We start from the raw sequence: 288358 nt of genomic DNA on the forward strand, positions 1-288358 counted from the left end.
AAACTCATGTTCAATTTAATGTAGGCACAGATGTGTAAACATAGAAATCTATGCAGTTATATGTATATAAGTTTAGAGTACATACATACATATAACTCTGCTGTGTCAGTTGACCTAAAAGATATTACCCCTTCCAGTAGCAATGAGCACACTAGTGCCCTGTGATTTCTAACACCATTATCCAATGAAAGGGCTCCTTGGAGCAATTCTAGTGTTGAGGAAGGAAATATGATGGATGGATCTGGAGCATCTTACAGTGCCAGATAATAAGGAAGTGCTTAAAAACAAAGCAAAATGAAACATAACAATGATACTGACATGCCTGAAGGACATAGGAACCAACTGAAAGCACTTCCAATGGCCAAATCTGTAACAGCCTGAGCCGCAAAATCAATGAAAAGTAGTATTAGATTATAAGCCAGAGTGAAATATTACTATTTGTGAGCTTATAAGAAGGTGGATTCTTAACCACAGGCTGCTGCTGCTTCTTGGTTGCTGAGTCGTGTCTGAGATTCTGTGTGACCCAATGGGGTGTAGCCCAGCAGGCTCCTCTGTTCATGGAGATTCTCCAGGCAAGAATGCTGGAGTTGGTTGCCATGCCTTCCTCCAGGGGATCGTCCTAATCCAGGGATCAAACCTGGGTCTCCTGCATTATAGGCAGATTCTTTACCACTGAGCCACCCGGGAAGCCCTTAACCACTGGACCACCAGGGAAGTCCCAGTCCTAGTCCCTGTAAACTTTAAAAACAACTCAGGACGACCCTTGCTAACCAGTGGTTTAGACTCCAAGCTTCCACTGCAGTGGGCATGGGTTTAATCCCTGCTCAGGGAATTAAGAACCCTCATGCCACAGAGGATGGCCAGAAAATAAATAATTATTATTATAAATAAAAACAAAATCTTTCATGTTGAAGGTTTTCTGCAACATTATGCATGGATTGCTTTCCATCAAGTTTCTCATGTTACTTACATTTCCTCTCCATGGGAGTTTTCACATGTATTAATGGCCAACTGAATTGTTTCCCTGGCTGTTTACAAAGGTTTATCTAGTAAATCCTTTTATGTTTTCATACACTACTAAGATCAGAAAAGTACTTCCCATATTTTTCACACTTTATATGATTTCTGTCGGTGAGTACTCTGTCTTTGAATGATTGAGAGAAAAAAGGAAGATTTCCCACATTCCTGTCATTCATAGTGTTTCTATCCAGTGTGAATTCTTTCATCTACTTGAACGTAAGTGGAAGGTTTTCCCACATATTTTACATTCTTAAGGTTTTTCTCTACTATGGATTCTTTCGTGAACTTTCAAAACATTTGGAGTTCTAAAAGTTTTACCATATTGGTGACATTCATACGGTTTCTCTACATTGTGACTACTTTCATGTATTTTAAGAGAACTGGGATTAATGATGTTCTCTCACATTCTTTATATTTATAAGGTCCACCTCTAGTGTGTGTTATCATGTGTTGCTGAAGGGTTATATTCACTGTAAAGGATTTCTCACATTTCTTACATTTATAGGGTTTTTCTCCAGTGTGGATTCTTTCATGGTTTTTAAGAGAGCAGGCACTACTCAATACTTTAGAACATGTTTTACATTCATATGGTGTCTCTCCTGTGTGATGTCTTTTGTGGACCTGGAAGTCATTGAAATAATTGAAGACTTTACCACATCACTTACATTCATAGCATTTATCGCCTCTGTGAATTCTTTCATGTATTTGGACACTTTTAAGACATTTAAAGGTTTTTCCACATTGTTTACACTGATAGGGCTTCTCTCCATTGTGAATGCTTTCATGCATTCAAAGGTGACTGGGATAAAAAAATGCTTTCTCACATTTCTGACATTTATTTGGTAAATATCCAGGGTGTGTTACCATGTTTTCAAAAAGCTGAACATCACAGGAAGCTTTTCCCACATTCTTTACATTCATACGGTTTCTCTCCAGCGTGACCCCTTTCATGTATTCAAAGAAAACTGGGATAAAGAAATGCTTTCTCACATTTCTGATATTTATAATGTAGATCTCCAGTGTGTGTTACCATGGATTTTTGAAGTTATACACCAAGTGAAGGTTTTCCCTCATTCTTTACATTCATAGGGTTTCTCACCTATATGCATTCTTTTGGGTTGTTGGAAGGATTTTTGATATCAAAAGACTTTTCCACACTGTTCACATTCATAGGGTTTCTCTTCAGTGTGACTCTTTCATGTATTTTAAGAAAACTGCAATCAATGAAAACTCTCTTACATTCTTTACATTTATAAGGTCCATCTCCAGTGTGTGTGTTGGGTTTTTTTCAATGTGAAGGCTTTCCCACATTCCTACACTTGTAGGGTTTTACTCCAGTGTGAATTCTTTCATGATCTCTAAGAGACCAGGCATTACTGAATACTTTAGAACATGTTTTACATACATACCCTGTCTCTCCTGTGTGATGTCTTTTCTGTCCCTGGAAGGATCTGAAATGTTTGAAGGCTTTACCACACTGTTTACATTCATAGGGTTTCTCTCCTCTTGAATTCTTTCAGGTATTTCAACAGTTTCAAGACTTTAAAAGCTTTTTCTATTTTGTTTACATTGATAGGGTTTATCTCCCTTATGAGTACTTTCATGCATCTGAAGATAACTGGAATAAATGAATACTTTCTCACATATCTGACATTCATAGGTTTTCTCCCCTGCGTGTCTCCTTTCATGTGTTTTAAGAGAACTAGGATGAATGAATGCTAACCCACATTCTTGACATTTATATACCTTCTCATGGTACTTTTGATGCTCTCCTGGTCTGTTTTCAGCATGATATTTCATGCATCTAGTAAGGGATGAATAATACATGAAGACTTTCCCACAAGCTCTGCATTCCCATGGTTTTAAATCAAGAGTTCTCTTTACATTGGGAGTTAGAAAAGTTTGATGCTTTCTCCACAGGAATTAATATCTTTCTTTTCAGAGATTCTATCATAGAACTTCTGTAAATCATGAGAAAACATTGTTAATTATTTCTTTATTATTCTGAATTATTATTACTGAATTTATAGGAATAGTGAAATTTTCTATCTTGTGTGAGTTGGTACAAGTTGAATATACTGAATGCTGTACAATGGAAATTCAACCAACCTTTCAATTAAAAAGTGATAATCAAATATAGGCTTTATGAATACTGATTGCACATGAACTATATTGCAAACAATGAATATTACTATTACTTTTAAGAAAATATTTTTGGTAGATATTTTCAAAAAATAACTATATTTGAAAATGGGACTATTTGTTTTGTTTGCCTCGTTTAAAATTTTCACAGTAGACCACAATTCTCATATGAGAAATGCTTTTAATTTTGAGTATGACTTACCTTAATTTACTCCCCTGGTTTCTGGACTGACTTTCAATGCCATGATGTTTCTATTCTGCTTCTGAAATGCAAACCCAGAATAATGATCCCAAAGTATTAGAAATTACAGAACAATTACTGAATTTTAGGTCCATGATGAGCTCTGACACAGGTCAGTTTTTATTTCTTTTTATTTTCCTCCGTGCTGTGCAGTTTGTGGGGTATTAATTCCCTGACCAGGTACTGAAGCTGAGGAATGGCACTGAAAGCTCCGAGTCCTAACCACTGAACCATTGAGAATGCCCTTCTCCCCGCCCCCACATTCTTAACCAGTGTCCTTCCTTTCCACATTCTACATCTTTGAACAGCACAGACAGGTAAAAAACACTTGTTCTCTAACTGACGAATGGAGGTAATTTCTTCATTCTTACCTACTGAGACAATGTTTCTGAAGTTTTCCAACATCACATCTCTGTAGAGTTTCTTCTGTGAGGAATCTAGTGAAACCCACTCCTCCCAGGTGAAGTTCACAGCCACATCCTCAAAGACCAGTGAGTCCTAAAACACCCAAAATGTGTGCCAAATAAGATGCCTGAGACTGACAGCACAGACAATCACACATCACTAGTAGGAATATTATATATGATTCTGTTGGCAATTTGGGACCTTATGTGACCAGGTGGCTCACTGGTAAAGAATTTGCCTGCCAATGCAGGAGACGGGGGTTCAATCCCTGGATCAGGAAAATCCCCTGGGGGAGGCAATGGCAATCTACTCCAGTGTCCTTGCCTGCAAAAAATCCCATGGACAGAGGAGTCTGGTGGGGTACAGTCCATGGGGTCGCAAAGAACCAGATATGACTGAGCACACACATTCTATGACTTGATCATGAGAATCTTACTCTCCACACTCCCTCTCTAAGGTAATAGTATCATGAAGAAACAAAAATTATTTATACATCATTTCGGTGGTCACATTATCACTTATAGCACAATCATGGCAGAGCCCCAAGAATGTAGGGAAATAACAAGAATGTTTTACAAATGAAACAAATACCATTTGAGGAACATCCAGTTCTTGTCAAAAAAATTCTTTCATCTTCTTCCTTATGATTCACAATTTGCAGTACACTGTAAGGCAGAGAATTGAGATTGAATGAGGTTTCAATGAACAGATGCACAGTGAAGAACTGGAAACTTTCTCCTACTCCTATCCTCTAACATCAGAGGCCGGGGACCTATAAAAATCAAACTTTTAACAAAACTCAGAGAGCCCCACAGTCCCAAGGTCCTTCTGTCTTCTAGAAGAAACCAAATGCAGTTCCCTGAATATACATATTCTTCTTCAAGAGCACTGCCTTTCAGTCGTGTAATAATTACCACAGATTCTGCTTTTTTTTCTCTCTGTATATGTAATTAGATGCAGTTAGAAAATTAATTCAAACTTAGACCTTAGACTGAGGAAGAGGCAATAATATTTTAGACCACAAAATTTCTATACTCAGGTGACTTGGGGCTGCTTTCAGCCAAATTTTAGAAGACATTGTGCAATTACATGCAACAAAAGCTCTTTCTCATCACACAATAACAGTACACCCTGGGCCTTACTGCCCTTAAGGGACAGGTTAAGAGCACAGTTTACAAGAAAGTTCACCACGTCCATAAAACTCTGATGGTGATTCTTCCCAGATTATGAAATATGTAAGGGTTTCATCACTGGCTTCCTCCAAAAAAACATAAAGTCTCCATCCTGCAATTTCAGGAGTAAATCTTCCAAGTAACCACTATGGCTACTGACAGGAGAAAAGTTAGTCTGTGATTTATGAATCTAGAACTTGTGATTCTCGATCTCACAAGAACAAAAATACTCAAAATAAACAAATCTCCAAAACCATCAGAGCAGAACTTCATAGGGCAAACTGGTGTCTTAAAACTGGGAAAGAGAAAAGAGAGATGTTTTAAAAACATGACTGACTAACAAACACATGAAAAGATGCTCAACATCACTCATTACCAGAGAAATGCAAATCAAAACCGCAATGAGGTACTATCTCATGCCAGTCAGAATGGCTGCTATCAAAAAGTCTACAGACAATAAATGCTGGAGAGCATTCAGAGAAAAGGGAACCCTCTTACACTGTTGGTGGGAATGCAAACTAGTACAGCCACTGTGGAGAACACTGTGGAGATTCCTTAAAAAGCTGGAAATAGAACTGCCATACGACCCAGCAATCCCACTGCTGGGCATACACACCAAGGAAACCAGATCTGAAAGAGACATGTGCACCCCAATGTTCTTCGCAGCACTGTTTATAATAGCCAGGACATGGAAGCAACCTAGATGTCCATCTGCAGACGAATGGATAAGAAAGCTGTGATACATATACACTATGGAATATCACTAAGCTATTAAAAAGAATGCATTTGAATCAGTTCTAATGAGGTGGATGAAACTGGAGCCTATTATACAGGGCAAAGTAAGTCAGAAAGAAAAACACCAATACAGTATATTAACGCATATATATGGAATTTAGAAAGATGGTAACGATGACCCTAATATGCGAGACAGTGAAAGAGACACAGATGTAAAGAACAGACTTTTGGACTCTGTGGGAGAAGGCGAGGGTGGGATGAATTGAGAGAATAGCATTGAAACACGTATATCATCATATGTGAAATAGATCGCCAGTCCAGGTTCGATGCATGAGACAGGGTGCCCAGGGCTGCTGCACTGGGATGACCCTGAGGGATGGGATGGGGAGGGAGGTGGGAGGGAGGTTCAGGATGGGGAACACATGTACACCCATGGCTGATTCATGTCAATGGATGGCAAAAACCACCACAATATTGTAAAGTAATTAGCCTCCAATTAAAAAAAAAAAAAAAACAAGCCTGAAATATGATGTTCTTAACTCCTGTATCAAAAACACTCTGTTTCACCAGAGTCTCACATGACAAAAAAAGATAAAAAAACAGAACAAAATCCATGAATCCTGGCATGACCTTCTTTAACAGGAAATTTCAAGTATATACAATGAAAATAAATGACAGAAAACAGAGATAGAAATACCAAATGGTCTAAAATACTTAAAGTTTTGAAATTAAAAGGAAACAACTTTCCTAGAACTTTATATTAATAGCAAGCATGTGTGCTTAGTCGCTCAGTTGTGTCCGACTCTTTGCAGCCCTATGGACTGTAGCCTGCCAGGCTCCTCTGTCCAAGGGGATTCTCCAGGCAAGAATACCGGAGTGGGTTGCCATGCCCTCCTTAAGGAGATCCTCCCAACCCAGGGATTGAACTCATGTCTCTTGCATTGCCGGCAAATTCTTTACCATCTGAGCCACCAGGGAAGCCCAAGAACACTGGAGTGTGTAGCCTATCCCTTCTCCAGGGGATCTTCGGATTCTTTACCAGCTGAGCTACCAAGGAAGCCCTAATAGCAAGCATATACATTCCTTCCATTTTTGTCTCAGAATGGGCTTATTTTTTCTTAATTTTTAATAGCAAGTGTAATGACCCTTAAAACTTAAGAAAAAATAAGGCCATTCTGCAATCTATGGGGTCTCACAGAGTCAGACATGACTGAAGCGATGTAGCAGCTGAGACAAAAATGGAAGGAATTTGTCACTAGTATACCAACTTTGAAAGACCCATTAAAAAATTCACAAGTAGTGACCTACATGAGAAAAGAATCTAAAGAGAAGTGTACATGTATAACTTGCTCACTTTGCTGTGTACACTTGAAACTAACATAACGCTGTAAATCAACTGTACTACAATTGTTTTTGTTATTTTTGTTCTTCAGTCACCAAGATGTGTTCAACTCTTTGCAACCCCATGAACTGCAGCATGCCAGACTTCTTTTGACAGTACAGCCTTGACATACTCCTTTCCCAATTTTGAACCAGTCCGTTGTTCCATGTCTGATTCTAATTGTGGCTTCTTGTCCTTCATTTGGGTTTCTCACAAGATAGGTAAGGTGGTCTGGTATTCCTATCTCTTTAAGAATTTTTCAGTTTGTTATGATCCACACAGTCAAATGTTTTCATGTAGTTAATGAAGTAGAAGTAGATATTTTTTGAATTTCCTATACTTTTTCTATGATCCAATGCATGTTGTCAATTTGATCTCTGGTTCAAAAATCCTACTTGTACATCTGGAAGAGTTCTTGGTTCAGGTACTGTTGAAGCCTAGCTTGAAGGATTTGGAGCAGTACCTTGCTAGCATATGAAATGAGTGCAACTATACAGTAGATTGAACATTCTTTGGCGTTGCCTTTCTTTGGGATTGGAATGAAAATTGACCTTTTCCAGTCCCGTGGCCCCTGCTGAATTTTCCAAATTTGCAGGCATACTGAGTGCAGCACTTTAACAGCATCATTTTTTAGGATTTGAAATAGTTCAGCTGGAATTCCATTACCTCCACTAGCTTTGTAGGAATGAAAAGTGGTGTGTCCACTTTAGAAAGCAGTGTGAATATTCCCCAACCAACTAGACTTGCCATATGATCCAGCAATCTTACTCCTGGGTATGTATCGAGAGAGAACTCTAATTTGAAATGATATAGGCACCCAGTGTTCATAGTAGCACTGTTTACAAGAGCCAAGACATGGAAACAACCTACATGTCCATCAACAAATAAATGGAAAAAGATGTAGTACAGATATACAATGGAATATTACTCAGCCATAAAAATGGAAACAATGCCATTTGCATTATTTCAGCAAAATAAATAGACCTACAACTATTCATATTAAGTGAGGTAAGTTACACTGAGAAAGACAAATACTGTATGGTCACTGACTTACATGTGGTATCTCAAATATATCACAAATAAACTTAATTTCAAAACAGAAACAGACTGTTTCTGTTTTGAATAAATGACTGGTATTCAAAATAGCCAAGAACTATTAAAACCCAACAGTAGGAAGACAATCCAACTAACAATGGGCAAAAGATCTCAAAGAACCATTGACCAAAAATGATAGGCAGAGGGAAACTGGAAATACGAAAACATGCTGAACATCAAATGTCAATGGGAAATTGCAAAGAAAACAAAGAGCTAACACCACACAATTATTTAAAGACTAAAAAACAAAACACTCAGAACACCATATAGAGGTGAGGATCATCTTCATTCACTGATGCTGCTGTTGTTGTCTGGACACTGGGTCCTGTCTGACTCTTCATGACCCCATGGACTGTAGCCCACCAGGCTATAGCCCCCCAGGTCGGTAGGTGTCCATCCAATATGCTATTAGGGAAGAGAAGAGAAATAAGTCCAGAACGAATGAAGAGGCTGGGCCAGAGCAGAAATGATGCCCAATTGTGGATGTGTCTGGTGGTAAACATAAAGTCCGATACTGTAAAGAACAGTGTTGCATGGGAACCTAGATTGTTAGGTAAATTGGACAAGGTTAGGTAGGAGATGGCAAGAGTCAACATCGATGTTTTAGGAATCAGCGAACTAAAATGGATGGGAATGCATAAATTTAATTCAGATGACCATTATATATACTACTGTGGGCAAGAATCACTTAGAAGAAATGGATTGGCCCTTATAGTTAACAAAAGAGACCGAAATGCAGTACTTGGATGCAGACTCAAAAATGGCAGAATGATCTCAGTTCATTTCCAAGGCAAAACATTCAACCTTATAGTAATTCAAGTCTATGCTCTAACTGCTAACACTGAAGAAACTGAAGTTGAGCAGTTCTATAAAGACCTACGAGACCTTCTGGAATTAAAACCCAAAAAAGATGTACTTTCATCAGAGTGGACTGGAATATGAAAGTAGGAAGTCAAGAGATACCTGGAGCAAGTTTGGTCTTGGAGTACAAAATGAAGCCGGGCAAAGGCTACAGGTCATAGCAAACACCCTCTTCCAACAACACAAGAGATGACCCTACACATGACATCACTGGATGATCAATACTGAAATCAGCTTGATTATATTCCTTGCAGCCAAAGATGGAGAAGCTCTACACAGTCAGCAAAAACAAGACCTGGAGCTTACTGTGGCTCAGATCATGAACTCCTCATTGCCAAATTCAGGCTTAAATTCAAGAAAGTAGAGAAAACCACTAGACCATTCAGGTATGACCTAAATCAAATTCCTTATTCCTCCATCCAGTGGAGGTGACCAACAGATTCAAGAGATTAGATCTGGTAGACAGAGTGTCTGAAGAGCTGTGGACAGAGGTTCGAAACACTGTACAGGAGGTGGTGACCAAAAGCAACCCCAGTAAAGAGAAATGCAAGAAGGCAAAATGGTTGTCTGAGGAGGCCTTACAAATAGCTAAGAAAAGAAAAGAAAAGTGAAAGGCAAAGGAGAAAGGGAAAGATGTACCCAACTGAATGCAGAGTTTCAGAGAATAGCAAGGAGAGATAAGAAAGCATTCTTAAGTGAACAATGCAAAGAAATAGAGGAAAGCAATAGAATGGGAAAGACTAGAGGTTTCTTCAACGATATTGGAGATACCAAAGGACATTTTATGCAAAGATGGGCACAATAAAGGACAGAAATGGTATGGACCTAATAGAAGCTGAAGATATTAAGAAGAGGTGGCAAGAATACACAGAACTATACAGAAAAGGTCTTAATGACTGGAATAGCCACGATGGTGTGGTCACTCACTTAGAGCCAGACATACTGGAGTGTGAAGTCAAGTGGGCCTTAGGAAGCATTACTACGAACAAAGCTAGTGGAGGTGATGGAATTACAGTTGAGTTATTTCAAATCCTAAAAGATGATGCTGTTAGTGATGCAATCAATAGGTCAGCAAATTTGGAAAACTCAGCAGGGACCACAGGACTGGAAAAGGGTTAGTTTTCTTTCCAATCCCAAAGAAAGGCAATGTCAAAGGATGTTGAAACTACCATATGATTGCCCTCATTTCATGCGCTAGCAAGTTTATGTTCAAAACCCTTCAAGCTAGGCTTCAGCAGTAGGTGAACCAAGAACTTTCAGATGTTCAAGCTGGATTTGGAAAAGGCAGAGTAACCAGAGATCAAACTGCCAACATCTGTTGGATCATAGAAAAAGCAAGGGAATTCTAGAAAAACATCTACTTCTGCTTCATTGACTATGCTAGAGTCTTTGACTGTGTGGATCACAACAAAGTGTAGAAAATTCTTCAAGAGATGGGAATAGCAGACCACCTATCAATCTCCTGAGAAACCTGTATGCAGTTCAAAAGGCAACAGTTAGAACTGTATATGAAACAAGGACTGGTTCAAAATTAGGAAAGGAGTACATCAAGGCTGTATATTGTCACCTGCTCATTTAAATTATATGCAGAATACATCATGAAAAGTGTTGGACTGGATGAATTACAAACTGGAATCAAGACTGCTGGGAGAAATCTTATATCAACAACCTCAGATATGCAGATAATAGCACTCTAATGGCAGAAAGTGAAGAGGAACTAAAGAGCTTCTTGATGAGGATGAAAGAGGAGGGTGAAAAGCTGGCTTAAAACTCAACAATCAAAAAACTAAGATCATGGCATCTGGTCCCATCACTTCATCACAAATATAAGGAGAAAGAGTGGAAGCAGTGACAGACTCTATTTTCTTGGGCTCCAAAATCACTGCGGATGGTGACTGCAGCCATGAAAATAAAAGATGTTTGCTCCTTGGAAGGAAAGTTATGACAAACCTAGACAGCATACTAAAAAGAAGAGACATTACTTTGCTGACAAAGGTCCATATAGTCAAAGCTGTGTTTTTTCCAGCAGTCATGTTCGGATGTGAGAGCTGGACATAAAGAAGGCTGAGCGCCAAAGAATTGATGCTTTCGGATTCTGCTGGAGAAACTCTTGAGAGTCCCTTGGACAGCAAGAAAATCAAACCAGTCATTCCTAAAGAAAATCAACCCTGAATAATCATTGGATGGATTGATGCTAAAGCTGAAGCTCCAGGACTCTGGCCACCTGATGGGAAGATCAGACTCACTGGAAAAGACCCTGATGTTGCGAAACATTGAGGGCAGGAGGAAATGGGGGCAACAAAGGATGAGATGGTTGGATAGCATCATTGACTCAACAGACATGAGTTTGAGACTTCTCTGGGAGATAGTAAAGGACAGGGAAGTCTGGCAAGCTGCAATCCAAGGGGTCACAAAGAGTGGTCTTCGATTTGAGATTCCGCTTCCCCAAATCTTTGGAAAACTCAGAGGAAACCAGGTGCCGGCGGCATAGAAATGACAGGCTGGGATCCCTCAACCGACACCTAATCTCACCGCTGGACCCTCTGGAACGAGTCTCGATTGTCTACCGAAAACAGTGAACGTGGTCAGGACACAATCTGGGGGAGAAGAGGGGCTGTGGGAGCACAGCCGCCGGGAGAGGCTCTGGGGAGGAGGTTCCTGCGCAAAGTGACCAGACCGGACGCCCAGAGTCCCGGCTGCCCGGCCAACATCCCTGCTGCGAGCCAGCGGGGACTGAGGTCCTGGTGGCGCCCCAGACCCTTGGTATCCATAGACTCCGGGGATGAGACCGCGGTGCTGGGTCAAAAAGTGGTTGGTTTCCGCTAGTTCCGATCAGTCCCTCTCCGGCGTCCGTAACCTGGGTCAGCAAATTCATCATTTCGAGTTCCCTCCCAAGAACTCCAACGACCAGTGCAGATCACAGGGCTACTGAACATTGAGAGCAACCAGGCTCCGGAATCAGGAAAAACACTAGACCTTCCGCTCAGAGGGAAAAAGGAAGCCCACGCCAAGGGGTGTTGCCCCGCCCACCTGCCTCACCGGACTCCTGGTTGGACAAACTCCAGCGCCCCGCCCCTCGCGCCTGAGTGACAACCTGTGGCAGGTGGGCTGGGTCTTGTCCCTGCCTGGCACTTTTGCTGCTGCTGCTAAGTCATTTTAGTCGTGTCTGACTCTGTGCGACCCCATAGACGGCAGCTCACCAGGCTCTCCCGTCCCTGGGATTCTCCAGGCAAGAACACTGGAGTGGGTTGCCATTTCCTTCTCCAATACATGCAAGTGAAAAGTGAAAGTGAAGTTGCTCAGTCGTGTCCCACTCTTAGCGACCCCATGGACTGCAGCCTACCAGGCTCCTCTGTCCATGGGATTTTCCAGGCGAGAGTACTGGAGTGGGTTGCCGTTGCCTTCTCCAGGTACTTTTGCTAGGTTAAGACAATTGTTTCCTGGCCTGAGATCGACTCTGCAGCTCTTCGTAGTTTTTCTTTACAGCACTGAACTTTACTTCCATCACCAGTCACATCCACAATTGGGCGTTGTTTTCGCTTTGGCTCCATCTCTTCATTCTTTCTGGTGTTATTTCTCCACTCTTCTCCAGTAGCATACTTGGCACCTACCATCCTGGGGAGTTCATCTTTCAGTGTCCTATCTTTTTGCTTTTTCATGCTGTTCATGGGGTTCTCAAGGCAAAAATACTTAAGTGGTTTGCCATTCCCTTCTCCAGTGGACCACATTTTGCTTATTTAACTTATATACAGAGTATATCACACAAAATACCAAGCTGGATGAAGCACAACCTGGAATCAAGATTGCCAGCAGACATATCAATAACCTCAGATATGCAGATGACACCACCCTTATGGCAGAAAGTGAAGAACTAAAGAGACTCTTGATGAAAGTGAAAGAGAGTGAAAAAGCTGGCTTAAAACTCAACCTTCAGAAAACTAAGATCATGACATCCGGTCCCATCACTTTATGACAAATAGATGGGGAAACAATGGAAAAAGTGACAGACTTTATTTTTTGGGGCTCTAAAATCACTGAAGATGGTGATTGCAGCCGTGAAATTAAAACATGCTTGCTCCTTGGAAGAAAAGCTACGACCAAACTAGACAGAATATTAAAAAGCAGAGATTACTTTGCCAACAAAATTCCATCTAATCAAAGCTATGGTTTTTCCAGTAGTCATGTATGGATGTGAGAGTTGGGCTATAAAGAAAGCTGAGCACCAAATAATTGATGCTTTTGAACTGTGGTGTTGGAGAAGAGTCTTGAGAGTCCCTTGGACAGCAAGATCCAACCAGTCCATCCTAAAGGAAATCAGTCCTGAACATTCATTCAAAGGACTGATGCTGAAGCTCAAACTCCAATACTTTGGCCACCTCATGTGAAGAACTGACTCATTAGAAAGACCCTGATGCTGGGAAAGATTGAAGGCAAAAGGGGACAGCAGAGGATGAGATGGTTGGATGGCATCACCAACTTGATGGACAGTGAGTTTGATGAGGAAGCTCTAGGAGTTGGTGATGGACAGGGAAGCCTGGCGTGCTGCAGTCCATGTGGTTGCAAAGAATTGGAGCGACTGAACAGTTTGTTTCTTCTGAGGAATTTTTGCATTTCCTCTAACTGGATGCAAAGAATTGGACATGACTGAGCGACTGAACAGTTTGTTTCTTCTGAGGAATTTTTGCATTTCCTCTAACTTATCTTTTAAAATATAATTTATTTATATCTGGCTGTGCTGGGTCTTTGTTGCTGCACAGACTTTTTTCTAGTTGCAGGGAGCAGGGGCAACTCTAGTTATGGTGTGCAGGCTCTCCTTGCAGTGGCTTCTCTCATTGCTGAGCAAGGGCTGTAGGGTACTCGGGCTCAGTAGTTGTGGCCCATGGCCTCAGTTGCTCCAAGGCATGTGTGATTTTTCCTGACCAGGGATTGAACCCCACCAGAGAAGTCCTGTAATCACTTTTTTTTTTTACCCTGTAATTCTACTTTTTAAAAACATTTAATTGAAGGACAATTGCTTTACAGAATTTTGTTTTCTGTCAAACCTCAACATGAATCAGCCATAGGTATATATATGTCCCCACTCTCTTGAACCTATCTCCCAACCCTACTCCTCCAGGTTGACACAGACCTCCTGTCTGAGTTTCCTAAGACATACAGCAATTCCCATTGTCTATTTTACATATGGTAATGTAAGTTTCCATGTTACTCTTAATAGAATTTATTAATAGAATTTACTTCACCCTAGAATCTCACTAGAGCTATGATCTTAGAGGTCACAGGCAAGATGGCACTGCAACAATCTTTTAACTTCTGCAGATAAGAAGAAATGAGGGATTTCCTTGGTGATCCAGTGGTTGGGAATTTGCCTGCCGATGCAGAGGACACAGGTTCTGTCCCTGGTTGGGTAGGATTCCACATGCCACGGGGCAACTGGGCCCATGTATCACAAACACTGAAGCCCATGCACCCTAGAGCCTGTGCTCCACAAGAGAAATCACAATGAAATGTGCGCACACCACAACTAGACAGTGGCCCCAACTCACCGCAACTAGAGAAAGCCCAGGTGCAACAACAAAGACCCAGCACAGCCAAAAGTAAGATAAATAAAACTTAAAAAAAAAAAAAAAAACAGAGTAAGAAATTAGTTTCATGAGGAAAACTGTAACTAAAAGCAAGAAAATGGCCCAAAGATAAAGTAGCTGACTTTGCACTCACTCACAGGATTAAACTGACAAGACTGTATAAATGATTTTATTAAGAATAATGCACTGTTTTTCTGAATGGGTACTTTAATATATTCTCTGAGGACATGAAAAGCAAACTTGTTGTCTAATGAACAGTTCAGAATATCAGTTAAATATTTGATACGACAAAACCTTCTGTTTCACGACAAATTCAAAGTTTTAATCATATAACAGAAAATACAATAAAAAAACACACTGAAGGATTATGTTCAGCTACAAGTAACAGGAAACACTCACAGCCTTCCTGACAGAAGGAAGGTGATTCTTCTCACATGGAAACAATGGGTCAAGGATAGCAGTGGACAATGCACCAGAGAAGCAAACTGACATGTAGGAGAGGAAACAAAGATATAATCCAGAGAAGAGTGAAATCAGGATATTCCCAACCACAAAACTGAAATACTTTCCTTGTGGACACAGGAAGCCTCACAGAAAAAATTCAAACTCTGCTGGATCTTTGATGTGGAAGCTATGAAGACACGGAGGAAACTATACATCTATAAAAATGGAAATCAAACATTGGCTGCTGGTGTTGATGATACTCTTCACTACAAGTTCACGGAGTTTGGATAATATGCTGGAAGATGCTGTCCTTGAAGCTCCTGTGTAACTGTCTGTCTTCCAGGGTGGAGGCTCTAATATCTGAACAATGTCTTTTTTATATCTGCTTTTAAGTCACACACAGGTGAGCTACTGGTGAATGCTAACAAGGAACTACAAAGAGGATGGATTCTAGAAAGTCTGGGTCCCACCTCTAACTTGAGATCTTTAGGATTAACACAAGTCTCATAGTCTATTCAGGCTTCCCAGGTGGCGCGGTGGTAAAGAATCCACCTGCCAATGCAGGAGACGGGTTCAATCTCTAGTTCAGAAAGATCCCCTGGAACAGGAAATAGCAACCCACTCCAGTATTCTTGCCTGGAAGAATTCCATGGACAGAGGAACCTGGTGGGCTACAATCCAAAAGGTTGCAAAGAGCTATGACTGAGCAACCACACACACATGCAAACAAGCAGTCTGTTCTATTATTAGCCAGAAATAGAAAAAACAAATAGGAAAAATCATAATTTAGCTAGTAGTATACTGTTTGACATCCTAGCCATACATAATATTAATTCCAAGTGATTAATAGAATGGAAATGGAAAAAGGCTCCTATACGCACCACCACCAACTGGAGACGGTTGCCACGCCCTCCTCCAGGGGATCATCCCAACCTAGGGAGGGAACCAGGGTCTCCTGCATTGCAGGCGGATTCTTTACTGTCTGAGCCACCAGGGAAGCCCAAGAATACCGGAGTAGATGGCTTATCCTTTCTCCAGGGGATCTCCCTGACCCAGGAACTGAACATGGGTTTCCTGCATTGCAGGCAGATTCTTTTTAAGTTGAGCTACCAAGGAAGCCCATAAAAAAGGGTACAACATGTATAATAGGTTATAAATCTAGGAACTGCCACACTGATACTGAGCCTGACCCTGTGGGCTCCTGGGGACAAGGCCTTTCTGTGTCCCTCTCTCTGATTACAGGAAACAGCCTTCAGTCAGCTTCCATGAGCTTCCCTGAGTTCCAGGGGGCTGAGGCAAGCAGCTGTTCATCAGGGAAAGCGGGGGTGCAAGGCCAGGGAGAAAGAGTCAAGAGCAGTCTTGGGGCAAGGTCCTGACTCCCCCTCAATGAACACACACAACAGTATCTTTGAGTTATTTTGCAGAAACTGAAACTCCCTCAGGTGGGAGAAGTTAATGATTAAGGAGGGTATGCTGCCCACAAACAGGTAGACCCCAGACCAGCTGGACCTCAGGTTGATGATGCTGACTCCAACTTGCCTCACCACCCACCCCCATCAGAAGAATGTCCATGAAGTGAACCTCTTTGAACAATTATTATAAAACTTTCTCTCTTCCCCAAGAACACACGGTTTTGAGGGCATTAGCCCACTGTGGCCCCCTTTGCCTAGCAAAGAAACAAAGTTATCCTTTTCTATTACATCCAAAGAGGAAAAAAAAATCACTGTCTGAGTAAAGGAAAAATTACTACCTTTAAACCTCATATACTGTGGTTGAAAGATAACTTACAGAAACAACTGACATTAACATTCCTTTCTGAAATGAGTAGAAATCCACCATTTAAGGTTAAACTTGAAGGAAGATCTTTAGAAAACACAATGCATTTATAAATTTTTAAAATTTTAACAATTCCTTTGGGACTTCCCTAGCGGTCCAGTGGTTAAGACAATGTGCCTCCACTGCAGGGGCATGGCTTCCATCACTGGTTGGGGAACTAACCTACATGTCCCAAGTTGAGGTCAAAAGAAAATACTAATAAATAAAAATAAAACAACTCTTTCATGCTGAAGGTTTTCTGGAACATTAAACATGGATTACCTTCCATCAATTTATGTTATTTACATTTACACATCTTCTCCATGGGAGTTTTTCCATATAAAGATATCAGCCAATTGAAGTATTTCTGAGGCTGTTTACAAACAAGGTTTTACCTAGTAAATCCTTTTATGGTTTCAGAAACGACTAAGATCGGAAAAGCCTTTTCCACATTCTTCACATTTTATATGATTTCCGTCCAGTGTGTAGTCTCATGGGTCTTTGAATGACTGAGACACAAATGGAAGATTCCTGACATTTCCATCAAATTGACAGGTTTCTGTCCAGTGTGAATTCTTTCATGCATGTCAACATAAGTGGAACAGAACATTTCCCTTTCATTTCCCATTCCCATACATTTCATTCCCATTATATTCCCATACATTCAAAGTGTCCCCCCTGTCAACTATGGGTCCTTCGATGTATTTTTAAAAATGATGGATACCGGTACCATTTACCACACTGGTCACATTGATACGGTTTCTCTCCAGTGTGACTCCTTTCATGTACTTTAAAAGAACTGGGATGAATGAATACTCTCTCACATTCTTTACATTTATAAGGTCCATCCCCAGTGTGTGTTATCATGTGTTTCTGAAGGGTTACATTTAATAAGAAGGCTTTCCCACATTCCTTACACTTATATGGTTTCTCTCCAGTGTGGATTCTTTCATGATTTCGTAGCGACCAGGCAGTATTCAATACTTTAGAGCATGTTTTACATACAAACGGTGTCTCTCCTGTGTGATGTCTTTTGTGTGCCTGGAAGGACCTCAAACGTTTGAAAGCTTTACCACACTGCTTACATTCATAAGGTTTCTCTCCTCTGTGAATCCTTTCATGTATTTCAATAGTTTCAGGACTTTCAAAGGTTTTCCCACATTCTGTACATTTATAAGGTTTATGTCCTTTATGAGTGCTTTCATGCATTCGTAGGTGACTGGGATAAATGAATGCTTTCTCACATTTCTGACACTTGTAAGGTAAGTCTCCAGTGTGTGTTCCCATGTGTTTTCGAAAAGTTGTGTGCCACGTGAAGGCTTTGCCACATTCCTTACATTCATAGGGTTTCTCCCCTGTGTGACTCCTTTCATGGGTCTTCAGAGCACTAGGAAAAATGAATGCTATTCCACATTCTTTACATTTATATACCTTCTCACGGTACTTTCGGCGATCTCCTGATCTGTTTTCAATGTGACATTTCATGTGTCTAGTAAGGGATGAATGATACATGAAGACTTTCCCACACGCTCTGCATTCCCATGGTTTTATATCACGAGTTCTCTTCACATTGGGAGTTGGAATAAGGTTGAAGCTTTCTTCAGAGGAATTAATGTCTTTCTTTTCAGAGTGTCTCTCTGCTTTGGGATTTCTGTAAATCATGAGAATACTATTAATGATTTTTTTCCCTTAATTACATTATATTTACTGTCTTTATTATGATTTATAGTAATAGTGAGGTTTTCTATCTTGTGTGACTTGGTAGAAGTCAAATAAACTGAACACTGTTAACAGGACTTTCCCTTTTCTATTAAAAAGTGATATTCAAATATATGCTTTATGAATACTGACTGCACACAAACTATATTTCAAACACAGAACATTTATATCACATTTAAGAAAATTTGAAGGAGACATTTTCTAAAAACAACTAAATTTGAAGATAGAGCTATTTATTTTGTTTGCTTCCTTTAAGGTTTTCCTAAGATTCTCATATGAGACATGCTTTGTACTATACATATGGCTCACCGTAATTTTCTCTCCTGGTTTTTGTCCTGATCTTCAATGTCATGGTCTTCCTGCTTTGCTTCTGAAATGCAGACCCAGAAAAAAGATCCCAAAGTATTAGACATTACAGAATGTTATGTCCACAATGAACTCTGACACTGCCCAGCTTCTTATTTTTCTTTTCACCTCCCTGTACATTTTGTGGGATCTTAGTTCCTTGACCAGGGATTGAACCAGGGCCACGGCAGTGAAAGTGCTGATACTTAACCTCTGGACTGCCAGGGAATTCCTTTTTCTCCCCCCTACTTTCTTTATCAGTGTCCTCCCTCTCCACATTCCACATCTCTGAACAGTACAGATGGATAAGAAACACTTGCTCTTTAATTGACAAAGGGAAGGAATTCTTCATTCTTACCTACTGAGACTACATTCCTGAAGTTTTCCCGCATCACATCTCTGTAGAGTTTCCTCTGTGAGGAATCCAGTAAAACCCACTCATCCAGGGTGAAGTTCACAGCCACATCCTCAAAGGCCAATGAGTCCTAAAACACCCAAAATATGTACACAGTAAGATACATGAGACTGACAGCACTAGATACCCACACTCCATTTATAGGAGGGTGATGTACTATTTTGTTGTTTATAAAGAGTTATTCTATGACTTGATCATGAAAAACTTACTTTCTGCATTTCCTCAATAGTTTGACAGGATCATGAAGAAATGAAACCATTTACACATCATTTCTGTGGTCACAGTGTCACTCATATCATGATCATGGCAGAGTCAGAGAATGTAGGGAAACATTAGAAATACTATGCAGATGAAATAAGTACCATTTTAGGAACCATTTAGTTCTTGTGAAAAAATTCTTTCATATTCTTTCTTATGGTCTACAATTTACAGTACCCCACAGGGCAGAGGATCCAGAGTGCATGATGTTTCAATGAATAAAAATGCAGCAAAAAACTGGATGGTATTTTCTAGTCCTATCACCTAACATCAATGCCCAGGTAGCCTGCAGAATTCAAACTTTTAACAAAGCCCAGCCGCCCATACTGTCCCAAGGTCCTCCAAATATTTAGAAGAAATCACATGCAGTTGCCTGAATATAAATACTCTTCTGCAGAAGCACTGCCTTTAAGTTGTGTAATAATTATCACAGAGTCTGGTCTGTTTTTCCTTTTTTTCTATAAAAAAACTTGATGCATGTAGGAAGCGATTTCAAACTTAGACCTCAGTTATGGAGAAGAAGCAATAACACATTTGGGACATTTCTGGTTCCTAAATTATTTATTTTTTAAAAAGTGATATTCCAATACAGGATTTATGAATACGGGTGGTTCAGTATTTAGGAATCCGCCTGCCAACACAGGAGTGCTATTCGCTCAGTCGTTTCTGACTCTTTGCGACCCCTTGGACTGTAGCCCACCACATTCCTCTGTCCATGGAATTCTCCAGGCAAGAATACTGGAGTGGGTTGCCACTTCCGTCTCCAGGGTTCCTTCCCGACCCAGGGACTGAACCCACATCTCCTGCATTGCAGGCAGACTCTTTAGTGTCTCAGCTACCAGGGAAGCCCCCAGGGCAGGAGACAAAAGTTCAATCCCTGGTCAGAGAAGATCTCACATGCCTCAGGGCAACTAAGCCCGTGGGCCACAACTACTGAGCCTGTGTTCTAGAGTCCCATGCTCTCTGCAACAGGAGAAGTAACCACCACAGCAAGAAGCCACACAGAAAACCTGTGCGCAGAGCAAAAATCCAGTAAGTTAATAAAATAAGAAATCTAGACCACAGAATTCCTATACTCAGGTGCCTCAGGGCTGCTTCCAGACAAATTTTAGTACAGGGCAATTATGTGCTGGAACATCTCTTTTTCATCACACTCTTTAACAGTACACCCTGAACCTCACTGCCCTTAAGTAATAGATTACGAGCTACCGTTTACAAGAGAGTTCACCAATGTCCATAATACTCTGATGGTGAATTTTCTCGTAATTATAAAAGATATAAGACGTTCATCATTGGTTTCCTTCAAAAGGACATGAAGTCTCCATCCTGCAATTTCAGGAACAAGTGTTTCCCAAGCAGCCACTACAGCCACTGCCAGAATGAAAATCTAGTCTGGGATTTGTGAATTTAGAAGTTATGATTCTCCATGTTACAAGAAGAGAATAAAAAACTTGAAATAAACAAGTCCTCCCAGAGTCATGAAAGCACTGATTCAAAGGGCAAACTGGTGTCCTGAAAATGGAAAAGAGAAAAGAAAAGACTTTTAAAAAATGCCCCAAATATTCTGTTCTTAGGGCCTGTTACCAAAAAACTCTGTTTCACCAGTCTCACATAAAGACAAAAAAAAAAAAAATATAGAACACAATATCCATGACCCTCACATGACCTTCTTTAACAGAAGACTTAGATACATATGATGAAAATAACTGAAGAAAAGAGACAAAAATAAGTAATAACCAGTAAGATTTTCCTAATGCTAATGACAAAGAATCTCAGTTGAACAAGAAAAATGAAAACACCTAAAATGGAGATGAAAGTGTATTATAATCAAATAGAGGGAAAAACAAACAAACAAAAAAACCCCAAAAAACAAAGGCAAAGAGACTATACTGTCAGAAGGTAGAAATATACTTTTGATATAGAGAAACAACGACTAGAATCAACTTGGAGTTCTTTTCAGGAAAACAAAAAAATACAAGCAAGAACAAAATGGACTGAAGTATTTAAAGACCAACAGACACACAGAGGTTAGAAGGAAACTGACAAAATGATAAAAAGGTCCATTCTCCAAAAAAGTGTCTTTCACATGGACATACATAGCAACAAAGTGGCAAACTATATAAGGCAAGAGATGAAAAATGCAGGGAGGACTCCAGGGCATGTATATCTGGAGAAAAACATGATCAGAAAAGATACATGTGCCTCAATGTTCACTGCAGCACTGTTTAACAACAGCCAAGACATGAAAGCAACCTAAATGTTCATTGACAGAGGAACAGATAAAGAAGATGTGGTATATACATACAATGGAATATTACACAGCCATTAAAAAGAATGAAATACTTTTTATGCAGCAACATGGATGGACCTAGAGAGTGTCATACTGAGTGAAGTCAGACAGGGGAGAAATATCTTATGATATCCCTTACATGTGTAATCTAAAAAGAGATGATAGAAATGAACTTACTTACAGAATAGAAACAGGCTCTCAGAATGAGTTTATGGTTGAGGGTGGGAGGAGGAAACAGAGAGTTAGGAGAGGAACATGTACACACTGTTATATTTAAAATGGATAACCAACAAAGACCTACTGTACAGCACATAAAACTCTGCTCAATGTTATGTAGCAGCCTGGATGGGAGGGGAGTTTAGAAGAGAATAGGTACATGTATATGTATGACTCAGCCCCTTCCTTGTTCACCTGAGACTATCACAACATTGTTAATCGGCTATATCCCAGTACAAAATAAAAAACTAAAAAAAAAAAAAAAAAGAACTGAACAGCACCATGAAACAACTCAATTTAACTGTAATCTAAGAAATGATCAATGCAACAAAAGCAAAATTGACATTCTTTTTAAATACACATAGAACATTCAACAAGACAGAACACTTTCTGAACCATAAAACTAACTTAAGGGGCTTCCCTGATGGTCTAGTGGTTGAGAAACCACCTGCCAATGAAGAGGACGCAGGTTTGATCCCTGGTACACGAAGATCCCACATGATGACGGGGCAACTCAGCCTGTGCACCACAACTACTAAAAGTCACCCACACCTACAGCCTGAGCTCCACAAGAGAAGACACCGCAATGAGAAGCCTGCACATCGCAACTAGAGAGTAGCCCCCGCTCACCGCAAGTAGAGAAAGTCCATGCTGCAAGGAAGACCCAGCACAGCCAAAAATAAATAACTAATATTAAAAGAAAAAAATTACCTTAAAAAATCTGAAAGAACAAAAATCATATAAACTATGTTCTTAGAACTCAAAGGCATTCCTCTAGCAATCAATACAAGCAAGAGTTGGAACTCCCCTAACACACAGAGATTCAACATATCTCTAAACAATAAATGGGATGAAAGAAATCTCAAGAGAAATTAAAATTTACATTGAGCTAAACTGTGGGATGCTGCAAAAGCAGTATCTACAGAGAAAATTACGCCATCATCAAAAACATTCAGGAGAAACAAAGATCTGTAAACAATAATGCAAGCATTTATCTTAGGGAACAACAAAGAGAAGAGCACAAATCACAAAGAGAGCAGAATAAATTATAAAAATCAGAAAGGAAATTAATATAATTGAAGGAGAAAAAAATTTAAGCCAGATCTTTGACAAGATTAATAACACTGATAAACATCTAGTCAATAGGACTACAAGGGTAGAAATAAATTATTAGTATCAGAAAGGGACAGAGAGGGAGATGAAAATTTAAAAGGATTTTGTAAAATCCAGCAATCACTTCTAATCACAAATAAGTAACAGAGTGAGTATCTACTCCTGTTGAAAGAAGATATTCATGAATCCTGTAGGTAAAAGCAAATATTTATTCTCTAAGACATAATTGGGCTTCCCAGGCGGCTCAGATGGTAAAAAAATCAGCCAGCCAATGCAGGAGATGTGGGTTCAATCCCGGGGTCAGGAAGATTCCCCTGGAAAAGGAAATGGTTACCCTCTCCAATATTCTTGCCTGGGGAATCCCATGGACAGAAGAGCCTGGTGGGCTATAGTCACAAATAGCTGGACACGACTGAGTGACTAATACTTACTTTCTACAGTTCTAGGACAATTATCTCTGTGAAACAACTGAAAGTTTCTCCAATAATAGATAATTGGAGTTCCCAAGACTGAAAGAAAATCAATTGTTTTCCTATAGATCCACAGTGAACTTGGACAAGGAAGGAAAGGCAATTCAAACAAAATCTTTTAAACAAATATGGATGGAAATAATGGATATTCACAAACACACACACACAAAACAAATGTAGACACAGGACTTAATACATCTCACCAAAAAACCCTGAAAACATATCACAGATCTAAACATAAAATGCATAAGTGGGACTTCCCTCATGGTCCAGTGGCTAAGACTTCATGTTCCCAAATGCAGAGGGCTCAAATTCAATTCCTGGTCAGGGAACAGGATTCCACATGTCAAAACTAAGACTTGGCACAGCCAAATAACACATAAATAAATGAGAAAATGTTTTTTAAGATGCAAAAGTAACAAACTTCTGGAACATATCATAGGATGAAATCTAGGTCACCTTGGGTTTGGTGATGAATTTTTAAATATAACAACAAACACAAGGTCTGTAAAAGAAAAAAAGGATAATTTCACACCATTAAAATAAAAAAAATAAGTCTCTTCTATGGAGGTGACATATGTGCACATATAGCTGACTCATGTTGTTGTATGGCAGAATTGTAACATTGTAAAGCAATTATGAAAGTGAAAGTGTAGTCACTCAAGTGAGTCCAACTCTTTGTGACCCCATGGACTGCAGCACTCCAGGCTCCTCTGTCCATGGAATTCTCTAGGCAAGAATACTGGGGAGCATTGCCATTTCCTACTCCAAGGGATCTTCCTGACCCAGGGATCGAACCTGGGTCCCCCGCATTGGCAGGTGGGTTCTTTACCACTGAGCCACCAGCGATGCCCTGAGATGGGGGGAAACGGAATTTGGTACCATTACCATGGAAGACAGGAGCTTTCTTTCAAAACAAAATATACTCTTACTATGTTTGGGTAATAGATGGAGAAACAGTGGAAACAGTGTCAGACTTTATTTTTTGGGGGCTCCAAAATCACTGCAGATGGTGACTGCAGCCATGAAATTAAAAGACGCTTACTCCTTGGAATGAAAGTTATGACCAAGTTAGACAGCACATTAAAAAGCAGAGACATTACTTAGCCAACAAAGGTCTGTCTGGTCAAGGCTATGGTTTTCCCAATGGTCATGTATGGATGTGAGAGCTGGACTGTGAGGAAAGTTGAGCGCCGAAGAATTGATGCTTTTGAACTGTGATGTTGGAGAAGACTCTTGAGAGTCCCTTGGATTGCAAGGAGATCCAACCAGTCCATCCTAAAGGAGATCAGTCCTGGGTGTCATTGAAAGGACTGATGCTGAAGCTGAAACTCCAATACTTTGGCCACCTGATGTGAAGAGCTGACTCACTGGAAAAGACCCTGATGCTGGGAGGGATTGGGGGCAGGAGGAGAAGGGGACAAGAGAGGATGAGATGGCTGGATGGCATCACCGACTCGATGGGCATGAGTCTGAGTAAACTCCAGGAGCTGGTGATGGACCGGGAGGCCTGGTGTGCTGCGATTCATGGGGTCGCAGAGTCGGACACGACTGAGCAACTGAACTGAACTGAGGTATATTAAGGCCCACAGTCACACTGTTATTTGTCCAAATAAGGTCGAATCATAGTCACGCAGAACCCGCACATAAATACCTGAAGGGCTTTATTCACAATTGTCACGAATTGAGGTAAGCAAGATATCTTGCAAGAGTCAAATAATCAGCGGTATATCCACATGATGAAATTGTTGCTGGATTGCTCAGTCGTGTCGGACTCTTTGTGACCCCATGGACTGCAGCACACCAGACTTCCCTGTCCTTCAGCATCTCCTCCTCAGTCATCCCCTTCTCCTCCCGCCTTCAATCTTTGGCAGGTGGATTCTTTACCACTGAGCCACCAGGGGAAGAAGTCAAGCTATGAAAACACACCAAGAAAGCTCAAAAGTATATACAGCTAACTGAAAGAAGTCACTATGACAAAGCTATAAACTGCATGATCCCAAGTATACGAGTGCCTTCAAGTACTTCCCCTTGAAGGCTCCAAGGGGGCCTTAGTCTGATAACACTGACCTCAGGCTCTGCTCTCCATTTAAACGGCTCTCTACCACCACTGAAATTTTAAGTATACAAACCCTGTCTGCCTAATTCAGGAAAATCACTCAAATCCAATGTTTATATGGAAATGAGAGAAGAAAATTACAAGTAACTTTTACTACTCTACCCAGAAAACCCCAAGCATCTATTTCTTTCAAAAAATATATATCAATTAATATTTCCAGGGCAAGTTTATTTTCTTCATGATTAATCATACTTGAATACTTTTAGTCTGCAAGTCTAAATCGTATAATGCCATTTGAAATCAACCAATAGTACAGTCCAAAATAAATCACCATACTCATTCAGGGAATAAAAAATAGTCAAACAAAAATTCTTCACAAATGGAATGTAATACTAGAATTTATTCCCCCCTGAAATTAACCTCTCTTAGCACTTACCAGGTTCTATTAATTAAATACATTTCACACTACTGAAAAAAAAAGAAACTTAAATTAAGGAGTAAATCTTTTGAAGGGGAGTAACATAGTGACTGGCAGGGTATAAAAGTTTTCAAAAAATCCTCTAGGTGGGGTAACCCGGTGGCTCAGTGGTAAAGGCAGGAGACATGGGTTCCATTCCTATTCTGGGACGATTCCACATGCGAGGGAGCTGCTAAGACAGTCCTCTAGAGACCGGAGCCAACTACTGAGCTCACCTGCCCTGGGACCCCTGCTCCGAGGCGGCAGGGGTGACCACTGCAGTGAGAAGCTCGAGCAATGCAGCTAAGAAAGGCCCCCGCTTTCCGCGACTGGAGAAGGGTCCGCGCAGAGGCAAAGGCTCAGCACAGCCAAAAATAAATAAAAAGATTAATTAAAAAAAAAATCCACCACGAAAGAACTTCTTCTAGGATATATGTTCTCAGTTAAAAAAAAAAAATCGGGAACGGAAAGGATTTCATACAACCTACTTCCCAGTGGTTATTTTCGCGGCTTGCCGCTCGTAAAATATCCAGACCGCCCCCCTCCGCCCCGCCCCTTGCAAATATGCCATCCACGACTTCGCGCCAAGACTGTGCAAACAGGATGAACAGTTAGAACATTGCTTGTGTTTAAATGCACCGCAGAGACAAACAGCTGATAAGTAATTTGAATCGGAGAGGAGAAATCGACTTTGAGAATAAAGGGAGCGATCTGGAAATTTAATGATTCACTGCCAGTCCTACATAGCTGCTCCAGACGGCTAAGGTGTTCAGTTTTGAGTCCACTTCCCAAATATTCAGAAAACTCAGAGCAAGCCCGGCGCTCCCCCTCTCCTTCCTGCAGAAAAGATGGTCTGGGACCCCTCAGACAGAACCCTGGACAAGTCCCGATTGTCCCCTGAAGACCGTGCACGTGGTCAGCGCACAATCTAGGGGAGAAGAGGGGCTGCAGGCGCAGAGCCAGCGGGCAGAGACTCCGCGGCGGAAGTTCCTTCCGGAAGTGACAAGATTGGACGCCCCGGGACCAGGCTGCCGGCCAACAACCCAGCTGAGAACCCGAGGAGACTGAGATCCGAGCGGAGCCCCAGACAACGCGCATCTGCGCACTCCGGGGGTGAAACGAGGGGCCAGGTCAAAATGGCGGGTTTCCGCCGATCCCCACTAGTCCCACCGCGGCGTTCGATGCCCGGGTCAGCACACTCACCATTTCCAGGTCTCCTGGGACTGCCTGAGTCCCTCCCAGAGACAACCACCAGAGCGACAGAAGATGCAGGAGAATGACCAGGCCAGTGAACCAGACAGAACACGAAACCTGCGCAATGCGAAAAAGAAAGGAAGTCCACGTAGCGGGACATCGCCCCGCCCACCTGCCTCAGCGTCCTCCTGGTTGGACGGATCCCAAAGCCCCGCCCCTTGTGCCTAAGTGACAACTTGCGGGAGGTGAGGTGGGACCAGACCCCCGAGCCAGTCACTTTCGCTTCGCTGTTGTGCTTGTCACTCAGTCGTGTCCGACTCTTTGCGACCCCATGATAGAAGACTTTTTCCTGGCTAAGACTGCTTTTAGTGTCTTCTGCAGCTCCTCCTGCATTGGGATTCCTGACTCAGTTTGAAGAAGGAGCAAACACAAATAAGAGGATGGCCCAGGCCAGACCTGCCAGGAAAAAGGTTTTTGAGTCCACCAGGGGTCAAGGGCTTGGTGTAAGGCTGTGTGGCCAGGCATGGAATGTGCTTCCTTTAAAGAAAAGCAGACACTTAAATGTGAACTCCCCTCTGCAGTAAAGGGGCCTGGTGCATTTTCATCTTTGGTCCTTTGCTGCTCTGAGCCTTCTACCCATCCCTGTACCACCCCCAGTCATTAGGTACTTAAGCTGAAGAATCCTAGAGCACTTGGCTCTCTGTTAGGAGGTCTGAATCACTCAACCTTTTCTGGTGCCAATGTTGCCGGAGAAACCAATTCTGACTCCATGTTAAAACTGTTTCTTTGACTTGCTTTTCATTGCTTTTGTTATTATGGTCATACATAATAACAAGCCCTTGACCCCTGGTTGCCTCTAAAACCTTGTTCCTGACAGGTCTGGCCTGAGCCATCCTCATATCTGTACTCGCTCTTTCTTCAAACTGATACATACACTTCCCTGATGGCTCAGTTGGTAAATAGTCTGCCTGCAATGTCAGAGACCCAGGTTCGATCCTTGGGTGGGAAAGATCCCCTGGAGAAGGAAATGGCAACCTACTCCAGTATTCTTGCTTGGAGAATTCCATGGACAGGGGAGCCTGGTTGGCTGCAGTCCACGGGGTCACAAAGAGTTGGACACTGAGTGACTAACACTTTCACTTTCAATGACCTGCCTCAGAGGACCCTGCCAAAGGGCGTTTGTTCAGATCACAGGGAGATAATCTGACTCTGCCCCTTGTGAAAAGAAGAGATTGATACATCTCTTCCAAAGGCTAGCCATTCCCTGAGATGTTTTGCAAGACTGATGGCCCTTTTTGCTTTACTTCCTCATTGCCTCTCTTGCTCTATTCTGGCCTTTTGTTGTTTTTTTGAAATTTTAATTGGAGGATAATTGTTTTACAATACTGTGCTGGTTTCTGCCATACCTCAACATGAATCAGCCACAGTTATACATATGTGCCCTCCCTCTTGAACCTTCCTCCCATCTCTCACCCCCATCTCACCCCTCTAGGTTGTCACAGGACACTGGATTGAGCTCCCTGTATCACACAGCAAATTCCAACTGGCTATCTATTTTATTTATTTTTATTTATTTTATTTTTCAGTGGGTTTTGTCATACATTGATATGAATCAGCCATAGAGTTACACGTATTCCCCATCCCAATCCCCCCTCCCACCTCCCTCTCCACCCGATTCCTCTGGGTCTTCCCAGCCCACCAGGTCCGCGCGCTTGACTCATGAATCCCACCTGGGCTGGTGATCTGTTGGCTATCTATTTTACATATTGTTGTTGTTCAGTTACTAAATCATGTCCAACTCTTTGCGAACCCACGGGCTGCAGCACAGTCAGGCTTCCCTGTCCTTCACTATCTCCCGGAGTTTGCTCAAACTCATGTTCATTGAGTCAGTGATGCCATCTAACCATCTCATCCTTTGTCACCCCCTTCTCCTCTTGCCCTCACTCTTTTCCAGCACCAGGATCTTTTCCAATGAGTCCAATCTTTGCATCAGGTGGTCAGAGTACTGGAGTTTCAGCTTTAGCATCAGTCCTTCCAGTGAATATTCAGGGTTGATTTCCTTTAGGATTGACTGGTTTGATCTCTTTGCTGTCCAAGGGACTCTCAAGAGGCTTCTTCAGCGGGCCGGGTTGTGGGCTGTCTGGGGGTGAGGGGCTCCTGGGCTGGCCCTGGGCGCATCCCTGCGGTGGCAGCGGCGGTGCCCGGGTGGCCTGAGGGCCTGACCCTTCCTCGCCGGCAGGGACCTGCCCCTGACCCTCCTCTCCCCTTGCCCCTTCCTTCCGCCATCCTGTCTCCCCCGCCACCCCCCACAGCAACGGAGGGCGGGGCAGCCGTGTTCCCATCCCGCCTCCGGGGTCTGCCTCTCTCCCCGGACCGCCGGTGACGTTTCGCACACGTGCGTGGAGGACGCGCTTGTGACTGGGGAGGAGGCGGCGGCGGGGGCGGCGGGAGGAGGCGCTGGAGGGGGAGAGGGGGTACCTACTTCATCCCGCTCGCCGGCTCCCTGGCCTGAGACCGTCCCGGCGTCCTCGCACCCGCCCTCTGCTCGGCCACCCTCCCTCTCCTCTCCCCAGCACCCCCGCCCCGCTCCGCGGGCGCCGGTCCTCGCCCGGCGCCGCAGGTCCACTCGGCCCTCCAGGCCACCTCTCCAGCCGGCACCTCCCACCTGCCCACCGGAGCCGGGCTGGTTTCGAAAACGCCCTTACAGCAGCCGGCACAGCGCAGGCTGGAGCTAGAAGAAAGCGGTCAGCAGTACTCTCATATGGTTAAAAAACCCCCAAAGGCCAAGGAAGAGCTGCACTCCTTAGTCCAGGTAGCCCCCAAACTCCAAAATCTCCCTCAGAAAAAACACGGTATGATACATCCCTTGGTCTGCTCACCAAGGAGTTCATTCAACTACTGAGCCAATCACCTGATGGGGGTCTCAGATTTGAACAAGGCAGCAGAGGTGCTGAAGGTGCAAAAGAGAAGGATTTATGACATCACCAACGTCCTGGAGGGCATCCATCTCATTAAGAAGTCTAAAAAACAACATGCAGTGGATGGACTGCAGTCTATCTGAGGATAGGGGCATACTGGCCCAGTGTCAAGGCCTGTCAAAAGTGACCGAGCTAGTCAGGAAGAGAGGAAATTAGATGAACTGATATAAGCTGCTCCCTGGACCTCAAACTGTTAAACGAGGATTCAGAGAATCAAAGGTTAACTTATGTTACATATCAAGATATTTGAAAAATTAGTGGCCTTAAAGACCAAACTGTTAATAGTCGTGAAAGCCCCTCCAGAAACATGATTTGAAGTGCCTGACCCAATAGAGAGCCTATAAATACATTTGGCAAGTACCCAAGGATGCATTGAGGTTTATTTGTGTCCAGAAGAGACAGAAACATGCAGTCCAATGAAAGCAAACAACTAGGACCACAAAGGGAATATCCCTAAACCCACTTACAAAAACTTGGCTTCAACCAACTCAGAACATAGTGATTGCTTGATATCTATGACAAACCTTTCTCCTCTGGCCTCCCCGGCAACCTTTTACAGCAGACTGAGGACCAAATTCCTTCCAATCTAGAAGGACCATTTGTGAACTTACTGCCTCCCTTGCTCCAAGAAGACTATCTCCTAAGCCTCAGGGAGGAAGAAGGCACCAACGATCTCTTTGATGCTTACTATTTGAAAAGTTCCTGCTGGTGGAAGACTTTATGTGTAGTTGATTATCCCTTGTCTGAACTCCCTTTATAAACCAATACTTTTTTATTATGAAACCAGAACATGTGTCATGCAGCAATGTCCCTCCTTTCTTCCTCCAAGATAGTATCTTGAAGTAACTACAGACTTCAGAACAAAGCTGACATTTTAATGAATTAAACAACAACAACAACAACAAAACTGCCTTATCAGTTGTCTCTCACCTGTCCTCTGCCTCCCTCCAGCCCTCCCTCCTGGATTGACTTTCTGTGTCTGAGGGATGATGGACTGTAGAATGGGGCCACCTGGCCCATTCAAAAACAGCAATTTTCCTTAATAGCATTTCAAGTCGTGCCTTCTCCGCAGAATGCATGTCTTTGGGGTCTGCTAATTTGGGATGGAAACTGCAGGAACTGTAAACTTTAAGTCATGCAAAAGTATGAAATGGATTTCTTCAGCCCTTCTTCGGAATATTTAAATTACTCTCATACTTAGTTTAAGCTATGGACTGCATGTACCACTCCGAGGCCAAGAGATCTTCCACAGCCTTTTGGATGAAGAAACTGTTCTCAAATATTCCTTGCAGATACAGAGTTCTGCCCCACTAAACTGTTGTGCATTTTCCTGTCTCCATAAACCCCTCCCACTCTCTTGCCCCTATCTGGGGAGTTTGTTATTTCCTGGGGTCTGTTCTGTCGCAATAAAAATTTGAAGCAAAATTGCTTTCCAGGAAGTAAAAAAAAAAAAAAAAAAATTTGAAGCAATAGAGGGCCCAGTGTTACAATTCCATATTACAATTCAGTTTTATGTTACAACTCAGTTTTATTTAGAAAGTAAAGGAAAATACATCCTTCAGTTATGAGGGCATGCCAACCCAAAAGACCGGAAGAGAAGAGAGGCCCCCTGGCCCGATTTTGGCTTCCCTTTTTATATGTTTTTTTCTCCTCCCCCTGAGCCTGCCCTATGTAAATGGGTCTAGCCTGGAGGGTTGTTTTTTTACCTGAGGTTCTCTCTCCGATCTTCCAGTCTTGCTTTGTTCTATTTTAGCGGGCTTTTCCCTCCCTTGTCTTTTAGCCACCGCCATTCTGGACTCCTTTTTCCTATTCTGACTACCTAACACCCCTAATGTATTTGTAAGTTTGAAGTTTGTAGCAAACGCCTACTTAGGAGTTCTTTGTGGATTGTTTTAGTTTTTTTTCTCTTTTTTTTTAGCTGCCATTTAAGCATTCCTGTGGCATCCATCAACCGTTTCAATTTAATGGTTTACTTTGAAGCAGTTTTTGCTAATTCAGATTATTTTAAGCAGAGGTAGAGAACTTCTGCTGATCAGAGCATGTGTGATCTAAGGCTTAACAGCCTCGGGGAGAATCTTCACCCCATCTCGCTTTCTTCCCCAGGAGGGAGTGCTCAGAGTGAGTGGAGCTCGCTGACAGAGGGGTGGCCCATTGGAGAGAACCAGGTCGCAGCCCCAAGGAGCAGCAGGTGTGGGAGGGATCCCTTCCTCTCTTGGGCTTCCCAGGCCCCCTTTGACCAGGGAAGGGGCTCCTGTACTGCACTCAGGGAGACCGCTTCTCAGGATGGAGTCGGATGGAGAGGTCTTTGGGGAGAAGGACATCCCCTGTCATGCTATCAGTGGCACTTCGCTTCAACCCTTGAGAGGAGGGAGCTCCCACCATGTAGGGGGCTACAGGAGTCCTGGCCAGAACTCCCTGTTCCCCCTTCTACTGTGAAGGAGCAGGTTGGACCAGGAAAGCTGGGGCTGTAGAGAAAAACACAGGGCAGGATGCCAGGGCATCTCCCACTTAGGTCTTCAGCAATGGCATCCCAAGTTGGAGGCTTCCTGGCAGTAGCAAAATCCTACCAGTTGAGTCCAAGAATGGCTTTCCCATTGGCCAGCAGGGAGATGACCATCTCCTGCTGGGAATGTGGCAGAGCACCTCACATCCATTCCTTGGATGCTAATGACTGTGGGAATGAGAAAGTCATCTAAAAAATAAATAAATAAACCTCAACACAAAGAACATATGAGTTGAATCACTGTTGTGCCCAATACAGTGTGAGGTGCATGGTAGGCACTTGATTCAACAGGATGGGAAAAAAAAATACTGGGTTGGTCAAAACATTCATTTGGGCTTTTCCATATCATCTTACAGAATATCCTTTACTTGTAAACCCTTAGGAAAAATACAAAAGAAACCCACGAAAGCCCAAGCCGATGACAGGTACTCCCCTTGGTGCCGTCAGACCCTGAGTCACAGTAGAGGCTTCAGGGACCTCTGCTCCTGCTTCTGGAGTTTTCCGTCAGGCCTGAAGTTGTCCACAGGCTTCTAACCAAGGTCCTGCCCTGGCCCTGCACGGTATGCCACTCAAGCTGCAATTTTGCCTCCTGACGGAGCTGTGCTGAAAACAGATAGCCCTGAACATAGGACCCCCACACTCAGATTCCCTTATGATTTGGAGCCTGTAAGCAGCACTCCAAGAGCTCAGCACAGCTGTGGAGACCCCTCTGAGACAAGATACAGATGATTCTGGGACCCCCACTGTAACCTACTTACAGGAGGGGGGGCCTCCCCTCTCCTGAGTCTCTTGCCAGGTGCCAGGTGATGAAGGAGGTCACCCCTTCCCAGACCGCTAGGCTCCCTGTGGGCTTCTTAGGAGTCCCTGAGTGAAAAGCAAGGAAAGATCATAGACTTCAGAATGATTATCTCCACATTCATGCGTGATCCAGCTCTTCATGCCTTAGTTGGGACATCCTGCTGAAGGTGGGGACTCAAGTGTTCACAACAGACCCAACATCAGCCTGTCGTCTTAGCCCTGACCAGCAATTGGCTTGGACAGCATGTGTTTACAAACCCCTGGGCGATCGATCAGCTAAGAGTTGATGGTAAAAGAATTCTGGAAATCTCTTCCTTACCAGATACCCACGATGTACATCAAGGTAACACTTGTTTGTATATATACTGAGGCCTTGCCAGGATACTCTTATCCACATCAGAGCCCCAGGTACTGCTGATAGTAACCAAGGCACTCATTTCGCTTCTCAGGACATCTGGTGGAACACGGCATTCATTGGAGTTTTACCCTCTCTTCCAAGTCTCAGAGTTCAGGCCTCATAAGAGCACCATAATGGCTCATCGAAATAAATTCAAATCAGTTGAATGAAAGATGACCTTTTCCAGTTATCAGTCATCATCCGAGATGAATATTAATACATGTCTTTATCTTTTTTTTCTAATAGACTTATTTATGGCAGTTTTAGGTTTGCAGAAAACTTTATGAGGAATTAAACAGAATTCCCACATAACCCCTGTGCCTCTGGATAGTTTGCCCTATTTTTAATGATTTGTATGACTGTGGTATGTTTGTTACATTCAGTGAGCTAATATTGATGCATTAAAATCTACATGTAAAATTGCTTTGATTCTGTGTGTTATGGGGTTGGCCAAAAAGTTCCTTTGGGTTTCTCCATAAGATGTCACAAAAAATCCAAATGAACTTTTGACCCACCCAATAAACTGTCTGGACTTTGATGTTAGGAAATAATGTGTCTTTCATTTCTGTATCTTGTACTTTTGCTGTTTTAAAAATCCCTTGTGCTCCACCTCTTATTTTCTCCTTCTCACCCCAAATCATTGGCAACCAAAGATCTTTCACTTCCTCATAGTTTTGTCATTTTCAGAAAGATATATTCACTTAGCAATCTTATTTTAAGGCTTCTCCATGTCTTTTTGGCTTGATACCTCATATCCTTTTATCACTGAACAATATTTCATTGATATTCTCATGATTATTTTCTCTATTGTTTATGGGAGGGTATCTTGGTTACTTGTAAGGCTTGGCAATCATGAATAAAACTCTTACAAAAATTCATAATTAGGTCTTTTATGAACCTAAGTTTCAGCTCATTTGGGGAAATAGAAAGGGACATGATGGATTGTGTGGAAAGAATGGGTTTAGTTTTAAGGAACTGCCTGTTTTTCAAACTAGGCATCAGTTCATTTCAGTTGCTCAGTCATGTCCAACTCTTTGCAACCCCATGGACTGCAGCATACCCCTGTCTATCCCAACTCCTGGAGTTTACTGAAACTCATGTCCATTGAGTTGGTGATGCCATCCAACCTTCTCATCCTCTATCATCCCCTTCTCCTCCCACCTTCAATCTTTCCCAGCAATCTTTCCCAATCAGGGTCTTTTCAAATGAGTCAGTTCTTCTCATCAGGTGGTCAAAGTATTGGAGTTTCAGCTTCAACATTGGTCCTTCCAATGAATATTCAAGACTGATTTCCTTTAGGATGGACTGGTTGGATCTCCTTGCAATCCAAGGGACTCTCAAGAGTCTTCTCCAACACCACAGTTCAAAAGCATCAACACTCAGCTTTCTTTATAGTCCAACTCTCACGTCCATACATGACCACTGGAAAAACCATAGCCTTGACTAGATGGACCTTTGTTGGCAAATTAATGTCTCTGTGTTTTAATATGCTATCTAAGCTGGTCATGACTTTTCTTCCAAGGAGTAAGCATCTTTTAACTTTGTGGTAGAAACTAGGCACACCATTTTACATTTCCACCAATAGTGAGTGAGGGTTCCTGTTACTGTACATCTTCTCTACTGTTCAGTGTTTGTTCTTGATGATTTGATTTGAGCCATAATAGTAAGTATCTAGTCATATCTTATTCTTCTTTTATTTGCAGAGACATTACTTTGCCAACAACAAAGGTCTGTCTAGTCAAGTCTATGGTTTTTCCAGTGGTCATGTATGGATGTGAGAGTTGGACTATTAAGAAAGCTGAGCGTCAAAGAATTGATGCTTTTGAACTGTAGTGTTGGAGAAGACTCTTGAGAGTCCCTTGGGCTTCAAGGCGATCCAACCAGTCTGTCCTAAAGGAGATCAGTCCTGGGTGTTCATTGGAAGGACTGATGTTGAAGCTTGAAACTCCAATACTTAGGCCACCTGATGCGAAGAGGGGTTGGGGGCAGGAGGAGAAGGGGATGACAAAAGATGAGATGGTTGGATGGCATCGCCGACTTGATGGACATGGGTTTGGGTGGACTCCGGGAGTTGGTGATGGACAGGGAGACCTGGTGTGCTGCAGTTCATGGGGTCACAAAGAGTCAGACACGACTGAGTGAATGAACTGAACTGAACTGAACTGACATATGATGTTGAGCATCTTTTCTTATGCTTCTTTATCATTTGTAGATCTCCTACGGTGAGGTGTGTGTTCAGATACGTTGTCCATTTCTGTTTGTTTGATCTATTGATTGTTTTCTCCCAGACTTCAGCTTGTGTTTTTAATCTCTTAACATTGGGTTTCACAGAACAAGTTTTCATTTTAGTGAAGTCAAACTTAACAATTTTTTTCTTTCCTTGAGCTTGCTCTTGGTGTTGTTTCCAAAAATTAATCACCAAAGCCAAGTTCACCTAGATTTTCTCCTATATTATATTCTAGGAGTTTTGTAGTTTTTCATCTTACATAAGATCTATAATTTGCTTCAGTTAATTCCTTTGGAAGGTTTATGATTTGTGTAAGTACATTGATTATGTGGTAGGTTTTTTTGTTGTTATCTTTGTTCCTGGAAAGTGACTTTCTAGTTTTTCCTGGCACTATTTGTTGAAAAGACCGTTTTGTTTTGTTTTTTCATTAAATTGCTTTTGCTCCTTTGTCAATGATCAGTTGAGTATATTTGTTTGGATCTATAGCAAAACACAAACTTTTGTATATTAACTGTTTATGATTTGTGGGAAAGTATTGACTTTTGTGTAAACATTTATCCTTCAACCTTAATCTACTCTCATTTTAGTTCAACGAGTTTTCTTTGTTATTGTTGATTCTTTGAGTTTTCCCTCCATAATCATGTTGTATGTGACAAAAGACAGTTTTATTTACTACTTCACATTCTGTACACCTTTTATTTCCTTTCCTTGTATTTCCTTTTATTGGATTAGTTTAGACTTGTGGTACAGGGTTGACTAGGCCTGTAGAGAAAGGAGACATCATTGCCTTCTTCCTCATCTTACCAGGAAAGTGTTTAGTTTCTCACCATTACATTTAATGTTGACCACAGGTTTCTTTTTTTTTTTTGCTTTCTTTTTTTTTCCCATTTATTTTTATTAGTTGGAGGTTAATTACTTTACAATATTATATTGGTTTTTGCCATACATTGACATGAATCAGCTGTGGATTTACATGTATTCCCCATCCCGATCCCCCCTCTCACCTCCCTCTCCACCCGATTCCTCTGGGTCCTCCCAGTGCACCAGGCCCGAGCACTTGTCTCATGCATCCAACCTGGGCTGATGATCTGTTTCACCCTTGATAATATACATGTTTCGATGCTGTTCTCTCTAAACATCCCACCCTGGCCTTCTCCCACAGAGTCCAAAAGTCTGTTCTGTACATCTGGACCACAGGTTTCTTGTAGGTAGTCTTTCCCAGGAAGAGGAACTTCCCTTCTGTTTGTAGTTTGCTGTTATGAATGTATTTTGTCAAGTGCTTTTACAGTTTTATTTTCTCCCTTTTTATTCCTGATATTAATATTCTCTATTTCCCCCTCAACTTGCATTGATGTACCTCAAATTTATTAATATTCTCAAAGAGCTAGTTTTTGGTTTTGTTGATTTTTCCCCATTGGCTTCCTGTAATTGCATTGATTTCTTCTTCAATTTTTATTATTTTTCTTCTTGAGCTTAGTTTTGGTGTAATTTGTTCTTCTTTTTCTAGTTTTGTGAGATTGAGGCTTAGATAATTGATTACTGATCTCTTTTCAAGTGTATGCCTTCAGTGTTATAAATTTCCTGCAAGCACTGTTTTTGCTAGATCCCACAAATTTGATAAATTGTATTTTCATTTTGTTTAATTAAAAATAATTTTTAATTGCTCTTGAGTCTCTTTTGATCCATGAATTATTTAGAAGTGTGTTGTTGGGACTTCTCTAGTGGTCCAGTGGCAAAGACGCTGCACTCTCAAAGCAGGGAGCCCAGGTTCAATCCCTAGTCAGGAAACTAGATCCCATATGCTGCAGCTAAGACCTGGCACAGCCAAATAAATTAATACATTAAAAAAAAAGTGTTGTTTAATCTCCAAATATTTGAGGAGTCCCCAAGGCCTATTGTTTATTTCTAGATTAATGCCTTTTTGGTCTGAAAGCATATATGATTTCTCTTCCTTCAGATTTGTTAAACTGTGTTTTATGTTCAACAATGTGTATTGTCTTCGTTAATTTTCTGTATGTACTTGGGAAGAATGTATATTCTGTTGTTGTTTAATGGAGTTATTCCATTAAATTAAATGGTTTTCAGTTAAATCCAGTTGTTTGAGAATGCTGTATAATTCAACTGAGGCTTTCCTGATTTTCTCCCTGCTGGTTCTCATAGTTATTGATAGAGAAGTGTTTAGGTCTGAAGTAATAATAGTGGAACCATCTGTTTCTCCTTGCAGTTCTATCTATTTTCCCCTAATGTATTTTGCCACTTTATTGTGTACAAAACACAGGGATTGCCTTGTCTCCTTAGAGATTTGACCCCTTTATCATTATGTAATGCCTCATTTTATTCCTGTGCTTTATCTGAAATTAGATATTTGAACTATTTTTAATGTTAACATGATATATCTTTCCATATCTTAGTCTTATTCCTCCTGTCTTTGATGCTAATGTTGGTTTGTTACAGACCACACATAGTTTTGGATGTTGTTTTTTATTCACTTTGACAGTACCTGTCTTTCAGTTGTTGTATTTAGATCATTGACTTTTTTTTCAAGATGTATTTTATATGCTGCTTTTTTAAAATTTATTTTTAATTGGAGGATCATTGCCTTACAATACTGTGTTGGTCTCCACCATACATCAACATGAATCAGCAATGTTGTGCTTAATCTCTCGGTCGTGTCCGATTCTTTGAGACCCCATGGACTGTATCTCACCAGGCTCCTCTGTCCATGGGGATTCTCCAGGCAAGAATACTGGAGTGGGTAACTGAGCTACCAGGGAAGCTATTAGGTGTACTTATGTCCCCTCTCTCTTGAACCTTCATCCCACCTCCCACTCCTTCCCACCCCTCTACATTGTCACAGAGCACCTGATTTGAGCTCCTTGCGTCATACAGAAAATGTCCACTGGCTATCTTTTTGCATATGGTAATATATACGCTCTGAATATTCATTGGAAGGACTGAGGCTGAAGCCTAAGCTCCAATACTTTGGCCACCTGGGGCAAAGAGCGGACTCATTGGAGAAGACCCTGATGCTGGGAAAGAGTGAGGGCAAGAGAAGAAGGGGACGACAGAGGATGGTGGGATGGCATCAGTGACTCAGTGGACATGAATTTGAGGAGACTCAAGGAGATAGTGAATGACAGAGAAGTCTGGCTGCTGCAGTTTATGGGGTCACAGGGAGTCCAGTGGCTGAACAACAACAACAGCAACAATGTATACGTTTCCTTGCTACTTTCTCAACTGGTCCCACCTTCTCCTTCCCCAACTGTGTCCACAAGTCTGTTTTCTATGTCTGCAGTCTCCACTGCTGCAATAGATCATTGGCTTTCAAGATGATTATTGATACAGTTGCATTAATATCTATCATAATTTTTTTGACTCATTTTTTAAAATGTGGCCCACTTTTAAAGTCTTTCTTGAATTTGTTTCTGTTTTATGTTTTGTTTTTTTGGCCAAGAGGCATGTGGGATCTTAGCTCCCAGACCAGGGATTGAACCCATACTCCCTGCATTGGAAGGTGAAGTCTTAACCACTGGAACAGCAGGGAAGTCCCCCTATCATAATTTTTGTGGTTTTTATTTATTGCCTTTTTTTAAAAAATCCCCTTTTGTCTTCTGCCTCCCCACCCCTGCCCCGTCTTCTCTAGCTTTGAGAATCTTACCTGATCTTATTTTTTCTTCTCCTAGCATATCAGTTGTCCTCTATCTACTTTATTATTGGTTGCTCTTGAATTTGTAGTATACATTTATAGTTAACCCAAGTTGACCTTCAAGTATCACTAAACCACTTCACTGGTTGTATAAATTCCTCCTGACAGAGTATTCCCAGTTTTTCTCTCCCTGTCCCTGTCAATGTTGCTGTCATTCATTTTACTTCTGCATAAGTTATAATTACCAAATGAATTATTTCTGTTCTTATTTTGAACCAGTGTTATCTGTCAGATTATTTAAGAACTTTCAAAAGTGATATTTTCCCTTCATTTTTTCTCCAAAGCTCTCTTATCATTTGCCCTCCCTTTGGAAGAATTTCCTTTAATATTTCTTGCAAAGCCAGTACTGGTGACAAATTCCCTAATGTGTTTGTCTCAAAGTCTTTATCTCTCCCCTACCCTGGAAGGATAATTTTGCTCAACACAGAATTCTAGTTAGATTCTTTTTAAAAAAAATCAACACTTTAAATATTTGATTCACAAATAGTGCAGCTACTTGGTCAACTGTCCGGCAGTTTTTCAAAAATTAAGCATAGTTATCATACGACCCCACAGTTCCTTTCTCAGTTATATGCCTATAAAAAATGAAAACATATGGTTGAACAGAAATTTGTAGATGAAAGTTACATCAATGTTACAGTAGCTAAAAAATGAAAATAATCTTAGTGTCTGTTAACAGATGAGAGATAAGAGGATAAACAAAACATTTTATCCATCTGGTGAAGTATTATTTGGCCATAAAATGAAGTATTGATCAATGCTACCACATGGATGTCCCTTGGAAAAATAATAAATGAAACCAATCACAAAAACCATATGTTACATAATTTTATTCATTTGCAAGCCCTGAATAAGGACATCTATAGAGACAGATAGTAGATTAAGATTTTCTAAGGCTGGGCACTGAAGGATGAAGATGGGATATTTAGAGTGAAAAAGTATAGAGACATTTCTTTTTGAGATGGTGAAAATCTTCAAACATTGACTGTGGGAATCATTGCATATATCTGGGAATATACTGAAACCTTTGAATTGTTTAATGTGATGCATTGTATGGTATGTATGTTATGTCTTAATAAAGGTGTTCATATAAATTAAATACAGAAGAGTTCTGCAATTCAATCTTGTAGGCATATTAGAGTTTCCAGATTAATTAACATATCTATCACGACACATGGTTACTTTTTGTGTGTGTGGTGATATCAATTAATCCAGTGGTCCCCAACCCTTTAGGCACCAGGGATACACTTAATTTCTTTTTTTTTTTTTTTGTAAGAAACAAGTGCTAATTTTATTTTATTTTTTTAAATTTTAAAAATTTTTTTATTTTTTATTTTTCAGTGGGTTTTGTCATACATTGATATGAATCAGCCATAGAGTTACATGTACTCTATAATAATTTCTATTATTATTACCATCAGCTCCAGCTCAGATCATCAGGCATTAGATCCTGCAGGTTGGGGATTGATTAAGTGTTACTCTACTGTCTTGGCTGATTTCAAGTATACAATGTAGAATTCCATATATTAAATCACCACATTGTAATATTTAAACACAGACAGTTTTATTAGTCATACCTCAGTAAAGCTGGTGGGGGCAGATTTCCAGATATTTCCTGTTTACATAAAGTCTGTTTTTCTTCTATCAGAGAAAATCGGAATTAGTTGCCTTAGGGACATTAGAATCATTTATGTTTTGAAGTTTTCTAGAAATGCAGGCAAAATCTGATCTAAAATAGATTTCTTTCCATGGGAAGGGAGTTTGGGGGAGACTGGATACGCATATATATGGCTGAGTCCCTTTGCTTTCCACCTGAAACTATCACAGTATTATTAATTGACTATGTTTGTGTTAGTGGCTCAGTCGTGTCCATCTCTTTGTGACTCCATGGACTTCTGTGTTCATGGAATTCTCCAGGCAAGAATACTGGCATGGGTAACCATTCCTTTCTCCAGGGGATCTTCTCAACCCAGGGTTCAAACCAAGGTCTCGTGCATTGTAGGCAGATTGTTTACTGTCTGAGCCACTAGGGAAGCCTGTTCCAACATAAAATAAGAAGTTTAAAAAGTAAAATTTCCTTCCCATGTTAAGTGTGATTTTAGTGAAACCTGTGTTGATGAAAAAAGTCATCTAAGAAAGAAATGGATAATTTTATTTGAGCCACACTGAGGATTATAACCTGGGAACAGCCCCTCAGAAAGCTCCAAGGACATAATATATGCCTATTAGTTGCCAAAGCACAGTTATATAAGATTTTGAGACAGAGGACTGTACATTAAACGATGGATTATTGACAGTTTACACAGTTCAAGTCTACATGCACAAACTAAGTACTAATATGGATCATGGGTATTTGTGGCCCCTTACAAGATTAAGCAAGAAGGCTAGCTCTTATGGAGTTATCTTGAGACTAGGAGGATATTGCCCTATGATTGGTTAGGTATTTCTGCCAGTGGGGAGGTTTGGCTGATGCATAATGCTGATACACAGTACAGAGTAGAGGGGAGAGAGGAGGCCAAAGGGCAGAGAAAAATTTTTATGTTTACATTCTCCTTCACTTACCTTAGAATACAAATTTTTATTTCATCACCTGACAGTTTAATGAAACATCTCACACACTGTGCTTAGACTGAGCCCTTGCACCCAGGTTGAGGCTTCCTGGGTTCAGACTTCCTGCAGATCCAAATGCCCCGGGGTTTCTTTCATTTAAGTACCAAATAAGTGGGGGTGCGTTGAAAGGACTGATGCTGAAGCTGAAACTCCAATACTTGGCCACCTATTCGAAGAGCTGACTCATTGGAACAGACCCTGAAGGTGGGAAAGACTGAAGGCAGGAGGAATGGGGGGGCGACAGAGGACGAGATAGTTGGGTGGCATCATCGACTCAATGGACGTGAGTTTGAGCAAGCTCTGGGAGATGGTGAAGGACAGGGTGTGTTGCAGTCCCTGGGGTCTCTAAGAGTCAAACCAGACTGAGGGACCGAATAACAACAGATGGAGGTGGGAAACGGATGGGTGGAAAGCTCAACCCTTGCAAGGATCAAAGAGCAAATGCAGCCGGGTTCTTTCTTATAAACAGTGAGGTCACATTTAGTGTCTCGTGTTCCTGAACAAGGCTCACAGTTCCCTGAGTGGCCTGACAGCGCTATGCAAGCCTTTGACCCCAGAGACATAAGATCCTCTCCTTCCAGGGTAGTCTGGGCCATCCTCATTGCTGTGTGCTTGTTTCACAGAAACTCAGTCAAGAATTCCCTGTAGGGACTTCCTTGGGGGTCCAGTGGTTAAGACTCCGCGCTGCCAGTGCAGGGGGCCCGAGTTCCATCCCTGGTCAGGGAACTAGGCTTCCATATGCCTCAGAACAAGGTCAAAAAGTAAATTAATTTAAAAAGAGTCCCTGTAAACTGTGCCCACATGTTCGCAAAGAACTGGCAGAAAACTGTAAAGGCTCAATGCAAATAATCGTGGCTGGGTCATGTTCCTACCGACTGGCAGAAGTTGGTTTGCCTAAGCCTGGCTTCCTTCCTCCAGCTGTCACTCAAGCTGAGGGGCGTGCCCTCCGAACTATCCAATCAGAGGGCGCCGCTGTGCAGGTGGGTGGAGCGACATACCACTCAGGTAAAGACCACCCTACCTTCGCCCGCCTCGCTGGGGAATGGTGTGTCTGTGGTTCATGCTTCCTGATGGAGTCGGCCCTGGTGTGTTGCGCTCTGACTCAGCACTGGTCGTGGGAGCCGTGGGAAGGCCTCAAGGGGACCCGGGAAGCCTAAAAATGGTGAGTGTGCTGTCCCTCGGTACGGAATCGGTGCGGAGCTTTCGGATCTCAGTCGCCTCTGGCGCGCAGCTTGGGCCGTGGACCTGCGACCGGACCCCGGACGTCCTGTCCATCACTTCGCGAGGCTTTTAGTCCTGGCCCCGGAGCTTCCCTGGGCAGCGCTGAACCGGCCTTCCCGCGTATGCCCAGATTGTGCGGTAACCAGGGGGCGGGTCATTTAGTGACTGTCAGGCCTGGGTTGCTGGGGTTCGTGAGTGGGAGGAGCTGTAGACTGTGGTATGCCCTGTCCTTCTTTTCTCCCAGGGGTTCATCTGTTTTCTCCAGAGTTTTCCAGATATTTGGGAAGCAGAGTCTCAAATCCATGCTCCTGTCCCCTTCACTTCCTGGGATGATAGTAGATCCCTAAATGTTCAGATCTCTCACCTCCTCCCCCACGCCAACTTCTCTCTAATTCACAGCGTTATAATCAATTAACTATTTGCGTTCCGACTGCATATCAAACAGACCCAATATTTTTATCTTTTTTTGCCAGAGCCATGGAATGCTATTTTTAAAAGATTTATATTTGTCTGTTTTCATGAGAGGAAAGTGAGAATAACCACTTAGAATTAGGTTGCATCAAATCTCTAGCTTCTCCCCCTAATCTTTCCTGGATACAACATCCTATGGGAAGTGCTTTGGGTGGAGGGTCTTTTTGGAAATTTTCCTGGGCATTTTGTATTGTCAGCATGGCCCCTCCCTGGATTTGTCACCTTGGAAAGATTTTTTCACTTATTTGTCTCGATTTTTCAATAGAGGTAAAATGTAGTTAATCAATAGAGCTTGAAAGACAGTATAAACTAGTTTCAAAGAGGCAAACAAGAAGGTGCATTTTAGAAGAAAATAATGTATTCCAGTATTTCACATTCTGTTTGTATGGAATTCTTTCACTCTTTATTCCCGAGCGTGTACAGAAAGTTTTTGAGGTCTGTTCTGTACTTTGGGATGTTTCGAGTAAATTTCCAGGGCTTAGATTTTGCAGAGCACAAGTGAGTGTTCCAGTATGATTAGTTATTTGTGAACCAATTTCTTTCCCTGGAAACAATTACCTGACACCTTTTTCTGAAAGGAATAGATATTTGGGGTTTTCTGTTTGAACTTGTCAAGTAAAAGTTGCTCATTCGCGTTCAACTCTTTGGGACCCCATGACCACACAGTCCATGGAATTCTCCAGGCCAAAATACTGGAGTGGGTAGCCTTTCCCTTCTCCAGGGGATCTTCCCAACCCAGGGATGGAACCCAAGTCTCCCGCATTGCAGGCGGATTCTTTACCAGCTGAGCCACAAGGGAAGCCTGTCAAATGCCTTACAATCCCCCCCCCTCAAATGCTGGGTTTGAGTGACCTTCTGGACTGTTCCCACACTGGGTTTGTGACATTTAAAGTAATATCAACCCTTTTCCAAAGCAACTGCAGCATGGAGCAGAGGCCTGTGGTTGCTGAGCCAAGCTAAGGCTCCCTGTGCCTGCACCATGAAGTACTTCAAGGCCTGTTGGATCCTTCCTAGAGAACCTCCTTCTGCTGGTGTCCACACCCACCACAGGACTTTATGCTGAGAAAAGCTACCGAACCCTGGAACGCTGGGGACACGTGAGCACACGGATTGGAGGTGGGTGGGGCATGATTGAGTTCCTGAGTTTGTAGTTGTGCCTCCTGAGGTCTAGACATTTTTGAGTTCTATGTTGAAGTTTTGCAAAGTTTTGCATTCAGAATGTAACTGATGCATGTTAAGAAAGTCTGAAGGTCAGGTGTTCTGTCTCATGGAAAAAGGGTTGATGAATTTGGGAGTTCATTTGTGTGAGAAACTTAAACAGAATCAGGCTCACCATTTCCTCACTTGTGAGAATAAAAGCCTGAGGGAACGGGACCCTCCATGCTTCCGGGGAAGGAGAGGGTGTGTGGCCGCTCAGTTGTCCCTGCCCTTCTCCACCAGGGACTGACACGCTGTAGATGTGACACATGCATCTCAACCAAGAGTGTTTAGAACCTTTCTGAATGTGGGGTGTGGTGTTTTTTTTAAGTTTTTTTTTTTTTTTTTAATAATATGGACCATAAAAGTCTTTATTGAATTTATTACAATATTGCTTCTGTTTTAGGTTTTTAATTTTTAGCCCTGGCATGGGGGATCTTAGCTGCCTGACCAGGAATTGAACCCACACCCCCTGCATTGGAAGATGAAGTCAGTGGACCACCAGGGGAGTCCTGGGGGTGAAAGTGTGTTTTTTGTTTTTTCTTTCTGAATTGTAGGATAACATGCTATATATCTGTGTTGATTCCAGTATTTGTGTTTCTTTCCTTTTGATTCCTTTATCATTGAAGTTTGCAGCTTTTGAAACTACTTTGTATTGGCTTTTGGGGTTATATGATGTAAGTTGATTGACACAGTGTAAGATAGAAAATTGTGGAACCAAATAGAATTTTGGTTCCATTTGGGCAAGAGAACCTCAAGATGTGAGAGATATGGGTGTGTTAAAGTTCTCAGGTGCTTTTTCCATTTTTAGGTCAGTGTTTATCCTTGTCTCTGGAGAACTTTGACTTCTAAGAGGTATACTATTCCTAAGGCAAATGAATTCCTATTTTAATGGATGTGGGAAAAAGGCAGTTGAATTTCTGTTTTCACTGATATGAGGAAAACACCTCAGAACTTATGGAAATCTTTGAAATTCCTAATATATTTCAGGGCTTAAGTGAAACCTCCAATGTATTATAATACACTACTCATTCTGTAAAATATTTGTGTTAAATATAGTGGAAGGAAGGCTTCCTTGGTGGTGCAGTGGTGAAGAATCCACCTGCCAATCCAGGAGACTCGGGTTCGATCCCTGGCTGGAAATACTCCCTGAAGGAGGAAACCCACTGCAATATTCTTGCCTGGAAAATCCTATAGACAGAGGGGGAGCCTGGCAGGCTACAGGTCATGCAGGGTGTCAGACACAACTGAGCAACTGAGGACCCATCATAAAACATATCGCTCTCCTTGGAAAAGATCAAAATTCAAACTTTAAAGTATGATTTCTACTTAATTCATATTGTTTTCATACCATTGTAAAGTTGAAAAATTACAAGTTGAAGCATCATTAGTTGGGGGCAGTTGATAGAAGCCTTTCTCCCCTGCCCCCCTTGTTTTTGTTAGAAAGGAATTTGTAAATTTTTTTATGGTCTGTGGTTTTATATCTTTTAAATGTTTAAAGGATTAAATCTTGAAGTGATTTCCTATGTAGAAAGGTTTAATTTCAAAAATCAAACACTAGGGACTTCCCTAGTAATCCAGGGGCTTTGAGTTCCCAATGCGGGGGACCTGGGTTCAAGCCCAGGTCAGGGAACTAGATCGCACATGCCACAACTAAGACCTAGTGCAGCCAAATAAATAAATATTTTTAAAAATTAAAATAAAAGGCAAAAGCTAATTAAAAATAATGATTAATCATAGGAAAATACAGCTATGTAAATTTCTCTTCTTATTTTCACCAAGTAATGCATGGGAAGGTTGAATAAAAAAATTTTATTTTTAATTCCTAAGATAGGAAACTTGTGGTGATGGAGAAGACTCTTGAGCGTCCCTTGGGCTGCAAAGATATTCAACCAGTCCATCCTAAAGGAAATCAGTCCTGAATATTCATTGGAAGGACTGATGCTGAAGCTGAAACTCCAATACTCTGGCTACCTGATGCGAAGAAGTGACTCATTTGAAAAGAGCCTGATGCTGGGAAAGATTGAAGGTGGGAGGAGAAGGGGACAACAGAGGATGAGATGGTTGGATGGCATCCCCGACTCAATGGACATAAGTAAACTCCAAGAGTTGGTGATGGATAGGGAGGCCTGGCTTGCTGCAGTCCATGCAAAGAGTCGGACACGACTCAGTGACTGAACTGAGCTGAACTGAAGATAGGAGACTAACCTACATATCCTGCTCTACTTTGCTCTTATTCCAGTCACCCTGGAGTAGGAAATGGCAACCCATTCCAGTCTTCTTGCCTGGAGAATTCCATGGACAGAGGATCCTGGTGGGCTACAGTCCATGGGGTCGCAAAGAGTTGGAGACGACTGAGTGAATAAACCTTTGAAATAAGCAGTTTTGATTACTTCCTGATTTCATTTTGTTAGTGTTTCTTTGTATAAAAACAAACCAGTGTGAATGCTTATGGGGTTTGTTCTTATAATGGGCTGTCTGGGGTTCACGTATTCGATGTTTGCCTAGTACTAAAAGTTAAGCCTCATCCCTCCCTTTTACCCTAGTGCTTCTTACCTGGACAGGCTGATAAGAAAGCCTGGAGGCTCTTGCTTTGTGACCTGCTGTTTGCTGGGGAGCTTTTCCTATGTCCTGTGCTGGCTGCCCCTGTGTAGCATGGTTGACCCCACCAAGCCTGAGTTCTATATACAGAGAATACAGAGTTGGAAGTTTTGGTAATTCCTTATTTTTTCTGAGTAGGAGTATGGGAATTAAGCCTTTGTTAAAATGGTGCTCAGTTGATGTATTGGGTGGAACCTGCCTGTGTCTTTAAGTAAAAATGTAACTGAGGCTGGGATTGCCTGCTGTTAGGAGAGGAAAAGCCTGATCACACCCTGTGATTGAGGTGAGCCCTTCAGATGGTCACTGCTTAAAAAGCAGTTATTTCAGAGAAAAAGCAATTGGAAAAGGTGGCCACTAGGTGGCAGGCTGAGCCCACGCCTAATAGCAGAGGGCTCAGTCAGTCAGTTACAGTCACTGTCGTGTCCGACCATTTGTGACCTCATGGACTGTAGCCCGCTAGGCTTCTCTGTCCATGAGATTCTCCAGACAAGAATACTGGAGTGGGTTGCCATTTCCTGCTCCAGGGAATCTTCCTGAGCCAGGAATTGTACCTGCATCTCCCGTGTCTCCTGCTTTGCAGGCAGATTCTTTACCTTTGAGCCACTGGGGTAGCCCTTCACCAGGACCTTTAGTACCTCTGCTGCTGCCCCTGCCTCCACTGCGACAAAGCTCCCGACCCTCTGAGTTAGGGGGACAAGACACATACACAGCAAAGGGATTAGTTCAAACCAGTTTAAGCCTGGGGTGCTTAAACTCTGTAAAGTAACCAATTATCGTGGAGGAGGTCTCTGATCCTGATGACACTAGTGTGCACCTCTCTGGAAGCAAACATTTAGGAATGCCAGGGTAGACAGGACACACTCTTTTCTAAGTATATATTGGGACTTAACACATTATTGAGGCTTCCCTGGTACCTCAAAGGTAAAGAATCTGCCTGCAACCTGGGAGACCTGGGTTCGATCCCTGGGTTGGGAAGATCCCCTGGAGGAGGGCATGGGAACCCACTCTAGTATTCTTGCTTGGAGAATCCCCATGGACAGGGGAGCCCAGCAGGCTGTAGTCCATTGGGTCGCAAAGCGTCGGACATGACTGAGCAACTAAGTATGGCTGCACATAGATCATAACACATTATTGACCAGGGTATTCTTGCAGAAACCAACACTTGTGGCGTTAATACTTCTCCAGTCAATAATGTGTTAAAATGTAATCTAGGGAAGAATAGGGGAGAAGGAAAAAAAGGAAAAAGATATTTAAAAAGGTCCACAATTTTCCAGTTGTGGAAAATACAATACAAAATACAAAACGCACTAAAAGAATTTACAGGAGTTTCCTTGGTGACATAGTGGTTAAGACCGTGCTCCCAGTATGTGTGTGTGTATTGGGGAGGGGTGGGCTGGGTTTGACCCCTGGTCAGAGAACTAGATCCTGCATGCCACAACTAGGACTCTGCATAGCCAAACAGATTTTTTTTTTTTTTTAAATAAGAATTTACATAGCTAAAAAGATAAAAAGGACAGTCCTTGCCCTTTGAACCTCTAGAATGTAGGGGCTTGTTTGTTTTTTCCCTTTGTTTAGTTTTATTATGTTTTTTAGCTACAGCCTGCAGGATCTTAGTTCCCCCACAAGGGATCAAACCCATACCCCTGCAATGGGATTGCAGTCTTAACCACTGGACCACCAGGCAAGTCCCTATAGTTTAGGTTTAAATCAGTGTTACTGTCTCCTATAATGAAAGAATTTACAAACCTTCCTACAGTTACTCACTGCAAGGTCTCGTATTTGTTGTACTTAAATTTACTCTTAGTAAATTTTTTTTTTTAATATTATTTTATTAGTTGGAGGCCAATCACTTCACATTTCAGTGGGTTTTGTCATACATTGACATGAATCAGCCATATAGTTACATGTATTCCCCATCCCGATCCCCCCTCCCACCTCCCTCTCCACCCGACCCCTCAGGGTCCTCCCAGTGCACCAGGCCCGAGCACTTGACTCATGCATCCCACCTGGGCTGGTGGTCTGTTTCACCATAGATAATATACATGCTGTTCTTTCAAAACATCCCACCCTCACGTTCTCCCCCAGAGTTCAAAAGTCTGTTCTGTACTTCTGTGTCTCTTTTTCTGTTTTGCATATAGGGTTATCGCTACCATCTATCTAAATTCCGTATATATGTGTTAGTATACTGTATTGGTCTTTATCTTTCTGGCTTACTTCACTCTGTATAATGGGCTCCAGTTTCATCCATCTCATTAGAACTGATTCAAATGAATTCTTTTTAACAGCTGAGTAATATTCCATGGTGTATATGTACCACAGCTTCCTTATCCATTCATCTGCTGATGGGCATATAGGTTGCTTCCATGTCCTGGCTATTATAAACAGTGCTGCGATGAACATTGGGGTGCACGTGTCTCTTTCAGATCTGGATTCCTCAGTGTGTATGCCCAGAAGTGGTATTGCTGGGTCATATGGCAGTTCTATTTCCAGTTTTTTAAGAAATCTCCACACTGTTTTCCATAGTGGCTGTACTAGTTTGCATTCCCACCAACAGTGTAAGAGAGTTCCCTTTTCTCCACACCCTCTCCAGCATTTATTGCTTGTAGATAGCAGCTTTTGGATAGCAGCCATCCTGACTGGCGTGTAATGGTACCTCATTGTGGTTTTGATTTGCATTTCTCTGATGATGAGTGATGTTGAGCATCTTTTCATGTGTTTGTTAGCCATCTGTATGTCTTCTTTGGAGAAATGTCTGTTTAGTTCTTTGGCCCATTTTTTGATTGGGTCGTTTATTTTTCTGGAATTGAGTTTCAGGAGTTGCTTGTATATTTTTGAGATTAATCCTTTGTCTGTTTCCTCATTTGTTATTATTTTCTCCCAATCTGAGGGCTGTCTTTTCACCTTACTTATAGTTTCCTTTGTTGTGCAAAAGCTTTTAATTTTCATTAGGTCCCATTTGTTTATTTTTGCTTTTATTTCCAATATTCTGGGAGGTGGGTCATAGAAGATCTTGCTGTGATTTATGTCGGAGAGTGTTTTGCCTATGTTCTCCTCTAGGAGTTTTATAGTTTCTGGTCTTACATTTAGATCTTTAATCCATTTTGAGTTTATTTTTGTGTATGGTGTTAGGTAGTGTTCTAGTTTCATTCTTTTACAAGTGGTTGACCAGTTTTCCCAGCACCACTTGTTAAAGAGATTGTCTTTTTTCCATTGTATATTCTTGCCTCCTTTGTCAAAGATAAGCTGTCCATAGGTTCGTGGATTTATCTCTGGGCTTTCTATTCTGTTCCATTGATCTATATTTCTGTCTTTGTGCCAGTACCATACTGTCTTGATAACTGTGGCTTTGTAGTAGAGTCTGAAGTCAGGCAGGTGATTCCTCCAGTTCCATTCTTCTTTCTCAAGATTACTTTGGCTATTCGAGGTTTTTTGTATTTCCATACAAATTGTGAAATTATTTGTTCTAGTTCTGTGAAAAATACCGTTGGTAGCTTGATATGGATTGCATTGAATCTATAGATTGCTTTGGGTAGAATAGCCATTTTGACAATATTGATTCTTCCAATCCATGAACACGGTATGTTTCTCCAACTGTTTGTGTCCTCTTTGATTTCTTTCATCAGTGTTTTATAGTTTTCTATGTATAGGTCTTTTGTTTCTTTAGGTAGATATACTCCTAAGTATTTTATTCTTTTTGTTGCAATGGTGAATGGTATTGTTTCCTTCATTTCTCTTTCTGTTTTTTCATTGTTAGTGTATAGGAATGCAAGGGATTTCTGTGTGTTAATTTTATATCCTGCAACTTTACTATATTCATTAATTAGCTCTAGTAATTTTCTGGTAGAGTCTTTAGGGTTCTCTATGTAGAGGATCATGTCATCTGCAAGCAGCGAGAGTTTCACGTCTTCTTTTCCTATCTGGATTCCTTTTATGTCTTTTTCTGCTCTGATTGCTGTGGCCAAAACTTCCAACACTATGTTGAATAGTAGTGGTGAGAGTGGGCATCCTTGTCTTGTTCCTGATTTCAGAGGAAATGCTTTCAATTTTTCACCATTGAGGGTGATGCTTGCTGTGGGTTTGTCATATATAGCTTTTATTATGTTGAGGTATGTTCCTTCTATTCCTGCTTTCTGGAGAGTTTTAATCATAAATGAGTGTTGAATTTTGCCAAAGGCTTTCTCTGCATCTATTGAGATAATCATATGGTTTTTATCTTTCAATTTGTTAATGTGGTGTATTACGTTGATTGATTTGCGGATATTAAAGAATCCTTGCATTCCTGGGATAAAGCCCACTTGGTCATGGTGTATGATTTTTTTAATATGTTGTTGGATTCTGTTTGCTAGAATTTTGTTAAGGATTTTTGTATCTATGTTCATCAGTGATATTGGCCTGTAGTTTTCTTTTTTTGTGGCATCTTTGTCTGGTTTTGGAATTAGGGTGATGGTGGCCTCATAGAATGAGTTCGGAAGTTTACCTTCTTCTGCAATTTTCTGGAAGAGTTTGAGTAAGATAGGTGTTAGCTCTTCTCTAAATTTTTGGTAGAATTCAGCTGTGAAGCCATCTGGTCCTGGGCTTTTGTTTGCTGGAAGATTTCTGATTACAGTTTCGATTTCCTTGCTTGTGATGGCTCTGTTAAGATCTTCTATTTCTTCCTGGTTCAGTTTTGGAAAGTTATACTTTTCTAAGAATTTGTCCATTTCATCCAAGTTGTCCATTTTATTGGCATAGAGTTGCTGGTAGTAGTCTCTTATGATCCTTTGTATTTCAGTGTTGTCTGTTGTGATCTCACCCTTTTCATTTCTTATTTTGTTAATTTGGTTCTTCTCTCTTTGTTTCTTAATGAGTCTTGCTAATGGTTTGTCAATTTTGTTTATTTTTTCAAAAAACCAGCTTTTAGCTTTGTTGATTTTTGCTATGGCCTCTTTAGTTTCTTTTGCATTTATTTCTGCCCTAATTTTAAAGATTTCTTTCCTTCTGCTAACCCTGGGGTTCTTCATTTCTTCCTTCTCTAATTGCTTTAGGTGTAGAGTTAGGTTATTTATTTGGCTTTTTTCTTGTTTCTTGATGTGCGCCTGTAATGCTATGAACCTTCCCCTTAGCACTGCTTTTACAGTGTCCCATAGGTTTTGGGTTGTTGTGTTTTCATTTTCATTTATTTCTATACATACTTTGATTTCTTTTTTGATTTCTTCTATGATTTGTAGGTTATACAGAAGCGTGTTATTTAGCCTCCATATGTTGGAATTTTTAACAATTTTTTTTCCTGTAATTGAGATCTAATCTTACTGCACTGTGGTCAGAAAAGATGACTGGAATGATTTCAATTTTTTTGAATTTTCCAAGACCAGATTTATGGCCCAGGATGTGATCTATTCTGGAGAAGGTTCCATGTGCACTTGAGAAAAAGGTGAAGTTGATTGTTTTGGGGTGAAATGTCCTATAGATATCAATTAGGTCTAGCTGGTCCATTGTATCATTTAAGGTTTGTGTTTCCTTGTTGATTTTCTGTTTAGTTGATCTATCCATAGTTGTGAGTGGGGTATTAAAGTCTCCCACTATTATTGTGTTACTATTAATTTCCTCTTTCATACTCGTTAGTGTTTGCCGTACATATTGCGGTGCTCCTATGTTGGGTGCATATATATTTATAATTGTTATATCTTCTTCTTGGATTAATCCTTTGATCATTATGTAGTGTCCTTCTTTGTCTCTTTTCACATCCTTTATTTGAAAGTCTATTTTATCTGATATGAGTATTGCAACTCCTGCTTTCTTTTGATCTCCGTTTGCGTGAAATATTTTTTTCCAGCCCTTCACTTTCAGTCTGTATGTGTCCCTTGTTTTGAGGTGGGTCTCTTGTAGACAGCATATATAGGGGTCTTGTTTTTGTATCCATTCAGCCAATCTTTGTCTTTTGGTTGGGGCATTCAACCCATTTACATTTAAGGTAATTATTGATAGGTGTGGTCCCGTTGTCATTTACTTTGTTGTTTTGGGTTCACGTTTATACAACCTTTCTGCATTTCCTGTCTAGAGAAGATCCTTTAGCATTTGTTGAAGAGCTGGTTTGGTGGTGCTGAATTCTCTCAGCTTTTGCTTGTCTGTAAAGCTTTTGAATTCTCCTTCATATCTGAATGAGATCCTTGCTGGGTACAGTAATCTAGGTTGTAGGTTATTCTCTTTCATTACTTTCAGTATGTCCTGCCATTCCCTTCTGGCCTGGAGGGTTTCTATTGATAGATCAGCTGTTATCCTTATAGGAATCCCTTTGTGTGTTATTTGTTGTTTCTCCCTTGCTGCTTTTAGTATTTGTTCTTTGTGTTTGATCTTTGTTAATTTGATTAATATGTGTCTTGGGGTGTTTCACCTTGGGTTTATCCTGTTTGGGACTCTCTGGGTTTCTTGGACTTGGGTGGCTATTTCCTTCCCCATTTTAGGGAAGTTTTCAGCTATTATCTCCTCGAGTATTTTCTCATGGCCTTTCTTTTAATCTTCTTCTTCTGGGACTCCTATGATTCGAATGTTGGGGCGTTTCACATTGTCCCAGAGGTCCCTGAGATTGTCCTCATTTCTTTTGATCCTTTTTTCTTTTTTCCTCTCTGCTTCATTTATTTCCACCATTTTATCTTCTACCTCACTTATCCTATCTTCCGTCTCCGTTATTTTACTCTTGGTTCCCTCCAGAGTGTTTTTGATCTCATTCATTGCATTATTCATTTTTAATTGACTCTTTTTTATTTCTTCTAGATCTTTATTAAACATTTCTTGCATCTTTTCAATCTTTGTCTCCAGGCTATTTATCTGTACCTCCATTTTGCTTTCAAGATTTTGGATCATTTTTATTATCATTATTCTAAATTCTTTTTCAGGTAGATTCCCTATCTCCTCCTCTTTTGTTTGACTTGGTGGGCTTTTTTCATGTTCCTTTACCTGTTGGGTATTTCTCTACCTTTTCATCTTGTTTAGATTGCTGTGTCTGGAGTGGGCTTTCTGTATTCTGGAGGTCTGTGGTTCCTTTTTATTGTGGAGGTTTTACCCAGTGGGTGGGGTTAGACGATTGGCTTGTCAAGGTTTCCTGATTAGCGAAGCTTGCGTCAGTGTTCTGGTGTGCGGATCTTGATTTCTTCTCTTTGGATAGCAATGGAGTGCCCAGTAATGAGTTTTGAGATGGGTCTATGTGTTAGGTGTGACCTTGGGCAGTCTGTATGTTGACGTTCAGGGCAATGTTCCTGCGTTACTGGAGAATTTGCATGGTATGTCGTGCTCTATAACTTATTGGCTCTTGGGTGGTGGTTGGTTTCGGTGCAGGTATGGAGGCTTTTGTACGGTCACTTATTACTTAAAGATCCATGTAGTTAGGAGTTTTCTGGTGTTCTCAGGTTTTGGGCGTAAGTCTCCTGCTTCTGGATTTCAGTTTTATTCTTCCTGTAGTCTCAGGACTTCTCCAACTATACAGTACTGATAATAAAACTTCTAGGTTAATGGTGGAAAGTTTCTCCCCCGTTAGGGATACCCAGAGAGGTTCACCGAGTTACATGGAGAAGAGGAGAGGGAGGAGGGAGATAGAGATGGGCAGGAGGAGAAAGAGGGGGACTCAAGAGGAGAGAGACAGATCTACGAAGTTGTCTGATCCCAGAGTGTTCTCTGTAGCCCAGACACCCACAAAGATTCACAGGATTGGATTGGGAAGAGAAGGGGAAAGGAGGAAATAGAGGTGTTCTGAGGTAGAAAACAGAGTCAAGATTGGGAGAGAATAATCAAGACACTCCTGAATAAAAATGGGAGCTGAATATTGGATTCTTAAATGTTCACAATTTATATCATATACTGAAAAACAAAAATTAAAAATCTAGAGTAGAGGTTAGACTCTTAAAAATACTATATTAAAAACAAAAACCAAAACACACAAAAGAAATTTTAGAAATATATATGAAGTTTGGTATAAAAATAGGGCTTCTCTTCTTCTTTTTTTTTTTTTCTCTTTCTTCTGTAAGGTTATAGTGTATTGAAAATGAAAATTAAGGCGTAGTAAAAGGAGTGCTAGAGGGCTTTAAAAGAAATAAGAGAAAAAGAAAAAGAGAAAATAGAAGAGAAGAAGAAAAAAGAAAAGAAAAAAAAGAAGAAGAAAAAGAAGAAAAAGAAAAAAAGAAAAAAGAAAGAGAAAAAAAATTGTTTTGCCTAATTAAAAAAAATCATAAAAATCTATGAAAATGAAAGTTAAGGAGTAATGGGGGAGTAATAGGGAATTTTTAAAGGAAAATAAAAGAGAACCAAGAAAAAAGAAAAAAAAAATTTTTTTTTTTCTTACTAAAAAAAAAAAAAGAAAAGAAAAGAAAAAGAAAAAAATATATCTAGGAATTTCTCTGGAGCTGTTGCGGTCAGTGTGGGTTCGCTCAGCTTCAGATAGCTCCTCGTTCCAGCTTACACTTCTCGATATCTACAGGCCCTTCCGGTGTAGTCAGTCGGTGGTTTCTTCAGGGATTTTAATCTGTTGCACCGGTCCCTTCTGAAGCGGTTCCCTTTGTTTATTTGGGTTCTGTTGCCGGTCTCTTCCGCGCCTAATTTCCGCCCTGACACAGGGGGTGGAGGTGGATTCTTATTCAGGTAGCTAGTTCCGTCGCGCTGTGGGGTGGGGCTGTGCGGGGAGGGGCCGGCGCTCCAGGGAGGGGCTTGCGCTCTTTTCTCGGTCTGCGCTGCTCAGGCTCCGGGCTGCTCTGTATGAAGCACGCGCCACGCTGCGCGCGGCTCCAGCCCTCGGGCGATTCACAAAAGCGCGGCACACAAAGCCGGGCCCGCGCTCCGTCCCCACGCCGCCCTAGCGGCCCAGGCAGCCAGGCGCTTGACGGGCGCTCTCTCCCCGGGTGCGGCGCGTCTTCTGCCCTGCGCGGTCCCAGTCTCAGTCCCCGCCAGCGCCAGTCGGGCACGCGCACCCTCTGCCCTCCGCGTCCCCAGCCCCATTTCCCGCCCGCGCTGGTCGGGCGCCCGCGCCCTCCGTCTCGCCACGACCCTCCCGGCGGACTTCGGCCGCCCAGAATCTCGGTCCCTTTGTTCTGGGAACGGCCGGCAGTGTGTTCGGGCCGGTTAATTTTCTCTCTTTTGCTCTCCCACAGTTCAAGTTGGCAACTCACAAAAGCTCCCTCTGATTGTCCTCAGGGCGCTCAGGCCCGGATCCAGCCCCAAGCAATGCCGCCCGCTCCTCTCCGTTCCGCCCCCACTTGCTGGTGGCGGATGCGGGCGTCTGGGGTACTTTTCTGCTGGGAGTTGCTTTTAGGCTCGTAATCTGTGGGTTTTATTTATTGTATCCCTCCCAGCCAGATTCAAACTCTTGAGATTCCAACACTTCCCCCAGGCCCGCCAGTGCGAGGGTTTCCCGGTGTCTGGGAACGTCCTCTATTAAGTCCCTTCCCGGGACGGATCTCCGTCCTTAGCTCTTTTGTCTCGCTTTTTATCTTTTATATTTTGTCCTACCTCCTTTCGAAGACAATGGGCTGCTTTTCTGGGCGCCTGATGACCTCAGCTAGTGATCAGAAGTTGTTTTGTGAAGTTTGCTCTGCGTTCAGTTATTTTTTTGATGAATTTCTAGGAGAGAAAGTGGTCTCTCCGTCCTACTCCTCCGCCATCTTGGCTCCTCTCCTACTCTTAGTAAATTTAAGCAAGATACTGCATGATCTTAGAGGAATTGCTGAATATAATATAGAGGACATATTGGTATACTTCAGAACTCTGCTTGTCTTTATGATCACAGCGCCCACTGTTGTAAAATATCCAGTAGTGAGCAGGAAAGCTCTGAACCAGTAAATCATACAAATTAAGTTCTTGCTACTTCCAAATTGCCTTCACAAAATGAAATTCCATGAACCTTATGCCTTAGTTAAATTAGTGGTATGGTCCAGTACAAGTTAAAAAGGGCCTTTGAGGATTGAAGACTGTTGTTAGAAACCTTTAATTTTAGGATTATATAAATTTGCAATTATCCCCAATGCTTCTACCTCAAACAGCCTAATTTGACCTGTTCTTAAGCCTAGAAAGAGTTACAGACACCTCACAGTGGAATGCCACAGTCTTGAGGCTGTTGTCCTATCAAGTAAACCCCGTATTCCCAGTCTTCAACGTTGTGGAAATGACTCAGCAGCTGCTGAACATTCTGCTTTCACAGATTTGGCTAAGTCTGTTCTGTTCAGTGTCTATTTCAGCAGCCCCTCATCTGCATTTGGCCTTCTCCTCTGAAGGGACATAGACAGCTTTACCTGGTTACCCTGGGGGAACCTCAGCACTGTTGCCACAGCACACAGTCTCAGCAGGCAGGGTCTGTCCTGCATCCACTTTGTGCCATGAGCAGAGAGGTAACGTGGCATTAATGACATCTCTTCTGAGGAAGTTCATTCAACATTTAGGACATACGATATTGAAAAAGGGGGATTTGTAAAAAGTGGATGGGCATTGCTCCAAACATATGAGGCCTGGACATCCTTTAATGGATGCATTAAAAAAAAATAATAAAGAGAAGGCCACCCCCTTCCTGATACCATGAAGAAATAGCAGTAGTCTCTCTCAGCACCCACATCATTGTTTCCTTGATGTTTTGGAGGCAACAAATCCCTTGTTTACAAGTTAATTGGAGAGCATTTATGCTGTTACTTGCAAATTGGGCAACCTTAAACCGAAATCCCCTACTACAGAAGTCTCTAGACTGTTTAATTTGCCTTACAAAAGGCACACCACAGGGGCTTCAGTACCTACCTCACATACCTCCTGATTACCCATGATGCCTTACATTGTAATTTCCGTCTCTCTCTCTTTTTTAAATTTTATGTATTTATTTTTGGCTGCACTGGGTCTTCATTGCTGCATGTACTCTCTAGTTGCAGTGGTCAGGTTTCTCACTGCAGTGCCTTCTCTTGTTGTGGAGCACAGGCTCTAGGGTGCGTGGGCTTCAGGAACTGTGGTGCAGAGGCTTAGTTACTCGGTGGCATGTGGAATCTTCCCAAACCAGGGATCGAACCTGTGTCCCTTGCATTAGCAGGCAGATTCTTAACCTACTGGACCACCTGAGAAGTCCTCTCTCTTAGCTTAGTAATGATCACAAGATATTTATCAGTTTCATTAATCATGTCAGAGTACTGGAGAACCAACTCTCTAACTGCAATGCACAGGCTTCTCATTGTGGTGGCTTCTCTTGTTGCAGAGCATGGGATCTAGGTGCAGGGGCTTCAGTAGTTATGGTGAAGAAGGAATTCATAGGGCCTTGACTCCATCTGAGGCCTGTCCGTGCTGGTCGTGCGAGGTCGCCTCTCTAGTGGACTCTGAACTCTGTGCTTAGCGCCTGTGGGAATGACAATAGAAGGATAAGACACCCTCTGGGCAGGGGAACCTTGAAGATCACATCCAGGTTACTCATTGCCTAAGAGAAAACAGACACTAATCACCCCTGCCTCCGGACAGTATCTATCGGAATGTAACCACAGGCTTATTGGTTATTAACTTGTTGGAATGTAACCTCAGGCTTATTGATTGCTAACTGTTTGAACACATAACACGTGAATGATGGGGTTATTGTGATTGTATTTATCCATCCTTTGTAAGCCTCAAGGGATTTGGGCTGGTGGGTTTGGACACGTACACATGGGGTATAAAAGATTTTCACAAATGCTGGTCGGGGTCCTTGGCTAAGAGGAGACTCTGCCTTGGGGCCGCCGGTGTAGTAAACTGCACTCCGCTATCTGCATTGTCCTTCTGAGTGAGGTTGTTTCTAGGAAAGCGTGGCTATAACAATGGTTCATGGGCTTCGTTACTCCATAGTATGTGGAGATTCCTGTTTTGGAGGAGTAAACCTTTTCATAGTCTGTTGGGCACATGTGATGTCATCAGCTGAGGGGTTCTTGTGCTCAGGGATTTAGCTGCTGTGCTGCACTCAGTCACTCAGTGTCCAACTCCTTGTGACCCAGTGGACTGTAGTCCGCCAGGCTCCTCTGTCCATGGGATTTCCAGGCAAGAACACTGGAGTGGGTTGCCATTTCCTTCTCCAGGGGATTTTCCTGACCCAGGGATTGAATCCAAATCTGTGTCTCCTGCATTGCAGGTGGATTCTTTACCCCTGAGCCATCAGGGAAGCCCAGGGACTGAGCTGTCATGCTCCTTTACTCCCTAGGGGAGCTTGGATGCTACTGTAGGTAGGAGGGCAGCCTCTAGAGTGCCTACTCAGGAAACAACTTCCTCCTGATTGGAAAATGATTTTTTGTTCTTTTGGAGGGAAGAACTGCTGACACCTTTATATAATGTATCACGGACAAATCCACCATCTGACCATTATGGACTAGAAGCTCCCTTGCAATCTTCAGCTTCTTAACTTTAAAAAAAATTTTGGCTGCATCGGGTCTCACGCGAGACCCTTGAGTCATGCAGGACGCTTCGTTGCTGTGCGTGGGCTCTCTTGTGGCGTTTGGGCTCCAGAGCTCACAGGTTCAGTAGTCACAGTGTGAGCCCAGTTGCTTCGCAGCATGTGGGATCCTAGCTCCCTGACCAGGGATTGAACCCTCATCCCTTGCATTGCAAGATGGACTCTCAATCACTGAACCACCAGGGGAGTCTCATTAACTTTTGAAAAAGTGTCAGCAAGGCCCAGGAGAGATTATTGTGGTTCTGTGGGGAAACACTTTTTTGGTATGTTATTATCTCTGTGTGTGCATGTGTACCAAAAATTGGCTGAAAACAGTCTTGATGTACACAAACATAGGAAATTTATAATCTTAAGTTTTTATGCCTTCTTCCTCATGTCTGAGCTCTAAGTTACAAATAACTTTCCAACCTGTCAAATCGAACAGAGAGAAAAAGAAAGAACTGGGTTTGTGATAAATATTACACAAAGTGGAAGCTGTGCTTTTCTGCAAGAATATTTTCATTCTAAGTTAGCAGCATCCGATTACTTCTAAGGGCTTGGAATACTTTAGGACAAAATGGCCAGCTGGACCTTGTTAAAAAGTGGATGCCACAGGCCTCCTGAACTCTCATTTTCGGTGATGGGAATAGAACGCTGTGTTTTTATTCAGTTTACCCTCATGAGCCTCTCTCATGGAATGTGTAAATGGTGGGTAGTAAAGAAGGAGAGGAAGGAGTTTTTCTCTCAAGAAGTGGGTGACCTTGAATTGATAATATTTGTTTCATTTGTATAGCATTTCTGCCATTTCTCAACATACTGTGGACCCTGCCAGTAGATAGCAATAGATTTGTAATGCGGGGCTTCCCCGGTGGCTCAGTGGTAAAGAATCCGGCTGCCAAAGCAGGAGACATGTTTGATCTCTGATGCAGGAAGATCCCACATGCCTTGGAGCAGCTAAGCCCATGTGCAGCAACTACTGAAGCCACAGCCCTAGAACCTGTGCTCCACAACAAGAGAAGCCACCGCAGTGAGAAGCCCGAGCACTGCAACTAGGGAGTAGCCCCCACTTGCCACAACTAGAGAAAAGCCCATACAGCAATGAAGACCTAGTGCAGGCAAAAATAAATAAAACAGACTTGTAATGTGATCACAGTAAAACTATGTAAGTAATTTTCACATGTTTATGATGCTGTTAAATTTATGAGGAAGGAAGCATGGACAGAGAGTTTCTGATGAACAAGTCAAAAAATAAGTAAATGGGGAATAACAGAGTCATAAGTAACCCTCCTATAAGTGGAGTATGGATGTACAGAGCTGTCAGTCTCACTCATCCTACTGTACACATGTTTGGGATGTTTTAGGACTCAGTGGTCTTTGAGGATGTGACTGTGAACTTCACCCTGGAAGAGTGGGCTTTACTGGATTTTTCACAGAGGAAACTCTGCAGAGATGTGATGGGGGAAACCTTCAGGAACCTGGCCTTAGTAGGTAAGGATGACACCTGACCTTCACCTTGTCAAAGGGCAAGTTTTTCTGCCCTTCAGTATTTTTCTAAGAGGTGGAATGTATAAAGGGAGGACATTGGTAAATAAATAAATTAGATATTGTCACAGCTCATTGTAGATCTAGAGTCTACTGATTTTTCTATAACTTCTAATACTTTGGGATCATTTTTATGTGTATTTTAGGAACAACATGGGAAGATCATGACATTGATGATCAGTACAGAAACCAGGGGAGACAACTAAGGTGAGTGGCATTCACAGTAGAAAGCAGTATTTCACATGAGAATTATGTTATTGTACCATATTTTAAAAAGAAACAAGGTAACCCATGCTTCAAATGTATTACTCCTCAAAATTTTCACCAAATTACTTTCTTATATATGACATAATGTTCAGTGTTTGCAAAATAGTTCACATGGAAGCAGTGTTAATAAGCCCTGTATATAAATATCACCATTTTGGTGAGTCCTCTTGTGGAGTACTTGGTATATTGAATTTCGAACAATTCACACATGATAGAAAAAAAAAAAAAAACCTATGCTTTTGCTATAAATTGTAAAAGTGTTCAGTTCAGTTCAGTTCAGTCGCTCAGTCATGTCTGACTCTGCGACCCCATGAATCGCAGCACGCCAGGCCTCCCTGTCCATCATCAACTCCTGGAGTTTACTCAAACTCATGCCCATCGAGTTGGTGATGCCATTCAGCCATCTCATCCTCTGTAGTCTCCTTCTCCTCCTGCCCCCAATCCCTCCCAGCATCGGGGTCTTTCCCAGTGAGTCAACTCTTCGCATGAGGTAGCCAAAATATTGGAGTTTCAGCTTCAGCATCAGTCCTTCCAATGAACATCCAGGACTAATCTCCTTTAGGATGGACTGGTTGGATCTCCTTGCAGTCCAAGGGACTCTCAAGAGTCTTCTCCAACACCACAGTTCAAAAGCATCAATTCTTTGGCGCTCAGCTTTCTTCACAGTCCAACTCTCACATCCACACACGACCAGTGGAAAAACCATAGCCTTGACTAGACGGATCTTTGTCGGCAAAGTAATGTCTCTGCTTTTTAATATGCTATCTAGGTTGGTCATAACTTTCCTTCTGAGGAGTAAGTGTCTTTTAATTTCATGGCTGCAATCACCATCTGCAGTGATTTTGGAGCCCCCCAAAATAAAGTCAGTCACTGTTTCCACAGTTTCCCCATCTATTTCCCATGAAGTGATGGAACCAGATGCCATGATCTTGGTTTTCTGAATGTTGAGCTTTAAGTCAACTTTTTCACTTTCCTCTTTCACTTTTATCAAGGCTTTTTAGTTCCTCTTCACTTTCTGCCATAAAGGTGGTGTCATCTGCATATCTGAGGTTATTGATATTTCTCCCGGCAATCTTGATTCCAGCTTGTGCTTCTTCCAGCCCAGAGTTTCTCATGATGTACTCTGCACTTAAGTTAAATCAGCAAGGTGACAATATACAGCCTTGACATACTCCTTTTCCTATTTGGAACCAGTCTGTTTTTCTATGTCCAGTTCTAACAGTTGCTTCCTGACTTGCATATAGGTTTCTCAAGAGTGTAGCTGAAGCATTTTTAATAAATATGAAATCATTAACAAACAGATCATTAATACTCCCTTTTTGTTTTTTTGCAGAAGTCATAGGCAGAGAGACTCTGTGAAGGTAAAGAGGATAGTCCTTGAGAAGAAAACGTCAACCTTATTCCAAATCACAATCCGAAGAAGAAAACTTTTCTCAGAGTAAGACCATGGGGACACAAAGTATGTGGAAAAGACCTCATGCTTCATTCCTCCCATAATAGGTCCACCAAAAGCCACACTGGACACAAGCCATATGAATATCAGGCAAATGGAGAGAATAAATGCAAAGTATGCGGGAAAGCCTTTAGTTACCTGCAGTGTTTGGAAAAACATAAAAGAAATCACAGTGGAGAAAAAAACCTATAAATGTAAGAAATGTGGGAAAGCCTTCATATGGCTCAAAACTTTGCAAAGGCACAGGCTAACACATAGTGGGAGTGCCTGTTTATAAGTGTAAAGGCTGTGGGAAAACTTATAGTTCTTCAGCTTCACTTCAGATACATGAAAGAACCCACACTGGGGAGAAATCTTATAAATGTAAACATTGTGGAAAAGCCTATAGCTATAATCAACCTTTCCGAACACAAAAAAGGACTCACACAAGAGAAAAATTCTGTGAACATAGAAAATGTAGTAAAGCATTCAGTTGTCCCAGTTCACTCTGGACACATGAAAAGACTCATGCCAGAAAGAAACCTTATGACTGTAAACAATGTGGTAAAACCTTCAGATATTACCTTTCCTTCAAAACGCAAAAGAGTTCACACTGGAGAGAAACCCTATGAATGTAAGTCATGTGGTAAGACTTTCAGTTCTAACATACGTTTCTAAATACGTAAAAGAAATCACAATGGAGAAAAATCCTACCGATGCAAAAAATATGGTAACGCCTTCAGTTGTCCCAGTTCTTTTTGGAAACATCAAAGAATTCATACTGGGGAAAAAACCTTATGAATGTAAGGAATATGGAAAAGTCTTTAGAGCTCTTGCAAGCCTTCACGTGCATATGATCACTCACACTAGAGTTGAACCTTATAAGTGTAAGCAGTGTGGGAAAGTGTTGAGTTCCCCCAGTTCCTTTCAAATACACCAGAGAAGTCACACTGGAGAGACACCCTATGAATGTAAACAGTGTGGCAAAACCTTCAGGTATTACCCCTCCTTTCAAAAACATGAAAGAACCCACACTGGAGAGAAACCCTATGAATATAGGAAATTTAGAGGAAGTTTTAGTTATTCAACCTCACTTCGAATTCATGAAAGAACACATACTAGAGAGAAACTCTATGAATGTGGAAACCAATGTGGAAAAACCTGCAGAAATTATACTTCCTTAGAAACGTACCGAAGAATTCATATTGGAGAGAAACTCTACGAATGTAAACAATGTGGAAAAGCCCTCAGATGTTGTCAAAGTTTTCGAAGACATGAGAGAAATCACACTGGAGAAAAACCCTAAGAGTATAAAACATGTCATAAAGTGTTGAGGTGTCCCAGTTATCTTCAACCACATGAAAGAACTCACACTAGAGAAAAACCCTATGAATGTAAACAATGTGGTAAAGCCTACAGAGGATACAGTTCCTTACAAACCCATGAAAGGACTCACACAGGAGAGAAACCCTATGCATGTACGGAATGTGGAAAAACTTTCAGGTGGTATCAGAGTTTTCAAAGACATGAGAGAACTCACACAGGAGAGAAACCCTATGAATGTAAAGAATGCGGGAAAGCCTTCAATCATCCCACTTCCTTCCGAAGGCATGAAAGGACTCACCTCATGGGGTAAAACCTTTTGACTGTAAAGAGTGTGGGAAAGACTTCCATTGGTCTTCATCGTTAAATGTTAAAACACCCACCAGAAATAATTACAAATGTGAGTAACATGAGAACTCATAGCTTGATGAAAATTAATCTGGATATAATGTTCCAGAAAACTTTCAACCACAAAATAACTGTTTTTAACAGGTTGTAAATATATTGGGTTTATCAAACCTCTTCCCCACCCCCCCATTTATTTTTATTAGTTGGAGGCTAATTACTTTACAATATTGTAGTGTTTTTTGCCATACACTGATGTGAATCAGCCATGGATTTACATGTATTTCCCATCCTGATCCCCCCTCCCACCTCCCTCTCCACCCAATTCCTCTGGGTCTTCCCAGTGCACCAGGCCCGAGCACTTGTCTCATGCATCCAACCTGGGCTGGTGATCTGTTTCACCCTTGATAATATACATGTTTCGATGCTGTTCTCTCAAAACATCCCACCCTCGCCTTCTCCCACAGAGTTCAAAAGTCTATTCTGTACCTCTGTATCTCTTTTTCTGTTTTGCATATAGGGTTATCATTACCATCTTTCTAAATTCCATATATATGCATTAGTATACTGTATTGTTCTTTATCTTTCTGGCTTACTTCACTCTGTATAATGGGCTCCAGTTTCATCCATCTCATTAGAACTGATTCAAATGAATTCTTTTTAATGGCTGAGTAATATTCCATAGTGTATATGTACCACAGCTTTCTTATCCATTCTTCTGCTGATGGACATCTAGATTGTTTCCATGTCCTGGCTATTATAAACAGTGCTGCGATGAACATTGGGGTGCATGTGTCTCTTTCAGATCTGGTTTCCTCAGTGTGTATGCCCAGAAGTGGTATTGCTGGGTCATATGGCAGTTCTGTTTCCAGTTTTTAAAGAAATCTCCACACTGTTCTCCATAGTGGCTGTACTAGTTTGCATTCCCACTAACAGTGTAAGAGGGTTCCCTTTTCTCCACAACCTCTCCAGCATTTATTGCTTGTAGACTTTTGGATAGCAGCCATCCTGACTGGCGTGTAATGGTACCTCATTGTGGTTTTGATTTGCATTTCTCTGATAATGAGTGATGTTGAGCATCTTTTCATGTGTTTGTTCACCATCTGTATGTCTTCTTTGGAGAAGTGTCTGTTTAGTTCTTTGGCCCATTTTTTGATTGGGTCATTTATTTTTCTGGAATTGAGTTTCAGGAGTTGCTTGTATATTTTTGAGATTAATCCTTTGTCTGTTTCCTCATTTGCTATTATTTTCTCCCAATCTGAGGGTTGTCTTTTCACCTTGCATATAGTTTCCTTTGTTGTGCAAAAGCTTTTAATTTTCATTAGGTCCCATTTGTTTATTTTTGCTTTTATTTCCAATATTCTGGGAGGTGGGTCAGAGAGGATCCTGCTGTGATTTATGTTGGAGAGTGTTTCGCCTATGTTCTCCTCTAGGAGTTTTATAGTTTCTGGTCTTATATTTAGATCTTTAATCCATTTTGAGTTTATTATTGTGTATGGTGTTAGAAAGTGTTCTAGTTTCATTCTTTTACAAGTGGTTGACCAGTTTTCCCAGCACCACTTGTTAAAGAGGTTGTCTTTTTTCCATTGTATATTCTTGCCTCCTTTGTTGAAGATAAGGTGTCCATAGATTCATGGATTTATCTCTGGGCTTTCTATTCTGTTCCATTGATCTATATTTCTGTCTTTGTGCCAGTACCATCCTGTCTTGATGACTGTGGCTTTGTAGTATAGTCTGAAGTCAGGCAGGTGATTCCTCCAGTTCCATTCTTCTTTCTCAAGATTACTTTGGCTATTCGAGGTTTTTTGTATTTCCATACAAATTGTGAAATTATTTGTTCTAGTTCTGTGAAAAATACCGTTGGTAGCTTGATATGGATTGCATTGAATCTATAGATTGCTTTGGGTAGTATAGTCATTTTGACAATATTGATTCTTCCCATCCATGAACACGGTATATTTCTCCATCTGTTTGTGTCCTCTTTGATTTCTTTCATCAGTGTTTTATAGTTTTCTATGTATAGAAAACTATACATAGTTCCTTTAGGTAGATATACTCCTAAGTATTTTATTCTTTTTGTTGCAATGGTGAATGGTATTGTTTCCTTCATTTCTCTTTCTGTTTTCTCATTGTTAGTGTATAGGAATGCAAGGGATTTCTGTGTGTTAACTTTATATCCTGCAACTTTACTATATTCGTTGATTAGCTCTAGTAATTTTCTGGTAGAGTCTTTAGGGTTTTCTGTGTAGAGGATCATGTCATCTGCAAACATCAGTTCTTCTTTTCCTACCTGGATTCCTTTTGCTTCTTTTTCTGCTCTGATTTCTGTGGCCAAAACTTCTAAGACTATGTTGAACAGTAGTGGTGAGAGTGGGCACCATTGTCTTGCTCCTGATTTTAGGGGAAATGCTTTCATTTTTTCACCATTGAGGGTAATGTCAAGCCTCTTTCTTAAACTACATCACTGGAGTGTGAGTTTCTACTAGTTAGTTTTATACATGAGTATTGGGGTGATATAATTCTGCAAGATTGCAGCCATGAAAAGATGCTTACTCCTTGGAAGGAAAGTTATGACCAACCTAGATAGCATATTAAAAAGCAGAGACATTACTTTGGCAACAAAGGTCCGTCTAGTCAAGGCTATGGTTTTTCCACTGGTCATGTGTGGATGTGAGAGTTGGACTGTGAAGAAAGCTGAGCGCCAAAGAATTGATGCTTTTGAACTGTGGTGTTGGAGAAGACTCTTGAGAGTCCCTTGGACTGCAAGGAGATCTAACCAGTCCATCCTAAAGGAGATCAGTCCTGAGTGTTCATTGGAAGGACTGATGCTGAAACTGAAACTCCAATACTTTGGCCACCTCATGCGAAGAGTTGACTCACTGGGAAAGACCCTGATGCTGGGAGGAATTGGAGGCAGGAGGAGAAGGGGACTACAGAGGATGAGATGGCTGGATGGCATGACCGACTCGATGAGATGAGTTTAAGTAAACTCCGGGAGTTGGTGATGGACAAGGAGGCCTGGCGTGCTGCGATCCATGGGGTTGCAAAGAGTTGGACACTACTGAGTGACTGAACTGAACTGAACTGAATTCTGCAAGTTATCTTTCAACAGTAGTTGTTCAGTTCCTCAGTCATGTCCAGTTCTTTGTGACTGTAGCCCACTAGGCTCCTCTGTCCTTGGATTTTCCTAGGCAAGAATACCGGAGTGTGTTGCTACTTCTTCCTCCAGGGGATCTTCCTGACCCAGTAATCGAACCCGTGTATCCTGTGACTCCTCCATTGGCAGGTGTATTCTTTACCACTGGGCCACCAGGGAAGCCAGTCAACAATAGTACATACGATTAAAAGGTAGTGCTTTTCCTTTGAATCAGTTAATATTTTCTCTCTTCATTTGGAAGTCTTTTGGATCCAAGGGTGAATTGAAATGTATATCTGATGTGTTTGTAGTCAGATTTAATTTTTTATAATTTTATTCTGTATTAAGCAATTGGAAAATGTGGTCATTTGTTGGAATTTTCCTACTGGATATCTGGATTCTGGACACTTCCTGGATATCTTTATAGTCTGTTTTCTGTGTTTTGTCTTTAATAACAAAGCTCCTTTTTTGGGACTTTCATGTGAATAATTGTTTTCATATTTAGACCTTTGCTTGTTGTCCTTCCTCTGACTGGTATTTGGTGAGTAAATTTTGAGAAGAGAGACCTGTGATGGGACAGATATCTGATTCTCTGTGTAATGTTAGAAACGAAATTTTCTAGCATCCATCCCATTCATGGTTCCATGTTAGAATCCACTGATAGCCTTACTTGCATGGGATTTGGAAAGCAGAAACAAACAAGACGTTATTCAGAGTTTGGAGGTGCCATACATGAAGAGAGAAGCCCATATATGGGCTTCCCTTGTGGCTCAGCTGGTAAGGAATCCTCCCACAATGCGGGAGACCTGGATTCAATCCCTGGGTTGGGAAGATCTCCTGGAGAAGGGTACGGCTACCCACTCCAGTATTCTGGCCTGGAGAATCCCATGGACTGTATAGTCCATGGGGTCGCAAAGAGTTGGACGAAAAGGAGTGACTTTCACTTAAGGATACTATCTTTCACCCCATTATTTTGGATTGTTTGACCTTCCAATCAAGAGTACCTCAAAACCACCACCAGTGTTTGGTTTCCATTTTTGTAGAGCTGTAGGTTTCCACTGATGTCTTTCCAAGATCCACATCAAAGATCCATCGGAGTTGGGATTTTTCTGTCAGGCCTCTTGTGTCCACCAAGAAGCTACTTTGGATTTTGCTGTTTGGGAGTATTGTCTGATTCCCCTCTTCTCTAGATTATATCCATTTAAAGTCTAAAGTGTTTAACAAACACCTTATGCTGTTAATGGTGCTAGCAAGTGTGTTTTCCTGATTCACCATGACACCTACAGTGATGCAGTAAAAAAACAAGGGAGTTTGTTTCTCTACTGCATTGTACACTGGCTGCCTTCACCTGATCTTTTATTTATTTCTGAAAATAAACTCCTTCCTTGTGTTGGTGTGTCCTGTCCTTGTAGTTGATTATAATCTCTCAATATGTTTTAAATTATGTTTGTATGTAAGAAGTATGCGAGTTTTTTTTGCCACAGGAATGCTTTGCTAGTTGTTTCATAGAAACATTTTATTAACTATTCTCTAAACCATCACGTGCTAACAAACACTGTGTTTTTAATTTCTCGAGAGGATATATGAAAATGACCCATTATAATTATCAATTTTCAGGTAAACATTGTAATTTTCTTCCTTTGTTCATTATATTTTATGAGTCAAGATTATGTGCATATGAATCCAGGTGTTTTTTCTGCCAGGAAATTTTTCTTTTCTTCTTTTTTTTTTTTAGTTTTAATTTTGGTCATGTGGCTAATTTCTTAATTGTTCTTAATACCCAGAAGTTAAATCATGTGGGGTTTTTTGTTTGTTTGTTTTTTGGCTGTGCTGTACAGTATGCAAGATCTTAGTTCCTGGACCAGGGATTGAACCTGGGCCTTCTGCACTGGGAGCATGGAGTCCTTGTCACTGGACCACCAGGAAGGTCTGGGATTTACAGTTTCTGCGAGTGAGGTATTAAACAGTAACAGAGCATCTACAGTATTAGCATCATGCCTGGGATGCTTCGAGCTGCGTGTTGGGGGGTCTTTGCTTTAACCATGCAGTTAGATTCAGTGCAGAAAAAAATGAAAAAAGGGACTGTCTTTACTTTTTCTCTCAGATCTTTCCCCTGAGTTTTATTCATCTTTAAATCCAATGTAAACTCTATCTCTCTAGAGTTTGCTGCCACTCTGAGATTCAGTCTTCCCAGATACCAAGTCCCAGGGCTGACTGCAGAATCATGGCTGACCCACTCACTCCTCTTAGTCTATTTCCTACCTTGGAGGACCTGTGATGAAGGAGAGGAGTCAGTGAACATCCTGGTGAATCTGAACATCAGAGAATAAAGTAGTTCACAAGGAACTTGAGACTGCTAAGGCTTCGGGGAAGGGGGTGCAGAACATGGAAGAACAGAGATGGGGTGATGGCTGCCCAGGAGTCAAGGAGAGAGGTGCTCAGGGGGTGACTAGGAAGGTAAACCTCACTTAAGTGGGATGTCGATTTTGTTCGTTAGCCACGTCTGTGCCTATCTCACCAGTCCTGGTGTCCCTGAGAGTGTGAAACCATCAGACAGAAGTCGCAGCTGTCTTCAGGACAACAAAGGGGAGATTCTCTCAGTCCACTGTGAACCAGGTAGGGGCCAGGCCAAGAAAGGCCTGGAGGTTGTGTCCAACCAACGTGGTTTATTTCTGTTCCAGCCAACCTCCTTTGGAACCTGTCTGGGAAAAGGGGACTTGGGCAGGTGTCACTGCAGCTTCCTCAGGTCCAGGTGTGGCAGGTAATGGCCCATGCTATTGGGCTGCTGTTGCTGAACCTCATAGTCTGCCTCCTTCTTCCGCCGGTGGACGGTGACCTGCGAGAGTGAACAGAGGGCTCAGAATGGACCAGTCATCTACCCAAGTATGGGAGGCTACGGGTGAAGGAGATGGCCACAGCCACAGAGACCTGTTGTTCCTGTGTGTCTCTCTTCCTGTTTTCTCTTAATTTTCTCTCAGCCTCTCCTTTCCCCCTCTTTCACCTCTTTTTCTTCTTTCTTCCCTTTAACTCTCCATTTTTTTCCTACCATTTTCTCTCTGATAGCCCCTTCATTTTTTTATCTTTTAAAAAAATTTGGTTTTTTTGTTTCTTTTTTCTGATATCCCCTTCATATCTTATCTCCTTCTCCTCACCCCAGCTTAACTGATATACAGTAAACTGCATATATTTATTTTTTTAAATGTTTAAAGTTTATCAGAATTAGACATCTTTCAAACAATGAGTATGTAGTGGTTTTTTTTTGTTTTTTGTTTTGCCATTTACTTGAAATGTGATCAGTAGCGTGCACGGTGGGTTCATTAGCTTTCAGCATCTGCTTGTAAACTTGGAATCAAACAACAGAAGGAATATATATTCCAAGTTATATATATACGTTTTAAGTTATTGGATCATGGTGGTCTAGCTGCTAAGTCATGTCTGACTCTTGCGACCCCATGCACTGTAGCCTGCCAGACTCCTCTGTCCGTGGTATTTTCCAGGCAAGAATACTGGAGTGGGTTGCCATTTCCTTCTCCAGGGGATCTTCCTGACCCAGGGATCGAACCTCGGTCTCCTGCATTGCAGGCAGATTCTTTACTGACTGAGCTACAAGGGAAGCCTCTATTGGACCATAATTGTTAACAAATACTGGTTGACTATATATTAGTTATTTCATCAATCAGTTTTAGTAATATTAATACTGTCTTTAAAAATTACCTTTGTTCATACTCTGATCATTAGTAATATGTGACAGTACTTTAAAAAATTATTTATGACTGTATTTGTTCTTTGTTGCTGTGTGCATGGGGTTTCTCTAGTTGCGGTGTGGGAGTTATGGCTGCTCTCTAATTGTAGTACATGGGCTTCTCATTGCGGTGGCTTCTCGTTGTAGCTCTTGAGCTCTAGAGCGCAGACTGTGTAGTTGCAGTCCATGGGCTTAGTTGCTCTGTGGTGTGTGGGATCTTCCCCGACCAGGGGTTGGACCCATGTCCCCTACATTGGCAGGCAGATTCTTAACCACTGGACCACCAGGAAAAGTCCTGCAGCATTGCTTTTTTAATCAACTCACTTTACTAAAGAAAATAAAAATGCTAAATATTTTAGCTTTTGAACAAAATCATGTAAGCTTTTACATTATTATGAAAAATTGTATTATTCAATATTTTCTATTATTGTAAAGATTATATAGGCTTCAGCTTCTAGTAATACATCACCAAGTAATTTGGACTAAATTTCTTACAAAGATAGCTAGAAAACTTAGACAGAATGAAAAAATATCTATTTGAAACCTTTGGAGAACAAATAATGTTACTAGACTGGGATATATAAGATGATGGAGACCTTGAGAAGGATCCTATTCTTAGGTAAACTGCATGCATTTAAAGTGAATGATTTGATAAGTTTGGATTATAAACTTATTGAACCATCCCTGTAATCAAAATAAGGAATGCTCATTATTCCCCCAGTTTCCCTCATGTTCTTTTGTAATTCTTCCTCCCTTGCTGTTTACAAACATATTCTTATTCCCAGACAACCACTGATCTGACTTCTATCCTCACAGATTAATTAGTATTTTCCAGAGTTTGTTTATAAATGGAATCCTACAATAAGTATTCTTTTTCATCTAACTTCTTTCATTCAGCATATTCAAATTCAAATTATTTTGAGATTTATCATTGTATATGTTAATAATCCAGTATTATTGCTAAAGAGTATTGAATTCTGTGAATATACCACACTTTGTTTACCCATTCACCTGTTGATGGACTGCTTGGTTTGTTTTTTAGTTTTTGGCTAGTGCAAATATTATGAACATTTATGTACAAGTTTTTGTATGGATATGTGTTTTAATTTCTCTTAAACAAATTCCTAGGAGGGAATGGTTGCACAGATATATGTAACTTTGAAAATCTATTTTTAATTGAAGTATAGTTGATTTATAATGTGTTTGTTTCTACTGTACAGCAAAGTCATTTAGTTATACACATATATATATACTTTAAAAATATTCTTTTCTATGTTATGGTTTATCCCAGGATACTGGGTATAGTTCCCAGGTTAAAGAGTAGGATTTTGTTATTTATCCATTCTATATGTAGTACTGTGTGACTACTAATCCCAATGTGACATTTACTTATTTTTACTGTAATTGCTCTACAGTGTTATGTTAGTTTCAGGCATGCAGCAAAGTGAGTCAACTGTATGTATACATGTATCCACTCTTTTTAAGATTTCCTTCCCTTTTAGTGGAGAAGGGAATGGCAACCCACTTCAGTGTTCTTGCCTGGAGAATTCCATGGACAGAGGAGCTTGGTGGAGCTACAGTCCATGGGGTCACAAAGAGTGGGACATGACTGAAGTGACTAACACTTTCACTTTCCCATTTAGGTCACCACAGAGCACCCAGTGTAACTTTCAAAGATGCACCCAAGCTATTTTTCACCAGCACTATAGGAGAGTTCCAGTTGCTTCATATCTTCACTGACACTTGTTATCGTCATTTTGATTTTAACCATTCTCATGCATAGTGGTATCTCATTATAACTTTCATTTACATTTCCCCAATGACAAATGTTGTTAAGAAAAGGAAAAGGCAAACCCCTCACAGACTAGGAGAAAATATCTGCAAAACACATCCCCAGCAGAGGACATGTCCTTATAATATATAAAAAGCTCTTATAACCTGATAGTAAGATGACAACACCTCCTTGCTTACCAGGAAAAAGCTGATCAGGACCATGATGAGCAACAGGAGTCCTGCCAGGCAGATGAGGATGATGGCCCAGAAGGGGAGGTCTGGGGAGACAAGTCCTGGTGTGAGACACCATCTATCATTTCTCCAGGGCCCCTGCTTCCCCCCAACACCCACTGACCCCAACTGTGCCTTAGAAATCCCAGTCTCGGGTTGACCAACTTTCATCATCATCCAATACCCTGGGTATGTGGTTCTTTTCAATGAGGCAGAGAACCAGAATATTCCCTCTCCACCCTACGCTACAGCAGCTTTGAGGCTTACCAGAATTCTCAGTCATGACATCGTTTCTGTTGGGAGAATACCCTGAAAGTGAATGAAATGGAGAACACATGTGAGTGTGTTTTACTTTTTTAAATAAAACTTTTCAAATATACAGACAAATAGAACCACGTCATAAACATTCATCATCTGGAAGTAACAATATTTATTTCACCCAGTTAAAACAATATTATTTGTTGTTTATTCACTAAGTCATGTCTGACTCTTTGTGACCCCATGAACTGTAGCCCGCCAGGCTCCTATGGACAGAGAAGCCTGGTGGGCTACAGTCCGTGGGATTTTCTAGGCAAGAATACTGGAGTGGGTTGCCATTTCCTTCTCCAGGGGGTCTTCTCCACCCAGGGATTGAACCTGAGTCTCTTCCATTGGCAGACAGATTCTTTACCACTAAGCTACCAAGGAAGCCCCGAAGAATATCATACCTAGTGTATAACTATTTGGCTTCCCAGGTGACACTAGTGGTAAAGAACTTGCCTGCCAATACAGGAGATGGAGGTGATGGGGGTTTGATTCCTGGGTCAGGAAGATCTCCTGGAGGGGGGTATGACAACCACTCCAGTATTCTTGGCTGGAGAATCCCATTGACAGAGGAGCCTGGGGGGCTATAATCCACAGAGTCGCAGAGTCGGACATGACTGAAATGACTTAATATGCATGCACGTATGTATAACTTATTAACACTTGCCACACTTGTTTCATCCCATAATTCCATTGAAATATTAAAGTCATATAGACATAATAATGTTTCACCCCATTGTAGTTTGCATCACTGGAAAATGAGGATACTTTACTACATAATAACAGAGCCACAATCACACTACAAAAGTGTGATATTTCAAATCATACCTCTGGGAATGGATGGATGACTGGTGATGGACTGAGCTATCTTATGCTAGTGGAGGGGAGAATGGGTCATAGGAGTTGACAAGACCATGGGATCTCTCTAAATTTATAAATTCCTACTCAAAAGCCCTCTGCCTATGAACACATTCACTCCCTTTTCCCTTTACTGAGTTTTTTTTTAATACTTATTTTCCAGGATTCACCTAGACTGTAATTTCCTCGGAAGCCTCCTGATTACCACTCCTAAGTGTGGATTTGTTCACATCAATAATTCATTGTTTTCAACTGCCTATTCTTTTTTTTTTTTTTTTCAGTTTTATTTATTTATTTGTTTTACTTTACAATATTGTAGTGGTTTTGCCATACATTGGCATGAATCCACCACAGGTGTACATGTGTTCCCCATCCTGAACCCCTCTCCCACCTTCCTCCCCATCCCATCCCTCTGGGTCATCCCAGTGCACCAGCCCCGAGCACCCTGCATCATGCATCAAACCTGGACTGGTGATTCGTTTCACATATGATAATATACATGTTTCAATGCCATTCTCCCATATCATCCTGCCCTTGCCTTCTCCCACAGAGTCCAAAAGACTGTTCTATGCATCTGTGTCTCTTTTGCTGTCTCGCATACAGGGTTATCATTACCATCTTTCTAAATTCCACATATATGTGTTAGTATGCAGGACACTGGATACTAACACTGGATTGGTGTTTTTCTTTCTGGCTTACTTCACTCTGTATAACAGGCTCCAGTTTCATCCACCTAATTAGAACTGATTCAAATGTATTCTTTTTAATGGCTGAGTAATATTCCATTGTGTATATATATCACAGCTTTCTTATCCATTCGTCTGCTGATGGGCATCTAGGTTGCTTCCATGTCCTGGCTATTATAAACAGTGTTGTGATGAACATTGGGGTACACGTGTCTCTTTCAATTCTAATTTCCTCAGTGTGTATGCCCAGCAGTGGGATTGCTGGGTCCTATGTCAACTGCCTATTCTTGTTATTTCCAACTGCAACATAAACTATATAGGACCTGCCTGATTAGCACTGATTGGGGGAGGGTTGTAGGCCCCCCTTGCTTGTACAAACTCTCTCTAGTCAAAATCTATTTTCCTTTTTAATTTTATTTATTTCTGATTTTAATTGGAATCTTCTTTTTTTTTTTTAATTGGAGTAAAATTGCTTTACAATGTTGTATTAGTTTCTGCCTTACAGTGAAATGAATCAACCATAAATATATGTATACGGCCCCCTCCCTCTTGCCTCTTCCTTCCCATCTCTCCTCCCCAGGCAAATTCTTAAGATGTGCTGTGTGATATAAGCAGCAACAAGTGCCTTTTTAAATTAAAATTAATTTTAATGAAGTAAAGTTTAAAAAAATCTGGTGCTCTGTACTATTAAAATTCAGTAATCATAAAAGCCAGTCACAATAAGTGAAAGTGAAAGTCACTCAGTGGTGTCTGACTCTTTGTGACTCCATGGCCTTATATAGTCCATGGAATTCTCCAGGCCAGAATACGGGAGAGGGTAGCCTTTTCCTTCTCCAAGGGGTCTTCCCAACCCAGGGACTGAACCCAGGTCTCCTGCATTGCAGGCGGATTCTTTACCAGCTGAGCCACCGGGGAAGCCCAAGAATACTGGAGTGGGTAGTCTACCCTACCCCTTCTCCAGCAGATCTTCGCGACCTGGGAATCAAACTGGGGTCTTCCGCGTTGCAGGCAGATTCTTTACCAACTGAGCTATCAGGGAAGTCCTCAGTCACAATAACCGTACTTCAAATATACTCAGGAGTCTCATGTGATGTATGCTCTGGGCAGCACAGATATAAGACACTTCCATCCTTAAGAAACTTCTACTGCATTATGCTGTCTAGGAGAGATGACAAGTGTCTCCTGAGTCACACAGGGTTATCGTTTCTTCTCCCTCAGTGATGGGTAAAGTCTGGGAGACTGTGCCACCTCTGCCAGCCTGGGAAAGTTCAATGCTGACTCATCCTCAGGTCTCCAGACTCCCAGGAAAGCCCCCATGTGAGGAAATTGGAAGCCCTCACTCCTGCCCCAATGATCAGGGAGTCTTACCATCCACAAGAAGACTGTTCCTGTCCAGGGTGAAATTCTGCAGCTGAGTACCATTCTTGGTCAGACGCAGGAATTCCTCATAGATGACAACTTGGTATGGACTCCGAGTCAGAAGCACGAAGTTACACTGAGCGTTTACCCCAGTGTGGTTGCTTGGAGGGACAGACCTGGAAGGACACCAGGGATGAACAAGGTATCTGCAGTTCTACCCCAATTCTAGGTTCTCTGCTGGTCCTGTCCAGGAGAACTTTCCGCAGTGATGTAAACATTGGTGTCTGCAGTATCCAGTGCAGTCATTATTTGCCCCTTGTTACCGAGCACTTAAAATATGGCTAGTGTGGGACTTCCCTGGTGGTCCAGTGGCTAAGACTCTGCTCCCAATGCAGGGGGCCTGAGTTCAATCCCGGGTCAGGGAATCAGATCCCATATGCCACAACTCAGAGTCTGCATGCCACAACTAAAACAGATTCTGCATGCTGCAATTAAGACATGGCAGTGGCTCAGACGGTAAAGAATCTGCCTGCAATGTGGGAGACCCAGGTTCAACCCCTTGGGTCAGGAAGATACCCTGGAGAAGGGAACGGCAACCCACTCTAGTATCCTTGCCTGGAGAATTCCATGGACAGTCAAATAATAAATATTAAAAAAAAAAAAAAGGGTTAATCTGCATATTGTGAAAGCAAACCAGAAAGAAAAATCAAATTTGCCTCAAAAAGAAACATGACTAGTGTTGAGTGAGAAACTGAATGTCTCATTTTATTTAATTGGATTAATTTATAAATAAATAAGCACAAGGAGAATATTTTGAAATGCTGGAGTAAGGACTCCTGAAAATCTGTAAAAACAATGAGAACACTGGTAAACATGGCCAAAATCAACTTTTTCAGAAGTCTAGAAATGAACCAAAGGCTGGCAACAAGCCAAGCAGCATTCAGGTAAGGAAAAAATGTTTGCATCTTGGTAAATGGAGTCAACTTTATGGCATTATAGCTTGCACAGTTCTCATTCCACTCTCACAAAGGACTCAGTAGCTGTGAAAACCGTAAGGTTAGAACCAGTTGACTCATTAGCATGGGTCTTCCTCATTCTTCACTCACCCCCATCCCCTAGCAAACAATTTCCTTTCTCCCTCTGGGGATTTACTCTTCTGGACAATAGGCATTCCATTTATATGAAATGTATATAAATAGAATCACATATTGTGTGGTCTTTTGTGATTGATCTATTTCATTAGAATAGTGTTTTTTGTTTTTTTTAATTTTTAATTTTTTTTATTTTTCAGTGGGTTTTGTCATACATTGATATGAATCAGTCATAGAGTTACACGTATTCCCCATCCTGATCCCCTCTCCCACCTCCCTCTCCACCCGATTCCTCTGGGTCTTCCCAGTCCACCAGGCCTGAGCACTTGACTCATGCATCCCACCTGGGCTGGTGATCTGTTTCACCATAGATAATATACATGCTGTTCTTTCGAAACATCCCACCCTCACCTTCTCCCACGGAGTTCAAAAGTCTGTTCTATACTTCTGTGTCTCTTTTTCTGTTTTGCATATAGGGTTATCGTTACCATCTTTCTAAATTCCATATATATGTGTTAGTATACTGTAATGTTCTTTATAAAAATATGGAATGCTTCACGAATTTGCGTGTCATTCTTGCTCAGGGGCCATGCTAATCTTCTCTGTATCGTTCCAATTTTAGTATATGTGCTGCCGAAGCGAGCACTAGAATAGTGTTCTTAAGAGAGAGGTGATATAGGTATAATTATGACTGATTTGCATTGTTATATGGCAGAAAACTGAAAGCATTAGTCACTCAGTCATGTCCAACTCTTTGCAACACCATGGACTGTAGCTCACCACGCTCCTCTGCCCATGGGATTTCCCAGGGAAGAATACTGGAGTGGGTTGCCATTTCCTCCTCCAGAGATTGAACCGGTGTCTCCTACAGCTCCTGCATTGGTAGGCAGATTCTTGACCACTGAGCCACCAGGGAAGCCCCAGTGTTTGGGTAACGGCTCTGTTTTCCTAGGGCTGTCTTCCATAACATCTAGGAACAGAAAGACTACAGCCTTGGGGACACTTTTAAAGGACAGTACGAGTCTCCAAAGTGGTCAGGTCCTGAGCTGCAACTCACCTGAATGCTGAAACTTCACAGTCAGAAAAATGAGTCTTGAGGCTGCTGTTTCGGAAGAGTTGGTTGAGCTGAAAGATAGGGCAACATTTCCTAGGTTAGAATCCATGACTCTGTGGCACTGGAGAGTGCCAATTAGCCAATTGAGTACACTGCCCCATTTATTTATTTATTTATTTTTCTGTTGGTCAAATGGTAAAGAATATCCACTCCCACTGCAGAGGGCACGGGTTCAATCCCTGGTCAGGGAACAAAGATCCTGCATGCTGCAGAGCGCAACCAAGAAAACAAAAAAGAAAAGAAAAACCAGCCCAGGTATGTACACCAAAGCATGCCCTGTTCCAGGATATTACTTGGGTTAGTAATCGAACCCGTCTATGGCTGTCTCTTCATTTGTAAAATGCGAATAAGAATCTGTCTTTATGAACTATTAAAAACAGAAGTCACCTTCTGGATAACCAACAAGGATCTACTGCATAGTACAGGGAACTATACATAATATTTTATAATAACCTACAATTGAAGATAATCTGAAGAAGGATATATATATATATATATATATATATATATATATATATATATATATATATGAATTGCTATGCTGTACATCTGGAACTAATCCAATATTGTAAATCAGCTATACTTCAATTAAAAAAAATGTCCAGGGGACTTCCCCTGGTGGTCCAGTGGTTAAGAATTGCCTTCCAATGTGGGGGATACAGTTTTGGTCCCTGGATGGGGAACTAAGATCCCATATGCTGCAAGGCAACAAAACCCACAGGCTGCAACCACTGAGCCCATGCATTCTGGAGCCCATGTGCCACAACTACGGACATCTGTGTGCTGCAATGAAGATCCAGCACCACCAAAATAAAATAATAAAAAATAAGTAAAATTTAAAAATGTCCAGATGCTAAACTGAAAAAAAAAAAAAAAAGGCAAATGGTGCACACTAAAAAAAATAGGTCACCCTCTGCAGAGGAATAGAGTGGGCACAGAAGCCCATTCTTACCGCATCCTCAATATTTCTCTTGTTTGTCTGGTATTTGGGAGTGTCTGGCTGTTTCATGTCCTGAGAATAGAATAGGTTGGTGACAGTGAAATTTAGATGGACTTTCTGGAAACTGGGACTGATCATTGGTTGGTCCGTTGGTGGGTGAATTGATGGCTCCGCTTCTAGAATAAAAGGAAAGTGAAAGTTCCCATCAGGGGAAGTTTTCAACAAAGAAGTCATTAGAGTCAGTCTACTGATTCCTGACACTGTGGACTGAGCTGGGTTTTTAAAAGTGGGTTACAGGGACTTCTCTGGTCCCCCAGTGGTTAAAGATCTGCCTTGCAATGCAGGGGATGGGGATTTGACCCCTGGTCTGGGAACTAAGATCTCACATACCGTGGGGCAACTAAGCGCACTTGATGCAAAAGAAAAGCCAGTATGCTGCAACTAGAGAAAGCCTGTGTGTGCAATGAAGAAGACCCAGGGCAGAAGACCCCCAAAAAAGTAGGCTACAATAAAAAAGAATGAAATGATACCGTTTGCAGCAACATGGATGGACATAGAGATTATCATACTAAGTGAAGTAAATCAGAAAAAGAAAAATGCCATATGATATTACTTATATGTGGAATCTAAAATGTGATATAAATCAACATATCTGTTAAACAAAATCAGACTCACAGACATAGAAAACAGACTAGTAGCTGCCAAAGGGGAAAGGAAATAGAGGGAGGGAGGGAATGGGAGTTTGGGATTAGCAGAGGCAAGCTATTATATATAAAGTGGATAAACCACAAGGTCCTACTGTATAACACAGGGAACTATTAATATATTCAATGGTCTGCGACAGACTCTAATGGAAAAGAATATGAAAAAGAAAAATACATATGTGTGTATGTTCTTGTTGTTTAATCGCTGTGTCATGTTCGATTCTTTTGTGACACCATGGACTGCAGCCTTCCAGGCTTCTCTGTCCATGGGATATCCCAGGCAGGAATGCTGGAGTGGGTTTTCATTTCCTTCTCCAGGGGATCTTCCTAACCTAGGGATCAAACCTGTGTCTCCTGCATTGGCAGGCAGATTCTTTACCACTGAGCCACCTGGAAAGCCCATATATGTATAACTGAATCGTTTTACTAGATTGAAGAGGGTAACACAACATTGTAAATCAACTGCACTTCAAGGAAAATTTTTAAAAAATTGGCTACTGAAGACCATCTGTCCACCTTGAATCCATTCATCTGTCTGCCTGTCCAGCTGTCCTCTAAGCATTGTGAGCGTTCACTAGGTTGTGGGGAAGAGGAGACTGGATTTCTCTGGGGCAGTCGGCAGGTACTGACCATTCTAGTGGGCATCCATCATCTTTGCTGATCTAGGTCCCTAATGTGTCTTTCTCCCCCTCCCCAGTCATTGTCCTGGTAGAGGACAATCACCAGAGGATGAGCTTTCTAAAGTAGAACTCTGAGTGTGCCATATTCCTCCCCAAACCATTCCAGTGCCCAGGGAAGTCTCTGCCCACATCTTTAGCCACAGTTGTCACCCATCTTATGTCAAAGTGTATGCTCCAGCCACACCAAACTCCTTATAGCCTCCTTCAATGACATGCTCTATCTTCTAGGTTACAGACACTTGGGGCTCAACTCCCTATCTCTTCCCTTCAGCTAAGTCCTAGTCTCCTTCAGATCTGTTTCTTCATCACTTCCTCTAGAAAACTTGCCAAGAGAGAGTGGTGTAATCCCTCTTTGGAATTCCCACACTTTCGAAATTCCTCTGTCATATCAGCAATCACACTGTATCATCAGTGCCTATTTATTTTCAAGGCATAAACATTTCATGAATGAATGAATGAATCAACCAATGTATGACTCATAACTGCAGCCTAAGAAGGAAACCCAGGGTCCTTCCCATTCTGGGTTAGAAAAACTGACATGTAAAATAACCATTCTGCTGGTTGCAATGGCTGGATTTTCTCTTCCTATCTCCTGTTGGATGACATTGCCATGAATCATCAGCATGGGCTTCTAGAAAGCCTTTTTCCTCTGCAGCCTCTATCCATGTCGCTTATACCCAGAAGCCCTATTCTTCATAAAACCATCTTTTGGACTTCCCTCATGGTCCAGTGGTTAAGAATCTGCCTGCCAATGCAGAGAACGCCTGGTCTGGGAAGATCCCACACGCCGTGGGGCAACTAAGCCCACACACACATCACAACTACTGAGCCCATGCTCTGGAGTCTGACAGCTACAACTACTGAAGTCCAAGTGCCTAGAGCATGTGCTTCACAACAAGAGAAGTCACCACAATGAGAAGTCTGAACATTGTCACTAGAGGGTAGCCCCTGCTCACTGCAACTAGAGAAAGCCCACTTAGCAATGAATACCCAGCACAGTCAAAAATAAATAAATTTTTTTTAAAAGACCAAGTACGGATAGAAGAATTGGATCATAAGGAAGGCTGAGCACCAACGAATTGATGCTTTTGAACTGTGGTGCTGGAGAAGACTCTTGAGAGTCTCCTGGACAGCAAGGAAACCAAGCCAGTCAACCCTAAAGGAAATCAACCCTGGATATTCATTGGAAGAACTGAGGCTGAAGCTGAAGCTCCAATACTTTGGCCACCTGACGTGAAGAGCCGACTCATTGTAAGAGACCCTGATGCTGGGAAAGATTGAGGGCAACAGGAGAAGGGGGCAACAGAGGATGAGATGGTTGGATGGCATCACTGACTCAATGGACATGAGTTTGAGCAAACTCCAGGAGATGGTGAAGGATAAGGAAGCCTGGCATGCTGCCGTTTATGGGTTCATAAAGAGTCAGTTGGACATGACTTAGTGACTAAACAACAACAAAAGAATTTTTAAAAAACACCTTTTCCGGCCACGAACATATCCCCCACTCTATGTCCCACCTGTCACGTGCACATCTGTGAGCTGGTAGGTGGCACCCAGCCAGTGGGATGAGGCGTTCAGGGTCTTGTCTAGAAATACTTGCTTCACCATGCTGGAGTCCACATTGGAGGAGAACCAGGCCTTGATGGTGACCGATATGGGATCCAACCTGGGAACAGAGACCATGGGATCTCAGCCAGCACCCAACACCAGCAGTGTGTCCTGAGTTCCTGCTTTGTAGAGTCAAAGACGTAAGGGTAAGCACCTCAATATCTGACTGGCTTCTTGCTCTAGGCAAGAGAAGAGACCCTGACCAAAAAGGGAAAAGCTTCTAGGAGTTAGGAAGAGAAGCAATAACAGTAACACTAATGAATGTCTATTGTGGTCCTCTAAGAAGTGACTGCCACATTCCTTCCCTATCACTCTGGTAGAAGCTATAATTACAATCTGTTGTTTAGTCACTAACTCCTGTCCAACTCTTTGTGACCCCATGAACTGCAGCCCAGTAGGCTCCTCTCTGGGATATTCTAGGCAAGAATACTAGAGTGGGTTGCCATTTCCTTCTCCAGGGGCTCTTCCTGACCCAGAGATCGAACTCAAGTCTCCTGCACGGCAGGTGGATTCTTTACCACTGAGTCACCAGGGAAGCCTATTTTTATAATTATCCCCATGTTAAAGACAAAGGAACTGAAATTACTAACTTTCAAAGTCAGCAGCATATTCCATGATCCTCCGTCTCTCTAGTATATATGTCCTAGGCCTCTACTCATCCTTCAGAGATGTGGGTTCAAACCCAGCTTCTGTGCCACAGTTTTCCCATGTGAACATGGGGGATGCACATGTTGGATCTCTCATGTGAGAATGTTATGAAAATGAAATGAGATAATCATGCATGAAAGTACTCAACAGGAAGCCTGGCCATGGTAAATATTACTAGATTACTATTAGCTGAAAGTTGTATTTCCCAAGAAGGGGGTGGGTGCAGGGAGATGGTGGGTCCATGAGGGTAACCCTTTTCCTGTTCCCCAAAGACCTATGGAAGGAGACAGTAAGATTAGCTGTCAGGGATGTGGGGAAGCATGGGCACCAGGTGAATGACTTGCAGTCCAAGGATGTGCCAACAGTGCTCAGAGCTTGAGCTGCCATCTCAGCCAATGCTTCCAGTCTCCTCAACTTACGTCAAGTTGGTGACCAGGCAGTAGAGGAATACATCTTGTAGCTGGCTGCTTCTGTAGAGTTTAGTGGCCTAGAATAAAGGGGAGGGAGGCTGGATGAGATGGAGGTCTCTTGGGGCTGGAGGGGGCCACTGGAGCCAGAGAGGAACAAACATAAGTCTTGAAGCAAGGGAGACCTGAGTTCTGATCCTGGTTCTGTCCTTAACTCCACTGTGTGCCCTTAGGCACAATGTGCCCTTTTCTGAGCCTCAATTTTCCCATCTGAAAAGTGGGGAGGCAGCTAGGGTACCAACTCTGGAATCTGAAATAACCTAGGACATGTAGGTAAAGGGAAGAGTTGAAACAATCACTTAATAGATGCAGGGCAGGACTTCTCTGGTGGTACAGTAGATAAGAATTCACCTGCCAATGCAAGCAATATGGATTCGATCCCCGGTTAGGGAAGATTCCACATGCTGCAGAGCAGCTAAGACCACAACTACTAAATCTGTGCTCTGGAGCCCAGGAACCACAACTTCTGAAGCCTGTACGCCGAGAGCCTGTGCTCCACAACAAGAGAAGCCACCGCAATGAGAAGCCTGTGCACCACGACAAAGAGTAACCCCCGCTTGCCGCAACTAGAGAAAGCGCGAGTGCAGCAATGAAGACCTAGCACAACCAAAAAAAAAATATAATAATAATAATAAAAATGGAAGGGGAATAGCTTAGAAAAATAGATGCATGTCAGACTGAGGAATGAGAGGGGCACTCAGGGTGAGGAGAGAAGGGAGGGGCGAGAAAGATCCCCACCTTGTCGTTGACGTCCCACAGCAGGGCGACGTACTCTGAGGATGTGGGGTCTGGGTTGCTGAGATTCCAGTTGATGATATGGAAATTTAGCTGGTATTCCCTCTGGATAGATAAACTCTGGGGTGCATAGCCTGGAGCCACAGAGAGGAAGAAAAGACAGACAAAGACTCAGCTTTTAGCACAGAGACATGGTGGCCCAAGGGACACCCTACCTACCGTCATAATCAAAATCAGGCCCATGTGTTGGAGATTTTAGGGGCTCTTGAATGGAAAATCACTCCATGGAGGAGGAAAACTGGAATTTTATAAGAAATCTGAGCTGAGCTTTTCTGCTTGAGCTTATGCAGTTCCTGCTTCCTGGAATGCTCTTCCACCCTCCTCCTTTCCAGGAAAACTCCTATTCCTACTTCAGGAGCCCACTGAGATGGAGCTCAATAAGAGCAGGCACTCATCTGTCCTGTTCTTGTCATGTCCAGTGCCTAGTATAGTTTCAGGCACATAATATCCCCCTCCAGGAAGCACTCCTTGACTTGCCCTGCCTCTGCACTCCCATGGCACCCTGTTAATAATAGTGTCTCTGCCTTTTCTGTGTCCCCAAGTAGTAATTTTTAAAGTTTATTTTATTGAAGTTGACTTAACAATACTGTGTTAATTTCTACTGTGCATGAACAGTGCGTGCTCAGTCATCTCAACTGTCTGACTTTTTGCGACCCTGTGAACTGTAGCCCACCAGGCTCCTCTGTCCATGGGATTCTCCAAGGCAAGAATACTGGGTTGCCATGTCCTCCTCCAGAGGATCTTCCTGACCCAGGGCTTGAACCCAGGTCTCCCACATTGCAGCCAGATTCTTTACTGCTGAGCCACCGGGGAAGCCCAATTTCTACTGTACAGCACAGTAATTCAGTTATATATGTATCTTTCATATTCTTTTCCATTACGGTTTATCCCAGGATATTGAATATAGTTTCCTGTGGTATAAACCAGGACCTTGTTGTTTATCCATTCTATATAGGATAGTTTGCACCTGCTAACCAAACTCCCACTGGATCTCTCCCCCATTCTCCTCCCTCCTGGCAGCCACAAGTCTGTTCTCTGTGAGTCTGCTTCTGTTTCACAGATAGTTCCATTTGTGTCCTATTTTAGGTTTCACATACAAGTTATATCATATGGTATCTGCCTTTGTCTTTCTGACTTCCTTTACTTGTGTCCCTAAGTAATCTTTAATTCCCTTGATTATGACTTTTTCAGGAATAGAACTTGTGTATTCTATCTCCATGCCTAGAATATGGCTTGGTATAGAATGGTCACACATGAGTTTGTTGAATGAATGAATGTGAATTGCAATGGATCCCCAAATATTAGGGCTGAGATACTCAACTTTCATTTGTTCACTCATTCATTGGGTATTACAGTGTACCAACATATTAAGAACAGGATCCAATGCCATGTTAAACAAACACTAATTCTGTAGAGTTGGACCATTAAATAATTGCTGTGAAGTGTGATAAGTGTTGGGCTTCCCAGGTGGTGGTAGTCAAAGAATCCACCTACCAATGCATAAGAGACCTGGGTTCAATCCCTGAGTCGGGAAGATCCCCTGGAGGAGTGCATGGCAACCCACTCCAGTATTCTTGCCAGGAGAATGCCATGGATAGACGAACCTGGCAGGCTACAGTCCATAGGGTCGCAAAGAGTCGGACATGACTGAAGCAACTTAGCACGCATGCATGTGATAAGTGTTGGTCTGGTGCTCAGCTAGGAACAATGGGACCATGTTCAGCAGGGCTTCTCATCCTCAGAACTACTGAAATTTGAGGCTATGTAATTCTTGGTGGTGAGGGGTCTCCTGTGGACTGAAGGATATTGGTTCCATTTTTGGCCTTTATCCACTAGACGCCAGGAGCACCCTCCCCTATTGTAATAATCAAAAATGTCTCCAGACACCGCTGAGTATCTCTCAGTGAGGCAGAAATCACCCCCAGGTAAGAACCACTGCCATGGAAGAACCTTGCATTGAACTTCAGTCCCAAGAGATCCCATGGGTTAGACATTTCGGTTTTGAATGAAAATTCATTGACATTCATTTGGTCAAAGAATTTCATGCTATTTTCCTGAACTGACAAGAAAGACCAATCCCATGGAGGTTTGGAAGGTGCTCCCCAAGTAGAACTTGGGCTGACTTGTTCAAGAGGAAATAAAATAGAACAGGGGCAAGTAGTGATCGCTGTTAATCCAAGTTCAGCATAAACACTCACCATTGATGAAGAGGCTGTCCTTGACCAGAGTGTAGAAGCCCAGCTGGGTGACACCATGGGTCAGTTGGCTCAGCTCCCAGTAAAGCTGCTCTATGTCCAGTCTGTGGCTCATGGGGCCAGGGTGATAGGTGCAGACAACATCCACGCTGGTGGTTGCACCGTCCTTCTCAGGTCTAGGGAGAGAGAGAGTGGGAACTCAAGAGAGAGGTCTTGAAACCACCGGGCGTGGGGCCAAGAAGAGGGAGAAGCAAATGAGAGGTTAGTGGGAAGACTGAGAAATGGGTGGACACCAGAAGTGGTCTTTACTGGCAAATGCTCAGAAAAAGGTCTTACTTGAGGGAGATCAGTCTGCAAGCTGAGTAGAAGGGGCCCAGACTGCTCTTCTGGAACAAGGATCCAAGCTGGGGAGGTAGGAGAAAGATGATGAGCAGAAAGTTCAGGTACTGGGGCAGAGGATACATGGGAATGATCCCACCAGTGGTTGCTGGGACCAGCACCTCACCAGGCGATGCAGGATCATCTTGGTGGAGTTGAACATGGCGGAGCCATTGATCATGTCTGCTGAGTATGGAAGGTTGGAGATGGTGAAGTTAAGTGTGAGGGTCTTCAGGTTGTATCCCATAGCTGCAATAAGACAGGGGGATAGATGGTTATCACTGAGAGCTGACCTAGAATCACATCAGATTTCCATATTCATTGTAACTGGTGGTCTTCCAGTAGCACTACCACCCACCAAGTCAAAACCAGTGTTATCTGTTCAGTTCCTTTTCCCTCATCTCCAGTTAATACCAGTTGTACTTGCAGAATGGTTCCTACATACATCCCCTCTCTCCATCCCTGTCACAGCGCAGGTCTTATCTTCTCTGACCTGGACTGACACCCCAGCAGCCTCACTGGATGCCCTTACTAAGGGATGTTCTCTACACTGAACACTGGAATAAATTTTCTTAAATTAAAACCTGACTATTGTCACCACTGTTCTAGGACCACCTGTGGCTCCTTATGGCCTTCAGCACTAAGTTCAACTTTTTTGATCTGGGACTCAAAGTCCTTCTTAATCTGGCTCTTGCCAATCTTTTAGCTTAATGTGTCCATTTACTTCACCTACACCAAGGTTTCCCTGATGGCTCAGACAGTAAAGGATCTGCCTGCAATGCAGGAAACCCAGGTTCAGTCCTTGAGTCTGGAATAACCCCTGGAGAAGGGATAGCTACCCACTCCAGTATTCTTGCCTGGAGAATTCAATGGGTCACAGAGTCAGACATGACTGAGCAACTAAGGGATCCATCTACTCCAGGTTAAGCTTTAAACTTCATGCAAACCAAATTCCTCTCAGTTCTTCCCACGTGTTATGCTGGTTTTGACCACTGACATTTTTTTTGCTCATGGAATCCCACCAGCCAGGAAAACTTTTCATTCCCCATTTGCCTGGATGGCTCTTACTTTTACTTAGACTTGGGTCATATGAAAGTTTCTCCAGAAAGCCTTTCCCTTCTAAATGGTGCCAGGTGCCTTTCCCTAAGACATACATTATAATAGTCTGTTAGTCTCACAAGTGTGGGGGCTCCATGAGGGCCAGCATCAGATTGAATTGTTGGTATAATCTTTGAGGTAAGCATGATTGCCCTAAAACCAGAACTGCACAGCCTGGCCTCCCGGTTCCTATGTTACAATTGGCTGGTGGATATGTGAGGCTGGAGAGCTGCTCTTGGGAAGGAAAAGGGGCCTCCAATACCTGTGGTGGATTCTGGCTGCACAGGTGATGGTGAAGTAGGAAGGAACGTGGTAGCTGGTGCAGGAGCTGTGGAAAGGGGAGGTAATTAGGGAGGAACAGAGCCCACCCCCAGACTTGGAGAAGCCCCCCAGGCTCACCTGGGCGGTATAAGTGGTTGTTCAAGGACAACCATTCATAGGTTTACCATTAATGAGTGAGAGCAAAGGAATCATTGCGTAAGTAGAGGGATGAACAAACCTGTGAATGAAATGAACCCAAGAGAGTGGGTAAACAAGAGAGAGACTGAACAAAGAGGACAGGCAGATGGAAGGGCAGAAATATGGACAGACAGATGGGATACCTGGATGGATCAGAAGAAGAATGGACAAAAGGAGGGTCAAAGAGAAGGAAGGAAGGATAAACACAAGGAAGGAAAGCTGAGAGATAGATGGAAGTGTAGAAGGAAAGAAGGAAAAACAGGTGTATAGGCAGAAGGACGGTTGGATGGATGGATGGATGGATGGAAGGAAGAAAGGGAGGGAAGGGGAAAGGGAGGAAGAGGTCTGAGAGCAGGTGTAACTGGGAGGATGGAAGAAAGGATTGGTGAAAAGACAGGCAAAGTGATCATTACAAGCGTGAACAGACAAATATGGCCAAACCGCTGAGTAGCTGCTAGAGCTTGCAACTTGACACCATGACCCCTTCTGCCTTGCCTATAGAAGACTTTGTTATCAGGAGGCAGAGACTACAAGGTCATTATATGACCTCAACCCTTATTACTGTAGGGAATGATTGTTCAAATTTCTTCCTCCAACCCAGAAGGGTATAGAAAATTCAGAAAGTCAATACCATGGCTGTGGGTCCCAAAAAGAGACCAAGGACTCATCATCCTTTCTCCCACTGACACCTTGTCCACACTCAGGAGACACAACTTGAGTTTGAGGCAAGTTCCCTTTGTCAGTGAGAAGAAAAGTTAGGCTCAAGACCACTGGAGGCTGAAATGGACAATGGATGAAAAGATACCTACTTGTGGGAGGCTCATCTGGACCACGTTCATTATAACCTGGAAGCAAAAAAGCCACACGTTAAGGGGAGGTGGAGGAACAAGCCCAGATATCCCTGCCTTTGTCCACGTGGGGTTCCTTTCTGGATGCCATTCCCTCTGTACCAGGGAATGTATCTATCTCTGTATCTATGCATCTTCTAGGATCAGACTCAAATGTTGTCTCCACGATTAAGGCTTTCCTGACTTTTGGATTAGAAATTAACTACGGGACTTCCTTGGTGGTCCAATGGGTAAGACTCCATGCTTCCAATGCAGGGGGTGCAGGTTTGATTCCCAGGCTGGGGAGAGACAAGGGAACCAGAGTATAATTTCAGTCAACTTCATCACAGCTGTGCGCTGACCATCAGGGACCCCGTTAAGGGTCACCCTTTCAGATGCTGCTTTTTTCTGGATTTGAGGCTCATTCCCAGTGTGTCTGAAGCTTAGACCTCCTAGATGTTCAGAGTGCCAGCCTTCCTTCATGGCTAGAGGCCCCATCCAAGAGAGAGGCCCATCCTGGTCAAAAGCGAGGAGTGGGACACAGGAAACTCTACTCAATACTCTGGAATGGTCTATATGGGAAAAGAATTTTTAAAAAAGTGGACATATGTATAAATAAAAAATATAAGCAAAAATTTTAATCATTCCAGTTGCCCGTTTAAATAAAATGATGGCATTTTAAATCCCTAAATAAAAGGAAGAAATAAAGGAGGTCACTGACTTAAAAAAATTACCCTAAATTGATGTAGAATTTAGAATTAGATGCTATGTCATTTGTGAGTAGTGATGGTTTTGCTTCTTCCTTCCTGGTTTTTATGTCTTTTATTTCTTTTTCTTGTCTGATTGCTGTGGCCAAGAATTCCAATGCTCTGTTGGCTACAGGTGGTGAGGGTGGGCATCCTTGCCTTGTTTCTGGTACTGGGGGAAGGGCTTTCAGCTCTTCACCATTGAGTGTGATGTTGGCTGTGGGTTAGTCATAGACGGCTTTGTTGTGTTGGGATGTGTTCCCTCTGTACGACCTTTGATGGGGGCTTCAGTTGTGAATGGGCATTGAATTTTGTTAATGCCTTTTCTGCATCTATGATCATGAATTGACCATGTGATTTTTATCCCTCTTTTTTTGGTAAGTTGTATTATATTAATGGATTTGTATATGTTGGACCATCTTTGTATGCCTGGAATTGACCTTACTTAAGCATGGTGTATTAAAAAAAGAAAGTGAGAAGTGGGGAAAGGAGAGAAATATGAACTATTCTTTCCCTAAGTCTCCCCTAGAAAGATTTGTTTTTTTGGCCATGCCCCTCAGCATGTGGGATCTTAGTTCCCTGGCCAGGGATGGAACCCATGTCCCCTGCTCTGGAAGCATGGAGTCTTAACCACTGGACCACCAGGGAAGTCCCTAGAGAGATTCTTCTATGAGTTAAATGCATAGAATGGAGCACAATGTTGGATCCTGAAAACAGTCTTGTACCCTGACTCTGCCACTTTCAAGCCACACCCACTTGGGCAAATTACATAATCTTTCAGAACCTCAGTTTGTTTGTAAAATGGGTTTGATCAAGGACCAGCTTTGCAGGGTGGCTGTGTGAGTTCAGTGTGGAGTCGAGAGTCACACCCGAGTCTGTCTTAAGGTTTCCCCGAGAGAACTGACTAGCTAATAGAGACTCTTCTGGAGTTAGGGTGTGGACCCAGTGAGGTGGGGTGAGAACCACTCACCGTTGAGGTAGAGACTGTCCTTGTCCAGAGAATAGGGACCCAGCCGGGTGATGCCGTGGGTCTGTCTGCTCAGCTCATGGAACACCTGCTTGGCCAGCAGACTGGGGCCGCTCGGGGACTGCCGGTAGGTGCAGAGGATGTTCACACGTGTCTTGGCACCATTCTTCACAGATCTGGGGAAGGAGAGGTTGATCTTTGGGAGATGCAGTCCACTTGGCACTTCTTTACCTGTGGTCACCACATATACCTCACTTCCTGTGTTCCAGCCTTATTGAACCATTCTTAGTTTCTTCACCTAGTCATACTCTCTTACCCTAGGATCTTTGCATATGCAGTCACTTCTGCCTGTAAGTTTCTCCCCTTCTTTCTTTACTTGTTCCTGATCATCCTTCAGGTGGCCACTTACACACTTCATCATCCTCCTCCAAGAAGTCTCCCAGGCTGGGTCAGGTTCCATTCAGGTTCCCACAATATCCCATGCTTGTCAAATGACAAGCCTGGTTATCTTCTATGTTAGCATATGTTATTTGTCCCTGTTCCCTCTGGATGGTGACCTCCATGAGGCCAGGAAATAGGACAGTCTAGTTCAGTTGTCATGTGGAACCCCCCATACTTAGCACACTGCCTGCTCTGTGTGAAAACCCAAGTCCTGCTGAATGAATTTTAAAATATGGTTCATCCATACAGTGGGATTTTTTTGGCATTAAAAAAGAAGGAAATTATGGCAAAGGCTGCAGCACAGATGGACCTTGAGAACATCATGTTAAATGAATTAAGCCAGTCACACGCACAAAAATACTGTATAATGTACACTTCTATGAGGTACCCAGAGTTGTCAAGTTCATAGAGACAGAAAATAGAATGGTGGTTGTCAGCATTTAGGGGTAGATGGAAACGAGGAGTTGTTGTTTAATGGGCATCATTTCAGTTTTGTGAGTTCTGGAGCCTGGTTGCGCTGCAATGTGAATGCATGTAACACCACTGAGCTATATGGGCTTCCCTGGCGGCTGAGGGGGTTAAGAATCCCCCTGCCAATGCAGGAGATGCAGGTTCAACCCCTGGATCGGGAAGATCCCCTGCAGAAGGAAATGGCAACCCACTCCAGTATTCTTGCCTGGGAAATCCCACGGGCAAAGGAGCCTGGTGGCCTGCAGTCCATGGGGTCGCAAAAGAGTCGGACATGACTTATCAACTAAACGACAATGACTGAACTATACACTTAAAAATGGTTCAGATGTAAGTTTCATGTGATTTGTATTTTACAATAAAAAAAAAATCAATTTGACACATGGTAGATATTCATTTAATAGGAACTCTATGGTATGGAGGGATTAGAAGGGTTTAGAGTTGTTTAGCCCCTAGATCCCTTGATCCTAGATGAGACCAATGCTACAAAATGTGATACAATAGACCCTAAAAAATGTTCTTGCAAAACCAGCACTTCAAAAATGCATGCAAGTATACATGGAACCTAGAAAGATGGTACTCATGAACCTATTTGCAGGGCAGCAATGGAGATGCAGGCATAGAGAACAGACCTGTGGACATAGGGTGGGAAGGAGAGGGTGGGATGACTGGAAAGAGTAGCGTGGAAGCATACACATTACAATATGCAAAACAGATAGCCAGGGGAAGTTTACTGTGGACCCAGGGAGCTCAAACCAGTACTCTGCTAGAAGGGACACATGTATACCTATATACATATGTATACCTATACCTATGTATGTATACATATATATATGTATACCTATGTATGGCTGATTCATGTTGATGCATGGCAGAAACCAACGCAATATTGTAAAGCAATTATCCTTCAATTAAAAACAAACTTTTTTTTTTTAAAAAAAATGCATGCCTGCAGTGGCATTTACACCTCCACAAATGCTGAGAAGAACTAGGTGTCTAGTGCTAAAGAAAGAGACGCTAAAAAAATGTTCCCATTACAAGAAAAAAATGTAATTATGTGTTGATGGGTGTTAACTAAACATATTGTGGTAATAATCATTTTACCATATACAAATATATCAAATCATTATGTTGTACACTTTAATAATACAATCCTATATGTCAATTACAACTCAATAAAACTAGAAAAGATGAAAATAAAATGACACGCAAAAGTAAAAAAGGAAAGAAAAAATTCATCTTCCTTAAAAGGACAGTATAAATTCAAGTGCGTGCGTGTGTGCTAAGTCACTTTAGTCGTGTCAGACTCTTTGCGACCCTATGGATCGCAGCCTGCCAGACTCCTCTGTCCATGGGATTTCCCAGGCAAGAATACTGGAGTGGGTTGCCATTTCCTGCTCCAGGGGATCTTCCCAATCCAGGGATTGAACCCGTGTCTCCTGCATTGGCAGGAAGACTCTTTACCACTGAGCCACCTGGGAAACTGCTCTCCCATTTATATTTCTTTATGCTCTCACTGCCTTTGAAATCATTTTACTTAGATATTTATTCTGCTACTAGGTATCAGTTTTATTGACTAGATGTGGGCAGGTCTACTGCCTGTCACCTAGAGCACCACCTGCCTCAGAGGCTGTACCATCAGTGTCAGTTGAATGAAAATATGAATGAAAAGTGCTTCACCCATACCAACAGTTCACAGACTGACCAGGAGAAGTGAGATTAACTGCTCAGTAGACACAGAGTTTCTGCTCAGGGTGATGAGAAGTTTTGGGAGTAGACGGTGATGATGTTAGCACACCATTGTGCATGTAATCAATATCACTGAATTGTACACTTAAAGATGGCTAATAAGGCTAATTTTACATCTATATTATTTATGTTATTGGGCTTCCCTGGTGGCTCAGTGGTAAAAAACCTGCCTGCCAATGCACGAGACATGGGTTCCATCCCTGGGTCGGGAGGATCCCCTGGAGAAAGAAATGGCAACACTCTCCAGTATTCTTGCCTGGAGAATCCTATGGACAGAGGAGCCTGGAGGACTATGGTCCATGAAGTCACAAAAGAGCTGGACATGACTTAAGGACTAAAGCAATCAGAACAACAACAAACAAAATTATGTTATCACAATTTAAAAAAATTAATAATGTAATGTGAAAAAAATGGATGTAGAATAGGACCCTCCAAGGAGAGCCTGCTGCCTCTGGGGGCAGCTCGCACAGCCAGGAGTCGACGTCCTTAGGCAGTGTGCCGGTGGGGAGGTGTTCTCACCTTAGGGAGATGACCCTGCAGCCGGCATACCGGGCACCCAGGCTGCTCCTCTGGAACAACGGGCTGAGCTGGAGAGGAAGGAGAGAGCCACTGGTGGTCACGTGTGGGCGTCGGTGCACAGGAAGGACACGGCGGGGTGAGCGGGGGAAGCAGGCATCTCACCAGGTGCTGCATGAGGGTGTCTGTGATGTTGAACTTGTGGGAGCCTGGGTGACCCATGTCTGCCGAGTAGCGCAGGTTGTCGATGGTGAAGTTCAGTGTGAAGGGCTCCTCACTGACCTCCCCAGCTGCAGTAGGTAGAGAGAGAGTCCAGGTTCACTGGGAGCTTGGGTCCCAGTGCCTGCCCGGATGGGGCTCCAAGGGTCCTGTGTCTTCTTCCCAATCAACCTGAAGGTCACTTGATGATGTGACGGCTCCAGCAACCAGTGAGGGTTGGCTTAATGATTTGGGGACTCATTTTTCGCGCCCTGATGTAGGTGTGGAGGGCTCTGTGAAAACACTGGTAGCTCTGTCCTTTCCCAGGAGAAGAGGGCACTGATGACCCCAGACATCTGTCATAGTCTCTCTGCTCTCCATCTCTCTGTCTCTGTCTCTCTCTATGCACATATATTTATAATTAAATATAAATTTATAAGTGAATGTATACTATATAAAGATGTAATTTATATATTATATATTATGTAATGTATAAATAAATATACATATAAATATAAATATATGTGTGCGAGTGTGTGTATATTTCTTTCTCTTTCTCCTCCTCTTACAGCCAGATGTGCCAATATTTTATACATTGGTTAAAAAAACCCAACAGTCTAGCAGCTATATAACAAACCTTTCGGCATCTTGGTGAACTGATGTGTAAGATAATATAATAATGACTCCTGCTTCAAAGGTTGTTATGAAGTTTCAACAAGTTAATTTTTCTAAGACATTTAAGCACAGTGATGGGAACAGATGGATCAATAGCTGGGGTGACTTTTACAGACCCTAAGAGAAGTAGAATAAATGAATGTACGATGCAAGTGAGACCAGAGACCCCCTGACTTGACTCTAGGCTAGATAAGCACAGCAGGAGCTAAGTGATTAAGCAAAAGCTTTTCTCTGGGATAAAAGTTTACCTCCTCTCTCTCCTCCTCTCCCATCACTCCTTTCTGTCTTTCACTACCTTCCAGGCTCCCTTCTGCTCACCTTTCCTTCCATCCTTCCATATTTCTTCCCAAACATTTGTCCTTTCTTCTTCCTTCTATCCTTTCTTCCTTTTTTTCACCCACCCATCTGTACATCTATCCATTTATCCTTCCTTTCTTCTATCCACCCACTTATCCATCCATCCAATCTTCCATCCTTCTTTCCTACTTCACTCTTTCCCTTCTTCCCATTCGTCTCTCCTTCTATGATCCTTCTGTCCCTCTTTCCTTCATTCCCTGCTTTCTTTCATCCATCTTTCCTTGCTCCCTCCCTCCATCATTTCCTTTCTTCCATCCATCCATCCTCCTTTCACTCCATTCATTCCTATTTCCCTCCTCGCATCTGTTTATACATCCTCCCTCCTTCCCTTCACTTTCCCTTCTTCCATTCATCTTTCTGCCATTCACTAGCTCATCCATCTTCTCTCTCTCTCTCCTTCCACTCATCATTTCTTTGATCAGTGACAGATCCAAGGACAGTTTGAGGGTGTTGAAATAACACACTCCTAAGGCAAGGGTGAGTTTCCCTGATGCATTAATGGTAAAGAATCTGCCTGCCAGGCAGGAGATGCAGGATATGTGGGTTTGATCCCTGGGTTGGGAAGATCCCCTGGAGGGGAAAATGACAATCCACTCTGATATTCTTGCCTGGAAAATCTCATGGACAGAGGAGGCTGGCAGGCTACCATCCATGGGGCACAAAAATTTGGATGTGACTTAGTGGCTGAGAAAGACAAGGGTGGTAGATTCTTGAAAACCTACAAGGTTCTCATTACAGGATTTGTTGGGAATGGATTTTGGTGAATACCTATTATGCCTGGTCCATGAACTAAAACATAATAGGTGTGCACCAAAAATCAGCATGTCTTTTGAGATAAACTCACTATAAATAACAAGAAGTGACAATATGAGTTTTGGAATTGCATAAACTCTTGGTTTCCTTATTTATCTGCTGTGTAGCTTGGTATTCTGAGTCTGAGTTTCCTCAACTGTAAAATGGAGCAAAATCACATGACTGTATGGAGAATTAAGGTATAGAGTGTATATACTTTAATGAATTGTCGCCCCATTCACATTTTGAAGCCCCAGTCTCAGTTCTTCAGAAGGTGACTGGAGACCTCCCTATTGATCTCGTGGCTAAGATTCCCAATGCATGGGACCTGGGTTCGAGCCTTTGTCAGGGAACTAAGATCTCACATGCCGAAACTAGGAGTCTGCATGCTGCAACTAAAAAAAAGATCCTGCATATGCAACTTAAAAAAAGGTCCTGAATGTCACAACTAAAGATCTTGCATGCCATAACCAGCACCCAAAGCAGTCAAATAAATAAATAAATAAAATATTAAAAAAAGAGTACTAAGGACATGGTTTCAGGAGAATTAAAATGCAAGCCATATGAAGATCAGAATATAGTGGGATAACGTTGTTGTTGTTTTTCAGTCCCTCAGTCATGTCCGACTCTTTGTCACCCCATGGACTGTAACCCACCAGGCTCCTCTGTCCATGGAATTCTCCAGCAAAGAACACTGGAGTGGGTTGCCATTTCCTTCTCCAGGGGATATTTCTGACCCAGGGATTGAATTCAGGAGTCCTGCACTGTGGGCAGATTCTTTGCTGCTGAACCACCAGGGAAGCCAGGTGGGAGAACATAAATGTGTCTAAAACCTCCTGGGCGGGAACCTCCCACCAGGATCCAGGAGAGAGAGAAGGGAAGAGGTAGGGATCTTCCAGAAGCTTCCCTCATGGAGGACAGAGGGTGAAGGAGAAAAACTGCTTTCCAACCCCAAAGTGGAGGCGGGCTAGGAAATCCAGGCCGGGCATACTCACTGGTGGTAGGGGGGGCCAGGGCTGCATAGGTGTAACCTGCCGAGAGAAGATGAGAGAAGCTGAATCAGCATTGGGGTGAACATAAAAGATTAAGGGATATACAGCATTTGTTCTTCTCTTTCAGACTGTCATACAGAATTAAGTCAAAAGAGAAAAACAAATATTGTATACAAATGCATATATGGGGAATCTAGCAAATGGTCCTGATAAACCTATTTGCAGGGCAAGAATAGACACTGTGTGTGTGTGCTGAATTGCTTCAGTTGCATCTGACTCTGTGACCCTATGGACTGTAGCCCACCAGGTTCTTCTGCCCATGGGATTCTCCAGGCAAGAATACTGAAGTGGGTTGCCATGCCCTCCTCCAGATCTTTGTGACTCAGGGATCGAACCCACATCTCACATCTTCTGCATTGGCAGGCAGGTTCTTTACCACTAGCACCACCTGGGAAGCCCTTATATACTCTGCTATGTGTAAAAGAGCTAGCTAGCAAGCTCCGAGAGATGGTGATGGACAGGGAAGCCTGGCATGCTGCAGTCCATGGGGTTGCAAAGAGTCAGACATGACTGAGTGAACAGAACTGGGAAGCTACTGTGTAGCACAGGGAGCTCAACTCAGGGCTCTGTGATGACCTGGATGGGTGGGATGGGGGTGGGGTGGGGGCCTCAGGAAGGAGGAGGGGTGAGTATACTTACAGCTGACTCACACTGTTGTAGAGCAGAAACTAACGCAACATCGTAAAGCAATTATGTGCACGCATGCTCAGTTATGTCTGACTCTCTGTGACCCCATGGACTGTAGCCTGCCAGGCCCCTCCAGGATTTTACAGCCTGCCAGACCCCTCTGGGATTTGCCAGGCCTCTATGGGATTTTATAGATGAGAATACTGGAGTCGGTTGCCATTCCCTTCTCCAGGGAATCTTCCTGACCCAGGGATCAAACCCTCTCTCCTGTATCTCTTGCATTGGCAAGCAGATTCTTTATCACTGAACCACCAGGGAAACCCCAATTAAAAAAAAAACAATGAAGGAAGTTATTTCAAGGAAAAATTGAAAACATGTTATTGAGAATTTGAAGCATTTTAATGGGTTAATGTCATTATTGCTATTAGAACAATAAAATTAAGCAAAAGTAGTGGCTCAGATGGTAAAGAATCTGCCTTCAATGCAAGAGACTTGGGTTCAATCCCTAGGTTCAATCCCTGGATTCTTCAGGGGATCCTGAAGAAGAGAATGGCAACCCACTCCAGTATTCTTGCCTGGAGAATTCCATGGACAGAGGAGCCTGGCAGGCTACAGTCCATGGGGTTGCAAAGAGCTGGACATGACTGAACGACTGACAGTTTCACTTTCATACAAAAAATAAAATAAAAAATATTATACATAAAAAAAAAGATTAAAGAAGAGGGAGGATTTAGGGACCTATTGGGGAAAGCAGAGAAGAAGAGGTGGTGGAGGGATGTTCAAGAAGCAAACAGGCAACAAGATTGTGTGGAACCAAGTTATTACTTCATCATAATGAAGACAACCCAGACCAGAAGGAGAAAAAGATGGATCAGAGCTCCCTCTAGAAGAATGAAAACAACGGCAACTCAAGTCCCCCTCCTCTTGAGAGACCATGGCTATAACGTAGTCCCTCACCATTCACGTAGAGGCTATTTCTGTCCAAACTGAAGGAGCCCAGCTGGGTGATGCCGTCTGTCCCACGGCTCAGCTCCCAGTACAGTTGCTGTTCGTTCAGTGCAGGTCTTGCGGGGTCAGAGTGGAGTCTGCAGACTACATTCACTCCAGTGGCTGCTCCCCTCTTTTCAGGCCTAGAGAAGAAAAGATGCAGGAACGTGGAGTACTAAGGAGGAGTCCGTCTAGGTGTGAAAGGGAGGCGGCTAAGGGAGATGCTGAAGACATTAGCTTGGAAGCCTTCAGCGGTTCTCCTAAGTGTCTTTCATCTGAGACCAGCCCCTAGAAACTCAGGACAGAAAACATTTTAATTAGAAATTTGCAAGGGCATTCCCTGGTGGTCCAGGGGTTAGGACTAGGTGCTTTCACTGCCCTGCTTGGGTTCAATCCCTGGTGGAGGAACTAAAATCATGCATGCGATGTGACCAAAAGAAAAAAAAGAGGGACTTCTCTGGTGTTCCATTGGTTAAGAATCTGCCTGCCAGTGCAGGGGACATGGTTTTGATCCCTGGTCTCAGAAGATCTCACATGCTGCAGAGCAACAAAGCCTGTGTGCCACAACTCCTGAAGCCAGCGCACCCTAGAGCCCGAGCTCCACAGCCAGAGAAGCCGCCACAAAGAGAAGCCTGTGCACCACCACTAGAAAGTAGCTAGCCACAACTAGAGAAAGCCCGCACAGCAACAAAGACCCAGCACAACCAAAAATAAATGAAAGCATAAATAAATAAATTGATTTCTTTAAAAAAAGGAATTTGCAGATAGGAATTTGCACTGATTATCCCACTTCTTTGCAGGGGAGAGCTTTCATTTGAGACAAAATATACAGATTCTGTAAATAACAACATGATGCCTTGTTTCTAAGCATTGAGCATAGTACCTTCTGCATGAAGAAGGCATGAGGGGGCACGGTGGGCCCTGGAGCTCAGTATTTCCAGGGACATGCCTAGCCACTGAGTCTAGCGCCCGGTGCAAGCGGGTCCAGTGACCGGATGAATCATTCCATCTGGGGGAGTCTCACCTGAGCAACTCCAGGCTGCAGCCAGCATAGAGGGGGCCGACACTGGTCTTACTGAGCAAGACCCTGAGCTGGTGGGGAAAGAGAGGGAGGTGAGCAGAAGGGATGAGAGGATACACAGGGACAAGGTGGACCTAACAGAGGCCGTTCAAGGGCTCTCACTCGATGCTGTAAGATCCTTTCGGTGGTGCTGAACTTCAGAGAAGATGGGCGACCCATGTCCTCCGTGTACTGCATGTTGGTGATGGTGAAGTTCAGGGTGAAGGACACCAGGTGAAGGTCAGTGGCTGCAGTGGGGGAGGAAGACAAGGATGTCCAGTTTGGGCCACAGTCATGGCCAAGGTTTCCTGGGAGACTGGGACTGACAAATACCCATGTGTGTGCTAATTGCTTCAGTTGTGTCTAATTCTTTGAGATCCTATGGGCCGCAGCCCACCAGAATCCTCTGTCCTTGGGATTCTCCATGTAAGAACACTGGAGTGGGTTGCCATGCCCTCCTCCAGGAGATCTTCCTGACCCAGGGATCAAACCCACATCTCTTACATCTCCCTCACTGGCAGGCGGGTTCTTTACTACTAGAGCTACCTGGGAAGCCCATATATACACTACTGCGTATAAAATAGATAATTAATGAGAATCAACTGTACAGCAGAGGGAACTCTACTCAAGGCACCAGAAGCAGATTGAGGAAAGCTGTAGGCTTCTCAAGCTGAAGGAGAGAACATTCTGGAATTGCCAAGACATCAGGAACCTTCGTGCATTCATTCCGTGAGCACTTACTGAATACCTAGTACGTGTGAGGTTCTGTGTTGGACTCTGCGAGCCCAAAGATGAAAAGGGCATGGGACTTTCTTGGTGGTCTAGTCATTAAGATTCCACACTACTGATGCAGGGGGACCGGGTTCACTCCCTGGTCAGGAAACTAGATCTGGTATGCCACAACTGAGAGTTCACATGCTACAGCTAAGACTTGATGCAGCCACATAAATAAAACATTAAAAAAAGATGAATAGGGCATAGTCTGTCAATGCGGCCAGTGGAATGATCAGGTCATTATGCTGCAGGGGAAGCTGGGGGTGGGGGATGGTGTGCAATTCCAGGATGGGCACCCAGTCAGTGACTGAGGAAAGATTCTTAGAGGAAGCATCATTTTAAGTGTAACCAAACCTATGAGTAAGAGTTAAGTGAACAGGAACAGAGCAAGTGTTAAGCAGAGGGAACAACATGGCTATAGTCCTGGCAGGAGGGCAGAACAGTTAGATTCAGAATGAAGGGCATTGGCCATGGGGGAGTGTAGATGTGAAACTGGAGGGAGCCTCTGAGCCCAGAAAACTGAGGCAGTGACTCTGCAGGACAAGGGTCTGGACTTGATTTGTAGACCATATGGGGTCATCCAAAGATTGTCCACAAGAGAGGAATTAGGGCTCCCCTGGTGGTCCAGTGGTTAAAAGTCCGCCTGCCAATGCAGGGGACAGGGGTTTGACCCCTTGCCCAGGAAGATTCCGCATGCCACAGAGCAAATAAGCCCAGGCGCCTCAACTACTGAGCCTGTGTGCTGCACCTAAGCCCGAGCACCTAAAGTCCGTGTCCCACAACAGAAGCCACTACAGTGAGAGGCCTGTGCACCGCAACTAGAGAGGAGCCCCTGCTCGCTGCAACTAGATAAAGCCTGCAAGTGGCAAGGAAGACCCAGCACAGCCAAAAATAAATAAATAAAAGAGAGGAATTATATGGACAGAGGCACATTAGGAGGGACACTGCAGATGCCATGGGGAAAACTGTAGGAAGCCAGTGTGGAAGTTACTACAGTAGTCCAAATGCTGGTGGCCCAAATAAAGATTAAGCAATGCAGATGCAGGGAAAGGAAAGACTCTCAAGACATTCCAAAAGGAGATGATTTTGTGATGGACAGATGTGGGTGGTGAGCAAGACGGAAGACTTAAGCTGGCACTCATGTCTCTGCCTTTGGTGATGGGGAGAAGGAACAAGTTTGGGAGAGGATGATGATGTTAAGGGTCACAGACCAAGAGGTTGTGTGATGTCTGGCAGCTGGGTGGACCCAGGGTCGGGAGCTGCTGTGTGGTGGGGGCTGGACTCAGGGTTTAGATTCTGAACAACTGGACCCTAAGCAGCCAGATGGCCCTTAAGATCCATGGAAATGGATGTGTTCTCTCAGGGAACGTGAGTAAGCAATGAAGGAAGAAGTGATCTTGTGGGAATGATTTTGTAAAAATGGCTTGGGTACCAGTAAGAGCCTTCCTATCTGTGGGCTTGGAGGATGGAGCCAGAGAAGACACTGGGAAGAATGTGGAGGTCCCAGCAGCTGAGGAAAAAGACACCAGAAATGAAATTGAGAGTGGTACATCTGTAAAGAAACAGTGGCAATGGTGGTGGTTCTAGTTATAAAAATGTGCCTCTTTTCAGTTCAGTTCAGTCACTCAGTCATGTCCGACTCTTTGCGACCCCATGAACTGCAGCATGCCAGGACTCCCTATCCATCACCAACTCCCAGAGTCCACCCAAACCCATGTCCGTTGAGTTGGTGATGCCATACAACCATCTCATCCTCTGTTGTCCCCTTCTCCTCCTGCCCTCAATCTTTCCCAGCATCAGGGTCTTTTCAAATGAGTCAGCTCTTCACATAAAGTGGCCAAAGTATTGGAGTTTCAGCTTCAACATCAGTCCTTCCAATGAACATCCAGGACTGATCTCCTTTAGGATGGACTGGTTGGATCTCTTTGCAGTCCAAGGGACTCTCAAGAGTCTTCTCCAACACCACAGTTCAAAAGTATCAATTCTTTGGCACTCAGCTTTCTTCACAGTCCAACTCTCACATCCATACATGACTACTGGAAAAACCATAGCCTTGACCAGACAGACCTTTGTTGGCAAAGTAATGTCTCTGCTTTTTAATATGCTGTCTAGGTTGATCATAACTTTCCTTCCTCTTTTACCAGTGGATAAAGAAGATGTGTGTATACACACAGACAGACAGACAGACAGACACACACACACAGAGGAATATTACTCATCCATGAAACAGAATGAAACAATGCCATTTGCAGTAACATGAATGGACCTAGAGATTATCATACAGAATGAAGTGAGTCAGACAGAGAAGGAGAAATACGACATCCATTACACGTGGAATCTAAAAAGACATGATACAAATGAACTAACTTACAAAACAGAAAGGGACTCACAGACTTAGAGGACAAACCTAATGGTTTCAGGGGTCGGGGGGAAGGATGGGGGAAGGGATAGTTAGGGAGTTTGGGACAGACACATACACACTGGTATATTTAAAATGGATAACCAACAACGACCTACTGTATAGCACAGGGAACTCTGCTCAATGTTATGTGGCAGCCTGGATGGGAGGGGAGTTTGGGGGAGAATGTATGTATGTATGGCTGAATCCCTTTGCTGCCCACCTGAAACTATCACAACATTGTTAATCGGCTATACTCCAATATAAAATAAAAAGTTTTAAAAAATAAAAACAAAGAAACAAAACATGTGTCTTTCTCTGCCCATTTAGCCTGCAGTCAGGGCACCATCCTCCGTAGTGTGTATCGGGGAGGGGAGGAGAGGTGACTCCCGCCACCTGCAATTCAGTCCACATTTCCTATGCATGTCCTTTGGACCCCTACCATCCAGAGGGGTATAACAGGATGCAAGGGCTGGCTGGTTAAACAATTCCTATGTTTCAGGGGAAGGGAGGTGGTCACAGGCGCATGGAAATACTCACTGTTGGCAGTGGTGGCTGAGGTCCGATGGGAGAAACCTGTAAAGAGGGGGTGAGACGGTGAGGAAAGGGAGGGAGAGATGTTTAACGAAGAGACAGCCTGGCCACTGGAGAGATGGCAGCTGGACCAATGTGGCTCTGAGTCATTACAAAGCAGACCGAGTGCTCACCGGGAAGGGATCAAAGTCTGCTACTGCCCTCCGTCTCCAGAGAGACAAAGATGCGCTCCGTTGTTTAGTCGGAAAGGCATGTTGGACTCTTTGTGATCCCACAGACTGTAGCCCGCCAGGCTTCTCTGTCTATGGGATTTCCCAGTCAAGAATACTGGAGAGGGTTGCCATTTCCTCCTCCAGGGGTTCTTCCTGAGCCAGCAATTGAAACCGAGTCTCCTGAATTGCAGATGGATTCCTTACCACTGAGCCACCCGGGAAGACCAAGGTGAGCCCTAAGCACCTTGAAATATGAGTCCCCAGTGGAAGTACAGAACCCTTCTGCAGCAAAGCCCACCCACTGGGGATGAAGAGACCTACCCCCAACATAGCCCCTCACCATTGATGGAGGCACTGTCATCACAGAAGCTGGGAGAAAACATCCCAAGTGCTTGTGTTGGGGACCTCATCATCTTGGGGAATCCAGGAAGGAAGGGGCTACACCTGGGACTTTAGTGGGAATTGGTCTCTGTTTTGCCAAGGATGGAGGGAGATGGGGGTAGGGAGAGGAGGCAGTGGGCTCCTGGACTCTTCTGTTCCTAAGGGGTGGGGTTCAGACAGAGGGTTATAGAGACTTCTGAGGCCTCTTAATACTCACTGCTAGGGGTGGTGGTCTGAGTTTGGTGGTTGTATCCTACACACGTAGGGGGAGGAAGGGAGAAGAAGGGGAAAGATGGGTCAGAGTGAAGAAAGGAGAGGGAGAATGTGGGGCTTCTTGAAATGCAAACATTAAAAAAATGATAGTGGTCTTCCCTGGTGGTCCAGTGGTTAAGAATTTGCCTGCCAATGCAGGGGACATGGGTTCAGTCTCTGGTTCGGGAAAATTCCACATGCTGAGGAGCAACTAAGTCCATGCACCACAACTCCTGAAATCCACATGCTCTAGAACCCATGCTCCGCAACAAGAGAAGCCACCACAATGAGACGCCTACACACCACAACTAGAGAGTAGCCCCCCTCACTGCAACTAGAGATTGCACGGCAACAAAACCAGCAGAAACAAAATAAACAAAAAGGATGGCAGACCCTCACCATTGACGTAGAGACTGTCCTGGTCCAGGGTGTAGGGGCCCAGCTGGGTGACACCATGTGTCAGCTGACTCAGCTCCCAATACAGCTGCTCTCTGTCCAGCCCAGGGCCCACTGGATCAGGGCGGTGTGTGCAGACAGCATCCACTCCAGTGGCCGCTCCATTCTTTTCAGGCCTGGGAAGAGCAGCAGGAGAGGAGGATGACAATAAATGGAAACTCTAGGAGTAAGGGAGGGTATCATCATCTCTGGGGACAGGACAGGAAGGGGCCAGGGGAAATGGGAAGGCTGGTAGAGAGGTGAGAAGTCAGACTTAAGATTTTCTGAGAGCACAGACTTCCAGCCAACCTGGGACTGTGAGAAGAGTTGGTGGGGGGTGGGGGGAGGAAGTATTTCAATTAAATTGCAAATTTGAAGCCTGCTTCTTTCTGGGCTGGGGACAAGAGAGCTCACACTTGAGACAGATGAAGACCTGGATAGGTGAACAGCTGGAATTTGGGATTAAAGGAGGTGAAGAAGGCATGCTTCGCTCGGGAGAAATCATCAGGATAGAATTGAAAACCTAAATGAAGGTGAACAGCTGGAATTTGGGATTAAAGGAGGTGAAGAAGGCATGCTTCGCTTGAGAGAAATCATCAGGATAGAATTGAAAACCTAAATGAAATGCCCTTATTGGTCAAGGGGAGGGAAGGGGGGAATTCAGAAGGATGACCAGGCTAGGGGCTCAATCCTGCTGACAGTCTGCAGAATCTGGGGACTGTTGGGGGAAGTCTTTGGTCCTTAAGTCGGTGACTCCTGAATGCCACCTCAGTTGAGGATACAGAGAAGACAGGAAGGAGGAAGGTCAAACTCCTTGGGTCTGGGGACACTTGAGGCAGCTCTGGCAGCCTATGCCAAGGTCTTACCTGAGCGATGTCAGTCTGCAGCCTGAGTATATGTGGCCCAACCGGGTGTTATTGAACAAGAGTCTGAGCTATAGAGGAGGGAGAGGGAGAATAGGAAATGTGAGGGTTGGGAGAAGGGCAGATGTGATGGTGTGGCTGGCATCCGTGGGAGCAAGGGTGAGGTAGGTGGGGCTTGTGTTTGGTGGGCGGGGCAGGAGTGACGTGGGCGGGGCAGGAGTGAAGTGGGCGGGGCTCTCACCAGATCCTGCAGGACTCTCTCTGTGTTGTTGAACTTCCAGGAACCAGGGCGATGCATGTCCTCCACATAGTGCAAGTTATTGATGGTGAAGTTGAGGGTGAATGGCACCAGGGCAGGGCTGGCTACTGTAGTAGGAGTTTTCGAGAGATATCCACTGAGCTTACCCTGTGCTCAATAAGCCGGGACACGGGTCATCCCCCCTGCATGTCTTCAAGATTGGGGAGGGTCTTCCTCCAGCATGGGTAGTTTCCACAGGGAGGAGACCCCAGACATCACCCTCACTGGAAGCACTGGGGATAGTTATGAAAAAGTGCACTAAAGAGTAAATAATGGGTTGGCCCAAAAGCTCCTTTGGGTCTGTTCATGTGCTATAACAGAAGAACCCAAACAATTTTTGGACCAACCCAATAAATCCACAGGCAGGAAGCAAGCATATCTGACCCTTCAGTTAGCTAAAATTCCAGACAGATATCCTGTTTTCTTTTTGAGCTTTTTTTTTTTTTTAAAAAAAACACAATTATTTTTCTGAGATTCACCTACTTATTATTTTTAAAATTTTGTTTGAAGAAATGCCTGCATTGCATTTTTATGGGTAAGGCTCTGTTTTAAGTACCTTCCTTACATTTTAACTCATTTACTTCTTGAGGCAAAACCTGTGGAGGGAGATAGTATTCTTATCCCCATTTTACAGATGTAAAAACTCAAGGGAGACTAAGTAATTTGCCCCAAGCCATTTAATCTATAAGTGGCAGAGCACAGAATGAATCCAGGTGTGTGATCCAGGAGTCTGTGCTCCTAACCCCTCCACTTAGGACCACTGGCAAGTCCCACCTGTAGTGACCACTCACTCTGGCCTGAGTGGTTAGTGGTGAGAACTCCTTTGGAGGCTCTAACTGATGAGTACCTAGAGATTCAAGCAAGCCAGCGATAATGATATCTCAGACCCTCAGTCGGGTCAATGGGTGGTATTGAAATCTACTCTGGGCCAGTTGGAGGCCAGGAATGGGAAGCTGGCCTCTGATTGAGCCAGCGTCTGCCTAAGTCCCTGACCAGGACCTGTGAGACAGCTATACTTGTAGCTCATGCTATTCCTTTCTTTTCTGGAAATAAAAACTAAATTCCCTGAAAGAAACAGCCCTTCTCACCACCAAATCTCACCCATGATAATGCTAATTCCATATTTACTTGTACATTCACATCTTTAGTCTCTGTCTTTCATGTTGGAAGTCCATCTAAGACTAGCCTTTTCTATTCTCTTTGCTGCTGTATCACCAGGGCCTTTTATATAGTAAGTGCTAAATAAATACTTATCAAATGAATGAATGAATGAATGAGTATGATGATCTCCAATGACCAAGTGCACAAGATCTTTGCAGAAGAAAAGTGCAAAGAGGAAGCTCCTACCTGTAGAGACTGAGACTGGGGCCATAGAAGTCGCTGGGAAGATGGTAGAGGTCATAGCAACTGGGAAGAGAACACAGTGAGGCAAATATAGTGGAAGAGAGGGCTTCTCTGATCAAGGAGGGACCATCATGGAACCCTGAGATCCTTCGTCTGTTCAGTCTAAGGTCTGTGCCAGGCTTGTCTTTTCCCAGCCCAGAGTGGAAGCAGGGAAAGTGAAGTGCAGAGGTTTCCCGGCTCCTCCCCCTCTGGGTGCATGGACTGAGGATAATAGGGAGGAAGGATGGGCCCCGAGCAATGGAGCATTAGGGCCCACAGATTGCTACTCACTGCTGGGGGTGGAGTTCAGGGCCTGATGGGTGTAGCCTGCAGAAAGAGGAGGAGAGAAAAGGTGAAGGTATAAGGGTGGGGGGTGGGAGTGGCAAGAATCTGGGGCCCTTTGAGTTTCTAGGAATCTATTTATTTAATAGATTTAATTTATTTAATACCCAGTGGTAAAGGATCTGCCTGCCAAGCAGGAGACACAAGTTCAATCCCTGAGTCAGGAGGATCCCCTGGAGAAGAAAATGGCAACCCATTCCAGTATTCTTGCTTGGGAAATCCCATGGACAGAGGAACCTGGAAGGCTATAGTCCATGGGGTTGCAAAAAAGGTGGACATGACTTAGTGACTGAGTTACTATAACAGTGATTTATTTAAGTAGTGTTCATGGGGCACCCTCAAAGTGCAGACTGTATAGACAAACCTTAGAGAATGCAATGAAAACAGAGAGAAGGTTTTTTAATAGATTTTTTTAATGTGGACCATTTTTAAAGTCTTTAATTGAGTTTGTTATAGAATTGTTTCTGTTTTATATTTTGGCTTTTTGGCCACAAGGCATGCAGGATCTTAGCTCTCTGACCAGGGACCGAACCCTCAACCCCTGCCTTAGAAGGTGAAGTCTTAACCATTGGATCAGCAGAACAGTCCCAGGGAGGACTCTCTCAATCAAGTCATCTGTTGTCTATCCCTCTGCCATCTCTCCCCATCACCATCTCTGAGTGTCTGATCCCTCAGTGTATCTCCAGAAATGCTGTGAATGAGGGAGCAAACCAAAGGTGCAGGCTAGTTTGAGACAAGCTCAAACCCTCCCCATGCCTGACAGGAGGACAGGTGATCCGAAATGTGTGTCATGAGCCCAGAGCACACGATGTGAGCCCCGCGAGGAAGCAGGAAGAGGTCCTGAGTGTAGCTCACGGTACAGTGAAAGGTGGGGAGGAGCAGTTAGTCCTTCAGGGTTAAGGGAGATGTGGGGACCCAATATGAGTCAAGGATACTCTGGTACAATACAAGGGGTTCCAGGGGGTAGAGGTCATCAAGGATTCCCCATCAGCATCCTCTCATCAGGAGAGAAGGCCTTAAGGGTGGAGTCACTTCAAGATTAAAAAGTAACCTTGAGAGGCTTCCCTGGTGTCTCAGTGATACAGAATCCACCTGCCAGTCCAGGGGACATGGGTTCGACCCTTGGTCTGGGAAAATCCCACGTGTTTTGGAGCAACTAAACCCGTGCACCACAGCTATGGAGCCTGTGCGCTAAAGCCTGGGAGCCACAACTATTGAGCTGCAACTAGTGAAGCCCGTGTGCCCTAGAGCCTGTGCTCTGTAACAAGAGAAGTCACTGCAATAAGAAGCCTCAACTAGAGAGTAGCCCCCACTCAACTCAACTCGAGAAGGCCCACACAGCAAAGAAGACCCAGCAGAGGCATAGATAAATATATTTTCTTTTTAAAAAAGAAGAAACCATGAAGCCAAGACCTGAATCAATGCACCCAGAGCACACAGCCAAGCCTCTAAGGGCAAGACAGGGAGCATGATCTCAAGTCTGAGCTGCTCACCATTGACGTAGAGACTGTCCCTGTCCAGGGTGTAGGGGCCCAGCAGGGTGATGCCATGGGTCAGGTGGCTCAACTCCCAGTACAGCTGCTCTCTGTCCAATCCAGGGCCTTTGGGGTCAGGGCGATGCATGCAGATGGTGTCCACTCTGGTGGCTGCTCCGTCCTTCTCAGGCCTGTGTAAAAATCTCCACGTGGTTGGTCCAACTAGCTCTCCATCTGTCCATCCTGCCCTCCCTCTCTTTGCCACCCCTAAGGCAGAAACCTCAGAAGCCTGATTTAACAAGAAAACTGGTGGGATCACCCTCTATGTTTTTTCAGTCTTCTAATTTTACTGAGACTTTCAGTGGCTAAGTCAAAGATCTCTCTTGGTAAATGTCACATTGCACTTGAACATATTTGGATTATTTTCAAATATCTTTTGATATTGATTTCTACAACAATTCCACAGTGATAAGAGAACAGACTCTGTATGAGTTCAATACCTTTAGGTTATGAAATTTTTGCACCTTGTTTTATGTCCCTGGATATGTTCCAGTGTCTCCCAGTATATAGTCTATGGGAATTTGAATAGAATTTGTAACCTACTGTTGTGTGAAAACTGTATAAATCTTAATATCATATTCTTATATGTAATTATTCCCTGGAGAAGGGCATGTCAACCCACCCCAGTATTCTTGCCTGGAGAATCCCATGGACAGAGGAGCCTGGTGGGCTACAGTCCATGGGGTCACAAAGAGTCAGATACAACTGAAGTGACTTAGCACACACGCATGCACCTGTAATTACTATACCTACACCATATATAATATAATATAATATGTAATATAATATATACTGGGCTTCTCAGGTGACACTAGTGATAAAGAAGATTCTTTATTATGTCTCCTGCCAGTGCAGTCAACATAAGAGGTGCAGGTTCAATCCCTGGGTGGGGAAGATCCCCTGGAGTAGAAAATGGCAACCCCTCCAATATTCTTGCCTTGAAAAACCCCATGGACAGAGAGCCTAGCAGGCTATAGTTCATGGGGTCGCAAAGAGTCAGACACGACTGAGGGACTATGCGCACACCTTGCAAGGACGTAATGAAGGCAGTGGGGGCAGTGCTGTTTAGGGCTAGGAGTTTGGCTCTAGAACCTGAAATGCGGGGCTTGTTCTGTGTGACCTTCACAAATTACTTAATCCCCCTGAGCCTCAATTTCTCCTTTTGTTCTTGCTTTCTGAGTCTGTGGAGACTCTGATGATTAAATATAAAGTAACAGCACACTGCCTTGGGTCTTAGCGCTTGTGAGTTGCTGGTATTATTGTTGTTAATACTTAGTATCCATGAACAGGAGTCATTCTAAGCGTGAGTGAAGTCAGGGAGTTGGTAGATTATGGTCCCATTAACCTGTTGGTTGTGTTATTGGGGAGGGTCTTACCTGAGTAAGGCTAGTCTGCAGCCCGAATAGAGGGATCCCAGACTGCTGGTATTCTTGAACATGTGTTTGAGCTATTAAAAAGGAGAGGGGAGTTGAGAAGGAACCGCTGAGAGGCCGGGAGGAGCTGGGACATAGGTGGGCAAATAGGTCGGGTGGGTGGGGCTGGCACTAGTGGGTGGAGCTGGGGCAAAGTGGGTGGGACTAGTGTTAGTGGGTGAGGCTGGCATTGGTGGGCGGGGCTCTCACCAGACCCTGCAGGATCAACTCGGTGGCATTGAATTTCCAGGAGCCAGGGTGCTGCATTTCCTCCTCGAAGGTTAGGTTGGTGATGGTGAAGTTGAGGGTGAAAGGCATCAGAAGAGGGACTCCTGCTGCAGCAGGGGAAGGAAAAAGACCACTCCTGAGTCAGACCTGGGCTGAGCTCTAAAATAACTTCCAGGGACAGAAATGGAGGGCCCAGATCTGAGGAAGCAAAGATTCCTAGCTGGTACGACCAGAGACAAAAGGCTAAATAAGGAGCAAAGCAAAATGCTGCTAAATGCAGTAGGGTGCACATTCATTAGGATGGCTATTATTTTTTTTAAAAAGAAAGAAAAAGAAAAAGAAATGTCGAGAAATTCCCTGGCAGTCCAGTGGTTAGGACTTCACCTAGTCTTTCACTGCTGAGGGCCCAGGTTCAATTCCTGGTTAGGGAACTAAGATCCTGCAAGCCATGCCATGTAAAAAAAAGATACTGTTGGTGAGGATATGGAGAAATTGAATCCTCATGCATTGTTGGTGGAAACGCTGGTGGAGTTGCTATAGAAAACAGTTTGGTGGGTGGTTCCTCATAAAGTTAATTCACTCCTAGGTATGTACACCCAAAGAACTGAAAACAGGGACTTGGAGACTTAGAAACAAATGTTCACAGCAGCAGCATTTACAGTAGCCAAAAAGTGGAAGAAACCTAAGTATCCATTAACAGATGAATGGGTAAAGAAAATGTGGTATATACAATGGACTAGTATTCAGCTATAAAAGGAATTTAGGAAGTCAAGAGATACCTGGAGTAACAGGCAAATTTGACCTTGAAGTACAAATTGAAGCAGGGCAAAGGCTAACAGAGTTTTGTCAAGAGAACGCACTGGTCATAGCAAACATCCTCTTCCAACAACACAGGAGATGACTCTACACATGGATATCACTAGATGGTCAATACCGAAATCAGACTGATTATATTCCTTTGCAGCCAAAGATGGAGAAGCTCTATAGAGTCAGCAAAAACAAGACCAGGAGCTGACTGTGGCTCAGATCATGAACTCCTTATTGCCAAATTCAGACTTAAATTGAAGAAAGTAGGGAAAAACCACTAGACCATTCAGGTATGACCTCAATCAAATCCCTTACAATTATACAGTGAAAGTGACAAATAGATTCAAGGGATTAGATCCAATAGACAGAGTTCCTGAAGAACTATGGATAGAGGTTCATAACATTGTACAGGAGGCAGTGATCAAGACCATCCCAAGAAAAAGAAATGCAAAAAGGCAAAATGGTTGTCTGAGGAAGTCTTACAAATAGCTGATTCATGTCAATGTATGGCAAAAACCACTACAATATTGTAAAGTAATTACCCTCCAACTAATAAAAATAAATGAAAAAAAAAAAAAAAAACCAAAACAAATAGCTGAGGAAAGAAGAGCATCCAAAGGCAAAGGAGAAAAGGAAGGATATATCCATTTGAATGCAGAGTTCCAAAGAATAGCAAGGAGAGATAAGAAAGCCTTGTCCTCAGTGATTAATGCAAAGACATAGAGGGAAACAATAGAATGGGAAACACTGGAGATCTCTTCAAGAAAATTAGTGATACCAAGGGAACATTTCATGCAGAGACGGGCACAATAAAGGACAGAAATGGTATGGACCTAACAGAATCAGAAGATAAAGAGGTGGCAAGAATACACAGAACTATACAAAAAAGATCATCATGACCCAGATGACCACGATGGTGTGATCACTCACCTAGAGCCAGACATCCTGGAATGTGAACGCATGTGGGCCTTAGGAAGAATCACTATGAACAAAGCTAGTGGAGGTGATGGAATTCCAATTGAACTATTTCAAATCCTAAAAGATGACGCTGTTACACTACTGCACTCAATATGCCAGCAAATTTGGGAAACTCAGCTGTGGCCATAGGACTGGAAAAGGTCAGTTTTCATTCTAATCCCAAAGAAAGGCAATGCCGAAGAATGCTCAAACTATCACACAATTGTACTTATCTCACACGCTAACAAAGTAATGCTCAAAATTCTCCAAGCGAGGCTTCAACAGTATGTGAACTGAGAACTTCCAGATATTCAAGCTGAATTTAGAAAAAGCAGAGGAGCCAGAGATCAAATTGCTAGCATCTGTTGGATCATCAAAAAAGCAAGAGAGTTCCAGAAAAACATCTACTTCTGCTGTATTGACTATGCCAAAGCCTTTGACTGTGTAGATCACAACAAACTGTGTGGAAAATTCTTAAAGAGATAGGAGAACCAGACCACCTTACCTGCCTCCTGAGAAATCTGTGCATGTCAAGAAGCAACAGTTAGAACAGGACATCTAACTACAGACTGGTTCCAAATAGGGAAAGGAATATGTTAAGGTTGTATATTGTCACCCTGCTTATTTAACTTATATGCAGAGTATATCATGCGGAATGCTGGGCTGGATGAAGCACAAGCTGGAATCAAGACTGCTGGGAGAAATATCAATAACCTCAGATACGCAAATGACACCACCCTTATGGAAGAAAGCTAAGAGCTAAAAAGCCTTTTGATGAAAGTGAAAGAGGAGAGTGAAAAAGTTGGCTTAAAACTCAGCATTCAGAAAACTAAGATCATGACATCCGGTCCCATCACTTCATGGGAAATAGATGGGGAAACAGTGGAAACAGTGACAGACTTATTTTTTGTGCTCCAAAATCACTGCAGATGGTGACTGCAGCCATGAAATTAAAAGACGCTTGCTCCTTTGAAGGAAAGCTATGACCAACCTAGACAATATATTAAAAAGCAGAGACATTACTTTGCCAACAAAGGTCTGTCTAGTCAAGGCTATGGTTTTTCAAGTGGTCATGTATGGATGTGCTAGTTGGACTATAAAGAAAGCTGAGCACTGAAGAATTGATGCTTTTGAACTGCGGTGTTGGAGAAGACTCTTGAGAGTTCCTAGGACTGAAAGGAGATCCAATCAGTCCATCCTAAAGGAAATCAGTCCTGAATATTCATTGGAAGGACTGATACTGAAGCTTAAGCTCCAATACTTTGGCCACCTGATTCGAAGAGCTGACTCATTGGAAAAGACCCTGATGCTGGGAAAGATTGAAGACAGGAGGAGAAGGGGATGACAGAGGATGAGATGGTTGGACAGCATCACTGACTCGACGGACATGAGTTTGAGCAAGCTCCGGGAATTTGTGATGGACAGTGGGGCCTGGCGTGCTGCAGTCCATGGAATTATAAAGAGTCGGACATGACTGAGGGACTGAAATGAACTGAACTGATAAAAGGAATGAACTTCTAATACTTCTACAACATGGATGAATCTTAAAAACATTATGCTAAGTGAAATAAATCAAACATGAAAAGACAAATACTGTATGATCCCCCTCACATAAAGTTACCTAGATTTAGGGTAAATTCACAGAGACAGAAGAGAGAATTGAGGTTACCAGGGCTGAGCATGGGGGTTGGGGGGATTTAATGTTTAATGGGTTTGGAGTTTTTGTTTGGGATGCTTCAAATTTTCTGGAAAGGGGTGTTGGTGATGACTGTACAACATTGTGAATAAACACTTAAAAATGGTAAATCAAAAAAATGTTAAATATTAAATTCTATTGGTTCTATAGTAAATTCTCTCAGCCCCTCACCAGTCATGTGACCAGGGGCATGTTACGTAACTTGTCTACCTATCTCCATTTCTTTATCTGTAAAATGGGGAGAATTATGCATTGTAGAGAAATGATGACGGTTAAGTGATTGTTAAAAGAGTCAGTACGTTTCAAGGACATTATGCTGAGTGAAAGGAGCCAATCCGCAAAGGTTACATGTACTTATCTAACATTCTCAAAATAACAAAATCATGGAGATGGAAAACAGATTAGTAGTTGCCAAGGGTTCGACTGGGAAAGATTGTTGTTTGTCGTGTCTGACTGTTTGAGATCCCATGGACTGTAATCCACCAGGCTCCTGTCCTTGGGATTCTCCAGGCAAGAATACTGGAGTGGGCAGCCATTTCCGTCTCCAGGGGAGCCTCCTGACCCAGGGGTCAAACCCATTTCCTGCATTGCAGACAGATTCTTTACCGTCAGAGCCACAAGGGAAGCCTTTAGTGGAGGGCGTGGGGGACTAAAATCTTATCCCCTCTGCCTAGCACAGAACACATATCCAAAAGATATTTGTCACACTAAAATCCTTGGTACTCCCCGTGGTAGGTGTTTTATGCACATTTTCTTTCTTTTTAAATTAATTTTTTTATTGGCATATAGTTGATTTACTCACATTTTCATTTCACTTTCCCAACGACTACCGAGTGTTATTATTCTTACTTGGCAGGTGAGGAAACTGAGGCACTGAGAGGATACGTAAATTACCCATGGTCAGCAGAACTGGACGGATGAAGAATTCGTATTCCATGCCCGTGAGGAATTTAGAGCAGTGCCATGGCAGTTCTCATTGTTTCATGGCAGCTTGTCTCTGAAACCCATGTGGCCTGGCTTTGAGGCCTCCTAGAAGGATCTGGGGGCTCCCCTGGTGTCTCAGACAGTAAAGAATTCACCTGCAATGTGGGAGACCTGGGTTTGATCCCCCGGGTGGGAAAACCCCTGGAGGAAGGCAAGGCCACTCACTCCAGTCTTCTTGCCGGAGAATCCCATGGACGGAGGAGCCTGGCGGGCTACAGTCCGTGGGGTCGCAGGGTCAGACATGACTGAGTGACTAAGCGCACACAGCAACAGAAAGATCTGGAGAAAGAAGTCACCTACCTGTGGAGCTGGGGAAGTGGGTTGGCACCGTGGAGGTCCATGGGAAGGGTGGGGAGGTCCCAGCAGCTGAGGAGAAATGGTCTGGAGTGAGAATAGGGATTCTAAGCGGGGCATGGATGCCACCACGTGCATCTTTCCTGTCCAATTGGAGTCACTGTACGTAGCGGGCATTGGATGAGACACCCAGGTCCTCCCATATCTCTGCTCCCTGAGGCTCTGGAAGAAGGGGATCACTGTCTGTCCACCAGGGGCCTGGAGCACATGGTTACCAAGGTCTTGAGTACTCACCACTGGGGGTGGAGGCTGAAGTCCATTGGGTGTAACCTGCAATGAGAAACGGGTTGTAATGCAAGCAGGAAAGAGATTGCCAAGATAGAGCTCAAGGACCAACACCCCCCCAACCCTCAGCTGAGACTTCAAGTTGCAAAACAACAGTTATGATGGAGGAACAACTGTATCTTGTTCTTAAAAGGCTTGTGACCCCATGGACTATAGTCCACCAGGCTGAGAAATCAAAGACCCAGTATATGTCTTCATGGGTTCACAATTTACAGTTGTTTTTTAGCCACTAAGTCATGTCCAATTCTTTGCAACCCCATGGACTGTAGTCTGCCAAACTCCTCTGTCCATGGGATTTTCCAGGCTAGAAATATGAGAGTGAGTTGCCATTTCCTGCTCCAGGGGATCTTCCCGATAGAGATGAAACCTGTGTCTCCTGCCTTGACAGGTGGATTCTTTACCGCTGAGCCACAAAGGGAGCCCTTGCAATTTATTTGGGAAGGTAAATATACTGACATTTCTAGAACATGGGCCCTAAATTTGTGCTTTTCTAGAGGAGATTTTGAGATATTGCCAGGGGGAAGATGAATGGCCAGACTCTTGGGTCCCCATTGGCTACAGGCAGATTGATAGTATCTTTCATCTTCTTTTTTAAAAATTTATTTATTTGGTTGCACCCAGGTTTTAGTTGTAGCATGTGGGATGAAGTTCCCTGTTAGGAGCAGTGTTAGTTGCTCTGTTGTATCCGACTCTTTGCAATTCCCATGGACTGTAGCCAACCAGACTCCTCTGTTTATGGGATTCTCCAGGCAAGAATACTGGAGTGGGTTGCCATTTCCTTCTCCAGAGGATCTTCCCAACCCAGGGATGGAAGCTGGGTCTCCTGCATTGCAGGCAGTTTCTTTAGCATCTGAGCCACTAAGGAAGTTTCCTGACCAGGGATCAAACCTGGGGCCCTTGCATTGGGAATGCAGGGTCACAGCCACTGGGTCGTCAGGGAAGTTCCAAGTCTCTTTCATCTTCTGGAGAAAGGCTCTGTGCCTCAGACAAGTTTATAAATCAAAGTCCTGGAATGTAGGAATGCAAACAGAAGAGCCCATGGGCTTTCTTGAGTTATCAAGGGAGACTGCTCAAGTGGGAAATGATAGACAGGATGGGTTCTGTGGCAAACTGGAGAATCCCATCCCTTCTGGGAGGGCAGAGTCTCAGCTTCAATGTGTGGTTACAAAAAGGACACTCAGATTTTGCGCATCTCTGACAGTGAAAGCATTTGATGAGTGTCTGTCCTCCATTATGTCTAAGATGGAGAAAATGATTCTTTCTAGAGTTTCGATCATTAAATGGCAGGACACATGGCATACAGTTAGAATGCAAAGGCACTCCATAAGTGATCTATGTGTATGTATAAGGTATTTTTAAATTTTTATTTTATGTTGGTGTGAAAATGTGAAGTTGCTCAGTCATGTCCGACTCTTTGTGACCCCATGGACTATAACAGTCCACGGAATTCTCCAGGCCAGAATACTGGAGTGGGTAGCCTTTCCCTTCTCCAGGGGATCTTCCCAACCCAGGAATCGAACCCAGGTCTCCCACATTGCAGGTGGATTCTTCACCAGCTGAGCCACCAGGGAAGCCCATCTGAGTGTAGTTATTTGCAATGTTGTGTTGGTTTTGGGTGTGCAGTGGGGGTAATTCAGCTACACACACACACACACACACACACACACACACACACACACACATATTATATCTCCACTCTTTTTTAGATTCTTTTCCCATGTGGGACATTACAGAGTATTGAGTGGAGTTCCCTGGGCTGGACAGTGGGTCCTTGTTGACTTTCTATTTTTTATATAGTAGCATGCGTATGTTAACTCCAGACTTCTAATTTATCCATCCTCCCCCTCCCCCCCTTTTTTTGCACAAGTGTTTAACTGGACATTTTCTGTGTGCAAAATTTAATCCCTCTATATGAAACGTTTATCCCAATTTTTCTGACAAAGAAACTGAGGCTTAGAGGGATTAAACAAATTATCCTAAGTCACAAGACTGATTTTATCCCAAATCTGTGGAGTTCCATTCCTTCTTTCACACCATCCTTTACCTTAGAACTACTCAGTCGTATCCGACTCTTTGCGACCCCAGGGACTATGCAGTCCATGGAATTCTCCAGGCCAGAATACTGGGAAGGGTAGCCTTTCCCTTCTCCAGGGGATCTTCCCAACCCAGGGATCGAAACCAGGTCTCTCACATTGCAGGTGGATTCTTTACCAGCTGAACCAGCAGGGAAGCCCTAGAATACTGGAATGGATCCTCTCCAGTTGATCTTCCCCATCCAGGAATTGAACCAGGGTCTCCTGCATTGCAGGCAGATTCTTTACCAGCTGAGCTACCAGGGAAGCCCACTTAGAACTATTCATAAACACCTAAGAAGGGCTTCCCAGGTGGCTCAGTGGTAAAGAATCCTCCTGCCGATGCAGGAGACGAGGGTTTGATCCCTGGGTTGGGAAGATCCCTGGAGGAGGAAAGGGAAACCCACTCCAGTATTCTTGCCTGGGAAATCCTATGGACGGAGGAGCCTGGCACATACAGTCCATGTGGTTGCAAAGAGCCCGACACAACTTAAGTAACTAAAATAACAATAACAACCTAAGAAAGATAACACTGTTGGAAATATCTGATATGCATTAAAACAAAAAACCTTTAAAATATGTTAACATTATTTAGATGGAATAAAACATTGGTTTGTCTTCTAAAAAAAAAAAAAAGATGCTCACCATTGACATAGAGGCTGTCTTTGTCCAAAGTGAAGAATCCCAGCTGGGTGACACCATGAGTCTCATGACTCAGTTCCCGGTACAGCCTCTCTCGGTCTAGTTTAAGGCCCATGGGGTCAGGTCGGTGAGTACAGACAGCATCAACTCCAGTGGCTCTTCTGTTTTTTTCAGGCCTGAGTAGGGTAGGACACAGGCATAGGGAGGTGGGAATTCCAGAAAAGGGCTCTGAGAAGCCTCACTGAGGGAAGGAACTGAGAAGGGAAAGCTGGAATGGTTTTGGTATTGGGGGAGAATTGGAAATGACTATGCCAGCCGAGGTCCCTGAACACAGAGGATGTAGCATCTAGAAATGCTGATATCTGTGCTAAGCTGGCACTCATAACAAGGCATCACACACAACAAAAGCAGGACAGAGGGGATGGAAGGAAGGAACCTGAGGGTTCAACAAGGTTAAAAAAGGCAATGTCAAATTCCTTAAATTCCAGCCTTGCCGCTCAACTGCTGAGTGACTCTGGCTACGTCTCTCGACCTCTCCATGGCTCAATTTTTTTCATTCATTAAATGAGGTAATGAGTAGAGACCTCACAGTACTTAGCACCTAGCTCAATAAAAGGCAGCCAAGTTTACTACACATTAATAGGGTCAGTGTTCTTGGTGAATGGACCCTGTGATGGGAGAGATTGAGTTTTTTTTTATAGAAACAGTGAGGTCAAGCTGCCAGTCTAGGGTGGAGGTGGGATGGGGGATGGTATCACAGAGCCAAAAATATCTCAGTGGATCAGTGGAATCAGTGGAAATGGGAAGACCTAGAATCATGTCTGGAGGGCAAGAGTGACTATCTTCGGAGCTGGGGGCATTCCATTCTCTGACAAAAGGTCAGTGACTGGGAGATGTCACACAAGGGAGCAGGGTACCATGAGTATACATATGGGGGTCTCCACATGCTGAATTTACTCTCAGTACTTGAATATATAAAAGACTGTAGGGCTTCCCTGGTGGCTCAGGAGTAAGGAATCCGCCTGCTAATGCAGGAGACAAGGTTCGTTTGATCCCTGATAGAGTAAGATTCCACACGCCGTGAAGTGACTAAGTCCTGGGCCACAGCTACTGAGACTGTGCTCTAGAGAGGAGCCCTCACTTGCCACAACCAGAGAAAACCCATACACAGCAACAAAGATCCAGCATAGCCAAAAATAAATAAATGGTTATTTAAAAAAGATTGTGAATAATTTATTGCATTCATAGATATAATGATGCACCCTCTACAGCAAGCTTTCTTAACCTTGGCACCATGAACAATTCAGATCAGGTAATTCTTTGCCTTGGGAGACTGTCCTGTGATTGTAGGCTAATGAGCAGCATCCCTGGCCTCATTCACTAGATACCCCCAGGAGTAACTTCCACTCTTGAATTGTGACAATCAAAAAATGTCTTGGACTTCCCTGGTGGCACAGTGGGTAGGAATCTGCCCGCCAATGCAGGGGACGTGGGTCTGATCCCTGGCTCGGAAAGATTTCGCCTATTGCAGGGCACCTAAACCCGTGGACTGCAACTGCTGAGCCTGTGCCCTAGAGCCCAAGAGCCAAAACTACTGAGTCTGAGCGCTGCAACTACTGAAACCCTTGCACAAAGAGCCTGTGCTCCACAAGAGAAGCCACTTCAACGAGAAGCCTTTGCACCGCCATTAGAGAGTAGCCCCCACTCACCGCAGCTAGAGAAAAGCTTGCACAAAACAGCGAAGGCCCAGCACAACCAAAAAGAAATAAATAAGTAACATGATTTTTAAAATGTCTCCAGATAGAGCCAGATATCCCCTGGGAGCGAAATCACTCTTGGTTGTAAACTATTGCTCTCTAGTGGTGAAGCTGACATGATCATTTGTTTCCTTGATGAGATCCAAAAGAAGGTCTTTCTGAAAAGTTCTACCTTATCTCCTGGGAAGGAGAATCTAAGAGGATTTCGCATTTTCTGGTCAGAAGCACAGTGTGAGGCAGGGTGAGAGCTGGTGGTCAGCTGTCCCTGGGGTAGGGGGTATAAGATGTGAGGGCCTAGGTCTTGGTCATCACCCCACCCCCTTCCCCGCATTACCCGGGTGTCTACTCTGGCGTTCTCACCTGAGCAAGATCAGTCGGCAGCCAGAATACAGGAGTCCAATGCTGCTATTCTGGAACAAGGGTTTGAGCTGGGGATGAAAGAAAGGGCAGTGAGCATATGATGCTCAAGGGTCAGGGCAGGACACGGGTAGGCACTGGAGCGGTTCTCACCAGGCGATTTAAGATCCTTTCCATGGTGCCGAATAGCTCAGATCCTGGGGGACTCATGTCCTCTGTGTAGCTCAGGTTGGTGATGGTGAAGTTGAGGGTGAAAGGCACCAGAGAAGGGCTCATGCCTGCAGTGGGAAGGGAGAGAGAGGTTCACTATGACCTCTGGCTGGGATGGCTGTAAATGGTGGGTACAGCATTGTCACCGTAGCCTCAGCATCCAGTGAGTCAGGCTTAAGATATCCAACCCGTGTCACCCTTGCATCCAGCCAGACCTAGAGAAGGCGAGGGGCCTCCATACCAGAAGGATAATTTTAGCTGGAAAAAGAACCTCAACTCTTTTCAGCCTGATGTGTTTAAAGATAAACAGCTATTAGATATTTCTGTGGGAGGAAGAGAAGCAAAGTCACTCGACCACCCTCAGCGTCAGAGAATTCCCCTAGTCTCTGACACCATCAGGAGAGAATGTGCAGCTACTGAGTGGTCAAGACTGTTCCCCCCATGAAAGTGACCCCTCCTCCTTTGTCAATAACCATCGTTGAAGAGTGCATTTTATTTTATTTTTTAATTTATATTTTCAAGCTGAAGTAGTTATTTATAATGTTGTGTGAATTTCTGCTGTATAGCAAAGTGGAAAAGTTGAAGCCATGGTGGCTGAAACTTTCCCAGACTTCTTTAAAACATACATTTTCAGATTCAAGAAATTTTATAAAATCCCAAAGAGCAGAAATTCAAAGAAAATCATGCTCAGATGCATCATGATCAAACTGTTGAACACCAAAGATGAAGAACAAATTGTGGATACATCTAGAGACAAATGACAGCCTCAGTCATGGAGTGACTTGATTAATAGCACATGTCAGATTTTTAAAAGGCTGCAGAACTATACATGTTATATAAACAGTTAAGTTGATCAGGGTGGAGCAATGAGGAAGTGGAAAGTATGCATCCTGCCTAAAATGTGTAAAAAGTTGGCAGTGCCTTGACTTGCAAAACACAGAATTCCTGAAGGCAGAATTCAAATTACCAGCCACTAGTTTGTATCTCATAACTCTGGATTCACGTGATGGGATTAAAGTTTAAGGATGCTCACCCTCCACCATGACCCGTATAGTCAAAGCTGTGGTTTTGTCATGTACAGATGTGAGAGTTGGACCATAAAGAAGGCTGAGTGCTGAAGAATTGATGCTTTCAAACTGTGGTGCTGGAGAAGACTCTTGAGAGTCCCTTGGACAGCAAGGAGATGCTTGCAGAGACTCAAAACAGTCAATCCTAAAGGAAATCAGTCCTGAATATTCATTGGAAGGACTGATACTGAAATTGAAGCTCCAATACTTTAGCCGCCTGATGCGAAGTGCTGACTCATTGGAAAAGACCCTGATCCTGGGAAAGATTGAAGGCAGGAGGAGAAGTGGGCAACAGAGGATGAGATGGTTGGATGGCATTACTGACTCAATGGACATGAGTTTGAGTAAACTCTGGGAGATGGTGAAGGACAGGGAAGCCTGGTGTGCTGCAGTCCTTGGGGTTGCAAAGAGTCAGACACTACTTAGCGACTGAACAACAGTGCTCACCCTGGGCCATGATGTAAGCATGATGAAGACTCGAAGACTCAAAAAAAAAAAAAAAAAAGAAATCTTGGGACTTTCCTGGTTTAAGAATCTACCTGTCAGTGTAGGGGACACAGGTTCCATCCCTGGTCTGCGAAGATTCCACATGCCTTGGAGCAACTAAGCCTGTGTGCCACAACTACTGAGCCCATGCACCTAGAGCTTTTACTCTGCAGCAAGAGAAGCCATTGCAATGAGAAGCCATTGCACTGCAATGCAAGAAAGCCCACATGTAGCAATGAAGATCCAGGGCAGTGAAAAAAAAAACCCAAAAACTTAAGGGCTGGGGTGAGACAGGCTTTATGGTATAAACCAAGTCTCTGTACCAGGTACCTGGAGATTCAGGGGCCCTCAGACGAGGATATGGAGCAAGAATCAACTCGAGACTAAGATCCTAAATGATTTTCTGGATGTTCAAATACAATCCACAAATTTGAACCTATACAGAGATTGCTACATTCATCCAGTCAATAAATATAAAGTGAATCCTGATCAGGTGTTAAGCTCCAGGGTGACAAATACACAAAGACTGAATAAAGCAAGCTGGAGTAAATTCCGTGAAAGAAATACTCAAGGTGATATGATAGAGAAAAACCCGTGAGCCATGTGGATTCAGGAGAAATGCTGTATCATTTAAGTGGTTTTGGAAGGTCTTTCGGTGAAGGTGTGGTAATCAAGCTGAGATGTGAAAGTTAAATAAGTTGCTAGGCATACCTGATCTCCAGAAATGGCTACTAAAAAGGCAAGACAGAAGTTAGGACAGTAGAACAATCCTCTGATGTGGCCAAAGCTTAGAAAGTGTGAGAGAAAATGTGGGACAGGATGAGGCTGGGTGACCAGTAGGGACCAGACAGTGCAGAGTTGAAGTTTCCTAGGTCCCAGAGAGCAGGTCCTACCTGTAGAGCTGAGGATGGGGGACAGAGATGTGGAAGATTCCAGAGAGGATGTAGAAGTCACTGGAGCTGAGAAAAAAACAACAGGGAAAATGATTGAGTTCCACCTGGAACAGATTGTAGAAGCAGAAATTTTTCATTGGAATTTGGATTTCTATCTTAAAATTTTTTTTTGATGTGGACCACTTTTGAAGTCTTTATTGAATTTGTTACAGTATTGCTTCTGCTTTAGTATTTTGGTCATGAGGCATACGGGATCTTCTACAGGTGGCTCAGTGATAAAGAATCCTCTTGCCAGTGCCGGAAATGAAGGAGATGCAGGTTCAGTCCTTGGGTTGGGAAGATCCCCTGGAGAAGGGCATGGCAACCCACTCCAGTATCCTTGCCTAGAGAATCCCATGGACAGAGGAGCCCGGTGGGCTATAATCCATGGGGTCACAAAGAGTTGGACACAACTGAGCAAGCATGCAGTCTCCCCAACCAGGGATCAAACCCACACCCCCTACATTGGAAGGTGAAGTCTTAACCACTGGACCAAGAGCGAAATCCCTGTGTTTCTATCTTGACTCAGAACAAGAACTTGGGTAGGTTAGGAGCTGCTCTGATGCCACGGCTGGACATTTAGGGAGAAGGCACTGGGAACTTCTCTGTTGAAAGATGTGCTCTGGGGAGTAAGGGTCCAGTGGGCATTGAAGAAGCACAGTTTGAAATACTCACTGCTGGTGGTGGGCCTCCAGTACTGACGGTTATAACCTGCAGAAAGGGAGAAAAGAGTACAGAAGGACTGTTATGATGGGTTACAGTTAAGGAGTTGAATGGCAGACCTAGAAATGAAATTAACAAATTTTCTGAGATCCACGTGAACAATACGGTTACATCTTATTCTGTGCCCTTCTGTGCCTCGTCCTTTGAAAACAACAGTGAACATCATCACTATTGTTGTTGCCAAAGTGTTTTAATTTTTATTGGAATATAGTTGCTTTACAATGTTGTGTTAGCTTCTACTGTATATAGATGAAGAAAGCAAATGTATAGATGTTCTTGTTCAGTCACTCAGTCGTGTCCGACTCTTTGCAGCTGCACAGACTGCAGCACATTAGGCTTTCCTGTCCTTCACTATCTCCCAGAATTTGCTCAAACTCACGTCCATTAAGTCAGTAATGCCATCCAACCAATGTATGGACACCAAGGGGGAAAGGCAGAGTGGGTGGAATTGGGAGATAGGGATTGACCTGTATACACTATTGATACTGTGCATAAAATAGATAACTAATGAAAGCCTACTTTATAGCACAGAGAACTCTACCCAAGGTGCTGCGGTGACCTGAATGGGGAGGAAGTCCAAAAGGAGGGAATGTTTGAATATGTATGGCTGATTCATTTGGCTGCACAGTAGAAATTTTTGCCAAAATTAAAACGCATTAGTAACATCTGGCTCTATTTATTGGGAATGCATCAGAAACAATGCTAAACACTACAAAGGTAATGGGGCAAATTTATGAACGAGTGTGTGCTCCAGGCCTTATCCATACTCTCTCAGTCTTTAAACACAATTTTGTCCTTGCTCTTTCACCTTCTCTCCCACCACAAAATTTTTATGATAGTATGATCTTTGCTGGCTTAGTTCCTGGTTTTTTTCTTTGAGTGTGTGTGTGTGTGTGTGTGTGTGTGTGTGTGTGTGTGTGTGTGTGTGTGTGTGAGATGTAGAATTGAAAAATTGTGGCAGGTGGGGAGAGTGGTATATGGAGATAAAGGTACAATGAGATGGAAGAAAGGGGATGCCTGTGGTTCAAAACAGAGAAAATTTGGATCTGGGGTTGGGTAGTGAGAAAGAGAATAGACTCGAAGGTCAGATGAATGGTATAAAGATAGGAGCCTGAAAGAAACTGTGGAAAAGAGAATTTCTTTTTTGTTTTTTCAATGATGATGATGCATTTTATTATTTTTTAAACTTTTTATTTTGTATTGGGGTATATTGCATTAACAATGTTATGATAGTTTCAGGCAAGCAGTGAAGGGACTCAGCCATACATACACATGTATCCATTCTCCCCCAAACTCCCCTCCCTTCTAGGCTGCTATGTAACATTGAGCAGAGTTCCCTGTGCTATACAGTAGGTCTCTCTTGGTTATCCACTTTAAATATACCAGTGTGTACATGTCCATCCCCAACTCCCTAACTATCCCTTTCACCCATCCTCTGACCCCGCCCCGGCAACCATAAGTTCATTCTCTAAGTCTATAGGTTGAGAAGAGAATTTTTTACGATGTTCTTTCTATGATGGATTGCATGTCTTTGATACTCTGAGGGATGTGAGTGAAGGTTGGACTAAGGGGAGCTCTGTGATTTACTTGGATTGTTGCTAGATCATCTTATTTGATTGTCAGGACAATCCTGTGTGGTGTGTGTGTTTGGTCCATTCTGTCGATGGGACCTTAGAACCCGGTGAGGTCACATGGCTTGTCCAGCATCACATAAAACAGAGATCTGTCACTCATCAATCTCCATACTATTAATACGCTTTCAGTTAGTCTCAATCCTGGAGTTAAACCTTCTACAGACACCAAACAGGATGTGCTATTGTCAATCCAGTAAGATATTTTTCCAAACCATATATAAAGGACATTTCCAAGCTGACACAGAAGGAAATAACTAATCAAGCATCAGGCTGGATTGTTGGCTAGAGATCATCAAACCCTCTCTCTTCCTGTCTTGACAGGCTTGCACTGGATGGTCTACAGCGTTGCCTTGTGGTTCAGAACTTGGAATTTAGACTTGACCTTCCATTTGAGTCTTAACTCTCCCTGGCATTATGGATGGATTATCTGGGGCAAATGATTTCCTGCCTGAATGTATGATGGCTGTCTGTAAAAATGAGTGGAATAAGTCACAGAGTTTGGGATAAAATTAACATAAGATCACATAAATAAAGTCCTTATCATAATTCCTGGCACGTAAGAAACTTTTGGTAAGAATTAGCTGCTGCTGCTGCTAAGTCGCTTCAGTCATGTCCGACTCTGTGCGATCCCATAGACGGCAGCCCATCAGGCTCCCCCTTCCCTGGGATTCTACGGATGCGGTTATTAGTCTTGGTGGGGCACTCCTGCCAGTGTTGCTGTGGTGTGATATGTGTGTGCATGTTCCATCATGATCTACTCTTTGCAACCCCATGGACTGTAGCCCACCAGGCTCCTCTGTCCATGGAATTTTCCAGGCAAGAATACTGGAGTGGGTTGCTATTTCCTCCTCCAGGGGACCTTCCCAACCCAGGAATCAAACTCGAATCTCCTGCATTGGCAGGCAGCTTCTTTACCACTGAGCTACCTGGGAAACTCAGGTATGTATTTCATTACATATCACAATTAATAGAAATAAAGTACACAATAAATGTAATGTGCTTGAATCATTCCCAAACCATCCCCCTTCCACCTCCACTCCAGTTTGTGGAAAAATTTTCTTCCACAAAACCAGTCCCAGGTGTCAAAAAGGCTAAAGACCACTGGTCTAGAGAGTTCTTCATGGTGGGGAGGCTGCCTTTGCATTGTAGGATGTTTAGTAAGACCCTGATGCTGGGAAAGATTGAAGGCAGAAGAAGAGGGCGACAGAGAATGAGATGGTTGGATGGCATCACCGATTCAATGGACATGAACTTGGGCAAACTCCGGAAGATGGTGATGGACAGGAAAGCCTGGCGTGTGGCAGTCCATGGGGTTGCAAAGAGTCAGACACGACTTGGCGACTGAACAAGAAATCTTTAGTAGCACTTCTAGCCTCAAACCACTAGATGTCACCAGCACCCCTTCAGTGATGACTTGAAAATGTCTCCAGACATTGTCAAATATCCCCTGGGATGATGCAGAGTCTTCCCAGGTTGAGAACTATTGGTATAGAGAGACATGGGACTGTTGGGGACCCTAGCTGCAACACAAACACTCACCATTGACATAGAGGCTGTTACTGTCCAAAGTGTAGTTGCCCATCCTGGTGACACCATGAGTCAGCTGGCTCAGCTCCTGGTACAACTTTTCTCTGTCCAGTCCAGGACGTGTGGGGTCAGGATGGTAGGTGCAGATGGCATCCACTCCAGTTGCTGCTCCATCCTTTTCAGCCCTAGGATGGCAGGAACAGAGGAATAGGGGCATTCAGAGTTGTGAGTGAGTTACATACTTTGTTCATCTTGAAATAGGCTGGGACCTGGGATGTAAGACTCTTTGATGCAGGGCTTGCACTTGGACAAATGTCTCCTCCAGCAATAAAATATGAATAAAATATAATGGGCTAAAAATAACTGAGTGTATGTGTGCGTGTGCTCACTTGCTCAGTTGTGTCTGACTACTTGTGACCCCATGGATTGTAGCCTGCCAGGCTCCTCTGTCCATGGGATTTCTCAGGCAAGAATACTGGAGTGGGTTGTCATTTCCTTCTTCAGGGGATCTTCTCAACCCAGGGATTGAACCCATGTCTCTTGCATCTCCTACATTGGCAGGCAGACTCTTTACCACTGCCCCAGCTGTTGGGGCAAATTATGGACAACATAATACAAAGAGAACAACCACAACAAAAAACCCAACTGCCACTTAACAAAAACAGAGGTTTGGCAGCAAAAATAGGGTGCTATGGATGAACCTTGCACACAGCACCACCAAACGGGTGGGCAGACCACCCAAGTCACCCCTCTGGCCTGACCCCCTGGAAGCACCCCTATCCTCACCCCACATAAAGGACCAGTTTGCTCTATCCCTCAGGAGCAAACAAACAAGGGAACCGCTGCTCACTCTCCCTCTCCCACTGCTTCAGCGGGAACTCCAATAAAGCCTTGCCTGGATTTCCTGTCTGGCATCTGATCAATTTCTATGAGGAAGGACAAGAACCCTGGTTGGTAACAGTCTCTCTCTTAATGAATCCTCCTGCCAGTAGGAGACAGAGGAGGTACAGATTCGATCCCTGGGTTGGGAAGATCCCCTGGAGGAGGAAATGGCAACCCATTCCAGTATTCTTGCCGGGAGATGCCCATGGACAGAGGGGCCTGGCGGGTTACTGTCCATGGGGTCTCAAAGAGTGGGGTACGACTGAGCGGCTAGACAACAGCTGTCCCACCACATCATAAACCACAGTCTCCCCTCCAGGTGGGCTGGCCTGTAACAGTGCAGCCCTTCAGGTGTGTGTGAGGGGGGGAGGCCGTGCCTTACCTGAGCAGGGTCAGTCTGCAGTTAGAGTGGAGCGGGCCGACACTGGTGTTCCTGAGCAGAGGACCAAGCTGAGGAGGAGGTGAGAGGGGGATGAGTGGGAGGGCCCAAGGAGCCGGGTGGGGTGAGGACGAGGCAGGCCAGCGCAGGGGCTGAGGGCGCTCACCAGGTGATTCAGAACCTTCTCAGTGACGTTGAACTTCTCGGATCCTCGGCACCCCATGTCTGGGGTATAGAACAGATTGGTGATGGTGAAATTAAGGGTGAACGGCACCAGGGCTGGGCCCATGTCTGCAACTGGAGGGAGAAAGAGAGAGAGGAGACCTGTCAGTCTTAGGTCTGAGCTGTTCAAGGCAGAGGAGGGAAGGGACTAGTGGCATCTCTCCGGGCATCACTGTACAGTAGGTGAGTCAGACTGAGATAGCCCACTGGGATACCTTCCCACTCTTCAGTCAGCCAGAGGAGGAGAAGGGACCTTTGCCTTAGAAGTGTGACATCAACTTGAAAGGGAACCTCAACTCCCTCATCCCAGAGTGTCCAAAAGGCTGACGTGTTGTGGGCAATTTTGTAGGAACAGGAGGTACCAAGACCTTTTGAACTCAAGCTTTAAGTCACAAGTACTTGAAAAAATTCAAGAAAATCAAAATAGCAGTAACTTTTTTTTCTGTGTTAAGTATTTTCTTTTTTTTCCATTTATTTTATTAGTTGGAGGCTAATTACTTTACAATATTGTAGTAGTTTTTGCCATACATTGACATGAATCAGCCATGGATTTACATGTGTTCCCCATCCCGATCCCCCCTCCTGCCTCCCTCTCCATCCCATCCTTTTGGGTCTTCCCAGTGCACCAGCCCTGAGCACTTGTCTCATGCATCCAACCTGGGCTGAGCAGTAACTTTTTAAAATGTGCATTTTATATATTCTATTAACCCTAACTTATGGTTACCAGAAAGGGAAAGAGGGAGGGAGGAATAAACTGGGAGATTGAAATTGACATATATACAGTACTATATATAAAATAGATCACTAATAAGGACCTGCTGTATATCACAGGGAACGCAACACTCTGTAATGACCTATATGTGTCATTGCATGGTCTATATGGGAGAAGAGTCTAAAAAAAGAGTGAATATAGATATATGTAGAACTTTGCTATACACCTGAAACTAACACAACATATCCTAATAAAAATTGAAAAAAAAGTGCATCTTATATATTTCATTGACAAGTCTACATTTATTATAATTTTTTGAATGATTTAAACAATTTTATACAGTTTTAAATTTGCAACTATTTCCATTTACAGCTATTACAAAATATTGGCTACATTCCTTGTGTTGTACAATACATCCTTGAATCTGTCTTACACCCAATAGTTTGTATCTCCCCCTCCCCACCTCTGTATCGGCCTTCCCCAACTCCCACTGATACCCACTACTTTGTTCTCTATACCTGTGAGTCAACTTCTTTTTTGTTATATTAACTAGCTTGATGTATTTTTTTGGATTCCACATATAAGTGATATCATACAGTACTTGTCTTTCTCTGTCTGATTTATTTTACTAAGCATAATGCCCTTCAAGTCCATCCAGGTTGCTAACAAATGACAAAATTTAATTCCTTTTTAAGATGGCGTAGTATTCCATGGCGTGTGTGTGTGTGTGTGTGTGTGTGTGTGTGTGTGTGTGTGTTGTCAGATCTTTATTCATTCATCTGTTGATGGACACTTAGGTTGCCTTCATAACTTGACAATTACAAATAGTGCTGTTCTGAACATTGGGAGTGCCGTGCATTTTCGAATCAGTGTTTTTGCTTTCTTTGGCTATATATACCCAAGAGTTAAACTGCTGGATCATATAGTGGTTCTACTTTTAGTTTTTTGAGAAACCTCCATACTGTTTTGCTCAGTGGCTACATTAATTTACATTCCCATTAACAGTGTACAAGGGTTCCCTTTTCTCCACATTCCCAGTAACAGAATAGCAGTAATTTCCAGGATGGAACTATTTATAGAAATAGAATAGAGATCAGCTAGGGAAAAGCCATTTTATAGGAGGTGGTGTCTGAGCAAGAACATGCTGAGATGAGATCTGGAGAACAAGCGAGAACCAAGCACAGCTGAGTTCCTAGAACAGTCAGTTCCAAGAACAGCAAGGATGGACGGCTGTTTGGGCCCTGCAGGAACAGAAATGAGGTTGGACTAGGCAGCAGGGTAGACAGTGGGATGGGCTGAGGCTCTGTGGGCGTCAGGGTCCAGACCATGCAAGAATCCATCAGCCATTGAATGGAAGTTGAAGTTTCATGAGATCCAAAGGTTAGATTCCTACCTGTAGAGCTGGGGATGGAAGTTGGAGATGCTGGAGGTCCTGGAGAGAAGGTGGAGGTCACTGGAGCTGAAAGAATAAAATTGTTGGGGCCTTTCATAAAGCTATGAGAGGCTACAGTGGTTGATGGAAACTTGTTCCTTGGTTTAACCTGAGACTTTTGCTGGTCTGAGGCTATTGTGGGGCTGAGGAATTGGGGAATGGGGCATGCCTTCCTCCCAGGGAGCATGCTTAGGGTGGAAGGGTCCCAGGGTCATGGAAACATTTGAGCCGTCATTACTCACTGCTGGTGGTGGGGATCCAGTCCCGATGGTTGTAACCTGCAAGGAGAGGAAGAAAGAAAGCATAAGATGATGGGAGAACATTAAGAAAGGAGTGAAGTGTAGAACTAGAAACACAAACTCACAGATCTTCCTGAGTATTTTCTTTGAGATGCACCAATAAATAATGATGGTTCTTCTTTGTTTTTATTTTTTGGCCACCCAGCGCAGCATGTGGGATCTTAGGTCCCTGACTAGAGATCGAACCTGTGCCCCCTGCATTGGGAGGGCAGAGTCTTAATCACTTGACCACTGGGGCGGTCCTGATGGTTACTCTTTGTGAGTGAACTGCCTCTTACTCTGGTCCTTCTGATTAATTTCATCCTCATAACCATTAACCTCAAAGAAAACAATGATCAAATCACTCTTAGTATTGTTGGGAATTTACCAGCTGCCTGGAGTATTATCAACCTCACCAAGTAAATGTGTTAGCCTCTCAGTCATGTCCAACTCTTTGCAACCCCATGGACCTGTCCATGGAATTTTCTAGGCAAGAAAACTGGAGTGGGTTGCCATTCCCTTCTCCAGGAGATCTTCCCAACCCAGGGATTGAACCCATGTCTCCTGCATAGGCAGATGGGTTCTTTACCACTGAACCACCAAAGAGGACCCTATCCATGATCCAGAACCATACTTATTCAAATTCTCTTTCCCCCATTTTCTCTTATTCTCCAACTTTATACTCTCTGGCTGACTCCCAAGTCTCTCTTTCTCTCCCTTTCTGTCACTATCTCAATGGTGTGGGTTGCCATTCCATTCTCCAGGGAGTCTTCCTGACCAAGGGACTGAACCCAGGTCTCCCACATTGCAGGCATCTTCTTTACCATCTGAGCCACTTGGGCTTTATCAAGTGAACAATAAGGACAACAATTTCCTGTGAGTGTTTTCAGCCTTATTTGTGTTTCTTCATCCATGATATAATTTTGTCCTTGCTCTTTGAGTTTCTCCCACTCCCCAACTCTCCAAAGACAAAGCTTGAGCTTTGACAGCATAGTTCTTGGACTTCTGTGATGTTGGGATTGAGATAGTGAGAGAGAAGAAGAGAGAGAGAGACTTGGGGATCAGCCAGAGAGCATGAAGTTGGAGAATAAGAGAAAATGGGGGAAAGAGGATTTGAATAAATATGGTTCTGGATCATGGCTAGGATCCTCTTTGGTGACTCAGTGGTTAAGAACCTGTCTACCACAAGGAGGTCCAACCAGTCCATCCCAAAGGAGATCAGTCCTGGGTGTTCATTGGAAGGACTGATGTTGAAGCTGAAACTCCAATACTTTGGCCACCTGATGCGAAGAGCTGACTCATTTGAAAAGACCCTGATGCTGGGAAAGATTGAGGGCAGGAGGAGAAGGGGACGACAGAGGATGAGATGGTTGGATGGCATCACCGACTCAATGGACATGGGTTTGGGTGGACTTCGGGAGTTGGTGATGGACAGGGAGGTCTGGCATGCTGTGGATAATGGGGTCACAAAGAGTCAGACACGACTGAGTGACTGAACTGAACTGACCTATGCAGGAGACATGGGTTTGATCCCTGGGTAGGAAAGATCCCACAGAGAAGGAAATGGCAATCCACGCCAATATTCTTGCCTGGGAAATTCCATGGACAGAGGAACCTGGTGAGCTACAGTCCATGGAGTTGCAAATGAGTTGGAAATGACTTAGAGAATAAACAATAACAACAAAGAAATGTAACTGAAACTTATACTTATTTTGTATTCGATGGTTCGAATGGGTTTATTGAAATAAAACACCTCTCTGAGACTGGGCCACATGGTGCCCAGTTAACTTGAGTTATTCAGGTTTTATCTCATTTGACCCTCCCACTAATCTTAGGTGACTTTAAAAAAGAACTTCATTCTAAAAAATGGACAAAAGTCTAGAGAGATCATGACTTGCCCAGGGCCACAGAGTAAGTAAAAGGCAGGACCAGGGCTTAACTGAAGCAAGAACCTGTAATTCACCAAAATCCATAGTAGTTAACTACTGCTTTTAGGTAATTCTTAAGGACTACTGAAATACAAAACAGATTTTAATCTGAGAAGAAAGAAATTGTCCACGGTGATACAGTGAGGACATAATTGATTAATTAGTTTAAATTGTCATATTAGAGGTCCTTTATTTTTTGAATACTTGTTTCTATTTACTTTTTATTTGGCTGTGTTGGGGCTTATTTGTGTCACATGGGGTCTTTACTTGTGGCATGTGAATTCTCAATTGCAGCATGTGGGATCTAGTTCCCTGACCAGGGATTGAACCTGGGTCCCCTGCATTGAGAGTCTTAGCCACTGGATCAGCAGGGAAGTCCCTAGAAGTCCTTTAATATGCTATTCCATCCTAATATTTGAGCTTGGTATTTAGCTGGGTTAGTCTGCAGTGTAACCTAGTAATTGGGTGGGCTTAGATTTTAGAGTCAGTTTAGGTTTGAGTCCCAATTCTACCACTTGTATTAGTTTGTCTGGTCTTGGAAAAGTGGATTTCTCTTCCTGAGCCTTGTTTGTTCCTCTGTAAAATATACATAAAACTCAAAAAATATACATAGAACTGCAAAATATACATAAAATTCCAAATATACATAAAACTCCATGTTGAGCAGAATTACCAAGGCATAATACATATAACACACTAGAACATGGGTCCCTCAATAAATACTAGCCTTTAGTACAGGTGTTATTGTAGGTATTGTTGCTAAGAGCATTACTGCAAAGGAATCTGTTGCTAAAAACACTACTAACAGTTTTGTTGTTTGTTTCTTGGGTGGGGTGGTGTTCCAGCAGGCCCTTGGAGAGTGAGTAAAGGACCACAAGCTGTTATTGGGAAAATAAAGACATGAGGATTAGTCACTGCTTTGCAAACCCATTGTTTCTTGGGGAAAAGTTAACCCCAGTGACCTCCATGGGCTTGCTTTCTTTCTAGATGTCTGCATGTCCATTTGGGCGTCTGTGAAAGGTCATTGGAATGAAGAAGACTTTGGAGGGAACCTTTATTTCCCGACCTGAAAAGTTCCTTTTAAGTTGTTCTGAGGGGAGAGAACTGAGTCCCTATGGAAATTCTAGGTTGTTCCAGAACTATGAAAGTGGGTACAGAGCAATCATACTGCAAGGAGACCCCATCTGGGGAGCAGGAGGAGACCCCAGCTAGCGCAGAGCTACTCACCATTGACATAGAGACTGTTCCTGTCCAGGGTGTAGTGGTCCAGCCGAGTGACACCCTGGGTCTGCTGGCTTAGTTCCCAATACAGACGTTCCGTGTCCAGCCTGAAGCCTGTGGGATCTGAGCGATAAGTGCAGACTGCATCCATCCTGGTGCTTGTTTCATCCTTATCAGCCCTGGGGAAGAAGGGACACAGAACAGGAACATGAAGGACACTTAAAGGTTGGATGCTCTTGACAATGCTTCCCCTTCAATTGCACTCCTTGGTTTTGTTTTTTTTTTTTTTTTAATTCTTATTGGAGGATAGTTGATTTACGGTATTGTGTTAGTTTCTGTTGTACAGCAAAGTGAATTAGTTAGACATGTATCCACTCTTCTTAAGATTCATTTCCCATATAGACCTAGGCCATTACAGAGTATCGAGTAGAGTTCCCTGTGGTATAGAGTAGGTCCTTAGTTATCTATATAAATGAGTTATCTGTTCTGTATGATGAAGTGAAGTCGCTCAGTCGTGTCTGACTCCTTGCGACCCCATGGACTGTAGCCTACCAGGCTTCTCCGTCCATGGGATTTTCCAGGCAAGAGTACTGGAGTGGGTTGCCATTTCCTTCTCCAGGAGATCTTTCCCACCTGGGGATTGAACCCAGGTCTTCTGCATTGCAGGCAGATTCTTAACCATCTGAGCCACCAGGGAAGTCCTTGTTTTGTATAGAGTAGTGTGTATATATCAATCCCAGTCTCCCAATTTATCCCTCCCTGCACCTTACCTGCTGGTAACCATAAGTTTGTTCTCTACAACTGTAACTCTATTTTCATTTTGTAGATAAGTTCATTTTTACCCTTTTTAGGATCACTTCCCCATTTAAAAAAAAAATATTTATGTTTTATTTTATTGTCTTCACTGTGACATGTGTGGGCTCTAGTTCCCTGACCAGGGATGGAACCCAGCCCCCCTGCATTGGGAGTGTGGAATCTTAGCCACTGGACCACTAGGGAAGCCCCTAGGTCAGCACTCTTCCCAGGTTTCATCGGCTTTTTCAAACACATCTTTTTCCGTCTTATGTGGGGCTCCAGATCTCTCCAGCTCCTAAGTGCAGTTCTCTGCAGGGCCACTCCTCAGCTCAGTTCCTTTTTTTTGTCCCCCTTCTTTGTATTAAGTTTTAATTTTTTAAAATTAATTTTTATTGGAGTATAGCTGCTTTACAATGTTTGTTAGTTTCTACCGTAGAGAAAAGCAAATTAGCCATATATTTACATATGCACCCTCCCCTTTGGACTTCCTTCTCATTCAGGTCCCAGAGTGCATTAAGTAGAGTTCCCTGTGCTATACAGTATGTTCCCATCAGTTGTCTACTTTATACATAGCAAATCAGTAGTGTATATATGTCACTCAGAATCTTCGAATTCCTTCCATCCCCCCTTCTGTCTTGATATCCATTGATTTGTTCTTTACATCCGTGTCTCTATTTCTGTTTTGCAAATAAAATCGTCTATACTATTTTTCTAGGTTCCAATTATGTGTTAATTTATGATATTTGTTTTTCTCTTTCTGAATTATTCACTCTGTATGATGCTCTCAAAGTCCATCCACATGTCTGCAAATGACCCAATTTTGTTCCTTTTTATGGCTCAGTAATAAGGAAATGGCAACCCACTCCAGTACTCTTGCCTGGAAAATCCCATGGACTGAGGATCCTGGTAGGCTACAGTCCAAGGGGTCGCAAAGAGTCGTACATGACTGAGCGACTTCACTTCACTTCACTTCAATATTATCCTCATTCTTTTTATTAATTGATTCAAGCTTATTGTTTCACCTACCAGCCCCTAGTACACTCCCTGTCTACTTTTCTAGGCAAGAAAACTGGAGTGGGTTGCCATTTCATACTGCAAAAGCAACTATACTCCAATTTAAAAATGTTATATATAAAAAGAACTAGTTCCATGAAAACATATTTTAAATAAATAAATCAAGGAAAAAAATATCTTTGTCTTGAATTTAAGCTGACCCTACGGTGATTCACCCAAAGCAGCGGCTTTTTCAGGAAGGAAGAAAGATGCTATTCCTCTCTTGTCTGGGAATTCTGCTTGCTGTTATCCATGCTCTTCAAAGTATTCCCATCACATGTCCCTATAGCATAGTACATAGTTCTCAAAGTGCAGCCCAGACACCCCTAGAGTTCCTCAACGTTACAGGGCATCCACCAAGTGAAAACTATTTTCATAGTAATACTAAGATATTATTTTCACTTTTACTCTTTCAAGAGTATACAATGATTTTTTTTTCTCCAGAGGCCATAAGGTGAAATATTGTAAAATATGGAATGCAGAAGCATATATTCTGCTGTGTCTTCCACTAAAGCCAGATAGTAGTATCGTGGACAAATAGAAACAATGACCTCCTTCCTCATTATGCTTTTCTTTTGGCGGGGGGTGGGGGTAGGAGAAATATGGTTATTATTAACTCACTCTTCTTCTTTTTTAATCTTTTGGCCATGCCACGTAGCACGTGGGATCTTAGTTCCCTGGGAAGTGGTTTTGGAAGACGTCTCACCTGAGCAAGGTCAGTCTACAGCCGGCGTACCGGGAACCAATGCTGCTGTTCCTGAACAAAGGCCTGAGCTGGAAAGAAGGAGAGGGAGATGAGTGAGAGGGAACAGACAGCAGGGTGTTTGTTGGGAGGTCGAGGCAAGGTAGGCATTCGTGCGGGTCTCTCACCAGCAGCTGCAGGTCTCTCTCAGTGACTTTGAATATCTCAGAGTCCGAGTTTCCCAGGTCTTCTGTGTAGTGCAGGTTGGTGATGGTGAAGTTGACAGTAAAAGGCATCAAGAAAGGAATTGCAGCTGCAATGGCAAGGACAGTAAAATGAGGCCAGTCCTGAGTCAAGCCTGGGCTGAGGGCGGAAGCTAAGGCTCTGAGGACACACCTCAACTCCATTGTCCAAGTGGCAGAGGCTGTCCCACCTGAGACACCTCATGCAGTAGTCCTTGTCCAAGATCCTCCCGTATCAGCTGACCAACCATCCCAGTTTGCTTGGGATTACGTGGATTCTAAGGGCATCCCTGGTGGCTCAGTGGTAAAGAACCTGCCTGCCAATGCAGGAGACACAGGTTCAATCCCTGGTTGGGAAGATTCCCTGGAGGAGGATATGGCAACCCACTCCGGTATTTTTGCCTGGGAAATCTCATGGACAGAGGAGACTGGCGGGCTATAGTCCATGGGATTGCGAAAAGTCAGACATGACCTAGTGACTGCAAAAGCAACAACAACAACATGTAGGTTCTTGGGATGCAGAATTGACCACCTTATTCCCACTTCCCCTTTGCTCTTACCATTTCAGCACGTACCAGCACCTGCATCTCTTTGTCTTAGGGGACTTAGGTCCAGGGAGCATCCCTGTAGCAATGATTCTTGGGAGTTGGTGGATAAATATCCTAGCTCCCTTCCCACCCAAGATGGGTTAATTTCACAGTTCATATTCTGTGCATTCTCCCAGGGTCCCCCTCCAGCCTCCAGACCTGTGAGACAATACATTTCTGTTGCTTAAGCCACTCAGTTTGTTGTACTTTGTGAAGGCAGCCCTAACAAGCTAATTCACCAAGTGACTTAGCAATTTCTATTCTAAGTGTACACCCAAGAGGGACTCAGACAGATTGGTGCACACCCAAGTTCATAGCAGCATTATTCATTATAACCAAAAGATGGACACAGCTTGAGTGTCCAACAGATGACCGGACAAAATGTGGTCCATCCATACAAATGGAATATTGTTCATCTGGTGACTCAGTGGTAAAGAATCTGCCTGCCAATGCAAAAGATGCGAGTTTGATCCTTGGGTCAAGGAGATCCCTGGAGAAGGAAATGGCAACCCACTCCAATATTCTTGCCTGGAAAATCCCATGGACAGAGGAGCCTGGAGTGCTACAGTCCATGGGGTCTCAAAAGAATCTGACACGACTTAGTGACTAAACAGCAACAACAAACAGAAATGAAGTTCTGACAAACACTACAACATGGATGAACCCTGAAGATATCACGCTAAGCAAAATAAGCCAGACACAGAAGGAAACATATGTTGTATGATCCCTCTTATATGAAATACCTATAATAGGCAAATTCATATAGACCGTGAATAGATTAGATGTTACCATGGGCTGGAAGGAGTGGGAAAGGGGGAATTTTTGCCTAATGAGTTCACAGACCCTGTTCAGGGTGATAAAAAAATTTGAAAACAGGTAGTGGAGATGTTTGCACAACAGTGCCAATGTAATTCATGCTGCTGAATTACCTATTTACATATGACTGGTAAATGTATGTACTATTTCATATATGCCGAGTTGCTTAGTCGTGTCCAACTCTTTGTAACTCTGTGGACAATAGTCTGCCAGGCTCTTCTGCCTATGGGATTTTCCAGGCAAGAATACTGGAGTGGGTAATAATACTCCAATTATTTCATATATATATATATATTATATTTTATCACAATAAAAACATTATTCTTACTTGTTCCTGAAGTCACAGCCACAGAGGCCAAGGTGGATGTTGCAGCTGTGGTCACATGGGCAAAAGGACTTCCAGCCAGTGTGTTGAAGGTGGTTGTGGTCTCGGCCACAGTGGGGCCTGAACCTGTGGCAGCTAAGTGAGTGGTCTCAACAGTGGTGGTTTTCAGGATAGTGGTTGTACTTAATCCTTCCACATGGCTGGTTTTAGGTTGCATTGTGGTCTCTGATGGTCCCAAGGTCACAGTGTCCCCTGTTACAGTTTTGGGAAATTCTGAGAGTTCAACTGAGGTTGCAGGTGGTGAGGTTTCTGTGTTCCCAGAAGTTACAGTATAAAGCTTAATGGTTGTTGTGGGGGTCCTGGAAGGCCCAAGACCACCAGGGGAAAGAGTCAGAGCAGGGAGGCTTGTACTGGCCTTGGCTTCAGGACTGCTGGCCAGTAAACCTGTGGTCTCTGGTAAACCATGGGAAATAGCTGACATTGCAATAGTTGTGCTGATTTCTGTCTCCTCAGTGGAGACTGAGGCTGTTTCTGTGGGAACACCAAGTGAAACAGTTGGATTTAAATCAACTCTGGCTGTCGTGGTCACAGGTATGGTGAAGACAGAGAATGTTTTTGGTGGACTGAGAGAAACAGTCTGAGATGGAAGAGCTGTACTAGTCTCCAACTCAGGCCAGATGGATGGTGAGGCTGTGGTTTCTGATAAATGAGGAGAAACAGTTGAAGCAGGAGAATTTGTGCTTGTCTCTGCACTGGAAGAGGTGACTAATAAGGCTGTGGTTGCTGGTTCACCAGGAGAAAGAGTCAGAGGTAGAACAGCCATAGTGGTGTCTGTCTCAGAGTTCACTGTATCTGGTAAACTAGGGGAGACAGTTGTAGCTGGGACAGCTGAACTGGTTTCTGTCCCAGGTCTGGTGGCCGTTGAGGGTGTGGTGTCAGATTCACTATGGGAAACACTGGGGGTTGTCCTGGGAACAGTTGGACTGGTTTCTTCAGGATGGGTGACAAGTGAGACTGTTGTATCTGGCTTCCCATTGGAAACAGTCATAGTTTGAACAGTTGAACTGGCTTTTGTCTCAGAATGGGTGACCCATGAAGTTGTGGTCTTTGGTTCATGTAAGGAACCAGTCAGAGCTGGAAAAGCTGTACTGGTCTCTGTCCCAGAACTGGTAACTGGTGAAGTCACCATCCCTGGCACACCAGGTGAGACAGTTGTAGCTGGGACAGCTGAACTGGTTTCTGCCCTAGGACTGGTGGCTGTTGAGGGTATGGTGTCTGATTCACTCTGGGAAACATTGGGGGTTATCCTGGGAACACTTGGGCTGGTCTCTTCAGGATGAGTAACCAGTGAAACTGTTGTATCTGGCTTCCCGTGGGAAACAGCCATAGTTCGAACAGCTGAACTTGTTTCTGTGTGGGTGACCTCTGAGGCTATAGTCTCTGGTTTGTTCATGGAATCAGTTACAGTTGGAAAAACTATACTGGTCTCTGCCATGGAACTGGTAACCAGTGAGGTCACCAACCCTGGAACCCCAAGTGAGACAGTTGTAGCTGGGACAGTTGAACTGGTTTCTGCCTCAGGACTAGTGTTTACTGAGGGTGTTGTGTTTGAGTCACTATGGGAAACACTGAAGGTTGTCCTGGGAACAGTTGGACTGGTCTCTTCAGGATGGGTAACAAGTGAGACGGTTGTATTTGGCTTTCCAGGAGAGAAAATCAGAACAGTTGTAGCTGGGACAGCTGAGCTGGTTTCTGTCCCAGGACTGGTGGCTGTTGAAGGTGTGGTATCTGATTCACTCTGGGAAACTTTGGAGGTTGTCCTGGGAACAGTTGGACTGGTCTCTTCAGGATGGGTGACCAGTGAGACTGTTGTATCTGGCTTCTCAGCAGAAACAGTCATAGTTGGAATAACTGAACTTGTTTCTTTCCCAGAATGGGTGACCTCTGAGGCTGTTGTCTCTAGTTTGTGAGAAGAATAAGTCAGGGTTGGAAAAGGTGGAACAACTGAACTGGCTTTTGTCTCAGAATGGGTGACCCATGAGGTTGTGGTCTTTGATTCATATAAGGAATCAGTCAAAGTTGGAAAAGTGGTACTGGTCTCTGCCTCAGAACTGGTAACCAGTGAGGTCACCATTCCTGGTATCCTGGGTGAGACAGTCATAGCTGGGACGGCTGAACTGACTTCTGCTGCAGGACTGGTAGTCACTGAGGGTGTGGTGTCCGACTCACCCTGGGAAACATTGGAGGTTGTCCTTGGAACAGTGTGTCTGGTCTCTTCAGAATGGGTGACCAGTGAGACTGTTTTATCTGGCCTCCCAGTTAGAATAGCTGAATTTGTTTTTGTCCCAGAGTGGGTGACTGCTAAGGCTGTTGCCTCTGGTTTGTGTGTAGAATCAGTCATAGTTCTAAAAGTTGTACTGATCTCTGCTCTAGAACTAGTGATCAGAGATGTCATAACATCTGGTACACTAGGGGAGATAGTTGTAGTTAAAATGGCTGAACTGGCTTCTACCTCAGAATTTGTAGTCATTGAGGGTGTGATGTCTGATTTACTATGAGGAAAACTTGAAATTGTTCTAGAAATAGGAGTATTTGTCTCTGTAGAATGCATGACCCATGAGGCGGTTGTCTCTGGTTTATGTGAAGAATCAGTTGGAATTGTAAAAGCTGTACCTGTCTCTGTCCCAGAACTTGTGAAAAGTGAGGTCACCAACCCTGGCATAGTAGAGAGGACAACTGAAGTAGCTGAACTGGCCTGCACCCCAGGATGAGTGACCAATGAGGCTGTGGTCTTTGACTCAACAGGAGAAAGTGTCAGAGCTGGAATAGCCATACTAGCATTTGTCTCAGAACTGGTGGTTTGTGGGTTCACTGTTTGTGGTACACTAGTGGAAACAGTTGGAGTTGAAATAGCTGGACTGACTTTTGGCTCAGGACGAGTCACCCATGAGGCTGTGATTTCCATTTGACCTGGAGAAGCAGTCAGTGCTGGAAGAGTGGTACTAATTTCTTCCCCAGAACTAGTAACCAGAGAGGTCACCAACTTGGATACACTAGATGAGACAGTTGTAGCTGGGACTGCCGAACTAGATTCTGTCCCAGGACTGGTGGCTGTTGAGAATGTGGTGCCTGTTTCAGTATGGGAAACATTGGGGGTTGTCCTGGGTAAAGTTGGACTTGTCTCTTCAGGATGGGTGGCAGCTGAGACTGTTGTATTTGGCTTCCCAGGTGAAACAGTCATAGTTGGAACCGCTGGACTTGTTTCAGTCCCAGAATGGATGATCCCTGAGGCTGTTGTCTCTGGTTTGTGTGTGGAATCAGTCAGAGTTGGAAAAGTTGTACTAGCCTCTGCAACAGAACTGGTAATCAGTGAGGTCATCATCTCTGGTACACCAGGTGAGATAGTCATAGCTGGGACAGCTGAACTGCCTTCTGCCCCAGGACTAGTGGCTATTGAAGGTGTTGTATCAAATTCACCCTGGGAAACACTGGGGGTTGTCCTGGGAATACTTCGGCTGGTTTCTTCAGGATGGATGACCAGTGAGACTGTTGTGTCTGGCTTCCCAGGGGGACTAGTCATAGTTGGAATTGATGAACTTGCTTCTGTCTCAGTATGGGTGACCCCTGAGGCTGTTGTCTCTGATTTGTACATAGAACCAGTCACAGTTGGAAAAGTTGTGCTGGTCTGTGCCACAGAACTGATAAGCTGTGAGGTCACTATCCCTGATACAGCAGGTGAGACAGTTGTAGCTGGTACAGCTGAACTGAATTCTTCCCCAGGACTTGTAGCCACTGAGAATGTGGTGTCTGATTCACTATGGGAAACATTGGAGATTTTCCTGGGAACAGTTGGGCTGGTCTCTTCAGGGTGGGTGACCAAAGAGACTGCTGTATCTGACTTCTCAGGGAAAACAGTCATAGTTGGAACAGTTGAACTGACTTTTGTCTCAGAATGAGTGACCCATGAGGCTGTGGTCTTTGATTCATGTAGGAAATCAGTCAGAGTTGGAGAAGTTGAACTAGTCTCTGCTGTGGAACTGGTAACTAGTGAGGTCACCATTCCTGATACACCAGGTGAGACAGTTGTAGTTGGGACAGCAGAACTCATTTTGGCCCCAAGACTGGTGACCACTGAGAACATGGTATCTGATTCATTCTGGGAAATAGGCATTGTCTTGGGAACAGTTGGGTGGGACTCTGGAGGCTGGGTGACCAAGGACACAGTTGACTCTGATTCACGCAGGAACCCAGTCAAAGTTGGAAGGGTTGTACTGGTGTCTGTCCCAGAACTAATGTCCAGTGAGGTCATCATCACTGGTTTGCTAGGTGAGACAGTCATCACTGGAGTGGCTGAACTGGCTTCTGCCCCTGGACTGGTGGTTGCTGAAGATGTGCTGTCTGATTCTTTAGGGGAAAAATTCAGAGTTGTTTTGGAATCAGGTGTGCTGGTCTCTGTGGAATGGAGCCATGAGGCTGTTGTATCTTGTTCATCAGGGGAGACAGTCAAAGTTGAAAAAATGGGACTGGCTTCTGTCCCATGATTGGTGACCCATGAGGCTGTTGTCTCTTGTCCATGTGGGAAATTAGTCATAGTTGGAAAAGTTGTGCTGGCCTCTGCCCCAGAAATGGTGGTTGGTGAGATTTCCACCCTTGATACATCAGGGGAGACAGTTGGAGTTGGAACACTTAAATTGGCCTGTGCCCCAGGATGGGTAATCAAGGAGACTGCTGTTTCTGCCTTACCAGGGGAAACAGCCAGAGCTTGATCAGTTGAGCTGGTCTCTGTCCCAGGACTAGCAACCAGTGAGGTCACCATCCCCAGTACCTCAGGGGAGACAGTAGGAGTTGGAACAGCTGTACTGACTTCTTTCCCAGAACTTGTAGTTGTTGGGGGTGTGCTGTCTGATTCACTATGAGAAACATTCAAGATTGCCCTGGAAACAGTTGGACTGGTCTCTGCAGGATGGGTGACCCATGAGGTTGTGGTCTCTGGTTCATCCGAGGAAATAGTCAGAGTTGGAACAGCTGCACTGGTTTCTGTCCCAGAACTAGGGGACAGTGAGGGTATAGTCTCTGGTCCTCTACTGAAAATAGATGAGGTTGTCACGGGAACTGCAGTGCTGGTCTCTATCCCAGAACTAGGGACCAGTGAGGGCGTAGTCTCTGGTCCTCTACTGAAAATAGATGCGGTTGTCATGGGAACTGCAGTGCTGATCTCATCTCCAGATCTGGTGGTCAAAGAGGCTGTCATCTTTGGACTATCTGGGGTTGTGACGATCATTCCTATTGTGCTTGTGCTGGCCTTTTTATCTGATGTCCTAAGGAGAGGCAGCATTCCTGAAGTGGGAGTAGACACTCTGGTAGTCAGTGTCACAGTGGCGGTGGTCTTCAGAGCTGTGGAAGTGGTCTCTGTCCTCTCTGTCCTTCCTGTTGATAATCCTGTGAAGTGTAGGATGGACACAAAATTGGGACAACATGATTACTATTTACTGGGTTGGCAATTGCTTATTTTGTCTCCACGTCAAGAAAGGGAGAGAAATGTCTCTGCCTGGTATGTGCTGAGATCCTTCTGTAATGGGAAAATGCCTTCACCTTACCTGGGGCTTCTCAGGTTAGTGGTAAAGAACCTGGCTGCCAATGTAGGAGATGTAAGAGATGCAGGTTTGATTCCTGGGTCTGGAAGATCCCCTGGAGGAGTGCATGGCAACCCACTCCAGTATTCTTGCCTGGAGAATCCCATGAACAGATGACCCTGGTGGGCTTCAGTCCATTGGGTCACAGAGTTGGTCATGACTGAATCGACTTAGCATGCATGTTCCTTGCCTGACTCACCTTGGGCTGCACCTCCTCCATGAATTCTTTTTTTGTTGTTGTGGGTTTGTTTGAAAGTATTTATTTAAAATAGGAACAGAATTTTTAAAAATCAGTTTCTGAGTTCATTATAAATATTAAGGGTGTTAAAATAAAAAGAGAACAATGAAAAATTGAAAATGGAAACCAACATAAGTTTCCCCCCCAAGTAGAAATCAGAAAAATAACAGAAACAAAATTTAAAAACATAATGAAGTAAAACTCTCCGTAACAAAGAACCATGCACATAAAATGAAAGAGCTCTCTGAAAGCCAAATAAATCTAATTGCTCTTTTTATTAAATATAGAAACAGGTGGCAGCCATGTTGCCCAAATTCCAGAGAGTATACATAACTCAGGACCATATTGGAATAATCTCTAATCTAAAATGAGTGAAAGTAGAAAATGGGAAAGAGAAAAGGTGTGAAAATTAGATCATTACTTTTTTCTTTTTTTGACTGGGCCCTGTAGCTGTGGTTAAGATACTGCACTTCCAGTGCTGGGGATGCTGGTTTGATCACTGGTTGGGGAACTAAGATCCCACATGCTACATGGCACGGCCAGAAAACTCCTAATGAGGACTTATTATATAGCAGAGGACACTCTAGTCAACTATGTAATGGCCTATATGGAAAAAGAATTGGAAAAAGAGTGGATAGGGACTTCCCTGGTGGTCCAATGGCTAAGACTTCATGCTCCCAATGCAGAGGACCTGGGTTTGATCTCTAGTCAGAAACTAGATCCCATGTGCCACAAATAGAGTTTGCATGCTGCAACTAAGACCCAACACAGATAAATAAATAGTTTTTAAAGAGTGGATACATGCATATGATACATTCACTTTGCTGTATGAAGCTAACAACATTGTAAACCAACTATCCTCCAATAAAAGTTGAAAAAAGTTACATCATCATTATTTTGTTCCTTTGCTGTCTCCTCTACTGGACTGAGAGAGCTCCATGGATGCAATGCCAAAGTATTTTCATCTATGTATCCTCAGTTTATGTCACAGTCTCTAACACACAGTAAATTAATAATAAGCATTTTTAAAATTAAGTGAATATGTGAAGCTGACACATTCAGTCTTGAACTAAATTCACTCCATGTTAGGAGGGAAGAAAAAGTAACATCTACCTGGTAACTACTTGACAAAGATCCAACTGGGACAGGAAAGCCCATGACAACTCCATATAATTCTTTGTCCAAAGAAACAGGGCTTCCCCGGTGGCCCAGTGGTGAAGAGTCCACCTGTCAGTGCAGGAGACACAGCTTCTATCCCTGATCTGGGAAGATCCCGCATGCTGCGGAGCAACTTAGCCTTTGTGCCACTAAGCCTCTTGAGCCTGTGCTCTAGAGCCTGGGAACCACAACTCATGAGTCCCTGTGCTGCAACGACTGAAGCCTGCCTGCCCTAAAGCCAGTACTCCATTATAAGAGAAGCCACCGCGATGAGAAGCCCGAGAACAACAACTAGAGAGTATCCCCTGCTCTCTGCAACTCGAGAGAACAGCGTGCACAGTAACAAAGACCCAACACAGCCAAAAATAAATGAATAAAAGAAATAATACAAAATTCTAATTTTTAAAAAAAGAAACATTTCATCCGTCTCAAGCAAGAAATAAAAGCGTAAGTCAGATTATTGGGAAATAAAATGTTGAACCTACCTGTAAGACTAGCAGATGTGGATGCCTGGGGAATATGGATGGTGGTGCCTCCATGGGCTGCTTCGTTGGGTATCTTTGTTATTCGCTTCACAGTGCCATCAGTCGCTGTAGGAGAAGGTAGGGAAGAAACCTAAGGCAACTCATCTCTTCCAGAAGGAGAACATGATCTAAATGGACCCACTTAATTTGACTACACAACTCAATTCTGCTCAAACATCTGTATGGACTGGAACCAGGGCTATATGTCTTGAGTGGCTACACCCGTTCATAGATCCATCCATTCACCCAGAGATTCATCCATCCATCTACCCCTCTATCTATCCATTTATTATTTCATCCATCCATCCTTTTATCCTTTCTTCCTACCATGCATCTTTCTTTTCATATTTCTCTCTCCTTTCTTTGCAACTTTTCATCCCTATTTCTTTAATCTCTATTTCCTTTGATCCTTCCTTCCATCCATCTTCCTTATTTTCATCCTTCCCACTATATAGTCATCCTTCCTTCTATACACCCATCTTTTCTTCATTCATCTCTCTTTTCATTCTCCCCTTCTTCATTCCTCACACCCAACCATAGTTCTACCTTTTTACCACTCCATTCATCAGTTGCTTTCTGAACATCCATCACTCAACTACCAAGCCATGTTTCAAGAATGCATCAATCCCATTCAATGCGTTTAACTTGGTTGTGAATTGTTAAAGCTAGTTTGAGAAATAAATCACTCTCCTGTACCTATTGCCTAGTGAACAGTTGCTGGAGTAGTTGGAGGGCCTCACTGGATTTGTGTCCAGAACAAAATCTGTGGTTGAACTCAATTTATCCATGGAATGAAATCCCCCTAAGTTCCCTCCCTCATCTGCTGTTCTTTTGAATGTGGTATTTCTCCTCCTAGGTCTTAAGGTCCTCCCATATCCACAGATACTTTTTCCCTCAGTTTTCATTCACTCCTTTCTCTTTTCCTTGCTGATTCCATTCTCAATATAGAAACAGGCTCAGTTTAAAGGGGGAATCTTTCGTTTTATTTATATATTATTTTACCTGTTGTTTCAGTTCTCTAAAACTCAGTGACGCTCCTTTCATTAGAATCTTTGAAGACCATATGTTGTCAAAGAGCTTCTCACCTTATTTCAACTTGGCTCTTCTGCAGCATTTGACAGAACTAACCATTACTTCTTAAAACTCTCCCTTCTGGCTTCTAGGAATCTCCTGCTTCTTCTTGTACCTCTCTGATCATTCTGAGCCTAATGGTTAAGAGCATGGTTCCTAGTGCCATGCTTTTGCTTATGTAGTCCGAGTTCTTACTACTTACTAGCTTTAATGATCTTGAACAAATTCCTCAACTTCTCTCTATATCTATATAACTCATTTGTAAACTGGGTTTATAATAATTCCTTCTCAAACTGTGTTCCAATGGGAATTAAACAACTTTCTAGAATAGCATTTGACACAGAAGAAGTGTTCTATAAACATTTGTTGCTGTTATTATTATTGCCATCATTAGCATTAGCAGTAATCTTTGAACACCCATCACAGTACTCTAATTACTCAACTGCTTGCTTACTTAGTTTTGTTTCCCCAGTGCCCATCTCAGTGCCTGGAAATGAAAACAGATCAACATATAGTTTTTCTAAAGGAATTTCTGGTGCAGTAATAGACTCCTAGGGCTTCCCTGGTGACTCAATGGTAAAGAATCTGCCTGCCAATGCAGGAGGCGTGGGTTCAATCCCTGGGTTGGGAAGATCCCTTGGAAAAGAAAATGGCAACCCACTTGAGTATTCTTGCCTGGGAAATCCCATGGACAGAGGAGCCTGGTGGGCTACAGTCCATGGGGTCACAAAAAAGTTAGACATGATTTAGCGACTAACCATCAACAATCAGACTCTTAATTAATGCCATTTCCTTCTCCAGGGGATCTTCCTGACCCAGGAATCAAACCTGGGTCTCCCACATTGCAGGCAGATTCTTAACCATCTGACCCACCAGGGAAGCCCAACTCCTTTTTTACCTCTCAGGAAAGAAATCAAGTGCCATATAATCAGAGTGTAGGAGCTGTGGGTCCTTACTTGTTGACTGTGCTGAGTGTGGAATAACTTGAAAAGAACTTGTCACTGTTCCCAAAGCAATACTCTCTGTCATCCTAGCGTCCATAATGGGTGGTAAAGATGTCCTGTCTGGCTGGTTCCAAGTCTGCAGAGTACTGGTTGTAACCAAGGGTAATTCACTAGTCCTGCTCTCTGTGTCAAGGTTGCTGTCTACTGTGCTTGGGGTGGCTGGGGAGGAAGTAATCCAATGAGAAAGGGAGCTCACTGAAGGATCAGTAGTATGTAAGGTTGAGGAGGGGAATGGTGTTGAAGCTGAAAAAGGTAGACTGTCTGCAGCGGTGGACCTGGTATCCTCCTTGGGGTCTGATTCTGTCCTAGAAAATGGACCATCTGAGGAGGTAGCTGAGATGGTACCTGGAACTCCAGATATGGCAAAGGAAGCCATGGTCTCTGACACGGGAGATGTCAATGTGTTAGCAAGAATGGTCTCAGCTGAAGACAGCGTATCTGTGTGTAGGTGATGAGTACTTGCGGATACAGGCAAAGAAATACTGGATTCTGGGAGAGTTATGCCAGCAGACCCTATTACGGAGGGAGTAGCATAAAAGTGTGTGACTGTTTCCACTGGAATGTCAGTATCCTGTGTAGACAGAGACTGAACTGGGGCTGATGATGTCACAGAAGAGATAACATCTGTCTTGGGACTCTTCAAACCATGAGTGGACAGAGCCAATGAAGGTGTGTTTGTGAGTGTGCTGGAGCTGAAACCCAGGATCATGCTTGTCTCCTTCAGTCCAGGCGTCAGATGGGAAAGTTTCTTGGTCTCAAATGTTGTAGTCTCAAAGGAGGAAGGCTTTGATGTGGAAAGAGTGGTCCCATCCATGGAGGAAGCAGGATATGTGATCCTGGAGGACTCAGAGAAAATTGAGCCAGAGGAACTAAGTGCATGGCCAGAACTGCTGGAACCCTCAGTGGTCATTGTGGTGTGTATGGAAGGAAGAATTTTCACTGTATCTATGGAGAATTCAGAAGTGGAAAGTGTCTCCATGGTGGGACTACTCAAAGGTGAAGGTAAAGTGGTCACTGGTTCAAATATGGTGCCCAATTTCTCTGTGGTCTTCATGAGACTATTGTTGAGAAGTGAGGTCGCAGGGGTGGGTGTGGAGGGGCTCTTCCCTGGTACTGTGGGGGGCTGAGGGGAGGGTGACGTCATGGCAGCTGAAGGCACTGAGGAAGATGGAGAGCTGGTTGATGTGTCCAAGGAAAGTGTGCCCTGTGATATAGCCTCAGGGAGACCTGTCTGGCTGGTGATGGTCATTTCTGCAGATTCTGTGGTCATGGGGGATGTAGAGAGGCTGGTGATGATGCCTGCAGAGGTGTCTGGGGACACTGTGGATTGAGTGGGACCAGGGATAAACGTGCTGGTGGAGGAGATGGGTTGTGTCTTAGAGAGCTCAGTAGCTGTATCAGTGGGCACTTTGGAAAGAAGAGTGATTTTCTCTGTGGTTGAACTGTTCTGCTGGATGGTGCTGGTCTCTCCAAGTTCAGGGCTCAGAGAGGATGTGGAGTCTGTCTCAAATGTTGTAGTTTCAGTAGAGTGAGGCATTGGTGTGGAAACAGCAGTCTCTCTAGAGGTGGAAAGAGGAACAATTGGAGACGTGACATTGGATGGCGCTGAGTCAGCTGGGGCAGAGGAATAAGCTTCACGTCCAGAACTTGTGTTGACCTCATGGGTCCCTGCCGTGTTTTTGGAAGGCTGAATCACCTCTGTACTTGTGGAGACTCCAGAAGTGGACAGTATCTCAGTGGTGGAGCTGATCTCAGTTGAAGGTGAACTAGTCACAGGTCCCAAGCCAGTACCCAATGTGTCTGTGGTCTTCACCAGACCATGGGTGAAAAGTGAAGTCATAGGGGTAGGAGAGAAGGGGCTCCTCCCTGGTAATGTGGGAGACTCAGGGGAGGGTGATGTCACGGCAGATAAAGTCACTGGGGAATACGGAGAACTGGTTTCTTCCACAGAGGCAGGGCTTGTCCAAGACACATCCTGGGGACCCCTGCTCATGAGAGTGCTCATCTCTGAGTGTGTAAAGCTCTGGGTCACAGCTGGGTGGGTCCCTGCCCCAGAGGCTTCAGTCATTGTGTTCAAGGTAAGTGTGCCCTGTGATGTAGCCTCAGAGGGACCCGTGTGGTTGGTGATGGCCATTTCTGCAGATTCTGTGGTCATGGGGGAGGTAGAGAGGCTGGTAATGATGCCTTTAGGAGTGTCTGGTGACATGGTGGACTGAGTGGGGCCAGGGAAGGACATGCTGGTGGAGAAGATGGGTTGTATGCTAGAGATCTCAGTGGTTGTATCAGTGGGCACTTTGGAAAGAAGAGTGATTTTCTCTGTGGTTGAACTGTTCTGCTGGATGGTGCTGGTCTCTCTAAGTTCAGGGCTCAGAGAGGATGTGGAGTCTGTCTCAACTGTTGTAGTTTCAGTAGAGTGAGGCATTGGTGTGGAAACAGCAGTCTCTCTAGAGGTGGAAAGAGGAACAATTGGAGACGTGACATCGGATGGCTCTGAGTCAGCTGGGGCAGAGGAATGAGCTTCATTTCCAGAACTTGTGTTGACCCCTTGGGTCCCTGCCGTGTTTTTGGAAGGCTGAATCACCTCTGTACTTGTGGAGACTCCAGAAGTGGACAGTATCTCAGTGGTGGAGCTGATCTCAATTGAAGGTGAACTGGTCACAGGTCCCAAGCCGGTACCCAATGTGTCTGTGGTCTTCACCAGACTATGGGTGAAAAGTGAAGCCACAGGGGTAGGAGAGGAGGGGCTCCTCCCTGGTAATGTGGGAGACTCAGGGGAGGGTGATGTCATGGCAGATAAAGTCACTGGGGAAGATGGAGAGCTGATTTCTTCCACAGAGGCAGGGCTTGTCCCACCTGTGCTCATGGGAGTCATCAGCGCCATGTTTAGAAGTCCCTGAGTCACAGCTGTGTGGGTCCCCACCATGGATGTTGTGGTTGATGTGTCCCAGTCAAGGGTACTCTGTGATGTAGCTGCAGGATGACCTTGTTCAATGGTGACAGTTATTTCTGTTGATTCTGTCATTGTGGGGAAAGTAGAAAGTCTTGTGCTAGTTTCTGTGGAGATTACTGGTGACACGGTAGAAATGGCAGGGCTTGGACTGAGCCCACCACTAGAGGAGATGTCTTCCGTCCCTGTCACCTCAGTAACAGAACCAGTGTTCATATCAGGAAGGATAGTTTTCTCCATGGATGAGCTGGTTTCCTTGGAGGTGCTGGTTTCCCTCATTTCAAACATCCAGGAGGAACTTGTCTCAGCTTCAATTCTTGGAGTCTCAGGGAAGCTAGACATTGGGGTGGAAACAGTGGTTTTCCCTATGGTGATGGCTGTATTCATCGGGAATACAGTTTTGGATGGTTCTGAGTCAGTTGAGACAAAGGAACGTGATTTGTGTTCATCATTGGTGGTCCTCACATTGGTTACTGCTGTGTTTTTGGAAGGATCTCTACTTAACCTTTCCTCCTGATGGGTGCTGGTATCCCTCAGTCCAGCAGTCAAGGAGGATGTTGGCTCTGTCTCAATCTGTGCCATTTTGGAAGAGCCTGGAGTTGATGTGGAGACACTGGTGTCTCTTATGGTAGAAGAGATAACCATTGCAGATGTGACTTCGGGTGACTCTGTGTTGGCTGGGACTGTGAATTGTGATTTTTGTGCTGAACTAGTGATCCCCATATCAGTTACTGCTGTGATTCTTGAAGAATGAGTTGTTTCTGTACCGCTGGTGGCTTCTGAAGAGGTTAGTATCTCCTGTGAGATGTTGTTCACACTTTCAGTTGTACTGGTCACAGGTTCCAAGCTTGTGCCCAACACTTCTCTGTTTTTTCCCAAGTCAGAGGTGAGAACTGAGGTTTTGGACATGGGAGAGAAGGTACTGTTCCCTTGTAACATGAAAGGTGCAGAAGGTGAGGTTGTGGTGAAAATGGGTTCTAGGGAAGATGGAGAGTTGGTCTCCCCCATGGAGGTAGGACTTGTCCAAGACATATCTTCAGGACCTTTGCTCATGACAGTGGTCATCTCTGATTGTGGAAATTTCTGAGTCACAGCTAAGTGGGTTCCTTCCCTGGAGGCCAGAGTTGATGTGTCCAAGGTCAGGGTACTTTGTGTTGTCATGTTTGGAGGACCTGTTTGGGTGGTGATGGTCATTTCTGAAGATTCTGTCATGAGCATGGATGTGGAGGGGCTGGTTCTGCTTTCTGTAGGTGTGTTTGGAAAAGTTTTGAAGTGAGGACTTGGAATGGATATCCTGCTAGATGAGGTAGCTTGTGTCCTCGTGACCTCAGTAGTAGCATCATTTGTAGACACATTAGAAATGGCAGTGCTTATTTCTGTAGCAGAGATGGTCTTCTGGTAGGTACTTGTCTCCCTAAGCCCAGTATTCAGAGACAACACTGACTCTCTCTCAATCTTTATAGTCTCAGATGAGCCAGACATCGATGTGAAAGCTGTTATGTCCCCCATGGTCGAGGAGGTAACCATTGAAGATGTAGCTTTGGAGGGCTGTGCGGGGGCCAGGACAGGAGAGTGTGATTCACGTCCAGAACTGGTAGCCCCTACAGGCGTCACTGCTGTGTTTGTGGAAGGATCCATTGCTTTTGTTTCTGGGGTGACTGGCATCTCAAGTGAGCTGCTGCTCAAATTTGGTGGCAAACTGGTGTCAGGTTCCAGGCTGGGCCTCAATGTGTTGATGATCTTTCCCCAGCCAGAGTTCTCAGGCAAGAGATGTGAGGTCACAGGTAGAGGAGAGGAGGTCCTTTGCCCTTGTAATGTCAACACAACATGAGATGATGAGGTTGTGGCAGAGATGGGTGTCACAGAAGACAAAGAGGTGGTTTCTTCCACAGAAGGAGGAATTGTTTGTGATACATCTTCAGGACCTTGGCTCGTTAGAGCAGTCATCTTTGAGTGTGGAAATCCCTGAGTCACAGCCAAGTGAGTCCCTGATGAGGAAGCTGTGGCTAATGTGTCCAAGGTAGGTGTACCCAGTGATGTAGCTCTAGGAAGACTTGTTTGCATGGTGATGGGCCTTCTTTCAGATTCCGTCATGTCAGGGAAGGTAGAGGGCCTGGTGATGTCTGACGACCTTGTGGACTGAGTTAGATCTGGGCTGAAAATTCTGTCAGAGGTAGTGACTTCTGTCCTGGACCCCCCAGTAGTAGCAAAATGACTTGGGGAATGGACAGTGCTGATCTCTGTGGTTGAGTTGGAATCCATGTAAGTATTGGACTCTCTCAGTTCAGTGGTCAGAGGGTAATCAAGCTCTCTTCCAGCCCCTGTGGATTCTGGCCAGGTGGTTGCTGGTGCTGAAACAATGGTATTCCCCATGATGGAGGTAGTGTTCATTAGGTATGTGCCCATGGATGACTCTGAGTGAGTGGGGACAGTGGAATGAAGATCATGCTCAGAACTCGAGGGCCATACTGTTGTATCTACTGTGTTTGTAGATGGGTGAAGTACCTCTTTGTCAGTGGTAGGTTCAGAAGTTGCTCTTCTCTCAGATGGGCTGTTTTTCCAAATTGGAGATGAAGTAGTCCCAGATTCCACGCTTATGTCCAGTAGATTCGTGATCCTTAAGGAGCCTGGGGAGTTAGTAACCTCCTTGATAGTCCCTCCTGAGACGAAAGAGACCTCGGGGGTCAGAGATGTGCTTGGGCTTTGTTCTTTCACTGTCCAGGTGTTAACACCTGCCTCCATTGTAGAAGTCCTTATTTCATTCTCCTGGGGGGTTGGAGATGGTGTTCTTACTGTGTGTGGGATTAAATCCCGAGTTGTTGCTTCTGGTATAGACACATGTCCTGGATCTGCAGCAGCTGTGGTGGGGAGCTGGGGAGAACTGTTCTCTGCTTCCTTGCTAGCAAGATCTGGCCTCCCTGAAAAAGTGACTTTAGGGCTACTTACTGTTGTAGCAGGAGTGACACTACTTGTAATGTCCCCTATGGAGGTTGCTGGCTGCGAGGTAGTTGTGTTGATCATGTTCTCCAAAGGGAATTTGGGAGGAGTTGTGACCCCTTGATGAGCTGAGGTAGTGGTTACAGCTGATGACACAGAACTCCTGCTGACCCAGTCAAGAGTGGACAGAGAATCAGGCAGAGAAGTGGATGGGAGGACCTTGGGGGTAATCTTTGTATCTGGATGGTCCATAGAAGCCATTGAGACATACATGGCTTCCGTTTGCCTTCTACTGGGAGTCCAACTGGTGCTTAAAACATCAGCAAATGAGGTGCTCATCTTCTCAACAAGAGAAGTTGAGATGGGCACAGATGCAGTTTTGTCTAAAGGACTCGATGTTCTTACACTTGTGCTGGCCTCTGTCTTTTCAGCTGAAGCAGGGGAGGATGGGATGGTTAGGCTGGTTCTGACAATGGTCACAAGGTCAGGGGGGGTAGACTCAGAGCCTGACTCAGTGCTTGATGCTAAGGATGAAGTTGTACCCATTGCAGAAATTGCTGTAGGAGAACCTGTGGCTTCCAAGCTTGAAGTCATGTTTGTGATGGTCCAGGGGCCAAACGCTGGGGCTGGTGAAACTGTAGATGACCATGTGAGTGGGTGCTCAAGAGCAGATGTGCTGGTCTCTGTGGCCAGGGTGCTGTCCATGGTGCTCACACTCCCCTTTGCGTTAGGCATGGTAGTCAGGACTGAGTTGGTTTCCATGGTGGTGATGGTGGTGATGGTACTTGGATTGGGGGCTGTGGTTACATCCATGGTGCTCACTGCTGCAGGAGATGAGGTCTGTGATAGTTGCCCAAGATTAGAGGCGACATCACTGGTCACTACACTTGTGATGGCCGCCAGCATCTTAGACCCCATTGAGGGGAATGTGACAGATGGTGAAGAGGTTGTTTTTCCTTCTGGGGCATTAGTGAGGCTGGTCATGGCTTGGCTTCCAGAGGTCAGAGTTGCTAATATGGTTGGTTCTATGGAGGTTTTAGGCAACGTGTCTGTGGTCCCAGGAGATCCACCAAGAGTCAGGTCCCTCCCAGTTGTCTGCTCTGACCTCGGGCTGGCAGATGAATAAGCCTCACTCATGGATATGCTTGACTGCTGTTCATCTGTTACTGTCTTTTTACTCAGGACGGTGGAAGGAATGACTGTGGAGCCGACATTTGTCTTGGTTATAAATACAGGTTTATCTGTCACTGAGCTCATGGTTACTGTCTGGGTTGTCACAGAGTCTGGGATGGCTGCAGAGTCTTTAGGACTAGTGGAAGATGTGCTCAGAGAGACACGTGTGTCCACTGTGGTCCCTCTAGCAGAGCCAAGCCATGTAGGGAAACTCATTCCAGTTGTCCTTGGAATCTGAGTTGGGCTGCTTTGTGGACTAGTCCCTATGGTGACTTTAGGAATTGACCCTAGGGGGATAGAGGACGCTGTGTGCAGTGACTTGTTGGTCCCTTCTGGAGTCCCAAGGTGGGTGTTGGTCCAATCCTCAGATGGGGAGGGTGAGACCCATTCTGTAGCTGCTCTCCCTTTTGCTGGCGGCTTGGCTGCTGTCAAGAATCCTGTGGGTATGTGAGGGAGGCTGCTGCGGCCACTCCCTGTGGCCATGGACTGAAGGGTGGTTGGTTCCACAGCGGTCGCCATAGGGACAGCTGCTGTTGAAGTCTTCTGAGAATTTTCCAGAGTGTACCTGGTCTCTGGGCTGATGCTGGGCTCCTGGGAGCTTATGATTTTCAAAGGTGTAGCCATTTCTGGGCTTCTTGTGGACATACCTGTGATTAGAAAGCGAGTTGGTAGGAGATATGCAAACGGTACAGAAAGGGTGTCCTCCTGGTTGACAGTATAATTTGCCCCTTCCTGTGATTTCAATTCAAAATATTTCCTTCTCCAGAAAGGAATGTTTACCCTTTCCTACCACACTTCCAGAGTCTGGACACCAGGGAACATACTGACCATCCCAAAGATGGATCAAAGTGGGTTGGGGTTAGGGTGAGTGGGGTGAAGGCTTTGACCCCTTTTATTTGCTCAGGAGAAACTGTTACCTGGGACCCAGTATACTGCATACCCTACAAAGAAAGACTCTGTACAAGGAAGGGCGTGCTGAATCTGGACTCTACCCATGCTAGAGACGTTCCCTACTGTTTTTACCTGTCTCTTTGGTGCCTGCTCTTGCTGAACCAGTTTCAACTTACAACTTGCAGCCTCCTCTAGATGTCCTAAATCTCAGTTCACTGAAAAACCACATAAGGATTTCTATTTGAGAAGCAAGAGACTAGAAGGGCAATAGAATTCTTTTTCTTTACCTTCAACCTCTTTCAAATTCATCTGTCTCCCTGAATGCTTTCCCCATCCTTGAGGAGAAGGACATGTAACTGCCACAGGGGTGAGAAAAGCTTAACCTTCTAAGAGCACTCTTCCTGGGAACCACTTTTGCAGATTATTCTTACTATGTTGGAATGGCCAAAGACCACGATCTCTTCTACTGCAACAAAATAAATCTATATTACCTTAAGTCTGTGTCCTTCCTATCAATACAAGATTCCAGTGATGATCTCTGATTTAGAAACATAAAGTGTGCAGAGAACTGGCCCTGTGACATTTTCTCTTGCTGAATTGATTGGCTACTATTAAGAGCAATACAAATAACTAGGGTGAAGCAATAAACATGTTCCATGAATACAACCTCTAGGAAAAAAACAATCAACATCCTCAGAGGGGCAAAAAGCCAAAGAAATCGATTTCAAACCTTGTCATTTTACTTCCTTAAACAATCCAACTTTTGACCCCAGAGATGAGGGGAAAGGACCCAAATGGGATAGCCTTGAAGGAAATAGAGATGATGGGCTTCCCTGGTGGCTCATGGATAAGAATCCATCTGCCAGTGCAAGAGACATGGGTTCGACCCCTGGTCTGGGAGGATTCCCCATTCCTTGGAGTAACTAAGCCGGTGAGCCACAACTACTGAAGCCCTCACACTCCAGAGCCCATGCTCTGCAACAAGAGAAGTCACCTCAGTGAGAAGTCCGTGTATCGCAAGTACAGAGTAGCTCCTGCTTGCCACAACTAGAGAAAAGCCCGTGTGTCAACAAAGACCCAGCACATCCGAATGTAAATAAATAAAATGGTAAAAAAAAGAGATAGAGATGGTGCTCCTACTTACCCACACTGATCGTAGTCATAAGAGATGCAGGATTACTGGTTGGCCGAGCGGTACCTCCACGTTCTCCTTGACTTGGCTCCCTGGTGATAGTGCCCACAGACTCATCTGGCCCTGAAGTAGAAGACAGAGGTGTTACCTTCAAATTCCCTAAGAATATAGATCTATGAGGACCATTCCTACTAGACACTGGATTAGCAATGTCCTCATTTATCTCTCAGAAGGGATTTAAAGAACAACTGTCTCTTTTACATTAAATTTTATATTAAATCAAACCCTCAAGATGGTCATAAGGGATGAAAAGCTTTTTGTTAATTGTGGGGACTTCTCATCTGATTGGTTTCAAGAAAATAATTTTCTGACCAAAAAAAGAACATAATTTTTTCCTTAAAAAAAAAAATTATTGATGTTCAATTTACAATGTTGTATTAATTTGTTATACAGCAAAATTATTCAGTTATACATATTATATATTCCTTTTCATATTCTTTTCCATTATGCTTTATCACAGTGTATTGAATAATTACCTGTGCTGTACAGTAGAACCTTGTTGTTTATCCATCCTATGTATAGTAGTTTGTATCTGCTAATCCCAAACTCTCAATCCTTCACTTCCCACTCCTGGCCCACTTGGCAACCACAGTCTGTTCTCTATGTCTGTAAGTCTGATTCTGTTTCATAGGTATGCTCATTTGTGTTGTATTTTAGATTCCACATATAAGTGATACTATATGCTATTTGATAGCAAGTCTGTGCACTGAAATGAAAAAATCCCACATGACTCAATGAAGATCCCACGTGCTGCTACTAAGACCCAACACAGCTAAATACATATTGTTTAAAGTAGATTTTGCCTAGGAGGTATTAAAGCAGATCCCTGACAACCATCTTCTCCCATTCACTCACATCCACAAAAGCTTAGAATTCCAATGCAAAGGAATTCAGGGTTCTTACTTATAAATGGGGTGGAACTGTCAGGTACTGGAGCAGATCTGAATTCTGCACCAGAGGAGCTCTCCTTGGTAAGTGTGGTCTCAGCTATGCCAGATATGAGGAACTTTGGTGGTTCATCCTTAGCCACTGAAGTGATGATGTCCACAGTGGTCATCCCAAGGGTCCTGTCCTCTCCTGTAGCAGTGCTCGGGGACCAGCAGGAATCTTCTGGGGATCCAGTACTTGGGAAAGTGTTGGTTTTCTGAGACTGAATGTTTGTGGATAATGTGACTGGTGTCGGTTCTGAAGCAGGAGGAAGTGACATGAGGACTGTGGGTTCCCGTGCTTCAGAGGAACTAGAGGAAGGTAAGATGAAGCTGGGAAAAGAGACTGGGGAAAAGAGAAACCTGGTTTCTTCTTTAGAGAAAAAGCTTCTCCATGATAGTGTCCCTGGACCTCTGCTCACAGGAGCAGTCATCTTAGTCATATTCAAGGGTATCCCTTCCCAGAAATCTGTCGTCGTTTTGTCCAGAACAACTGCATCCCCAGGCTTCATCCTTGTGGGACCTGTTGATGTTGTAAAGGTAATATGTAAAGATTCTGTTGTAGAACTGTTCGAAGAGGAGGTAGAATTGTTGGCATTGGTTCCTTTGAAGATATTGGATATCCCCAAGGACTGAGTGGGGCCTGGGCTACATATTCTGTCCAGAGGTGTGAACACATTGCTGGTGACATCAGTAGTAGCAGCACCATACATCTGAGAAGGGATCATGCTTCTCTCTATGACTGAGCAGGTCTCCCTTGGCCCAGAGGTTTCAGTGGAAACAGGTTCTTCCTGAGTCCTGGTAGACACAGGATAAGTGGAAAATGTCTGAGACAGGTTGGTGGTCTCCACAGTGGATGTAGTAACCACTGAAGAAATGGTCTTGTGAGGCATGGAGTGTGCAAGGGCAGAGGAACATGGCTCAGAACTAGAACTGAGAGCCTGATGAGTAGTCACTGCTGCTTCTGTCAAACGATTCATCTCTGTGTCTGGGGTGGTCTTGGAAATGGCCAGTCTATCATGTGAACTACTGATCAAAATTGGAGATTTCTTGATCTCAGATTCCATGCTTGTGCCCACAAGCTCTGTGGTCTTCAGCGGTCCAGGAAAGTGAGAGAACTCCTTGATTGTCTCCAGGGAGATGGAAGAGATTGATGCTATTTCTGTGGTCAGTTGTGTGGTCAAAGTTGTCTGTACTTCACTTCTAGAGATGGATGGATCTGTCATCTCCAATATAGGAGCCCCTAGACTCTGTCCCTGGGCACTTGAATTGAGGGTTAGGGTTCTCACTGGAGATGTGATCTCTCCAGGAAGAGTCACTGAAACTGTGGGCTTCTGTCTCGAAGATATAGAAGTCATGATGGGAGAGAGCATGGAGCTCTGCTCTGACTCTCCATTGGTGAGCACAAGATCTCCGGTGATGGACACTTTGGTGCTACTGTTTGTCTGAGGCAACGTGACCCCATCTGTCATGGTCCTTGGAGGGAATGGCAGCAATAAGATAGATGAGTTATCACTGGACCCTGAGGTGACTCCTTGAGATCTTGTGGTTCCAACAAGAACTGAACCTATTATAGACGCTGAAGACACAGATCTTCTAGGGGCCAAATCCAAAATGGAGACATCAGGCATAAAGGCTGGAGGGGAGCCATTATGTCAGTCTGTGCGCTTGGCAGCTCAAGAGAAGTAATGAAAACAGGGAGGCCTGTTATTTCAGATCCTTAGGAGTTGAGTTTGTACCTGAAATCTCAGAGCGCTCACCTCTTGGTCATCAGGAAAAATTGCAGTGGGAGCAGGATGTGCTTATGTTCCTTGGACTTAAGGCTTCTAGTCTTGTGCTGAGGTCAGTGATTTTTATCTGAACCAGAGGACTGTAGAGCAGCCAGAATCATTCCAGTGAAAACTGAAGAATGATGGGTAGATCCTGTTGCTGTGGCCGTTGCTAAGGACGATGATGTTCTTCCTGTTTTATTGACCTCAGGAAAATCTTGTAAGTGGCCAGCTCTGCCTGTGGATGTCCATGGAGAAGTCCCTGGTGCTTGGGTGCTGTGTGTGGTTTTGAAGCCTCCTCTGTGGGGTAGGCATTAAAGGTGAAACTGACCTCACTCCCTTGGGACTGGAGGTGATGACCTCCTGAGTGAGGTCCCCACCCTCGATTGTTAGCTCTGCAGGAAATGATGTCACAGAAAGGGCCCCAGGTGGAGATGTAATTTCAATGGTCTCCTGTCCTGTGATGGACTCAGACTTTGGCCTCTTTGAAGAGAAGGTAGCCAGCAGTCTCTCTTGCAACACTGATAAGGCTGATAGTGGTTGAGTCTTCTGGTCTACCAGAAGTCCAAGGTTGAAATAATGTAGGCTCTGGAGGTGGTAATAGCTATGTCTGTATCCACAGAGGAGACACACAGTGTCAGGTCACTTCCGGCTGTCTGCTCTGACCTTGGGCTAGCAGAGGAATAAGCATCACCCACAGGTCTATGTATATAGCTGCTATTTAGCCATCATTGTCTTTTTACTCAGGGCAATGGAAGGAATGACTCTGGAGCTGACCCATATCATGGTTCTGAGTTCAGATTTATCTGTCACTGAACATTTGGTTACTTTCTTTTTTTTTTTTGCCACACTGCTCAGCATGTGGGATCTTAATTCCCTGACCAGGAATCAAACCCATTACCCTTGCAGTGGAAGCGTGGAGTCTTAACCACTGGACTGCCAGGGAAGGCCCAACTTGGGGTTACTTTGGTGATCATAACAAAGCTGGTTGCAGAGTCTTGAAGGCTGGTGGGACATGTGCTCAAAAGGGCATACATGTTAATTATGGTCCTTCCTATGGAGCCAAGCTATGTGGATAAGCCCATTTCAATTGTCTTAAGAATCAGAATTGAGCTGACTCATTGAATATTCCCTATGGAACAAGGGAGGATATTGCTCCTCTTTTTTAAACTTTTATTTCCTTTCTTATACTTTGAGTTTATTCTGTTCTTTTTCTTTATTTATTTAAATATTTTTTGGCTATGGTGGGTCTTCATTGCTGCATGTAAGCATTCTCTCGTTGCAGCAAGCAGGGGCTACTCTCTAGTTATGGTGCCTGGGCTTCTCATTGCAGTGACTTCTCTTGTGGAGCATGAGCTCTAGGGTGTGTGGGCTTCAGCAGTTGTGGTGCACAGGCTTAATTGCCCCATGTTATGTGAAATTTTCCTGGACCAGGGATTGAACTTGTGTCTCCTGCCTTAGCAGGTTGGTTCTTAACTACTGTACCCCCAAGAAAGTCCCCTTCTTCCTATATATTTTTATACACTTTCACTTCTCTCATCAAAAAAGAACAGAAACCTTTTATCTTCTAGCACAGAGGGACATGCCAAATTATTATCATATATTTATACTTTTATTAGAATTCTTCAGAACTGTAAACAATTAGACAATATATCAGGAAAAAATATGGAACATCAATATACTTTAAACCTGTACCACTTATATATTTACATGTAACATTACTGTATATATAAAAAATATTTTCAAAGTCTCATGGGCTTGGGGATATTTAAAAGACACTATTGCCACATTTGAATATTTACTAAAAAAAAAATTCCACAAAATAATTTCAAACATTAAGCTACTTCAAAGAAACAGCACATGTAAAAAAAAATGATAAAAGTATAAACTTTCAAGAATGTCCAGACAAATTCTCAGTGAAGTTTTGCATCATTCTAAGCATTTTAAGTGAATACCTCCTCTCAACTACAAGCCATGTATCGAAAGCTGTAACAGTGGACAAGAATTCTTTCACTTTATGTTATAATCATCTTAGCAACTAACTGTCTTATAAAATAAACCTATGGCATCTCACTTTTATGTTTCCTGCTCATGGCAACCCCTGATCTATAAGATAGATAGTGCCTGTTTTAGGAGAGCCCTTCCTACTTGTCCACTGACTTGTAGAGTCACTATATTCCTTCCTAAGTGGAAGCAATTGGGTCTTGTGGATATAAATTACCAAACAGAAGCAATTCATGTTAGAGGTCAGATTAGAAATCTCCCTAAAAATGAGTATCAATAGCCTCTGAGTACAAAAGTAGAAAGTTGTGATTATCTACTAGAATCTGGAACATAGACAATCAATTATCTTACTTCAAAGTGAAACTGTTAGTCACTCAGTCACGTCCGACTCTTTGCGACCCCATGGACTGTAGCCCACTAGGCTCCTCTGTCCATGGAATTCCCCAGGCAAGAATACTGGAATGGGTTGCCATTTCCTACTCCAGAGGATCTTGCTGGCTGAGGGATCAAAGCTGCATCTCCTATATTGGCAGGCAGATTCTTTACTGCTCAGCCACCATGGAAACCTGTTACTCCAAAGACCAGGAGAAAAGACTCATGCATTATGCACCAAAATATGATCACACATACCCAGACTGATGGTCTCCAGGGATGTGAAGCTACCCATTGGCCGTGTGGTGCCTCCAGGTTCCTTGTCCCTCAGATCCACGGTGGTGGTTGCCACTGACCCTGAGGAAGAAGGGGACAGAAGTGTCAGTCTCCTATTCCCTTCAGATGCACATCCACAAGAAATGCTCTTGCTAGATCCTGGCTCAGTATCCGAGCCTCATCTGCCTCTGAGAAGGCACTCTGGAAGGAATGATTCTCTTATTAGCATGAAATCAAACCCACAATATGACCTGGGTCTTAATTGTGGAAAATAGTGGGACTGCTGAATGTATTGGCCTCAAGCAGAAACATTTGTGATAGTATGTCTCCATCACTTAAAAAAATATTTTGAGGGCTTCCCTAGTGGTGCAGTAGTTAAGAGTCTGCAATCCAATGCAGGGGACATAAGTTTGATCCCTGGTCTGGGAATTTCCCACATGCCATGGAGCAACTAAGTCCATGCATCACAACTACTGAGCCTAAGCTCTAAAGCCTGGGAGCTGCAACTGCTGAAGCCTGCATGTCTAGAGCCTGTGCTTCACAACAAGAGAAGCCACCACAATGAGAAGCCCATTTACCACAACTAGAGAGTAGCCCCCACTTGCTGCAACTAGAGAAAGCCAGCACACGGCAAATAAGACCCAGCGCAGTCAAAAATAAACCACTGAATAAATAAAATTTAGAACACCAGATTCTCCTTTATTTATTTGTTTATGGCCACACTCTGGCATGTGGGATCTTAGTTTCCCAACCAGAGATTGAACCTGCACCCTTGGCTCAACTACTGGATAATCAGGGAAGTGCCTCCATCACTTATAATGTGTGAATTCACCATTGTTTAATTTTTCACTCTTATGGTTTGGACTCCACATAAGTAAAATCAGAATAATATCTGGAGTTATTATATCTGGTTAGTTAACATATAAAAATATTTCTTGATTACTCATTTTGTCATTTTATTTTATCATTCTTTTATAATTATTATTACACACACTCTACCACTGGGGAGGGAAAAGCTAGGCTCTGGCTGGAAGGAACTGAATCTGGGCTCAAGGATGCTAAAAATGTCACTAGTTGCATATAGATAGTAGAATGAACCTATGAGATAAGTGGAAACTGAAAGGGGAGGTGAAGGATACTGCAGAGACTTTGTAAGTATGAGCAGAGGAGATGAGGACAAAACATGGATCTGGCTGCTTCTAGCAGAGCCGAGTGCAGGAGATGAGGTTGGTGGTTCTGGCATTCTTGGAACTGGTACGTGAAGGCTGAAGTTGGATGTGTTAGTTGATTAAAGGTTAGGTTCTGTTGGTGGGGATTTCTCTGGTGGTCTAGTGGCTAAGACTCAGAGCTCCCAATGCAGGGTGCAGGGGTTCGATCCCTGCTCAGGGAACTAGATCCCACACGCTGCAACTAAGAGTTCGCATGCTGTAACTAGGAGTTTGCATGCTGCAACTAAGACACCTCAGTCAAATAAATAAATAAATAAAATTAAAATTAGGTGGATGCTAGGGGCATAGACTCTCCCTTCTGACAACTCCATTGAGGGAATGAGGTGGAATACCCATGGGGACCAGAGGTGTGCTTCTATATATCAACACTTGTGGGGATATGCCTTGGTGATAAGGAAGTCATAGAAGGTAACTTGAACTGTTCCCATTTACTAGTTTCAGTTTTATCCTTTAACATGCTTGTGGTGACTCTCCTACTGAAAAATATGGTCACTGTGACCTTGTAAATGAGAACTGAAGGAGATGAGGATGAAATACAGAGCCAGTTGCTTCTAGCAGAGCCAGGCGTAGAAGATGAGTGAATTGCAACTGTTTGTGGAGTCAGAGGTGGGCTGGTTCCAATCTCAGAAAGTGTAATCCCACCAGGGGTCAAATGATAGAGTGCATCAGAAAATGTGCCAACTGGGAATTCCCTGGTGGTCCAGGGGTTAGGTCTCTTTCACTGCCAGGGGTGCAGGCGGGATCCTTGGTTGGGGAACTAAGATCCTACAAGCCAGACTCATGGCAAAAAAAGGAAAGAAAGAAAAAGGTGGTACATATATACAATGGAATATTACTCAGTCATTAAAAAGAATTAAATAATGCCATTTGAAATAGCATATGACATCCCTTATATGTAGAATATAAAAAGAAATGATTCAAATGAACTTACAGAACAGAAAGAGACTCACAGACTTAGAAAATGAACTTATGGTTGCCAGGGGAAGGGATAGTTAGGGACACTGGGAAGGTCATGTACACCCTGCAATATTTAAAATGGATAACCAACAAAGAGCTATTGTACAGCATATGGAACTCTGCTCAATGTTAAGTGGCAGCCTGGATGGGAGGGGAGTTTGGGGGAGAATGGACGCATGTATATGTGTGGCTGGGTCCCTTTGCCGTTCACCTGAAACTATCACAACATTGTTAATCCAGCTATATCCCAACACAAAATGTTTTTGGTGTTAAAAAAAATAAAAACTAAAAAATAAGTTGACAAAATGGGTAACTAACAAGGACCTACTGTACAGCACGGGGAACTCTGCTCAGTGTTACACGGCAGCCTGGAGGGGAGGGTAGTTTAGGAGAGAAGGGACACATGTATATGTATGGCTGAGCCCCGTCACTGTTCCCCTGAGCTATCACAGCATTTTAGTTGGCTATATACCAACACAAAATGGGCTTCCCTGGTAACTCAGCTGGTAAAGAATCCGCCTGCAATGCAGGAGGCCCTGGTTTGATTCCTGGGTCAGGAAGATCCTCTGGAAAAGGGATAGGCTACTCACTCCAGTATTCTTGGGTTTCCTTGGTGGCTCAGCTGGTAAAGAATCCGCCTGCAATGCGGGAGACCTGGATTCGATCCCTGGGTTGGGAACATCCCCTGGAGAAAGGAACGGCTACCTCTCCAGGATTCTGGTATGGAGAATTCCATGGACTATTCCATGGGGTCACAAAGGGTTGGACGTGACTGAGTGACTTTCACTTTCAATACAAAATAAAAAGTTCAAAAAATAAATAAAATTTAAAAAAAAGAAAATGTGCCAACTAATTGGCTTGAGGGCTGGAGCTGGAAGCATCCACTGACTGAAATGGAGACATTGAGTTTAGGACATTGTTCTTGGCCAAGAAAAATGCAAATGTCTCACAGGGAGATGCGGTTCCAATGGGCAAGTGGCTTGTTTCCATCTTTCTTTCACACTCAGAGCCCCTTGTGGATTTTACGTTGGTGGGAGCTAGAGAATGAACAGTGAGTGGGCCACTTGTGTCTCTGCTGTGAGTGTGGCTATGGGTGCTTCTCTAAGAGAAGTCCTTTCCATGGAGGTCGTCGTTGGAGAATTAAGTCTAGGGACCACCACAGAAGCAAGGAGAGAAAAGGCAGAGGCTGAAATAGTGGTTGGTGCGAAACATCATCTTGAAAGTTTTGAAATGAAATTGTTAGTCGCTCAGTCATGTCTGACTCTGAGACACCATGGACTGTAGTCTATTAGGCTCCTCTGTCCGTGGAATTCTCCAAGCAAGAATACTGGACTGGGTTGCTATGCCCTCCTCCAGGGGACCGTCCCAACTCAGGGATTCAATCTGGGTCTTCCGCATTGCAGACGGAGTCTTTACCATCTGAGTCAGCAGGGAAGCCCAAACGTTATCCTGTCTGAAGTTCAAAACTTGGTCTCTGGGGCTTCCCTGGCGGCCTAGTGATTAAGAATCCTCCTGACAATGCAGGCAACACAGGTTTGATTTCTGGTCCAGGAAGATCCCACGTGCCTTGGAGCAACTAAACCCCTGCAACACAAATATTGAGCCTGAGATCCAGAGCCCAGGAACTGCAAACGCACACATACTAGAGTCTGTGCTCCGCAAAGAGAGAAGCCACAGCAACGAGAAGCCCAAGCACTGCTATTAAAGAGTAGTGTCTGCTCCCCACAACTAGAGAAGTGCCCTTGCAGCAACAAAGACCCAGCACAGTCAGAAATAAATAAATAAATTATTAAATAAAAAAATTAAACTGGTCGCTGGCCAGATCCTTTAGACATACAGTGAAATAAATAAAAGTGCCATTGTTGGATATGACGGCTGCAGAAGCAAATCAGAAGTCCTAGATGGGCGAGAAGGGCTGTCCTGGTGGAGTGTGTAACTGAGGCACTGCTTGTGTCTCTGAGCTAACTCCCTAGGTGGGATGAAGAAAACTGAGTTGAATGTATGCTGTGTGTTTTCATGGTGAGGAAGCGGTGGGTAGGGGGCAGAGGTGATGATCTAGGTGGTGATTAAACTGCAAGTAGGGGTCTCAGGTTGAGATATGGATAGATTCAAAATTTCCCTTGCTTTCCTCTCCAGTAGGTGGGGCTTCCCAGCTGGCTCAGTGGTAAAGAATTCGCCTGCCAATGCAGGAGACACAGGTTCGATCCCTGGGTCAGAAAGATCATCTAAGGAAGGAACTGGCAACCCATTCCAGTATTCTTGCCTGGAGAAGGCCATGGACAGAGGAGCCTGGTGGGTACAGTCCATGGGATCACAAAAGAGTCGGACACGACTTAGCGACTCAACAGTGTTAACAATAAATATGTGGCTGTTGGTCTTGCTGAGGAGGAAGGGGTGAAGAGAGAAAAATGGATTTCTTTTGAGAAATATTGACAAGGTTGAGGGGACGAGGATCAGCTGACCCCTCTGGAGCCAAGGGGGTGTGTGTGTGGGGAGGGTGGGTGAACCCGTGATATCAAGAGAGATGCCAAGCCTGAGGACACGTTTGTCCCTTTGCCTGATAGAGATGAGAGAAGCAGAGTGGAAGTCATACCTCTGACTCTTCCAGTACCTGTTTCTGCATTACTGAGCGTCCTGGAGGGAGGGAAGGCCGAGCTGGCCTCTTTCTTCGCTGTGGTCTCAGGGGTCTCTGTGTGCACAGAGGAGGTGAACTTAAGACCTGAGGATGTGCCGAGCCCTGATGCTGTATCATCGGGAATTGAAGTGGACATCAACAGAGGAGGGCTGGTGCTTTTCATGATATCTCCTGCAGGGCTGGTTTCAGGAGAGGAAAAATGGTGTCTGGAGGTTGGTGGAGTCAGATCCCGGCTGCTTGGCTCCCCAGAATCAGGACTCCCTGTAGATAAGACTTCTGGAATTGCAGAAGAAACCTTGCTAGATGTGGGGGTTGTCCCTGCTGGAGCACTTGAGCCAGGAGCCCCTGTGATCACTGCTGTAGCCATGGACACTGGGGCACTGCTGATGGCTGGGGTCAAATGTGTAGTTGTTTCAGAGGAAGTTGTGTCTCTGCTAGTTAGGTAGGTTGTATCCTGGCTGGTCCTTGTGTCGCTGTCCCCTGTCTGAGCGATCTCAGTGGGAGACGTAAACTCCTCGGTGGTTTGTCCCACTGGGGCTTCTAGGGTGGGTGTGTCTGAAGCTGTTTCTCCAGGTGATGCTGTTTCAGTGAAGCTTGTACTTGGCTCAGTGGACTCAGAATCCACCCAGGTATCATAGGAGGTGCTGATACGGCCTGTCTCATTGGTCAGTGTCTCCTCTCCAGAACTTGTCTCTGTCTCCCAAGTGGGCTGGGGTTCAGTTGAGGGTTCACTTGTACCTGCACTGGTCCATGATGCTTCTCTTGGGGTGCTGGAATCAAGTGTCCTGGAGGTGTCTGAGCTCTCAGGGGCAGTTGTGCTGGGGCTGTGTCTTTCAGAAGTGGTGTGTGGTGTTCTGAGCTCCCATCCTGGATGGGATTTTGAGACCTGAATTGAGCTTGTCCCCCTGCCGTCCGCAGAACTGGAGCCTGGGGAGGGGGCAGAGGTGGTGACCAAATTATTCTCCCTTCCAGGAGCAGAGGTCACAGATGGAGCCACAGGTGCTGTCAAAGTTTCTCTGGTATGTTTCTCAGTCATAGATGGATGAGTGCTGGTCTCCTCTGAGACGGAGGTGGTGGGAGGGGATGTGGTTTTCACTCCCAGAACCTGGGTGATGCTGAGGGTGGCCAGACCAGCTGAAACTTCCGAAACCAAGGTGCTGGCTGTTGTGATGCTAGGTGAGTCTGTGGCATCAGGGGACGTACTGAGCATGAGGACAGTCCTTGCTGTCCCTTCCCCTGATGGAGATGGGTGGCCCAGAAGAAAAGTGGTACCTCTGACTCTTTTGGCACTAGTTTCTGCATCAGTTAGTGTTTGGAAAATAGGGAAAGCCGAACTGGGCTCTGTCTTTGCCGTGGTTTCTGTGTGCATGGAAGAGGTGACCATGTGGTCTGAAGCTGTGCTGATCCGTGATGTATCACCAGGACCTGAGGTGGACAACAGCAGAGGAGGGCTGGTGGGTATCATGCTGTCTCCTACAGGGGTGCCATTGGGAGAGGAGAAGTGATGTCCAGGGTTGGATGGAGTCAGAACCTGGCTGGTTCCCTCCCTAGAATCTGGCTTCCCTGTAGACAACATCTCAGGTATTTTGGAAAAAACCTTGCTTGATGTGGGGGTTGTCCCTGCTGGAGCACTTGAGCCAGGAGCCCCTGTGATCACTGCTGTGGCCATGGACACTGGGGCACTGCTGATGGCCGGGGTCAAATGTGTAGTTGTTTCAGAGGAAGCTGTGTCTCTCTTAGTTAGGTAGGTTGTATCCTGGCTGGTCCTTGTATCGCTGTCACCTGTCTGTGAGATCTCAATGAAAGACGTAAACTCCTTAGCGGTTTGTCTGGTTGTGGCTTCTGGGATGGGAGTGTCTGAAGATGTTTCTCTGGGTGATGCTGTTTCAGTGGAGCTTGACCTTGGGGTGGTGGAGCCAACAACCTCCCAGGTACCAGAGGAAATGGTGACAGGACCAGTTTCACTGGTCACTGTCTTTATTCCAGGGCTTGTCTCTGTCCACCTGGTGAGCTGGGATCCAGGTAAGTGTTGACCTGTACCTGCACTGCTCCATGATGCTTCTGCTGAGGTGCTGGAAACAGGAGTCCTGGAGAAGTCAGAGCTCTCAGGGGGAGCTGTGCTGGGGATATGCCTTTCAGAAATGGTGTGGGGGCTTCTGAGCATCCTCCCTGGGTGTGATGGAGAGACCTGAGCTGTACTTGTCTCTCTGCTGTTAGTGGTGCTCAAATTTGGGGAAGGGACAGAGGTGGTCATCCAATTACTCTCCCTTCCAGGAACAGACACCTCAGGTGGAGCTGTAGATCCACTGAAGGTTTCCTTGGTCTCATTTCCAGTTAATGATGGATGGATATTGGTCTCCTCTGAGATGGAGGTGGTGGAAGGGGATGTGGTTTTCACTCTTGGAACCTGGGTGATGCTGGGGGTGCCTGGTCCAGATGACCCTTCCCAAGCCAAGGTGCTGACTGTGGAGATGCTGGGTGAGTCTGTGGCATCAGGGGATGTGCTAAGTGTGAAGACACTCCTTGTTGTCCCTTCTCCTGAGGGAGATGGGTGGCCCAGAGGGGAAGTCGTACCTCTGATTCTTTCAGCACTGGTTTCTATACGACTTGATGTTTTGGAAAGAGGAAAAGCTGGGTTTGGCTCTGTCCTTCCTGTGCTCCCAGGGGTCTCTGTGTCCTTGGAGGAGGCAACCATGTGGTCTGAAGATGGACTGGACCGTGATCCTGTAGGATCAGTAATGGAAGTGGACAAGAACAGAGGAATGCTGGTGGGGGTCATGAGGTCTCCTGGTGGGCTGGTGTCGGGAGAGGAGAAGTGATGCTCAGCATTGGATACAGTCAGAACCCCTCTGGTTCCCTCCTTAGAATCTGGCTTCCCAGGCATTTTGGAAGAAGTCTTGCTTGATATTGGGGTTGTCCCTCCTGGAGCACTTGAGCCAGGATCCAGCATGGTCACTGCTGTCAACATGGACACAGGGGCAGAACCGAAGGCTGGAGTCAAATCTGTAGCTGTTTCCGATGGAGCTGTGGCTCCTGTAGGTAGGGATGTCGTATCCTGACTGATACTTGTGTCACGGTCTCCTGTCCGTGTGATCTCAGTGGAAGGTGTAATCTCCTCAGAGGTTGGGTCAGCTGTGGCTTCTAGGGTGGGTATGTCTGAAGATGTTTCTCCAGGTGATGCTGTTTCAGGGAAGCTTATGCTTGGCTCGGTGGACTCAGAAACCACCCAGTTATTAAGGGAGGTGTGGATAGTGTCTGTCTCAATAGTCAGTGTTTGCTCTGTAGGACTTGTCTCTGTCCCCCAGGTGGACTGCAGTTCACTTGTACCTGCACCGTTCCACATTTCTTCTGATGGGGTGCTGGAATCTAGTGTCCTGGAGACGTCAGAGCTCCCGGGTGCATTTGTGCTGGGGCTGTTTCCTTCAGCAGTGGTGTCAGGGCTTCTGAGCTCCCCTGCTGTGTGTGATGGAAAGACCTGAGTAGAACTTTCTTGCTGGCTGTCAACAGTGCTCAAATCTGAGGTGTTAGAGGTGGTACCCCAACTGTTTCTTCTTTCAGTCACAGAGGTCTCAGGTGGGGCTATAGAGGCACTCAAATTTCCCTTGGTCTCATTTTCAGCCATTGTTGGATGGTTGATGGTGTTCTCTGGGACAAAGATGGTAGAAGGAGACAAGGTTGTCACACCGGAAACACTGGTAAGGTTGATGTTCTCAGGACTTCTTTGTTCTCCAGAAGTTAAAGTACTGGTTTTGCTGATGCTGGTTGAATCTGTGGTTCCCGTGGGTCTGGAATTCTCCAGTGTGATGTGGGTTTTGTTGCCTGGTCTTGTCAAGGGCTGGGTAGACGTCGTTGATGCAGTGGGGCCTGTGGGTTCAATTAGGGATGGGTCATCGTTATCTCTTGGTGTTCAAGTTTAAGACTAGTCCTCTGGAACTTCCCTGGTATCTCAGTGGTAAAGAATCCGCCTGCCAATGCAGGGGACATGGGTTTGATCCTCGGTTCTGGGAAGATCCCACATGCCGAGGGGCAACTAAGCCTGTGTGCTACAACTACTGAGCCTGTGTTCTAGAACCCATGTTCCACAGTGAGAAGCCTGAGCACAGCAAAGAAGAGTAGCCCCACTTTCTGCAACTAGAGAAAGCCCTCGGACAGCAACAAAGATTCAGTGCGGCCAAAAATAAATAAATAATATTTTAAAAGAAAAAAAAAATAGTTCTCTGAGTGGAGTTGGCTGCTACAGACCTATTTTGCTTTGCATGTGTGTTCAGTCATATGAGACTCTTTGTGACTCCATGGTCTGTGGCCCTCCAGGTTCCTATATTCATGGGGTCTTCCAGGCAAGAATACTGGAATGAGTTGTCATTTTCTCCTCTAAGGAATCTTCCCGACCCAGGGATGGAACCCAGGTCTCCCACACTGCAGGTGGATTCTTTACCACGGTGCCATCTGGGAAGCCTACTGCTGAGCTCCTGAAGTTTTATTTTGTGGTGTGAGATGTAGGTAGAATCTTTGGGCTCTGCTGGGCAAAGCTGGGTCTGTATGAACTGTTATATCGTGGAGGTTGGAGGAAACATGGGCAACTCTTCTGATCAAGAATACGTAAGTTTGGGTGGAATGAACTGGGAGGTTGAGATTGACATATATACACTTCTGTGTATAAAACAGATGACTAATGAGAACCTACATATAGGCCAGGGAACCCTCCTCAGTGCTCTGTGGTGACCTAAATGGGAAAGAAATCCAAAAAAGAGGGGCTACTGACATGATTTGTAGCCTCCGATCTGTTTTGGACTATCTTTGGTTTGTGTGCTGTTATGTGAAACATACCTGATAATATGGCTAGATCTGGGCTTCCCCGTTGGTGCAGTGGTAAAGAACCCACCTACTAATGCAGGAAACACGGGTTTGATTCCTGGGTCAGAAAGAGTCCCCCGGAGGAGGAAATGGCAACCCACTCCAGTATTCTTGGCCTGGGAGAATCCCCATGGACAGAGGAGCCTGGTGGGCTACACAGTTCATGGGGATCTTGAAAAGGTCGGACATGACTGAGTGACTAAACAACAAATATATGTATATATATGCATAGCTGATTCACTTTACTGTAGAGAAGAAATTAACAAATTGTAATGCAGCTATACTGCAATAAAAATTTTTAAAAGAAAAGTAAATTTGGGCAGGAGAAACAGGAGGGTATTGCAAACACAGAAATTTCTTGAAGATGAAAAGCTAACCATTTCTCAGTTCCCTTTCTGAAATCTTTCAATGGATCCTCACTGCCTACAGGATAGAGTTCCTTAGTGTGTCATGCTCCTTAATGATCCATCCTCTTGTGTCTCTTAACATGGTGCTTCTCAACTCGGTGTGATTGTTCTTCCAGAGAACAGGTATTATCTACGCACTTTTAGCTGTCACAGCTAGTGATCTACTTCCATCTAGCTGTCAGAAGCTAGGGATGCTTCTAACAACTGTAATGCATAGCCCCCACTGCAAAGAATTACTTGACCTCAATCTCAACAATGGGGTCCCTGGTGGCTTAGAGTAAAGAATCTGCCTGCCAATGCAGGAGATGCAGCAGACACGGATTCAATCCCTGGATCATCAAGATACTCGGGACAAGGGCATGGCGATCCACTCCAGTATTTGTGCCTGGAAAATCCCATGGATAGAGGAGCCTGGTGGGTTATAGTCCATGGGGTCACAAAGAATTGGACACAACTGACTGACTAAACAACATCAATAGCCCTGAGGGTGAGGCTCTCTATTCTGTCCTTATATCCCACAAAATCTGTCCTCCCATCTTCTTTAAACCACAGTTCCCCAGCCCAACAGCATAATCCTTCACTCATCTTTCCAATGATCACCATGCCTTTTACACAAATGAACACCTATTCATTATTTAAGATTCAGCTTCTGTTATTGTATTCACTCTTCTCTCTTTACTGAATTGTCTTTTTTCTTTCTTTTTTTTATTGGTGTCACCTGCAGCTTGGAAGTGTGGAGTCTTAACCACTATTATTATTGCTGTGTCTTGACTCTTTTGCAACCCTATGGACTGTAGCCCATGAGGCTCCTCTGTCCATGGGATTTCCCAGACAAGAGTACTATTACTGATTTAACTTTTATGCAGAGTACATCATGTGAAATGCTGGGCTGGATGACTCATGAAGTAGAATCAAGATTCCTGGGAGAAATATCAACAACCTCAGATATGTAGATGATACCACTCTAATGGAAGAAAACTAAGAGGAACTAAAGAGCCTCTTGATGAGGGTGAAAGAGGAGAATGAAAAATCTGGCTTAAAACTCAACATTCAAAAAACTAAGATCATGGCATCTGGACCCATCACTTCATGGCAAATAGATGAGGAAAAAATGGGAAATGACAGACTTTATTTTCTTGGGCTCCAAAATCACTGCGGATGGTGACTGCAGCCAAGAAATTAAAATATTCTTGTTTCTTGGAAGAAAAGCTATGACAAACCTAGATAGCATATTAAAAAGCAGAGACATCACTTTGCTAACAGAGGTCCATATAGTCAAAGCTATGGCTTTTCCAATAGTCATGTATGGGTGTAAGAGTTGGACCATAAATAAGGCTGTGTCGGATCATAAAGAAATGATGCTTTTGAACTGTGGTGCTGGAGAAGAGTCTTGAGAGTTCCTTAAACAGCAAGGAGATCAAACCAGTCAATCCTAGAGGAAAACCAGCCCTGAATATTCATTGAAAGGACTGATGCTGAAGCTGAAGCTCCAATACTTTGGCCACCTGATGGGAAGAGTGGACTCTTTGGAAAAGACCTTGATGCTGGGAAAGATAGAGGGCAAGAGGAGAAGGGGGCAACAGAGGATGAGATGTTTGGATGGTATCACCGACTCAACAGACATGAGTTTGAGTAAACTCGGGGAGATGGTGACGGACAGGGAAGCCTGGCGTGCTTCCCAGTTCACATGTTTGCAAAGAGTTGGACACGACTTTGTGACTGAACAACAAATAACTGATTCACTTTGTTGCACACCTGAAACTAACACAGCCTTGTACTGGGTTGGCCAAAAAATTCATCTGTTTTTTCTGTAACATCTCATGGAAAAATCTTTACAAACTTTTAGGACAATCCAATAAATCAACTATGTGTATGCTTAGTCACTCAGTTGTATCTGACTCTTTTTGACCCCATGGACTGAAGCCTGCCAGGTCCCTCTGTCCATGGGCGTTTCCCGCAAGAATACTTGAGTGGGTTGCCATGCATCAACTATACTCCAAAAAAAAATTTTTTTTTAAAGAAACAGTTCTTCGTCTCTGAAGCATCCTCCAAAGTTCATGTCCCAGATGAGCCACACTTTCAGAGACACAACTGTGAAGAAAACAGGGACTCAAAAAAATAGGTTGAACATTGTCCCCAAGGATGTCCCCAAAGCAGGACTCATGACAGGACTGGGGACCGAACCCTGGCTGAAGAAGAGATATCTGTGGGTACCACTTGATACAAGCCCAGAGGTTTCTTCAGAAGGCCCTGCGATGATAGAGAAAGGGTGCCGAGGGAGAGGAGGCAGGCTGAAGGCTTCTGTAAAAGCCTGGGGAGAGTTCAGTACTGAGCTCGTCCTGGGGCTCTCAGAGGAGCCGCAACTGTCGGAAAAGATGCTCTGCTTGTCTTCCTGTTAGTGCTGCAGCACCTGAGCTCGGGTTCTGCTTTGGACAGGGCAGATGAACTAGCATCCCCTTAGGCTATCAGGGCAGCTGTCATGACTGGGGAATGAGGCTGTAGACCAGTAAGTCTCATCAAGTGAGATTTTTTTGCCTTTATTATTCATGCAGCAAATATTTCCTGCATACCTACTATTTCCAGGTAGTATGACAGGCTGCATTTGGAAATGTCTGGAGGCACTTTGGGGATTCCCAGGTGGCTTCCCAGAGTGACTCAGTGGTACAGAATCTGCCTGCCAGAACAGGAGACGCAGGAGACTTGGCTTCCATCTCTGGGTCGGGAAGATCCCTGGGAGAAAGTAATGGCAACCCACTCCAGTATTCTTGCCTGGGAAATCCAACGGGTAGAGGAGCCTGGTGGGCTACAGTCCATGGGGTCGCCAAGTATCAGACATGACTGAGCACGTACTCATGGAGACATTTTTGGTTGTCATGACTTGAGGGTCGGTTGCTGTTGGTATCTTGTCGGTACAGACCAGGGATGCTGCTTAATACCTTCCAATGACAGGAAAGTGCTCCCAGAACAAAGAATGATCCAGACCCAGATATACTGACCTCTGTGCCCAATTGAGAGACTGTTCTAGTGCACTTGGTCCAAGTTCATAGCTGTTCCACAGAAAAAGCAGATAGGAACCCAATTTAGTGGGTTGTCAACAGTACCAAAAATGTAAGAGGATAACAGAATAAAGCATCAGTGGGTGCAGCAGGGGTAAATGATTTTACAAAAGTATTTTTAGATACACACACACCTAAGCACATAGCTGGTCACGGTGTACAATGTATTTCTTTTTTATTCCCTCATAGCTCAGTTGGTAAAGAATCTGCCTGCAATGCAGGAGTTAAAGTGAGTCACTCAGTCATGTCCGACTCTTCGCGATCCTGTGGAATATACAGTCCATGGAATTCTCCAGGCCAGAATACTGGAGAGGGTAGCCTTTCCCTTCTCCAGGGGATCTTCCCAACCCAGGGATCAAACCCAGGTCTCCCACATTGCAGGCGGATTCTTTACCAGCCGAGCCACAAGGGAAGCAGTATAGGAGACCCCAGTTTGGTTCCTGAGTTGGGAAGATCCGTTGGAGAAGGGATTAGGCTACCCACTCCAGTATTCTTGGGCTTCTGGAATGGGAAGCCCAACTACTGGAGTGGGTTGCCATGCCCTCCTCCAGAAGACCTTCCTGACCCAGGGATCAAACCCAGGTCTCATGTCTTCTGCATGACAGGCAGATTCTAGTGCCACCTGGGAAGCCCTAGTGTATATATGTCAGTTCTAATGTCTCAATTCATCCCCTCTTCCATTCCCCCCACAATGTCCATATGTCTGATCTCTATGTCTGCTTCTCTATTCCTGCCCTGCAAATAGATTCCTCACTTTTTTTTTTAAGATTCCACATATATGTATTAATAAACAATATTTGTTTTTCTCTCTCTGGCAGCTGACTCTGTCCTGCAGACTCTAGGCCCACCCACATCTCTACAGATGTATTTCTTATTATGGATCCCAGTCAAAAAGCCTGCCCAATGTTCCTGCAGCAGCTCATCCTCTGCTATCTAGCTCCACCTGGCTTCCTTCCCCATCTCATATCTTCTCTCACACTGTCTCTCACACTGGAAGGGAGCTGGTGTCAGCATCACTGGGCATTTACAGAGCCAGGCTGCCTGAAGCAATGGCTCAGCTCTCCCATGGACTAGTGGCATGACCTTGGGCAAGTCACATAAACTAATAGTGCCTCCATTTCAATTTCCTTATCTGCAATGTGGAAGTGATAAGGGTATGTACATCATCAGGCCACTAAGAGGATTAAATGAATTAATCTATGTAAAGGGCTTAAAATAGTGTCTGGGACTTCCCTGGTGGTCCAGTGGTTAAGAGTCTGCCTGCCAATGCCAGAGACACAGGTTCGATCCCTGGTCGGGGAAGATTCCATATGTTTTTGGGCAACTAAACCCGTGTGCCAGACTACTGAGCCCACACATCCTAGAGCCTGTGCTCCACAACAAGAGAAGCCACTGCAATGAGAAGCCCATGCACCACAACTAGAGAGTAGCCCCCACTTGCCGCAGCTAGAGAAAGCCTGTGCCCAGCTTTAAATAAATACATTTATTAAATAAATAAAAAAATCCCATTGTCTGGCATATATTGCTTTTGATTGTTGTATGAGTATAATTTGTCAAAATTCACCAAAGACAGTGGACTGGATGTGAATTAAAATTTAAAAATGTAAAATAAAATAGAATCATAAAAATAATGGGAAAATATTATTACTACCATGACTCATTTTAGCACAGCACTTATCAGAATGTTGTTATTATTATTGTTAGGAGGAGGATGTAAATGGGATCAGAGTACTGTTAGGGAGTGGGTCAGAACCAGAGAGGTGGGAATCGGAATAAGAATCAATGATGGGGAGCATCCTTGGTTGTCTAGTGATTAGGAATCCGCCTGCCAATGCAGGGGACACAGGCAAGGAAGTTCCCACATGCCTCAGAGCAACTAAGCCTGTGTATCACAACTACTGAAGCCCGCACATCTAGAGCCTATACTCTGCAACAAGAGAAGACACCGCAATGAGAAGCCTGAGCACCCTAACTAGAGAAAGTCCTTGAGAAGCAACAAAGACCCAGTGCAGCAAAAAATAAACAAATACAATTAAAAAAAAGAATCAGTGATGGGGAGCAGGGGTCAGATTCACTATATCTTGTTGCTTAGTTGCTAAATCATGTCCAACTCTGGGACCCCATGGACTGCAGCACTCCAGGCTTCCCTGTCCTTCACCATCTCCTGGAGCTTGCTCAATAAATTGTCATTGAACAAATGAATGAATGAATCATTGTGTAATAGTGTTGAGTAAAGAGGTGAGGACCTCCCCAATAGAGTGAAGACGCACAGGGGCCCTTAATGTGAGGGAAAGGGGGACCCCTCAGACTGAGGAGAATGAAGACCCGCCTCTCGTAGGGGGAGTGAGGACACCCCTAGAAACCAGACATGAAAGCAAAGGGTGAAAACTCCATCCAGGTGGGCTGGTGGGATGTAAAGTTGTTCTTTAGTCACTAAGTTGTGTCTGACTCTTTGTGACCCCATGGACTGTAGCCCACCAGGCTCCTCTGTCCATGGGATTTCTCAAGCAAGAATACTAGAGTGGGTTACCATGCCCTCCTCCAGGGGACCTTCCTGACCTGGGTATCAGACCCACATCTGTTGCATCTCCTGCACTGGCAGGTGGATTCTCTACCATTGCACCACCTGGGAAGCCAGGATATTGGCCCCTAGACAGCTGAGGTGCATATGAAAGGAACAATTTCATTGAATCCAGACTCTTGCATCTTCCTGTGCTTAGAAAGGCACTAAATTCCTTAACTTGGGCTATCTGGTTTTCCTTCTGTATTTCTATCTTTTTTTTTGTGGCTGTCCCTTGCAACATGTGGGCTCCTACTTCCCTGTCCAGGGATGGAACCCATACCCACTACACTAGGAGTGTGGGGTCTGAACCCCCAGACCACCAGAGACACTGGTTTTCTTTAATTAACAATCATCTTTTGATGTTCAGACTACCTGCTCTTTGTTGTTCCTCCCCTCGCTTCTCAGGGTTACTTGAGATACTGCCTCCTGGGCTTGAAGTCCTAAAAGTTTCCACCAAATAAAACATAATTCTCAACTTTTAAACTTGAGTATTTTTTACATTGACAGAGGGGTGGTGAAGGGCAGTTGCAGTTTACCCTACGGGATGGGGGTACCCAAGGGCCAGGAAACAGCCAGGAGAGGAGAAACACACCTCAACCCTCAGTCTTTTCCAGGCAGGGGGTGAAGTACAGGGCTTACGAATCATCCAGAAATGGGGGTTCGAAACCCTTCCCTCACTTGTTAAAAAATTTTTTTTAACCTGATGCAAAGAGCCAACTCATTGGAAAGACCCTGATGCTGGAAAATATTGAGGGCAATAGGAGAAGGGAGTGACAGGGAACAGATGGTTAGACAGCATCATCGACTCTGTGGAAATGGAATTGAGCAAACTCTGGAAGACTGTGAAGAACAGGGAAGCCTGGTGTGCTGCAGTCCATGGGGTCACAAAGAGTTGGCCATGACTTAGTGACTGAACAACAACAAAATAGTTGCTTTATCATGCCATGCTAGTTACCACTCTACAGCAAAATGAATCAGCTGTGCATATACATATGTGTGCGTGCATGCTAAGTCGCTTCAGTTGTGCCTGACTCTCTGCAACCCCATGGACTGTAGCCCGCCAGGCTCCTCTGTCCAGGGGATTCTCCAGGCAGGAATACTGGAGTGGGTTGCCATTCCCTTCTCCAGGGGATCTTCCCTGACTCAGGGATCAAACCCAGGTCTCCTAGGTTTCCTGCATTGGCAGGCAGGTTCTCTACCACCAGCACCACCTGGGAAGCCCATACATATACATATATCCCCTCTTTTTTGGATTTCCTCCCCATTTAGGTTGCCACAGAGCACCGAGTGCTTGCTATGTGACTTTAAACAAAGGGCTCAATCTCTCTGAGCTTGTTTTCTCTTCCGTAAAATGGAGGCAATGTGCCCCTCCTCTCACCCATGCAAGCTCAATCCAGAGAACGCAGGTGAAAGCCCTGGCACACAGTAGGTCCACAATAGAAAATGATGATTACTGTGGGCCTCTGGGATCTTGTCAGGTTTCAGCCACACGGTCAAGGAGGGGAAATGTATAGGATGAAGATGTTGAAGAAGATTCACCGGATGGGGTCTAGTGTGGAGGGAGAGGTGAGAGGGGAATGGATCTCCACCAGCTCTGGAATTTTAAAAATTACCCTTTAGGGAGATAGAAACTCAGAGAGGTTAGGCATCAGGCCCAAGGACACATAGCCTGTCAGTGCCGGATTTACATTTCATTTCATCTCTGCCCAGGAACCGAAGGAGTCTTTTCCAGAATTAAAGTGAAGAGTCCTGAAAGGTGTCTGAATTGACCTGCCAGGGGAACCCCTCCCCAACAGATTTGCTGTTTACTGTGGAATTGATGGGTAATTGGGGAGGGATGTCAACCCTTAGTCCAGGCAACCAGCCCTCCTTGGGGTGGGAGCAAGAGCCCGCTGCATTCACAGGGCCCTCAGCATCTGACTCTGAGGGAGCCTCGGGGTCAAAAACAGTTAAACAGCTTCTGTTTGTGGTGACGTGCTTTGGGGACAGCTCAAGGGGACACGCCCCATCAGAGGTGGTGGAATTGTCCGGTACAAACCCGCCCACCATTCAGGCCATTGTGTGGGTGTCTTTCAATGGCGTCCAACCGCAAAGCTTTTCCGGGGCCCAGAGCTGCCCTGGGTGACTCAGGGCTGGGGGTTGGGGTGCCCTCTCCACCTGATCCAGAAGCTGTAGAGAGTGGGGCTTGAGTTGGGGAGGAACTAGGAGGTGGCCCACCCACCCTGGATGGCTTCCAGGCTGCCACTGTCTGGGGACTGAGCCCCTGAGAATGGGGGAAAAAGGATGTCCCCATCCTCACTCCCCTTCAGGCTCTAGAAGCTTCTGTTTTGCAGCCAAGCATTAAGGACAGTCCTTTCTCCTGGGAGGAGTAAATTAACAGATACTAAGCACCCGGCACAGTGCAGGAGATGTGGGTTTGATTCCTGGGTTGGGAAGAGCCCCTGAAGAAGGAAGTGGCAAACCACTCTGGTATTCTTGCCTGGTAAATCCCATGGACAGTGGGCCTGGTGGGTTACAGTCCATGGGGTCACAAAAGAAGCAGACGCGACTGAGTGATTAACAAACAACAACAGTGTAGATGGCCGTTTTCAGGTTATTTTGCACACCAGAGGGCTTCCCTGGCGGCTCAGACAATAAAGAATCTGCCTACAGTGCAGGGGACCTGGGTTCAATCCCTGGGTTGGGAAGATCCCCTGGAGAAGGGAATGGCTACCCACTCCAGTATCCTTGCCTGGAGAATTTGGACACCAGAGTGGTTTGGCTGGAGAGCCCTAATTTCCTGCCCAAGGGGTAAAACAGTGTAGGGGTCTAGAAGCCTTGCAGCCACACATGGAGAGTCTTGGACCTTCTTTTGGTAGAGAAGAAAGCCTGGTTCCTCCCCCCTCAACACCAAGCTGGAGTCCCACCTCTTCCTGAGGCCGGTGGTCTTTCTCTGGTTAGCCAGGCCCAAGCTGACCACCAAATGACTAACAGGCCTGTGAGGTCCCCCTTGGGGTCCAAGAACACACCTTCCTTAACCCTCACAAGCTGCCTTTCTGCTTCCACCTGTCCCCTTAGCATCCCCTGATTGTGCAGCCCAAATTCACTCACATCACATCAAAGGACGCAAATACACCTTGCAGCTTCCTGTCTCCTGGCCTTTGCCCCCTCAGTTCTCCCTGCCAGGAGTATCCTTTTCTTTCTTCCACTGATCTCGTCTTTAGAAATTCCAGCCAACCCAACACTGCCCTGCAGTTTTGGGGAAACTTCCCCCTCTCTGCACCGCTAAGGTGGCAAAGCTCTTGCTCAACTTTGTACCAAGAGAGACGGGGCATCCCTCTGTCTTGCCCACCAGCCTGGAGTTCCTGCAAACCTGGGGCTGTGACTTGCTCATTCCCTATCTCAGAGCTGAGCACAGGTGCTGAAATCAGAGGTGTCAATAAAACAACAAAAAAAACAAAAAAATTGGAACTTCCCTGGCTGCCCAGTGCTTAAGACTCCAGGTTCCCAATGCAGAGGGCATGGGTTCGATCCCTGATTGGGGAACTAAGATCCCCAAACACTACGTGGCTCTGTCAGAAAATATAAAATAAAATAAAACTCATCATAAAAAAAGAAACAAAAACCCAGATGGATAACCAATAAGGACCTACTGTACAGCACACGGAACTCTACTCTATATTCTGTGATAACCTGTATGAGAAAATCTAAAAAAGAAGGAACATATGTACATATATTACTGAATCAGTTTGCTTACATCTGACACTAACAAACATTGCAAATCCACTATCTGCTTAGGTGTTCAGTAGTGTCTGACTTCTTGGGACCCCGTGGACTGCAGCCAACCAGGCTCCTCTGTCCATGGGGATTCTCCAGGCAAGAATACTGGGGTGGGTTGCCCTGCCCTCCTCCAGGGGATCTTTCCAACCCAGGGACTGAACCCAGGCCTCCCGCACTGCAGGCAGATTCTTCACCATCTGAGCCAACAGGGAAGCCTGTAAATCAACTCTACTCCAATTAAAAAAAAAATGCCCTAGGAAATGAACATGTCAGTGAGCCAGTGAAAGGAGGAATACCTGGCCATCTCTGACCCTGCAATACTTAATTCCCACTGTAGCCAGTCTGTGACATCTCCTCCAGTCAGCGTGGAAAACCAGCCCCACCTGGCTGAGTGTGATGGAGGCCTTTGCCAAAAAAGCAGAAACCCTCTGCAGACTGCCCCCGAGGGGGCTCGGGAAGGCACCTGTCACATCTGTCCCTCTCTCCTCCAGGTATGTATCTGCCTCCTCCGCTGACCCCAACCCAGCCCGGCTTACCTGGCCAGCAGGTGAGGAAGAGGCTCACGGTCAGAGCCACCAGGTGCCCTCGCCGACGGCGCCCCGAGCGTGCAGGGTCTTCCCTGCCCATGCTCCTGCCCACCCTCCTGCCCACCAGCCTGGGCAGTGCTCCTCACACCCCGAACGAGCCCCAGTGACTGAACCCAGCCCAGCCCGGCCAGGCTCCTGAGAGGATGGTGAGGACACGCCTTGCTGAACTTCCCAAGAGGGGCAGGGCTTGCCCTAGGGGGAAGCAGTGGTTCTGTGGTTGGCAAAGGTCAGCTGGCTTTATTCAGCGCCCTCGTGATGACTAACGCCTGCAGATTGATACTGATATTGTGCAAGGCCCTGTGGGGCTCCTGGGCACAAGCTCGTTCCGTGTCCCACACCTCTATTTCTTTAATTATAGGAAACTAACCTTCATTCAGCTGCTAAGACCTTCCCTGAGTTCCAAGGGGGCAGATTCAAGCAGTTGTTAATTAGGGAAGGGATGGGATGTAAGACCAGGGAGGAACTAATAGTCAGGAGCAGCCTAGGGGCAAGGTCCTGATTCCCCATCAATGGATACACACAATATCTTTGAGCTCTTTTGCAGAAACTGAAATCCCCTCCAGGTGGGAGAAGCTAATGATTAATAATGGTATGCTGCCCACAAGCATGTAGACCCCAGACCTGTTGAATTTGAACGTTGATGATACTGACTCCTACTTACCTCACCACGGATCCCTCAGAAGAATATCCACAAGCTGATCATGCCCCCTTTGAACAATTACTATAAAACCTCTCCCTCCTGGTGGCTCAGTGATAAAGAATCCACCATCTTTATCTCCAGCCAATGCTGGAGATGCGGGCTCCATCTCTGGGTCATGGAGATTCCCTTGAGAAGGGCATGGCAACCCACTCCAGTATTCTTGCCTGGAGAATTCCATGGACAGAGGAGCCTGGTCCGGACAGTCCATAGGGTTGCAAAACGTCGGACACAACTGACTAACACACAGCACAATCTTCCCCAAGAGAGAACACGTGGTTTTTGAGAGCATGTGCCTGCTGTGTCCCCCTTTGCTTGGCAAAGCAATAAAAATCTGCTTTTCTACTTCCCCCTGAACTCGTCTCAGATATTTGATTCAACACTGGTGTACAGAGAAGCTGAGGTTTTGACATCAGTACCCTCTGTGAAGAGGGGCACATGGGCCCTCCACACACCAGGCAAAACCTGGCTCCTGAAAAGCCTGCTGCCAAACCAAGAGATGCCCTGAAGTGGCCATCTGGCTGGGCTTAAAGGCAAACAGAGGTCTGGGCATAGGTCTGTCCTAATCTTTCAAGCCCCCTGGGTTTTACCTGGCTGACAACTTCCTGCTCAGGAGCTGGCACTACCAGACTGAGCCAGGTGGACCTTCCCCGGGGGAGGCACGGCTGGCTCAAACGGTTTTGGAATGTGTGGGAGTGGACGGGAGATTGCATTCCCATGTGAGAACACTCTGGCTGCTGGGGGAGTGGAGGGCAGGACTTGGTGTACCCTTGGGGAGCCCTGCAGAACCGCCCTGTGCCACTCCTGGACCCCTCTAGGACCCACACGGCCAGCAAGGAGGCTGTAGCTAAGCCATTCAGCAGCCCCCAGGGGCAGAGAAGACAGGAGGGGCTGGCCTGGGATTATTCTGCCCTTTCCTTGAAAACCATGCGGGCTTGAAGGTTACTTATCACCGTAAGCCTGGACTGTTACAACAGCTGCCCCTAAAAACTGCCTCTCCCCCACTGTCCACCAAACACAGACTGTGCCGGGGGATCCTCCTTAGGTACGTGATCCTCCGTGGACTCCATGCTCCTACCTCATCCAGGGGCTCAGGACATCCCCATCCTCCCTCCTGGCCCACCCCTCAAGCCTCTCACAGCCAGACAGGTGGGTTTATCTTCTCATCCAGGGGATGACACAGAAAGGCACCTAGTGTGAAGGTGACAGGTAGGGGCTACCCCACAAAACCTCACATCTCTCCTGCATCTGGTTATTGTTGTTGTTGAGATGCCCTGGTACCCAGAGCCAAACTCCATGGATCTGTAGCCAAGGCGAGCTTATCAGAACACTCCCACACTCAGGTCCTTCATGCTCAGTGCAACTTCCTGCTAACCTATTCTCCTCCCTTTTTGCCCTGATGATCTCAGTCCACTCGTTCTCAGCTCAGACACACTCAGAGCCCTGAATACCCTTCAGGCATGCAGCCTGGCCAAGATGCACAAGTGATCAAGATGGGCTGACAGAAGCACTGTAGTAGCCCAGTGGTTAAGATTCCGAACTCCCAATGCAGGGGGCCCAAGTTAGAGATCCCTGGTCAGGGAACTAGATGCCACATGCTGCAATGAAGATCTGACAGCCAAATAAATAAATAAATAAATAAATAAATAAATAAATAAATAAATAAATAAATAAGAAGTCCCTTGGAGATATCAGTCCCAGACTGGGAAAGGGCAGGGGATCAAGGAAGGCTTCCTGGAGGAGGTGCCACATACACCAAGTCCTGAAGCTGGAGCCAGCTGGGCCAGGGGAGTTGGGAAATGAAGAAAGGAGTGTTCCAGGGAGAAGACACAGCGATAGCAAAGACTGGAGGCAGCAGGAAGCAGGAAGTGGAGCTTGACTTTTGTCCAAATCCTCTCCCTTGGTTGTCTGCCTGGGCACCCCCTCCCTTCCTTAAGAAAACAATCACAGAGAAGCAGAGGCCAAGCCAGAGGGTCCAGTGGGAGATTACAGGGTTCGGCTCCCCCTACCTCACAGAGGGGAAAATTGGGTACTGGAAAAGCACCAGGACCAACAATATCTGTGACAGAGGTGCACCAGACCCCAGACCCCTAGATTCTTCAAACTCTTCCTGATTAAGCAATTTATTTATTTATTTATTTTTGGCTGTGCTGGGTTGTCATTGCTTTGTGCCAGCTTTCTCTAGTTGCGGCAAGTGGGGCCTACTCTTAGTTGCAGCGTGCGAGCTTCTCATTGCTGTGGCTTTTCTTATTGCGGAGCACTGGCTCTAGACACTCGGGTTTCAGTATTTGTGGCGCATGGGCTTCATCGCTCTGAGGCATGTGGAATCTTCCTGGACCAGGGATCAAACCCATGTCCCGTGCACCAGCCGGTGGATTCTTATCCACTGCACCAGCAGGGAAGTCCTGTTTAAGCGATTTAAATCCTCTGTCTCTCCAGGACACGACAACAAGCACTCCCGAGCACCATCTGGGAGGCCTCAGGGTCCAGGAACTGCCCTGTTCTTCAAGGGGTGCACAGGGGTTTATGGGTTTAGGTTCATGATGGGTAACCACAACTTTACTGTTTATTGAACACCTACTACATGCTGGGCGTGGCTTCCAGTCATCACCAAGACCCTGAAGCTAGGTGTCACTCCCACAGCAGTTCCCTAAGGTCGTTTGCTACTCATTGGCCCCATTGCAGAGATGAGAATGGTGAGACTTAAGGATTTGCCCCAAATCATTCATCTAGCACATAACAAAGCTAGGGCTTGACCTCTGTTTTCATGAAGAACAGCGCTCCTTACCTAAGGGCTATTCCCCTCCTTCCACTCCCCACTCCCTCCCCCCCACCCCCCCCACCGAGGACATTTGGCAATGCCTAGAGTCATGTTGTGGGACCTTCATGATAGCTCAGTGGTAAAGAAACTGCCTGCCGATGCAGGAGACGCGGATTCGATCCTTGGGTCAGGAAGCTCCCCTGGAGAAGAAAATGACAACCCACTCCAGTATTCTTGCTTGGGAAATGCTATGAACAGAGGAGCCTGTCGGGCTACAGTCAAAGGGGTCACAAAGAGACCGACACGACTGAGTGACTGGACAACATTAAATGGTCATCTTTGGTTGTCATGAAGCAAAGAGGAGCCACTCCTGGTATCTAGTGGATGGAAGACACAAATGTTCGTGACTATCCTACAGTGCCCTGGACAATAAATTATCCAACCCCAGATGTCAATAGTGACACTGATTAAAAAACAACAACAAACCAAAAACAAAAAGCAAAGAAGCCTGATCTAAAGTCACACTGTCGTCCAGTGGAACTTTCTGGATAATGTTCATTTTCTATTTGCTGGACAACAGGGTCATTCACCACGAGCTACATGTGGCCACAGAGCACTTGAAATGTGACTAATAGGACTGAGGAACTGAATTTTTGATTTTGTTCAATCTGAATTAAAAACAATAATTCTCAGTTCAGTTATCAGAAAATTTATGAGTAGGTTGGAACAGCACAGACGTGTGCATTTTTCTTTTTTTAAATTTATTTTATTGAAATATAGTTGATTTACAATGTCTTGTTAATGTGTACTGTACAGCAAAGTGATTCAGATATATAGATAGATATACATATGTATGTATTATCTGTCTGTATCTATATCTATGAATATCTATCTATAGATATGTGTATCTATCTATATAGAATGGTGATTCTAAAGTGATTCAGATATATATCTAGACATATGTGTATATCTATATATGTATATCTAGCTATAGATCTATCTATCTATATATATTTTGATACATAGAGAGGTATATATATATAGAGAGAGACGTATACATATATAGAGAGAGGTATACATATGTATATAGAGAGGTTTACATATATATATAGAGGTATACATGAACTATATGGGTATAGTCCATGGAATTCTCTAGGCCAGAATACTGGAGTGGGTAGCCATTACCTTCTTCAGGGGATTTTCCCAACCCAGGGATCGAACTGAAGTCTCCCACATTGCAGGCGGATTCTTTACCAGCTGAACCACAAGGGAAGCCCAGGTATACACATACATATATATATATATATATATATTCAGGTACATATATATACATATATATATATATGTTAATGTTCTTTTCCATTATGGTTTATCCCAAGCTACTGAATATAGTTCCCTATGCCATATGGCAGGAATTTGTTGTTTATCCGTTCTATATACAATATAACAGTTTGCATCTGCTAATCCCAATCTCCCAATCCACCCCTCCCCGACCCCTTCCCCCTGACAGTTACAAGTCTGTTTTCTATGTCTGTGTGTCTGTTTCTGTTTTGTAGATAAATTCATTTGTGTCATATTTTAGATTCCACATGTAAGTGCTACATAGTATTTGTCGTTCTTTTTTATTTGCTTCACTTAGTATGGTAATCTCTAGGTCTACCCATATTACTGTAAACTGCATTATTTCATCCTTTTTATGGGTGAGCAGTATTCCATTGTGTATATGTACCGCACCTTTATCCACTCAGCAGTTGATGGATCACTAAACTGTCTCCCCTAAGTTAGCGATTCCTGCACCCATGTCGAGAATGGAGTGGGATCCATGTTCCCCTCTCCGCCCCTGACGATGTGTAACTACGTCAGCAGGGCCACTTGGGAGCAGGGAAAGATGAGGGCAGCTCTCTGGACGCCCTTCTCTCAGAGGTCTGCCTGCCCCTCTGTGGGCTCACACTGCACCTGTGGAGCCCAGGTACTCTGGAGTCCATGTGCCACAACTAGAACTGGTGCATCACAACAGAAGGTCTCACCTGATGCAACAAGGATCCTGTGTGCTGCAACTAGACTCAACACAGCCAAATAAAGAAAGAAATGCTTTAAAAGTTCTGTAACTCACCCAAGACACAGTTTGCGTTTCCATTCATAATGTGTTTAAGAACATGCAAGACTAACGGATGGGGATAGAAGTCAGTGATGTTCTGAGGATGGAGACGCTGTTTGGAAAAGCAGCATGAAGGAAGCTTCTAGAGCAGCAGTTCTCAATCGAGGGCAACTATGCCCCCCAGGGGACGTTTGCCACTGTCTGGGGGACACTCTTGGCTGTCCAAAGTAAGATGCATTCTCAAAGAAGACATACAGATGGTCAACAGGCACAAGAAAAGGTGCTGAACATCGCTAATCATCAGAAAAATGCAAATCAAAACCATGAGGAGATGCCACCTCAACCTCTTATGATGGCTGTTATTGAAAAGACAAGAGATAGTTCATAGCAGCGCTGTTCACAATAGCCAAGGCATGGAAGCAGCCTAAACATCAACCAACAGAGGGATGGATAGAGAGCATGTGGTCCATGAGTGCAATGGAATACTACTGAGCCATAACAAAGACTGAAATAGCGCCATTTGCAGCAACATGGACAGACCTAGAGAGAGTCACACTAAATGAAGTAAGCTAGGCAAAGACAAATATTGTGTGATATCCTTTTTATGTGGAATCTAAAAAAATTACAAATGAACTTACATATAAAACAAAGAGACTCACAGAAAACAAGCTTATGGCTATCAGAATGGAAAGAAAGAGGGGGATAAATTAGGAGGTTGGTATTAACATATACACACTACTATATATAACACAGAAAACTAACAAAGATCTACTGTTTAGCACTGGGAACTATACTCAGCATTTTGTAATAACCTATAAGGGAACCTACAAGGGAAAAATAGCTTCCCTGATAGCTCAGACTGTAAAGAATCTGCCTCTGAGGCAGGAGACCTGGATTCGATCCCTGGATGGGGAAGATCCCCTGGGGAAGATCCCCTGGAGAAGGAAATGGCAACCCACTCCACTATTCTTGCCTGGAAAATCCCATGGACAGAGGAGCCTGGTAGGCTACAGTCCATGGGGTCACAAAGAGTCAGACATGACAGAGTGACTTTCATAAGGGAAAATAATCTGAAAAAGAATATATATATATATATATATACATATATATATGAATCATTGTTCTGTGTAACTGAAGCTAACATGATATTGTAAAATGATTATACTTTGATAAAAAATAAAGAGTTTAGCACCTTAAGATAATCATATATATAATATATACATACATGCATACACACACATATATATGTATATATAAACTGTTATAAAAAAGAAAAGAGATAAAAAATGCTAGTGTGAACAGGGAGAAAAGGGAATCCTCATGCACTATCGGTGAGAATGTAAATTGGTTCATTAAAATATTTAATCTAAAATATTAAAAATATTAAAATATTAAAAATACTTAATTTAAAATATTTAAAATAGAACTACCATAGAATCCAGGAATCTCACTTTTGGGTATTTATCAAAAGGAAACAAAATCACTATCAGAGAAATATCTACACCTCCACTTTCCTTGCACCATTATTCACAATAGCCAAGACATGGAAACAACTTAAGTGTCCATCAATGGATGAATGGATTAAAAAAAGCATCACACACACACAGTGGAGTATCACTCAGTCATAAACAGGAGAAATCTTGTCATTTGTGATACCATGGATGCACCTGAAGGGTATCATGTTAAATGAAACATCAGGCAGAGAAAGACAAGCACTGTATGATCTCACATGAAATCTAAGCAAACCATATTCAGTAATACAGAGAACAGGACTTCCCTTGTGATCCAGTGGTTAAGACTCTGCCCTTCCACTGCAGGGGGCATGGGTTCAATCCCTGGTCAGGGAAGTTCCACATGCTGTGTGGTGTGGTCAAAAACAACAACAATGGCAACAAAAAACTGAAACAAAACAAAGCAAAACAAAAAATAGAGAATAGATTGGTAGTTGCCAGAGATGGGGAATGGGGTGTGAAGGAAATGGGTGAACGTAGTCAAGAGGTGCAAACATCGAAGGAACAGAGCAAGTGAGAGGTGATGTGTGGGTGCTGCTGACAGCCAGTGGGTGGTGGCTGGGGTCAGGGTTAACCACCTGCAACGTGCAAGAGAGCCCCTCCCAACAAAGAAACGTCCCACTCCAAATGTCAGTGCAGTAAACAGAGTGAGAAACTATGTCTTTGCAGAGAGGAATGTTCTATACCTTGTGCAGGGCGAAGCTTACACATAAGTAAAAATTCATTGAGTCATGCGCTTATGACCAGGGCACTGTGCACTTTTCAGGGTAGCTGTTATACCTCAACAAAAAGGTTTTTTTAGGGACTTCCCTGGTGGTTCGGTGGTTGACACTTAGCCTTCTTATTCAGGGGGTGTGGGTTCGATACCTGGTGGGGGAGCTAAGATCCCACATGCTTCGAGGCAAAAAAACCCAAAATATTAAGAAAAAAACAAATAATGTTGTAACAAATTCAATAAAGACTTTTTAAAATGTTTTTTTAATTTTAAAATTTAATTTAATTTTTATTTTCTATTGGAGTACAGTTGGTCTGGGCTTCCCAGGTGGCACTGGTGGTAAAGAACCTGCCTGCCAATGCAAGAAATATAAGAGACCCGGGTTCGATCCCTGGGTTGGGAAGATCCCCTGGAGGAGGGCATGGCAATCCACTCCAGTATTCTTGCCTGGAAAATCCCGTGGTCAGAGGAGCCTGGTGGGCTACAGTCCATAGTGTTGCAAAGATTTGGACAGGACTGAAGGAATTTAGCTCACACGAATAATTGATTTACAATGTTGTGTTAATTTCAAGCGTACAGCAAAGTGATTCAGTTATACATATACCTATTCTTTTTCAGATTCTTTTATATGATTATTATAGAATACAGTGTTCTGTTATATGCAGTAGGGTCTTGTAGATTATCTATTTTATGTACAGTAGCCTGTATACATTAATCCCAAATTTCTAATTTATTCCCTCCCCACTTTTCCCCTCTGGTAAGTTTGTTTTTGAAATCTGAGTCTGTTTCTGCTTAGCAAATAAGTTCATTTGTATCATTATTTTTTTAGATTCCCCATATAAGTGATATCACATAACATTTAAAATATTTTATATGCAATTGGCAGAAGGCAATATTGAACCAAAGTCTGTCTGAAAAATATTGGGTTGGCCAAAAAGTTCATTCTGATATTTCCAGTGGAAAAACCAGAACTAGCTTTTTGGCCAACCCACAGTTTTTCACCTGAACAACAATGACACGTTGCTCATCGACTCCCTGCTTGCCTTCCTGCTCCACTCCAAATCATTCTCTACGGCACCTCTGTTCAAACTCTTCAATGTCCTCCATGTACCACACTTGGAGAAGTCTCAATTCCTCATCAAGACCTCCACAGCCCTCAGGTCTGACTTCAACCATCTCTTAGTCTTTTTCTGCCCCCTCTTCTCTCCACCTCTTCCCCCCCCCCCCCCCCCCCCCCCGCACACACACATCTACCACACTGGTTTCCTTGCTGGGAGTTGCACATATGAAAGTCGTGCAACCTCAGGGCCTTTGCACATGCTGTTTCATCTGCCTGACTCTACATAACTGGCATCTGCTCATCCCTTTAGCCTCCACTGATACCACCTCCTCAGAGAGGTCTGCTAGCCACCCCACAACTCCCAACTGTCCTGCCTTACCCATCACTTGCCACCTCATCCTCCTCTTTTATCTCCCTGCCCCATTCCAGGGGTTCCCTGATGGCTCAGATGGTAAAGAATCTGTCTGCAATGCAGGAGACCTGGCTTTGATCCCTGGGTCCGGAAGATCCCCTGGAGGAGGAAATGACTACCCATTCTGGTATGCTTGCCTGGAGTATCCCATGGACAGAGGAGCCTGGCAGGGTCCATGGGGTCGCAAAGAGTGGGACAGGCTGAAGAACTATCACATCACCTCCACTCCAATTTTCTTGTCTATTGTCTCTATTTGCTTGTCTATTGTCTCTATTTGCTCCTGGTGGGCGGGGCTGAGTCTACCTTAGATATGGCTGTATCCACCCCCCTAAGCCCCGGATAGGACAAAATTAGCCCTCAAATATTTGTTGAATAATAAAGTCAAGTCCTAGGATTTCCTCAGTGGACTTAAGAAGGAAACCCTGTTCTATTTACTGTATGAGGAGCTAGTAGCCTAGAAATCAGTCTTCAAGGGATGCCCCACATGGAACCCAGTTCTGGACCACCCTTCCCTTCCATTCTCAGAATATTCTATGTTATTCTTTTTTTTGCTATTATTATTTTTTAATTTTTTTGACCGTGCTGCCACAGCATGCAAGGGCTCTTAGTTCAGTTCTTCAGCGAGGGATCGAACCTGCACTCCTCGCAGTGGAAGCGCAGAGTCTTAATCACTGGACTGCCAGGGAATCACCCGTCCCTTCTACCTCATTCTTGCCTCTCCGCCCCCATCCCCACCTGAGTTCAAGCCTTCGTCATCTCTGACTTTTTGAAACTTGGCCTCTTTACTCATGCTCTTCCTCCAGCTCCACTCACCCTGTTCCCCTCCACCCAGCCGACAGAATGACTTTCCAAAAATGCAAAATGACCCATGCCCCGCCCCTGGTCTGAATTCTTCAGTGCCTTCTCATTGCCCTCAAATCCAAACTCTCCAGCCTAGCTCTTAAGGCTGCTCCTGATCTGGGGCCAGTCTCCCACACCCGCCACCCCATTCACCTCCCTCCGCCCCTCTGCATCCGCTTGAGCACTGTTTCCCCATGAATCAGTGCTTTAGTCACGCTCAGAGCACCCACCCACTCACTACCCCAACGTTTGGCCTGATCTCTCCCCTTCAAGCCTCTGCCCTGACTGTTCCCTCCGCCAGGACTCCCCTCCCAGCTTTCACCTGATGCATTCTTTCAAAGGCTTTGTTTGTAGGTCTTGTGATTCATGAAGGGCTCCTCCCACCTCTCCCCCGCCTCCGCCTCCCCTCCTTGTTTAGCTCCTCTCCGGTTATCAGAGATTCCTCCGTGAAAGAGCTTGACCCCATGAGCACACATCTGTGTTTGCATCTCTGACAGTCCCAAGATCAGTGAATACCACAAAGGGTACCCGACACACGGAAGGTGTGCAAAAAAACAAAAATAAAATAAAGGAATTTGCTGACTGATTCATTCATTTACGTACCCATCACCAGGCACCAAGCCATAGACCCAAATAAAGAGATGAATGAAACAGACTCACTGCACCTCCTCTGTGTTCTCTGTACCTCTCTGGGGCTTCATTCCCCTCCCCCCACCTTTAAAGACATTTATTATTATTATTATTATTTTTTGGCATAAGGGATCTTAGTTCCCCAACCAGAGATCGAATAGGTGCGCCCTGCAGTGGAAGGGCGGAGTCAGCCACTGGGCCACCACCCACGTGCCTGCTTCATTGCTTCAGTTCATTTCGGTTCAGTCGCTCAGTCCTGTCTGACGCTTTGTGACCCCATGAACCGCAGCACGCCAGGCCTCCCTGTCCATCACCGACTCCCGGAGTCCACCCAAACCCATGTCCATCGAGCTGGTGATGTCATCCAACTGTCTCATCCTCTGTCGTCCCCTTCTCCTCCTGCCCTCAATCTTTCCCAGCATCAGGGTCTTTTCCAACGAGTCAGTTCTTTGAATCAGGTGGCCAAAATATTGGAGTTTCAGCTTCAGTATCAGTACTTCCAGTGAACACCCAGGACTAATCTCCTTTAGGATGGACTGGTTGGATCTCCTTGCAGTCCAAGGGACTCTCAAGAGTCTTCTCCAACACAACAGTTCAAAAGCATCAATTCTTTGGCGCTCAGCTTTCTTTATAGTCCCACTCTCACATCCATACATGACCACTGGAAAAACCATAGCCTTGACTAGACAGACCTTTGTTGGCAAAGTAATGTCTCTGCTTTTCAATATGCTGTCTAGGTTGGTCATAACTTCCCTTCCAGGGAGTAAGCGTCTTTTAATTTCATGACTGCAATCACCATCTGCAGTGATTTTGAAGCCCAGAAAAATAAAGTCAGCCACTGTTTCCACTGTTTCCCCATCTATTTCCCATGAAGTGATGGGACCGGATGCCATGATCTTAATTTTCTGAATGTTGAGCTTTAAGCCAAATTCTTCTTTCACTTTCTTCTTTCACTTTCATCAAGAGGCTCTGTAGTTCTTCTTCACTTTCTGCCATAAGGGTGGTGTCATCTGCATATCTGAGGTTATTGATATTTCTCCTGGCAATCTTGATTCCAGCTTGTGCTTCCTCCAGCCCAGAGTTTCTCTTGATGTATTCTGTGTATAAGTTAAATAAGCAGGGTGACAATATACAGCCTTGACGTACTCTTTTTCCTGTTTGGAACCAGTCTGTTGTTCCATGTCCAGTTCTAGCTGTTGCTTCCTGACCTGCATACAGGTTTCTCAAGGGACAGGTCAGGTGGTCTGGTATTCCCATCTCTTTCAGAATTTTCTGCAGTTTATTGTGATCCACACAGTCAAAGGCTTTGGCATAGTCAATAAAGCAGAAATAGATGTTTTTCTGGAACTCTCTTGCTTTTTCGATGATCCAGGGGATGTTGGCAATTTGACCTCTGGTTTCTGCGCCTTTTCTAAAACCAGCTTGAACATCTGGAAGTCCATGGTTCACATATTGCTGAAGCCTGGCTTGGAGAATTTTAAGCATTACTTTAGTGTGATGAGTGCAACTGTGCGGTAGTTTGAGCATTCTTTGGGATTGCCTTTCTTAGGGATTGGAATGAAAACTGACCTTTTCCAGTCCTGTGGCCATTGCTGAGTTTTCCAAATTTCCTGGCATATTGAGTGCAGCACTTTCACAGCATCATCTTTCAGGATTTGAAATAGCTCAACTGGAATTCCATCACCTCCACTAGCTTTGTTCATAGTGATGCTTCCTAAGGCCCACTTGACTTCACATTCCAGGATGTCTGGCTCTAGGTGAGTGATCACACCATCATGATTATCTGGGTCGTGAAGATCTTTTTTGTACAGTTCTTCTGTGTATTCTTGCCACCTCTTCCTAATATCTTTTGCTTCTGGTAGGTCCCTACCATTTCTGTCCTTTTTGAGCCCATCTCTGCATGAAATGTTCCCTTGGTATCTCTAATTTTCTTGAAGAGATTTCTAGTCTTTCCCATTCTATTGTTTTCCTCTATTTCTTTGCATTGATCGCTGAGGAAGGCTTTCTTATCTCTCCTGGCTATTCTTTGGAACTCTGCATTCAGATGGGTATATCTTTCCTTTTCTCCTTTGCTTTTTGCTTCCCTTCTTTTCACAGCTGTTTGTAAGGCCTCCTCAGACAACCATTTTGCCTTTTTGCATTTCTTTTTCTTGGGGATGGTCTTGATTCCTGTTTCCTGTACAATGTTACGAACCTCCATCCGTAGTTCATCAGGCACTTTGTCTATCAGATGTAGTCCCTTGAATCTATTTCTCACTTCCACTGTATAGTCATAAGGGATTTGATTTAGGTCATACCTGAATGGTCTAGTGGTTTTCTCCACTTTCTTCAATTTCAGTTTGAATTTGGCAATAAGGAGTTCATGATCTGAGCCACAGTCAGCTCCCGGTCTTGTTTTTGCTGACTTTTGAGCTTCTCCATCTTTGGCTGCAAAGAATATAATCAATCTGATTTTGGTGTTGACCATCTGGTGATGTCGATGTGTAGAGTCTTCTCTTGTGTTGTTGGAAGAGGGTGTTTGCTATGACCAGTGCGTTCTCTTGGCTGAACTCTATTAGCCTTTACCCTGCTTCATGCTGTACTCTGAGGCCAAATTTGCGTGTTACTCCAGGTGTTTCTTGACTTCCTACTTTTGCATTCCAGTCCCCTATAATGAAAAGGACATCTTTTTAGGGTGTTAGTTCTAAAAGATCTTGTAGGTCTTCATAGAACCGTTCAACTTTAGCTTCTTCAGCTTTATTGGTAGGGGCATAGACTTGGATTACTGTGATATTGAGTGGTTTACCTTGGAAACGAACAGAGATCATTCTGTCGTTTTTGAGATTGCATCCAAGTACTGCATTTCGGACTCTTTTGTTGACTCTGAGGGCTACTCCATTTCTTCTAAGGGATTCCTGCCCACAGTAGTAGATATAATGGTCATCTGAGTTAAATCCACCCATTCCAGTCCATTTTAGTTCGCTGATTCCTAGAATGTCAACATTCACTCTTGCCATCTCCTGTTTGACCACTTCCAATTTGCCTTGATTCATGGACCTAACATTCCAGGTTCCTATGCAATATTGCTCTTTACAGCATCAAACCTTGCTTCTACCCCACTCTTTGCTACCCCATGGACTGTAGCCCACCAGGCTCCTCTGTACTTGGGCTTCTCCAGGCAAGACTACTGGAGGGGGTAACCTCCTCCAAGGGATCTTCCCAACCCAGGGATCAAACCCAAGTCTCTTACGTCTCCTGCATTGGCAGGCAGTTTCTTTACCACTAGGTCCACCTGGGAAGCCCACTGATGTTTCGCATCAGATAATCCTTGGCTGTGGCAGGGGGGCTGTCCTGTGGGGTGTTTATAGGTTTGTAGGGTGTTTAGCAGCATCCTCGACCCTTACCTACAAATGTCAGCAGCCCCTCCCCAGTAGTGACAATGAAAATGACTCCAGATATCACCAACTGTCCTCTAGAGGCAAGGTGAGAGTAAAAGTCGCTCCGTCGTGTCTGACTTCTTGCGACCCCATGGACTATAGAGTCCATGGAACTCTCCAGGCCAGAATACTGGAGTGGGTAGCCTTTCCCTTCTCCAGGGCATCTTCCCAACCCAGGGATCGAACCCAGGTCTCCCATATTGCAGGCGTATTCTTTACCAGTTGAGCCGCCAGGGAAGCCCTGGGGGGTAAAATCACTCCTCATGGAGAACCTAACTGATTTATAGTAATATCAAAGAATCTGGCCCGAAGACAAAATCGGGCCAGAAAAGTAACTCCAAGTCCAGCCCAGTGGTTAAAGCTTTGAGTCCACATAAAAATTCACTGAGTGATACACTTAGGATTTGTGGATTTTACTGAGCATAAATTATACTTCCATAAGAAGAATAAAAGGGAGGATAATGTGCTGTATCTCTGGGATGAGGCTGGTGATATTTTATAGCTCAATAGAAATGCACATTATACCAATGTATGCATTTGTTCAAAGTTAGCAAATTACACCTGAGGTCTATGCATTTCACTAAATGTAAATTAGATCTCAAAAAATAAAAATCTACACATAAATACCGAGCTCTAGTTAATACTCCACATGATGAACTACTTGGAGGGGGTGGTGGTACTGATAATTCAACTTCTTTGGAATGTATCAAAATTAAGATGGTTAGATAAGATGCATAGAGGGATGAAGGAATGAGTGAATGGACAGATTGATGATGGATAGATAGATGGATGGATAGATGGACAGGTAGACAGATGTGTGATAAAGCAAGTATGGCAATGTGAAAGTAGAATCCAGGTGGTAGGTATATGGGAGTTCAAAGCAACATTCTTTCAACTTTGCTGTATATTTGAAGTTTTTCAAAATAAGGTGTTGGAAAACAGTGTCTTGGTCTATGTATATTTTTGTGCATAAGTTTTCATTCCTTAAGTAAGGAAAATATAATAGTCCCTATGGCTGTAGGTTCGGATCCACCTCTAACCAACCCGTGCCCTTTGTTCCTCTGAACCTGCTTTCTCTCCCATCAACTAGGGGTCGTGACTTATTGAGGCAGGGTTAGGGGCACAAGCCCTGGAGTCAGACACACTGGGTTCACATCAGGACTTTACCACATCAGAAGTAAGCAGCCTTGGACAACAACCTCACACTCTGAGCATCTCAAACTGGATAATGGCATTTGCAGCAACATGAATGGACTTAGAGATTGCCATACTAAGTGAAGTAAGCCAGAGAAAGACAAATAAATGATCGCTCTTATATGTGGAATCTAAGCAGAAGGATGCAAATTAGCTTATTTACCAAACAGGAAGAGACTCACAGACAAAGAAAACGAACTTACGGAGAGTAGCACTGACATAAACACACTGCCATGTATAAAGCCAGGCAGTCAGTGGGAAGCCGCTATTTAGCACAGCAAGCTTGGCTTCGTGCCCTGTGATGACCTAAGGGGTGGGATGGGAGGGGTGGGAGCAAGGCTCAAGAAGGAGGGGATACATGTATACATACGGTGGTTTCACAACGTCGTACATCAGAAACTAACACGACCTTGTCAAGCAACTATACTCCAATAATAAAATAAATTACAAAAAAAGAAAACAAGCTATGGTTATCTAAGAAGAAAGAGGGGAGGGGTAAAATAGGAGGTTGGGATTAACATATACACATTACTACATATAAAATAGACTTCCTAGGTGGCACAGTGGTAAAGAATCTGCCTGCAAATGTGAGAGATGTAAGTGACTCGAGTTTGATTCCTGGGTCAGGCAGATCCCTGGAAGGAGTAAATGGCAACCCACTCCAGTATTCTTGCCTGGAGAATCCCCACGGGCAGAGGAGCCTGGCGGGCTACAGTCCATGGGGTAGCAAAGAATTGGACATGACTGAGCTACTGAGCATGAACACATATATAAAATAGATAACCAACAAGGACCTACTGTATAGCATAGGGAACTATAGTCAATATAGTAACCGATATTATATTTGTAATCACCTATGAGAGAAAAAATGTAAAAAAGAATTATATAACTGAATCACTGTGATGTACATCTGAAACCAACACAACATTGTAAATCAACTATAAGTCAATAAAAAAATGAATCAAGGGGCTAGGGAAAACACTGGGTAATGGCAATACCTACCTATTTTGCAACACTGCCAATGGGACTGAGATGAGAAACCTTGTACTTGTGTAGCAAAACTAGCAGTGACAAGAGGTGGCAGTGAGCCCACTAATCTGGAAGTGTGGGTGAGGCACCTCACTGCCATCCACCTGGGGGAGACCTTGAGGGACTTCAGAAAAGTAGAAGAGGATGGCAGGGAAGGGCAAAGCCAAGGGAATATTTTCCTGTCATTATTTGCAATAAACAAATAAGTAATAAAATCTATTCATTCTCATTCCCCCTGGTGATGCAGCCTGAGAAATAGAAATTCCAAAGGCACATTTGCTCTTCTTCACTTGCAGATCTTGAAAACAGGATTCAGATGCCTTCCAGGGACTTCCGTGTTGGCCCAGTGGTTACGACTCCATGCTTCCACTGCAGGGCGAATGAGTTCCATCCCTGGTCAGGGAACTAAGATCCCAAATATCATGGGATAAGGTAAAAAAAAAAAAAGAAAAAAGACACCTACTAGGACTGGCTATGGAGTCTCCAGCCCTCAGCTTAAGGGTTTATTTTATTAAGTCCCTCTACCCATATTTCCTGAATTATGTGAGAGTGGAGGCAAAGATGATTGAGGTTTCAAGAGTGGGTGCCTGAGGGCAGAAGCCTCGTGTTTATGGGTTAAATTGTGTCCTCGCCCCAAAAAAGATATTAAAGTCCTCACCGCCCAGTGCCTGTGCGTGGAACCTTATTTGGAATATGATCTTTCCAGATGATCAAGTTAAAATGAGGTCATAATCTCTCTAATCCAATATGACTGTGTCCTTATAAAAGGGGGAAACTTGGACACAGATAGACACGCACAGGGAGAAGGCACGTGAAGATGAAGGCAGAGATCAGGGTGATGTGTCTGTAAGACAAACAATGCCAGAAACTACCAGCAGGGACTTCCCTGGTGGTCAAGGGGTTAAGAATCCACCTATTAATGCAGGAGACACAGGCTCCATCCCTGGTCCGGGAATATTCCACGTGCCATGGGGCAACGAAGCCCATGTGCTACAACTACCGAGCCCACATGCTGCAACTACTGAAGCCTGCAAGTAGAGCCCGTGCTCTGCAACAAGAGAAGCCACTGCAATGAGGAGAAGCCCGCGCACTACAACTAGAGAGGTGCCCCCGCTCGCCACAGCTAGAGAAAAGCCCAGGCAGCAGCGAAGACCCAGCGTAGCCAAAAATAAATACCCAGATAAATAAATTTAAAAACAAGATTTCCAGCAAAGCACCATGATCTAGCAGAGAGGAATGGATCAAACTCTGCCCTAAAGCCATCAAATGAAGCCAACCCTGACAACACGTTTATCATGGACTTTCATCCTCCAGAACTCTGAGACAGTTCATTTCTGCCATTGAAGCCACTTGGCTTGTGATGTTCTGTTAACAGCAGCCCTAGGAAACAGATACACCTGTATCCAGTAACAAGGAAGCCAGCCCTGGGGCGGGAGGAGAAAGGGCAATGAGTCAGATCAAGCTGACCAGGTGTTTCCTGGGGCCGCTGCATGACAGGTACTGTGCCAGGTATGAGGATGTAAGCGAGGGAGCTTTAGAGTGACCCAAAGGTTGGGAAGATATCCTTGAGGAGGAAATGCCAACCCACTCCAGTATTCTTGTCTGGAAAATTCCATGGACAGCGGACACTGGTGGGCTACAACCCATGGGGTTGCAAAAGAGTCAGACACGGCTGAGTGCACATCCCCCCACCCCCGCCACACACACACAAAGGAGCCAAGCAGTAAGGAATAGCCCACAAGCCACTGTGACTGCGGGTGATTTACAAGGTGGGGATTTAATCTAATCAGGGAAGTTGGGGAAACGGGGTGGGGGGAGGGAGGTATGGAGACATGAAGTGTGAGTAATACCAGAGGGGCATTTAGACAGATGGGACAGCATGCCCCAAATCCAGAGACTACAGTGAGCTGGGGCAGAAATTTGGGGAACGATATCCAGAGAGAACCTGGAGAGACAGGTGGTGGGACCAGAAGACAGAAGACACAGATGTGGCTGGCAAAATCATGCCCTCCCAAAGACGTCCATGCTCTCATCCCCAGCATGTGCAAAAGGGACTTTCCATGGCAAAAGGAGGGGACCCTGATGCTGGGAAAGACTGAGGGCAGGAGGAGAAGGGGGCAGCAGAGGATGAGATGGTTGGAGGGCATCACTGACTCAATGGACATGAATTTGAGCAAACTCTGGGAGACAGTGAAGGATAGGAAAGCCTGGCGTGCTGCAGTCCATGGGACTGCAGAGTTAGACATGACTTAGCAACTGAACAACAATGGCAAAAGGGACTTTGCAAATGTGCTTGAGGATCTCCAGATGGAGAGATGATCTTGGATTACCCAGGTGACTCAAAGTCATCCCAAGGGTCCTTATAAAAGGGAGGCAGAGGATTCCCTGGCGGCTCAGGGGTAAAGAATCCACCTGCCAATGCAGGAGACAAGGGTTCGATCTCCGGTTCAGAAAGATCTCACATGCTGTGGAGCAATTAAGCCCGGGTGCTACAACTACTGAGCCTGTGTTCTAGAGCCTGAGACCTGCAACTACGGAAGCCCACATGCCCTAGAGCCTGTGCTCCGCAACAAGAGAAGCCACCGCAATGAGAAGCCTGCACACTGCAGCTAGACAGTAGTTGGGCTTCCACAACTAGAGAAAAGTCCTTGCAGCAACAAAAACGCAGCACAGCCAAAAATAAATAAATGAAGCAAAACTTCCTGAAAAAAAAAGAGAGAGAGAGAGGCAGGAGGATCAAAGTCAGAGAAGAAGATGTGAGGAGGGAAGCAGAGGCTGGAGAGTCAGAGAGAGATTTGAAGATGCTACACTGCTGGGATTTTTTTCTTTTCCTTTTTTTACTGCTCTGCACGGCATGTGGGATCTTAGTTCCCCTAGCCAGGGATCAAACTCGTGCCACCTTAAGTGGACACTGGGAGTCTTAACCACTGGACCTCCAGAGAAGCCCCACACTACTGGTTTTGAAGACAGAGGTAGGAGCCATTAGCCAAGGAATGTGGACAATGTTCTTGAAGCTGGAAAAAGCAAGCAAGAGACTCTTGCTGAGAGCATCCAAAAGAAATGCTACCCTATCTTTTAAAAAAAATTATTTATTTATTTAATTGGAGGATAATTACTTTACAACATTGTGATGGTTTTTCCCATACATCAGTATGAATCAACCTATAGGTATACATGTGTCCCCACATCCTGAAACCCCCTCCTACCTCCCTCCCCACCCCATCTCACCAGGCAGCCAGCGTCACTCATCAAACTCCTACTGGCTGTTTTACATGTGGTGATGTATATGTTTCAATGCTATTCTCTCAAATTATCCCACCCTCTCCTTCTCCCACTGAGTCCAAAAGTCTGTTCTTTGTGTCTATGTCTCCTTTGCTGACCTGCACATAGAATCATCAGTACCATTTTTCTAGATTCCATATATACGCGTTTAATATATGATATTTGTCTTTCTCTATCTGACTTACTTCACTCTGTATAATAGGCTCCAGGTTCATCCACCTCATTAGAACTGACTCAAATTCCTTTTTATAGATGAGTAATATTCCATCGTATATGTGTACCACAGCTTCCTTATCCATTCATCTGCTGATGGGCATCTAGGTTGCTTCCATGTTCTAGCTATGGTCAATAGTGCTGCAATGAACACTGGGGTACATGTGTCCGTTTCAATTCTGGTTTTCTCAGGGTATATGCCCAGTAAACGCTGGATATATGCCCAGTTTATACAGTTTTATTCCTAGTTTTTACAGCAATCTCCATACTGCTCTCCATAGTAGGTCGTGTCAGTTTCCATTCCCACCAACAGTTTAAGAGCGTTCCCTTTCCTCCACACTCTCTCCAGCATTTATTGTTTGCAAACTTTTTGATGATAGCCATTCCGACCAGTGGGAGAAAGCACACAAAACCTCATTGTGGTTTTGATTTGCATTTCTCTGATAATGAGTGATGCTCTGCTGATATTTTGTTGTTAACACAATGAGACCCATTTTCAGACCTTTGACCTCAGAACTCTAAGACAGTAAACTGGTTTTGTTTGAAGGCGTTACTGTTTGTGGTGATTCGGGACAGCAGCCTTAGGAAACAAATACACGGAGGGATCTCAGGAGGGACTTCACTGGGAAGGTTCAGAGAAGTAAGGCTGGTTCCCCACAGGCAGCACGGAGGGATGTCGACACCCAGGCTTCAAGAAATGTTTGCCAAGTGATCATGTGAATAGATGAATCAACACACAATGTGGCAATCCTCATCGCTACCATCACCGTTTGTTCTTTTTCTTGAGCACTTACAGTATATGTAGGCACTTCCTGGCAGGATCTTGTTTTATTTCTTTAAACCCCACAACAAACTTAACAGTAATGTGATATTTCCCCCTTTGCACAGATGTGGAAACTATGGCTCTGAGGAATCGCCTCACTTGATCAGTCATCAGTGGAGGAGAGACAAAAGCAGCGTTTGAACTCAGGCAGGTCGGAGTCCACAGCCTGCATGTGTGTGCTCCAGTGCACACTGTTTCCAAGTTATCTTAACTTTTTATTGGCATATAGCCAATGAACAACATTGTGATAGTTTCAGATGAACAGCGAAGGGACTCAACCACACATATACACGTGTCCATTCTCCCCGCCAAACTGCCTTTCCATCCAGGCTGCCACATAACATGGAGCAGACTTCTCTGTGCTGTACAGTAGGTCCTTGTTGCTGATCTATTTTAAATAGAGCAGTGTGTATGTGATAGATGAATAAACTCACAAAAGCATTCACAGCCCTGCAGCTGAGAGGTCCTTCCCTTTTGACTCTCCTCAAGGAGGTGATGGCACTGACATCTCTGGGAAGAAATCTTTGAGGAGTTCTTGGGCCTGGCAGGCAGGAATAGGGGGAAAAGGATCCACTTTAGAGAGGCTGGGACCTCTTGGAAGATCACTGAGGGATTTGGGAAAATTCACTTTTAAAAGAACCTCCCAAGAGTGGTCTTTACAATGGTGCCACAGGCACAGATTTTTAATTACATGCTCGGGTCTTGCCCAACATATAAGGACCTGATGTAACATTCCCCAGGCAGAGTCTTTCAGCCTTCACTTGCATGCCTCTAGTGATGGGGAGCTCACTACCTTACTCAACTCTTATGATTAATCATATTAACGTATCAAAACTCTCAAGATTAATCATGATGGCATGCCTCTATTGGTCCAAATTCTGACCTCTAGAGCTTCAATATCTTCTTCTTTCTTCCACCGTGAGATCCCTTGGGTTCTTGTCAGAGGCAGATTGGCAAAATACTGTATGTAAATGCCTACTTAGTTCTCTGCATTCATAATAAGGCCCAACATCACACGATAGCTGAGCTAGCTGTGGTAGGCAACTTTCAAAGATGGTCCTCCATAGAGAACAGACTGATGGTTGTCAAGGAGGAGGGTGTTGGGAGAGGAATGGAGTGGGAGGTTGGGGTTAGCAGACGTAAGCTTTTATATATAGAATGGATGAATGACAAGGTCTGTGTACAACACAGGGAACTACATGCTATCCTGTGATAATGGAAAAGAATATAAAAAAGAATGGGGCTTCCCAGATGGCGCTAGTGGTAAAGAAACTGTCTGCCAATGCAGGAGATGAAAGAGACATGGGTTCGATCCCTGTGTCAGGAAGATCCCCTGGAGAAGGGTATGGCAACCCACTCCATTATTCTTGCCAGGAGAATCCCTTGAACGAGGAGCCTGGTGGGCTATAGTCCATGGGGTCGCAAAGAGTCAGACATGACTGAAGTGATTTAGCACATATGCATGCATGCATATATATTATATCTGAACCACTCTGATGAACAGCAGAAATTAACACAACATTTTAAAAATCAATTATACTTCAATAAAAAAGATAAAAGCAAAGGTGGTCCTCAGTGTTCCCCGCTTTCCAACAATCACGCCCTTGTGGAGTCCCCTCAGGTGTAGGCTGGACTTAATGAATCAGTTCAGATGAATAGAATATGGCAAAAGTGATGGCATGCCACCTTCAGGAGAGGTTACAAAAGACTGATGCTTTCATCTTGTCAGAACTCTGTTGCCTTCCGGGCTTGCATGCATTGATGAAGCAAATAGCCACGTGGAAGAGGATCATGTGGCAAAGAATTGAGGGTGGTCTCTGGTCAAGAGCCAGCAAGAGGGATTTATTTCCCTGGCAGTCCAGTGGTTAAGGCTTAGTCTTCAGTGTAGGGGTTATGGGTTCGATCCCTGGTGGAGGAGCTAAGATCCCACATGCTTCTTGGCCAAAAAATCAAAACATGAAACGGAAAGATTATTGTTCCAAATTCAATAAAGACTTAAAAAATGGTCCACATCAAAAAAAAAAAAAGGAAACTCAGAAGAAGCTGGGAGTCCTTAATCCAACAGCCTCTGGGCATTGAATCCTGTCAACAGTGAACTTGGAAGGCAAGTTCTTCCCCAGTGGAGCTTTGAGATAGCTGAAGCCACAAATGTCACCTTGACTGCAGCTTGTGAGAGAACCTGAGGCAAATGACTCAGTTAAGCCCACCCAGATGCCTCACCCACAGAAACTGTGACATAGCAAATGTTGTTTTAAATTTTTACATTTTGGGGGGCAATTTGTTACACAGCAACAGATGACTAATACAAATGCCCCACCTAACCTGGTGCCTGCCCACCCTCTTGACTTCATCTCACAGAACTCTCTTCTTATTCACAACACCCCAGGCACTCCAGCCCTATTAAAGCCCCTCAGACCCTTGAGACACATTCTCTCCTTAGAGCATTCACAAAGGCTGTTCCATCTGCCTGAAATGCCTTTCTCTTTGCAGGATCTCTCTTACCATTGAAACTTGGCTCAAATGTCACCTCTTCAGAGAGGCTTTCCCTGATCACCTTGTCTGAGGTGGCCACCAGGGCCTTGTTCACCCAGTTCTATGTTCACTTCTTTTTTTTTTTTTTTAACACCCTTCTCGATTTTCTGCCTTCATGAGAGTAGGGGCCTTAATAGCTTTGCTTGCTGTGCATAGCTTGTGTTCGGCACCAGCGTAGCCACAAGACTGGTATGCTGGACTATGCTCAGTCATGTCTGACTCTTTGTGACCCTATGGACTGTAGCCCACCACACTGCTCTGTCCATGGGATTTCCAGGCAGGAATACTAGAATGGGTTGTCATTTCCTCCTCCAGGGATCTTCTCCACCCAGGGATCGAACCCACGTCTCCTGTGTCTCCTGCATTGGCAGGCAGATTCTTTACCACTGAGCCACCTGGGAAGCCCATGAGAGCGGAGGCCTTCAGCATTTTGCTTTCTGTGCATCGCTTGGGCTCAACACCAGCGTGACCACAAATCAGGTGCTCAATAAATATTTGCCAAACTAGTGAGTGAATGAAGCATGCCCATGAGACACGTTGGCTTGATGCTCTGAGCTGGAAAACAAAGCAGGGGTAGGAATTGGTGCCATATTCATCCCCAGATGTCCAGCACTACCCTGTCTGTGCCCAGCTCTTGCTGGCTGGTCATGCAGGGGTCAGCCTGCACTTCCTTCATCATTTGCAGAGGCTGTGTGGCATTTCCCAGCTGCCAAGAGGACTCACTTTGGTTGCAAAATTGGTCTAGTGACTGTCACACCCTACTGACCTCTGTGGTCTCCTGGCCACACCTGTGGGTGTCAGCCAGCTTAGGTAAAACCATGATGGGCTGCTAATCACAAATGTCCACAAAAGCAGCTGGACAAGGGCTGTAAGGAAGGGTTCAGGTGGGGCCGCACCAGGAGGCACCTGGCTAAAGTGTGCTGGCTGCCCTGAAATATACAAAGAACACGTTCAGTCCCAGGGAGGTGGTGACTTAGAGGGTCCCTGGCCAATGGATTTAAGGAGCTTTCCTCCTGCAGTTGATTTCCATGAGGCAGACACTGTGCTAAGCCTTTGTCATATGTTATTACATGTTCTCAGACACCCAGAGGAGAGGCGTTGCTCTTACATCCACATTAATAGATGAAGATGCTGAGGGTCAGTGGGTAAGAAATGTGTCCAGGGCTTCCCTGGTGGCTCAGTGGTAACAAAATCCACCTTCCAATGCAGGAGGCTTGGGTTTGATCTCTGGTCCTGTAAGATCCCACATGCCATGGGGCAGTTAAGGCCATGCACCACAACTACTGATCCTGTGCGCTAGAGCCTGGAAGCTGCAACTACTGAGTCGGCATCCTAGAGCCCATCTCCGTAACAAGAGAAGCCACTGCATTGAAACGCCTTTGCACTGCAACTGGAGATTAGCCCCGGATCGCCCCAAATAGAGAAAGTTCAAGCACAGCAACGAAGACTCAACACAAATAAATAAATAAATGAAATATTAAAAAAAAAAAAAAAAAAAGAAACAGGTGGAAATAAAATGGCAAACTTTGTAAAGGGATCTATTTTAGCTTTCATAAGCTGTGATCTCGTGGACTCTGTTGCATATTCCTATTTGTTCTGAATTTTGGCGGGGAGAGGAGGGAGCAGGTTAGGATTGCTTTGTTTGTTTTGTCCCAGCCCTTTAAACATGCAAAAACCATTCTGAGCTTGAGGTCTGCACAAAGGAAGAGCCATAGGGCCTTTGTCCATGACGTGAAGGACTCAAGAAGTGAATGGTAATCAGTTTTGAAATAATCAAAGGAGGAAGAAGAAGGGGAAAGAGGAGAAGGCAACTGAGGTGAGCAGAGAAGGAGAAGATGGAAAGGGGAAGAAAGAAAGAGACTGGGGCTTCCCTGGTAGCTCAGGGGTTAGGAACCTACCTGCTAATGCAGGGGACACGGGTTCTATCCCTTGTCCGGGAAGATCACACACGCCGAACAACTAAAACCCATGCTCCACAGCTACTGAGCCTGTGCCTTAGAGCCTGCGAGCTGTAGCTGCTGAAGCCCATGTACCCTAAAGCCCAAGCTCTTGTACTGCAACTAGAGAGTAGCTCCCGCTCACCTCAACTAGAGAAAAGCCTGAGCAGCAGAGAAAGCCAAGCATAGCTAAAGATAAATAAATAAATAAGAAGAAAGGAAGAGACTGTTAGGGGAAGCACGCTGACTGAAACCGCCCACCCTGCCCAGGCACCATAGTAACCATTTGCATTAGTTGTTTTAAGACAGGAGGTCCTGGTAAGGAACATGGAACTAATAAGCCACCACAAACCGGAAGAGTTCTGGAAAGGTCAAAAGGAGACACCACGTGTCCTATCACCTACCAGAATCCTCCGTGCTGGTCTCCATCTTGGCTGAGCAAGGCATGTGCCACCAGGAAGAACTCTGAGTCAGAATGTTGGGCCACAGACAAGCCGGAAACTAATCCCATCACCATAAATCTCGAGACTGTGAGCAGCTTTCCTAGGTTCCCTTAGCCTACTGCTCTCTGCCTGTTCGTCCCTTGCCAATAAAGTCTCTTGCTTTGTCAGCACATGTGTCTTCTCAGACAATTCATTTCTGAGTGTTAGACAAGAACCTACTTTTGGGCCCTGGAAGGGGTTCCCCTTCCTGCAATAAGAATAGGAGGAAGGAGAAGAGACATCGGTTAGATCTTTTTGTCTTACCCTCTCCTCCCCATCTCTCACCTTGCAGGTGAACCCCTTCTCCAGGTTTAATTTCAGTGCCTGATGAAAGGAATCCAGATTCTCTAACCCAGGTTAGACCCTCTTGCCAGGATCCCAAGCCCTTCTCCTCACCTCCAGCACATCACACTCTATTCAGTTCAGTTGCTCAGTTGTGTCCGACTCTTTACAATCCCATGGACTACAGCATGCCAGGCTTCCCTGTCCTTCACCAACTCCTGGAGCTCATCACACTCTATTGGAACAACTTATTTGAAGTCTACCTTCACTGCTTACCTCTGAGTTGTGTGATGCCTGGAAGGATCTGGCTGCAGTGACCTTGACACTTGGCATTAGGCAAACCTCAACATCTGTCAAACCAATGAACACAGGGACTTCCCCGGGGGTCCAGTGGCTAAGACTCCAAGCTTCCATTGCAGGGGTCACAAGTTCGATCCCTGGTCAGAGAATTAGATCCCACCTGCCGCAACTGAGAGTCCATATACCACAACTAAAAAAATGATCCTGCCTGCTGCAATGAAGATTGATGATCCCAAGTGCTACAACTAAGACCTGAAACAGCCAAATAAATTAAAAAAAAAAAAAGAAAACAATGAATACAGAACCAAAGGTGGTAAAACATTTGAATGACCAATGTCAACTTGGAAGATTAAAACAGCAAAAGGACTTACCCTCTCTGATCCATGAGTGGGAGGCTGGCGGGTGCCTCTGCTCTGAGTGAGGAGGGTGTGGCTGTTCAGGGGACCCTGGATTCACTGGGACCTTGGAGCCTCCCGGATCCCATCCTTGGTTTCTAGCGCCTGACCTCTGGGAACTCAGAGGACCCGGGGAGACTGGGCCGGATGCTTTCCTTCTGATCAGCTTTCTCTCGTTCATTTGTCTCTTGGCATCGGTGGAAGAATCACTTGTGTTCCTGATTCTGGACAGTGAGCGTGTCCCTGGAGGTCTCCCAGGGGAGACAGGCATGTCTGGGCACTGCCCCTCTGCAGAAGGCTGAGATGTGGGCACATGGTGATTGCCCAGAATCCCTGTGGTTGCCTCTGGTCTAGGCAGAGCTCTGGTGCCCAGGTGAGTAATTCCTCCTGGAGAGAAGACAGAGAGGACAAGTGTTACCTCTTGGGCAGTTTAGAAAATCCCGAACCAAAAATGCACTTTAAAAGAGGCATTTCTTCAGGGTGTAGAGAAAAGGGAACCCTCTTACACCACTGGTGGAAGTGTAACTTGGTGCATCCACTACGGAGAAAAGTATGGAGGGTCATCAGAAAACTAAAAATAGAGTTGCCATGTGATTCAGTCATCCCACTCCTGGACATATACCCGCACAAAGCTACAATTCAAAAAGATGCATACACCTTTATGCTCATACCAAGAGTATTCACAATAGTCAAGACATAGAAACAACTTAGATGTCCATTGACAGAAAGATGAATAAAGAAGCCGTGGTACATAAATACAATGGAATACTACTCAGGCATTAAAAAAAAACCCAGAATAATGCCATTTGCAGCAACATGGATGGACCTAGAGATGATCATACTGAATGAAGTAAGTCAGACAGAGAAAGACAACTGCCATATGATATCACTTACATGTGGAATCTAAAATATGACACGAATCCATCTACAAAATAGAAACAGACTCACAGACAAAGAGGACAGACTTGTAGTTGCTAAGAAGGAGGACAGTTGGGAAGGGAAGGACTGGGAGTTTGAGGCTAGTAGATGCAAACTATTACATGTAAAATGAATCAGCAGCAAGATCCTACTGTACAGCACAGGGAATTGTATCCAGTCTCCTGGGATAAACCATAATGGAAAAGAGTACAAAAAAAAAAAAAAAGGAATGTATATATGTGAATAACGGAGTCCCTTTGTTGTAAGAAGAAATTAGCACAACATTGTAAATCAACTATACCTCAATTAAAAAAAATTTTTTTTAAAGAGGTATTCTGGGCTTCCCTGGTGGCTCAGTGGTAAAGAATCTGCCTGACAATGCAGGAGACACGGGTTTGATCCCTGATCCGGGAAGATCCCACATGCCAAGAAGCAACTAGGCCTGTGCACCCTAACTACTGAGCCTGTGCTCTAGAGCCTGAGAACCACAACTACTGAGCCCGTGTGCCCTAGAGGCCGTGCTCTGCGACAAGAGATGCCACCACAATGAGAAGCCTGGGCACTACAATTAGAGTAGCCCCTGCCCACCACAACTAGAGAAAAGCCTGTGCAGCAACAAAGACCCAGCACAGCCCAAAATAGATAAATGTAAATTACTTTAAGGAAGAAATGCATTTTTTAAAAAAGAGGCATTCCTCTATAAACATGCCCTGAATACCAAATACTCATCATTACCAATGAAATTTGCAAATAGCTACCCCTTCAGAAGCAGCCAGAATTGCAGCCCAATTCTGGAAGCTATAATAATACAATTTTTAAAAATGGCAGCACTTTCTCAGTCACCTCTTTGAAATTTAATCCACTTAGAAATCACATGTTTAGATGCAGATTCTGATATGGTAGGTCCTGCTGAGATTCTTCATGTCTAACAAGCCCCCAGGTGCTGCTGTTGCTCCACAGTCCTTACAGAGATTTAAAACATAAGTATTTGGGCAACTGATATTCAGTGACTTTACTGGATGAATGAATGGATGAATACCAAGGCAATCATTAGCTCTAAACAATTGCCAAGTCTCCGTTTTCTCTGTATCTGCTTTACCCTCTACAACACATCCTCCTTACAGGTATTTCTTAACTTTCTATCTCCAGGAATAGATCAAAACCTTGCCACAGTCAGTCAGGCTATATGATCTGGCTGCCTTCTATCTTCTTAGCTTTTTATACTACTTATATTCTCACTCTCAAGGCTCCCACAACTCTGGTAGCCAGTGAGTCTTTCAAACTGCAGTGTTCCGTCTTACCCCAGGACCTTTGCACAGACCATTCTCTCTCTGCCCAAGTAACTCTTCTCTCTTAATTATACATTATGTAGCTCATTTAGTGTCTGTCTTCCCACTGGAGTGAAAACTTCAAGATGGGGACTGTATCCGTTTTGCTTACTGCTTGTCCCCAGAGCCCAAACAGTGGTTGGCAATGGACAGGCAAGTAGTAAATACTTATTGAATGAACAAATACCCTATATCTAGAAATTACAGTTATGCTTCTGTAACAGGGAAAAACATATTTAACTCCACATTAGATCTGTTTCTTATACTTTAACCTTTGTATTCCATCACTTTTGCTCTGAGTTAAGAATGCTGCCTATAGCCTGAAATATATAGGACATACCATTTTCAAGGCTGTGACCATCTAGGGTAAAACGCTTTCCCATTCATACAGAGATAAAAAGTTTCAGAACAGAGAATAACATTTGATCTTAGGTTTACCGGAACATCGTGACCTGATCTATGAGGACAGCTGCAAAAACAAAGGATTCCTACGCCAAGAAGTTTGCAGCAACCAATCCCACCCCTCCCTCACCTTGCCTTTAAAAATGCTTTGCTGAAACCCTTCCGGGAGTCTGGGAGGTTTTCAGAACATGAGCTCCCTGTCCAGCCCCACGCCCCCACCCTGTTCTTGATGTTACTCAGCCCTGCAATAAACTTTTCTTTGTTTCAAATTCAGACCTTTCACGTTGGAGAGCTGAAGCTTAGGCTGATGCTGATTTTGAAAGAAATTTCTCAGATGGATCATTGCAGTTGGGTCAAATGGGGTGCCGAGTGATTACCAATGGATTGTGTGCCCACAAAGACATTGGTACTATAAAAGCAATGTTGACTTTCAAACTGTTAATTCCTGTAACACCCCTGGCTACAAGCCAGGATTGAGGTTTCAACAGACGATGTCATTCGAGCTGGGTTTCTCAACCTTGCACCATGGATATTTTGAACTTACTGGATAATTCTTTGTTGTGAGAGGTTGTCCTGTGCACTGTAAGATGCTCAGCAGCATCTCTGGCTTCTCTCTATGAGTTGCCATGGCATCCGCCCCTCTCCCCAGATGTGTCGAGCAGAAATGTCTCCAGCCATTACCCAGTTTTCCCTAAGAGTCAGAATCACCCCAGCTTGACCCCAGTGGATTAAAGCTTGCTGATGGATGGTGGGCCTCTCCAATGAGAGATACAAGTTCCTTTCTTGTGGTCTGGCTTGATCCAGGAATTACCTTTATACTACCTACAGCAGAGGGCTTCCCTGGTGGCTCAGTGGTAAGGAAACTGCCTGTCAGGAGACTTGGGTTTGACTCCTGGGTTGGGAAAACCCTCTAGAGAAGGAAATGGCAACCCACTCCAGTAGTCTTGCCTGGGGAATCCCACGGACAGCGGAGCCTGGTGGGCTATAGTCCTTGGGGCTGCAGAGTTGGGGTCACCTTAGCGACTAAGCATGCACACTCAACAGGTGAATAATATTTGCGGGGTCATGAATCCATTTGAGAATCTGATGAAATCTATTAATTCTCTGAGAAGGGATGCACAGATGCTCAAAGCCCACTTCCTAAATATTCAGGAAGATTACTGAACATCTGAAGTCTACTAATGCCCTACTCAGGAGTTTATGAACTTCAGTCTAAAAAACCCTCATTAAAAAAAAATTGGATAGTCAATGTATCTTTCAGGTATTTTTTCATTAATATAGTATTTATGCATGGAGGGGCCTTCTCTGGTAGCTCAGTCTGTTAAGAAATCGCCTGCAATGTGGGATACCCGGGTAAGATCCCTGGGTTGGGAAGATCCCCTGGAGGAGGGCATGGCAACTCACTCCAGGATTCTTGCCTGGAGAATCCCAAGAACTGAGGAGCCTGGCAGGCTATGGTCCATAGGGTCACAAAGAGTCAGACAGGACTGAAGTGACTGAGCTTTCCCTATGCATTAGACTCCTCCACATTCCTTGAAGAAAGAAATATAAAGTTACACACAGTCAGTTAAGTTTTGTGAGGAGATCAGAGGGAAAGAAATATGAAGCAATGTCTAAAAACTTTGGTGCCTGTTTTTTTATGTTAATAAAGTGCCTTATATTAAGTCAACGTTGGATATACAACTGACTTTGATTAGGTGTAAAGGGGAAAACGTAACCAGTTCATATGTTCCATTGTCATAAGGGATTGCTCCAAGACAGGGTCATTATTTTCCCTCTATTTTTTTTTCTCTCTCCCTTTCTCTTTTTTTCTTCAGTGATTTCCTCAGAATACAAATAGGCTCACTAAGGACCCTGTGATTGAGCCCATAGAGAATTTGTTGAAATGGTTTTGTTACTGACCAGGATTCTTGGACTCTCTAATCAATAGAAACTGATGAGGCCAGTTAAGAAATTCAGGCAAGACTTCTCTGGTGGCCCACTGGCTAAGACTCTGAACTCCCAATGCAGGGGAACCACGTTCAATCCCTGGTCGGGGAACTAGATCCCGCTAAGAGTTCAAATGCTGAAACTAAAGACCCCGCATGCCACAAAGAAGATCAAAGACCTTGCGTGCTGTAACTAAGACCCAGTGCAACCAAATAAATAAATAAAAATAAAAATTAAATATTAAAAAGCAGAGACGTTACTTTGCTGACAAAAGTCTGTCTAGTCAAAGCAGTGGTTTTTCCAGTAGTCAAGTATGGATGTGAGAATTGGACTACAAGGAAAGCTGAGCGCCAAAGAATCGATGGTTTTGAACTGTGGTGTTGGAGAAGACTCTAGAGAGTCCCTTGGACTGCAAGGAGATCCAACCAGTCCATCCTAAAGGAAATCAGTCCTGAATATTCATTGAAAGGACTGATGCTGAAGCTGAAACTCCAACTCAATCCAGTATTCTTGCCTGGAGAATCCCAAGACCTGAGGAGCCTGGCAGGCTATGGTCCATAGGGTCAAAGTCAAGAAATTCTTGACTGGTAAAATATCCATCTGGTAAAGAATTTCTTGACTAGCTCAGTTGGTAAAGGATCTGTCTGAATACTGTGGCTCTGCTGGTAAAGAATCCACCTGCAGTGTGGGAAATCTGGGTTCGATCCCTGGGTTGGGAAGATCCTGTGAAGAAAAGAAAGACTACCACTCCAGTATTCTGGCCTGGAGAATTCCACGGACTGTATAGTCCATGAGTTCACAAAGAGTCGGACACCACTGAGTGACTTTCACTTTCCAGGAAGATTCCACATGTGGAGGGGCAACTAAGCCCTCAGGCCCTAGAGTCCATGCTATGCAGCAAGCCACTACAGTGAGAAGCCTGCTCACACCACAGCTAGAGAGTGGCACCCACTTGCTGCAACTAGAGAAAGCCCACACACAGTAACAAGGACCCACTGCAATCAAAAATATAAATAAATGAAAGTTAAAATCTCTGTTTTAAAACAAACCAAAAATTAAAAAAAGAAATGCAGGCAAGGCTTTACTGGGACTTGTGCTACAGGTTGAGGGACAGGTTTCCTTGCTCAATCCTTGATGGGGGAGAGAGCTAGTCCTTTATATAGGAAGAGGGTAGGGGGTGGGTCCAGAGGTTGGGCCAGAGGGGTGGCTTGTGTGGTCTGCCGTCCCACTGATGGTATTGAATACAGGGGGCATGCACAGGACCCTGTGCATGCTCCAACTCCTCAGGAATAGCAGTTAGATTTTTTGGTCTTTTTGTATTTTGTTCATAATTTGCCCCAGCTGAGCATGGGTGCAGTTATTTTTAGTCTCTTATAGTTTGGGCTTCCCTGGTGGCTCAGTGATAAAGAATCCCCCTGCAAGGCAAGGGACTCCCTGCGTTTGATCACTGGGTCAAGAAGATCCCCTGGAGAAGGAAATGGCAACCTGGGAAATCCCATGGACAGAGGAACATGGCAGCCTCAGTCCATGGGGTCACAGAAGAGTTGGTCACGACTTGGTGACTAAACCACACCACCAGTTTCCTTGTATTCCATTGCTGGAGGACACCTTTGTCCAGGCACAAGCACTGCAGCAAAAGGTCTCAGGTTCCAAGTTTCAGGTCCCGCCCCATCTCAGTTTCAGCCTAGTCAAAAAAGTTTTTTTTTTTTTTTTTTTTTTTTTTAATACAGGAATTTCTAAATGCCAGTTAGTAAATGCCAGCATGGATTTGAAAAGCTTTTTTGCCTGTTGCCTGCTACATAGAAGGATCTGTCTAAAGATCATTATTACTATTTTATTATTATAATTGTCACAAGCCATTCAGTAAGGTGGGTGTTACCCTGAGACACCTTGTCGTTGGTTAGTTGCTCAGTTGTATCTGACTCTTTTCGACTCCATGGACTGTAGCCCACCAGGCTCCTCTGTCCATGAAATTCTCCAGGCAAGAATACTGTAGTGGGTTACCATTTCCTTCTCCAGGGGAGCTTCCTAATCCAGGGATTGAATTCACATCTCCTGCATTGGCAGGAGCCTTCTTTACTGCTGAGGCATCAGGGAAACCCCTTACAGGTAGGAAGACTGAGGCTCAAGGAGACGTGCTGGGCGGTGTTCACAGAGCCGGCAAGTGTCAGGGTGCTGTTTGTAACATAGTAATATCCTCAGGTCACCTGATGTGAAGAACTGACTCATTTGCAAAGACCCTAATGCTGGAACAGATTGAAGGCAGGAGGAGAAGGGGATGGCAGAGGATGAGATGGTTGGATGGCATCACCAACTCAATGGACATGAGTTTGAGCAAGCTCCGAAAGTTGGTGATGGACTGGGAAGCCTAGCATGCTGCAATCCATGGGGTCACAAAGAGTTGGACACAACTGATCGACTGAACTGAACTGAACTGAGCTGAATATTCTCAGGAAAGTGTGGACATTGCAGATCAGTCTGGTACATCCCAGGAAACAAGCCAGACTCCAAACTGATGACACGTGAATATATGAAGAATAGATACAGTGTCCATCTCTCAGAGTTAGCTAGACTCATTTCCCTGCCACCAGAGGAAAGGTGTTTCTCAGACAGGTAGTCATAGACCTCACAAAATTCTGGCATGACACCCAAGGGGGAGGAAGCAACAGGTGTGAGAGCCTGGAATAAAAGAACTTATTCTAGGACAAAGCATCTCGAGAGGGCTTGGCCCCTCCTGACGTGGGGCTGACTCACCTCTTTTCTCTTCAGATGAGTGACCGGGGTCACGCACACATACCTGGGGAGGGGGAGGGTAATGGGCTCAGCAGACACTGAGAAGCCTGATGGGAAGTGGAAAGCTTTGAAAGAGTTAAACATTGGAAGTACATTTCCAGGAAGACCATGGCCCCCCACCCCACCCTGCCCCGGGTCCTTGAGAAAGTCACAGGGATGGGCCAGCTAATGCTCCCTGAAGGATAAGATCTCAAGCGAGCATCCTTGCCAATACTTGTGATCTCTGAGATCAGCCATTCTAAAGTGTGAAAGAGGAGGACTTTGCTGGTTGTCCAGTGGTTAAGACTCCGTGCTTCCATTGCAGACGGTGCGGGTTAGATCTGTGGTCAGGGAACTAAGGTCCTGAATGCTGTGAAGCCATAAATAAATAAAAATGAAAGTAAGTTTTTAAAAAAATAACAAAGTGTGAAGGGATATCTCACTGTATTTTGTTTGTTTGTTTTTAATTTAGCTGTTCCAGGTCTTAGTTATAGTATATGGATCTAGTTGGGATCTAGTTCCCTGACCAGGGATGGATCCCAGGCTCCCTGCATTGAGAGAATGGAGTCCTAGCCACTAGACCACCAGGGAAATCCCTCACTTTGGCTTTGATTTGCATTTTCCCAATGATTAATGATGTCCAGCACCTGTCAGTCATTCATTTGTCTTCTTTGGGAAATGTCTATTCAGTTCCTCTGTTTGTTTTTTTTGACTAGAGTAGAAACCATAGCCTTGACTAGACGGACCTTTGTTGGCAAAGTAATGTCTCTGCTTTTTAATATGCCATCTAGGTTGGTCATAACTTTCCTTCCAAGGAGTCAAGGCTATGGTTTTTCCAGTGGTCATGTATGGATGTAAGAGATGGACTGTGAAGAAAGCTAAGTACCGAAAAACTGATGCTTTGAACTGTGGTGTTGGAGAAGACTCTTGAGAGTCACTTGGACTGCAAGAGATCAAACTAGTCCATCCTAAATGAGATCAGTCCTGGGTGTTCATTGGAAAGACTGATGCTGAAGCTGAAACTCCAATATTTTGGCCACCTGATGCGAAGAACTGACTCATTGGAAAAGACCCTGATGCTGAGAGGAATTGGGGGCAGCAGTAGGAGGGGACGACAGAGGATGAGATGGCTGGATGGCATCACTGACTCGATGGACATGGGTTTGGGTGGACTCCAGGAGTTGGTGATAGACAGGGAGGCCTGGCGTGCTGTGATTCATGGAGTTGCAGAGTCAGACACGACTGAGAGACTGAACTGAACTGAGAGTAGAAACATTCCGCTAAATGTTTTCAACACACACACACAAAGAAATGGTAATTATACGATGTGATGGAGGTGTTAGCTAAACTCTGAGGGTGATCATTTTGCAATATAATAGTGTATCAAATCACAACATTGTACACCTTAAATGTACTCAGTGTTATATGTCCACTGTAATGCAAGAAGCTAGAGGGAAAAAAGGAAAGAAAAGGAAAAAAAAGATCTCAGGTGTGCAACTGAGAAATGGGAAACTCCTGGGGGGGTATTTTTCTGTAGAGCAAATAGACGCATGACACTCTGAGCAGTAAATAGCCTAGCGCTGACCAAGTCCTTCTCCAGGGGCAGCTAGCAAGCCCCAGGCTGGGGTTTCAGGTGACAGTGAAACCCCTTGAATTATCTAGGAGACCCTCAGGATGGTCCCTTCTGTGGAAGAAAATCTGTCTTTTTCTTCCTAGAAGCTGTGGGGATATAGGCCATGGAGACAGGCAAATTTGGGCTTTAAAAATCAGTCAAATCTGAGCTGAAACCCTGGTCTCTCTCCTCGCCGAAATTCTGCAGATTTTACCAGGTCACCTAAAATCTAAGACTCAGTTTCCTTATCTTTATTTTTTTATTTTAATTTTTTTTTGTTTACTCCTTTCTCTTCATTGAAAGAAATGGCCTGCCCTAGATACTGACAACAGAGAGTGCAATGGCAACCCACTCTAGTACTCTTGCCTGGAAAATCCCATGCACGGAGGAGCCTGGTAGGCTGCAGTCCATGGAGTCACTAAGAGTTGGACACGACTGAGCGACTTCACTTTCACTTTTTACTTTCATGTATTGGAGAAGGCAATGGCAACCCACTCCAGTGTTCTTGCCTGGAGAATCCCAGGGACAGGGGAGCCTGGTGGGCTTCTGTCTGTGGGGTCGCACAGAGTTGGACACGACTGAAGCGACTTAGCAGCAGCAGCAGCAGATACTGACAAACACTTTGGTTCAGTCCTCACTTTCTATCTTCTACTCTTTTTCTTTCCTTATCTTTAAAAAGAGGGGAACTTCCCTAGCCGTCTAGGGGTTAAGACTCTGCACTTAAAACGTAAGGTGGGGGGCACAAGTTCCATCCCTGGTCAGGGAACTAAGATCCCACATGGTGTGGGTCATGGCCAAAAAAAAAATAAATAAATAAAATAACCTATTCCCAAGCTCTCTTAAAAATGTAAAAAGAACTAAAAACAGATAAAATGAGGGTAGTAAAAAGTGGAAACATTAAATTGCCATTCTTGGGGTTGAAAACCAATATCAACATTTTCCTGTGATTTGAGGTGTCTGCGGGAATTGACAAAAATCATATACAAGGTGTCTAATCACTGCTCAATACAGCAAAATATTAAAATATTTTGTTAGTTATTTTTCAATGTTTTATTTATTGTGTTTATTTAAAAATATATGTAATTAAAAATATACATAGTCAATTTGCTATCTTAAACTTTTTAAAGTATACATTCATTGGTATTAAACATATTCATATTATTGCACAACCATACCCACCATCCGTCTCCGGAACTCTTCATTTTGCAAAACTGAAACTGTCTCCATTAAACACTAACTCCTCATGCCCCTGTAACCCCCGTGCTACTTAAAAAAAAATCTTTTCCCCATCCCCAGCTTCTGGTAACCACCTGTCTATTATCTGTTGCTATGAGTTCAGCTTTTGTTTTGTTTTTTAAAGATTACAAAACTCAGGGACTTTCCTGGTGGCCCGTGGTCAGGACTTCACACTTTCACTCTCTGGTCAGGGAACTAAGATCCCAAAAGCTGCATGTTGAATGGCACAGCCAAAAAAAAAAAAAAAAGTCCACAACTCAGTGGTAAGAGAACCAAACATTTCAATTGAAAAAATGGGCAGAGGAACTGAATAGACATTTTTACAAAGAAGATATACAAATGGCCAACAGGTATATATAAAGGTGCTCAAGATCACTAATCACCAGGGAAGTGCCAATCAAAACCAAAGGTGAGTTATGACCTCAAGCCTGGTAGATGGCTATTCTCAAACAGGCAAGCAATAACAAGTGTTAATGAAAATGTGGGGAAAAGGGAACCCTCTTGCACTGTTGGTGGGAATGTCAATTAATACAGCCACTGTGGAAAACAGTATGGCCGTTTCTCAAAAAATTAAGAAATAGAACTACCATAAGATCCAACAATCCCATATTTTGGATACATAGCCAAGGGAAATAAAATCAGTATTTGCTCAGTTATTCCAGCTCATGATAGATTGAATTTGCCTTCATTCAGGAGGAACCGGATGATCAGCCATCAGAGTAGTTGAAGGCTCACTGTCCTGTATTTGGGAGGAGCAGGGGAAAAGGTCAAAGCTGCTAATTAATTTTATTTGCTAATTAATATTTTAATTGAAGTAGCTGTTTTATAATATTGTGTTAATTTCTACTGTACAGCAGAGAGATTCAGCTGTACATATATATAGCTTTTCAATATTCTTTTCCATTATAGTTTATCATAGATATTGAATATAGTTTCCTGTACTATACAGTAAGACCTTGTTTTTTATTCTATGTACAATAATTTGATCTGCTAACTTCAAATTCCTGCTCCATCCTCCCCTCACCTTCCCTCCCCATTGGCAACCATGGCTGTTTAATTTTTAGTTGGAAAGAACTAAAATTTACCTTACATCTCTGATGAGAAATTTGAGAAGTTGTGTCATGTAAATGGAAAATGTAAATGGAAGTGTCAATATAAACAGAAAAAATGCAAAATGATTTCTATAATAGGATCACAAGTATGTAAATGTTTTTGTAAAAAAAAAGATAAGACAAATACCCAAAAGATATAAATACTCACAAAAGAACAATATCAATAGGGAAAAACAGTCAATTGCGTTTTTATGATGTGGTTATGATTTTTTTCCTTTCTTTTAGCTTTTAGATTTTCAGTTCCATAAACTCCTTGAAGGTGAACATACCCTAGGTATAGATCAGAGGCTGGTGCTGTTTGCTAAATGAATAAATGAATCAGTTCACTCAGTATTCAGTACCTGTTTGCTGAGTGAATAATTGAAAATACTTTTAGTGTTGTATAGTTGAACATAGATATCTATTCTACAGGTGAAGAAAAATAGTCCAGATGAGCCTGTGTAACTGACCCAGAGAACTTTTCTTCCTCCTCTGAATTATATTGGCAATTTGCATGGAGTGAAAAATCTCCTTATCTAAGAGCCCTGGATCTCCTAACCTGTGTGACTTTAGAGAAGTGAAGATATTGTAAAATAATAAGAAAGTGATGAGTTTTGAGTATTGATCACTTCTAATGTAACAACTATAATCATTTTTAATAATGGTTGTTTATCAACTTGCTTCCAAGGTTATGGAGAATTTCACAACAGTCTCTTGCTAGCTGGACCAATACTGTAAGAATTTTAATCTCATCTTTTCTGAGTGAGGTAGAAGATAGACGGGCCGCTGGACTGAGCAGCTGGGGTTTGTCAACTGGAATAAATTGGAGCTTCCTTTTCCCTAGACATTCCAAGGACAAAGTTAATGGCATGAGCTGAGTTCTGCTAGGGTAAAGAGATAAGAAGACCACTTCTATCAATGCTGAGGTCAAAGAAAATTCCCTGATTGCAAATGGCAGGAAGGCTTCTTGGGGATCAAAAAGGTAGAGGTTGTCATCCCATAATAGGTGTTGTCAAACTTCCTGTTAGCCTCTGCACTGGAATTCATCATGGCAAAAAATGTGCACACAAATTGGGGAGAGCCCTAGGACAGATCAGGTATAGAAAAAGAAGCAAGATAATTTGCCAGAGGAAAACAAAGACCTAGTGGAATTCCCCTATATAAATAATTTAACTGCCACTTTACTGTGCTCTTCCTCATCAGGAAGGACACCACATACTTGCCTTGCTTCTGTCTTAAATAAATCACCTCCTTCTCTGTGTGTTGCGCTGGGATAATAATAATAACCAACTTTGTACCTGTTTTAATAGTTTTTGCTTCCTGGAAACACTCCTGCTTTCAAACCAGCCAAGAGCCTGGGCAACTTTGCTTCTAGCCTCTAGCCCCTGGTGGATTAGCTGCTAAGATTCCTGGTTTTCATCCGTCAGGGAACTAAGATCTCCAAGACTGCTCACTGCTGTGTTTCTGAGATCATGATCATGTCACACCAAACACTCTCCCAGGCTTCATGGGATGCCTTCAATGACCACTCATTCACTCAGCATCCTCACATTCTTATGCCAGTCCCGCTACTGCTGTTTAATTGCTGAGTCATGTCTAACTCTTTTGTGACCCTGTGGATTGTAGCCCACTCAGCTCCTCTGTCCATGGGATTTTCCGGGCAAGAACCTACTGGAGTAGGTTGCCATTTCCCCCTCAAGCGGATCTTCCCGATTCAGGGTTACATCCCAGGGTGGGGAAGATCCCCTGGAGGAGGGCATGGCAATTCATGCTAGTATTCTCACTGGGAGAATTCCATGGACAGAGGAGCCTGGCGGGCTACAGCCCACATGGTTGCCAAGAGTCAGAAGTGACTTAACACATACACACCAATAAGATTTTTTTAAAAAGAGGAAAGAACAGTTGGTTCCAAAGCCAGTGCACTTAGGCATTCTCACGGCCGCCAAATTCCTCATACATCAGTAGGGGGAAGTCTATGGGAAAGGGGATATCTGAGGCTCAGAGACCCCTACCCCCATCCACCCTAGGAGGGAGGCCTTGCACTAAGATTGTCTGAACTGGAGAAAGCCAAGAGTTGAACAACACGTTTGAACTTGTCTTTTCTCCCTGACAGATTGATGGCCAGGGCGGATCTTCTGCTTCCTCGTGTGGAGTCCTGTCACATAGCAAGAGGGAAATATTTGCAAACAAGGGGAAGAAAAAGGGAGTTGTAGAACAAAGCACAATTGTGTTTCTGGATGATTGTAAATGAAACTCTCTCTCTGAGTGCAGTTGGCCCCAGAGACAGAGCTGAGGCCACCACCCAGCTTCCAGGGACACCTGTGTCAGCGGAAGAGTCCTCAGCGGGTCAGGGTGAAGAGACCTGGGACTTCAGGGCTCAGCCCGCCAAGGAAACGAGAGAAGAGGAATGTCAACTCTTTTCCTGGGGAGCCTCCCTATTTAAAGTCACCCTCACCTTTCACTAAAGCCAAACTGGCCTGCGGTCAGAGTATTCACACCCAGATTCACTCACCCCAAATCTGCAGTACATGCCCAGACGCAGCTGCTCACAGGCCCTCAGCCCCCAGTGGCATGCTCCCTCAGGGACACGTAGGCACAGAAACATCCTTCCATGAGCTTTTCACTACGGGGATGGGGTTTCATCCCCTTAGAAATATGCTAAACTGTTATTTATCTCTACTACTGCCTCTTTTCAAAGAAGCACATAACCAGAAAGGCTTCCCAGGTGGCTCAGTGGTAAAGAAGCCACCTGCCAAGGCAGGAGACAGGAGTTCAATCCCTGGGTCAGGGAGATCTCTGGAGAAGGGAATGGCAACCCACTCCAGTATTCTAGCCTGGGAAATCCCATGGACAGAGGAGCATTGACTATAGTCCATGGGGTTGCAAAAGAGTCAGACATGACTTAGTGAATAAACAACAACAACACAACCAGAAACAGACCAGCAGGGTTCCTCTGTAATTTTTAAATCTACCCTGCCAGATCACAAGAAGTCTGCACCCCATGTTAATAGTAGCATTATTTACAATAGTCAAAATGTGGAAGAAATCCATCCATTGATGGATGATGGATCGAGAAAAAAAAATACATGTACCCAATGGAATATTATGTGTGTTAGTTGCTCAGTCGTGTCCAACTCTTTGCGACCCCATAGACTGTAGCCCACCAGGTTTCTCTGTCCATGGAATTCTCCAGGCAAGAATACTGGAGTGGGTAGCCATTCCCTTCTCCAGGGGCTCTTTCTGACCCAGGGATCAAACCCGGGTCTCCCACACTGCAGGAAGACTTTACTGTCTCAGCCACCAGGGAAGAAATGGAATATTATTCAGCCATAAGAAGAATAAAATCTTGCCATTTGCAACAACATGGATGGATGTTGAGGGCATTAGGCTAAGTGCAATAACTCGGACAAAGACAAATATCATATGATCTCACTTATACTTGGAACCTGAAAACAAAAAACAATAACTCAGAGATATAGAGAACAAACTGATAATTGCCAGAGGTAAGGGGTAGGAGATGAGCAAAATGGGTGAAAGGGATCAAAAGGTACAATCTTCCAGTTATAAAAAGCCCTGTGAATGTAATGTACAGCACAGCAACTGTAGTTAATAACACTAGATTGTATTTTGAAAGTTGCTAAGAGACCAGATCCTAGAACTTCTCATCACAAGGAAAAAATTATAATTATGTGTAGTTATGGGTGTTAACTGGGCTTCTCTAGTGGCTCAGACCATAAAGAATCTGCCTGCAATGCAGGAGATCTGGGTGGGGAAGATCCCCTGGAGGAGGACATGGCAACCCACTCCAGTATTCTTGCCTGGAGAATCCCATGGACAGAGGAGACCGGTGGGCTAGGGTTGCAAAGAGTCGGACATGACTGAGTGACTAAGTACATTCCATGAGTGTTAAATATGTGTTAACTTCTCATGGTGATCCTTTGCAACATATACAAATATTGAACCATTATGTTGTACACCTGAAACAAATATAATGTTATATGTTAACTATGTTGCAATTAAAACATTTTTTTAAAAATAAGCAAGTTCTTATGCTCAAATATATTTACAGACATTCAGTCCCCTCAGCCAAAACACAGTTTTCTAACAGATTCTCTGCACAGGCACCTAGAGCTCCCTGAATGTACATGCACAAATATGCAGCACCAGGAACTGACCCCAAGATGTTGAAAGACATTCAGCCAAACAGCAGAATCTCTCACCAACTCATCAGCACGCTCTAACCACAAAGAAAACAGAAGGGTGTATATTGACACATACCAGGTCACGGACAAACCACACACACCCTTAACTACCTACAGATATATCCAGAGGTTAGGGAGGAGACAAATATACATGAGGCCAGGGCATTGACAGAGAAGCAGGCGGTGTTCTGATACCTCTCAAGCCCTAGCAGTGACACTTCATTCACTTATTCATTCAACAAACATGTATTGAGTGCTTACTGTGTGAGAGGCACTGTTTTAAGCATTTAGGAAAGGTCAATGAACAAAACAAAGATTTTAAACTGTTCTAAACATTTAGGAAAAGTCAATGAACAAAGCAAAGATTCCTGTTTGGGAAGGTGTCAGAATTAAAAAGTTCCAGGACATCTTGTACCAGAAAATAAGGAAGGGTTCAAAGATTAGTGGGGATAGGGACTTCACCAGCTGCCCAGTGGTCAAGACTCCATGCTTCCAATGCAAGGTGCACGGGTTCAATCCCTTGTCAGGGAACGAAGATGCCCCAAGTCATGTGGCTCAACCAAGAAAAAAAAAAATTAATGGGGACATATTGATAAGACAAAGGATCAGCCTAGAAGAGCTCCCATTGGCCAAAGCTGAGATCATTTGAGCATCAGCAGAAGTAATGATAGTAACCAAGGACACTCCACTGAATGCAATAAGAATCAAGAGTTTATGCCAACATAAATTAATAATGAATAATACCTAAATGAGGGAAAAGAGAAAGTTTCCTCACAGTAGAATGGCAACCAGCAAATGTAGAAGAAATATAGACCTAGAAAATCAACATTTTGCAACCATCATAGGAATAACTGATTCAGCAAGAATCAACAATGGATTCTGTGATGCTTAAGTGCATGGGTCAATTTGACTTAGCCAGGAATGCCCACACATTTGGCCAGCATTATTTGGATATTTGGATAGTATATTGGGTATTTCTGGATATTTCTGTGAGGGTGGTTTTTTTTTTTTTTTTTTTTTTTTTATGATATTAAGACTTGAAATGGGCTTTCCAGATGGCTCAGTGGTAAAGAATCCACCTGCCAGTGCCGGAGACACAGTTCAATCCCTGGGTCAGGAAGATTCCCTGGAGGAGGAAATGGCAACTCACTCCAATATTCTTGCCTGGGAAATCCCATGAATAGAGGAGTCTGGCTGGTTACAGTCACATCTTTTGCATTGCAGGTGAATTCTTTACCTCTGAACCATCTAGGAAGCCCTAAAATTCATATATTGAGGCTCTAACAGTCAGTGTGATGGTATTCGGAGAAGAGACCATTGGGATCCAATTAGAATTAGATTAGGTCATGAGAGTGGGGTCCTCGTCATGGGATTAAGAGCCTTAAAGGAAGAGATTCTCTCTTCTCTATGAAGGCACAGAGGAAAGGCCTTATGACAACTCAGTGAGAGGTCAGTCAAGATGACAGTCACCTACAACCCAGGGAGAAAGCTCTCTCACCAGGCACCACACCGCCAGCACCTTGATTTTGGACTTCCAACCTCCAGTAGTACTGTTAATCGCTCAGTTGTGTCCGACTCTTTGTGACCCCATGGGCTGTAACCCACCAGCCTCTTCTGTCCATGGAATTCTCCAGGTGAGAATACTGGAGTGGGTTGCCATGGCCTTCTCCAGGGGATCTTCCAGACTCAGGGATCAAACCTGGGTCTCCCACATTACCGGCAGGTTCTTTACTGTCTGAGGCACCTGGGAAGTCCAACCTCCTGAACTATGAGAAAATAAATTATAATTGTTTAAGCCACCCGGTCTATTTTGTTCTGGCAGTCCAACAAGATGAAGGCATTCAGATTCTCTATTGCCACTGAAAATTGCCTCTTCTCTCAGCCCCAAAGTCACAATTTTCTCCTGAGTGTATAAAGCCATGCTGGGACACAGCCAAGTTCTTCTTTCAAGGAGTGGTGAAATCCCAGATCTCAGTGTAAAATCTGGCAGATAGAAGGTCTTTTGGCATTCTGAGACTCATTTCCAGAATGGTGGGGGTATGGGGTGATGTCCCCCAACTCTAAGAAGAGATTCTCAGGCACCAGATTTCAACTTGGTTCAGCTCAGTTCTAACATTGTCTCCACAGAGGTAGCATCAGGTTACCTGTGTTAAGAGTTCAGTCCTACAAGACTGCCCCACACTCACCCCAAACACAGCTGTTATCTGTGCTTTTGACTAACAGGCTATAAATCAGAGGTTCCCACAACTTTCTTTTGGGATTTGATTAATTTGGAAGAAATGGCTCACAGATATCAAAGAAACTATACTTATCAGATTATTGTTGCTCTTTGGCCATTAAGTCATGTCCGACTCTTTTGTGACCCCATGGATTGTAGCCTGTCAGGCTCCTCTGTTCATGGGATTTCCCAGGCAAGAATACTGGAGTGGGTTGCCATTTCCTTTTCCAGGGGATCTTCCTAACCCAGGGGTTGAACCCCCATCTCCTGTGTTGGTAGGTGGATTCTTTACCATAGAGTCACCTGGGAAGCCCAACCAGATTACAAGTTTATTATAAAAAGATAAAACTCAGGGACAGCCAGATGGAAGAGACACAGAGGGCAAGACACTGGGAAAGGATCGAGCCTCCACGCCCTCTCCAAACTTCCCATTCTTTCCAAATTTGCATTGACCTGGAAGCTCTCCAAACCCTGTCCTTTTGGGTTTTTACAGAGACTTCATTATATAGGCATCGTTGACTAAATCATTGACCATTGGAGATTGATTCAACCTCCAGCCTCTTTCCCTTCCCCTTCTAGTGACGGGATTGGTTGGGTCTCCTAGCAACCAGCCCCCATCCTTAGATGAGGTCCAAAATTCACCTCATTAATGTAACAAAAGACAACTTGATCATTCTTGACATTTAGAAAATTCCGAGGGTTTTAGGAGCTCTGTGCCAGAAGCGAAGACCAAATATATACTTATTATAAATTATATATCACAGAAGGCTAGCTGGGTGATTGGCTGGTGACCAAGATTCTTTGCTTGATCAAACTTTATTTTTACTTTTCTAAAAAAAGTTTTGGCCACTCCAGCTGACTTTTGGGGATCTTAGTTTCCTGACTAGGAGTTGAATCTGTGCCCTTGGCTTTAAAGCACAGAATTCTAACCACTAGGTCACTAGGGAATTCCCAAGCTTGACCAAACTTTAGTCAGATTTCAGAAAGTTCTCCTAGCTGCATCTGTGCATTTCCTGGTAAACTTAAACTTTAGCAAGAACACTCCCCTACCCTGATCATTCTCAATAGCTCATATTTAATATAGTAATAAATAATATATCAACTATCGAGTTGGGCTTCTCAGGTGGTGCAGCGGTAAAGAACCTGCCTGCCAATGCAAGAAATTCAAGAGACATTGCAGTGGGAGATAGATGGGCTCCAGGTTGGACATTTACAATCAGCCAGCTTCCTCTTTGCATTTCCTGAGGCAAGAGATAGGTGGGCTCCAGTTGTGGAATTTACAACCAGCCCCCTGTTTGGTCTTGGAAATGGAAGTAACAGTGGAAACAGGGTGAATAGCGTCTTTGTCTCTTCTGAACATCTTCAGTCAAATCCTAAAGAAAATCAATCCTGAATATTCATTGGAAGGACTGATGCTGAAGTTGAAGCTGTAGGGTACAGTTCCGGCGAGGCAGAAAAGGGGAGACGACCTCAACAGAAGTAGGTTTCCTTCATTCAGGCAAGGAGGGGCGACAGTCGGCCTGACGACCAGGCTGAGCGCTGAGAGGGATCAGGGAGGCTTCATACTTATAGGGAGGTTTGTGGAAGTGATAAGGGAAACATTAATCAGGCAGGATATTTTGAGTATTCTTTTGTTGAGATGACATTTGTAGTTGGGCAGGGGATGATAAGTCTTCTGGGCAGGTGTAGGGAGTGGAAGGTTTCTGGACAGGGGTTGATAAGTCCCAGATAGATGCAACCAGCCTGGAGCATCAGGGTGGAACTAAAATTCTGTTTTGTTTTCTCCGAAGTTAGACGATTCAGCAAGGGGCCTTTGAGACTGTTGTTCTCTTTTCTAGGTCCAAAAGACTCCCTCAGAAGCTCTAATACTTTGGCCACCTGATGCGAAGAACCAACTCATTAGAAAAGACCCTGAGGCTGGGAAAGATTGAAGGCAGGAGGAGAAGGGGATGACAGAGGATGAGATGGTTGGATGGCATCACCCACTCAATGGGCATGAGTTTGAGCAAGCTCCAGGAGATGGTGAAGGACAGAGAAGCCTGGGGTGCTGCAGTCCATGGGGTTGCAAAGAGTCAGACGGGACAGAGTGACTGGAAAACAACAACGACAACAACAAACATCTCTAGGGAATGGTCATGGCAAGGACAAAGAGAGGCAAAACCCTGTCTGAGTAACGGATAAGGGAGATACTACACATGTGCACAAGGGCTCCTTGGAGTCAAAAGCCAGGGGATAATTCCAGGCCACAGTGAGTCTTGCTTTTCCCCGAAGCCTTCACTTCAAGGCCCATCTTGGCTGATGGGTACACACGCACCCCAGGGGAGCGTCCCAGGGTAGGTCGGGTGTGGAAAAAGAAACCAGATAATTGGCCTGAAGGAAGACAACCCAGAAGAACTGACCTGTGTAAATGACTTACCGCCTCCTCACCAGGGGGAATGCCCACACCTTTCCTCTGTGGGTGTGCGTCTCTGCCTTGCTTCCGTCTCAACTAGGGAAACTGCTTCTCTCTTTGCTCTCCCACTTGTTGTTGTGCTATGTCTATAATAAACTTTGTATCTACATTTACTGTTTCAGCCTCCGAGATAAATGCATTTTTTCAGTGGGGGCAAAACTCTAGAAAAAATTAGCTGCTATCATCTAGCCCTTGCTGGTCTGGTGGCTAGGGTTCCTGGTTCTTATCCAGGCTATGCAGGTTCAATTCCTGGGCAGGAAACTAAGATCTTACTTCATGCCACCACTCACTGCTGCCTTGCTGAGATCAACATGGGTTTGATCTCAGGGTTAGGAAGATCCCCTGGAGGAGGAAATGGCAATCTGCTCCAGTATTCTTGCCTGGGAAACCTCATGGACAGAGGAACTAGGTGGGCTACAGTTCATGGCATCTCAAAGAGCCGGACATGACTGAGCCCACTCCCCCACAAATTATCTAGTTTGTTTCACCAAAATCCTCCTATCTTTGATGCTTCTTCTTAGTAATTTCTCATTCATTGATTCCTACTCTCCCAATCCTACTCTTTAGCTATAGATTCCCACTTGCCCATGTTGTTTGTGGAATTAATACCAAGCAAGACCCTGTGGGCTCCCTGGGCACAAGGCCTTTTTGTCCCCCATTTCTCTGATTATAGGAGCAGCCTTCACTCAGCCTCCATGACTTTCCCTCAGTTCCAAGGGGGAGATTCAAGCTGGTGTTAATTAGGGAAGGGAGGGGATGCGAGGCAGTCAAGAGCAGCCTTGGAGCAAGGTCCTATTTCCCCATCAACAGATACACACAGTATTTTTGAGCTATTTGAAAATACTGAAACCTCCTCCAGTTGGAAGAAGCTAATGATTAACGATGGTTTGCTGCCCACAAGCATGTAGATCCCAGAACTGTAGGATCTCAAGGTTGATGGTGCTGACTCTTGTTGCAATGAAAAGGAAAAAATGAGTTTTTCTCTTTCCCTTTCCTGAGAACAAAGAATATAAAGAGAATAGTGAGCAGGCCTGAACATTCCTAGCTTTCTTTACTTTTAACTGTTCCTAACTGTTCATTGGGGGGACTGTTGCTGAAGCTGAAACTCCAATACTTTGGCCGCCTGATGCGAAGAACTGACTCATTGGAAAAGACCCTGATGCTGGGAGGGCAGGAGGAGAAGGGGACGACAGAGGATGAGATGGCTGGATGAGATGGCCGGATGGCATCACCAACTCGATGGGCATGAGTTTGAGTAAACTCCGAGAGTTGGTGTTGGACAGGGAGGCCTAGCATGTTGCGATTCATGGGATCACAAAGAGTTGGACACGACTGCGTGACTGAACTGAACTGAACTGAACTCTGAATGTCTGTAACTAAGTGTCCTTCTCTGCCCCTAACTCTGTAGGAGCTATTTTCCTTTGACTTTATGCTAAATACATCCCCTTATCAGGTGTTTATAATTACAACACCCTTCTCCTTGTAGTTACACATCAGAAGGAAAGCCACAGAGCCACGGAACTGCCAGACTCAATTACTGGGTTACTGATGCCAGTTTATGACTGTCTTTGAAGCAATGCAAGAGGAAGAAGTCAAGATCTTATCACCTTTGTTCCTCATCACCTACTCCTGACTGCAAGGCTTTGCCTTATATAAGTCCCTAGACCCTCATAGATGGGGGTCACGGTTCTTGAGGCCTACTGCGTTTCATTCTCCACGGGCTGAGAATAAAAACCACCTTTCGATTTCCTCCAAGCTCCGTCTCCAATTTTTCATTCAGCTTTGGTGGGCAGAGGCCAAGATTTTGGCTGGCAACACTCACATTTACCTCACCACCAACCCATCAGAAGAATGTTCAAGAACTGGTCATGCCCTCTTTGAACAATTATTATAAAACTTCTCTTCCTCAAGGGGAGGACACACAGTTTTGAGGGCATGAGGCCATTGTGGCCCTTTTGCTGGGGAAGCTTTTCTACTTCACCCTAAACTCTGTCTCCAAGATTTGATTTGGTACTGGTGCACAAGAAGCTAAGCTTTTGGCATCAAAATTAAGCCCAATCTGTCTTCTCCAGTAGAGAATTCCATCACACTGATCCCTATACCTGAGATTTCGCCTTGAATAAAGTCTCTCTTACCGTGTTTTAATTATGTCATTAAGCATTTTTTTTAAAACACTGACAGAATAAATGAAGGGAGGAACAAATGAATGAATGAGTAACATTTCAAAAACAGGTGTGCCAGCCATTACCATTACCAAGGGATGCTAAGCAGATTGGAGAGGTATATTGATGAGTGGAAATGAGAAACTAAAGCTCACAGTCAGCAGTGAAAGTAGGTCTGGGAAAATCTGCCTGAGGGTAAGATTTAAGGCAGTGCTGTTCTCTAGAAATATGAGCCACAAATGCAAGCCACAATGATAATTTAAAATCTCCTACTGTTAAAAGAAAAAATATTTTAACAATTGTTAAAATGGTGAAGACTGACACTTCCTTGGTGGTCTAGTGGTTAAGAGTCCATCGTACAATGCAGGGGATGAGGGTTCGATCCTTTGTCAGGTAACTAGGATCCCACATTCTGTGGAGCAATTAAGCTTGTGTGCTGTGTTGACTAAAAAATATAGTCACAACCTGAAAGTAGAGAATTATTTTATTAGGTGGGAATGTTTAGGATTCCGAGCCTGCGAGACAGCATCTCTGTAGCTCTGAGAAAATTGCTACAAGGAGGGAGGAGGGGAAGTCAGGATAGTTTGCAACAAAGGGAGAAGACAGTCTGATCATCAAAGATCCGGTATCAAGTGAAGGAATTTAGCATTTTATGTATGGGAAGATGTAAGCCTCTGGGTTCACTGAATTCATTCCTTTCATATGCACCTCAGCTATCTGGGGCCGATCCTGTTTCCTTGTTCACCTTGCTTCTTGCTTTCTCCCAGCTCCTCAGCAATCACCGATGGAGGCTGGCAGCATCTGCTGAATCACAGTTTTGGGAGCCCTCATTCACTTTTGGAGGCCAGAAAGCATTGATGGCTGTGACACTGATTGATTAATATGTTGATTAATATGGCAGGAGATATTTTCATTTCACAGCTGCAACTACTGAGCCTGCGTGCTCTGAGCTCTTGCGACACAACCAGAAAGTCTATGTGCTGCAACAAAAGATTCCGAATGACACAATGAAGATCCTGTGTGCTACAACTAAGGCAGGAGGCCGCCAAATAAGCAAATAAATATTTTTTTAAAAGAGAAAAAGAAATTGTGAGAGTAGATTTTTTTTTAAAATGACGAGGACTACTTTATTTAAAACTGTTGCCATGGAAGTATTACAATAGAGGTGAGAGATCACAGATCAGGAGGAGATGGTTAGATGGCATCATTAACTCCATGAACAGGAATCTGAGCAAACTCCGGGAGAGAGTGGAAGGCAGAGCAGCCTGGCATCTGCAGTCCATGGGGTCTCAAAGAGTCGGACATGACATAGCGACTGAACAACAACAAGAGAGATCAGTGTTAACTCAGAATACACTTAGGACAAGTGGGGATTTATACCCCAGGAGCAGGGTAAGGGGGGATCCATGCATGAAAAATCACTGAGGAGACATCAAAGTTTGGGGGTTTCTTGTTTAACTGATTTACCAGGATTCTTGCTAACGGTAGGTCAAAGATTTGTACAACGAAAGTGAGGGATCAGGAAGTTGACCAGATGTTCAGGAATGATCAGTTATAATGGATGAGGGGATTTTTGGTAAATTGCCTTAGCCAGAGTTTTGCCAAGACTGGGCTAGGCAGCCTTGACTAGGATAGAATGGAAACAGAAAGCCAAGTTCAAGGCCTACTCAATAAGAACACTCGGATAAGAACCCGCCTGCCAATGCAGGGGACACAGGTTTGATCCCTGGGCTGGCAATATCCCACTTGTTGCAGGGCAACTAGCACAGATGTGCCACAACTACTGAGCCCACGTGCCACAAGAACCGAAGCCCCTGCACCTCAGAGCCTGTTCTCTGCAACGAGAGAAGTCACCTCAATGAGAAGCCTATGTGTCTCCACTAGGGTGTAGGTCCTGCTCTCCACAACTAGAGAAAGCCCAGGCACAGCAATGAAGAACCAGTGCAACCAAAAATAAAATAAAAAAATCATTTAAAAAAAAAAGAACGACTTTGGGACTTCCCTAATGGTCCAGTGGATAACACCCCCCACTCCCAATGCAGGAGACTGAAGTTCAAACCCTCATCAGGGAACTAGATCCCACACCCCACAGCTAAGAGTTTGCAGGCTCAAACTAAAGATCCCATGTGCTGGAACTAAGACCCGAAGCAGTCAGATAAGTTAATTAATTACAAAAAGACTCAAAAGAGCCTGACTAAAGTTTGCTTAAGGAGAGAACCTTCATCACTATCATCTATGCTTTAAAACAAAAGTAAAAAGAAACAGATGGGAACTTCCCTGGGGGTCCAGCGGCTAAGACTCTGCACCCCCAATGCAGGGCGCCCAGGTTCCATCCCCGGTCAGGGAGCTATGCCACAACTCAAAGTTCCTCCGTGCCACAACTAAGACCCAGGGCAGCCAAACAAATAAACAAATAAATAGTTTTAAAGAAGAAACAGATGATATTAGTCCTGTGTGTTTTATTGAACCCAACATTTCTGCCTTGTAATCAATGTCGAAAAGCAGTAATGAGAAATCTTGCATTCTCTTGTTCTATTTTATTGTTAAACTGAAACTTCATCTTCGTTCATTTTGGACCACCTACATTTCAAGTGCTCAGTAGCCATGGAAAATTAGCAGCTACCTGAGTGGATTGCATGGCTCTGGCAAATGGATCCACGTTGCAGATGCATCTGTGAAAAAACAAGATCCATCAGAGAGGAGCCTGGGGCTGTCAGCAAGCTGTCAAGAGAGAAAGAGAGAGAGAGAGAGAGAGAGAACTGCCCCCACCAAGCTGAGAAGTTGGTACAGGACTGGAAAGAAAAGATATTTCAATTTCAGAGACCTCATTGAAGGTACCCAGATGGAGAACAGCCTTCACTCTAAGGACCAGATCCATCGTTTTCTCCCTCCAGGAGCTTGAACCCACCAACAGAAGACTTTAAAGCAAGAGAGACCAGAAATCCAATGACTCTGTGATTTTATTTCCAACCCGTCTGCTTCAAGTACATTCCCAGTTGGTTTCATTCCAGTTTTTTCCTGTTACCCAGAAAAAAAGTTCTACCTGCTATTCTATATTTTGCATCTTTTAAAAATATTTATTTATTTGGCTGTGCCAGGCCTTCGTCGTGGCCCGTGTGATCTTTAGTTGTAGCATGTGAACTCTCAGTTGTGGCATGCGGGATCTAGTTCCCTGACCAAGGACTGAACACGGGTCCCGTGCACTGGGGGCACAGGAGTCTTAGCTACTGGACCAGAAATTCCAGAATTTCAGCTCCAGGAACATGAAGATCGTGTCTGTTTCGTTGAACCAGAAAGAGGCTGTTAACTTGGGTGCATTTCTGATGTGCTTTGACTCAGTTAACTCATCTGGAAAATGCGGGTAAGCATGGCTACCACACTGTTGGGCTACAGAGGGCATTACACGCATTAATATCTTCCTGTCCACGGCCCAACTGTCATAAGCACTCAGTAAAGGGGAGCTGTAGTTATCTTTCTCACTTTCCAGACTCACTTCTGCCTCAGGGCCCTTGCATTTGTTGTTCCCACTGCCTGGAACATCGTTTTTGCCAAATATCTACATTGTGGAGACCTATACCAAGGTCTTGGTTTTCCCAGGTGGTGCTAGTGGTAAAGAAACTGCCTGCCAATGCAAGTTAGATGTAAGAGATGAGGGTTTGATCCCTGGGTCTGGAAGAACCCCTGGAGGAGGGCTCAGTCACCCACTCCAGTATACTTGCCTGGAGAATTCCATGGACAGAAGAGCTTGATGGGCTACAGTCCATGAGGTCACACAGTCAGACACAGCTGAAGTGACTTAGCACGCACGCATGCACACCAAAGTCACAGGTGGAGTCCTCTATCAAGGTCATCTCCAAAACTGATGGAGTCCCATAACAGCCAATGACATGAGCCCCCCAACCTAAACCAGCCAGCTCCCTGACTCCATACATATTAACCACCCTATAATGGGCTTCCCAGGTGGCGCTAGCAGTAAAGAATCCACCTGCCATTGTAGGAGACACAAGAGATATGGCTTAGATCCCTGGGCCAGGAAGATGCCCTGGAGAAGGAAATGGCAACCCACTCCAGAATTCTAGCCTGGAAAATTCCTTAGGCAGAGGAGCCTGATGGGCTACAGTCCAAGAGACTGCAATCAGATAGAACTGAGCGCGCACACACACACACACACACAACCCTACAACATCCTAACCGATCACCTAATGCCACCATTCCAGCAGGAATTCTGTCTTAAGGCTATAAAAATTGGCTACTGGCCCACGAAAGAGGTTGACTCTCCCTGAGCTGGCCCGCTGTTCTAACATCATCTCCTGTACTAACAAACTCTATTCTCTGCTCGTTCTGTCTCATGTCTGGAAATCCTTTTCCATCCCACACACAGATCATGACATGTATGACCCCATTCTCACCCCGGTCAGTCCTCCTGTCAGATGTCGCCTCTTCAGGAACCACTCCTGCCCCACAATGCGTATCACCTACCATCTCCTCTCTTTTTTCTCACAGCATTAGTACCACGAGACGTGATACATTTCCTTGCTTCTTTGTCCCGGCCCTTTCTCAACTCTAGGACAGCCGTTGCAAGGTCCCTTTTGCTCATCACTGTGTTTCCAATGCAGTGCCTACCACACAGTAGGTGCTCAGCGAATGTATGTGACGTGAATAAATGATGGGAAAAAGCTTCTTCCCAAATTCTCTCCTGTCCACTCTCTCCCCCTCACCTCAGACATATATTTCCCTTCCTTTTCTTCTTCTTGTGTAGTCGCTAAGTCATGTCCGACTCTTGCCACCTCATGAACTGAAGCCCGCCAGGCTCCTCTGTCCATGGGGTTTTCTAGGCAAGAATACTGGAGTGGATTGTCATTTCCTTCTCCCGGGGAGTCTTCCCGACCCAGGGATCAAACCCGCATCTACTGCATTGGCAGGCGGATTCTTTACCACTGAGCCACCTGTGAAGCCCTTCCCCTCCTCTTAGCCATCCCCCAATGTCCTCCCTTTTCTTTCATCTCCTGCGGAAGAGGGGTGTGGACCCGGAACCCCTGCCTCACCACCCCAGGACCTTCAGACCCTACCTTTGTCACCTATTGGTTGTGTCTCTTGGCAGGATGTTTAATCCTTCTGAGCCTCGGTGACCTCAACTACCAAACCCACACAGGTAGAAATTCTGCTATCATGTGACTGTTGAGAGGATTAAGTGAGATTATTAATGTAAAGTCCTCAACACAATGAGTCACACTGTAAATATCAAGCAAATGGGGAAATGAGCTATTGCAATAATAATTCTTTTCTATTAATAGGGACGTCCCTGATGGTCCAGTGGCTCAGAATCCACCCTCCCAATGCAGGGAGTCTGGGTTCCCTTCCTGCTCAGGCAATTAGATCCCACATGCCATAACTAAAGGTTTTCCACATGCTGCAGCAAATAGTGAAGACTCTGCATGTTGCAACTAAGACCTGGTGCAGCCAAAGAAGTAAACATAAATATGACTTATTATATACATCATAATGATGTATATAATCAATAATCATAATAGCTATGCCATCTCAATTCTACCACCAGTCAGCTATATGGGCTTCTCTGAGCCATAGTTTCTTCATCTGTAAAGTGGCAATGACGATAATAAAATCTTCCTCAAAACATTCTCAAAAGGACTTTGTGAGAAAGACTGTGGGTGATGGTTGCAGCACATGGTTTTTGCTACATAGTTGTGGGCTGCTGTTTTGACTAGCATGGGGGCTTCTCAGCTGGCACAGTGGTGAAGAATCTGCCTGCTGATACAAGAGATGAGGGTTTCATACCTGGGCTGGGAAGATTCCCTGGAGAGGGGAAGGGTTACCCACTCCAGTATTCTTGCCTGAAGAATCCTTTGGACAATGGAGTGAGGCAGGCTACAGTCCATGGTGTCGCAGAGTCCAATGTGACCGAGCATACACACACACACATTTTGATTGGTAAGCCAAAGGGCAGGCTGTCTCAAATTAGATGCTTTTTAAAGAACTACATTGCCTTCTAAAGGAAGCCTCCAAATCCTCAGGCTGGTGCTCATTGCAATTTAACAGCTTTGGACTGTATCCCAGTTACACCTCTTGAATGTTGTTGACCTGTTGAATGAGAAAATGACAAAACCTCTCTGAGCTTCAGTTTCTTCACTAGTAGTACAGAGTGGATAACATGTACTTTACAAATGAGGTACTTTATGAATGAAGATTAAAAGGAGATGGGAAGCTTATCTGGACTAGGGAGGTCTAGTAACAATTATTAGAGTAATAATATTTATGTTAATAACAGATGCTAACGTTATATGTATATAATAGACTGTATAATTATAATTTTACATAATATGTTAAAAATAATATATAGCAATACACAATTGTTATTGTACCATAAATAAAATGTTAATGTTTTAAAAGATGTTAATTAATATTATATTACATTATAATATAATTATAATAATAAATTTATAATATAATTCTATATAATAATACGGAATTGTATAATATGGGACTTTGCCTTCTAATGCAGGGAGTGCCGATTCCATCCCTGATCAGGTAGCTAAGATCCCACACGCTTTGAGGCTGAAAAACCAAAACATAAAAACATAAAACAGAAACAATTTTGTAACAAATTCGATAAAAACTTTAAAAATGGTCCACATTAAAAAAAAATCTTTTTAAAAAAAGTGGTTACTATGGCTTAAGCACTTAACTGTTATTTTTATCTGAAGTGAAAAGTGAAAGTCACTTAGTCCTGTCTGACTCTTTCCATGGAATTCTCCAGGCCAGAATACTGAAGTGGATAGCTGTTCCTTTCTCCAGCGGATCTTCCCAACCCAGGAATTGAGCCGGGGTTTCCTGCATTGCAGGCGGATTCTTTACCTGCTGATCCACAAGGGAAGCCCAAGAATATTGGGGTGGGTAGCCTATCCCTTCTCCAAGGGATCTTCCCAACCCAGGAATTGAACCGGGGTTTCCTGCATTACAGGTGGATTCTTTACCAACTGAGCTATCAGGGAAGCCCTAAACAGAACTGCTGAAATCAGGGATTTTTGTTAAATCAAATAAAATCATTGATATGTGACTAGAGGCTATCATATTGAGAAGTACACTTTGGGACCCTATCCTAAACTACCACACATTACCTCCTGGCATAGTGTCTGTGATTGAACAAATTGGCTGTAAGAAAAACATACTTTTTTTTTTTGCTATGCTGCTCAGTTTACTGGGAATCTTAGTTCCCTAATCAGGGGTTGAACTTGGGCTCCGGCAGTGAAAGCACCAAGTCCTAACCACTGGACCTCCAGGGAACTCCCAAAAGCAGGGATCCCTAACCTCCAGGTCACAGACTGGTACTTCCAGTTACATCAGAGGCAGCATTAGATTAGAAATAAAGTGTACGATAAATGTAATGAGCTTGAATCATCCCCAAACCATCCCCCCCATCCTCCCTGGCCCATGGAAAAACTGTCTTCCATGAAATCAGTCCCTGATGCCAAAAATGTTGGGAACGGCTGCCCCCAAACATTCTTTATATAACAAATGCAGAGGAATAATCTTGACTTCTGTAAAGAAATACTTCTTCCTGTATTCCTGGGAATATGAGACCCTTATTTCCCACCTGATTTGGAGATGCTAACTCTTAGATTAATGTATCACCTTCTGCTAAATTTTATTCTAAGAACCAGTAGTGCAACTGTGAAAAGGAGAATTGGGTCCCTCAACTCAGCATCTTGGAAGCAACAGCAAGTGGTAGCGGTGTTGTTCAGTCACTCAGTCGTGTCCGACTCTTTGCGACCTCACAGACTGCAGCATGCCAGGCTTCCCTGTCTTTCACCACCTCCCAAACTCACGTCCATTGAGTCTATGATGCCACCCACCCAACCATCTCATCTTCTGTTTTTCTCTTCTCCTCCTGCAAGTGGTGGGGACTCTAGCAAATTGAAAACCTCCTCCTGCTCCATTTAAAGGGACAAGTGTTGCTCTGCTTCTGCTGGGAGGTACATCTATGATGGCTGAAACTTCAAACTTTAAAAAAGAAAATTGGAAACCTGGAAACTTTATGAACTACTGGGTTTTGAAACATCAAGGAATGACAATATTTTTAAGACACTTTGCAGCAAAACAAACATGTCATCCTTGGGCTTGAGTCAAGCCCTAGGCCATCATTTCAAAACTTTTGGTTTTAATTCCCTGGTGGTTCAGTGGTTAGGACTCCCTGATCTCACTGCTGAGGGTCCGGATTCAATCGCTTGTCAGGGAACTAAAATCTCACAAGCAGTGTGGTTTTTATTTCAATCGATTGTTCTCCATCTTTGCCATTCATTAAAATCTCCTGTGAAAGCTTTTTTTTCCCCCAACAGTGTGAAAATTATCCTTAAAAAAAAAAAGGAGTATAATTGCTTTACAATGCTGTGTTCCTTTCTGCTGTACAAAGTGAATCAACTATATGTATACATATATTCCCTTCCTCTCGAGCCTCCCTCCTACCTCTGCCCCCACACACCGCCTGCCCCCACCAACTAGATCTTCACAGAGCACAGGGCTGAGTCCTGTGGAAGCTTTTTTTTTTTTTTTTTTAAAAGAAAAATACCAATCTGGGGTGGAGCGATGATGTAGAATTGTTTTGAAAGCTTCCAGGCATTCAGATATGCTTGAGCACCCTCGATTTGAATGCCCCATTTCAAACGCCGATTTGATCCTTCATGCAATAAACATTTGTTGTGTGTCCATGTGCCCTGTATTGTGCTGAAAAGGAAAAGTTAAACTTTTATATAACCTCCTGCTCCTTCTATCTCTGTAACCTTGCAAAGTCTGGGTCACGTCGGTCACGTAGTCTCAGATCGTGGGGGACTTACAGGAGCTGGAGCTTATCTCACTTTCCCTTGTCCTGTTCTTTGCAATTGCCTGGCCCTGCAAACCTGCTTAATCATGCCTGTCCATGTAAAGGTCAGGCATCGGCATCCCCCTCCCCATCCTGACTGCGTAGGAAACCCCTTGGTTTAAACCAGCCTGTTAACAGTCAGTGTTGCCCACTATGGTCTGTCTATAAAAACTCTGTAACCCCTTTGTTCTGGGCTCAGAGCTTGGAGCAATAAGTCCTCTGGGCCCGCCGGCACAATAAGCCTGAGCGCTCCAACTCTCTGAGGGTGGTGCAACAGTGATGGGGACAAAGCAGGCACTTGATAGATGGGACAGAAATGTTACAGCGGGCCAGGAGCTAGGGATGGGCAGAGAAATGGGGGTAGGGGCCAGGTGGCAGGAAATCCCACGTCTTATAAACGGTGGGGTCCACAGGCAGGCAAAGGAAAGCAGGAACCTCCAGACTGACCGGAAACCACTCATTTTGGGTGATTAGCATTCTGCTCCAGAAGCAGACAAAGACAGGTGGGGAAAGGCAGGAATCTCCTGCATCTGAAAGTAACCTCTTGTTCCTTATGTCCTCATTACAATAAAATTGTGTGGGCTTCCCCGGTGGCTCAGAGGTAAAGAATCCGCCTGCCAATGCAGGAGATGCGGGTTCGAAGACCCCTTGAGAAGAGAATAGCAATCCACTCCTGTCTTCTTGCCTGAGAAATCCCGTGGACAGAGAAGCCTGGTGCCATGGGCTCACAAAGAGTCGGACACAACTTGGTGACTAAACAACAATAAAATTAGCCTTGCAGACATCAACCATGGACGGCACGACACCTCTGATCTAAGCTAAATAAGGACAAAAATCCCTCCTCCCCGTGGGAAAATGGAGCTGGGATGAAATCCAGGGAAGACGGATGACCCACAAACTCTTCCTTCCCCTTCGTTTGTATGCCCCTCATAATCGGCCTCCCCCCCAAAAAAAACCAGGGCAGCAACTCCTCACCTGTCTGCCCGCTCTCCTTCTGAACCGATACTTGCTTAAATACTTAATTTTCTTAACCTCCTTGCTTTCTCCCAAATTCTTTCAACAAAGAAACTTAAGTTCACTGGAACAGAAATGCAGAAAAACAGGCATCTCACTTTCTCTCTCTCTCCCCACCTCCTGCCTGCCATCTCTCTTTTTTTCTCACTCCATCTCTTCTTTTAAATCTTCCACTCCTCACGTGTGTTACCCTGAGTGGAAGGTAGGAAGGGGAAGATCATAAGCTCTCATTTACGTCCCTCTGTTCTCTCTTCATTTTCACTGACATTTGAGCTCTGAAAACGCTGGGAGGCCTGGAGTCTGTGAATGACTTCCTGGCAAGCCTTGGGAAGACTTGAGCAGAGCAGTTCTGACATTCTTTAATCCTCACCAAACAGGATCGGTCAGGAGGCTTACAGCACAGAAGGAAAACTCCAGATAACTTCCTTCTGTGAGAACACAAAAGCAACCCTGGGGGAAGAAACAATAAAGCAATGTTGACAGGGGTGGGTGGGAGGTGTCCCCTGCTTTGCAATTTTTCTTTCAAAAATTGCAGAGGAGCAAAAAAAAAAAAAAAAAAAAAAAAAAAAGAGTTGGAACAAATAGAAACTTGAAGATAGAAATGTTCTGGCTTTGAGCCAAGGGCTGTGCTCTCCCCTGGGGCTGCTTGGAACTGAGTTAAAAAGAAACGGGGGACTTCGCTGGTGGCTCAGATGGTAAAGAATCTGCCTGCAATGCGGGAGACCCAGGTTTGGTCCCTGGATTGGGAAGATCCCCTGGAGAAGGGAATGGGGCCTCGTGGACTACAGTCCATCAGATCGAAAAGAGTCAGGCAAAGAGACATGACTAAGTGACTACTTGAGGGATTTCCCTGGTGGTCCAGTGGTTAGGGTTCCATGCTTTCAGTGCAGGGGGCATGGGTTCCATTCCTGGTCTGGAAACAAAATCTCACATACCACAGCTAGCCAAATAAATACATAAAAATATTTTTAAAAATTAAAATGAAACTTGATTTTAATGATTCCACCTCCTCAAAGACAGGCATGACCACGTTTACTTATCTCATTTCTCTCCCATTTGTTTTATCTGACATTTGAGCTCCAAAAGGGGCTTCCCAGGTGGCGCTAGTGGTAAAGAATCCACCTGCCAATGCAGGAGATGTAAGAGAAGAGGGTGCGATCCCTGGGTTGGGAAGATCCCTTGGAGGAGGGCACGCCAACCCACTCCAGTATTCTTGCCTGGAAAATCCCATGGACAAAGGAACCTGGCGGGTACAGTCCATGGGGCCCCAAAGAGTCAGACACTGCTGAGCACACATGCACTCAATGAGCTCTGAAGTAGGGAGCTTGGAGGCTGGGGGAATATGTTACCAGTCCCCAGTCAAGCTCTCCATTTTGTTATAAGACACATCTAGAGCTCAGAAAAGGCTTGTCACTTTTCTTCTCTGTTCAGAATCCTGCAGCCCATCTGTGTATCCATCCAATAAATATGTACTGTGTCTCGTGTAGGCTAAATTCTATGCTAGAACCTAAGGATTAAATTATTATTGCTATCATAACGCCAAAACCTGCAAACACTTGTACGTACAGTCTCTATTCAGTGTCCCCTTCATGTTCTAAGAGTTATTTATTTAATCCTTATTGGAACTCTGCATTGTTCACCTTCTTATGGAGGAAGAAACAGAGGTTCAGAGAGTCACCACGTCACACATCTGAGTTGGAATTCCAATCTAGGCTGTGGGGCTTCCAGATGGGTGCCACTGTCATGAAACGTATAGTCTAGGCAGGGAAACATAATTGTTCAGCAAAGTATTTTCAGGAATTTCAATGCTCTGGGGATTCTAAAACAGAGTATTTCCTGATTTCTTTTTCTAAGAGGAGCTGGTCACACTGTGAATGATGAAAAGGAGCCAGCCTTGGGGACAGCAACAGAGAGAACACTCAGGCAGAGCAAATAGCAAGTGCAAAGGCCCTGGGGCCCCTACTTCTTCAGAAACAGCAGAGGCCAGTGTAGCTGGAGGAAGGGGCTAAGAGGCAGGGGGCAGAAAGCAGTGGTTTTAGGCAAAATGGGGAGTAAGAATTTTACCCTGAGGACAGAAGTCTGGGCACACAAGCAGGGGAATGGGAGATGGGCTTTCAATCCCTCTTGGTCTTTATTCATACCTCAATCACCCTCACCACAGACCTTTATCACTCTTGTTCCTATGAACACCCAGTTCTTGGACTTCCCTGGTGGTACAACAGATGAGAATCTGCCTTTCAATTCAAGAGAAGGCACATAGAATCTTGTGGGTCTGGGAAGATTCTACATGACTCGGAGCCACTTAGCCCATGTGCCAGAGCTACTGAAGCCCGTGCGTTCTAGAGTGTGTACTCTGCAACAAGAGATGCCACTGCAATGAGAAGCCTACACATTGCAATTAGTGAGCAGCCTCTGCTCGCCACAATTAGGGAAAGCCCCCATGCAGCAATGAAGACCGGCTCTTCTGTCCACGGAATTCTCCAGGCAATAATACCGGAGTGGGTGGACATCACTTTCTCCAGGGCATCTTCCCGACCCAGGGATTGAACCCTGGTCTCCTGCACTGCAGGCAAATTCTTTACGGTCTGAGCCACCGGGGAAGCCCAAAGACAAAACTAAATAATCAAGCAAATAAAAATCCAATTATTGTGAATTCTTTGCAATCCTCTCAATAACAAAAAAACCACCCCAACCTCTTCTCCCTGCTCCCTTTGACTTTACATCCAGGGCTTGTCTGTGAAAGGAAAAATAAAAATGAAAAATTAGACTTAAATTTCCCAATCTCCCAGTTTCTGTGGTAGGGCAGGAGGCTAACTATAGCCAGGGCCTTGCTCTAAGTTGCAAAACTACCTCCATCACAGAGAGATGAGAAATTTGGTTTTGCTGTGAATAAAGCCAATTAGCCAACACCAATGGTCACTCCAATTACCAGGGTGAATCTCGGATACCTGGGTATAATAAATGGTGCTATCAAGTCCTCTGACTTGAGGATGAATTATCCTTTATCTTGTAAATATGTGTGTAATAGGTTGTAGCAGTTCCACTGTGGAAAAGGGTAAGGTTTCTTTCTGTCTTGCAATCTCTCAGCAAATTGCCTGTGAAGCGCACCATATTAATGCTTGCGGTTTCATGGTTTTTAATTATATTTCCCCAACATGTGCATGTCAATTCCTACTTTTTTTTTTTTCTAATTTACATAGCCAGTCTAAGAATTCCAGGAAGCCTGAGATGGTTCCGTTTGTTGTGATAATTTTATAGTGAGACAGCAAACTCTGCCAGGCTTCCCCAGTGGCTCAGCAGTTAAAGAATCCACCTGTAGTGCAGGAGATGCAGGAGACACAGGTTCAATCCCTGGGTCGGGAAGATCCCCCTGGAGGAGGAAATGGCAATCCACTTCAGTATTCTTGCCTGGAGAATTCTATAGACAGAGGAGCCTGGGGGGCTACAGTCTATGGGGTCGTACAGAGCACACACACAGGGGACTACGTTATCTATTCTGGGTGTGAATCTTGTGTGGCCCGGACAAAGCATTCAACATCTGTGTGTCTGAGTTTCCCTTTTGGTAAATTAGAGTTATGAATAACACCACTTATTTCAAAGGGTTGTTACCAGGACTTATGGGGCAGAAGGCTTAGCACAAATCCCAGCATAAAGCAAGTGATTTTAGTCTGTAATAATCATCAGGGCTTCCTTGGTGGCTAGGTGGTAAAGAATCTGCCTGTGATGCAGGAGACCCAGGTTCAGTCCCTGGGTCAGGAAAACCTCCTAAAGAAGGGAATGGCTACCCACCCCAGTGTTCTTGACTGGAGAATCCCATGGACAGGGGATCCTGGTGGGCTGCAGTTCTTGGGGTTGCAAAGAATTGGACATGATTGAGCAGCTAACACACACATATAATCACCAGCATGCTTTCAAGATGGTTCATGCTCATTAATTTTCTTCCTTTTACAGGACCGACATTCCATTACGTATATTGTACATTGCGGGCCGCGACGGACCATGCAGAAGCCTGGCCGTGAGGAGCTACCCCTCGCCCAAGGTCAGGGGTAGAGACCGAGAGCGCCAGGCTGCGACAGCGCAGGAGCGCCGGCCAAGAGGAGCTACCCCACCTCCGAGGTCAGGGGCGGCGGTCGAGAGGAGCAACCCCACCTCCAAGGAGCGGCTGCTGCCTGGCGCAGGAGGGCGGAGAGGAGCTACTCCACGTTCAAGGTCAGGAGGGGCGGCCGTGAGAAGATACACCTCGTCCAAGGTAAGGAGCAGCGGCTGCATTTGCTGGAGCAGCCGTGAAGAGATACCCAACGTCCGAGGTAAGAGAAACCTAAGTAAGGCTGTAGGTGTTGCGAGAGGGCATCAGAGGCAGACACACTAAAACCATAATCACAGAAAACTAACCAATCTGATCACAGGACCACAGCCTTGTCTAACTCAATGAAACTAAGCCATGCCATGTGAGGCCACCCAAGACGGTGGGGTTATGGTGGAGAGGTCTGACAGAATGTGGTCCACTGGAGAACGGAATGAATGGCAAACCACTTCAGTATTCTTGCCTTGAGAACCCCATGAACAGTATGAAAAGGCAGAATGATAGGATACTGAGAGAGGAACTCCCCAGGTCGGTAGGTGCCCAATATGCTACTGGAGATCAGTGGAGAAATAACTCCAGAAAGAATGAAGGGATGGAGCCAAGCAAAAACAATACCCAGTTGTGGATGTGACTGGTGATAGAAGCAAGGTCCGATGCTATAAAGAGCAATATTGCGTAGGAACCTGGAATGTTAGGTCCATGAATCAAGGCAAATTGGAAGTTGTCAAACAGGAGATGGCAAGAGTGAATGTCGACATTCTAGGAATCAGCGAACTAAAATGGACTGGAATGGGTGAATTTAACTCAGATGACCATTATATCTACTACTGTGGGCAGGAATCCTTTAGAAGAAATGGAGTAGCCATCATGGTCAACAAAAGAGTCTGAAATGCAGTACTTGGATGCAGTCTCAAAAACAACAGAATGATCTCTGTTTCCAAGGCAAACCATTCAACATCACAGTAATCCAAGCCTATGCCCCAACCAGTAACACTGAAGAAGCTGAAGTTGGATGGTTCTATGAAGACCTACAAGACCTTTCAGAACTAACACACAAAAAAGATGTCCTTTTCATTATAGGGGACTGGAATGAAAAAGTAGGAAGTCAAGAAACACCTGGAGTAACACGCAAATTTGGCCTTGGAGTATGGAATGAAGCAGGGCAGAAACTAATAGAGCTTTGCCAAGAGAACGCACTGGTCATAGCAAACACCCTCTTCCAACAACACAAAAGAAGACTCTACACATGGATATCACCAGATGAGCAACACCGAAATCAGATTGATTATATTCTTTGCAGCCAAAGATGGAGAAGCTCTATACAGTCAGCAAAAACACGACCAGGAGCTGACTGTGGCTCAGATCAGGAACTCCTTATTGCCAAATTCAGACATAAACTGAAGAAAGTAGGGAAAACCACTGGGCCATTCAGGTATGACCTAAATCAAATCCCTTATGACTATACAGTGGAAGTGAGAAATAGATTCAAGGGACTACATCTGATAGACAAAGTGCCTGATGAACTATGGATGGAAGTTCGTGACATTGTACAGGAGACAGGGATCAACACCATCCCCACGGAAAAGAAACGCAAAAAGGCAAAATGGTTGTCTGAGGAGGCCTTACAAGTAGCTGTGAAAAGAAGAGAAGCAAAAAGCAAAGGAGAAAAGGAAAGATATTCCCATTTGAATGCAGAGTTCCAAAGAATAGCCAGGAGAGATAAGAAAGCCTTCCTCAGCGATCAATGCAAAGAAATAGAGGAAAACAACAGAATGGGAAAGACTAGAGATCTCTTCAAGAAAATTAGAGATATCAAGGGAACATTTCAGGCAAAGATGGGTTCGATAAAGGACAGAAATGGTAGGGACATAACAGAAGCAGAAGATATTAAGAAGAGGTGGCAAGAATACACAGAAGAACTGTACAAAAAAGATCTTCACGACCCAGATAATCATGATGGTGTGATCACTCACCTAGAGCCAGACATCCTGGAATGTGAAGTCAAGTGGGCCTTAGAAAGCATCACTATGAACAAAGCTAGTGGAGGTGATGGAATTCCAGTTGAGCTATTTCAAATCCTGAAAGATGATGCTGTGAAAGTGCTGCACTCAATATGCCAGCAAATTTGGAAAACTCAGCAGTGGCCACAGGACTGGAAAAGGTCAGTTTTCATTCCAATCCCTAAGAAAGGCAATCCGAGAGAATGCTCAAACTACCATACAATTGCATTCATCTCACACGCTAGTAAAGTAATGCTTAAAATTCTCCAAGTCAAGCTTCAGTAATACGTGAACCTTGAACTTCCAGATGTTCAAGCTGGTTTTAGAAAAGGCAGAGGAACCAGAGATCAAATTGCCAATATCTGCTGGATCATCGAAAAAGCAAGAGAGTTCCAGAAAAACATCTATTTCTGCAAAATTGACTACGCCAAAGCCTTTGACTGTGTGGATCACAATAAACTGTGGAAAATTCTGAAAGAGATGGCAATATCAGACCACCTTACCTGCCTCTTGAGAAACCTGTATGCAAGTCAGGAAGCAACAGTTAGAACAGGGCATGGAACAACAGACTGGTTCCAAATGGGAAAAGGAGTATGTCAAGCCTGTATATTGTCACCCTGCTTATTTAACTTCTATGCAGAGTACATCATGAGAAACGCTGGGCTGGAAGAAGCACAAGCTGGAGTCAAGATTGCTGGAAGAAATATCAATAACCTCAGATATGCAGATGATAGCACCCTTATGGCAGAGAGTGAAGAGGAACTAAAAAGTCTCTTGATGAAAATGAAAGAGGAGAGTGGAAAAGTTGGCTTAAAGCTTAACATTCAGAAAACTAAGATCATGACATCTGGTCCCATCACTTCATGGGAAATAGATGGGGAGACAGTGCAAACAGTGTCAGACTTTATTTTTTTGGGCTCCAAAATCACTGCAGATGGTGACTGCAGCCATGAAATTAAAAGACGCTTACTCCTTAGAAGGAAAATTATGACCAACCTAGATGGCATATTAAAAAGCAGAGACATCACTTTGCCAACAAAGGTCCGTCTGGTCAAGGCTATGGTTTTTCCAGTGGTCATGTATGGATGTAAGAGTTGGACTGTGAAGAAAGCTGAGCACCGAAAAATTGATGCTTTTGAACTGTGGTGTTGGAGAAGACTCTTGAGAGTCCCTTGGACTGCAAGGTGATCCAACCAGTCCATCCTAAAGGAGATCAGTCCTGGGTGTTCATTGGAAGGACTGATGCTGAAGCTGAAACTCCAATACTTTGGCCACCTCATGCGAAGAGTTGACTCATTGGAAAAGACCCTGTTGCTGGGAGGGATTGGGGGCAGGAGGAGAAGGGGATGACAGAGGATGAGCTGGCTGGATGGCATCACCGACTTGATGGGCATGAGTTTGAGTAAACTCCAGGAGCTGGTGATGGACCGGGAGACCTGGCATGCTGCGATTCATGGGGTTGCAAAGAGTCGGACACAACTGAGCCACTGAACTGAATCTTTTAATTGAAGGATAATTGCTTTGCAAAATTTTGTGGTTTTCTGTCAAACATCAATAAGTATCAGACAGACGTACACCCATGTCCCCTTCCTCCCGAACCTCCCTCCCATCTCCCTTCCCATCTCACCCACCTAGATTGTTATAGAGCCCCTGTTTGAGTTCCCTGAGTGATACAGCAAACTCCCATTGGCCACCTATTTTATATGCTTGTAAGTTTTCATGTTACTCTCCATATATCTCACCCTCTCCCTCCTCTCCTTCCCCCATGTCCATAAGTCTGTTCTCTATGTCTATTTCTCCATTGCTGCCCTGCTACTATTTCACTCTGTATTTTATGCATTTTATACACATCTCATCTGTTAACAGACATTTGAGTTGGTTCCACCTTTTGGATATTATGAATAATGTGCCGTGGATTCCACCATCCAAGTCCTGAGCTTGACTTGTCCTTCCAACACAGACTGCTTTTTACTCTTAGTCAATTTTGTCCAATAGTTTCCCAGAGCTGCAACTTTTTTTTTGGCTGTGTTGCAGGGTCCATGGGATCCCAGTTCCCTGACCAGGGATTGAACTCATGTCCCCTGCATTGGAGGCAGTGAGTCCCAATCGCTGGACCACCAAAGTTCCAGGTTGCATCTTCTGATCCTGCTTGATCTTTAGAACCCCCAGGTGATGTTTCAATTATTAAATTCACAGAGTACCAGACATTGTTCTGGCAGCCTTTCAGAGCCCGTTGGTGGCATGCATACATACTCAACCATGTCTGACTCTTTGCAGCCCCATGGAATGTATCCTGCTGGGCTCTTCTATCCATGAGGTTTTTCAGGCAAGGATGCTGGAGTGGGTAGCCATTCCCTTCTCTAAGGGGTCATCCCAATCCAGGGATCGAACCCAAATCTCCTGTATTGGCAGGCGGATTCTTTACCATCTGAACCACCAGGGAAGTATTTTATAAACAGTAGTGCGTATATGTCAGTCCCAAACTCCAAGTTTATCCCTCCCTTCTTCCCTGGAAATTTGAGTTCAGTAAGTGGGAACCAAGAGTCTGGATTTCAACACCTCTTTCCTACTCTCTACCCCCTCACACACAGGTCTGATTCTTATGTGGGTAAGACCCTTAGAATCCTCAGGGGATGCTTTCATTATGAAACTCATAGAGTACCAGGCATTCTTCTGCCAGTGCCATGTCTCAGAGGAAGGCCTCTATGGGCTTTCTGGCTAGCATAAATTCATTGAGGTACTGGTTTTCATTTTCTGTTTTGTTGCCGAGTTAAGATTGCTTCTGTTTATAAAGCAGACATGGACCCAGGCTGTAAAACAGTGAACCTCAAAATGTGGTTTCCTGGACTAATTTGACCAGTTGTATCAACACTACCCCTTCGTATCCATGTATTTGTTCTCCACATCTTGTGTCTCTATTTCTTGCTTTGCAAATGACATGGATGGACTTACAGAAAATTAAAAAATATTATTTATTTATTTACTCTATTTTTGGCTGTGCTGGGTCTTATTTGCTGCACATTGGCTTTCTCTAGTTCTGGTATGAGGGCTTTTCATTGTGGTGGCTTCCCTTGCTGTGGAGCACCGGCTCTAGGGAGCATGGGCTTTAGTAGCTGTGGCATGTGGGCTCAGTAGTTGTAGCACGCAGGCTCAGCTGCCCCTGGGCACATGGGATCTTCTTGGACCAGGGATTGAACTGGTGTCCCTTGCATTCCAAGCTGGATTCTTAACCACTGAACCACCAGGGAAGCCCCATAAAATGTGTTTTAATTAGCCCTGTAGGTGATGTTGAGGTATCCTCCATCTGAGAACCACTGGAGTAAAGGTTCCTTCTTTATCTCACTTCACATCCCTCTGCAATGTGGGTATGGGGCTCTTGAGTAGGCAGACTCCAACCTCACTCAGACATCCTTTGGCTTAAACCTTACCACCTGGGGCTGGGGTTCCTACCCCAGACCCTCTCTGACAACAGGGATCATCTGTAACCCTACCTTCTTGGAGAAAGTCCCCTTCCCACACCACATCCCCAGCTCAGCTACCTTTATTTCCAGACCCTTCTGTTGTAAGTTGAATTGTCTCCCTTTGATATATGTCAAATTCCTATGGTGAAGTCCTAACCCTTAGTATACATCACATGGTGACATTATTTGGAAATAGGGTTGGTCCTGATGTGATTAGTTAAGTCACGATGAAGTCATGGGCTTTCCAGGTGGTGCTAGTGGTAAAGAACCCGCCAGCCAATGCAGGAGATATAAGAGATATGGGTTCGATCCCTGGATTGGGAAGATATCCTGGAGGAGGGCATGGCGATCCACGCCGGTATTCTTGCCTGGAGAATCCCATGGACAGAGGAGCCTGGCGGGCTATAGTCCATGGGGTCAGAAAGAGTTGGACACGACTGAAGTGACTTGTCATGCATGCATGAAGTCATACTGTGGTGGGGTGGGTGTAACTGAGCAGAGACCTATGAGGCCTTTTCAGAATAGACCCCTACGCATGTCCTTCGCTTGTCTTTTGTCTGCAGAGAAACTTCAGTCAAAGAGTAAATTTAACCGGAGAAGTGAAAAAATGCAGAAAGAAAGGAAAACAGGCAAGACAAAATAATAATGCTTTAGCCACTGAACAAAGTCAAGGACCTTTAGTTCTTCCTCATAGACTATAGGCATTATTCTGAACTGTGTCCTCTGAGCTGTTTTGCAGATACTGAAACCCCCACCAGGTGGAAAGGTAACTGTCTGCTGCCCATGTGCATGTAGACCCCAGACTGGTTGAAACCAGAAGGCTGATGGTGCTGACCCCCAATTGCCTCATCACCAACCAATCAGAAGAATGTCTTCGAACTGATCACATCCTGCTCCTTTAAGATTCCTCACTGCTCCCTCCAGGGTGGGACACACAGTCCTGAGGGTATTAGCCTGCTGTGGCCCCCTTTGCTTGGCAAAGCAATAAAGCTATTTTCTTCCATGTGCTCAGACACTCAGTCGTGTCTGACTCTTTGAGACACCATAGACTGTAGCCCACCAGGCTCCTCTGTCCATGGGGTTCTCCCAGCGAGAATACTGAGGTGGGTAGCCATTCCCTTCTCCAGGGGATCTTTTTGACCCAGGGATCAAACCAGCATCTCTTACATTTCCTGCATTGGCAGACAGATTCTCTTCTACTTCACCCAAAACTGATTTAATCCAGCATCAGTGTACAGACGCCCAATTTTGGCAACATGGGTCTCTAATCCAATGTGACTGGTGTCCTTATAGAAAGGAGAGATTTAGACGCAGGCAGACACACACAGAGCACCATGTGAAGATGAAGGCAGAGATGGTAGTGAGGCTACCAGAAGCCAGGGAATGCTAAAGTTGCCAGCAAATCACCAGAAGCTAGGAGAGAGGCATGGAAAAGATTCCCTGGGACTTCCCTGTGGTCCAGTGGTTAACAATCTGCCTTGCAGTGCTGGGGACATGGGTCAGTTCCCCTGGTCAAGGAACTAAGATCTCATATGAAGTAAAAAATGAAAGCGTTAGTCGCTCAGTTGTGTCCGACTTTGCAACTCCATGGACTATAGTCTTCCAGGCTCCTCTGTCCTTGGGATTCTCCAGGGAAGAATACTGGAGTGGATAGCTGTTCCCTTCTCCAGGGGATCTTCCTGACCCAGGGATCAAACCCAGGTCTCCTGCATTGCAGGCAGATTGTTTACCATCTGAGCCACCAGGGAAGCCCCAAGATCCCATATACTATGGGGCAACCAAACCCGAGAGCCACAGCCAGAGAATCCATGAGTCACAATGAAGATCCTGTGTGCCACAAGTAAGACCTGATGCAGCCAAGTAAATAAAATATTTTCTAAAAAAGATTCCCTTTCACAGCACTCAGAAGGAACGAACCCTGCAGACTCCTTGCTCTCAGACTTCCAGCCTCCAGAACTGTGTACAGCCTCCAGACTGTACATTTCTGTTGCTTAAGCCACCCGTCAGTGGTACTTTGCTATTCACCCCAGGAAATGAATGAAAACCCCTCATCTCCCCCTACTGTGCTTCTACTTTCCCTTGAGTGCATCGTCAGAGCTTGCAGGGATACGTGGCAGGGACTCAACACATAAGCTCCCTTTGAGTGACTGAGTGACCTTCCCAGGTGGGGCAGAAAGAATGTAGGACCAAGTTAAGAGAGAGGAGTCTGGGAGTAATATTCCACTGTGTATATGCATTGGAACTGGATCTGCCTCTCCTGCTGTATGGCCCTGGGAAAACCCTGACCCTCTCTGAGCCTCAGTTTTCTCCTCAGTACAATGGAGTCTACAAGCAACTCACGCAATTCAATATCAAAAAAACAAATAACCCGATTTAAAAATGGGTGGAAGATCCAAACAGACATTTCTCCAAGAAGATTTAGAGATGGCCAAAGAGCACACGAAAAGATGCTCAACATCACTAATTATTAGAGAAATGCAAATCAAGCATATAGTGAGATATCACTTTACCCTGGTCAGAATGGCCATCGTCAAAAAAAATCTATAAACAATAAATGCTGCAAAGAGTGTGGAGAAAAGGACCCCTCCTACCCTGTTCGTGGAAATGTAAGTTGGTACAGTCACTATGGAGAACAGTATGGAGGTTCCTTAAAAAAGTAAAAATAGAACTACCATATAACCCAGCAATTTCACTCCTAGGCATATATCTGGAGAAAACCATAATTCAAAGATACACGCACCCCAGTGTTCATTGCAGCACTGTTACAATAGTCAAGACATGGAAGCAATCTAAATGTCCATTAGTAGAGGACTAGATAAAGAAGATGTGGCACATATATACAATGAATATTACTCAGCCATAAAAAGAATGAAATGATGCCATTTGCAGCAACATAGATAGACCTAGAGATTGTCACGCTGACTGAAGTAAGTCAGACAAAGAAAGATATACGATATCACTCATATGTGGAATCTAAAGAAAGGGTACAGATAAACTGTTTTGAAAAACAAAAGTAGAGTCACAGATGTAGAAACCAAACTCATGGTTATAAACCGAGCTTCATCTGACCAGATAGTAACGAATCCGCCTGCAATGCAGGAGACCTGGGTTGGATCCCTAGGTTGGGAGATCCCCTGGAGGAGGGCATGGCAAGCCACTCCAGTATTCTTGCCTGGAGAATCCCCATGGACAGAGGAGCCTGGTGGGCTATAGTCTATGGGGTGACAAAGAGTCAGACACGACTGAGGAGCTAAGTGCAGAACAGCACAGGGTAAATTGGGAGATTGGAGTTGACATATACACCCTACTATAAATAGAGCACAGGGGACTCTGCTCAATACTCTGAAATAGCCTGTATGGGAAAAGAATCTAAAAAAATGTGGCTATATGTATATGTACAACTGATTCATTTTGCTGTAAGCAGAGACTAACAATGTTTTAAATCAACTATATGCCAATAAAAATTAAAACAAAAATGGGTCCATCAGAGAAGCCAGTATCTCTAATCTCCTTGTTATCATAAATCCTACTTGCTGTCTCCCCTCAAGCCTGCATAGAAAATGTGGTTTCTTCTGGGTGCCAGGCAGGGAAGGTCCCGTCCACGCCCCTCTGCCCACCTGTGTGTGCCCTTCCCACTTCCTAACAGTTATGGTCAGTGCTTACTGACCTTTAAAGCATGCTGGCCATTGTCTCCATGGTCCCATCAAATCCTCCCAACATGCCTTGCAAGCTTAGTGCTGTTCTCATCATGATGTCCATTTTGCATATAGGTAAAACTGAACCACAGAAGGCCAAGTCAAGTGGCTTCAGGAGTCACAACCAGTGACCGGGGAAGGTCAGATTCAACCTCCAAGCTCAAGCCTTCAGTGGCTGCGTTTCCCACCCCCAGCCAGACTAGACCCAGGCTACAAGGTAAATATTCAGAAGACCTACAGGGGGCCAAGCCCTGTGCCAACAAGTGCTTGGCATGGCCAAGGACAAATCTGTGAACAGTTCAAAGCATTTCACTGTTCTCAAGGGGCTCATGAGCTAGAGGGGGAGATAGACAAAAAAATTGAATCAATAACAGTGGAAAGTGAAGTCAGGCGGAATGAAGGAAAATAAAGAGGAGAAGGGGAGGAAGAGTGGTTTCTGCGGGTGAGACGTTTAGAAATATGGAAGAAGTGATAGTTGGGTGGTGACCAACTCAGAAAGGTAGATCCAGTGCAGCTGACCCTCAAAGCTGTCCAAGAAGGAGCCTAGGCTCTCAAACACCCATATCCCCTCCCCCACTAGGAAGGCCAGCAAAGGCCCTTACCTGTGGGCAGCAGGTATCTCAGAGCCAGCAGCACCAGGAGCCACCACCGGCCTCCAGGGGTGCCCTGCCATGGGCCGGCCATTCAAGGCATCAGGAAGATGTGGGGGGCCACTCCTTGGCCTTGGTGCAGCCTCTGAGTCGAGCTCACAAACGTGTCTGGCACCTCTTCTCCAGGGCCAGGAGGCCAGGTGGCTGAGATCTGGCAGGTATCAAATATACCCAGTTGGTCTAATCCTTGCGAGGCCGGGCAGGGCTGGGAAAGGCCCCCTCACCTGTTCCCAGGCCCCGATTGGCTCCCTGGGCCCTTGGTTCAGTCCTCCTGATTCTCAGGAAGACAGGGACCCATGAGCGTGGAGGAGTCACCTGCCAGCCTTGGCCATGGGTGTCAGGGAAAGGCTCTACCAGACAGGATCTCCCTGGCATGTCCCCCAGACCCAGGGCCACACCACAATTTTCATGAGCCACAGGCACTTTTGCTCCTTTATTGGAAAAGACCCTGATGCTGGGAAAGATTGAGGGCAGGAAGAGAAAGGGGCGACAGAGGATGAGATGGTTGGATGGCATCACCGACTCAATAGACTTGAGTTTGAGCATTCCAGAAAATAGTGAGGGACAGGGAAACCTGGCATGCTGCAGTCCAAGGGGTTGCAAAGATTCCGACGCGGCTTAGCAACTGAACAACAGCAACAAGAGCATGGCCTCTTCTTAAGAGTCTCAGAGCATACATTAACAGCTCACAAAGGCATGGACCCCTGAAATCCAACACTTGCCAAACCTGTTTGGGCAAAGACTGGTTTTAAGAACAGAGAGGTTGAGTAAATTGCCAAAGTCACACAGCCAATTTGAACATAGGTCTGTCGGATGCCACAGAACGTGTATTTCATCACTGTCCTGTGCCGCTACTTTCCTGTTGGAACAGAGCCAGAGTGTGGACATCCTGTATGCTCTCAGACATCTCAAATTTTTATTTTCTTTTTTGACCACATTGCACAACTGGTGTGATTTTTAGTTCCCTGACCAGGGATTGAACCTCAGCCCTTGGCAGTGAAAGTGAACAGTCTTAACCACTGGACTGCCAGAGAATTCCCAGGCATCTTAAACTTTTTAAACCTCAGTTTCCTCACCAATTAAATGGGCCTAATAATAGTACCTACCTTTTAGAGCTCCCGTGAGGCTCTTTCTAAAACTTTTAGAATAACTCAGGATGCTCTAACAAGCACTATGACAAAGTACTCATTAAAACCTGAGATGAGGATTTCCCTGCTGGACCAGTGGTTAAGATTCTGCTTGCCAATGCAGGGCAGACGAGTTTGATCCCTGGTCTGGGAAGATCCCACATGTTGCGGGGCAACTAAGCCTGCACGCCAGAGTTACTGAGCCAGAATTCTAGAGCCCGCAAGCCACAACTACTAAAGCCTGAGCACCTAGAGTCTATGCTTTGCAACAAGAGGAGCCACCACAATGAGAGACCTCTGATCACCATAACTGGAGAAAGCCTGAGTGCAGCAATGAAGACCGGTACAGCCAAAAATAAAAAAATATATAAATATACATAAATTAAAAAACAACAACAACAGCAAAACGCTGAGATGTGTAGCTCAGAAATACGTGTGGAGAAATATGAGTGTTGGCTGTGTGCTAGACTCAAGAAAAAGTCTTTTGTATGATGTTCCTCCTTCAAGCCTTATCAGACCATGTCATGTAGATCAGTACTTCTCACATTTTTTTGTGCACTTGAGTCACGTAGGGACCCGAATTCACTTGTTGTTGTTTTTGTTCATTTGCTCAGTTGTGTCCAACTCTTTACGACCCCGTGGACTGCAGCACACCAGTCTTCCCTGTCCTTCACCATCCCCTGGAGTTTGGTCAAACTCATGTTCGTTGAATCAGTGATGCCATCCAACCATCTCATCCTCTGTCCTTCCCTTCTCCTCCTGCCTTCAATCTTTCTCAGAATCAGGGTCTTTCTAATGAGTCGGCTCTTTGCATCAGGTGGCCAAAATATTGGAGCTTCAGCTTCAACATCAGTCCTTCCAAAGAATCTGCATTTCTGACAAGTTCTTTAGTGATATTGATGCCACTGGACCAAAGACGACACTTGAATTAGCCAGGAGTTATTCCCATTTTTCAGGGGAGGCAAACAGGCATAGAGAGATTAAGTGGCTTGCCATAACTCACAGAGCCAGTGAGGGTCAGGGCTTTTATGGACACCAGGATCTGATTGCAGGGTCTCTTGACAGCTGGGGTCTGCAGACTTCCTGCCTGGAGTCTGATCAGGAAGGACCAAACACCAGGCAGAAGAATTGCACCTTGTTTTGAAGGTTCCTTCTGAGGGAAGAAACCTCAGGGTGAGGATGAGATTCTAGAAAAAGCCCCTGATGGTCTTGAAAAGAAAGATTTGGAAGGAGAGGTCCTGGAGGCAAAAGGGGGCCAATGAGGGGCCACTGGCATGAGTCAGGGAAGCACAATTTGAGTCATAGCGATGGGACCAGAACAGGCACTAGGTGGGTGGAACAGAGTAGGCTAGGAGAGTGATGGGTGAGAGTGATGGTTGAGAGAGTAGACCAGGGGTCCAGGAGGGGAATTCTGTGGTCTCCTGTTTCTCCTGGATCCATCCCCTCACAACCTTGGATGTGGTCACTTTGCCCAACTTAAAAACTCTTAATGGCTTCTCATGACCCCAGGACAGAGTCTAGTTCTTTAACTGGCAAATAAGACTGTGCAGGCAGGGGTGGCATGACTTAATGCTCTGTGATCACTGTCTTATACTTCTTCATCATTTTCAAACAAACAATCCCTCTTTTCATTTTGCACTGGGTCCTGAATATTATCCTTTCTATATATAATAGTTTGCACCTGCTAATCCCAAATCCCCAATCTATCCCTCCCCCATTGCCCTTTCATCTTGGCAACCACAAGTCTGTTCTATATGTCTATGAGTCTGTTTCTGTTTCATAGATAGGTTGATTCATGTCATATTTCAGATTTCACATATAAGTGACATCATATGGTGTTTGTCTTTCTCTCTCTAACTTACCTCACTCAGTATGATAATCTCTAGTTACATCCACATTGCTGCAACTGAAATTATCTTGTTCTTTTTAACGGCTGAGTAATATTCCATTGTATATATGTACCACATCTTCCTTATCCATTTATCTGTTCATGGACATTTAGGTTGTTTTCATGTCTTAGCTGTTGCAGCACCTATGTGGGCTTCCCTGGTGGCTCAGGTGGTAAAGAATCTGCCCGCAGTGCAGGAGACCTGGGTTCGATCCCTGGGTTGGGAAGATCCCATGGAGAAGGAAATGGCAACCCACTCCAGTATTCTTGCCTGGGAAATCCCATAAACAGAGGAGCCTTGTGGGCTGCGGTCCTTGGCGCAAAGAGTCAGACATGACTGAGCGGCTAATACTTCTTACTTTCTTCTGTAGGCTTGCTGAATGAACAAATACATGAAAGAATTAATGGATAGATGGAAGAATGGAAAGATGAATGGACGAAAATCTTTGCTAATAATGGAGGTGACATGAGTCGGGGGAAATCAGAGAGGGCCACCCAGAGGAGGTACGTGATTCCTTTGGGTTACAAGTTGCCCCAGAGGGTCCTCTTTTCAAATACAACACTGGGGGCAGGAGCGATCAGTGTTCTTTAACATGGATGCTTTTTTTTTTTTTTTTAGCTGAAGCAAACCCAGAGGGCAGAGAGTCTGAGCAGAAGTTATGGCTCCTGAGTTCTCCGACTCCCTTTAGCCCACCAGGAAACTGTACTCCTTCTCCCTGCCTGGGGAATGCAGAAACCCTGCCCAGAAGTGGGATTAGTAATTGAGCTGTTCCATTGTCCCTGAATGGTGGCTCCATTGTCTCCTCCCAGGTGACTAAGGAAAATGTGGTGGAGAATGAGAGAGGAGTCTGACACTGCTCAGCTCCTCAAGATATAAACACAGGGTCTGAGTCTGGGTCCAACAGAACCAGGACTCCAGGGACAGGCTAAGAAAGAACGGATTTCTAGAATCTGGATCTGTATCCCCCAGTTTAGGTGTATTTGCCACACACATCAACCCCCAGATAAGCACAGTGGTTAAGTGTGAGGGCTCTGGAGCCTGGTGCCAAAGTTCAAATTTTGACCTGTCTCCCTGCTAGCCGTGTGACTTTGGGTAAGTTATTCAACCTCTCTGGGCCTCCTGTCTCTTCACTTGTCAATGGATATAAAGAAACCGTATCACAGAGGAGCTGTGCAAAGCGGTTAGGACTGCCTTATGCACAGTAGGCCCTCTCTGTGAGTTTTCCTTTTTGAAATATTTCATTTGGGACTTCCCTGGCGGTCCAGTGGTTAAGAATCTGCCTTGCAAGGCAGGGCATGTGGATTTGACCCCTGGTCGGGGAACTAAGATCCCACATGCTGCAGAGCAACTAAACCATGCACTGAAGTAAAGAACCCCGGATGATGTAACTAAGATCTGAGGCAGCCAAGTAAATAAATAATCATTAAACATATATATACATATATATATATAATTTTTTATTATTACTTTTTTTTCTTTCGACCGTGCCGTCGGGCATGTAGAATCTTAGTTCCCTGACCAAGGATTGAACTGGCACCCCCTGCAGAGTCCTAACCACTGGACAGCCAGGTAAGTCTTGTGAGTGAGTTTTAATAAATGCAAGAAGTTAAGTGGGAAACTTGAACCTGCCCTTCCTGCCCTTTTTCCTGGGACTACAATTTGATTCTCATCACACTGTAGCCACTCGTTCTGGGAAACAAACTCACTCAGAAGGGCAATGCAGATAGTTGAGCGCAGTTTGTTACACCGGTGAACCCAAGGCAGAATATCCTCTTAGCCAAGGACCCCAACTGACTTTTTTGAAAACCTTGTATACCTTAAGTGTATTGCTCAAGCCCACATCTCCAGATTCCTTAAACCTAGCCTGGAAAATGTTAAAGGGAGATACAATCAGATTACAGCCATGATTCATAATCAGAAGGGTCAGCTGGTTATATATTGTAGCCTACACCAATGGATGCCATCAAGATTACAAAGGTGATTGACTCCATAGGGGATTATTACATTCTTTTTGGCGACAGGAAATCTTGGTGTGGAATCTGGTGTTTATCAGTCCAAGAGGCCAGTTCAGCCGTAGGTATGTTATCCTCATGGCTACCAGGCACATAGTCCAAAGCTTACTGAGAGTGCAAGACGGGGTTTCCTTCTTTTTCAAGATGGAGTCAGCTCGGCCTGTTCCTTTCCTCCCTCAATCACACCCAGAGGAATTCAGAGCCTAGTGAAAACTCATTTACTCATAAGAAAACTAATGCTCAGAGCTCATGGGCACAAGATTGTGAGTGCTGGTGTCTCCTGTCAACTTAAAAAGAATTCACAACCTAAAAGTTGAGAGTTATGTTTCATTCATTCAGGGGGAATTTTTAGGACTTCAAGCCCAAGAGACAGCATTTCAAGTAACCCTGATGAAACTGCTCCAAGGATGCGAGGAGAGGAGTGAGGTTGGAGTAAAGTGCATGCAGTCTGAACATGAAAAGATTAAAATTAATTAAGGAAAACTGGATCACAAAGAAGGTTAAGCACCAAAGAATCATTGATGCATTCAAGTTGTGGTATTGAGGAAGACTCTTGAGAGTCCCTTGGACTGCAAGGACATCGAACCAGTCAATTCTAAAGGAAATCAACCCTGGATATTCATTGGAAGGACTGATGTTGAAGATGAAGCTCCAATACTTTGGCCACCTGATGGGAGAGGCCGATTCATTGGAAAAGATCCTGATGCTGGGAAAGATTGAAGGCAAAAAGAGAAGGGGGCAGCAGAGGATGAGATGGGCATCACCAACTCAATGGACTTGAATTTGAGCAAACTCCGGGAGATAGTGGAGAACCGAGAAGCCTGGGGTGCTGCAATCCATGGGGTCCCAAAGAGTCGGACACGACTGAGTGACTAAACAACAACAGCAACAAAACAACTCAGGAAATGTGCAACAGATACTGTTGTCTAGGTTCTTCAGAGAGAAGCTAAAGCAGAGCATATAGGGGAAGGGCCTGTCTGGGGAAAACTCCATAGGGTCCGCCCGGTTACACCCTCTCTGTCCTAAAGGGAAATGCTTCTTCTCTTTCCCCTCACTCTGTTTTGGGTTCTCCTTGGAGTATAGTCCTTAGATTTGCTAAAACCTGATAGTTCAGACTTATTCCTTGGACACTTTGGAGGACACCCTAGCCCCTTCACTGACCCCAAGTCAGTGAGATAGAAAGCCTGTCCATAGTGAACGCTCACTGTTCTCTAGATTTTCTGGGCACTGGAAACAAAGAGATGAGTGGAACTGGGATTTCCCTGGCAGTGTAGTGGTTAAGACTCTGCACTTTCAATGAAGCGGGCACGGATTGATTCCTAGTTGGGGAACTAAGATCCCACTTGGTGTGTGGTTTTTCCAAACCTCCCCACCTCAAACCCCTCTGTGATACACAACTCTGTAAATACACCAAAAATCATTGAATTGTGCAAGTAAAGCAAGTGAATTGTATGGTATATAAAATGTAACTCAATAATAATAAAACCAGACACAGATCTGCATGTTAGAGGTCAGTTAAAAAAAAAGAAATGAGCCAGACAGACTGTGAGTTTCATCCCTCAAGGACATTGGGCTTAGCAGGGAAATCTGACATCTTTCACTGGACTCTCAGGTGGTTGGTTAGTGATGCCTGAGACTTGCCTGCTGCAGGAGGGGGCAGGGGCAGGGGTTGGTGGGGTGGGGTGGGGGCTGGGGCATCATCAGGGAAGCAGCCTTGTCAGCTCAGGCCTGAGCTGCTGGAGACTTGGAGGAGGAGGGTGGGTGGGTCACAGGGAGTCCCAGGCCTTTGCAGCATCAGTGTCAGCTACTAAAGTCCATGTCTGCCCCTTTCATGGCTGATATGGGCCCACCTGGCTGGCTCTGATCCCAGGGTAACATCTCCATCCGGAGGCCATTCACACTCCTGTGCTGGTGACTCACACCTTCCCCGCCTCCACGACTTTTCATTGTTCTGCATCTCTCTGCTCCCCACATTCTCCCATACACTTTTATCTCTGGAAAGTGCTTCAATTGTCGTGTGTATGTGTGTGTGTGTGTGTGTGTGTATGAGTTGCTCAGTCATGTCTGACCTTTTGCGACCCCATAGACTGTAGCCGATCAGGCTTCTCTGTCCATGGGGTTCTCCAGGCAAGAATACTGGAGTGGATCGCAGATTGTTTACCGTCTGAGCCACCAGGGACAAATTGCCTTACCATTAAAAACCTGTTCATTGGGACTTCCCTGGAGGTTCTGTGGTTAAGACTCTGCCCTTCCACTGTAGGGAATGTGGGTTCAATCTCTGGTTGGGGAACTAAGATCCCACATGCTGCACATTGTGGCCAGCAAAACAAAACAAAACTGCTTGTTATTTATTCTTGGAGTGATTCCTTGTACATGCCAGGGTGCTCTCTCTCACCTCAGGGCTTTTGCACTGGTTGTCCTCTGTGTCTGGCCATAGGGTTCCCTACTTCATTTTTTTCCTTACAGCTCAAGCAGACATATCTTTTATTAAACAGACAGCAGATAGTACACTCCCGAGATGTGGGAGTGGGCCAATCCCAAAGGAGTGACCCTTTCTTCAGTTTTTTAAAAAAATTAATTTAATCTTTAAATAAAATTTTATTGAAGCTTTCCTTGTAGCTCAGTGGGTAAAAAATCTGCCTGCAATGCAGGAGACCTGGGTTTGATTCCTGAGTCCAGAAGATTCCCTGGAGAAGGAAATGACAACCTGCTCCAGTGGGTTGACAATCCCATGGGCAGAGGAGCCTGGCAGGCTACAGTCCACGGGGTCGCAAATAGTCAGACACGACTGAGCAAATCACCGCAATTGTTGATTTACAATGCTGTGTTAGTTTCTGCAGCAAAGTGAATCACTTATTCATATACATATATCTACTCTTTTTAAGATTTCTTCCCCATATAGGTTATTACAGAGTATTGAGCAAAGTTCCTTGTGCTGTAGGTCCTTATTAGTTCTCTGTCTTATGTAGGAATGGATAAAGAAGACGTGGTACTTTTATATAGTGGAACATTGCTCAGCCATAAAAGAGCAAAATATTGTCATTTGCAGCAGCGTGAATGGACCTACAGATTTCATTCTGAGATGAAGTTAGTCAGAGAGAAACAGATATCCTATAATATTGCTTACATGTGGAATCTTAAGGAAATGGTGCAGCTGAACTTATTTACCAAATAGAAATAGAGTCACAGCTGTAAAAACAAATTTGCAGTTACCAGGGAGGAAAGGTGGGGGGAGGGATAAATTAGAAGATTGGGCTTTGACACAAACACCTCCTTCACCTAAAAGATAATAATTTATTAATTACTTTTTGGCTGTGCTTGGTCTTCCTAGGTGCACATGTGGGCTTTCTCTAGTTGTGGTGAGCAGGGGTTACTCTCTAGTTGCGATGCATGGGCTTCTCATTGCAGTGGCTTCTCTTGTTGCGGAGCTCGGGCTCTAGGCGCGTGGGGTTCAGTAGTTGTGGCGCTGAACTTAGTTGCCCTAAGGCATGTGGGATCTTCCTGAACTTGTGTTCCCTGCCTTGGCAGGGGGACTCTCAACCACTGGCCCACCAGGGAAGTCCCCTTCCTTCACTTTTTGAGGTCCTTAAACCAAATGCCACCTTCTCAGAGAGATCTTTCCTAACTACAGTTTAAAACTGCCATCCTATGTACAGCATGTTAGTTAATCATATAGTATTAACTGTAGTTCAGTTCAGTTCCGTCACTCAGCCATGTCTGACTCTTTGTGACCCTATGGACTGCAGCACGCCAGGCCTCCTGGTCCATCACCAACCCACAGAGCCTACTCAAACTCCTGTCCATTGAGTCAGGGATGCCATCCAACCACCTCATCCTCTGTCGTCCCTTCTCCTCCCACCTTCAATCTTTCCCAGCATCAAGGTTTTCTCCAATGAGTCAGTTCTTTGCATCACGTGGCCAAAGTATTGGAGTTTCAGCTTCAGCATTAGTCCTTCCAGTGAATATTTAGGACTAATTTCTTTTAGGATTGACTGGTTGGATCTCCTTGCAGTCCAAGGGACTCAACAGTCTTCTCCGACACTGTTCAAAAGCATCAATTTTTTGGTGCTCAGCTTTCTTTATAGTCCAACTCTCACATTCATACATGACCAGTGGAAAAACCATAGCTTTGCCTAGATGGACCTTTGCTGGTAAAGTAATGTCTCTGCTTTTTAATATGCTGTCTAGGTTGGTCATAGCTTTTCTTCCAAGGAGCAAGCATCTTTTAATTTCATGGCTGCAGTCACCATCTGCAGTGATTTTGGAGCCCCCCCAAAATAAAGTCTGTCACTGTTTCCATTATTTCCCCATCTATTTGCCATGAAATGATGGAACCAGATGCCATGATCTTAGTTTTCTGAATGTTGAGTTTTAAGCCAAATTTTTCACTCTCCTCTTTCACTCTCATCAAGAGGCTCTTTGTTCTTCTTCCCTCTCTGCCATAAGGGTGGTGTCATCTGCATATCTGAGGTTATTGATATTTCTCCTGGCAATCTTGATACCAGCTTGTGCTTCATCCAGTTCAGCATTTCACATGATGTACTCTATGTAAGTTAAATAAGCAGGGTGACAATATACAGTCTTGACGTACTCCTTTCCCTATTTGGAGCCAGTCTGTTGTTCCATGTCCAGTTCTAACTGTTGCTTCTTGACCTGCATACAGATTTCTCAATAGGCAGGTCAGGTGGTCTGGTATTCCCATCTCTTTCAGAATTTTCCACAGTTTGTTGTGATCCACACAGTCAAAGTTAATACAGTATGAATACAGTATTGCATATTTGAAAGTTGCTTAGAAGTTCTCTTCATAAGAAAAATAAATTTGTAACTATGTGTGGTGACAGAAGTGAACTAGAGTTATTTCAATCTTTTTGCAATATATACAAATATTGAATCATCATGTTATATCCTTGAAACTGATAAGTCAATTATACTTCTATAAAGGTAATAATAATTAAAAATTAAAATCTTATTTGTATAAAACTTCTATGTGAATGTTCACAATGGTATTATTTAAAACAGGCAAAATGTGGATGCAACTCAAATGCCCATGAACTGATGAATGGATAAACAAAATGTGATCTGTTAAAACATATACCCCAAATATATATATATATATATATATATATATATATATATATTTTATTTTTTTTTGTGGTTTAGTTGCTCAGCCGTGTCTGACTCTTTGCAATCCCATGGAATGTAGCCGGCCAGGCTCCTCTGTCCATAGGATTTCCCAGGCAAGAGTACTGGGGTGGGTTGCCATTTCCTCCTCTAGGGGATCTTCCTTGTCCAAGGATCCAGCTGGTGTCATCTACATCGGTGGGCAGATTCTTTACCTCTGAGCCACCAGGGGAAGTGGCCCCATAATCCATTGCTGTGTCAGTCTTGTCTCTTTACCTTCACCTTGACTTTCTTCTTCAAATTCTGTCATGTTCCCCACCCCTCAGATGAAGTGGACCCTACATCCTGTCTTGTTCCAGGGTCTCCTCTGGACTTATACATGCTTATTTTTGTTTTTTTTTTGTTCATTGTATTTTCCCTTCTCTCTCCCATGGCCTCTCTCTCTCTTCTCTTTCCCTCCCTAATCCCTTCCTCTCTCCCCCCCTGCCTCCCTCTCTCTCTCCCTGCCTGGGAAAGAACTGGGCCCTGTGGACCCTCCCTATTTGGACCCCAGACAGCGCTGGTCTGGGTTGTGGTGGGAAGAGGGGGCCCAGATTCCTTGAATCCTGAGGGTGGGTGGAATGGATGAGAAATTCAGAACACTTAGGGCTACTTTCCTAAAGTGCCCCAACTTGGGAAGCCTTTGGGGAAGCTGTGAGTTTGTGGCTTCCCTGTGGTGAAGAACCTGAGGCGGGGGTGGTGTAAGGACCCAAGATTTGCCAGCCTGTGCCTGGTACCAAAAAGGCATTACATGGAAACTTGGAAACTGGGTTCAAGGACTTGAGGGGAGAGAGACGTCCTAGGTATGTGTATCTGCTGACCCTGTGTGTCTCAATGTGGAACTGCATGGATTGAGTGTCTAGACCAACACCAATGTCCAGCTTTGAACAGCCGTCCTCAACCTCCCATTACACTGTGGGTCAATTCGTCTGAAAAGATGCCTCTAGGAGGATGTCAGGGCAACAGGCAGCCTCTAAGGTGCTATGATTCCCAAATCCCTGTCCCCTGGTATTTACTCCGTGTATAATGCTATTGCCTTGAGTATGGGCTGGACATGTGATTTGCTTCAGACAAATGGAATACAGCAAAAATGATAAAAACTCATTCTGATATTGGATTATAAAGATTGTCTGGTTGTAGCCTCCTGCTCCGCACCTTCACTCATCCCTTCCCCCGCCCCCTCCTTCCTTTTCCCTCCCTCTCTCACTCTCTTTTTGTCTCTCTGTGTGTCTCTGTCTCTCTCCCTCTTTCTCTCTCTGCACCATGAAAAGGTCTTTATGTCCAGGCACTGTTACCAATCAGCAGAGAACTGAGATCTGCTCAGTGTAAGACTGGAAAACAGATCCTCTATCCTCAGTCAAGCTATGAGATGACCACAGTCTTTGCTAACATCATTTTGTTGTTGTTGTTTTTTTGGCCACACTGTGTGGTTAGTTCCCTGACCAGGGATTGAGCCCACACCTTTCACAGTAAAAGTGGGAGTCCTAACCACTGGACCACCAGGGAATTCCCCTTTCTAGCATCTTGACTGCAACGTTATGAAAGACCCAGAACCAGTCACCCAGCTAAGCCACGCCCAGTTTTCTGACCTAACAAGACCATAACATAATGATTGTTGGTTGTTTTAAGCTGAGTTCTATGTTGGGTTGATAATACTTGCAGGATTTTGTTCCAGGATTAAGAAGTGAATAAATCTAAATATATATTAAAAAGCATGGGGTCTTCCCTGGTAAAGAATCTGTGTAAAGAATCAGTGGTAAAGAATCTCCTGCCAATGCAGGAAACATGGGTTCAATCCTTGGTCTAGGAAGATTCTGCATGCCATGAAGCAACTAAGCCACAACTACTGAGCTCGCATTCTAGAGCCTGAAAACTGCAACTATTGAGCCCATGTGCTGCAACTACTGAAGTCCCAGTGCCCTAGAGCCCAGGCTCCTCAACAAGAGAAGCCACTGCAAGGAGAAGCCAGTGCACTACAACTAGAGCGTAGCCCCTGCTCATGACTAGAGTAAAGCCTGCACGGCAATGAAGACCCAGCATGGGCTCGGTAGTTGTGGCCACTGGCTTGGTTGCTTTGGGCGTGGCATGCAGAATCTTCCTGGACTAGGAATTGAACCCATGTCCACTGAGCCTCAAAGGAAGTCTGCTCTTAACTTTTTAACAAAAAGCAAGATAGAGATAGTTTGGCTGACAGAATCTTAAGAGATTTTTATTGAGGCATTAATGAGGTATTCCACATTGCACAGGAGAGGGAGGGAGGTAAACAAGTGCCTCAATTCAAACAGGAAACAAAGGGAAAGGTTTGCATGAAATTCTATGAGCCCCTGAGTTCTAATAATGTCCCGTCTCTGGTCATTCCAATCCTCTTCCAACTAGCATTGTAACAATTTGCATTCATATGGAAGGGGGATGAAGGGAAATTTTGAGGAACACTGTGGATCAACTTTCACTTGATTTTTGGTTTTTCCAAAAAAGGACCCAACCAGACTGATGGTTCCACCTCCTTCTCCAAACTCCAATATTCTTAAATTCTGGATTTTATTTACCAGAAAATGGAGGATTTCACTGTCTTTCCAGTCTACCACAGGGCCAGGTCTGGAGGTCTGTTGTTTCAAATGAAAAAGTCTAATTTAATACTCTTGAAAAGAAAGCAACAGTGATGATCCTTAAAGATTATTTATGGTGATACTCAGTCCTTATAATAGTGAGGTCATGTCCCTAGGAATAATAACACATGTGTATTCAATCTATCTGCCTTCTTCTTTAAAAAAAAAATAAAAAGTAGGTCCAGCAAGTGACCTATATAAGTAATCCAGCTTTGAATGAGGTTGTGTCAAACTAATACACCTTTCTCAAATGGTAATTTATTTAAAAAACTAAGATATTGGAATGGATAAAGAAATGTGGTACATATATACAATGGAATATTACTCAGCCATAAAAGGAATGAAACTGGGTCATTTGCAGAGAGGTGGATGGACCTAGAAACTGTCGTACAGGGTGAAGTAAATCAGAAAGAGAAAAACAAATATATACTAATGCATATTTGTGGAATCTAGAAAAATAGTATAGATTAATTTATTTGCACAACAGAAATAGAAACACAGATGTGCAGAACAAATATGTGGACACCAAGGGGGAAAATGGGGGTGTGGAATGAGAGATTAGGATTGACCCATATACACAGGCAAGAGGAGAAGGGGACGACAGAGGATGAGATGGCTGGATGGCATCACCGACTCGATGAACATGAGTTTGAGTGAACTCCGGGAGTTGGTGATGGACAGGGAGGCCTGGCGTGCTGTGATTCATGGGGTCGCAGAGTCAGACAGGACTGAGCGACTGAACTGAACTGAACTGATATACACAATTGATGCTATGTATAAAATAGACAACTAATGAGAACTGACCATATAGCATAGGGAAGGATCTGTTCCCTCAATGCTCTGTGATGACCTAAATGGGGAGGAAGTCCAAGGAAGAGGGGAATGTATGTATGCATAGCTGATTCATTTGCTGTGCAGCGAAAACTAACACAACATTGTAAAGCAACTATACTCCAATAAAAAAATTAAAACATTAAGTTGTTGAATACAAGAGTGGGAGAAGGAGATAAAATTGTAGATGAGGTAGGATTGGCCAGAGGTTGGTAGTTATGTGGCTGAGGAAAGAGGTGTATGGGAGTTCATTAAACAATTATGGCAGCATTGTGGGTATTAAAATTTTCTACTAGCAATGGTTTAAATAAATAATTGAGAGATTGTAAAAAAAAAAAAAAAGAAAGGAAAGCTACAAAAGCAAATTAGATGTATGATTATGCAAAACCATTCTGCTTAAGTGGTGTCAGCTGCTTAGCACCGTTTGAAAATTTCTGGCCCCATTCAAAGTCACCACTCTTTCCATTTTAGTTGTAAATCTCCGTATGAGAGGTGCAGTGCTAAGGAATCTGTCTGCCAGTGCAGGAGACACACGAGACGCAGGTTCAACCCCTGGGCCAGGAAGATCTTCTGGAGTGGAAATGGCAACCCACTCTGGTATTCTTGCCTGGAAAATCCAATGGACAAAGGAGTCTGGTGGGTTACTGTCCATGGGGTTGCAAAGAGTCGAACACGACTGACCACACACACATATGCACATACACTCCATGTGAGTATTAAGATTACTCCACGATAGACATAAATATAATGTATCACCCTTATAGGAACTTTAGAGCGATGAAAAGAGCTCAGAGAAGCATGGTAAGATGGCAAAAATGTGCAATGAATAGCTTTCATTTCTGGTATCAGCTGTGTTACTACTTATTGCAATGCATGGAATAAGTAATGCAATACGCGCATAGGTATGTATTGAGAAGGAGACGTACCTCGGCTTTCTTCTGGCTTAGAGGTTCATCATTGCATTGACTAATGTTCTCCTCTTTGTCTATGAAGATAAATGCCACAAGTGATGGTTCTTCACTTTCGTAGTGTATGGTCGGAATCTCTTTCTCCTTTGGGCCTCTCACAACTTTTATCTAACACAAGCCATCTTGCTCCCCAAGAAGATAGGATAAGTGACAGGAAGGGTGGACAGTTCATTCAAAGTTGCTCCTTGATGTTGGTCCCTGCAAGTCAAATTAATTCTCTGGTTCTCAGGAGAAAGGCCATACTCTTAGCTTGGTCCTAAAGCCCTCGGGACCTAGCATTCCCAAAGTCATTCACCATAACTGAACTTCTTACTTCACAAATGCATGTTTTTCTCTCTTTCACTTGCTCTGTCACCTTTTCACGTGCTCTCAGTTTCTGAGGCACTTGTTCTCCTCCTTTGGCCCGAATGACATCATCTTATACTTCAGGTTTCTGGCTCACGTCTCCCAGGAGTCCTTCCCTGATTCTCTCTTCCAGACTCTGTTGGATATTCCTACTGTATCTTTCCTCTTATGTTTATATTCCACTTTACTATATCTGTCAAAAAACTTCTCCAACTCTCAGCTATAAACTTCAAACTATAAGGATTTTTGTTGCTCCTGTTCATGACTCTATGTTCAGCATATAACATCAAATCCAGGATACATACTCAATAAATATTTGTTGAGTGCTCACCGATGGCTCATTTGGTAAAGAATCTACCTGCAATGCAAGAGACGTGGGTTCAATTCCTGAATCTGGAAGATCCCCTGGAGAAGGAAATGGCAATCCACTCCAGTATTCTTGCCTGGGCAATCTCATAGACAGAGGAGCCTAGCAGGCTACAGTCCATGGAGTCACGAGAGAGTCACACATTACTGAGCGACAAAACATCAAAGTAGATTGTGAACCAGAATAAATCCAATCTGCTAGAACTAGACTGATCATTGTAGAAATACAGCATGAGACATGCTCCAAAGGGCCCTTAGTGGTCCAAATAATTGAGAAAATAGTTACAAGCTTATCTTGAGGTTACCTTTAAAGCTTCTGCAATTCAAAATTTAAAGTGGTATTCTCCCAACCCATGCAATTCCAGATTTTTGCCCAAGGACCCAGCTGTTTACATCATAACTCCCTGGAAAATTCCAGGGGTCCTGGTGGTCAGGAGGATGAGGTGATTTTTCTCTTGACCAGCTTCATCAGGGCCCCCTTCAGGTCTCTGTTCCTCAGGCTGTAGATAAAGGGATTCAGCATGGGGGTGACGGCAGTGTACATCACAGCAGAGGCTTTCTCCTTCACAGCTGTGCGGACAGATGAAGGACACAGATAGACCCCAATGGTGGTCCCATAGAAGAGTACAACCACAGAGAGGTGGGAGCTGCAGGTGGAGAAGGTTCTCTTCCTGCCTCCCGCAGAGGGCACCTTCATGATGGCCACAATGATGCGAGCATAGGAGGCCAGAATGCAGATGAAAGGCGTGGCTATGACCATCCCCGCCACAATGAGCACAAAGATCTTGTTCACAGAGGTGTCCGCGCACGAAAGTCTGAGGAGCGGGGTGAGGTCACAGAAGTAGTGAGGCAACTCATTATTGCCACAGAAAACCAGACGGGCCATCAGGAGGATGTGGGTGAGGGAGATGAAGCCGGAAAACACCCACGGACCACTGACCAGCAGGCCACAGAGGCGTGGGCTCATGATAGTGGTATAGTGTAAAGGGTGACATATAGCCACAAACCTATCATAAGCCATCACGGCTATTAAGACACTGTCCATGATGCCAAAGAAATGGAAGAAGTACATTTGTGTCAGGCAGCAGGAATAAGAGATGGACTTACTCTTGATTTGGATGTTCACCAGCATCTTGGGGACAGTGTCGGTGGCCAGGCAGAAATCAACCAAGGAGAGATTGGCCAAGAAGAAGTACATGGGGGTGTGGAGGTGGGAGTCTGTGCTGATGGCCAGGATGATCAACAGGTTCCCCACTACTGTGACCACATACATGCAGAGAAACAGAGCAAAGAGGAGAGTCTCCTGTTCTGGCTTTTCTGAAAGTCCCAGGAGGATAAACTCAGATGAGCTGGTTTGGTTGTCTGGTTCCATGGATATAATTCCCCTGGAAGGATTGAAACAGTGAAGTTACGTGAATGTTATTGAGATGATTCTGGAAGATTTGAAGAGATTACCTTCAATTTCCATGCATGCCTGTGTTCAGTCATGTATGACTCTTTGCAAACCTCACCAGGTTCCTCTGTCCATGAGACTTCCCAGGCAAGAATCCTGGAGTGGGTTGTCATTTCCTCCTCTGGGGGATTCACCCTAAGTTTCCAATCTGGACTAATTATGATGTCAATTTATATAATGTGTTCCATTTTGAACCACTGATATAGTGTTTACATCTCTTATGTCAAGCTTTGGCTCAAGGTTGCTCCCTTGAATACCTCTGATTCATACAAAGACGGGCAGTAAACCATGCGTGAACTCTGGGTGAGGAAACTACTAAAGGGTTTGCTGCTGCTGCTGCTAAGTTGCTTCAGTTGTGTCCGACTCTGTGCGACCCCAGAGAAGGCAGCCCACCAGGCTCCGCCGTCCCTGGGATTCTCCAGGCAAGAACACTGCAGTGGGTTGCCATTTCCTTCTCCAATGCATGAAAGGCAAAAGTGAAAGTGAAGTCGCTCAGTCAAGTTCAATTCTCTGCGACCCCATGGACTGCAGCCTACCAGTCTCCTCCGTGCATGGGATTTTCCAGGCAAGAGTACTGGAGTGGGGTGCCATTGCCTTCTCTGACTAAAGGGTTTACTTCATGACAAAACAAACTGAATCCAGGAAAAAGCATTACCTGAGAACAATGATCAGCCAAGAAATTGGTAGTAATGTAGAAAAAATCTGAACAAAGCATTGTTTTAACATAGTAATAATACAGGTTTGCCTTAGCTCAGCTCGTAAAGAATACGCCTGCAGTACATGAGACCCCAGTGCAATTCCTGGATGGGGAAGATCCCCTGGAGAAGGGATAGGCTACCCACTGCAGCATTCATAGGCTTTTCTGGTGGCTCAGACGATAAAGAATCATACTGCAATGCAGAAGACCTGGGTTTGATCCCTGAGTTAGGAAGGTCCCCTGGGGGAGGGTGTGGCAACGCACTCCAGTATTCTTGCCTGGAGAATCCCCATAGACAAAGGAGCCTGGTGGGCTACAGTCCATGGGGTCGCATAGAGTCAGACCTGACGGAGAGACTAAACACACACACAATTTGTACCTGTGCTGAGCTCAATTGGATCCAACTCTTTCAGACCCCATGGACTGTAGCCCGCAAGGCTCCTCTTTCCATGGGATTTCCCAGGCAAGGATGCTGGAGTGGGTTGCCATTTTCTCCTCCAGGGGATCTTTCCAACCTAGGGGTCAAACTTGCAAATCTTGCATCTCCTGCACTGCAGGTGGATTCTTTACCAGCTGAGCCATCGGGGAAGCCCATGCATGTAAATAAGGGGGATTAAAATACTATGCAAAGTAATGTGAGACAAAATGGGGAATTAAATAAAATCGTTGAAATGTTTTTGTGTTGAGTTGCAGGAAAATAGAAACAGTGAACGTTTTGGACTTTCTACAGAAATACACATGATTCAAGTTTAGGTATAACCACTTAAATAATGGGTATAAAATATATAATTTTAAAATTACAATAGGGGTATGACAGGCTTCCCTGGTGGCTCAGCAGTAAAGAATCTTCCTGCCAATGCATAAGATGAGGGTTGGATCCTTGAGTGGGACCCCAACTCTGAGAAAACAAGAAAAGCTTCTTGGTAGAAGTCTCATGGTTTTCAGAATTGATTTCCAGACTTACAACTCCAGATTCCTCAGTCCCAGACTTGAATTTCTGCTTGCCAACTCAATTTTTCCAGCAGGATAATTTGCACGAATATTGTGTTTTTCAGAAGGTAAAGAATCTGCCTACAATGCAGAAGACCTGGGTTCCATCCCTGGGTGGGAAGATACCCCAGAGAAGGAAATGGCAACGCACTCCAGTCTTCTTGCCTGGGAAAATCCCATGGACAGAGGAACCTGGCTGGCTACAGTCTGTGGGGTCACAAAGAGTTGGACACAACTGAGCAACCAACACTCACTCAGTGTAGAAAGATGGAAGCACTTAGATAATTGGATCAGACAGACCAGGATTCAAATTCTGGTTCCATTACTTGGTGACTACTAACCTCTCTTGGTGGCTCAGTGGTAAAGAATCCACTTGTCAGTTCAGGAGACTTGGGTTCAAAGCCTGAGTTGGGAAGATCCCCTGGAGAAGGACATGGCAACCCACTCCAGTATGCTTGCCTGGGAAATCCCATAGGGTTGCAAAGAGTCAGACACGACTGAGCCACTAATGCTAACACCCACACCTCCCCCATCTCCAGCCTCTCTAAACTTCATTTTCTGTATCTTTATCCTTGGGAGTGATAATACCCACCTGGATTTTCTTAGAAGATGAAGTGATGTAGCCCATTGAAGGTGACTGAAATAGTGCCCCAAAATATAGTATGATCTCAGCCAACATTTGGCAGCATCATCTCAGGTTTAAGGAAGGGCTGTTAAAAGAGAAATACCTGGGTGTGATTCATGGGCTCACTGCTTACTGGCTAGATGATCTTTATTTATTTTTATTTTTTAAAATCGGAACATAATTTTCTTTCCAATGTTGTGCTAGCTTCTGCTGTACGGCCATGTAAATCAGCTCTAAGTATACATCTATTCACTCCCTGTTGAGCCCCCCTCCTACCCCCATCCCTCCCACCCCTCTTGGTCTTCACAGAGCCCTGGACTGAGCTCCCTGTTCTATTCAGCAGCTTCCCACTTAGCTAGGCGATCTTAAGTGAGTTATCTAACCATTAAAATCTCACTTTCTTGGTCAAAAGGGGATGAGAATAATGGTGTATGGATAATAGGCTTGTTTTGAGGATTAAATGAGATGTTGGTGTAAAGTTTTCTACACTGTATCTGTCAAAGAATAATATGATTATAAAAGTGGTGATTTTCTTTTCTCTGTTCCTGGCACAACAAGTTTATCATGGAAAATACAAAGTCGATTTCTTTTCTGGTGACCTTATTTCCATGAATAAAATCATCATTGCTTCAGACACCTATGATTGAAACTTTGACTTTTCCTCCCTTGTTACTTTCACTGCCAAAGCCAATCTGTCAATGCGTTGCTATGTCTTCTACAAGCTGAACTGTCTATTTTTACATCTTTTCATCTACCTCCTCCCACCACTGACTCGCATCAAGGCTCGTCTTAGTTCTGGTTGTCAAGTATTAGTCTTGAATTAGTCCTCATGCATCCTTTCTGTCTCCTCCAAACCATCATGAAATTGCTGGTGGAATAATCTTCCTGATATGTCAGATAGAAAGAAATATCATGCATTAACACATACATGTGGAGTCTGGAAAAATAGTTTACAGATGAATCTATTTGCAAAGCAGAAATAAAGACACAGGTATGGAGAGCAAATATATAGATGTCAAGGGGGAAAAGGGGAGGGTGGGATGAATTGGGAGATCGGGATTGGCATCCACAGGCTACTAGGTATCACAGAGATAACCAAGGAGAACCTACTGTATAGCACAGGGAACTCTACTCAATGCTCCGTGGTGACAAAGAGGGGATATATGCACGCTCAAAGTGAATTTTTAGCGGTGCGGCAGAAACGAGTACATCACTGTAAAGCAACTTACCTCCAGCAACAAAAAGGGAGGACTCTGATCATATCGCTGTTATTCACTTATTTACGCACTCACTGCCTTCCCCCCCGCCCCATAAACAATTATTGATGGCTGCATTACGCCAGGATGTGGGGTGAGCGGTGCAGACAAAGACACAAATAGACACAACCCCTGTCCTCCAGACACTCTAAAGCAGGAACGGTGTGCCTTTGTTCATTTTTTAAAAGCTTACTTTTAATTGGAGGATAATTGATTTACAATGTTGTACTGATTTCTGCCATATGACAACCTGAATCAGCCGTTAAGCATCCATATTTTCCTTCCCTCTTGACCTCCCTCCCACTCCCCACGCCATCCCAGCCCTCTAGGTCATCACAGAGCACACTGCTTGTGCTACGCAGCCACTTCCTCCTAGCTATTTTACATGTGGTAATGTACATGTTTCAACACCTTGCTCTCAATTTGTCCCACTCTCCTTCCCCCGCTGAGTCCACAAGTCTCTTCTCTATGCCTGTGTCTCTATTCCTGCTACAGAAATAGATTTCTTTGTCCATTTTGTAGCTAATGTCTTAACTGAATATAGAAGGTATATATCCCATCTCCAATAAATGCATGAATAAATAATGATCCTCTTTTTTTATTGTCTCCGACAGTACCAGGCCCTGTTCTACATTCTTTTTCAATTAGCTACTCGGAACAATCCAGTGTTGGTGGGTCTGTGTCACATATAAGGAAATGGAGATGCAAGGAGTTTAAAAAAATCAAGTGGGACTCGACAGAAAGTGGATGGCAGAACTAAACTCTGACTATGGAGCCTGTACTATTTTAAAACTTTATTTATTTATTTGGCTTCCAGAAGCCTTAATTGTAGCACTTGGAATTTTTGTTGCTTCGTGTGGGAGCTTGCTCTGGTGTGTGGACTCTCTGGTTGCCTCTCAGACTTAGTTGTTCAAGGCATGTGGGATCTTATTGACCAGGAATCAAGGGATCAACCAGGTATCAAACCCAAGTTTCCTGCATTGCAAGGCAGATTCTTTATCACTGGACCATCAGGAAAGTTTCCAGAGTCTGTACTCTTAATCCCTTTAATTTAAAAAATCAAAAGAGAATTAATGAATTTACATTAAGAGTTTCCCTCTTAACCTCAAGAGGGAAACTCTGTAAAACACCATTTCTCCCTTCCAGTTCTGCCAATGAGGAAGCAGAATTTAACTTGATGGACATACATAGAAAGGGATTGGCTGAATGGCTGAATGAAGGAAACAGACTCAGGAGGCATTTATCAACATATGCTGAAATGGGCATGATAGCAAATTATTCCGAGAATTCCATGACTACTTAGTATCTGCAATTCTAAGGGCTTCAGAGACTCAGTGATGGGAAGAACTCAAACCTTCACCTAAAAAAGTTTAATGGAAACTCCTTTGTTCTTTGAGATACTCAAGTGAGCTTTGGAAAATCTGGTGCAGGTACTAAGAACTGTGCTGAAAATCATGGGCTTTGGAAAGGGCTTGGTGGCATCACATTTGGACTAAGCTGAACTAGTTAGCCAAGTGTGGTTATTGAATTCTGGGTGGAAACTGTTGATCTGAGCCAAGTAGATTCTCCCAGTTGTCTGAGAATATAGCAGCTCTAATATCTGCTGGCATTCTCTCCAAGTTCTCTCTTTCTCCTCCTCTCTCCCTCTTTTCTTGTCCCCAAATCCACTTACAGGGCTATCTTTCCTCTTCTTGATATTATCACAGGGGCATGAGGCAAACATGGTTCCATTCCCTCCCTGCTGATGGACAATAAAGATGCTGGCTCTGCTTCTGGGAAAGGACAAGAATGATGAAGTTAGATCAGAACAGAAAGATGCTCATAAAGGCACAGGTATGCAGCCTCCTGGCCCAAAGAAGGAACGCTGGGGTGGAGGATAAATTGTGGGAACGGAGGGAATGTTTATGATTTCTGGGCCAATAAGAAGTCAATTCCCAAGGCTCCTTGTTAGATAAATTGTTCAGGTTCACCTCTGTTCCCTGAATAGATCGACTTCCTTAGGGGGGGGAACATGGCAGTAAGAAGGTTGTATTGAGTATATTATGTCTTCAAGAGGCAACTTGGAGTACGCTGTGTTTCCCAACTTGCTCTGCACCCAGTCCTCAGGGAACAAACTTTCCTAGTCTCTAAGATTCTGTCTCCCCAAGGCCCAGGTCTTCTCATAGAGGAAGTATCCATTTTTCTTTGAAGTCAGTCTTCCTCATTATTCTGAGAATCAAAAACAGGGTTCCCCTGGTGGCTCAGTGGTAAAAAATCCACCTGCCAGTGCAGGAGACACCAGTCTTCCTGGTCTGGAAAGATCCCACACATCACGGATGAACTAAACCTGTGAGTGAGCCACAACTGTTGAGGTTGTGCTCTAGAGCCCAGAGGCCGCAACTACTGAAACCTGCATGCCCTAGAGCCTGTGCTCCACAATAAGGGAAGTCACAGCAATGAGAAGCCTGCACACCCCAACTAGAGAGTAGCCTCTTCTTGCCACAACTAGACAAAAGCCGTCACAGCATTGAAGACTCAGCATAGCCAAAAATAAAAAGAACTCACCAAATAAAGGGGCAAACCTTGTAGCTCAGTCAGTAAAGAAACTGTCTGCAATGCAGGGGACCTGGGCTCGATTCCTGGGTCAGGAAGACCCCCTGGAGAAGGAAACGGCAACCCACTCCAGTATTCCTGCCTGGGGAATCCCATGGACCAAGGAGCCTGGCAGGCTGCAGTCCATGCAATCACAGAGTTGGACACTGCGGAGAGACTAAACCACCACCACCTAAATGAAAATTTAAAAAAATATTAAAAACATTTTATTTAAAACAAATAAGCAAAAAGTCTCTCTTATCCACTCAGCAACGTAATACACAGATGCAAGTCTGCTTCTGACACCACTTAACCTCAAGATGGAAACTTTGTAGAGACACCATTTCTCCGTTCCAGTTCTGCCAATGGAGGAAGCAGAATTTCACTTGATGGGCATACATAGAAAGGGGTTGGCTGAATGGGTCTGCAGAAAGATCTTTGATCTGAATATGGGTCCCAAGGTGGTATCAGTGGGTGTCTCTCCCTTTGCATTTTTAGCAATTCAGTTTCCTGAAGTCATTGTCAGATTTTTGGGTTTTGTGTCCACTTAATAAACATCCACAAAACTGACTGGTATGTTAAGTTTCAGTTTAAAAAATCCTTTTGTTATAGAAATAACCAATTGCAGACAGAAGTAGATTACATAGCCTTAAAAGATGATGCTGTGAAAGTGCTGCACTCAAATGTCAGCAAATTTGGAAAAATCAGCAGTGGCCACAGGACTGGAAAATGTCAGTTTTCATTCCAATACCAAAGAAAGGCAATCCCAAAGAATATCCAGACTACCACACAATTGCACTCATCCTACATGCTAGTAAAGTAACGTTCAAAATTCTTCAAGCCAGGCTTCAGCAATACATGAACCGTGAACTTCCAGATGTTCAAACTGGTTTTAGAAAAGGCAGAGGAACCAGAGAGCAAATTGCCAACATCCGCTGGATCATTGAAAAGCAAGAGAGTTCCAGAAAAACATCTATCTCTGCTTTATTGACTATGCCAAAGCCTTTGACTGTGTGGGTCACAATAAACTGTGGAAAATTCTGAGAGATGGGAATAGCAGACCACCTGACCTGCCTCTTGAGAAACCTGTATGAAGGTCAGGAAACAATAGTTAGAACTGGACATGGAACAACAGACTGGTTCCAAATAGGAAAAGGAGTATGTCAAGGCTGTATATTGTCACCATGCTTATTTAACTTTTATGCAGAGTACATCATGAGAAATGCTGGGCTGGAGGAAGCACAAGATGGAATTAAGATTGCCGGGAGAAATATCAATCACCTCAGATACGCAGATGACACCACCCTTATGGCAGAAAGTGCAGAAGAACTAAAAAGCCTCCTGATGAAAGTGAAAGAGGAGAGTAAAAAAGTTGGCTTAAAACTCAATAAGATCTTGGCATCCAATCCCACCCCTTCATGGCAAATAGATGCGGCAACAGTGGCTGACTTTAATTCTTGGGGCTCCAAAATCACTGCAGATGGTGATTGCAGCCATGAAATTAAAAGACGCTTCCTTTTGGCCACAGCAATCAGAGCAGAAAAAGACGTAACAGGAATCCAGATAGGAAAAGAAGAAGTGAAACTCTCGCTGTTTGCAGATGACATGATCCTCTACATAGAAAACCCTAAAGACTCTTCCAGAAAATTACTAGAGCTAATCAATGAATATAGTAAAGTTGCAGGATATAAAATTAACACACAGAAATGCCTCGCATTCCTATATACTAACAATGAAAAAATACAAAGAGAAATGAAGGAATTGAATGGTGAATACCATTTACCATTGCAACAAAAAGAATAAAATACTTAGGAGTATATCTATCTAAAGAAACGAAAGACCTATACATAGAAAACTATAAAACACTGATGAAAGAAATCAAAGAGGACACAAACAGATGGAGAAACATACCATGTTCATGGATTGGAAGAATCAATATTGTCAAAATGGCTATACTACCCAAAGCAATCTATAGATTCAGTGCAATCCCTATCAAGCTACCAATAGTATTTTTCACAGAACTAGAACAAATAATTTCACAATTTGTATGGAAATACAAAAAACCTTGAATAGACAAAGTAATCTTGAGGAAGAAGAATGGAACTGGAGGAATCAACCTCCCTGACTTCAGACTCTACTACAAAGCCACAGTCATCAAGACAGTATGGTACTGGCACAAAGACAGAAATATAGATCAATGGAACAGAATAGAAAGCCCAGAGATAAATCCACGCACCTATGGACACCTTATCTTTGACAAAGGAGGCAAGGATATACAATGGAAAAAAGACAATCTCTTTAACATGTGGTGCTGGGAAAACTGGTCAACCAGTTGTACAAGAATGAAACTAGAACACTTTCTAACACCATACACAAAAATAAACTCAAAATGGATTAAAGATCTAAATGTAAGACCAGAAACTATAAAACTCCTAGAGGAGAACATAGGCAAAACCCTCTCCGACATAAATCACAGCAAGATCTTCTATGACCCACCTCCCAGAATATTGGAAATAAAAGCAAAACTAAACAAATGGGACCTAATGAAACTTAAAAGCTTTTGCACAACAAAGGAAACTATAAGTAAGGTGAAAAGACAGCCCTCAGATAGGGAGAACAAAATAGCAAATGAGGAAACAGACAAAGGATTAACCTCAAAAATATACAAGCAACTCCTGAAGCTCAATTCCAGAAAAATAAATGACCCAATCAAAAAACTAAACAGACATTTCTCCAAAGAAGACATACAGATGGCTAACAAACACATGAAAAGATGCTCAACATCACTCATTATCAGAGAAATGCAAATCAAAACCTCAATGAGGTACCATTTCACGCCAGTCAGGATGGCTGCTATCCAAAAGTCTACAAGCAATAAATGCTGGAGAGGGTGTGGAGAAAAGGGAACCCTCTTACACTGTTGGTGGGACTGCAAACTAGTACAGCCACTATGGAAAACAGTGTGGAGATTTCTTAAAAAACTGGAAATAGAACTGCCATATGACCTAGCAATCCCACTTCTGGGCATACACACTGAGGAATCCAGATCTGAAAGAGACACGTGTACCCCAATGTTCATCACAGCACTGTTTATAATAGCCAGGACGTGGAAGCAACCTAGATGCCCATCAGCAGATGAATGGATAAGGAAGCTGTGGTACATATACACCATGGAATATTACTCAGCCGTTAAAAAGAATTCATTTGAATCAGTTCTAATGAGATGGATGAAACTGGGGCCCATTATACAGAGTGAAGTAAGCCAGAAATATAAGGAACATTACAGTATACTAACACATATATATGGAATTTAGAAAGATGGTAACAATAACCCTATATGCAAAACAAAAAAAGAGACACAGAAGTACAGAACACACTTTTGAACTCTGTGGGAGAAGGTGAGGGTGGGATGTTTCAAAAGAACAGCATGTATATTATCTGTGGTGAAACAGATCACCAGCCCAGGTGGGATGCATGAGTCGAGTGCTTGGGCCTGGTGGGCTGGGAAGACCCAGAGGAATCGGGTGGAGAGAGAGGTGGGAGTGGGGATCGGGATGGGGAATACGTGTAACTCTACGGCTGATTCATATCAATGTATGACAAAGCCCACTGGGAAAAAAAAAAGGCGCTTACTTCTTGGAAGGGAAGTTGTGACCAACCTAGACAGCATATTAAAAAGCAGAGACATTACTTTGTCAACAATGGTACGCCTAGTCAAGGTTCTGGTTTTTCCAGTAGTCATGTATGGATGTGAGAGTTGGACTATAAGGAAAGCTGAGTGCAGAATAATTGATGCTTTTGGACTTATGCTTTTGCGTTGGAGAAGACTCTTGAGAGTCCCTTGGACTGCAAGGAGATCCAACCAGTCCATCCTAAAGGAGATCAGTCCTGGGTGTTCATTGGAAGGACTGATGTTGAAGCTGAAACTCCAATACTTTGGCCACGTGATGCAAAGAGCTGACTCAATTGAAAAGACCCTGATGCTGGGAAAGACTGAGGGCAGGAGGAGAAGGGGATGACAGAGGATGAGATGGTTGGATGGCATCACCGACTCAATGGAGAAGAGTTTGGGTAAACTCTGGGAGTTGGTGATGGACAAGGAGGCTTGGCGTGCTGCGATTCATGGGGTCGCAAAGAATCAGACACATCTGAGCGACTGACCTGAAGGTTGAGTCATATGATATTGTCAGTACTCTGATTTTTGACCAAGAAAACTCAGTTTTTAGCATGACTCAGCTCTATGTAATGAAACCCATGTATTCATCACACAGGTTCAGTGATAACCAATTAGATGCTTGTTTCATATGTATTCTATCTACTTGGATCTCTTCCCCAGGATTATTTCAGAGTAGATCTTATATATCACATTATTTCAGTGCAACTCTAAAAAGACAAGTTATTTCTAACACCATATACAAAAATAAACTCAAAACGGATTAACAATCTAAACATAAGACCAGAAACTTTAAACCTCTAGAGGAAAAACATAGGCAAATCACTCTCCTATATAAATCACAGCAGGATCCTCTATGATCCACCTCCCAGAATATTGGAAATAAAAGTAAAAATAAACAAATGGGACCTAATTAAACTTAAAAGCTTTTGCACAATGAAGGAAACTATAAGCAAGGTGAAAAGACAGTCTTCAAAATGGGAGAAAACAGTAGCAAACGAAGCAGCAAAGAATTAATCTCAAAAATATACAAGCAACTCCTGAAGCTCAATCCCAGAAAAATAAATGACCCAATCAAAAAATGGGAAGAGATCTAAACAGACATTTCTCCAAGGAAGACATACAGATGGCTAACAAACACATGAAAAGATGCTCAACATCACTCATTATCAGAGAAATGCAAATCAAAATCACAATGAGGTACCATTTCACGCCAGTCAGAATGACTGCTATCCAAAAGTCTTCAAGCAATAAATGCTGGAGAGAGGTGGAGAAAAGGGAACCCTCTTACACTGTTGGTGGGAATGCAAACTAGTACAGCCACTATGGAGAACAGTGTGGAGATTCCTTAAAAAACTGGAAATAGAACTGCCATATGACCCACCAATCCCACTGCTGGGCATACACACTGACGAATCCAGATCTGAAAGAGACACGTGCACCCCAATGTTCATCGCAGCACTGTTTATAATAGCCAGGACATGGAAGCAACCTAGATGTCCTTTGGCAGATGAATGGATAAGAAATCTGTGGTACATATACACAGCAGAATATTACTCAGCCAGTAAAAAGAATGCATTTGAATCAGTTCTAATGAGGTGGATGAAACTGGAGTCTATTATACAGAGTGAAGTAAGTCAGAAAGAAAAACAGCAATATGGTATATTAATACATATATATGGAATTTAGAAAGATGGTAACGATAACCCTATATGCGAGGCAGCAAAAGAGACACAGATGTATAGAACAGTCTTTTGGACTCTGTGGGAGAGGGGGAGGGTGGGATGATTTAGGAGAATGGCACTGAAGCATGTATATTATCATGTGAAACGAAGCACTGGTCCAGGTTGGATGCATGAGACAAGTGCTCAGGGCTGGTGCACTGGGAAGACCCAGAGGGATGGGATGGGGAGGGAGGCGGGAGGGGGGCTCAGGATGTGGAACACATGTACATCTGTGGAGTATTCATGTCAGTGTATGACAAAACCACTACAATATTGTAAAGTAATTAGCCTCCAATTAAAATAAATGAATTTATATAAAAAAGCATAATCACAATCCCAGTAGTGTACTTTAAAGTATTAATGATAATTATATTATCAAATTATAATTTTATTAAAAAATAAAGTATCCAATACTCAAATTAACCCAATTGCCTCATGATTTTTTAAATAATTTTTTCACATTAGAATCCAAGTAATATCCCTATATTCCAATTGGTTGATAGCTGTCTAAAGTCCTTTCTAACCTATAGGATTTTTTTCCCCCTCTTGTATGTGATTCTTGGAATTTATTTGTTGAAGAAATGGTCTGGATTTTGCTGATTGCATTTGTGTGCTATTGCTTCAAATGTGCTTCTTGTAAGTTATAAATATAAATTGATGTGTAGATCTAGATACTTGATCAGGTCCTGGGTTCATGTTTTGGGGAAATGATACTTTATGGTGATGTTGTGGACTCTCCTGAGGAAGCACATACTTTTTTTCAGCTTTATTGACACATAATTGACTAATAAAATTGTAATATGTTTAAGTACACAAAGTGAGACTTCTTCAGTGGTCCAGTGGTTAAGACAGCATGCTTCCAATGAAGGGGGCAAGGATTCGATTCCTGCTTGGGGAACTAAGATCCCACATGTTGTGCAGTGTGGCCAAAAATAAATAAACAAGTAAAGTAAGAATGAAAGGTTTGAATTAAAAAAAAATACAGGAAGCAATAATTTGATATACATATATATTGTGAAGGACTTTCCTGGTAGCTCAGCTGGTAAAGAATCCACCTGCAATCCGGGAGACTCCAGTTGGATTCTTGGGTTGGGCAGATCCCCTGGGGAAGGGATAGGTACCCACTCTGGTATTCATGGGCTTGCCTGGTGGCTCAGATAGCAAAGAATCCTGCTGCAGTGCAGGAGACCTGAGTTCCATCCATGGATTGGGAAGATCCCCTGGAGGAGGACATAGTAACCCATTTTAGTATTTTTGCCTGGAGAATCCCCATGGACAGAGGAGTCTGGCGGGCTACAGTCCATGGGGTCGCAAAGAGTCGGTCATGACTGAGTGGCTAAGGACAGCATAGCACTTGCACATTGTGAAAGGGTTTCCACTACCAAGTTAGTTAACACATCCATCACCTCACATACCGCCACCCTTTTCTTAGATTCTGAATGTATATTATACCATGAAGTAATTTTTTCCCCCTCATTTCATTTAGCATAATGCCTTCCAGCTGCATTTTTTGGGTCACAAATGGTAGGATTTCCTTCTTTTACAAGGCTAAACAATATTCTATTGGACATATATACACCACATTTTCTTTATCTTTTCATCTGTCTATGGACACTGTTTTCATACCTTGACTGTTGCAAATAATGCTGCAATGAACATGAAAATATTGAAATTTCCTTGAGATGGTTTCATTTCCTTTGGATGTATTGTCAGAAATGGAATTTATGTATTATATGTTAGGTCTACTTTTCATCCTGAATTAGGGTGTGTGCTGGGCTTCCCCTGTAGCTCAGTTGGTAAAGAATCTGCCTGCAAGGCAGGAGACCTGGGGTTCATTCCTGGGTTCGGAAGATCACCCAGGAAGGAAATGGCAACCCACTCCAGTAGTCTTGTCTGGAGAATCCCTTGGACAGAGGAGCCTGGCAGGCTACGGTCTATGGGGTCGGAAGAGTCGGACACGGCTTAGCGACTAACCCACCACACCACCAGGGTGTGTGCTACATCCGATGATGACACCATCCCCATACAAGGAAGGAGGGGCAGGTTTGAGGCTCACAGACACAGAGAAGGCTCATGTGAAGATGAACAGGTTAGGATTCATGTAGCCCCAAGCCGAGGACGGCCAAGGGTTTCCTGCCGTGCTACTGTTTTTCATAGCACCGGAAGTTTTACATTTCCACCAGTAAAAGCTATTTTTTTCTCTTTGTGTGTTCTGTTTGGTTGTCTTTGTCTGTTTGTTTTTGTAACAGCCGTCCTAATGGGTGTGAAATTTCACTGGGGTTCATTTGCGTTTCATGTGGAGTGCCTTTTCATGTGCTTACTGGTTATTTGTAGATTGTCTTTGGAGCAATGTCGATTTAAGTCCTTGCCCCATCTTTAATTGAGCTGTTTAGCTTGTTATTGTTGTTCACATGTAAGAGTTCTTTATGTATTCTAGATATTAGTTCCTTAGTAGACCTTCGGTTTACAAAAGTCTTCTCCTATTTCATGAGCTGTCTTTTTATTCTGTTCATCGGGCATTTTGATGTTCAGAAGTTTCAAATTTTGTTAAAAATTTTTATTGGAGTATAGCTGATTTACAATGTCATGTAAATTTCAGGTATACAGCAGAATGAATCTTATATGTATGCATGTATCCACTCTTTTTTTCATTCTTTTCCCGTAAAGGTCATTACAGAGTAGAGTTCCCTGTGTAATACAGTAAGTCTTTATTAGCTGTCTGTTTTATGTATAGTAGTGTGTATTTATCAATCCACATCTTCCAGGTTGTTCCCTGCCACATATGCCCTGGTAACCATAAGTTTGTTTTCTATATCTGTAACTGTATTTCTGTTTTGTGAATAAGTTTGTTTGTACCCCACCCCCCCACCTTTTTTAAGATCCCACATATCAGCCATATCTTATGATGTTTGTCTCTCTGTTTCTGGCTTACTTCACTAGGTACTGCAA

At 44.2% G+C, this 288358-nt stretch overlaps 4 protein-coding genes, 2 long non-coding RNA genes, 1 other non-coding gene and 2 pseudogenes across 7 annotated transcripts; 3 read left to right on the forward strand and 6 right to left on the reverse strand.

Annotated features, from left to right (window-relative positions):
* Nucleotides 1-2091: 2091 nt before the first annotated feature.
* LOC136155700 (uncharacterized) lies at nt 2092-4510 on the reverse strand. The gene is made up of 3 exons (XR_010660857.1): nt 4400-4510; nt 3775-3901; nt 2092-3425 (listed from the first exon to the last, which is right to left on the reverse strand). It is a non-coding gene; the product is annotated as an uncharacterized lncRNA (long non-coding RNA).
* A 10329-nt stretch (nt 4511-14839) lies between these two features.
* On the reverse strand, nt 14840-27799 carry LOC136155699 (zinc finger protein 709-like). The gene is made up of 4 exons (XM_065917693.1): nt 27439-27799; nt 19316-19442; nt 18922-18982; nt 14840-18544 (listed from the first exon to the last, which is right to left on the reverse strand). Exons 1-4 carry the CDS (start codon nt 27439-27441, stop codon nt 17575-17577), a joined length of 1161 nt encoding a protein of 386 aa, XP_065773765.1. The 5' UTR covers nt 27442-27799; the 3' UTR covers nt 14840-17574.
* On the forward strand, nt 27554-31139 carry LOC136156149 (transcription factor E2F3 pseudogene; annotated as a pseudogene).
* A 12510-nt stretch (nt 31140-43649) lies between these two features.
* LOC136166130 (uncharacterized) lies at nt 43650-47846 on the forward strand. The gene is made up of 3 exons (XR_010662856.1): nt 43650-43810; nt 45255-45456; nt 45944-47846. It is a non-coding gene; the product is annotated as an uncharacterized lncRNA (long non-coding RNA).
* Nucleotides 47847-58472: 10626 nt separating this feature from the next.
* LOC136156155 (zinc finger protein 709-like) lies at nt 58473-65489 on the forward strand (annotated as a pseudogene).
* Nucleotides 65490-70649: 5160 nt separating this feature from the next.
* Nucleotides 70650-159029, reverse strand: MUC16 (mucin 16, cell surface associated). Its single transcript, XM_065917692.1, is given in 50 exon segments — nt 70650-71398; nt 74276-74355; nt 74576-74617; nt 77524-77690; nt 79663-79730; nt 80672-80835; nt 83561-83709; nt 84719-84786; nt 85505-85635; nt 87760-87932; nt 88093-88160; nt 88262-88383; nt 89495-89560; nt 90501-90536; nt 92235-92407; nt 95409-95554; nt 95556-95695; nt 98423-98458; nt 100064-100236; nt 101118-101185; nt 101277-101401; nt 104866-104901; nt 106104-106276; nt 107006-107073; nt 107244-107368; nt 108648-108707; nt 108975-109010; nt 110519-110691; nt 111937-112007; nt 112183-112307; nt 116945-117010; nt 117233-117268; nt 120001-120173; nt 122115-122182; nt 122265-122389; nt 124768-124833; nt 125482-125517; nt 128703-128875; nt 129955-130022; nt 130118-130248; nt 132279-132344; nt 132560-132595; nt 135751-135923; nt 138299-138366; nt 138463-138587; nt 140248-145683; nt 147759-147863; nt 149825-150031; nt 155325-157576; nt 158965-159029. Coding segments are annotated over 48 exon segments (10206 nt in total). The 5' UTR covers nt 149910-150031; nt 155325-157576; nt 158965-159029; the 3' UTR covers nt 70650-71290.
* On the reverse strand, nt 79145-79251 carry LOC136156656 (U6 spliceosomal RNA). The gene has a single exon (XR_010661146.1). It is a non-coding gene; the product is annotated as a U6 spliceosomal RNA (small nuclear RNA).
* An 8894-nt stretch (nt 159030-167923) lies between the features above and the next one.
* Nucleotides 167924-184446, reverse strand: LOC136156162 (mucin-16-like). The gene is made up of 3 exons (XM_065918656.1): nt 184356-184446; nt 169157-173044; nt 167924-167964 (listed from the first exon to the last, which is right to left on the reverse strand). Exons 1-3 carry the CDS (start codon nt 184444-184446, stop codon nt 167924-167926), a joined length of 4020 nt encoding a protein of 1339 aa, XP_065774728.1.
* Nucleotides 184447-272850: 88404 nt separating this feature from the next.
* On the reverse strand, nt 272851-273792 carry LOC136166137 (olfactory receptor 1M1). Its single transcript, XM_065932176.1, has one exon. It carries the CDS (start codon nt 273790-273792, stop codon nt 272851-272853), a length of 942 nt encoding a protein of 313 aa, XP_065788248.1.
* Between the last annotated feature and the right edge of the window lie 14566 nt (nt 273793-288358).

The sequence above is a fragment of the Muntiacus reevesi genome, chromosome 1, assembly GCF_963930625.1.
Source record: "Muntiacus reevesi chromosome 1, mMunRee1.1, whole genome shotgun sequence".
Lineage (NCBI taxonomy): Eukaryota > Metazoa > Chordata > Mammalia > Artiodactyla > Cervidae > Muntiacus > Muntiacus reevesi.

What these genes read in the sequence shown, in the direction of transcription:
- LOC136155699 (XM_065917693.1), bottom strand. An exon ending in CAGGAATGTAGTCTCAGTAG is followed by an intron (nt 18,983 to 19,315) that starts GTAAGAATGAAG and finishes TCTGCATTTCAG; the next exon opens with AAGCAAAGCAGGAAGACCAT. An exon ending in AACCAGGAGAGAAAATTACG is followed by an intron (nt 18,545 to 18,921) that starts GTGAGCCATATG and finishes CATGATTTACAG; the next exon opens with AAATCCCAAAGCAGAGAGAC.
- LOC136156162 (XM_065918656.1), bottom strand. Translation starts at nt 184,446, where the DNA reads ATGGGCAGGGAAGACCCTGCACGCTCGGGGCGCCGTCGGCGAGGGCAC. An exon ending in CTTCCTCACCTGCTGGCCAG is followed by an intron (nt 173,045 to 184,355) that starts GTAAGCCGGGCT and finishes TTGAACCCACAG; the next exon opens with GCCCCACTGCATCAACGACG. An exon ending in GCTCAGTAATGCAGAAACAG is followed by an intron (nt 167,965 to 169,156) that starts GTACTGGAAGAG and finishes CTGCTGACTCAG; the next exon opens with ATGGTAAAGACTCCGTCTGC.
- LOC136166137 (XM_065932176.1), bottom strand. Translation starts at nt 273,792, where the DNA reads ATGGAACCAGACAACCAAACCAGCTCATCTGAGTTTATCCTCCTGGGA.